At 42.2% G+C, this 288,358-nt stretch overlaps 6 protein-coding genes and 2 non-coding genes across 11 annotated transcripts; 5 read left to right on the plus strand and 3 right to left on the minus strand.

The window, feature by feature from the left end:
• Nucleotides 1–3,690: 3,690 nt before the first annotated feature.
• Nucleotides 3,691–17,985, plus strand: AHCY (adenosylhomocysteinase). Its single transcript, XM_026009869.2, has 10 exons — nucleotides 3,691–3,947; nucleotides 8,601–8,791; nucleotides 10,148–10,223; nucleotides 12,048–12,197; nucleotides 13,238–13,350; nucleotides 13,810–14,017; nucleotides 14,109–14,196; nucleotides 14,296–14,413; nucleotides 15,177–15,371; nucleotides 17,057–17,985. Exons 1-10 carry the CDS (start codon nucleotides 3,920–3,922, stop codon nucleotides 17,186–17,188), a joined length of 1,299 nt encoding a protein of 432 aa, XP_025865654.1. The 5' UTR covers nucleotides 3,691–3,919; the 3' UTR covers nucleotides 17,189–17,985.
• A 16,312-nt stretch (nucleotides 17,986–34,297) lies between these two features.
• On the minus strand, nucleotides 34,298–138,554 carry ASIP (agouti signaling protein). 2 transcript variants are annotated; one of them, XR_003236718.2, is made up of 6 exons: nucleotides 138,428–138,554; nucleotides 137,571–137,738; nucleotides 135,413–135,529; nucleotides 114,430–114,506; nucleotides 37,640–37,701; nucleotides 34,638–34,708 (listed from the first exon to the last, which is right to left on the minus strand). XR_003236718.2 is itself a non-coding variant. In XM_072736087.1 (3 exons), exons 1-3 carry the CDS (start codon nucleotides 39,107–39,109, stop codon nucleotides 34,532–34,534), a joined length of 396 nt encoding a protein of 131 aa, XP_072592188.1. In that variant the 5' UTR covers nucleotides 39,110–39,120; the 3' UTR covers nucleotides 34,298–34,531. The 2 variants fall into 2 exon arrangements, 1 of the variants encoding a protein (XP_072592188.1); XM_072736087.1 differs by lacking the exons at nucleotides 114,430–114,506; nucleotides 135,413–135,529; nucleotides 137,571–137,738; nucleotides 138,428–138,554 and adding an exon at nucleotides 38,953–39,120 and having other exon boundaries at nucleotides 34,298–34,708.
• LOC112928274 (U6 spliceosomal RNA) lies at nucleotides 114,487–114,589 on the plus strand. Its single transcript, XR_003236721.1, has one exon. It is a non-coding gene; the product is annotated as a U6 spliceosomal RNA (small nuclear RNA).
• Nucleotides 138,555–138,684: 130 nt separating the features above from the next.
• Nucleotides 138,685–159,210, plus strand: EIF2S2 (eukaryotic translation initiation factor 2 subunit beta). The gene is made up of 9 exons (XM_026009870.2): nucleotides 138,685–138,887; nucleotides 144,022–144,199; nucleotides 146,071–146,174; nucleotides 150,662–150,797; nucleotides 151,468–151,568; nucleotides 152,450–152,598; nucleotides 154,983–155,039; nucleotides 157,017–157,102; nucleotides 157,698–159,210. Exons 1-9 carry the CDS (start codon nucleotides 138,873–138,875, stop codon nucleotides 157,871–157,873), a joined length of 1,002 nt encoding a protein of 333 aa, XP_025865655.2. The 5' UTR covers nucleotides 138,685–138,872; the 3' UTR covers nucleotides 157,874–159,210.
• A 9,378-nt stretch (nucleotides 159,211–168,588) lies between these two features.
• RALY (RALY heterogeneous nuclear ribonucleoprotein) lies at nucleotides 168,589–253,645 on the minus strand. Of its 3 annotated transcripts, XM_026009873.2 has the most exons (9): nucleotides 253,191–253,324; nucleotides 176,171–176,435; nucleotides 174,993–175,065; nucleotides 174,756–174,803; nucleotides 172,541–172,707; nucleotides 171,710–171,823; nucleotides 171,344–171,522; nucleotides 170,148–170,196; nucleotides 168,589–168,928 (listed from the first exon to the last, which is right to left on the minus strand). In XM_026009873.2, the coding sequence occupies exons 2-8, from the start codon at nucleotides 176,424–176,426 to the stop codon at nucleotides 170,152–170,154; spliced, it is 882 nt and encodes a 293-aa protein (XP_025865658.1). In that variant the 5' UTR covers nucleotides 176,427–176,435; nucleotides 253,191–253,324; the 3' UTR covers nucleotides 168,589–168,928; nucleotides 170,148–170,151. The 3 variants fall into 3 exon arrangements, with proteins under 3 accessions (XP_025865658.1, XP_072592189.1, XP_072592190.1); XM_072736088.1 differs by lacking the exon at nucleotides 170,148–170,196 and having other exon boundaries at nucleotides 253,191–253,645; XM_072736089.1 differs by lacking the exon at nucleotides 174,756–174,803 and having other exon boundaries at nucleotides 253,191–253,356.
• LOC112928278 (U6 spliceosomal RNA) lies at nucleotides 182,824–182,929 on the plus strand. Its single transcript, XR_003236724.2, has one exon. It is a non-coding gene; the product is annotated as a U6 spliceosomal RNA (small nuclear RNA).
• LOC140595258 (uncharacterized) lies at nucleotides 210,475–254,606 on the minus strand. The gene is made up of 6 exons (XM_072735151.1): nucleotides 254,597–254,606; nucleotides 253,695–254,061; nucleotides 253,338–253,596; nucleotides 252,473–253,247; nucleotides 215,539–215,614; nucleotides 210,475–210,689 (listed from the first exon to the last, which is right to left on the minus strand). Exons 1-5 carry the CDS (start codon nucleotides 254,604–254,606, stop codon nucleotides 215,589–215,591), a joined length of 1,437 nt encoding a protein of 478 aa, XP_072591252.1. The 3' UTR covers nucleotides 210,475–210,689; nucleotides 215,539–215,588.
• LOC112928156 (small ribosomal subunit protein uS12-like) lies at nucleotides 233,787–248,080 on the plus strand. Its single transcript, XM_072736338.1, has 2 exons — nucleotides 233,787–234,002; nucleotides 247,552–248,080. The coding sequence occupies exons 1-2, from the start codon at nucleotides 233,787–233,789 to the stop codon at nucleotides 247,996–247,998; spliced, it is 663 nt and encodes a 220-aa protein (XP_072592439.1). The 3' UTR covers nucleotides 247,999–248,080.
• Nucleotides 254,607–288,358: the final 33,752 nt, after the last annotated feature.

Raw genomic sequence — 288,358 nt, forward strand, 5'->3', positions numbered from 1 at the left:
CTTAGTTGGTAGTCCATGCAACCCTTGATCTTAGGGTCACGAGGTCAAGCCCCACATTGGGCAAGGAGCCAGCTTAATAAAAAAGATTTACTATAAAGCTTTAGTCATTTCAACAGGGTAGAGTTGGCATAGTTCAATGCATCAAAATAGAGAGTGCAGAAATAACCATGTATTTATGGACACTTAATCTATGATGAAGATGATACTATACATCCTTGGGGGAAGGATGCACTATTCTTTTTTTTTTTTTTAAGATTTTATTTACTTATTCATGAGAGACAGAGAAGCAGAGACATAGGCAGAGGGAGAAGCAGGCTCCTCACAAGGAGCCCAATGCGGGACTTGATCCAAGGACCCTGGGATCACGCCTTGCACCAAAGACAGATGGGACAACTGCTTACCCATGTGGGAAAAAAGTTTTTTTTTTTTTTTTTTAAGATTTATTTATTTACTTATGATAGACAGAGAGAGAGAGAGAGAGAGAAAGGCAGAGACACAGGCAGAGGGAGAAGCAGGCTCCATGCCGGGAGCCCGACATGGGACACGATCCTGGGACTCCAGGATCGCACCCTGGGCCAAAGGCAGGCACCAAACCGCTGAGCCACCCAGGGATCCCCCCCATGTGGGAAAAAAGTGAAAGAGAATTCCTATCTCATACCAACCACATACATAACTGAATCATAAAACTTTGGGAAAACAATCCAGGAGAAATTCTTTATGACCTTGGGATATATAGACTTCTTAAAACAAGACAAAAACTCCCACTAACTCTAAAGGAAAAGATAAATTTGACTACATTAAAACTAAGAATTTCCACTTAAAAAACAGGTTGAGAAGACAAACCACAAACCTGGAGAAGATATCTGCAACACATATGGTTAGTAAAGGACTAGTATTCAGAACATGCAAAGCATTCCTATTAATTGAAAATGAAAAACAAACCACTTATTTTTAAGTGGGAAAGACATGAGTGGAACTTTTACAGAGAAGGGACCAGACAGGATTCATGAGTACATGTGAATAGGTGTGTAACCTCATTAGTAGCCACAGAAATCCAAACTACAACCACAATGAGAGATCATCTCATACTTACCAGGTTGGCAGAAAATAAAAATTCATAACAGGATGTGCTGGCAAGGGGGGTAGAACAAGAATTTTTATCCCAAGTTGGTAGGAATATAGACTGATGCGACCATTTTGGGAAACTGTTTCATATTACCTAGCTAAGCTGCACCTGAGCATAAGTGAACAATGTTCGAGCAGTATTACTTGTAGTAGAAAAAACTGCAACAACTCAATGCCTATCAACAATATCATGAATTAGAGGCGCCTGGGTGGCACAGTCAGTTAAGTGTCTGCCTTTGGCTCAGGTCATGATCCATGGGATTGAGCCCAACATTGGGCTCCCTGCTCAGTGGGGAGTCTGCTTCTCCCTCTCTCTCTGCCTGCCACTCTGCCTAGTTGTGTTCTCTCTCTGTCAAATAAAGTCTAAAAAAATTTAATGAATTAGTAAATTGTGGTATATACATACAATGGATTATACAGAAAATAAAGGAACCATAGCTTACATCATCTACAAGAATGACTCAAAAACAATGTCGAGAGAAAAGCAAGTTGCAGGAAGAATATATACAGTATGACTGCATTTATGCAAAGGCAAAAACCAGTCAAAACTAAACAATTTGCTGTTTAGATATAGTAATATAGGTAGTAAAACCCATTAAGAAATGCAAAGAAAAAAAAAAAAAGAAAAGTAAAGGAATGATTAAGACAAAATTCACTGTAGGGGCAGCCGGGGTGGCTGAGCAGTTTAGCACCGCCTTTGGCGCAGGGCATGATCCTGGAGATCCGGGATCAGCATCGAGTCCCATGTCGGGCTCCCCCATGTAGATCCTGCTTCTCCCTCTGCCTGTGTTTCTGCCTCTCTGTCTCTCATGAATAAATAAATAAAATCTTTAAAAAAAAGACAAAATTCACTGTAGCAATAACTCCCATGGTGGGGAGAAGGGGCATGTGATTGAGAAGAGAAACTGGTGGCTTCTGGCATAAGGCAGTGTTTTAATCCACGGACACATAGATCAATTTGACAGAAATGGTCACAACAGAAGTAAATGGTGAAATGGCAGAGGAAGGAGGAGCAGAGTAAGAGGAAAAAGGAACATCAACCGTTAAAGGCACTAGAGAAAGATGAAGTTGCTAAGGTCAGAGAAGAAACTGAGTGAACAGGAATAAATACTGATAGGAGAGGCAGGAAAGAGAAAGCCAAAGGCATATTTATGTTGCAGGGAGGTGGGAATGCAGGCTGAGGCACATCTGTTGGATTCAGGCCAGGTTCCCTGATGACCTTGGCTGTAGAAATTTCAGCCAAGATCTGGGGGTAGAGGCCACATAGCTGAGAACTGAGTGGGAGGTGAGGAAGTGCAGATCCAGAACAGAACAACTCTGAAAAAGTTTGAGAAGAGAAGGAAGAAAATGGACAGCAGCAGGGGTGGGGGTGGGGGGGTAGGGGGTGGGGGTGAGTGGGCTTGTAGGGAGAGTGGGGGAATGCAGTTGGGGTGGGGGTGGGGCGCCTTCCTTGAGAGATGTTAAAGGGTCTTCAGGTGACCAGTTAAAGCCACACGAAGAGGGTGCTCGGCTGGCTCAGTTGGTTAACCACCTGTCTTTGGCTCAGGTCATGATCCTGGGCTCTTGGGATCAAGCCCCACCTTGGCCTCCCTGCTCAGCATGGAGCCTGCTTCTCCCTCTGTTCCTCAGCCCACTCATGCTCTCTTTTCCTGTCTCAAATAAATAGTCTTAAAATAAAACCCACAAGGAGATATATTTTTACACCCAACAGGTCAACAAAAATCTGTTAGACAAGTGGTCACAGAGATAAGGAAAAACAGGCCCTCTCAGATACTGCTGATGGAAGGGTAAATGGCAAAACTACTTTGGAAAGCAATTTGGCAGTATCTAATCAAGTTACAAATATGTCAGCCTAGAAACGCCTCCTCTGGGCACATTTCTGCCCTAGAGACACTTGCACATGTGCACTAAGAGGCAAGTACAGAAATGCCCATTGCTGCATGTATGCAATAGCGACAGACTGTATATAACCTGCACATCAGCCAATAGAACAGATAAATTACATGGAATGTACACATAAAATACTATCCGGCAGTAAAAGCAAAAATAAATACATTAAAACTACACATGATTCATAGAAATATATTGACAGAAGAAAGCAAGTTTCAGAAGGTTAAGTACAGTATGGTACTATCTATCTATCTATCTATTTATTTATTTATTTTAGTATGGTACTATTTATATAAAGGTCTTAAATATAGGAAGAATTCTATAAAACGTTTAACGATGTAGACATACGTAGTAAAAGTAGTAAAATGCATGAGACTTTACCTAAACTCAGGATAGTGGTTACCTGCGGGGGAGTGTGTAGTATCTGGGATGTGCTAGGTACCTGACATTGCAACTTTATGTATAATCCGTTTGGTAAGTTATCATTTGGCCCATTTTATTAATGAGAAAATTGCGGCTCAGGGAAGTGAACTGGTTAGAATAGCAGTTCCACTCAGTTTTGACTTTGGATTTCCTGGCTGAACGAATGAAAGAGAGGGCCTCAGGTTTGCTCTCAGGCCTCTCCCAGAGCTCCCTTCCAGAACCAGCGTGGACAAAATTGTTTTTTCCCCCCAGCGGGGATCAAAGTCCGTTCCGGCTCCTGCCTCCCGCCCCCTGGCGTTGGGACCCGCCCCCGACCACTCAGCTCCAACGGGGCTCATGAATATGCAAAACAGAGGAAGATACTTAAAGGCGCCGGCGCCTAGTGCAGATCTCTGCCCAGCGCCGCCCTTCCAGTGTCAGGACCTATCCCTGAGGCCGGCTCCCTTCGGTGTCCATCACTCTGTGCGGAAGCGCTGCCAGCATGTCGGACAAACTGCCCTACAAAGTCGGTGAGTTCCAGAAGTGGACCTAGCCAGGTCGACTCGGCTCGCGCCGGGGCTTGTCTGGGAGGCGGCCGCAGGGCCCTCGCGGTGCGCTCCTGGTCCCCTTGAATCTTCAGCTCGGCGCGATCTTGGACGCGCGAGGCAGTTTGGGGGTTGGAGTTCTCACGTCGCAGCGAGCCGGTCGTCTTAGGCGGTGGTGGACTACAAGTCCCGGCCTGCCGTGCGAGGCCCAGTGCAGCGGCGTGGGCTGCGGAGCCGCTAACCCGCGGCGTGTAGCGCACGGAGGCGGCTGGGGTGGGCGGAGAGCGTGCACCTGGCCGCGGCCTGGGACTGTTAGCACCTGCAGGGCCGGGAGGTCAAGATGCTGCGGTCTGGGCCTGGACTGGCCCCTTGGCCAGCTGGGTGGACCCAGACAAGTGCCCAGTCCTGTCTGGGCCTCCTGTAGGGAAGGCGAGGGCGCTGGAGCCGCTAAGGCATGTGAGGAGGAGAGGCCTGAAGAGCGAGCCTGAGGCCAGCGCTAGTCCACTCACAGGGACTTGGGGCTCGTTACTCAATCTCTGGGGTCACTCTCCTGGCCAACAGGGACAGTCGTGCAGAGACTCTCCGAGAAAACTTGCAGTGCTTAGAAAAATCCCTGCTCTCCTATGGATTGAAGTTGATAAAATGACAGTTAATCTTTTTTTTAAGATTTTATTTATTTATTCATGAGAATACACAGGAGAGAGAAAGGCAGAGACACAGGCAGAGGGAGAAGCAGGCTCCATGCAGGGAGCTGGATGTGGGACTCGATCCCGGGACTCCAGGATCACACCCTGAGCCGAAGGCAGGCGCTCAACCGCCCAGCCACCCAGGCGTCGGCACAGTTCATATTTATTGGGCGTATACAATGGGATGGGCACCTCTTCTGAGCTTTATTCTACACTAATTCACTTTATTCTTACGGTTTTTTGGGGAAGAGGCTATTTCTAATTTTATGATGAGTATGCAGAGACACAGGAGTAAAGGTAGTTTGCTCAAGATCTTACAGCTGGGAGATGTTGGAGCAGGATAAGAATGTAGGCCTTGAAGGCCTCTAAGCACACATTTTCACCACTGTGTATAAGTGGACACAGTTGGAGCAAGCTCGATGAACTCTTAGCACAAATCTCTTCGGGCTGCGAGTAGTTTTTATTTTATTTATTCATTCGAAACACACACAGAGAGAGAGGCAGGCTCCGTGCAGGGAGACCGACGTGGGACTTGATCCCGGGTCTCCAGGATCATGCCCTGGGCCAAAGGCAGGTGCTAAACCACTGAGCCACCGGGGCTGCCCTGCTAGTAGTCTTTAAAGTAAATTCAAGACACCATTAAACCTAGAGAAAAGCATTGGTATTTATGGAGTGCTTGCATCGTATTTGGTGATTTGCACGTGTTTACAAAATAATCTTTGGAATTGGACTTTATCCCATTATACAGAGGAAGAAGCTGAGGTACTACTATGAAGTACTTGTAAAGTTTCTGTGGAAATAGTAGCTTATCAAGTAGCTGGAGTAGACGGTTGTCCCTATGAAACTGAAGCTCAGAAAGCTTAAGTCAAGGTCTCATCGGTGGGGGCATATCACATCAGAGATCAGCTGCTCATGATTGAGAGCCTATTTGTGCTGGAAGGGGGAGGGTTGGTGAAAGGGGAAAAGAATAAAGAAATCAAGATTTTGGCTGAAGTAGCTGGTCAAATGGTTTCATTTCCTAAAAAGGGAAGATAGGGGAAGTAAAAGTTTAGGAGGGAGGAGGAGTCCCAAGGGCTCAAACATGACACATAGTAGATCCAGTTGGGCATCCAAGTAGAGATGCTGAGTAGAGAAGATGGATTTTATGAGTCCTAAATTCAGGGGAGAAGTTTGGGCTGGAAATAACGTAGGAATAATTGCCGTAGGGAAGGTATTTCAAGCTGTAACTGGATGAGCTCATCTGGTAAGAGGCGAGATGATGGAAACCCTGAAGGTTTCCAAACATAAGAGTCAGTTGTAGGAAGAGGAGCCAGGAAGGTAGAAAGAAAACCACAGAAGGACAGGCATAGAAGCCAAGAAAAGAGTTTCAGAAGGAGTATATAACTAGTGGGAGCAGTACTTCAAGGAGAAACATGAAGATAGATAATTGACCTTTAGATGTAGGATGAGGCCACTCTTGGGAGACCTTGAGAACAGTTTCAGAGTAGTGAAGTTCCAAAAAAAGTTGAGAGGACATGGGATCAAGCCCCACCTAGTAGAGCTGTTCTTTTGTAACAAAAATGCTTGGTCTATAGCTACAAAGGAGGAGGGTAGTGGATTGCACAGAGGAAATGTGGCGTAGTTCTGAATTCTTCTCAGTGAATTGTCATTAGTTGGTGAGGAGAGGCGTTAGAGGTTTGGACAGAGCAGCAAAAGAGTAAATTTTTTTTTTTTTTTTTTTTTCTGAGAGAGCGTATGCAAGAGAGTGTGAGGTGGGGGACAGAGGGAGAGAGAGTCAAGCAGGCTCCATGCTCAGCATGTAGCCCAATGTGGGGCTCTATCTCACAACCTGAGATCATGACTGAAATCAAGAGTTGGACACATAACTGAGCTATCCAGGCGCCCCAACCTAAGGAGAGTAAATTTACTAAGAAAATGTACAAAGATTGCTTAGTGTCCCATGAGATTTCTGGTCTTGATATGGTTGTGATTTTCCTCCTGCTGGGCTCCCTGGCTTGGGTGCAGTGGAGGATTGGGTTTAACGAGGGTGGGAGTTTTGCCAAGAGGTTTTCAGAGGGAACAGTGGAATCTTAAACTGTGGAAGAAGTTGAGAATAGGAAGGTGGTGTGATGAGGGACTGGAAATTGGTAGGATTAATGCATTAGAGGTTCTGACCTCACCATCCTTGCACTTACTGGAGTTGGGGCTCCAGAGGGAGAGGATTAGAAAGATGGGACATGGCTAGAGTTGGTTGCTTGAAATCAAGATTTCCAAAGAGGTGGATGGGTGGGGGTGAGGTGGGAGGGTGATAGCAATGGGATGTGTGGTGAGGCATTGTGGCAATAGTTCCTCCCTCATTTCTTCTCTGAAATTGTTTAGATGTACAGTAGGAAGCAGACTGACTTAGTTTTATTGTTACTATTAAATTCTCTACAATCCTTTTCCTCTCACCCACCACATCTTTGGATGATTGGCAGGTTCTAAATTTCCCGAGAGATTAAAATCACCAGGAGTCCCAGCCCTCATCCTAGACCTATTGAATCTTTTTTTCTAGGAGAGTTTTACAAGTATGCCTGATGACTCTTACTGTGGAAGTTTGCAACCACTGACTTGGGGAATGGGGCTGGTGTGGGCTGGGAGACAGAAAGGGTGAGATTATTAGAAGACTATGAGATGGCGAGAGAGCTCATTATAGTATTCTTCTTTCCTGTCTGAGAATGTGGGCAAATTTGAGACATTTGGGGTGGTAGAAGCCAAAACATAACTCATTATTGATAGTATCAAAGCCAGAGGGTAGAGATGAGTGTTGTTAGATCCTGCTAACAAACTGCCAAATTGGGCAGTTCCTCCAGGTACAGGCAAGGTGAGCAAGGCAGGTCTCTTTGTGGAAGAACTTGCTTCCTGCAGGCTGGCTGGCTACTGCTTGCTTGCAAAGGGAGAGCTGAACTGAGCATGCCCTTTATTTCTCCCAAATTCACCAATCAGACAAGCCACTCTGGCTTCCTCTAAGGCAGAGAGAGGCCAAGAGTGTTCGTTATACAGGTGAGTTTACTCTGAGTGGAAAGGAACATGAGTAGGGGGAAGCAGGATATTGATGTGGTGAAGGAGATCAAGCAACTGTGTTGAGTCCAATGTGTTTGATATATTTTTTTTTTTTTTAATTTTTATTTATTTATGATAGTCACAGAGAGAGAGAGAGAGAGGCAGAGACATAGGCAGAGGGAGAAGCAGGCTCCATGCACCGGGAGCCTGATGTGGGATTCGATCCCGGGTCTCCAGGATCGCGCCCTGGGCCAAAGGCAAGCGCCAAACCACTGCGCCACCCAGGGATCCCCAACGTGTTTGATATTATTTATGAGTGATGGAGTCACCAAGAATGATGACTTGGAAGATGGAGCGCCAGAAGCCAAAATCTTTTTTTTTTTTTTTTTTTTTTTTTTTTTTTTTTTTTTAGAAGCCAAAATCTTTAAGAAATGAGGTTGGTAGGTGACCAACCTAGGTGATCAGAAAGGGTAGGGTAGTGGGTCTATTTCCAATAGTGGGCGTGCCTGGGTGACTTAATGGTTAAGCATCTGCCTTCAGCTTAGGGTGTGATCCTGGAGTCCCACATCGGGCTCCCTGCATGGGGCCTGCTTCTCCCTCTACCTGTGTCTCTGCCCCTTTCTCTCTCTGTGTCTCTCATGAATAAATAAATAAAATCTTAAAAATAAGGGGGGGTAGTAGGACTTACGTATAAGCTGATAGCTATTTTCAAGGGGGCATTTACCTGTGTTGTAATTTTCACATTCCTGTTGATTCTTTGATTACACGTGTTCTCCCACAAGGCTGTAAGCTGTGGTTAGGCAGGGACAATGTCTGTCTTTTTTGACTGCCCTGGCTCTGTAAATCCTTGTTGAATGAGTGAGAATGGTGGTGCTTTGCGGTTGGTGGGAGGAGACAGCTCACGCAACTCTCATCCATCTTGGCCCTGCAGCTGACATCAGCCTGGCCTCCTGGGGACGCAAGGCCCTGGACATAGCGGAGAATGAGATGCCGGGCCTGATGCGCATGAGGGAGATGTACTCGGCCTCCAAGCCACTGAAGGGTGCCCGCATCGCTGGCTGCCTACACATGACCGTGGAGACAGCTGTCCTCATTGAGACCCTCATAGCCCTGGGTGCTGAGGTGAGGCCTTCAGTATTTTCTGTGGGGGGTGGGGGCAGGGAAGTCCAATGTGGTGCCCCTTTGGCCCAGCAGGGGCTCCAAGCTCATCACAGACAGTGTCCACACCCTTTGTTTTTTTTTTTTTTTAATTTTTATTTATTTATGATAGTCACAGAGAGAGAGAGAGAGGCAGAGACACAGGCAGAGGGAGAAGCAGGCTCCATGCACCGGGAGCCTGACGTGGGATTCGATCCAGGGTCTCCAGGATCGCGCCCTGGGCCAAAGGCAGGCGCCAAACCGCTGCGCCACCCAGGGTTCCCTGTCCACACCCTTTGTGGTAACTATTCTTATGCATATTTTTGACCTGACTAGGACAATAGTTCCTGAGTTCCTTCAGCTCACACCCTTCTGACTGAGGAGCTCGAGGTGGGAAAACCTCAACAAAACCTCAACACTGATGTCCCACTGGATCATCCAAGGACTGGCTCTCACTGGCCCTCCCAGGTTCATGTGCCTGCTATGGACCAATCATGGTGCCAGAAGGATGGTGTACTTTCATTGTTTCAGCTTAGGTTATAAGTACCAATGGCTGGCAGCTCTTCTAACCTCTCTGGGAACTTTGGAGTAAGATGGTTTTCCAAGACAGGGCAGGGAAGAGCAGCTAATACCAACCAACAATCCCACCAATGCTCAGTCCTTGAATGTCTTATTTCAACATTCACACTCAGTGGTCTGATTTTATGGCTTTAAATACTGTCTTTATAACTCCCAAATATGTGTATTAGCCTGGACTTCTCCCTGCAACTCCAGACTTATATATCCAGCAGCTGATGTGTCAGTCAACTCCACGTAGATATCTAATAGACAGCTCAACCTCAACATGTTCAAATTCATGATTTCCTGTTCCCTTCCTCTTTCTGCAGTCTTCCTCATGTAAGTAAATGGAAACATAAGCCTTCCAGCCTTCTCAGCTCAAGAACCTGGGGTCATCCCTGACTCCTTTTCCTCCCTCACCCCGACAGCTAATCCTACAGCAAGTTCTGTCATCTCAACCTGCAGAATATACCCATCATCACCTCCACTGCCACCATTGCATTTCTTTGTCTGAACTCTTACAGCAGCTTCTTGTCTCCTTGCTTCCTTGTGGAGCCCTTTAACCTCCACATCATGTTTAGTACCAGGTGATGTTTTAAAACCTAAATTGGGTTTTGTTAATGCTCTGGCTCCTATCTACTCATCAGTTGTCCCCAGCCTATGGTTGAAGAGCCTGCGAGGCCTCTTCCCCCTCGATCCAGGGCTTTGCTTTATCCCTTTCCAGTGACCCCAGTGCTTCTGAGCTGTCTGTGACCAGTAGCCCTGTCTTGTTTTTTGTTCCAGGTGCAGTGGTCCAGCTGCAACATCTTCTCTACCCAGGACCATGCAGCTGCTGCCATTGCCAAGGCTGGCATTCCAGGTGAGTCCTGTTTGCTGCTGAGGGATATGGGAATACATGATGGAACTCTACTTCTCCTGTTTTCTTCACTGACTCCTACTGTGACAAGTTTTCCCATGGCAGGGGAGAGGAGTCATGGTTGCAGAATTCTAGCCTAATGATTGAAGGAAAGACTTGTTTTGTTCCACTGTCATCTAAAATCCTGTGGAATGCACTTACTGGCCCATCTCAAGTCCTGTAAACAGGAAAGGTGGGATCTTATGATTGGAAGCCATATGATGTGGAGGAAAGGAAGTTCCTTAAAGGAAGAATGTAGGTCTATTTCCAAAAGAATCAGGGAGAGATATGGGCAGAAAAAGAGCCTCAGAGGTCCATTGCCCTAGGGTCTGATAGTCTGGGGGGCTGAGACTTTATCACAAGCTGCTGAAGAAACAGGCACCGTCTGCTGGGACTTGAGGAGGAGAGTGGTTAGCTCTGAATGTGATTATTATTATTATTTTTTTTAAATTTTTTATTTATTTATGATAGTCACAGAGAGAGAGAGAGAGGCAGAGACACAGGCGGAGGGAGAAGCAGGCTCCATTCACCGGGAACCTGATGTGGGACTCGATCCCGGGTCTCCAGGATCGCGCCCTGGGCCAAAGGCAGGCGCCAAACCCAGGGATCCCTCTGATGGTGATTAAATAGGACATTCCTGGGGATCCCTGGGTGGCTCAGTGGTTTGGCGTCTGCCTTTGGCCCAGGGTGTGATCCTGGAGTCCTGGGATCGAGTCCCACGTCGGGCTTCCTGAATGGAGACTGCTTCTCCCTCTGTCTGTGTCTCTCCTTCTCTCTCTCTGTGTCTCTCATGAATAAATAAATAAAATCTTAAAAAAATAAAATAAATAGGACATTCCTTCTAACCAGCCATAGGTGGAGGGAATGGGTTGGGGAGGACCCTTCCAGAGTTTGGAAGGGCTCAGACAGGTCCCCTACTCCTCAGCCTTGTTTGACTCCATGACCCTTTTCTGGGAAAGGCCTTGTTTACAAGACCACTGTCTGCTATAGTTTGGGGGAGGAGGCAGCTGCTGGGCCTGCTTGGTCAGTTACATTTGCTCACAGGAGATTCATGGAAGCCCCCCCCCCCCCCCCCCCCCCCCCCCGGTCAGTGTCCCAGTCTGGGCTGGCAGTCAGTCCTGGATTCTGGTGGCTGTTCTGGAATGCCCATGCTGAGTGACAGGGCACATCTTAGCCCCTCTCTGGGCATCTGTAAATGATGATGATGGTAAATGCCTACCTCAGAGTGTTACTGTCAGGAAAAAACGATGGAGCATGAGGCAGTCAGAATAATTTTTTGGTCAGACAGTCTGGGACAACCCACCACAGAGACTGCTGGGCCCTCAAGTCCTTCAGTGCAAAATTAATCTTGGACTTTGGCTGCTGGTCCACCTGAGTGTGGCTCACTGATCCTGTAGCACCTTCATCCCAGCAGTAGGCATCATGGGTGGGAGCCCTGGTCATTAGGTTGATGTCCTAGTCTTTGGGGCCCAGACAGAAGGGAGTAGGGAAGGAAATAATTATTTCCAGATAACTATATCTGGGGGGCCGTACTCTGCCTTAATCTGTAGAGATGAAGAAACTGAGGCTCACAGAGGGGAAGTGATTTGCTCAAAGTCACACAGCTGGTGAATGTAGAACCAGGATTTGTACTCAGATCTGGTTCCAAGTTCTGTTCTTTTCACTGCCTGAATCTTCTAGGGATGGGAATTTGGTAGGAGATTGTATTGGCTATGCTCAGGTGGTTCCCTGGAGCAGGCACCAGTGGGGAGGGCCAGGCTCTGATGTGCTGTGCCACTCCACCTCCAGTGTATGCCTGGAAGGGTGAAACGGATGAGGAGTACCTGTGGTGCATTGAGCAGACACTGTACTTTAAGGACGGACCCCTCAACATGATTCTGGATGACGGAGGTGACCTTACCAATCTCATCCACACCAAGTACCCACAGCTCCTATCAGGTAGGTAAGTGGGGTAGGTGTGGGGCAAGGTGTTCTAGATGGGGCCTGCTTGCCCATGTGAAAGCAGCAGCCTGGCAAGAGTCCACTGCCTCGTGCAGCAGATTCTGTGGAAGATGGGAGGATGGCAGTTTCCCACAGACATGTTGGGGCCTGGACTCCAGATTTCTGATGATGTGGGGCTGAGGTTGTGGTGGGGAGGCCTGGGTAAGGTCTGGTTTGAGGGCAAGCATAAGGCCAGGGCTGGGATTAGCTTTGTTAAATCTGGGTGGGGAGGAATGTAGAGGGAGTACTGAGTACAAAGGCCCTGAGGCAGGAAAAGACGGACTATTCAGGAAACTGAAAGGAAGCCAGTTTGTCAGCTTCTTTCACGGGGGAGAATTGCAGGGTGTGGCTGGAGCCCTAATGAAGGGCAGATGTGTGAGGACTTAACAGGCTAGAGAGATTTTGGCTTGATCCTGAGAGCAAAGAGAAATAATTGGATGATACTAAAAAGATTTCTCTGGGGGCACCTGCGTGGCTCAGTGGTTGAGCATCTGTCTTTGGCTCAGGTCGTGATCCCTCGGTCCTGGGATCAAGTCCTGCATCAGGCTCCTCAAGGGAACCCATGTCTCTGACTCTCTATATGTGTCTCTCATGAATAAAATCTAAAAAAAGATTTCTCTGAAAATATATACACATTAAAAATGGCTGCTGGCTCCTGTGTAGAAGATGGGTCGTGCTGGGCACTGCCACTAGAGCAGTGGCAGCAGGCATGAAGAGCTTGAGATTGCTGGTGAGAGAGCACCAGCTCCAGCTTAAGCTGGAGAGCTTAGGCCTGGTGATGGTGGTGACTCCTCTTGCATGCTGGCCTGGAGGATCAGGTGACTAGTATCAGTCACAGAGATGGAACCCAGAAAGAGGAGCAGCTTTCAGGGGCAAAGATAAGGAATTTGGATGAGTTGAGGTGTGGGCTCTCTGAGGCTCTTGGGGTCTCATGCCAGAGGCACTGCCTTTTTCCCCTTGGGCAGCCCCTTAGGCTCATCCCCTTCTCTCTTGTCCAGGCATCCGAGGCATTTCTGAAGAGACCACAACAGGGGTTCATAATCTATACAAGATGATGGCCAACGGGAAGCTGAAGGTGCCTGCCATCAATGTGAATGACTCTGTCACCAAAGTGAGTCTGGGGGCAGTGCCATGTTCAGCTGTTCATTCCCAGTGCTCAGGAGTAGGCCTCTGAAGAAGGGCCCCTGGGAAGGCTGTAGGCTAGAGACTTGAAGCCCTCATTTGAGGGGTGGTGGTGGGGGTGGGTAAGGGGTAATAAGCGACTGAGGGTAATAAGTAGATTAAAGAGGAAAAGAACTCTACGGTGAGTTTTAGAGCTGGGCACCAAGAGCTTTAAAAATGAAGCAGGTTTTAGGCAATCCCTCTTAGCAGTTAATCCTTAGGAAGCCTTCTAGACTGGCATAGAAAGGCTAGGGAGAAGGTTTTGGGCTGATTCAGAGCAAGGGGCATATGAGCACATTAGCTGGTAGGGAGAAGTCACAGGAGCTGATTAGGCCAAGATGCTGAGAGTAGTTTCTGAGGCCCCAGGGCCTTGCCTGCCCCCATCACCCTTTTGCCCCTCTTCTTTCAGAGCAAGTTTGACAACCTGTATGGCTGCCGGGAGTCTCTTATAGATGGCATCAAGCGGGCTACGGATGTGATGATTGCAGGCAAGGTGGCAGTGGTAGCAGGCTATGGCGATGTGGGCAAAGGTTGTGCCCAGGCCCTGCGGGGTTTTGGGGCTCGCGTCATCATCACGGAGATCGACCCCATCAATGCACTGCAGGCTGCCATGGAGGGTATGATAGGGCGAGGGTTGTCTGTCAGCCACTGGGGCCAGAGGAGGGGCAGGGCCACCCTGGATGACCTGTGGACACCATCTCTGCACAGGCTATGAGGTGACCACTATGGATGAGGCCTGTCAGGAAGGCAATATATTTGTCACCACCACAGGCTGTGTTGACATCATCCTTGGCCGGTAGGTGCCAGGTTGGGGGTTGCAGGGAACAAGGAAGGGGTTAGGCTTGGGTCGCTCTTTGTCCCTAACCGTTTTCCATGGGTTGGCGCTCCCCAACAGGCACTTTGAACAGATGAAAGATGATGCCATTGTGTGTAACATCGGACACTTTGACGTGGAGATTGACGTCAAATGGCTGAATGAAAATGCTGTAGAGAAAGTGAACATCAAGCCCCAGGTGAGTAGGCCCAGCAGCGTGGGCAGATGGAAGACAGCAGGGGACATGTTTGTGGACTGATCACCACGGAGGGTAGATGAGCAGGCTCTGGCAACCTGGGCAGTGAGATGGGAGGGAGGAAGGCCTGGTTTTAAGGCCTCTTAAGTCAAAATCTTAGAATGACATCAGGACATCTCCATTTTTTTTTTTTAAAGCTCTCAAGATGATTCTGTTGTGCAGCTTAGGTTGAGTACCACTCCATTCAATTTTTACTAAGCATGATGATTTGAGAATATGGGATTTGTCCTCAAAATGTCCTCCAGGCTCAAATTGCAGCAACTTAACCCTTTAGACTTCAGTTTCTCTATCTGTGAAATGAGGATAATAATAGTACATAAATCATAGGGTTGTTATTAGAATCAAATGTGATAATTATATGTATATATATAATTGTGTATGCTCTTAGCCCAGGGCACATGGCAATAATAATATTAGCTAATACTTATGAGTACTTAGTATTTATCTGCCAAACCATGTGTCAAGTGCTTGACACATGTCCACTCATTAAATTCTCACAGCAGACCCATGAGGTTTGTAGCTCAGAGCTGCTAAATAAATACTGGCTCCTACTAATTTTGAGTGCCAGGCGCAATGCTGGAGGTTGTTCTAAGATGGTCTAGGCCCTTCACAGACAGTATTGGAGGGAGGAACTGCTGGACAAGAGGGTAGGATGAGGCAGGAACAGTGCCCTGCCAACCCTCATTATTGCTCTGCTCAATTGCAGGTTGACCGCTACCGGCTGAAAAATGGGCGCCGTATCATCCTGTTGGCTGAGGGCCGGCTGGTCAACCTGGGCTGTGCCATGGGCCATCCCAGCTTTGTGATGAGCAACTCATTCACCAATCAAGTGCTGGCACAGATAGAATTGTGGACCCACCCAGACAAGTACTCTGTTGGGGTTCACTTCCTGCCCAAAAAGGTAGGTTTATCTCTATCCTCTTAGGGGTCCTCACAGGGTCCTCCATAGGCAGAAACATTCCATCTAACAGAGGAGGAAATGGAGGCCCAAAAGCAGGGAATGACTCCCAGAGAGTGGTTGTTGTCATCTGAAGGCTTGACTGGCTGAAAGATTCACTTCATGTTGGTGTTGGCTGTTGGCAGGTCTCAATTTCTCACCATGTGGGTCCGTCTCCATAGGATTGCTTAAATGTCCAGACGAGATGGCAGCTGGCCTTCCCCTAGAATGAGTGATCCAGAGTAGAGCAAAGGAGGAAGCTGCAAGCGCCTTTTAGGACCTAGTCTCCAAGTCCCACAACATCATTTCTGCTTTATTCTATTCATTAGAATGAGTTACTCAAAGATAAGGAATAGGCTCTCCCTCTTAAAGGAAAGGGTGTTAAGAATCTATGGACAAGGGGACCTGGGTGGCCCAGTGAGTTAAGTGTCTGCCTTCAGCTCAGGTCATGATCCCAGAGTCCTGGGACTGAGCCCCACATAGGGCTCCCTGCTCAGCGAGGAGCCTGCTTTTCCTTCTCCCTCTGCCATTACCCCTTCTGTGCTCTCTGGCTCTCTCTATCTCTCTGTCAAATAAATAAGTAAAATCTTAAAAAAAAAAAAAAAAAAAAAAGAATTTTGGACAAAGACTTTTAAGGATATATTTTAAAACTATCACAACCATTTTAATCTAAAAAGGAACTCTTGGCTATATAACATAGAACTCTAAGAGTCAGACAATGGACCTAAAGATTCATCTTTCTATGTCTTGATTATTTTCTTCTTTATATTCATTTCACTTATCAAATAGACTTGCCACTTATGAGCTGAGACGGATACCTTCCCTGTTTAAGATTCCCTCCCTGACAGCACCTGGGTGGCTCAGTCAGTTAAGTGTGTGCCTTCGGCTCAGGTCATGATCCCAGGGTCCTGGGATTGAGCCCCATATCAGGCTACCTGCTCAGTAAGGAGCCTGCTTCTCCCTCTCCCCAGTGCTTGTGCTCTCTCTTGCTCTCTCTCTCTCAAATAAATAAAATCTGGGATCCCTGGGTGGCGCAGCGGTTTAGCGCCTGCCTTTGGCCCAGGGCACGATCCTGGAGACCCGGGATCGAATCCCACATCGGGCTCCTGGTGTATGGAGCCTGCTTCTCCCTCTCCCTGTGTCTCTGCCTCTCTCTCTCTCTCTCTGTGTGACTATCATAAATAAATAAAAATAAATAAATAAACAAACAAATAAATAAATAAATAAATAAATAAATAAATAAATAAAATCTTAAAAAGAAAAATAAAAAAGATTCCCTCCCTTTTAGGAATTGAAGAGTCCCTGTCTCTTACCTGTCATAGAAAATATGTTCTATCCTTGGTTAAATTCCAGAGAAGCTTTTGGCTAGTTGCATGGATTGGTGGAGAGTGAGGAAGGAATCTAGTTGATGGTTTCATTGGGGCTACTTTGGGGGGTGGGTATGATGCATGGTTCCCTCTTGAAAAAGGGAAGCTAGGCAGCCAAAAACAACACATCCACTGAAGCTGACTATGAGGATAGAATGAGGTAAGATGTAACACATGACAGATACTCCAACAGAATAATTCTTGTCTGTATTGGTAGCTGGATGCAGGTAAGGGGTCCCAGAGCATGGCATTGATTCTGGGTCTTCCTGTGTTTTTCTCCAGCTGGATGAAGCAGTGGCTGAAGCTCACCTGGGTAAGCTGAATGTGAAGCTGACCAAGCTGACTGAGAAGCAGGCCCAGTACCTGGGCTTGTCCCGTGATGGCCCCTTCAAGCCCGATCATTACCGCTACTGAGAACCAGGCTTATTGTTTGCCTTCTAACTGCTGGCCTTGCTGGGGTCCCACCTCTCTTCCCCAAGAGCAAATGGCACCAACTTTGAGATAGGTTTGTTAATGTCCCCCACTGACTCCCCAGTGCTGGTCACTTAGTCTTTGGCCTTTGCTGCATCCTTCATACTGTTCTAGGTGTGGCAGAGGGAATGGAGAAGCCCCTTCTCAAGCCCTGGTCATAATAGAAGTACATAGGAGAAACCCACAAGGAACCCTGAGCTCAGGGGTTTTGGAACTGCTCACTCAGTCAGTTCTTACTTAGTTCGGAAGTCAGCAGTGGTGGTCACAAAGCCCATACACTTTACCATCTAGGCCCTCACTTGGCCTATGAACTTTCTACCCATGTTCTTAGTTACTGGTTCACTGGTCCCTCAGCCCATGACAGATGAGAATGAATGATATCAAAAGGAAGGGAGGAACTTCTGCGAGTTTGAATACCCCAGAGAGCCCGGCTTAGTGCTGGGCATTCTTTTGAAGAGGTTTCACAGAACAATGAGGTTAGTACTTTCAGTTTCTATTTTACAGAGGTTAGAATAGACTGTTAAGGGACAGCCAGAAAGGACAAGAGAAGTGACAGCCTGAGGTTGAGAAGGGCCAGAGAATCATAAAAGCAGATATAGATCTGGCCACCTCTTTGTAACATGATGGTTCTTATCACAACCCTGGATCAAAAAGATTAGTTTGGTTTATAATGTTTAATTGTTTATAATGTTCAAAGAGAGTGGGAAGGAGGGTAAATAAAAATTTTGGTGCCTAAAAAATTTTGAGCCTTTATTAAATAGATAATCCACAGCCAATAATATATGGCATGAATAAGAAGTAATAGTTGTGTGCTGATGAAAACAAAGGGTTGTCTGCAGTGTGGGCTGATAAAGGCTGCAGGCACAGCCTTGGGTTGGAAGAACGGGTAAAGTGAGAGAATTCTATCTTTTCAGTTATGTCTCTTGTAAACAGCCTATTTTTTAACCTCATCTAAGACTATCATTTAATAGGTGAATTTAGCCCATTATATTCATTATAATCCCTATTCATATTTTTTCCTCTACCTTATATTTTGTGTGTTTCAATTCATATTTTATTTTTCTCCCCCTTTACACTTTGGGTTGATCCAGTGCTCCTCGGGGAAGTATTTATTGAGCATCTGCTGGATGCTAGGTGCTTTGTAGTTGATTTTCTTTATTCTCACAATAAGCTTAGTCATGTTACCCTAATTTTATACATGAGAATGGAGGCTCATAAAGATTAAATGTCTTTCCTAAAGTCCCACATTTATCAGAGGCCACTTAGAGGAAATTGAGCTCCCTCCTATTTGCCTAAATGGTCATATATTGAACTCTGTGCTGGTCTTAGAAATCAAGAACCCACTTGGGAAGGGTAACTGGAGACTATTCTAAGGGTCATCCACTGAATGGAGGGCCTGATGGGGATATTGGGATGTTTGAGATCCCTTCTGGGATCTCAAGCTAGGGGGAGAATGCATTCACAAAACAGCTTTGCCATCTCCTGGCATTTCTTTTTCTGTGCCCAACTTTAGAGGTAAGTCCCGGGCAGCAGCAGGAGAAAGGCAGCAGGGAAAACGTGATGCCTGAAGTAAATTTTAAAAGAACTGATGATTTTTAACGAGAAGAATTGAAGGCCAGGGCATTCCAGGCAGAATGGCTTAAGCAAGAGTGAGTTGAGGGGATGAGGTAGGAAAGGGTTATTTGACTATAGTTTAGGAGGAGCTATGAGGTAAAGGGCTCAAAAGGTGGCCTGGGGGACAGGAAGGATAGGCTTTGAACTCTAAGATTAGATTTCTGGTTTTAATCCATGAGTTGCACAGACTCCTGAAACTGAAATGTCCCTGCTTGACTGAGCATTCCACAAATGTGGTTTGTTCATTTTTATATTCTCCGTCTCTGGCTATCAGGTAGTATTATTCCCATGTTACTAATGAGGACAGAGGTTCAGAGAGGCCAAATGTCCTGACTCAAGATCATACAATATGTTACAGGCATATATGATATGATTCCACTGTAAATAATTTTACAAATTTTGGTACTTCAACAATTACCAGTAACGTGATGTAGGACCCACTTCTCAACTGATTGTGACACCAATGGTCAAACAGAAAGATCTATTTCCATACCCACCGCTATTTTCTTGCATACCTAATTGTGTATCAGGCATTTTGGTAAGAAAGTGCTTATTTATTTCTCATGATAACTTTGTAGGGAGTTGAATTCATATTTTACAGATCAGGAAACCAGCTCTGAGAGGGGCCAGAGTGAGCTGGCTTTTGTACTGGTAGGATTCGGAATCCCAATCCAAGCCCTGTGTCCACCCACAAGCCCAGGTTTAGGACTTCCCAACATGTGGCTCGATAACTCTGGAACTGTAATATAGGTCCCCGAAAGGCAAGACTTCTTCCAGAGAATGCTGTCCACAGCACCACTTCAGCAACTCTACCATGGTGGTCTTTGGGACAATGACTTCTTGGTGGAAAAGAGGGACAGGCTCATCTGTTCATCTGAGCCAGAGAGGTTAGATACCTTAGCTCATATAGCAGTCATGCCGCTCCCTCCAAGAGGCCCCTGCCTGTTTGTAAGCATACTCCTTTCAAGTCTGCCTCCTCCCAGACATAGGAAATACCTATCTAGATGTTCCCTCCCATGAGATCCCATGCAGTGCCCCCTCTCCACTCCCAGAGTTCTGGTTTCTGTTATCCAGGCCTTTTTTATTTTCCACCTTTCCTCTTTGGAAATGTTCTGTCAGTTCCTAGAAACTTTCTTCAAAACAAAACAAAAAACAAAATACATCCTCTCCTACACTGGGTATAATGCAACATCCTTATTCATTAAGATACAAATGTTTATATACTTACATGTAGAAACAGGAATGGCCTCAGGTAAACTCAATAAAACTACACTGTGTATAAAAACAAAAAACAACCTTCTTTTACATCTGGTCTCAGCCTCCCTCTCTGATCTCAGGTCTGCTAATCTGTCACATGTGTAACACTGACCAGGTATCCACAATGAAAGATGATGTGTCTCCTATGTCCCCAACTCCAACTCCTGATGTCTGGGCTCCACCATCAAAGCTTCAAAGGAAAAGGAGGAATTGGCTTTGTAGTATGTAACCTGGCCGTGGCTGGATTTTTTATTTTTTTATTTTTTGCCCAGGAAAGGGAGAAAGGAGGTTGGAGGCCAAGTGAGGGTTGTGGAGCAGTGGGCTAGGCTTTGAAAGGAAGAGACATGGGTCTGCTGTTAACTCACCATGTGACTAGGGGCAGGGACAAGTATCTACCTCAGGTGGCTGTTTTGAAAGTCAAATGATATAACTTGTATGAAGAGTTTCATGTCAGGTTTTAAGTGTTGTGTCAAGCACAGTGGGTGTGAAGGAGCAGTTTTGAAGGCAGAGAATTTAGAATAGTTGGAAAATTAGACAATACTTTAGAAAAGTCATAGGCTCAAAAAAAAAAAAAAAGAAAAGAAAGAAAAGAAAAATCATAGGCTTTTAGTATTAGGGAAGAGCCTTAGAGCATCTATAAAGCCAAATCCAGCATTTGTATACAGAGAAGTGGAGGCTTAGAGAACTTAGGTGACACAAAGGCATCCTGCGGATCCAGGTGTCCAGCTTGCCTCCAGGTCAGAGCTCTTTCCTGGATACCAGGCCCCTCTGCCTGCATCCATGTGGTGATGGTCCTGCTAGGCTAGAGGTGCTGGCGTCCTTTTTTTTTTTTTTTTTTTTAAGATTTTATTTATTCATGAGACACACACACAGAGAGAGAGAGAGGCAGAGACACAGGCAGAGAGAGAAGCAGGCTCCCTGCAGGGAGCCCAACCTGGGACTTGATCCCTGGTCTCCAGGATCATGCCCTGGGGCTGAAGGCAGCACTAAACTGCTGAGCCACTGGGGGCTGCCCTGGCATCCTTTTCAAGTCCTGTTGGGGATAAGTAATGAGTTTCCAGATTCCCCTAGGACAACCAGCTTCCTCTCCCAGGCTGGGGAGTTACAATCTCACAAGGATCCCAAAGGTCCCATGTGCTAGGCCATGGGCTTTTTCTGACAATTGCCGTAAGTTTAGTTGGTACCTAAGTCCACAATTCCTAGCACCCTAATGTACCACCTGCACTCAACACTTGTTCTCATCCTTGCACTTTTACAAGGGAGAGAAACAGGTGGATGGGAACATATATCTACAGTGTGTCCAACAGAATGCCTTGCCTCATCATGTCTCTCCATGGGGACCTGTGCCTGCTTTTCTTCTAACCGCTGGTTTATGTGTAACCCACTGAAGCCTCTCACCTAATCCAGTGATTCTTACTGTGTATCAGAACCACCTTGGAGTGGCTGGGTAGCTCAGTGGTTAAGTGTCTACCTTTGGCTCAGGTCGTGACCCTGGAGTCCTAGGATCCAGTCCTGCATCAGCCCCCCCACGCTTCTCCCTCTGCCTGTGTCTTTGTCTCTCTGTCTCTCATGAATAAATAAATAAAATCTTAAAACAAAACAAAACAAAACACCTAGAGGGCTTGTTAAAACATTATTGTGCCTATCTCCAGAGTTTCTGATTCAATAGGTCTGAGGTCAAGCCCTTATAATTTGCATTTCTAACAAGTTCCCAGTCATGCCTATGCTGTATAGCAATCATACAGTTTGCATCTGTGTTCGACATGGATGGAACTGGAGGGTATTATGCTGAGTGAAGTAAGTCAATCGGAGAAGGACAATCATGGTTTCACTCATATGGGGAATATAAGAAATACTGCAAGGGATTATAAGGGAAAGGAGGGAAAATGAGTGGGAAAAATTAGAAAGGGTGACAAAACATGAGAGACTCCTAACTCTGGGAAATGAACAAAGAAGGGGAGGTGGGCAGGGGAATGGGGTGACTGGCTGACCGGCACTGAGGAGGGGATTTTATGGGATGAGCACTGGGTGTTATATGTTGGCAAATTGAAATTCAATAAAAAAAATAATCAAAAAAATTTGCCTCTGTGTCTGTTGCACAGCAGCTGGCAACTGCAAAAGAGAACCACCTGTCCTGAAAATGGAGGAAAGGCACACACTTTAGTGGGGCTGCCAGGCTTGGCAAGAATGTGAACCCAGACCTGCTTCTTTGCCCCAACCAGGGGGAAGCCTACCCGAGGGTGACATCAACACAGAATTAGGAGAGTGACACATTTCAGAGGACTTGAATCTAGGCTTTATACTAACTAGAAATACCCTCTGGACTTTTTAGTGATGTGAACAACAAAGTTCCCTTTTTCTTTTAGCCTCTTTGAATGAGGTTGCTGTCCCTGGCAATTTCAAGAGTCCTGCTGAGATGGAGAAGACAGAAATGACACCAGGTTGTAGGAAAATAACAGAAAATGGGAAAGGACCTTAGGGCTTTAATCTATAAAGTGTTGGTTCTAGGCAGAATCTCCCACCTGTTTAAGGTGGGTTGGGTGTGAATAAGCAGTGAGGTGTAAGGTCTAGGCACAATACTTAACCTGTCTGAGCCTCAGTTCCCTTATTTACAATAATACCTACCTCAAGAAGTAAATTTGGGAGGTTGGGTATCATCCAGGCACAAAGTAGCTGCTCAATCAATGACCACTGTTAGTGTGATATGAATAATTGCAGAGCACATAGCCTCAGGCTGTAAGCAGCAGCTCTATATCTGTGGCAAACGTCAGGAAACAACCTTAGAGGCATCCTGGGGAGGGGGCATGTCTCAGGGCGTCCAGAGATGTCAGCAAGTGCAGGGGTTCCATGATTCTGGCTTGAGGGAAACTACTGAGGATTATTTGGAGTATTGGGCCTTCAGGGGTAGGGGGTGGGGGATGCTCTGTCAGATGGAGATCAACTAATTCCCAGATCATTTAAGACTGAGAAACAGGCTGCCTTGGGATTCCCAAGGGTCAACCCTTGGCTCATCAGTGAATCGACTATCCCCTTCCCTTCATAAAGTATGCCCCCCCCCTTTATTTCCCAGCTCCCCAGGTGCAGCACTTCTGTCCCTCCCCCTCAGGCCCCATCTCTACTTTTCCTTTGCAACCTCTGACATGTATGTATACATATGCAGAATTCCAGATGTTGATAGATAAACCTGGTTAAATAATAAAAGGAAAAAAGGAGAAAAAACAAATAGCAGAAAGAGAAATTAAGAAAACAATTCCCATTTGCAATTGCATCAAAGGGAATAAAATACCTAGGAATAGGGGGATCCCTGGGTGGCTCGGTTTAGCACCTGCCTTTGGCCCGGGGCGCGGTCCTGGAGTCCCAGGATCGAGTCCCGCATCGAGTCCCGCATCGAGACCCACATCGGTCCCACATCGGGCTCCCAGCATGGAGCCTGCTTCTCCCTCCTCCTGTGTCTCTGCCTCTCTCTCTCTCTCTCTCTCTCTATCGTAAATAAATAAATAAATAAATAAATAAAAAACAAATCTTAAAAAAAGATACCTAGGAATAAACAACCAAGAAGATGAAAGACCTGTCTTCTGAAAACTATAAAATACTAATGAAAGAAATTGAAGATGACACAAATAAATAGGAAGCATTCCATGCTTGTGGATTGGAAGAACAAATGTTGGAATGTCCATTCTATCCAAAGCAATCTACAAATTTTACGCAGTGAGTTATTGGTATTGGTATTATTGGTATTGGTATTTCTATCAAAATACCAATAGCATTTTTCACAGAACTAGAATAGTCCTAAGATTTGTATGAAACTGCAAAAAGACCCCAAATAGCCAAAGTAATCTTGAAATAGAAGAACAAAATTGGAGGTATCAGAATCCTAGATTTCAAGATATACTACAAAGCTTTAGTAATCAAAACAGTATGATGCTGGGACAAAAACAGACACATTAATCAGTGGAACAGAATGAAGAGCCCAGGAATAAACTCATGATTATATGGTCAGTCTTCAACAAGGGAGGCAAGAAAATGCAATGGAAAAAAAGACCGTCTCTTCCACAAAGGTGTTGAGAAAACTGGATGACCACTTGGCAAAGAATGAAACTGAACCACTTTCTTACACCATACAAAAAGAACCTCAAAATGGATGAACGACTTAAATGTGAGACCTGAAACCATAAAAATCCTAGAAGAGATCATAGGCAGAAATTCCTCTGGCATTGGCCATAGCAACATTTTTCTAGATATGTCTCCTGAGGGAAGGGAAACAAAAGCAAAAATAAACAATTGGGACTACATCAAAATAAAAAGCTTCTGCACAGCAAAGGAAACAGCCAACAAAACTAAGATGGCATACTGAATGGGAGAAGAGATTTGCAAATGACATATCCAGTAAAGGGTTATGTATCCAAAATACATAAAGCACTTATAAAACTCAAAAACAAAACCAAAAAAACAACCAATTTAAAACATGAACAGAGATATGAACAGACACATGAAAAGATGCTCAACATCACATCCTCAGGGAAATGTAAATCAAAACCACAATGAGATATCGCCTCACACCTGTCAGAACGGCTAAAATAAAACACAAGAAACAAGTGTTGACAAAGATGTGGAGAAGGAACCCTTGTGCACTGTTGGTGGGAGTGCAAACTGGTGCAGCTACTGTGGAAAACAGTATGGAGGTTCCTCAAAAAATTCAAAATAGGGGACGCTTGGTTTGCTCAGTGGTTAAGTGTCTGCCTTTGGCTCAGGGCATGATCCCGGGATGCTAGGATAGAGTCCTGCATTGTGCTTCCTGTGGGGAGCCTGCTTCTCCCTCTGCCTGTGTCTCTGCCTCTCTCTCTGTGTCTCTCATGAATAAATAAAATCTTAAAAAAAAATTCAAAATAGAATTACCACATAATCCAGTAATTCCACTACCAATATTTACCCAAACACTACAAAAACACTAATATGAAGGGATATGGCACCCCTACATTTTATTGCAGTATTGTTTACAACAGTCAAATTATGGAAGCAGCCCACATGTCCACCAATAGATTATTAGATAAAGAAGGTATGGTATATACACACACACCAGAATATTAGCCATAAAAAAGAATGAAATCTTGGCATTTGCAACAACATGCATGGATCTAGAGAGTAAAAAGCTAAGTGAAATCAGTCATTCAGAGGAGGACAAATACCATATGATTTTACTCATATATGGAAATGAAGAAACAAAAACAAACGAACAAATTAAAAAAGAGACAACCTGGGATGCCTGGGTGGCTCAGCAGTTGAGCATCTGTCTTTGGGTCAGTGTGTGATTTCGGAGCCTGGGACTGAGTCCCACATTGGGCTCCTTGCATGAAGCCTGCTTCTCCATCTGCCTATGTGTCTGCCTCTATCTCTGTGTCTCTCATGAATAAATAAATAAAATCTTAAAAAAAAAGACAACCCCAAAACAACCTCTTGACTATAGAAAATAAACTGGTGGTCATCAGAGTGGAGGTGGGTGGAAAGATGGGTAAAACAGGTGATAGGGATTAAGAGTACACTTATTTTGATGAGCACCGAGGAATATATAGAATTGTGGAGTCACTATAGTGTACACCTGAAACTAATATAACACTGCATGTTAACTATACTGGAATCACAATTTTTTAAAAATTAAAAAAATAAGTTGCATTGAGATTGAATTTTTGTTAGAGGGAAGAAAAATAAAACTTTCCCCCCAAATCACAAGGCTCTACTTTTTGATTTGGGGAGGAATCAGCTCACCCAATGGCTTGCAAATATGATCTCACCATATCATATTTGGTGACTTGGAAAACTTATTTTTATCATCATCACTATATTAGTTTTTCTAGTAATTGTGTTTTTATTATTTCTCTGGCAGTTTATGCAGCCATTGGGTCCAGGAATTCTAGAGGAGTTCTGGAGGGTGTGGAAACCTTTAGGTTCTGAAGGAATGAAGCTCCCTTGGCAATAAGAAGCCACCATCATCGGGATCCCTGGGTGGCGCAGCGGTTTGGCGCCTGCCTTTAGCCCAGGGCGCGATCCTGGAGACCCGGGATCGAGTCCCACGTTGGGCCCCCGGTGCATGGAGCCTGCTTCTCCCTCTGCCTATGTCTCTGCCTCTCTCTCTCTCTCTGTGATTATCATAAATAAATAGAAATTAAAAAAAAAAAAGGCACCATCATCATCATTATCACCATTAGGTGGTGCCGCCTCCCAGATTCTACAACTCCCATAGCCAGTTGGAGAGCTGGCAACAGCTACTGTCTCTCTGCAAGCCATCAGGAGAAAGCTTTCTGCAGTGAACATAAGCATTTGGCGATTTTTACCATTAAAACAAAAGACATTCACTCCCCACCCTCAACATCTTCAACATACACATCCCATATCCCGTGGTAAATATATTTGGTGCATGGAAAAAAGAAAGAGATTTATTTCAGGCTATTCTGAAATTTACTACAAATAAAACTCAGTTAAAGTCTAATTCTTTTTTTCACCTATCCTGTCCCCTTCACACATGGAAATTAGCTCCTACAGTTAAGATGCTCTGTAAAGTTTCTATTGTATGACTAGGAGGTAGCTTTGTAACAGTAGGTGGAGATGCAGTATCTGTGGTTGTTCAAACAGAGGAAGGATCTTATAATAAGGAGCCAAAGATTACCAATTAGGTTGGCCTATGGTCCATAATCCCAGAAGGTGTTTGAGGACCTGAGCATGGTTTTTGAAGAATATTATTTCTGTAGAACCATAAGCTTCAACTTCTACTTTTAAAAAATATCAAAGACTTGGAGCACCTGGGTGGCTCAGTTGGTTAAGCGTCTGCCTTTGCTCCAGGACTCCCAGATTGAGACCCTCATCAGGCTCCCTGCTGAGCAGGGAGTCTGCTTCTCCCTCTGCCCCTTACCGTGCTGTGTTCTCTCTCTCAAATAAATAAAATCTTTTATTTTATTTAAAAATTTTTATTTATTTATTCATTTATTCATTTATTTATTCATTTATTCATTCATGAGACACACACACACACACACACACACACAGAGGCAGAGACACAGGCAGAGGGAGAAGCAGGCTCCATGCAGGGAGCCCGACGCAGGACTCCATCCCGGGTCTCCAGGATCACACCCTGGGCTGCAGGCAGCTCTAAACTGCAGGCGGCGAGCCACCAGGGCTGCCCTAAAATCTTTTTTAAAAATAAAAACATTGAAGACTCTTAGAAGATGTAGTGAAAACTTGTATGTTTCAATGTGCTATGCACTGGATTTTATTTTATTTTAAAGATTTTATTTATTTATTCATGAGAGACACAGAGGGAAAGAGAGAGAGAAAGAAAGAAAGAAAGAAAGAAAGAAAGAAAGAAAGAAAAAGAAAGAAGCAGGCAGAGACACAGGCAGAGGGAGAAGCAGGCTCCATGCAGGGAGCCCTATGTGGGACCAGGATCATGCCCTGGGCGGGAAGGCAGGCACCAAACCGCTGAGCCACCCAGGGATCTCCAAAATCTTAAAAAATAAATAAAATTAGAGCAAAGAAAACTGTCGCTTCAGATTATGTTGCAGAATTTTTGGGGCTGGAAGTATTCTCAGGATAAATCTGGAGTCCAGCTCTCTCATAGTGACCAGCTGCAGATTTTGCCCCCTGGCAAGTCTTTGATTTTCCTCTTGGAGAATTACCCCTCCTACCTTACAAACAGGATTTGTTGGACTGTTAATCAACATGGACCAGATGTTCCTGGGCACCACATCAGGTCAGTCAGATCCTCTTTCCTGAGAATTGAAATTACAAGTGGTCCCGTGCAAGAACTTAAGTGGTTGGAATTGACCTATCCTTTGGTCTTGCCCTGAAGACCTTGTCTGCTGGTTCTCTTGCTCCCTAGCATTCCTCAGGGTGCTGTCCTTTCTGAGGCCTGGCATATGGCTTATCCTTTGATTATTTGAGATTTCCAGGTCAGTCCAGTATATTACTGACCCCTCTTTGTTTTTTGCTTAGGCTAGGCAGAATTATTTCTGTTGTTTGCAATAATAACACTGAGTGATTTTCTCTTCATTTTGCAAATGGGAAAGTGGTAGTAGCGTCAAGAAGTCAATGATTGACTTGTCCAAGGCTATATCGTTAGATCTTTGGGCTCAAGTTTAAGGCCATGCCCTAGAGGAAGAAATTATTCTGAATCAACAGCCATAAAAGTAGAACAAATCTTCTTAGGAGAGAGGTCACCCTACGTGTTATGAGAGAGAGAAAGAGGATGTATGTATGGATGGCAGAAGGGACAATGAGTGAAGAATGCTGTGTTAAGTTGGGAAGGGGCAGATCTTCCGAATTCTGGACTCAGAATAAGTCTGAGCTACAGATGTGTTTCAATTCTGGTCATTCAGTTAGAGCTTTGCAGAAGCTCAGAACCATGTTATAACAACCTGAAGGTTTGAGGAAGAATTCTGAAAAGATGGAATAATCTTGGGATCTCAAGTGGAAGGAGAACTTGGGTATATAAATACCTTACCAGGGATCTGAGACAACAGAAGTGAGAACTCAGAGTCTGAGGGAATAAACCATATATGCTAATGGTTCTAGGTTCTTTTATTTTTTAAAAAATTTAAAAAAGATTTTATTTATTCATGAGAACACAGAGAAAGAGAGAGAGAGAAAGGCAGAGACACAGGCAGAGGGAGAAGTAGACTCCATGCAGGGAGCCTGATGAGGGACTCCATCCCAGGTCTCCAGGATCACGCCCTGGGCCGAAGGCAGTGCTAAACCGCTGAGCCACCTGGGCTGCCTCAAGATGATTTTTAAAGGCTTGTGCAGAAGAAAGATCCTAGAGAGAGGCTATGAAACAGAATAATGTGGAGCAGTTGCCTCATCTCTGATAACTACCATGTATCTTTGTCCTTAGATATGAGAGTAGTGGGGCTCAAGGATGAGCACAGGTGAGGCCACCTCCATGGCCCACTCTTCTACTGGAACCTTCCATCCTTCAAATTCCCTAAAACTTCTTCCTTTCCAAGGACGTTTTCCCAACCAGAGACCCAGGTTGTGCCTGTAGTGACATAGTCCGTATAGAATGGAGGAGGCAAACCCCAGACCCTGACTGGATAGACAGGAACCACCTGGATAGAGCACAAGAAAAAAGGTGGACACTCCAGGCTAGGCTGATAACACAAACCTGCATGCTGAGTAAGTTTCTGTGTTTCTCTGGGCTTCCATTTACTTGTATGTAAATGAGAAATAATTTTTGCTGTTCTCATAAATCGGAGAAAATAAAGCTTCCTATATCTTAAAAAGACAAGAAATACACATACACAGAAAAGCTGGCAGTTGCTTATTTTGTTTTGTTATTTAGGCTACAAACCCACAGGGCAAGAATGTTTTGTTCATTGTACTGCAGCTGCCACTGAGTAAATGTCATCAGTAATGAGAACGTTGAGAACATATTGCAGCTGCTGCTCCTGTGTTTTCCAGACATTGCTCACCAACCAGGCACCATTTGGCCTCTAGGAGTGAGACCAGGAATACAAAGCCAAAGATCTGCTCCATTAGTGACAAAATCACTTGGCTGCTGAATCTAGACAAATATATGGAAGACCTACCCATTCACTCATTTAGCAAATGTGTATTGAGCACCTACTATGCGCTGCCATTGTGCCAGCTGCTGTGAATACTATGGTGAACAAGTCCAGTATGGATTTTCTCTTACAGAGCCTATGGTCCAGAGGGCCATGACCATTGTCCCTTGTTTGAAACTAGAACCATTGGGGTGCCTGGGTGGCTTCAGTGGTCTGCCTTCAGCCCAGGGCGTAATCCTGGAGTCTTGGGATGAGTCCCTCATCTGGCTCCCTGCAGGGAGTCTGCTTCTCCCTCTGTCTGTGTCCCTGCCTCTCTCTCTCTCTCTCTCTCTCTGGGTGTGTGTGTGTGTTCTCATGAATAAATAAATAAAATCTGTAAAAAAAAAAATAAAATAAAAATCATCTTTTTTTTTTTAAATTTTATTTATTTATTTATGAGAGAGAGAGAGAGGCAGAGGGAGAAGCAGGCTCCATGCACTGGGAGCCCGTTGTAGGACTCGATCCTGGGTCTCCAGGATCATGCCCTGGGCCAAAGGCAGGCGCTAAACCTCTGCGCCACCCAGGGATCCCTAAAAATCATCTTCTTAGGCCACAGTTGTTTGCTGCTTCCTCTTTTCTTGCATATGTCTATTCTTTGTTGGAAGAGCTCCAGTTGCTGGGAAGCACTGGAAGGTGACAGCTCAGGTTTTCTTCCCTGTGGCAGGAATGCCTCCAGCCATGCAAGGCAAAGTAGATGATGTCATTCAGAGCCCTTGTCCCTCAAGCTTCCATGTGATCCCTGACCTTGCTTGATCCTTTCTCGAAGACCCTGCTTCCACCTCCACCCTCTCTCTCCCCAGTATCTTAGGTCCTTCTGCTTCCAGGGTCTTTCTTTTTTTTAAATTTTTTTTTTTAATTTATTTATGATAGGCACACAGTGAGAGAGAGAGAGAGAGGCAGAGACACAGGCAGAGGGAGAAGCAGGCTCCATGCACCGGGAGCCCGACGTGGGATTCGATCCCGGGTCTCCAGGATCGCGCCCTGGGCCAAAGGCAGGCGCCAAACCGCTGCGCCACCCAGGGATCCCTTCCAGGGTCTTTCTAAAGATATAATGCTGCATTCAGTTTCTCATAGATTCAAAGACTCTCTAAGGATGGAACTTCAGGCAACAGCTTGGGACATTTTAGGTTATAGGGCCTCTTATAATCCAGAGTGGGCCAAAGTTTATTAGCATATGACACATATGCTGTACCACAACGAATGCATTATAACACAGCACTTCTGGCAACACAAATACCCTCATAGATTAATGGATATTTACTATCCAAAGAGATGGTATTTCAATGGTCTAATAACAGGTATTATACCTGGCATGAGCTGGAAATCAATGCTAATCTTTTTCCTTTAACAAGAACATCTACTGAAAATTTACTTTTGGACATGGGACACTTTAACTGGATAATTTGTGCTAATAATCTTCTTTTTAAAAAAGATTTATTTATTTGAGAGAGCATGCATGTGAGTAGAGGAAGAGGCAGAGGGAGAGGGAGAGGGAGAGAACTTCAAGCACACTTACCAGTGAGTGTGGAGCCTGATGTGAGGTTCTATCTCAAGACCTTGAGATCATGACCTGAGCCAAAATCAGAGGTCAGCTGTATAACTGACTGAGCTATGCAGGTGTCCCTCAGAGGTCATGTTCTTTAATCAGAATGAATGATACTATGGAAATCATAGACAATGATTGTGTAAAATATTGTATGCTATTAGTGTAACATTTAGCAATGTTACCAAAATGGTTACCTTTGTCTCAGAATATTCATATAAAGTTTTTTCAACATCTTATACTAAAATAACAGAAATACCTTGGGTGAAATTGAACAAAATTGATAAACTTTTAGATGAAAACTTAGAAGGGTTCAAATGCAGCCCATAAAACCTTGACCAAACGAGCTAACTCACTCTGAGCATGCTGCACAGACCATTCAAGCAGCCTTAGCAGTCATTAACACTTAGCATTGAAAAGCTTAGCATTGAAAAAGAATATACAAAAATTATATAATAAATCATCCTTTCTAGAATTTAAAAAAAATTTAAAGTATTTTATTTTTTTTTTAATTTTTTATTTATTTATGATAGTCACAGAGAGAGAGAGAGAGGCAGAGACACAGGCGGAGGGAGAAGCAGGCTCCATGCACCGGGAGCCTGATGTGGGATTCGATCCCGGGTCTCCAGGATCGCGCCCTGGGCCAAAGGCAGGCGCCAAACCGCTGCGCCACCCAGGGATCCCAAAAAAAATTTAAAGTATTTTAAAAAGATTTTATTTATTTACTCATGAGACACACACAGAGAGAGAGAGAGAGAGAGAGAGAGAGAGAGAAGTAGAGACATAGGCAGAGGGAGAAGTAGGCTTCATGCAGGAAGCCCGATGTGGGACCCAATCCTGGGATTCCAGGATCACGCCCTGAGCTAAAGGCAGACACTCAACTGCTGAGCCACCCAGGTGTCCCCGTTTCTACAATTAACAAAACCCTTCAGACACATGATTTGTTCTGGCTCATGGTCTGACTGTAACCCTTTAAAATACTTCAAGAAATCCTCTCTCTACACATATTTGGGAATCCATTAAGGAAATCTTTCTATTGCTTTTAGCTATTATATTTAGCTATTATATTTTGTTATTTTATCTTATTAAACATGCTATTAAAATATGCACCCTCAGGCTTAAGAAGGAAAAATCATGAAAAGACCATTTTTTAAAAAAGATTTTATTTATTCATGAGAGAGAGAGACAGAGAGAGAGGGAGAAGCAGTTTCCATGCAGGGAGCCCGATGTGGGACTCAATCCCAGGACTCCAGGATCATGCCCAGAGCTGAAGGCAGGCACTAAACCACTGACCCACCCAGGGATCCCTAGACCATGCTTAACTATACCCTCACTGTTCTTTTCTAGATGTGCCAAGACCCGATACTGAAGATTCCGTATGTATTTTTGGATTTTTATCTGCCTATAGTTGGCAATGTGATTCTTATTTCATTGATTTGACTGCTTTGCTGATTTGTTAACTTACCTTAATAGAATTTAGATTTAGTTTTTCTTATTTTTGACTTATTTTTATTAGATGTGACTTTGAATTGGAGTTTTAAAATTTAATCCTTACTTAATTTTGCTTTATTTGATTCAGCCTAATGTCTCTAACTTGTTTGGATTTGATGTGATCATTGTTTTATGATGTCAATTGACATTTCGTGTGGTTTGAGATTTCTTTGATTTTGTTTGATTCTCATTGAAAACATGATTGAATGACTTGTTTTTTTTTTTTTAAAGATTTTATTTACTTATGCATAGAGACACAGAGAGAGAGAGAGAGAGAAAGGCAGAGGGAAAAGCAGGCTCCATGCAGAGAGCCTGACATGGGACTCGATCCAGGGTCTCCAGGTTCACACCCCAGGCTGCAGGCGGCACTAACCCACTGCACCACCAGGGCTGCCCTGATTGAATGACTTGTATTTACCTCTTCCACATTAGCAAACTAGTACTGTGACCTGGTTTAAGACATATTTGACTCCTGCATGACCCTTACAGATTTGTCATGAGGAATCACAGGGTGGAATGTAGAAAGCAAGGTGGAGTCATTCATGTCAAGCAGGGGACTGTGTCAAGCAGGGGACTGACAAGCAACGATGCCAGAAGCTAAGGGCATTTCAGCTAAGACCAGGTATCACTGAGACCAGCACCAGCTTTTGACACACCGAGGAGTGATAACCAATAGAAACAAAGAAGGTCTGCAAAGCTTCAAGACTGATTAAATCCCTTTTAAAAAGAGAGGGTATTTGCAGCAAACTGTCAGACTCCTCAGACACTGACTTCTCTATGTCTGACCATTTCAAAAACACAGCTGCCACTAAAGGTTCTGCCTGATTGATCTCTGGAGGAGATCAGAGATCCTTCTTGTTATGCTATGCTTGAACATAAGCAGTAAGTGCCAAGAGCTGACCTAGACTGGTCGATGGCCTTATCTTAACTGCCCACTCACAGATTGAACTTCATCTTTGGTTCCTTAACTTCCTACCCCGCTCTACCTTGTTTGTTGTGTGACTTGTCATGTGCTTTGCTTTCTGTGACCTTTAAGAAGTTAAACACGTGGTGAGATGTTACTGAGTCTAGAATACAGAAACTGCTTTATAATTACGTTAACCTTGCTTTATGACTGAATAAAGCTGATATTGTGAAAAGGCACAATTCACGTGCGTCCCTTCATAGTAGCTCCTGACAGGTAGTTTCGTGTGTTCCCACGTTTAAAGGTATCATTTGTTAAAAAAAAAAAAAAAAAAGAAAAAAGGTATCATTTGTTTCCAGCAGAGAAGCCCTTGAAGGGAGTGCAGCCCTAGGGCCTGGGCCCAGGAGACAGAGCATGCGCAGTACACGGGTCTTGTGCTGTGAAGGGGACAGGAGGAAGGGAGAAGGTTCTTTGGAGTCCTTTAAAGAAAGAGCCACACACCTTGGAGCAGCCTACATCTATTTAGACTTTAGCCCTGCCCAAGCCAAGGCTCCTCAAAGTCCCGCCTCCTGAAAGCTCCGCCCCAACCTAAGTAAACTACACCCGCGCCGGGTCCTAGGAAGCCATACTTCTTCTTCTTCTTTTTTTTTTTAAAATATTTTATTTATTTATTCCTGATAGACATAGAAAGAGAGAGAGGGAGGCAGAGACACACAGGCAGAGGGAGAAGCAGGCTCCACGCCGGAGCCTGACGCGGGATTCGATCCCGGTTCTCCAGGATCGCACCCTGGGCCAAAAGCAGGCGTCAAACCGCTGAGCCACCCAGGGATCCCCAAAGCCGTACTTCTTAGATAATCAGCCAACCCCCTGGAGGCCGCTGGGCGCGCTCAGCAGCTGGGACTGAGAACGCGGCAGGTGCAGGCGCTGCGGAAGAAGCGGCACTGGCAGGAGGCGCAGGGGTCACAGCAGGCGGGCGCCGGGGACTTGCAGCTGTTGCGAGTGGCCACGCAGGGGTTGGGTGGCGGGGGCCGGGGACGAGCCACGTTCTTCATCGAAGCCTTTTTCTGCAGGGAAACGCCAGGGCTGCCCAAGCTGGCCACGTCCACCCCACCTGTCCTCACGTCTGTCTCGGAACTCCTTGGGCTGTCCATGGAGGCCCCAGACCAGACATCCCCACTCGCTCCCGACCGTCCGCTGGACTTCATGACCACAGGGGACCCCAGCGGGTCCCTGCTTCTCCCAGTCATCCACCCCCTGCCTCCAAACCCATGAACACTTACTTACCTGGCTGGGCGCGGCCCACTTTTCTCCCTAGGCGATCCTACTCAGTTCTAGAGTTTTCACTACCTCTGTCTTTCCCTTTGCAGCATGTCTCCAATTTCTCATCAGTTCTGCCTTCACATTAAATCCGGATCCACCCACTTCTTCACCACCTTGCTACCCTGGGCCAGGCCACTATCTTTGGCCTGCTGGCCTTCTAGCCCACTTAGAGTCCATCCTCTGTTGCACCAAACAAACGGGCCCCTCCGAAGACCTATGATAGCAACCACACTGGCTTAAAGCCCCCAGTGGATTTTCTTTGAATTTGGAATAAACCATAAACTTCACTCTAGCTCTCGAGGCCCTCTGGTTTGGCCCCGCCCACTTCTCTGAGCTGAGTTTTGACCACAGTGCCTTGGTTCCGTGCACCCAACACCAGGAAATTAAGTTCCTGCTGCAGAGCCTCTGAAAGTGGCCAGCCACTTTCCTGAAACCACTCTTTGCTGTGCTCCAATGCAGGTAGCCGTTAGCCATTTGAGGCTACTGCATTTTGAAGGTGTCTAGTACAACTGAAGAACTGAATCTTCAAACTTTTTTTAAATTTTAATTTACATTTTATTTAATTTTTAAAAAAATTTTTTTTATTATTTATTTATGATAGTAATACAGAGAGAGAGAGGCAGAGACACAGGCAGAGGGAGAAGCAGGCTCCATGCACCGAGAGCCCGACGTGGGATTCGATCCCCGGTCTCCAGGATGCGCCACCCAGGGATCCCCTTAATTTACATTTTAAAATAGAAACTGTGAAAAATTTTAAACAATTGTTTTTGGGGGCAGCCCCGGTGGCCCAGAGGTTTAGCGCCACCTTCCGCCCAGGGCGTGATCCTGGAGACCTGGGATCAAGTCCCATGTCGGGCTCCCTGAGTGGAGCCTGCTTCTCCCTCTGCCTGTGTCCCTGCCTCTCTCTCTCTCTCTGTCTCTCATGAATAAATAAATAAAAATAAAATCTTAAAAAAAAAACCAATTGTTTTTGTTAGAACTACAATTGACTTTAACTATTAAAAATTAGTATCGGAATTGAGATGTACTGTGAATGTAAAGATGCACCACCAAGTTTCAGACTTAGCACACACACACACACAAATGTAAAATATTTCACTAACTTTTTATATTGGTTACATATTAAAATGGTAATATTTTGGATATGTTGGGTTAAATAAAATATTACTAAAGTTAATTACACATACTTTTTAAAACTTTTTTAAATATGCTTTTTAATATGGCTAGTAGGAAATTTAAATTTATATATGTGGCTCACATTGTATTTCTATTGCTGCTTGAGATACTGAACTTTTCAATATTTAAGTGTTGCTTCCTCTGGGAGGGCTTCTGAGACCACTCTTCCCTTCACTTTTACTACCATGCTTTAATTCCTTTACAATGTTTTTCATTATTTGAATTTATTTTACCTATTTATTGGTTTACTTGCTGTTTGTCTATTTTCCCCACAAGAATGTAAACTCCATGACAGTTGGGATATATCTCTCTGTTCACTTCTATACTCCCCATACCTGGTATGCAAATATATTCCTCACTATGTATTCTTATATGTCAATCATCTACTTACTCTACAGAAGGTCTACAGAGGAGCAGAGACTCTCAAGATCACACAGGGCCAGGTATAAGACAGGAATAATGTGTGCATTTCAACAATGCCTTAATCCAGTATTTCCCACATCGTGGGAACCTGTACCATGGTAGTATGATTTTAGGTGGTATATGAGTATTAAATGACATTATATCACACAGTGAGAAAGCATTCTTTTCAGTTTCCTTCAACTTTAAAGGCTCGTTTGGTGGCAATATATCATTAATGCTTTCCCAAAACTTTCTAATCTGATTTTTAACACAGAGAACAAGCCTGAGATTTAGAGCATTTGCCAGGCAACCCCATCCAGCTAAAATCCACTAACAATGTTTTATTTTCATTACACTTATTTTTATGGTTACCTTTTATTTATGGCAAGTGATACTGAATTTCTATCATAGTTATATATATTAAACAAATATGTTAAATAAATAAGTGAAACTCAGTTACAGCAAAAATTGTGGGGGCCCCACAATTTTTAGGTTCTGTTGGTGGAGCATATGACTTTTGATCTCGAGGTTGTGAGTTCAAGCCCCATACGGGGTGTGTAGATATTACTTAAAAATAAAAGTCTTCAAAAAATTTGGGAAGTGAGGGATGCCTGGGTGGCTCAGCGGTTGAGCGCCTGCCTTCCGCCCGGGCGTGATCCTGGAGTCCCAGGATCGAGTCCCGCATCAGGCTCCCTGCGTGGAGCCTGCTTCTCCCTCTGCCTGTGTTTCTGCCTCTCTCTGTGTATGTCTCTCATGAATAAATAAATAGAATCTTTAAAAAAAAATTTGGGAAGTGGTTCTGAAACAATTGAACTTTAGGAGACATTGCATTCAGTCAAAAGAATGAGTGATGGTGGCATTTCAGTCAGAGGGCTAGCTTGTATAAGATGCTTTTTAGCAGGTAAACTATTTCGCTCAGTGAACCTTAGCTCTCTGGGCTTCTGTGGGGGTCTGATTCAGGGCTTGAGGCCAGGAGGCCTTTAGATAGCTTTCAGCTTCTTTTGTTCATGGAAGGCTGGAATATCTTTCATTTAGTTCCTAGCTAGAATTCCTTTTAAGTCTGGTCCCACCCCGACAATGAAAACTCACAGTCCTACCTTAGAAGATCTCTTCTTTTCCGCCTCTTTTCTGCTGATCTTTTTGGATTTCTTGTTCAGTGCTTCAAAGAGAGACAGAAGGAGCAAAGCCAGATGTTTTTGGAGGCCACGAGCTGCAGTAAAGTGGGAGGAGCGGGAAGGGGCTCCAGGAAGTCTCAGGGTGGGGGATAAGAGGGGTTGGCTGGATGAATCACAACTTGAGAACTTAGGCCAACAGGTTCTTACTAGTCTGGCTGCTGACTGGGAGCCAGGGACTGAAAGAAAAATGTCCTCTGAAGGAGGGCAAAGAGGAAATCCAAGAAGGCCCTGAAACATGGACTCAGTATCATGTACATGAAGGGACCTGTGTTTTCTATATTCCTATTTTTCATTTGTCAGACCTATGGAGCCAGGCACCTGATTTGAATCCTGACTCTGCCATATAACAGCTGTGTTTGCTTAGGCAACTTACTTAATATCCTTAAGCCCAGTTTTCTCATCTGCAAATAGGGTCCTGTAATGTCCGCCTTGCAGGGTTGTCTTGAGGATAAACAAGGTATGTTTATAAAGTGAGAAGTCTGGCACATCAAGGTTGATCAAAGGTGATAGTTACTTCCCGATACATCTAGAATATTATCTTTTCCTAGTGAGAGGCAAAGCAGTGAGGGATATTAGTTTTGAATTTGGATTCTGGAATTTAAAACACCCAGGTTTGAATTCTGGCCCGGCCAGTTAAGAACTGTGTGATCTCATGTTAGTCAGTTAACTTTGCTCAGCCTCAATTTCCTCAACTGTGAACTAGGAATAAAAATAGTACTCACTTCACAGTGCCCAGCACACAAAGAGTATATCTCTTACTATTATTTTTATCAGATGAAGTTGAACTAGAAGATGTTTAATGCCAGGCTTTAATGTGCCTGATGTTTTCCCCTGAGCAGTCATTCTCAGTCCTTAACACTGAAAAGACTAATTCATCCCACACTTGTTTATATTCTGCAGCATTTTCAAAAATTTTTACTGTTGACAGTTCTGTGATTCAGTAAGTTTCAGAAATGCTAAGTTAAACCAAATTCACAGAGGGTCTTGACTTCTGGATTTCTCAGAGCCTCTAACATGTGAAGCTGCATATTAGATTGGTGGTATGCAGGGCTTTTCCAAACCATATGAGTCAAAGAATACTTTATTCATGTAGGATTACTTTGAAGAATAAGCACAAAGGAGCTCTGACGTATGTCAGTGAATCCTGATATTAGCCTGGAGAGCATGTTTGACATCCTGTAGCCCTTTCTCATGGGCCAGAGTCCAGAGACTAGACACCAAGTCATGCTACTCACCTACAATAGAGACAGAAGGGAAATCCAAAAGGTTCACAGAGGAGTTGCTCCTTAGGCTCCTGTCATCCTTGGGCTTTTCCTCAGCCAGGTGGCTGTAGGCAGTGAGGAAGCACAGGGAGACCAGCAGGGTGGCCAGGAGTAGGCGGAAGATATTCATCCTTGGAGGCCTGAGTGGAACAGAAAAGGCAGTCAGGCTGATGGGCCAGGGGTCTTGATAAGAGGCCGTGCCCTCTGGCTTTCCTTGTATTTCTTTGGGGGTGGTGCTTTGACTCCATTTTATAAGTATCCCAATAGAGCTGGAGGATACCCAGGATTGGGACAGGAAAGGGGAGCTGATGAAAGAAGAAGAGAGAAAAGGAGAGATGGGGAGAGCAAGAAAGACAAGGAAAGAAGGGAGATTTCAGGTAAAGGATTATGGATCTGAACAAACCCTCATTGCTGTTACTACTCAACGTGGGACACACACTTTCTGCTATTAATACAGGATAATAATGCTGACAGCAATGACTACCTGTGCAATTATGTTTCTCAAGAGTAATTTGTCCTTCCATTCTCTAGTGGTGAAGACTGTTCTTTGATCTGTGGTATCACTGATGACAATTCCTTCCCTTATACTCATCATTTGCTTTAAGTTACTGTTAAGGACTTAAGATGAGTTTCTGTTCAGCATGGTGGATATAAAGAATCCAGAAAGGGGAGTCAGGCCACCTGGATGTACCTGCTATTTAAGCGGCTGTGTGACCCTGGGCTCATCTGGGCCTCTGCTTTCTCATCTATAAAAAGAGAGGATAGGACTACATGACTTAGAACACATTATGAGGTGCAGAGTTGAAACTTACTAAAGATTTAATGAATGAAAGAATCTTGAGACCTTTCCTTTCTAAAATTCTATGAATCAGTGATTTCTGATTCTTGCTTCCTGGGCTTTGGAACAGGTTAAACAGTTGTACAAAGATTTTGTGAAGGCCACTTTTGTATCCTTAAGAGTTGAAGGATTTGCAAATGCATAAAAAATATGACTGGATCTGATTAAACTCTGGAAAAGAGGGCATGGAAAGCCATGGTTAAATCCAATTGGCTGGGCAGCCCAGGTTGCTCAGGGGTTTAGCCCCGCCTTCAGCTCAGGGTGTGATCCTGGAGACCCAGGATCAAGTCTCACATCAGGCTCCCCGCATGGAGCCTGCTTCTCCCTCTGCCTGTGTCTCTGCCTCTCTCTCTGTGTGTCTCCCATGAATAAAAAAAAAAAAATCTTAAAAAAAAATAAATCCAATTGGCTGTGTACCTCAGGAGTCTTGTTGATGTGTGTATGTGTGTGTGTGTGTACATGTGTATGTATGTATGCTGCACGAGCAAACAAGTACTAATGTATAAAGGCTCTAATTAAGGGAATATGGGAGATAACAGTATCCGGATCATCTCTGAGTATGATAAAATGAGTAGACAGTATATCAGTATAGAGTGCACACTCAGTGTACACCGCAGACATCCCCTTAGCTATGGCACTTAGCCTGATCTCTTAATCCTCTTGGGTCAAGGCCTTGGTCCCCAAAGCAAAGGAAAGGATTGTAATTTCCCGGTGATGAGGAAGGGCTAACCACCTATTGGGACAGAGGTATAGTGAGAGATAAGAACTGAGGAAGAGGCGAAGGCAGCAGAGGTTTTTTTTTTTTTTTAAGATTTTATTTATTTATTCGTGAGACACACACACACACACACACACACACAGAGAGAGAGAGAGAGAGAGAGAGAGAGAGAGAGAGAAAGAGGCAGAGAGAGAAGCAGGCTCCATGCAGGGAGCCTGATGTGGAACTCGATCCCGGGACCCCAGGATCACGCCCTGGGCTGAAGGCAGGCGCCAAACTGCTGAGCCACAGGGATCCCCAGAGTCTTCTTGAAAAGAGAGAACAACAACAACAAAAAAAGAACAAAAAAAAAAAAAAAAAAAAAAAAAAGAAAAGAGAGAACAATATTAGTTGCTGACCATACTAGCTGTTAATGAAGTACAGCCTTGATAGCCTGCTGGGGTTTTGCTAGTAGCATCAATGAGGAAAACCAGGGTTTCTGGGAAGCCAGCAAGTTGGCATTGCTGGGAACGTGATTGGGCTTTGTTGGTTGTAATAGTGGCCTCTACCAGTCCTGCCAACCACCAATTGCCAGGGATATGGGAGTTTGAGTGAAGCTCATCTTTGTGGAGAAAAAAAAAGTGACCCAGAGGCAAAGTAGTGTTTAGTAGAAGCTTACCATGGAGGAGCATTTCATAAAGGCCAGTGGTATTGGAGGCAGATGTGCCCCTGATCAATCTTTTGGAACAAAACATATACTTGGGAAGAAAGGGAAATTAAAGGGAAATTAAAGGAGGGAATCTTAGCCTTGAAACTGTCTGCAAACCTTTGCCCATATGCACATTTTTTTTTCTGGGGAGAAGGTCCATAGCTATTTCTGGATCTATAAGGGGGCCTCTGGCCCCTAAAAAGCTCAGAGCCCCTCCTTTGCAACCTGAATGGGGCTCACCCAGAGCCACAGGCATATGAGAACAGAGGATACTGTCAATTTTTTTTCTGTTTAGGCAAATAATTGAGTTCTATACTTGGGAAAGTGTGCTTGTTGGAAGGGACATATCACTCCAGCACTGGTATAAAATAAAGAAATGTAATAATGAAGCAAACCAAGGAATATAAACACTATAGTCCCATTTGTGAACAAATATCAAAACTTCCTCAAATGTAAATATGCTTACATATGCAAAGAAAAAGAGTGGAAGATTACACATTAACATTTTAATAATGAATACTTCTTAGGAGTGGAATTGAGGCTGGGGAGTGAGGTTGAGACCTGCACTTCTTCATGTACTTCTGTATGTGAATTTTTTTTTTAAGATTTTATTTATTTATTCATGAGAGACACACACACACAGAGGCAGAGACACAGGCAGAGGGAGAAGCAGGCTCCATGCTGGGAGCCCGATGAGGGACTCGATCCCGAATCAGGCCCTGGGCTGAAGGTGGCACCAAACCACTGAGCCACCCGGGCTGCCCTGTATGTGAATTTTTCAAGAATGTTATTACATTGTAATAAAAAAAGAAAAGATGATAGAAATAAATACTAAATGCAACTTGACATAACGTCGAAGGATTTAAGGAACATGGATGGAGAGTTATGTTTGATTTGTAACAATGAGGCTGTGGAATTTGTAGGGCTCTCTTCCGTCTTTGTGCCTCAGATTCAAGGTACAGTCTGCTCTCAGCACCTACTGCTCTTGTTACCAAATTTAGGGCTTTCTCATAGCATATCCTCCTTTTACCCCTTCTCTGTCCTGGAAAGCTCTCAAAGTCTTTTACCCTTCTGGTTCATCAGCTACTGTTTTGATATGGGAGAGGTAATGCACAATTTTTGTTATGGTTTTGTTTCTCAGCCAAATGAGCTATACCAGATACTGAAGTTCAGAGCCAGGGGAGAAATATCTGTCATTCGTCATTATCTAGATTCCCCACACCAGATGTTCAGTGGCTGCATAGGGATCCTACCATCCCACATATCTTTGACCCATCTGAGCAACAGACAATATGTATCCATGACAGGTGCCTGGCTGTGCTGAACTTAGGAGGCTCCATTAGGGTTATAGGCTCATTCCTTAAGGTTCCCTTAGGCTTATCAGTGATGGCAATTTATGATATATCAATATGTTTTACCTACTTAGCTTTGTCCTAGAATAGCCAATCAAGCAACAAATATTTTTTAATACCATGGGAGCTTTCTTCCTATGACAGTTGTGTTACAGGATTAGGCATACCTCTGAGAAGGGCAAGAGAAGGAGAAGCAAAGAAAGAAGGGTGAAGAGAACTTTGGGACATGGTTTCAAGAGAGCAGATTTTGCTGAGGGTAGGGATGGGACACCAAAAGGGAGGAAGGGACTAATGGAAAGGGCCTGAAGAAAGTCACTTAAGGGACTGAGCCTAACATTCCAAGGGATCCTCTTTAATCAACCTCATCCATAACACGTAGGGAAAACATTAGAAAGACAAAGCCAAAGGATCATGAGGAATTCACCAATCTCATAATTAGTTCTTGCTCTATCTTTGGTTAACCCAGTCCCAGAGTTTCAGCATCCCTGCTGAACTGCCAACCAAATCTACCCTAAGCCAAGCCACCCACACTGTTGCCTAGACAACTGTGAATGTCTCTTAATTGACATCCTGCCTCCTTTCTTGTCCTGTTTCATCTGTTCCCCCAAATAGTAGCCAGAGTGACTGGGGACAGGATGGGGGGGCATGATTCAAATCACACATCACCCCCTGCTTCCTTTAACAGCTTCCCATTGTTCTTGAAATAAAATCAAAATTTCCTGCAAAGCCCTGTTACTCTCTCTGGATTCATCTGATAGAGTCTTCTGCTTAATCACTGTATTTTGGATGTTATTGTACTCCTTTCTGTTCCTAGAACATGCTAAACTGTTTCCTATCTCAGAGACTTTACACCTGTCATTCTCTTAACCCTAAATGTTCATTCCTTGGCTTTGAACTTGATTCCCTCAGTATTTCACCAGGCTGGATCATTGGCAAGTTTTAGATCTCTGTACATCACCTCTTTCTTTGACCACTTTATCTGAAAGCATCCTTTCTCCAGTTTCTGTCTATCCTATCATCCATTTCTTTCATAGCTCTTACAAATGACCAATTATCTATGTTTATCTTCATAATGGCTTTCCTTCGTTTGTAGAATTTATTTATTTATTTATTTTAAAGATTTTATTTATTTATTCATGGGAGACACACACACAGAGAGGCAGAGACATAGGCAGAGAGAGAAGCAGGCTCCCCGCGGTAAGCCCAATGTGGGACTAGATCCTGGGACTCCAGGGTCATACCCTGGGCCGAAGGGAGACACTCAACCTCTGAGCCATCCAGGCATCCCTCGTTTGTAGAATTTAATCTCCCAGAGCATAGGGACATTGTTGTCATATTGATTTTGCTAAGCAATGCCTGGCACACAGTAGACATTCAATAAATATTTGGTGAATGACTGAGTGAATGAATGGGTAGCAAAGAAAAACAAAAAATCTTTAGATTTGCTGGTCCCTTCAGGCCAACAGGACAAGAACAGGTTACAAGTCAAATCTGATTGTGATTCAATGTCTTTTCCTTGGCCTTTGTTCTATCCTACTGGGGCTTAGACAACTCTTAGGTTTCATCAGTATCCCTTATTTGAGTGCTAGGCTAGGACTCTGGCTTTTCTTAATATTTTTGATCTTGTGCTTGACCAAAAAAGGTAAAAGAGACCATTTACTTTGTGGATAAAAGTGCCTGGAAAGGGGGCCAAGATGGTGATATAAGAATCTTAGGACCTTAGAATTGGAAGAGACTTTAGCGATCTTGTCCAAGGAACTTAAGCCTGGCTATGCATTAGAATTATCAGGGGAGTTTTTGCCACCATGCCCACAATACTGTGTTAATAAGAGACAATTTGGGGATCCCTGGGTGGCGCAGTGGTTTGGCGCCTGCCTTTGGCCCAGGGCGCGATCCTGGAGACTTGGGATCAAATCCCACATCGGGCTCCTGGTGCATGGAGCCTGCTTCTCCCTCTGCCTGTGTCTCTGCCTCTCTCTCTCTCTCTGAGACTATCATAAATAAATAAATTTTAAATAAATAAATAAAAATAAATAAAAATAAGAGACAATTTATTTACACACAATACAATGCACACATTTTAAGTATCCAACTTGATGAATTTTAACTTATATATACACTTATGTAACTACTACTCAGATCAAGGTATATAATACTTCTTTCATTCCTGAAAGTTCCCTCATGCCTCCTTCTAGTCAAAACCTATTTTTACCCCTCAGAGGGTAATCTCTATTCTCACTCCAACCACCACAGATCAATTTTTCTGGTTTTTGTACTCATATAAATAGAACCATATTGAATGAAATCTTTTGTGTGGGACTTATTTCTTCTTTTGCTCAACATATTTTTGAGGTTGCATGCATAAGTAGTTTCTCCCTCTTCCCCCCCTTTCTTCTTTGCTGATTAGTATTTCACTGTAAATATATCACATTCATTTATCCATTCTCTTGGTGAGGCTTTACAATAAGTAAACCCAAATCTTGTCCAACCTCACTGAATCTGAATCTCCAGGAATGGAGACTGGCAGACATATTTTTAATAAGCTTTCAGGCAATTGTGATGTACAGCCATGTAATACAAATTTTATTGATCACCTTGGTTCTACAGATAAGAAAACTGAGGTTGAGAGTAGGAAAGGGGTTCCCTAAGTAAACACTTGAACTAGTAAGAGGCAAGACTAGAACTTCTTCCACTGTGTTACTCTTTCCACTGCAAGACAACTGAAACTGCTAATTAGTAACAAAGGCAAGGATATGAACCATAATAGCTTCCATTTGTTGAATACCAGGTATATGCCAAATTCTGCTTTAGGCACATTATATACATTTAATCCTCTTAATAAACTATACATCATAGCTGAGGAATCTGAAACCCAGACTAGCCCAAAGGACAGAAATAGTGAGTACACAGAGAGACATCAATCCCAAGTCTGCCTGACCTGAGTCACACAAGAAGGTTGGAACCTTTTCCTAATGTGGAAAGGAGGAATACTACAAACTCGTTGGTTTGGGGGCCTGCCATCCTGGCCCAGTCCAGCTTGCTATAGTAGAAATAAATAAAACCAAACAAAACAGCATTTACCCTGCTTTTCAAGCCCCTTCAGTTTTGTATACTCAGTGCTCCATCAGTGAAAGTTGTTGACTGCCAGATTAATTAATGTTTCAGCCAGGGACACCTGGGTGGCTCAGTGGTTGAGTGTCTGCCTTTGGTTCAGGGTGTGATCCCGGAATCCCAGGATCAAGTCCTGCATCAGGCTCCCCAGAGGCAGCCTGCTTCCCCCTCTGCCCATGTCTCTCTGTATCTCCCCTGAATAAATAAAATCGTAAAAAAAAAAAAAAAAAAAAAAAAAAAAAAAAAGTGTTCCAGCTAAGGAGAGGGTGATATGTTTGCTTAGCCATTTGCTCTTCCTCCTCTACTGACAAGTTTCCCCACAGGAGTGGAGACTACAAATGCAGCCAGTGAGCTTGTCAGGGATGCGTTGCCACATCTGGGAAGCAAGTTTCCCACAGCAGGGAGGGCCTTGACTCTTTCACCAGGGAGTAAATTGACCCTAGCAGTCAGGAACTGGAATGAGTCAGAGACATATCTGCTAGTTGAGATGCTGAACCTGGAGTTCTAAGAGTCTGGCAAGCTCTGTTTTTCAATAATGAGGGAGTCTGGGAAGTAAAAGGGAAGGGCCAGGGGAAGAGAGTAGAGACTTCTCTTTTGTAGCTGTTGGGATTGAAGGAGCAGAATGGGAAAGGATGGGGAAGGAGAGAAGCAAGCTTGTGGATATTGAAAAAGACTCTCCAACCAAACTTTAGACTTCTCTGAGGCCTCTCAACTAGACCTCAATATTGGTCCTTCATCCTGTCTTTGGTCTGCCTAGTGTAATTTTAGCAAGAATCCTGTTGACTTAGTGAGAATCTCCTCATCCTTGATATCTGATCAAGTTCTTCATCCCACACCTTTGATGTATATGGCTACCTTTAGCAAGAATCTTGTTAGGTCTGGCTAGCAAGAATTCCCCCTATCCGTGATATGTCTTTTTAGTCATTTTCCATCCACTAACCCTCACTATGCTCTTTGACTATACATCCCCAACTATCTTTGCTGTATTAGGATTTGAGCCTGATCTCCATCCCTTACTGCAATATCCTTATTGAAACAGTCTTGAATAAAGTTTTATCATTTTAACAAGCATCAGAATAATTTTTTAACAATATCAAACACAAGTTGACCTCTTGGGCTGCTTCTATACATACAGACAAATTTGACTACTATGACTGAATTGACTAGTCTAATTTTTATGCCTAACAGAGGCTAAACTGAATAATATTCTAATGGTGGTTTTGGTCTTAGGTAGAGATAGCCTGCCTCAGGACTCTATTTCTGAGATCAAAACCATGTGGCAGGCCCAGGATCTGCCTAAAGGGCCCTGAGTCAGAATTTGAGAGAAGGCTTAATTAAGGCTGTGTTTCTCCTCAAGAAGCAAAAAGACACAAATCATCCAGGCTGTTGCTTGTCAGCGTGAAATACGTCTCTATATCCTACTGAAACAGAGGTCAGAGTCCAGGCTTCCCAGATATTCATTCCTACAGTGTACAAGGAATACAATGCTTGTAGGAGCTGCTAAGATTACTTTGATTCCCTGACATCATTCCCTTCAGCCTGATTTAATGCTCTTCACTCAACAAAGATATTAGTGGGGACTTCATTGGTTTTGTTTTGTCCGTCAGAAACCACTTCTCTCCCATTTCTTTGCTCCAGACAATGCTGTTTTCTGCTTTTCCAAATTTCTTTGACTTGGGTGTGTTCTATAATCATTAAGCATGGCCTAAAGCTAGGCTGATGGTCTGCTACAGCTCTCAACAACTTTACAGCAGACGGAAGGGAAGAGGCTTTGATTTCAAATGAAATTTTCTGCAGAAAACGATCAAGGCAGAACCAAGGAAATATAGCTGAACAAATCTTTTTTTTTTTTTTTAAGATTTTATTTATTTATTCATGAGAGACAGGCAGAGACATAGGCAGAGGGAGAAGCAGGCTCCACACAGGGAGCCCGATGTGGGACTCAATCCCAGGACTCCAGGATCGGGCCCTTGGCTGAAGGCGGTGCTAAACCGCTGAGCCACTGGGGCTGCCCTGAACAAATCTTTTTTTATATATAAAAGATTTATTTGAGAGAGAGAGAACGTGCACATGTGCAGGCACAAGCAGAGAGAGGGGCAAAGGGGGAGGGAGATGGAGAGAGTCTCAAGCAGATCCTATGCTGAGTGCAGAGCCCCATGTGGGTTTCGAACTTATGACTCTGAGATGATGACCTGAGCTGAAATCAAGAGTTGGACACTTAATCAACTGAGCCACTCAGGTACCCCAGAGCCGAACAAATCTTAAGACTATGTATGAATTAGTTCTAAGGGAAAGTAGAAAAAGTTTTGAAACAGATGCTCATGCCAGTGTTTCTGGAGTGGGTCAAGATCTTCTGATCCCACAAAGTCCTCCAAAATGAAACCAAAAATGCTTCCAGCGTGCCCTTCTCCTAGCATCTCTTCAATGGAAATGGCAGAACAAATGTCCAATGTTGCTGAAGTGGAGCAAATTCATCCACAATTGAAAATATTAGCCTGAGCTTTCCTCTTGGCCAATATAATGTGCCAAAATGGGCATTCACTCTGAAAATTTGAACATTTAGAAAGGAAAAGGAGTTTTGACATAAATGGACTTTTGGTTGTCTGTTTTGGCTTCATTTTTTTAAAAAAAGATTTTATTTATTTATTCATGAGAAACATACAGAGAGAGGTAGAGACATAGGCAGAGGGAGAAGCAGGCTTCTCACAGGGAGCTCGATGTGGGACTTGATTCCAGACTCTGGGTTCATGCCCTGACCCAAAGGCAGATGCTCAACTGTTGAGCCACCCAGGCATCCCTGTTTTGGCTTTAATAAATATGAAATGAACCAGTTCTACACAGGTAGATTGATCCAAAATCCTAAATTCTACTCTGTGACAATCATTAGAAATCTGATACTACAGATGATTTTCTGAAGACATTAAAGAAGTGTTAAAATTTGACTCTGGAGTCAGAATTGAGATTTTGGAGTACTTCTAAGGAATTATTTTTTTCCTGCTAGGAAATGGAAATGGCAGAGTAAAAAAAAAGTAAGAAGTTACTAGTTAGCAGAAGGTAGATTGCTTCCTTTATGCTAAACTAAATACTCTGAACCATAAAAGTGAAAGATTTGTTTAGCTTTCCCCAAAACTAGGAAACAAGGGATGACTAATGAGTTCCTTAAACTTTCCAAAGTAGCAGCAGCTTCACTGATTCTGAAAGGATATTTAAGTTGCCAACTAAACTTCACCTACTTCCCCTCAAAGAACAGAGGTCAAAAGAACTTTGTTTCTGACCCTGCAGCAAGAGTCTTGCTGCTTGCTTGCTTGTTATTTCAAAGACAAGAATAAGAGAACAACCAATCATACTACAAAAATTATTCCAAATTTCACTCCATTTCATGGGCAGGAAGATTCTCCCTGATGCACAATGAAAAGAAAAACTGTTTCATTAGCTGAAAAGCAGTAGTAAGCAGACCCAGAGAGCAGGCCAGGTTTTACAAGAGAAGCAAAAGTAAAAGGTAGCATTTACTTTACAGAGGGGATCTCTAGCAAGTCAGAAACTTAAACCCAGACAAAAAGATGGGATCTTTGCAGGCAGCAGCAGAAATGTGTTTTCCTCCTACTTACAGTGCCCTTTAGTCAGCCTCTGTAATGACGGGAAGCTGGAGCTCAGCGTCTTCCCGGTCCTTAAACAGCAGAGGAAATATGTGTTGCAGTGAGTCTTTTAAAAAGACATGGGAAGCTCCCAGTAGTTGGCTTCCTATCTTACCCTTTGGCTTTCAATCAAGCAAAAACTGTGTCTTCATATTGGTTCTGGTGGCCACAAGGGTGTCACACTTCTTTGTATTTGTTGTCTGATCTTGTATATTTCTTCTTCATTTGGGAATTGAAATTGCAGTTGACACTGAGGTTAGAAGAACTTGAAAAGGAAGTGGTTGCACTGAGGATACCCATGACCAAAATTTAATGAGAATTTACTTCAGAATGGATCCCGGGAGATAGAATGAAACTTTAGCCTAAGGAATTAACCTGGAAAAACAAATTCTGCCAGAGAAGGGTTTAATTCAGCTTCTTAACAAAATTCTGGGTGGGCTAAGGAGCACTTGGTGTAGAAGTCAAACCTTAGATGGGCAGATTGCTAAGGACTCGATTGTCTTTTTAGTAAAATCTCTTTGGAAACGTTCAATATTGATCTCATAATTTTCAAATTTCTTTTTTTTAAGGTTTTATTTATTCATTCATGAGAGACACAGAGACCCCACACGGGACTTGATCCTGGGACTCCAGGACCATGCCCTGGGCCGAAGGCAGATGCTCACCGCTGAGCCTCCCAGGGATCCCCCCTTTACTCATTTTAAAACAGGGTTGTCGGGCACCCCCGGTGGCCCAGCGGTTTAGCGCCGCCTTCGGCCCACGGCGTGATCCTGGAGTCCCAGGATCGAGTCCCGCATCGGGCTCCCTGCATGGAGCCTGCTTCTTCCTCTGCCTCTCTGTGTGTGTGTGTGTCTCATGAATAAATAAATTTATAAAAAAAATAAAAAAATAAAAAAATAAAACAGGGTTGTCTTTCTGTTGTTGAGCTCTTCATATATTCTGGATAAAAATCCTTATCAGATCAATGATTTGCAAATTATTTTGTACCATTCTGTGGGTTATCTTTTCAACTTCACTTTTTAAAAAGATTTTACTTATTTATTCATGAGAGACACACAGAGAGAGGCAGAGACAGAGGCAGAGGGAGACCCAGAATCACAACCTGAGGCAAAGGCAGAATCTCAACCACTGAGCCACCCAGATGCCCGCTTATTAGTTCTAATAGTTTTTTGTGGATTCCTAGGCTTTCCTATGCACAAAATGATGTCATATAGGAATAAATCATGTCAATAGAGATAGTTTTACCTCTTTCTCTCAAATCTGGATGCATTTTACCTTTTTCTTGCCTAATTACCCTGGCTAGAACCTCTAGTACAATGCTGAATAGAAGAGGTCATGGAATGATCTTTAAAAAAAAAAATCAATTCAAAACAATTTCTGACTCTTACCTCTCTTAACTCTCCTGGTCCATATGCCTTAGAAAGGAGATTTGGTTTTGGAATGTGACTTTCTCTAGAAAGGAATAATCTCCTCTTAGCTGCTTATTGGTTAATGATCAGGGTGAATGGGATGAAGAGTTATTTAGATCTATTTTTGAAATTCAGGAGTTCTGCATGACTATTCCTGGGCATAATGTGCCTTTCTTTCTGCCAACAGCAGCTTCAGGTCGGCCTGGTTGTTATACCCTCTTGGGGATAGCCCAGCCAAAAGGATGTCTGGGGTATTCAAACATAATTCTGGTTCAGCCATCTGGATTCTCTGGTCAGACTGACATGGTCCTAAATCATGAGAACAATGTGTGTGCTACTCACAAAATCTTCCTGCAGCTGCCTGAGCAGGGTAAGGTGAAGGTGGGGACATAATGTGTCTCCATCAATTTTTTTTTCAAAATGCCCTGTCTCACTCACATTTGACTGTTTGAAATGAAGAGTGTGAGTAGGAAGAACTGGAGAAAGGTGAAAAGCGATAAGACATACTGATTTTGTGGCTAAGGAAGGAGAGTAACAACCCTAGCAACTGGAGAAGGAACATCTTAAGTCCTAGGAAATGTGAGGCTCAATTAATGTTGTCCTTTAGATTTAGCACTACAACCTGGCAAAACAATCATATGGTTTGTGTGAGGCAGACTGCTATCGGGCTGGCAATCTCACCTCCTGCTGGGCTTGTCTTTCCTATTCATGTGCTATGAAAACAAAACAAGAAAAAAACCACATGCGGACATGCTCTGACACTGTCTTTTCTGCCTGATGCTATCAACATCAGCTCCCAAAGATGGAGGATAACCCATTCCCCCCTGCATCTGTGTGCAAACCCACAGACTGGCATAGCCATGTTTCAATCTGACTGGTAAAAAATCATATGCCTCTTCTGATGTCCAAGTGGCCTTGGTTGCGGCCAATGGTGATTGAGAATAGCTTTAGGCTACATTCTGGTTATCTGAAATATGACCTCTTGATCTTCTCTGAGACTTATTCATAGTTGGCTGAGTCTGGAATCCTGGGGGACATGGCTGAGGTTAATGCTGCCGATTGGCCTCATCCTGCTGCTTGGGAGACCCGCTGACAGTAGCCTATGCTATATGAGTGAGATAAACTGAAAGGATTTGGTTATAGCACCTATCCATCAAACTAATCAAAGTGGTGAAGAGAATGGCTTATTCATGTGAAAATCCACCAGAAGCCAAGATGATACAGAACAGAGGGTGGATGTTATTGGGATAAACTCTGCCATGGGTCTCCTATGCTCCTTCTTCTCATCTTATAGAGTGAGTATTCTAAGAGTGCAAGGTATTCTTTACCTTTACCCAGCTCTATATCCAGGCTATTTCTCAGGATTGTCTTTGTAGCAAGCAACCTTAAAGTATGAGGTGATCCCTCCCTAGAACAAAAAGCATGCTTGCTTATAGTGGATTACCAAAGTTAATAGAAACAGATAACAGATTGGTGGTTGCCAGAAGTGGGAGTTGGGGGGTAAAGTAGGAGAAGGTAGTCAAAGGATATAAATTTCCAGGATGCCTGGGTGGCTCAGCAGTTGAGCGTCTGCCTTTGGTTCAAAGTGTGATCCTGGGTCCTGGGAGAGTCTCACATCAGGCTCCCTGTGAGGAGCCTGTTCCTCCCTCTCTCTGTGTCATCAAAAAGATGAATAAATTAAATCTTTGAAAAAAAAAAAAGATACACATTTTCAGTTATAAAATAAATAAGTCAGGATATTTAATCTATGGTATGAGACTAGAGTTAATAATACTATATTGCATATTTGAAGGTTGCTAAGAGAGTAAATCTTAAAAATTCTTAGCATAAGAAAAAAATCCTGTTACTAAATGAATGTTAACTAGAGTTATTGTGATGATCACTTTGTAATATATACAAATATCAAATCATTATGTCATATACCTGAAATTAATATAATGCTATATATCAACTATACTGCAATAAAATATTACACGATATATAAGTAAAATAAACTGTAGATATTGCAATACAACAAAACAGTGGGTTTCTCAAGCTCATTGTTCCTCTAATGTAAAACATCTCACTATGCTTGCAGGTATCTATTTGGGTCCTCCGTGTTGTCCCTGGTGAATATGAGAGCAAGAATGGAGGCAAAAAATTAATGCACATGTTGCTTGCTGTATGGTGAGTAAGAAAATAGTTTGACTCATCCAGTACACTTTTCATCTCTAAAATTTGATTTGGGTCATTTTTATATCTTCCATGTCTCCATTTAAAACGGTCAATCCTTTCTTTAGCTTATTTACATAAGGATATAGTAAAAATAACTATTTTAATGTCCTTGCTACTAATCCTATCATATGTATCATTTCTGGGTTGGTTTTTATTGACTGGTTTTTATCCTAATTATAGGTCATATTCTGTTTTTTTCTTTTAAAGATTTTATTTATTTATTCATGAGAGACACAGAGAGGGGCAGAGACATAGGCAGAGGGAGAAGCAGGTTCTCTTCAGGGAGCCCAATGAGGGACTCAACCCCAAGACTCCAGGACCACGCCCTGAGCCGAAGGTAGAAGCTCAACCACTGAGCCACCCAGGCATCCCTATTCTCTGCTTTTTAAATGTGTGGTAATTTCTTTTGGATAACCAGACTTGATCCCAGGACCCCAGGATCATGACCTGAGCCAAAGGCAGAGACGTTCAACCACTGAGCCACCCAGGCACCCCTATTCTTCAAACTCTTGATTCTAGGCTTTCTTAGACTGGACTAGAGCAGCCTTTAGGACTACTTTTCCCCCCCAATGTTCAGGCACAACCCTTTTGAATATTCTTCCTGATGCTCTGTGAATTATGTAGGTTTTCTACCCTGAATGGTGGGAATAGGTATTAGTCCCAGCTCTGTGTGATCATTGGTATTTTTTCCTGCTATTCCTTTTCAGTGGCTCTTTCCCCAGCCTCAGGTAGTTTCTTCATACGGTGCTGTATACCCTAGGAGGATCTTCTGAACATTTCTCTAGTTCCTTCTCCAGTTTCTGCACCATGGGCTGGAAACTCTCCAGTCATTAAGTTATAACAATTGCAAGCTTCACTTATTTTCCATCTTTCAGCGATCACTGGGTTTCATAACCTGGTGTCCATTGAAACCACTGTTCATATATTTTGTCCCATTTTTTAGTTGTTTCAGGGGGAAGGGTAAATTCAGTACCAGTTATTCCATCTTGGTTGGTTGTGTTCATTCTATTTGATAACAAAATTAAGGTCCTGAACAGAAGTATGCTGTGTTCTTAACCATCTATGAGAGTCAAGTATGTACTATTCTAAACTCTTATCACCAGTGTAATTGATGAATTTATAGTATTCTACCTCTTAGGAGAAGTAATCAAGTGTCAAAAGCATGACTTTGGAGTTAGACAACTTGGGTTTAAATTCTGTCTTTGTAATTAGCTAGTTATATAACCACTGACAGGCTCCTTGAGCTTCAGTTTTCTCATTCGGAAAATGAAAATAATAATACTTAATTATTAGAGTTGTTGAAATAATATAAAATGTGTATCCTAATGGTTGGTATATAGTAAATTTTCAATAACTGGTAGCTGTTATTATCAAAGGCACTTGTCTTATCAATACTATCAGTTTCTGCATAGATGTTCAAACTTGATAAATTATAAGCCAATTTGCCAATGTGAGGACATTGTTCCTTTATTGCCAAAGCTGTCATTTGTCTTAAAATCAAATTTTGTTGCTTTCTTGGATGGCACTGTCTTGCAGACAATTTATGATAATATTTTTTAATTGTACTTCTTGATGATACCAAATCTATATTCATAATGGCCCAAGAAAATGCACTTTAGTTAATATAAATTATGTACATAATACACAGTAGAATGTTTTTGCTTATATGGTCAGTTGACATATGAGACATATGTTCTAAAGTAGCTATAGATCTATTGTGGTTACGAAATAAATATTCAAAAATCAATAGTGTTTGTATTAACCAACAATAACTTAAAAACAGTAATGCCCAACTAATATTTGACAAAGCAGGAAAGACTATCCACTGGAAAAAAGACAGTCTCTTCAATAAATGGTGCTGGGAAAATTGGACAGCCACATGCAGAAGAATGAAACTAGACCATTCTCTTACACCATACACAAAGATAAACTCAAAACAGATGAAAGATCTAAATGTGAGACAAGAATCCATCAAAATCCTAGAGGAGAACACAGGCAACACCCTTTTTGAACTTGGCCACAGCAACTTCTTGCAAGATACATCTATGAAGGCAAGGGAAACAAAAGCAAAAATGAATTATTGGGACTTAATCAAGATAAAAAGCTTCTGCACAGCAAAAGAAACAGTCAACAAAACTAAAAGACAACCTAAAGAATGGGAGAAGATATTTGCAAATGACCTATCAGATGAAGGGCTAGTATCCAAGATCTATAAAGAGCTTATTAAACTCAAAGCAAAGGAACAACCAATCCAATCATGATATGGGCAAAAGACATGAACAGAAATTTCACAGAGGAAGACATAGACATGGCCAACAGGCACATGAGAAAATGCTCCGCATCACTTGCCATCAGGGAAATACACATCAAAACCACAATGAGATACCACCTCACACCAGTGAGAATGGGGAAAATTAACAAGACAGGAAACAACAAATGTTGGAGAGGATGTGGAGAAAGGGGGACCCTCTTGCACTGTTGGTGGGAATGTGAACTGGTGCAGTCACTCTGGAAAACGGTGTGGAAGTTCCTCAAAGAGTTAAAAATAGATCTGCCCTACAATCCAGGAATGGCATTGCTGGGGATTTACCTCAAAGATACAGATGCAGTGAAACGCCAGAACACCTGCACCCCAATGTTTATAGCAGCAGTGTCCACAATAGCCAAACTGTGGAAGGAGCCTCGGTGTCCATCCAGAGATGAATGGATAAAGAAGATGTGGTCTTTGTATACAATGGAATATTCCTCAGCCATTAGAAACAACAAATACCCACCATTTGCTTCGACGTGGATGGAACTGGAGGGTATTATGCTGAGTGAAATAAGTCAATCAGAGAAGGACAAACATTATATGGTCTCATCTATTTGGGGAATAGAAAAAATAGTGAAAGGGAATAAAGGGGAAAGGATTGAAAATGAGTAGAAAATATCAGATGGGATCCCTGGGTGGCGCAGCGGTTTGGCGCCTGCCTTTGGCCCAGGGCGCGATCCTGGAGACCCGGGTTCGAATCCCACATCGGGCTCCCGGTGCATGGAGCCTGCTTCTCCCTCTGCCTGTGTCTCTGCCTCTCTCTCTCTCTCTCTGTGACTATCATGAATAATAAATAAATAAATAAATAAATAAATAAATAAATAAATAAAAAAGAAAATATCAGAGAGGGTGGCAGACATGAGAAACTCCTAACTCTGGGAAACAAGGGGTAGTGGAAAGGGAGGTGGAGGGGGTTGGGGTGACTGGGTGATGGGCACTGAGTGGGGCACTTGACGGGATGAGCACTGGGTGATATGTTATAAGCTGGCAAATTGAACTCCAATAAAAAAAAATACAAAAACAGTGGGGATCCCTGGGTGGCTCAGTGGTTTAGCGCCTGCCTTTGGTCCGGGGCGCGATCTTGGAGTCCTGGGATCGAGTCCCACGTCGGGCTTCCTGCATGGAGCCTGCTTCTCCCTCTGCCTGTGTCTCTGCTTTTCTCTCTCTATGTCTATCATGAATAAATAAATAAAATCATTAAAAAAAAAACAAAAAAAATACAAAGACAGTAATGCCAAAATAAAAATGTCATTCACAGCAGAATTACAAAAATAATTAGGAACACATTTAAGCAATTACGAGGATATATATGAAAAAAGCTATAATCTCTACTGAGAGACATAGGAAAAACTTGAATAGGTGGGAAGACAAGCTATTTTCCTCGATGGTAAGAATTATGAAAACAAAAATTGTCCCCAGATTAATATAAAAGTTTAACATAATCTCCACCTAAACCCCAATGAATTTTTTTATTTTATTTTTATTTTTATTTTTTTATTTTTATTATTTTTAATTTTTATTTATTTATGATAGTCACAGAGAGAGAGAGAGGCAGAGACACAGGCAGAGGGAGAAGCAGGCTCCATGCACCGGGAGCCCGACGTGGGATTTGATCCTGGGTCTCCAGGATCGCGCCCCGGGCCAAAGGCAAGCGCCAAACCACTGCGCCACCCAGGGATCCCAATTTTTTTATTTTTTAAATTGCCTCTGAGGTTCATTTGAGAAAACTATGTTCCAAAGACTGTCAGCCCATCTTGGTTGTACAATTTCAACTGGGATTAGGCAGTGTGGGAGCCATAGAGGCTACTCTACCACCCTTTTACATCATTTCATTTAAGAAGTCCTAGTAGAATAATCCCAGGAGTCCTTTTTAGTTGTTTCTGATTCATTACTACGTTATGATGATCATTCTTCAAAACTCTTTTGACGTCCACATGCATTTAGACACTCAATAGGCCTGTCTACAGCAGTCTCTTGGAACATAAGTACCTCCTTCTATTTCATGGCCAGTGGAGCAGAGTGGCTGTGGTCAGAAAGAAGAGTCTGGCCATCCTGAAGCTGGATGTGGGGAAGTCACATGGATCTTGAGAAGGCATACATGCAAATACCAGCCCAAACCTCTTGGGGAGGCAGTGTATCTTTTCCCAATTGTTTCTCACATTTGTTTCTCCTGAGCATCTTTTGAATTAGTATCATCTTCAGAGCTTGTTAAAGATCCCTGAGCCCTGCTTTATTTATTTTTTTATTTTTTATTTTTTATTTATGATAGTCATACAGAGAGAGAGAGAGAGAGAGAGAGGCAGAGACATAGGCAGAGGGAGAAGCAGGCTCCATGCACCGGGAGCCTGACGTGGGATTCGATCCTGGGTCTCCAGGATTGCGCCCTGGGCCAAAGGCAGGCGCCAAACCGCTGCGCCACCCAGAGATCCCGCTGAGCCCTGCTTTAGACCTACAAGTTAGGATCTCAGGATCTAGGCCTTTAAAACCTATTTTTCACAAGTTTTTCTGCATGCTAAGTGTTCTAAAATGCCTGCTACTCTGTGTCTAGTTTCAGAGTTGCTCAATCTGATAAACACTGTTCTCTAAACAATGGTTCTCAGAGTCCTTAACCAGTTTTTGAAAAAGTACTTCACAGGTCCTGAGTCCTAAACCTCACAGGAAGACTCTAAGGCCTGGGCTACTTACAAGCTGCAGATCACAGCAGTTATAGCCTCATTCTGTCTGTAGCCTATGTTTCATTTCTCTCCCTCTCTGTAGCCACCATTCCCAACCCTACTTCTTTTAGGTTTCATAAGCTGTAAGTGGTCATTTCTAAGGTAAAAACAGATCTCCTAGACATAAACATTCTCTATAACTACAAACCCTGTCCATTCTTTAAAATGTCCTGTCCCCTTCTATTCCTGCTGCCACACCCTAGAGATCCTTATCACCAGAATTAGACTCACACACAGCCTCTTGTTAGTCTGTATGACAGCAGTCTTCTTTCTCTCAAATCTTTCCCACCTACTATCCCCCATCCTCCCGCTCAAAAGCCTAAAAGGACTCTTGGTATTAACCATATTTGTCTAAACTCCTCCGTTTGTTTTCCAGGCCCTTTACAACGTATCCCATTTTGATTTCCCACTATTGCATACATGCTTTACATTTACTGCCCATACACATGTCCTGCTCATTTCAACCCATGGGACAGACTTATTTCAGCGTTCCCAAAGCATGGTATGAGGAATCAGAATAGGGGTCCAATAAATGTGAGCCAACTGACTCAGTAGTTGGCATTTGTTTCCTTTCGATGCCCTCCCTTTATATATATATAATCTTACAAATCAAGTATCATATTCTGTTTACAGATATTCCTAGGCTCTTATGGTCTCCATTATTATTAAGTAAAAAATAAAACAAAAAACAGGAAAGGATAAAAGGAAGGGAAGAAAAGTTCCCCACAGTAGAGAAATGGCTTTCAGAGTTGCAAAAGCAAAGAGAGGGAAAGGCTAGTAGTCTGATAACTCCCTCTTTGAAGTTATTCAGGAAACAGCTCAGTTAGGAATATTCACTGGCTTTCTATAGTGCCATATAATCAGTATCATTCCGTTTAGAACACAGATACTGTCTCTGTTCCTTGCTAAATGTTTCAGATGCATTCATGCTGCCTCCTCCATGTTAGTTCAGGATTCATTTCTTCCCACTCACCTGATTGCCCATATTAAGCTAAAATGTCCTTCTCCATGCTCCCATGAGACCCTGGTGTTAACTTTTAACTCAACATCTTATATTGAAAGTGCTTGTTTGTGAGTCTGACTCACCCTTAGACCGTGAATTTCATGAGACAAGGTCCAGGCTTACTTGTTTCTGTGTTATCTATATAGATTCTGTTCATGTAGATGCCACATAAATGACCTCTAAGGCGGTAAACTTCAGAGGGTGGAAACTTTGTTGTTTTTGTACTGTGAATAACAAGCTCAGTGTTTAGGTGTTCAGAAAAAGTTTGTTAATGTTAACATTTCTGTGCTTTGCTCCTCTCACTACATACTCATAACCTTGCCCTTTTCCATCAAACTCTAGTTACTGAGCATTTAGTAAATGTTCAACAGACTCTTGTTAATTGAGATTAATACTGATAGCCACTGTGACAGAAACAATAAACAAATTCATTAATTATACTTTTGTTTAGATTTGTGCATAGTCTAATTGTTTAAATAAGAACTTCTGCCTCTTTTTCATACTTTCAGAGAATAGGCTTTAGAGCCAGGGCGAATTAGATTTGCCTGGCTCCGAAGCTTATTAGACTTGTGGCTCTGCAAATACACTATTTAACTTTTGATATGCCCTTTTAGAGCCCTACATTAAAAATGGAAGTAACAGGGGGTACCTAGGTGGTTCAGTTGGTTTAGCGTCTACCTTCTGCTTGGGTCATAATCTTAGAATCACGGGCTCGAGCCCTGTGTCAAGCTTCCTGCTCGGTGGGGAGTATGCTTCTTCCTCTGTCCCTCTCCCTGCTTGTGCTCTAATACATAAAATCTTTTAAAAATAAATAAATAAAAATGGAAATAACAGTATGTATTCTGTAGGATCATCATGAGAACTGAATATAATATATATAAGGTGTCTTAGCACCGTAGTTGGCACGTAATAAGCATCAAGCAAAGTTAACTCTTACTTTTTGATCCTGTCCTTCCTCAAGAGGGACAGATTACAAGATTACAAGATATTAGCAAGTCTACAGTTAGGTTTCCTGTTCTCATGCCACCTATTCCATAAGAACTATTAGTATATTTTTATATACATTTGAGTGTGTAGTATGTGTTACTTGGGAATGTGTATATATGGACATCTATATGGCTCTGTGTGTACATCTTGTGTGCAAGAGCCATAGGCTTCCAGTTATCCTTCCATTTGATTTGAGAAACTTCAGAGGCTTAAATTAAAGTCACAAATAGGGCATGTTCTCCTCTCCTCTTGCTGCTTTCACCTCCATCCACCAGATATCCCCTGTTAAATGAAGTATAGTGAGAAGTTGCTGGATTAAGCTACAGTGAGCAGATTCTACTAACAACATGTAAAAGCAAATAGGAGTACTCCCCAGTATTATCAAGCTACAAAACCTAGATGCTGCTTTAGCTCACAATGGAAAAATGATGAATGGGTGATACTACTTTGCTTCAGTGGGACTGAGTAAAGGTAATGAGCAAGAGGATATTATCTCCAACCTCCCATTTTCTGGGGAGGGTAGGTAAGTGGAAAATTTATAAGGCATATCAAGTAGTTTTGGTGAGTAGCTCCAAACATGAATCCTGTTTGTGGCACTCATTCTGGTCTGAGGGCCTATAGTAGATGCCTTCCCACCCCCAATATGCGGAAGCCAAACTTCCATGCTAGCAATTTTCATCCCTCTAGGTAATTGCCAATTATCTCCAGAATCAATAGGAAAATCTGAAAATATATTCTAAAACAAAGTTGATTTTAATTAACATGTATATACTTAAATGTATTATCAGAGAGTTCTACTTCTAGCAAAGGCTGACTAGTTAGGATGCTACATACAAATATCTTGCTGAGAATAATTAAGAAAGTTGAACATATTATTTATTTTATGTAAAGATTTTATTTATTGTTCTTTAAAAATTTTATTTATTTATTCATGAGAGACACACACACAGAGAGAGAGAGAGGCAGAGATGTAGGCAGAGGGAGGAGCAGGTTCCATGCAGGGAGCCTGATGTGGGACTTGATCCCGGGTCTCCAGGATCACGCCCTGGACTGAAGGCAGCGCTAAACCACTGAGCCACCAGGGCTGCCCAGATTTTATTTATCTGAGAGAGAGAGAGCAGAATGAGAGAGAAAGAGCACAAATAGAGGGGAGAGGGGCAGAGGGAAAAGCAGACTCCGCATTGATGGCTTAATCCCATGACCCTGGGATCATGACCTGAATTGAAGGCAGACACTTCACTGACTGAGCCACTCAGGTGCCCCCAAGTAATTATTTTTTAAACACCAATTTGAAGACATACAAGAGCTAACAAAGCAATGATAATTTGCTGGTCCAAGATCTGGAAGAAAAGAGAAGCTAAAAAAGGTGAGCTGGTGTCTGGGGAAACTTTACCCTGAAGATAATTGCTGATTCCAAAAACAAAAACAGCACTGAGAAGGTGAAAAGAGCTTTCAGCAATTTTCCTGCCAGGAATGGCAAGACATAAATTATTGTAAAGAGCATGAGAAGAGAGAAGGGCTCTGGTAAACACCCCAGGCTTTCAACTGGGACCACAAAGGACTTTACCCTAGAGATAAAGATGAACTATAAGTAGATCAGTTCTCATAAGGACTGAAGGTCAGCTTTTAATTTCTCAGACATTTAATGGATGAAGGTATTCAGGCCCTATCCCATCTATTTGACAGAAATAAAAGTAAATCTTCTCTGGAGGGATATAACATCATATAGAACCTCCAATTATCTCTGAAGTTCAGCAAGCTTTTTTGAAAAAATTGACAATGTGATTCTAACATTTAGATGGAAATGCAAAGGACCTAGAACTTAGAATAACCAAAATGATATCGAAAAAAGGAAAAACAAAGTTATAGTACTTATACACCTGAGTTCAGAATTTATCATAAAGCTACAGATTTACAATAAAAGTAGATAGAAATAGATTAATTAACAGAGTCAAGACTAGAAATAGACACAGACATATACCAAGGCACCAAATCAACTCAATTGGGCGAGGTAAGTCTATTTAACAAATTGTGCTTAAATAACAGAATATCGCTATGGAAAGAATTCTGACCCCTACTGCACTCCATACACAAAAATAATTCAAGATGGATCATAAATGTAAGTGTAAAAGCTAGAACCACAAAAGTGCTAAAGGAATACCCTTGCAACCATGGAATAGGCGAAACTTTCTTAGGCATAAGGTAAAATGTATGAACCATAAAGGTAAAAAGTGAAATACTGCACTTTAAGAAAATTATTTTTTTTTTGCTCATCAAAAGACACCATTTTGAAAATGAGAAAGCAAGCAACCATCCAAGAAAAAGATATTCCAATACATATATTACATGGCAAAATATTTGTGTTTACAAAATATAAGGGATTTCTACAGAGAATTTCAGGAAGATGGTCAAGTAAGAAACACATTAGAATCAAATTTGCAAAAGATAAGACAAATGTAGATTCTTGAAATTAGCAAGAGAGAAGCTACTAATCACATACAAGGGATCCTCAACAAGATAATTAGCATATTTTTCTCACAAACTTTAAAGGCCAGAAGACAGTGGTCAGATATATCTGAGGTACTAAAAGAAAAAAACTATCAGCTGAGAATCCTATATTTGGTGAAACTGTCCTTCAAAAGTAAAAATAAAGACATTCCTCCATAGATAAAAGCTGAGGAAATTTGTTACTACTAGACCTTACCCTGCAAGAAATGCTTAAGAGAGGCCTGCAGGGTAAAAAGACAAGACACTGGACAGTATCTTTAAAATATATGAAGAAATAGAGATTTCAATAAGGGTAAATGCATGGGTATTATAAAAGCTAATACTATTGTGACAATGGTTTGTGATTCTTTGTCTTCTAGATGATTTAAGAGACATTTGAAAATAATTATTAGTCTAAAAGCTACTATTAGTGTAACTTTGGGTTATAATTCTGCATTTTCTTTTCTACATAATTTAAGATACTAATGAATTGGAAAGAATTAATTGTTTATGTTTTGGGGCACACAATGTATAAAGACGTAATTTTGTGGGGTGCCAGGGTGGCTCAGTCGGTTAAGCATCCGACTCTTGATCTTAGCTCAGGTCTTGATCTTATGGTCATGAGTCAAGCCCTGTGTTGAGCTCTATGATGGGTGTGCAGCCTACTTAAAAAAAAAAAGTTTTGTGGCATCAACAACTGAAAGGGGTAGAGATGGAGCTGTAAAGGAGCACAGTTTCTGCATGTTATTGAAATTAAGCTGGTTCAAGTTCAAATTAGAGTGTTACAATTTTATTTTATTTTATTTTATAATAATAAATTTATTTTTTATTGGTGTTCAACTTGCCAACATACAGAATAACACCCAGTGCTCATCCAGTCAAATGCCCCCCTCAGTGCCCATCACCCATTCACCCCCACCCCCTGCCCTCCTCCCCTTTCACCACCCCTAGTTCGTTTCCTAGAGTTAGGAGTCTTCATATTCTGTCTCCCTTTCTGATATTTCCTACCCATTTCTTGAACTATAATCTCCACGGTAACCACAAAGAAAACAGCTATAGAATAACCAAAATGATATTGAAAAAAGGAAAAACAAAGTTATAGTACTTATATACCTGAGTTCAGAATTTATCATAAAGCTACAGCAGATTTACAATAAAAGTAGATAGAAATAGATTAATAAACAGTCCCTGGTGTCTCTACCTCTCTCTCTCTTCTTCATGAATAAATAAAATCTTTAAAAAAAATAGACTTCAAGATCCCACACTCAATAAATGATAAAACCAGACAGAAGATAAATAAACAGCATTTTAAACAACACAATAAATCAATGAGATCTAATAGACATATACAGAGCACTCTATCTAACAAGAGCACAGATATTCTTCTCAAGTGTACATAGGACATTTACCAGGATAGACCATTTGTTGGCCACAAATTAAGTCTCAGGAAGTTTAAAAAGGTAGATATCATACAAAGTATCTTCTCTGAACATAATGGGATGAAGTTAGAAAAAAATAACAGAAGTAAAACTAGAAAATTACAAATCTGTGGAAATTAAACAGCACATTTAAACAACCAGTGGAAAACAAACAAACAAACAAGAACAACAACCAGTGGATCAAAGAAGAAACCACAAGGGAAATTAGAAAATACTTAGAAATGAATGAAAAAAAAAACAACATACAAAATCTTACAGGACACAATGAAAGCAGTGCTAATGGAAAATTTATAGCTATAAATGGTTACATTAAAAACAAAAAAGAACTCAAATACAACCTAACTTTACAACTTAAGGAACTAGAAAAAGAACAAACTAAACACAAATTTAATAGAATAATAATGATTAGAGCAGAGAAATAAAATAGAAAAACAACAGAGACAATTAACAAGACCAAAAGTTAGTTCTTCAAAAAGATCAACAACATTGACAAACCTTTAGCTAGAGGGAATAAGAAAAAAGAGAGAGAGTTTAAGTTACTAAAGTCAGAAATGAAAGTAGGAACATTACCAAAGAGGATTGGGATGCTTGAGTGGCTCAGCGGTTGAGCGCCTGCCTTCAGCCAAGGGCATGATCCTGGAGTTCTGGGTTTGAGTCCCACATTGGGCTCCCTGTGTGGCGCCTGCTTCTCCCTCTACCTGTGTCTCTGCCTCTCTCTCTCTCTCTCTCTGTGTGTGTGTGTCTCTCATGAATAAATAAATAAAAATCTGGGCAGCCTGGGTGGCTCAGCGGTTTAAGCACCTGCCTTCCGCCCAGGGCATGACTCTGGAGTCCTAGGATTGAGTCCCATGTCAGACTCCCTGCATGGAGCCTGCTCCTCCCTCTGCCTGGGTCTCTGCCTCTCTCTCTCTGTGTGTGTGTGTCTATCATGAATAAATAAAAAAATCTTTAAAAATAAATAAATAAATAAAAATCTAAAAAAAAGAAAAAGAAAGAGGATTTAAGAGAGTACTATGAACAATTGTATGCCAACAAATTGGATAACCTAGATAAAATGGACAAATTCATATAAATATGAAAACTACAGAGACTAAATCACAAATACTAAATATGAATAAATCTATAACTAGTAAGGAGATTGAATCAGTAATAAACAATCTTCCATCAAAAAAAGGTCTGAACCTGATAGCTTTACTGGTGCATCTACCAAACATTGGAGACTACCAATCCTTCTCAAACTTTTCCAAAAAATTGAAGAGAAAAATTGAATACTGGCCTCCTAACTATGAGGCCAGTATTACCTTGATAGCAAAACCAGACAAAGACACTACAAGAAAACTACAGAGGGGCACCTGGGTGGCTCAGTGGTTCAGCGTCTACCTTTGACGCATGATCTCGGGGTCCTGGGATCGAGTCCCACATCAGGCTCCCTGTAGAGATCCTGCTTTTCCCTTTGCCTGTGTCTCTGCTTTTATCTTTCATGAAGAAATAAATAAAATCTTTTAAAAAGAAAACTACAGGTGTGTGTGGGAGTGAGCCTTGTACATGGAGAAGGGAGAAAAAGACTATCACACCAGAGCACCCACACAGAGAAGACAAGTCCCCATAACATTTGGCTCTGAAAGTGATGGGCCAAATTTCATAAGGTCTTACAATCAGTGGCTGCTTCTGGAAGAGTCTGGAGGGTGATAGGAAGCTGAGTACTCCCCTTTAAAGAAACCACATGACAACAATCCAGGGAATGACAACAACCCAGGGAATATAGTATACAGTGTAAAGCAGTAGTGTGCAAAACACCTGGGGCATAAGAGAGGGAGAGTAGTTTACTCATTTTAGAGTGTGTCCTGTTGGGATGCCTGGATGGCTCAGCAGTTTGGCTCCTGCCTTCGGCCCAGGGCGTGATCCTGGAGTCCCGGGATCGAGTCCCACATTGGGCTCCCTGCGTGGAACCTGCTTCTCCCCCTGCCTGTGTCTCTGCCTCTCTCTCTCTCTGTCTGTCTTTCATGGATAAATAAATAAAATCTTAAAAAACAAAAAACAAAAAACTAAGAAACATTGATGAAAGAAATTGAAGACAACACAAATGGAAAGACATTCCATGCTCATGGATTGGAAGAACAAATATTGTTAAAATGTCTATACTACTGAAAGCAAATTACAGACTTAATGCAATTCCTACCAAAATACCAACAGGATTTTTCACAGAACTAGAACAAACAATCCTACAATTTATATGGAATCACAAGAGTCCCCAAATAGTCAAAGCAAGAGAGAGAAAAACTAAACTGAAGGTATCATAATTCCAGACTTTAAGTTATATTACAAAGGTATAGTAATCAAAACAGTATGGTCCTAGCACAAAAATAGACACACAGATCAATGGAACAGAATAGAGAACATGTAAATAAACCCACAATTAATATGGTCAACTAATCTTTGACAAAGGAGGCAAAAATATGCAATGGGAAAAACTCTCTTCAACATATGGTATTAGGAAAATTAGACAGCTATATGCAAAAGAATGAAAGTGGACCACTTTCTTACAGCATACACAAAAATAAACTCAAAACGGACTAAGGATCTAAATGTAAGACCTGAAGCCATAAAAATCCTAGAAGAAAGCACAGGCAATAATTTCTCTGGCATTGGCCATAGCAATATTTTTCATAATATGTCTCCTGAGGCATAGGGAAATAAAAGGAAAAATAAACTATTGGGACTTCATCAAAAGTAAAAGCTGCTGCACTGTAAAGGAAACATCAGCAAAACTAAAAGACAACCTATGGAATGGGTGAAGATATTTGCAAATGACATATCCAATAAAGAATTAGTATCCAAAATATGTAACTTATAAAATTCAAAACACAAATAATCCAACTAAAAAATAGGCAGGAGACATGAATAGACATTTCTACAAAGAAGATCTAGAGATGGCCAAAAGACACATGAAAAGATGCTCATCATCAGAGAAATCCAACTATAATGAGATATCACCTCTACCAGTCAGAATGGCTAAAATAAAAAACACAAGAAATAGCACATGTTGGAAAGGATGTGGGGAAAAAGGAACCCTTGTGCACTGTTGGTCTAAATACAAACTGCAGCAGTCACTCTGGAAAACAGTATGGAGGTTCCTCAAAAAGTTAAAAATAAAACTATCCTATGATTTAGTAATCACACTACTGGGTATTTACCCAGAAAATACAAAAACACTAATTCAGTGGGATACATAAGCCTCTAATTTTTTTGCAGCATTATTTGCAATAGCCAAATTATGGAAGCAGCCCAAGTGTCCATCAATGGAAGAATGGATAAAGAAGATGTGGTATATATACAATGGAATATAATTCAGCCATAAAAAATAAAATCTTGCCATTTGAAACAATCTGTAGGGAGGTAGAACATAATGCTAAGCAAAATAAGTCAGTGAGAGAAAAATACCATATGATTTCACTCATATGTGGAATTTATGAAACAAAACAAACAAGCAAAGAAGAAAAGAGACACAGAGAGAGAGAAACCAAGAATCAGACTCTTCATTATACAGAACAAACTGATGGTTACCAGAGGGAAGGTGGGGGTGGAGAGGTTCGGTGAAATCAGGTTATGGGGATTAGAGTACACTTATGATGGACACTTCATCATATCCAGAATTGTTGAATCACTACATGTACACCTGGAAAAAATATAACACTGTATGTTAACTATACTGGAATTAAAATTAAAAACTTAATAAAACAAAAAAAAAACTAGACATTAAATATGCCACTTATATAACCATAATATAAAATAATAAGGAATAAATCCAATGGATGATATACTGGACCTCTACAAGGAAACTATGAAACATTATAAAAAAATCTTAATAAGATTTCAGTGAATGGAGGGCTATATACCATATTCATGGATAGGAAATTTTAATACTGTAAAGATTCCCATATTGATATATAGATATGATACAATCCCAATAAAAATCCCAGGAGGACCTTTTTTTGGTGGAATTTGAAAATCTATCCTAAAATTTATGTGGAAATGCAAAAGTTTAAGAATAGTCAATACAATCTTGGGGAACACCAGAAAAGAAATTATTCTATCATGTATAATAATTGTCACAGTATGGAATTGGCACAAAGACAGACTAACAGACAAACAGAAAAAAATGGACATTCCAGAACCAGATCTACATATAAACAAATGGTTAATTATGAAAGTGAGGAATTAACAGTCTTTTCAGTACATGATCCTGAGTCAATTGGATATCTATAAAGTAGAAATCTGACATTAAGCCATACCTCCAAATTGATTCCACGTAGACAGCACTGTCAGACTATATTGCCTCTAGCTACAATGAATTAATTTAATTAAAAGTGAATAAAATTTAAAATTCAGTGTATCAGACATACTAGCCACATTTCAAGTGTTCAAAAGCCATGTGTAGCTAGTAGCTACCATATTGGACAGCACAGCTACAAAACAGTTCAATCATTCCAGAATGTTCTATTGGACAGCACTGTCTAGAAGTCATAAGACAATATCTTTAAAATTTAGGTAAGAAAAAAATGTCCTAAACAGAATTTTTTTATAAAAAAAAATGTTAACTATAAAAGAAAATCTTGAAAAATTGGACCTCATTAAAATTAGGAACTCCTTTTCAACAAATAACACTATAAAGAGAGTGAAAATACAAGACACAGAATGGGATAAGAGCCAGGAGTAGGGTGAGGCAAGTGAAGTACTTGGCCTAGAGACAAATTTTTAAGGGGGGGTACCTGAAAATAAGTAATCAAGACAAATGAGATGTTAATGCAATATTTTTAAAAATCATAATTAATGCAAAAAACTCTCACGATGAAGAAAATATAAAAAATTTAAACAAAGTATCAGTATTTCTGATGTTTCCTTTTGCCTCAAGCCTCAATATAATTTGACAGCATTATGGGACATGATATTTGCAATATGTACACAAGTATCTATAATACATATATTTTTAAGATTTTATTTATTTATTCGAGAGAGAGAGAGAGAGAGAGAGGCAGAGGCACAGACAGAGGGAGAAGCAGGCTCCTCGCAGGGAGCCTGATGCAGGACTCCATCCCCACCCTGAGCAGAAGGCAGATGCTCAAACCACTGAGCCACCCAGACATCCCAATATCTATATTTAAAGAACTCTTATAGATCAATAAAAATGTCAGACAATCGTACAGAAGAAACAGGCTCAAGACGAATATTTCATAAAATGAGGTATCCAAATGGCCAATAAATATATTAAAAGATGTTCAACTTTGTTAGTCATCAAGAAAATTTAAAAAGGGGCACCTGGGTGACTTAGTTAAGAGTCTGCCTTTGGTTCAGGTCATGATCTCAGGTTCCTGGGGTGGAGCCCTATATCAGGCATCCTGCTCAGTGGGGAGTCTGCTTCTCCCTCTCCCTCTGCTCCCACCCCCACTTGTGCTCTCTCTTTCAAATAATAAATAAATAAAATCTTTAAAGAAATACATTCTTTAAAGAAGACTAAAATTAAAAACAAAAGTATTCCACAATATGCCCACTAAAATGGCTAAATGTAGGGATCCCTGGGTGGTGCAGCGGTTTGGTGCCTGCCTTTGGCCCAGGGTGCGATCCTGGAGATCCGGGATCGAGTCCCACGTCGGGCTCCCGGTGCGTGGAGCCTGCTTCTCCCTCTGCCTGTGTCTCTGCCTCTCTCTCTCTCTCTGTGACTATCATAAATAAATAAAAAAATATTTAAAAAAAAACAACAAAAAAACCCCAAATAAAATGGCTAAATGTAAAAGACAGACAATAACAAGTGTTTATGAGGATATAGAAAAGAAACAAGTCTCAGATATGGCTGGTGGGGGTGTAAAATTATTTTGGACTTTGGAAAATGACTTTGGAAAACTGGCAGTATCTGTTAAAGCAGAACTTACATATGTTCTGTGACTCAGCAATTCCACTTCTAGATAACTCAATAGAAATGTACTCATATATTCATCAAAAAACTGTTCAAGAATGTTCATGGTAGCACTGTTCATAATAGTCTTCAACTGGAAATCTAACCATCCACCAATAAGGGAATGGATAAACATACTATGGCATATTAATTCATGAAATACTACACAACGAGAACAAATTTTGGCAACATAAAATAACATAAATCTTACAAACCAATAGTAAGCAAAAGAAGTCACACATTTAAAAAGTACATACACACATATATAAAGCATCCCCAAAGCAAAACTTAATCACAGTGTTGGAAGTTGATTAATGGTTACCCTTGGAAAGGAAGAGACTTAAAGGGGCTTAAGCGGACCTTGGGTGCTGATAATGTCCTATTTCTATTTTTTTTTAAGATTTATTTATTTATTTAGGATAGAATGAGAGAAAGAGAGAGAGAGAGGGGGGCAGAGACACAGGAGGAGGGAGAAGCAGGCTCCATGCCGGGAGCCCGACACAGGACTCGATCCCGGGACTCCAGGATCGCACCCTGGGCCAAAGGCAGGCGCCAAACCGCTGAGCCACCCAGGGATCCCCCTATTTTCTTTTTTTAAAAGATTTATCCATCTATCTTAGAGAGAGGGAGAGGGTGTGCATACATGCACATGCTCTAGGGGAAGGGCAGAGGGAGTGAAGCAGACTCCCTACTGAGTGCTGAGCCCAGAATACCAAGCCCAACACAGAGGCTGAGTCTCATCATTCGAGATCACAACCTGAGCCAAAATCAAGAGTCAGAAGAGGAACCAACTGAGCCACCTAGGTACCGCATGTCCTATTTCTGTATCTAGGTTCTGTTTTTCTGGGTGTGTTTACATGGTGAAGATTTTTTTGTTCGATAAAAATAGAAAAACTTTCAATGAAAACTTCAGTTAAAAGAAAACAAAATATTTCCTGACCATTCAGGAGCCCAGGGAAGGGGAAGATGAGGATTTAAAAAAAATAAGCAATGAAGTGATAAAATCAGCTACTACAATGTACTTTCTCTGATCCAATTCTCTCTACCTCAGCTAAGGCAGATACTTTTGGTTGTCATCTTATCCATAAGCATCCTTGCAAGTAGGGGAAACTAGTCTTCATTTTCTCATTGGATGCACAGGAGGATGGTAGCCCCGAGGTCAATGACTAGATTAAAGCTTCACAGTCAGTCAGGGGTACATGCAGTACCAGAAACTGGTCCCTACTTTCTGATCCTGAGCTTTGTGAACCAGGACCTGCCACTCCTGTGAGCCAGGCCACCTGGCCACTCTGAGGCTAGGCTCTAAGCCATGATTGCCTTCACTAGGGTCCAGTGAGTTTTTCTCTGTGTCCTTAATTTACAGATGGCAAAGATGGGGATGGGCTCTTAATTTATTTGAACTGACTTAAAGCAGGTATCCAGTCAGTAATCACTGTGTACACTGCCCTGGAAGCAAATGTCAAATGGTGCAGCTGTAGAACACAAGGAGACAATTTTAAATAATCACTTTTCTCCCCTCTAAAAGCCCAATTGCTGACTATTGAATGAAGCCTGATGGCACCTGAAAGCAGAATAAACCAAGGGGAGAGTAAAATACCTAATGCCTGGGATCCTGTCTGCAACGACTATTTCTAAACAAGTGAATAGAGTTACACTTCTTACTCTTTCATCTTTTAAACAAGATTCAAGTTGTGGTTTAGAATGTTTTGAATTTAGTACTTTTGCTTCAAGCTGATTCTTTTTAAAAACACCTGAATTTAAAAAGAATCTGTAAGCATGGGTTTGGGGAACAGATGGAGACAGAACTGGTGGCTGTAGCAGGCAATTTATGGCTGAATCCTGCCTTGTGGGGGCCATTAGAGGGGCTTATAAAACTCTCCACCCTCTGCCATGCCCCAGTTTTCTTCTTTTTCCTCAAGATAGCTGCTCTATGATCAACACATAGACCTCTCTAATGGTTAGAGGGACTACTTAGGCCCCCAGACCCAGCGACGTAGGTATTTAAATTGGATAGGCTCTAGCTTTACAGTTCTTTCCAATTTCCTCCTCAAAATCTGAATAAATCTTCCCTATCCAACTGAAGTCAGTTTTCTCCCAAATCATAATCTATTTCTTTGTGTATATTTTTCTCTCTGAATTGCATTCTTTCTTAGTTCAATCAAAGATGACACTGTGGGCCCTTCCCCTCACCCTCGCTCCCCACCCCCATCTGGTCTTTTTGGTTTCCATTTTCTATTTATCTTTTATAAGAGCTCTTCTCTCTTTTTGACTGTGTTGTGGCTCTGGTTCTTTACCTCTTTTGCCCAACTCTGAACACTTTGCTTCTTTGCTTCCCTGTGTTAGATAGACTGTAATGGCATCTTCGGTTAGAATGCTTACCTACATGCAGAAATGCTTGGAAGAAAGAAACATTCACAGTATAAACCAAGAGATGACCAATTTTATGTTATTTTAACTTTTGAGATTCCTCCAGATGGTCTTGAAGAACCAGAAACAGCCCCTTCCCCAGAAAGGTTACATTCTAACCCAGAGCCACTTACACAAAATGGGCGTTATTGCACTCGCCAGTAAAACGGCCAATTAAAAGTAATTGTCTCAATCTGGGTTATACATTGCCTTATACCGCTGAATTTTCAGAGCTCCAAAGCAACAAAATCCTGTATGTGGTTTCCTGGACCACTGGTCTGCCTTTCAAAGCCTTAACCTGACACATACTGAAACCAAATACTTCAACCTACAATTTACTTCATTTGAGGTAAGGGTCAATATCCTTTCTACATCTGACAGGATATTTGAGTGACCAAATCAAAAGGCTATAGTAGGGCCCCCCATTCCTGGTAATTACCTTTGCATGAGGCCTTCCTGCTGAGAATTGTACCCAAAGTGAAGCCATCGGTGTTAGTGTCCCGGTCCTTAATGAGATCCCCATGGTTTAAGCAGAGGAGACGCAGACACTCTCCTTACCTTCAATGTGAGTCAGTCTTTTCCTTTATTTTCAGAGCAGTTTGGACTATGTCATTCTCAGGGCTCAGCTTGGTTGGGAAAATTTTAACTTCATGCTTCTAGGGTATGTTTCCATTACTCCCTGGACTTGCTTTTCATATTGTCCCTATTGTCGGCTCATTGCAACATGGCCGCTCCCTCCATGAAGGTTCTTCTTTCCTACATGTATCTCAATAGAGCTCTGAGTTCTGGCACAGCGAAGGGTAGAGACCTAAAGCCTTCTCTTCTCTGGTACCATCTCACCTACCAGGCTACAAGGCATGAGCAGTGGCCAGGTGCTTTTACAATACTTTAGGTGCTTAAATATTTAGAAAAATTCTGCACCCAAATAAGAAACTATGATTCCGAAACTCCAATTAATGAAATATGCCAGGCAAAATCATGTAGGCACCAACGGCTTGAGAAAATTTTTACTACAGAAGAAAACAAAAAATAGAAGATGAAAAGGAGGAAGGAAGGAGGAGGAGGAGAAGAGAAGAAATTGAGTCCACAGATATACTAAGCATAGTATCGTACCATACCAAAACATCTGCTGAGAAAGAGAAAGAGATTTCTTCTTCCCACACTGGGGCTCACCTCTCACTATACAGGGCCCTGTCCCAGGAATCGTCAGTAGCAGCTCTCTGTGGTCAATAACAGATAATTCCAGATCAAAAGAAGGGTTCTTAAATCAAAATGTTGTTTTTAGATCAATGATTCTCCAAGTAAATCCAGGGATCTCTGGTGGGTCTGCAAAGATTCTTCCAATCGTTTTGTGGGCTGGGTCAAAATGCAAGGCGCAGAAGTGTGTTGGGTGTTTTTTTTTTTTTTTTCCCCCTCTTTGAAACATATTTTCCACTGCGGATTTCAATCAAAACTTAAAAGCACCAAAACAAGCCTGTTTAAAGGGAGCTACAAATAATTGACAGGAATTCAGCAAAAACACCTCAAAAATGTTTTCTTTTGTTTGTTTGCTGGCTTATTTATTTAATCTACTAAACAGGTAAGACTCTTGTTCTGTTCAAATAGTCTAAGGACTAAAATTCTTAAGACTCACCAGTCCAGATGAAAAGGTGAAACTTGCAAAGCACACCTTTTTGAAGGGAGGAAAGTCAGGTCCTTTCATCCCTGTTTCCCATTTCCCAGTGTCATTTACTTCCTGGTCCTCTTTCAGCACTGCTTTTTAGTTTGGTGCCCATGTCCCTGATGTCAGAAGCAGCTACTGCCAGGAAGAACCCTTTCTTGCTGCCACAGCTGTCTTTACTCAAGTTTCTCCTCCAGGGAGCAGGAGCTCAGGTGTGAGGTGAAGGAGATATCAATTGGGGCTGCAGCTTGGGAAGATCTGTTTTTCCTCATCCTAGCCCTACAGTAAAAGTTAACCCCAGTAGGTCCTGGACTGCTGGAGAGGACTTTTTGAGTTCCTAATGACCAGGTTATTAGCCATAAAGTATGACAAAGCTGCCAGGCCATGAGATAAAATTTAGTACTTATGGCTAGGTCTGCCTTTCCCTAACAGCAATGTACACATTCAGCTATTTGTTGCACCAATTTGCATAGCCATAATTTCTTAGGAGAATTTCAAAACAGGCTACCTACACCAGAGGTAAGTGGTATGGAAGCTGTAAGTTGGAATGGACTTGGAGACCTCTAATTGGATTTTGCTGAAGGATTTGCAACATTATTTACCTATCTGTATAATTTCTTCATGTGTACAAAGTGTTCTCTGATCATTCAGATGCCATCCGGAGTTATACCGATTATTAGCCCTCTTGATTCTTTGGTGCAGGCCCACCCAAGTATAAAGGAAACAATGTTCTTCTCACCTTGCTTGATAAGGTGAAAACAACTTGTTCGCTCTTTCAATGTGATTGGAGAAGGAAAAAAAAAAAAAAGGAAGAAAAAGAAAAAGAAAAAGAAAAAAAACTAATCCCAACATCTGGATGGAATTTATTACATACCTCTCTGGGACCCCCTGGCTCTTCAATGTTTCAGCTAATGATTCTCTCTTCCAAAGTCTGCAGAGTCTCAATGCTCAGCCTGCCAGGGAATAATACTATGCTGCAAGTTACTGCAAGTTGGTTTAAACAGGCTGTGAACATGCTATAGTTGTGACCAAACCCCTGGCAGGGGGAGGTGGGCAGTACATGCCACATAAGCATGCTCACATATTTCTGTGTGGATACCCAGTGGAAGGAGTATTTGCTACTTCTGGAGAAACTGGAGGTTCTCTACTGTATTGTGTGGTGTCCCAGCCCTAAAATATGACTCATGCAGGCAAAGTCCACAAACATGCTCATGTCTTGAGGAGAAGATCTATGTTTGATTCCAGTTATGGCTCATGTTTCTGGATACCTAAGGTATAGAGGAAAGAGGACTAAAATGTTAGAAGACCTGGTTTCAGCTCTGCCACTTACAAGCCTTCGGATTTTAAACTACTTTGTATGCTTTCTCTGCGCTTCAGCTTATTTATCTGTAATGTGGGTAAATAATATCCTCAATGGAGATACTGGGGAGTGAACTGAGATAATGGTATGTAATGTGATGGTGGGGCTCCGCATACATGAACAGCGTATGAACCTAGGGGAGCACACTGTGGCAAAGGAGAACTCTGCCTTGAAAAAGGAAGACCCTATAATTACAATGGGAACCCAGGGAAGGAGTCCAATGATTGCCAAGTACTCCTGTCTAAACGTAACTTTTTGGAAGATATTTGCTCTTAAGGTGGAATGGAAAAGACATTGAACCAGAAGTTAGGAATTTGGTGTTCTAGTCTTGATTCTGGTAACAGAGCTAGGTAAATTTGGGCAAGTCATATAATCTCTTTGTGTTGGTTTTCTCACCTAACAGTGATATTCATACTTTCCCTTTCCAAAGAATAGTGTAATTGTGAAGCTTAAATAAGATGGGGTCTATACAAGAAAAAACAAAACATATGAAAATAAAAACATAACTTATATGGGTCAAAAGCTTCAAAAGAATCCTGCCAACCCAGCAGTGTCTCATATACTCCTGCAAGCTTGTCTGAAATTTAATTTAATCCTATTTTTGTGGCTGACCAGAACGTAACTAGCAATGCCCTCACTGAAGTCACCCAAATAGCCAGTCCCTTGGGTTCTGTGTATTCCCTGAAGGGCAATAAGAAATAATGCTAGGAGATGAGCAAAGGCTTGGCTCCAGCTTTTCTAAATCTCCTGTGGATGCATGTTTGAAGTTTCTAAGCCATTCTTTGATGGCTAGTTTCAAGGGCATGTTTGGAGCCCAATGGCTTCAGGAGCTTGCTCCCTGCTCTGACCTTAAAATACAGTGGAGCAAGTCAGGAGGTCTGGCAGGCAAGGAAGGGGTCAACTTTGCAACTTTGAGGAGCTTAAGACAAAGTCCTACCCTCAAATCGCTCATCACCAAGAACTTCATAAACACTGACTTTCAACAGCAGCCCGGAAGGAGAACCATTCTGTTTATTAGATTCTTTGTTTCCCTTCCCAGCCAAGGAAATAGCTGTAGAAGAAAGTTAGGAAAACCCAATGTTTATTAATTTTTTCTTCTGCTTTTTCTTCCACGACCCAGCATATTGCAGATCTGCCCTGGGTGAAGAGATTATGGGAGAGGCTTATGGAGCAGGCTATCAATTCTAAGACACTTGTCTATCCCTTTCTTATATCAAAGGGCTGCCTGGAATGTTCCTCCCATTTATGGGTCATTCTGGGCTTAAAGCAAAGGCCTCTGCCCCAAACTCTTCTGCATGCACATGGGGATATGTGAACATAGACTTTTGCCCACAAATGCTGCTCTTTGCATGGAGCCACTGAAGCTGTGGGTTGGATGGGGGAGCAGGGAGGTAGTGGGAGGACAGCAAAAATTAGGATTCAACCTTTTCTCAGGTACGTTGGTCTTGGTCTGCAAAGGAAAAGACACTTCTGGCTATCCTAGCTCCAGACATGCAGCACTTCCTCCCCAGCTTGTCCATAAATAATCCCTGCTCCTATTTCAGTAAGGACAGAAACCCACTGGAACTAACACAAGCATTTAAAGTCACAAGCAGGGACACTTGGGTGGCTCAGCAGTTGAGCATCTGCCTTCAGCTCAGGGCGTGATCCTGAGTCTGGGGATAGAGTCCCGCATCGAGCTCCCTATGAGGAGCCTGCTTCTCCCTCTGCCTATGTCTCTGCCTCTCTCTGTGTGTCCCTCATGAATGCATAAATAAAATCTTAAAAAAAAAAAGTTGCAAGCAGATCCAAATCCAGGCTTGCCACACTCGGTTCATGTAGTCTACCCTTTTAGAAGGGGTTATTAGCATGAATTTCTTTTTAATGCTGTGGATTCTCTCTCAGAAGCAGCTTGGAAAAATCTAAGACCCCCTCTTAGAAAACTTGAATCTGTTTAGACACATGGTAAGCCAGCAGATAAAGGGTTGCTTTTGAAATATTTTTAAGATGTGGAATATGTTAGTTCATTAGAGATGAACAAATAGGGACAGTTTCCATTTTAGGGACATCTGGTCAGGAGGCTCCTGATGTTTCAAGGAGTAGTAGTCCCATTCTTCCGGCCTTTATTGTTTGCTCTTTCACCAGTCTGGGCCTGAGGAGAGTCCAAGTGGGCCAGAAGTCCAAGGACAGCAGGCCACTTGGCAGGAGGGCTGTACTTTTGAGTACAGAGCTGTCAGGATTAGGGGAGGCTCCTCCCCCTACCCCCAAAAAAGCTTTTCTCCTGGCTGGCCCTCTTTCCTCTAGTTTTTCAGGCCCTGTGATCTTTACTGCAAAGCAAACCATATGGTTTTGATTCTGGCTCCTGGCTTACTAAGAGCATTTCATGTCTCCGGTGGCAGGAAGCCCTCTGGCCTCTTTAGGCAGCTGCTCTGGCATCTCTTTTGGACTCTCTCACCAGCTGAGCATAAAAGCCAGTCGAGGAAGGGTACTAAGAATGGCTGTAGGGGTGGGGAGACATTCTTGGGACTCAAAGAGATGGACTCCAAGTTTAGGCACCTGTAGGTTTCTGTCCAGAGAAGTGACTTACTCCCCTCGATGCTACTACCCCCGGACTTAACATCTGAGTCTTCTGGTGAGATGACCCTCCCTGAAGATGGAAGAGTAGGACCTAGTACTTCTGGAAGAGATAGGAAAGGGAGTATCATCTCACATAAAGGACCACACAAAGCTTATAATCCCACAGACTGGTGCTTCAGTCACCAAGACAGCTGCAGTCACATTAACTTCAGATGAGCTTCAATGGGATACGCTGGAAGAAAATTCTATGATTTGAGTGGTAAGGAAGGTGAAGGTTAGGGGAAGTTAATCACTTCTCAGAAGGATCACAGATACTCTTATGTGAAAGGGGTGAAGGGATGGTGACAGGCTAAGAAAAACCTTAAGGTAACATTTTGTTTGTTTACATAATGCTTTATAGTTATCAGTTATTTGGTTTTGTCTCTGGACCCATGTATTTACTGACCTTTATACTTGGAATGTTTTTTAAAGCAGATCCCCATATAGTTGTTTTCTTCTGCTTCTCCTTCTCCTCCTCCTCCTTCTCCTTCTCCTTTTTTTATTTAGCAAAGACGTCAAGTGTCCCCTTTATCTTATTAGTTGTCTTCTTTTTGTCCTCCAGATTTCAATGTCTCCTCCTCAGAGAGTTTACTTGACCAACCTCTTTCAGGTGATCCCTACTTCACTCCCTGTCACATCATTTATTTCCTTCTTAGAACTCATCATTATTTGATATTATAAGCACACTCCCACTTTATTGTGCTTCACTTTATTGTACTTTTTGTTACAATGATATTACATTTTTTACAAGTTGAAGATTTGTGGTAACTGTGCATTGAGCAAGTCTATTGGTTCCATTTTTCCAATAGCATTTGCTCACTTTGTGACTGCGTCACATTTTGGCAATTTTCACAATATTTTTAAAATTTTGTTATTATATTTGTTATGTTGATCTGTGATCAGTGTTCTTTGATGTTGTAATTATTCTGGGGTACCACCAACCATGCTCTTATAAGATGGCAAGCTTAGAGGCACCTGGGTGGCTCAGTGGTTGAGCATCTGCCTTGGGCTCAGGTCGTGATCCCAGAGTCCTGGGATTGAGTCCGTGCATCAGGCTTCCTGCAGGGAGCCTGCTTCTCCCTCTGCCTATGTCACCTCTCTCTCTGTGTCTCTCATGAATAAACCAAATCTTTAAAACAAACAAACAAACAAACAAAAAGATGGCAAGCTTAACTGATAAATGTGTGTGTTCTGACTGCTCCACCAACAGGCTATTCCCTCATCACTTTCCCTCTTCTCAGGCTTCCCTTTTCTCCAAGACACGACAATGTGTAGATTAGGCCAATTAAGAACTCTACAGTGGCCTCTGAGTGCTCAGGTGAAAGTAAGAATCAAATATGTCTCACTTTAAGTCAAAAGTTAGAAATGATTCAGCTTAGTGAGGAAGGCATGTCAAAAGCTGAGATAGGCCAAAAGCTAGGCCTCTTGCACCATACAGTTAACCAAGTTGTGATGCAAAGGAAAAATTCTTGAAGGAAATTAAAAGTGCTATTTCAGTGAACACACAAATGATAAGAAAACAAAACAGCCTATTGTTGATATGGAGACAATTTTAGTGATCTGGACAGATCAAACCAGCTACATTTCCGTAAACCAAAGATTAATCCACAGCAAGGCTCTAACTCTCTTCAATTCTATGAAAGCTGAGAGATGTGAGGAGCAGCAGAAGCAAAGTTCAAAGCTAGTAGTCGTTTGTTCAAAAGTTCTAAGGAAAGCAGGCGTCTTCATAACATAGAAGTATAAGGTGAAGCAGCAAGTAATGATGTAGAAGCTGCAGGAAGTTATCCAGAAGATCTGGCTAAGATAAATTCATGAAGGTGGCTACGGTAAACAACAGATTTTAGATGAAATAGCCTTATATTGGAAGAAGATGCTATCTAGGACTTTCATAGGTAGAGAAGTTAATGCTTGGCTTCAAAGCTTCAAAGGATAGGCTGATTTTTTTGATAGGGGTGAATGCAGCTGGTGACTTTAAGTTGAAGCCAGAGCTCACCAACTATTCAAAAATCCTAGACCCCTTAAGAATTATGCTAAATTTACTCTGCCTGTGCTCTATAAACTGAACAACAAAGACTGGATGACAGCACATCTATTTACAAAGTTTACTGAATATTTAAAGCCCACTGTTGAGACCTACTGCTCAGAAAAAAGATTCCTTTCAAAATTTTATTGTTCATTGACAATGCACCTGATCACTAAGGGCTCTGATGGAGATATATGAGATTAATGTTGTTTTCATGCCCGCTAACACAGCATCCTTCTGCAGCCCATGGATCAAGGAGTAATTTGAACTTTCAAGTCATTATTTATTTTTTTTAAAGATTTTATTTATTTATTAATGAGAGATACAGAGAGAGAGAGAGAGAGGCAGAGACACAAGCAGAGGGAGAAGCAGGCTTCATGCAGGGAGCCCCATGTGGGACTCGATCCCGGGTCTCCAGGATCAGGCCCTGGGCTGAAGGCAGCACTAAACCGCTGAGCTACCTGGGCTGCCCTCAAGTCATTATTTAAAAAATACATTTCATGAGACTATAACTGCTATATATAGTAATTCCTCTGCTCTGATGGATCTGGGTAAATTGATAACCTTCCAGAAAGGATTAACCATTCTAGATGCCATTAAGAACAATTGTGATTCATTGGAAGAGGTCACAATAGCAATGTTAACAGGGATTTGAAAGAAGTTGACTCCAACCATCATGGTTTGAGAGGTTCAAGACTTTAGTGGAGGAAGTAATTGCAGATGTGGTGGCAATAGCAAGTGAACAGGAAATGGAGCTGAAGGTATGACTGGATTGCCACAATCTCATGATAAAACTTAAACGGATGAGGACTTGCTTCTTACAGTTGACCAAAGAAAGAGGTTACTTGAGGTGAAAACTACTGGTGAGGATGATGTGAAGATTGCTGAATTTAGAATATCACATAAACTTAGTTGATAAAGCAGTGGCAGGATTTGAGAGGATTGACTCCAATTTTGAAAGAAGTTCTATGGATAAAATGCTATCAAACAGCATCCATTGTATGCTACAGAAAAGTTGTTTGTGAAAGGAAGAATCAATTGTTGTGGCAAACCTCATGGTTGTCTTATTTTTTTTTAAAGATTTATTATTTATTCATTCATGATATATATAGAGAGAGGCAGAGACACACAGGCAGAGGGAGAAACAGGCTCCATGCCGGGACCCCAACGCGGGACTTGATCCCAGTACTCCAGGATTGCGCCCCGGGGCCAAAGGCAGGTGCCAAACCACTGAGCCACCCAGGGATCCCCATGGTTGTCTTATTTTAAGAAACTGCCACAACCACCCCAACCTTCAGCACCACCCTGATCAGTCAGCAGCCACCAACATCAAGGCAAGATCCTCCACCAGTAAAAAGATCAGGACTAGGGCAACCCAGGTGGATCAGCAGTTTAGCGCCGCCTTCAGCCCCGGGCGTGATCCTGGAGACCTAGGATTGTGTCCCACATCGGGCTTCCTGTATGGAGCCTGTTTCTCCCTCTGCCTGTGTCTCTGCCTCTCTCTGTGTGTGTTTCTCATGAATAAATAAATAAAATCTAAAAAAAAAAAAAAAGATCAGGACTAGCTGAAAGCTCAGATGATGGTTAGCATCCTTTTAGCAAAAAAATATTTTTAAATTACTGTATGTACTTTTTTTAGACATAACACACACTTAATAGGCTATAGTATAGTGTAAACACATCTTTTATATGCACTGGGAAATAAAAAAATTCATTTGACTTGCTTTGAGATACTCCTTTATCATGGTAGTCTGGAACCAAACCTTCAATATCCCCATGGTATACCTGTATCTTATTTGTTTACTTGTTTTGGTCTGAGTTATACAACCATAATGTAAGCTCTATGAAAATATCCCATCTATCTTATTCACTGCTACATCTTCAGTGCCTAGAATAGTGTCAGCAGAGCAGCAGATGTTCAATCAATATGTGCTGAACAATGGAATAAATGAGTGGAGAGTTAGGATTGGGAGAGCTAGCCAAGGAAAGCTAGGTAAAATTGGAATGGTATACACATGGCCAGGAAGAACAGAAATGATCAGGAGAGGAAATTGGCACCAGTAACCAATCTTATGAGAAGGGGAAATAGAAAGTGAAAATAAAAGAATAACCACATTTTGTCTGATGCCTTCCAGCTTTCATCATAGTCAACTAACCTTTAAATACTCCCTGTGTACCCAGCATTATGCTAAGAGTTGAGGATACAAAGATGAATTAACTCATAGGTCGAAGAGGATGGGAAGAGGAAGTAAAATTAGGAGTTGCTCTTCCTTAAGTTTTCAAGCCATTCACTTCCTTGAGTTCACCATCTGATAAAGAGACACAGAAAAAACTGCTACATGAAAATGGAACAGAGTCTATCAGGAGTGTTATGGAATTCAGTAAGGGGAACATTCAGGGAAACTACAGAGATACATATGATTTGAGTCTTGAAGATAAGTAAAGAATTCATCAGGCAGAGAGGAAGAAAAAGGATATTCCAGGCAAGGAAAAAGCATGAGCAAAGGCGTGGAAGCATGAAAGTATTTGTTATACCTGGAAAACAGGAGGCAAATCAAGTTGTTCCCTGAGATGAGCAGAGTGTGCATAGCAAAATGGCTAGAGATAAAGCTAGAAACATGAATGAAATGGTGAAAGGCTGGTCTTATTATAGGCCATGCTAAAGGATATGGGCTTAGGGGCATGGCTCAGTTGGTTAAAGCATCTGCCTTCAGCTTAGGTCGTGATCCCAGGGTCCTGGGATAGAGTCCTGCGTCAGGCTCCCTGCTCAGCAGGAAGCCTGCTTCTCCTTATCTCTCTGCCATTCCCCCTACTTGTGCTCTCTGGCTCTCTCTGTCAAATAAATAAATAAAATCTTAAAAAAAAAAAAGAATAGGGTGATATCAGAATAACCTAGATTCTGTAGTAATCTTATATGACTCCTGATGAATGGTGGTATGGTAGCAAATTTTCTCCATCCATGAGAAAAATCAGTCAAAGAACTCTTAGCTTGATGCCCAGAGGTCTCACTGTACCTCACAGGTAAAGCCTCAATACAGTCCAGCTGAAGGTCTGGGAAAAGTGCTAGGCCAGAATATTGGGCCCCCAATGCTGACCCAAGGTTAGGATGAGATGACTGTGTCCCACCAGGGGTCTCATGCCTAGCCAGTCCTACCTCCCCCAAGCTACAAGTGCTCCAGGTAGCTAAGGCAAGGGCAGCTGCCAATGGACAGACTAGGGTGAGATAAGCAAAACACACATCAAGGGTGTAAAATTTAAGGGGATACTGGAGTGCCTGGCTGGCTCAGTTTTTGGAGTACATGACTCTTGATCTGAGGGTTGTGAGTTTGAGCCCCACATTGGGTGTAGAGATTACCTAAAAATTAAATAAATAAATAAATAAATAAATAAATAAATAAATAAATAAATCTTTAAAATTTAAGAGGGTGCAAAAAATCTTGGTAATCAATAAAACAATATTTTAATGAATTATTAAGATAAAAATTTATGCAAAAGAAATCAATGACCAAAGGGATTCTATTATTTCATTATCCAACTAATTATTCAAGGGTTAGATGTGATCTTGGGGTAATTCATGGTTCTTCAAACTCCTTCCTCAGATCAGGGCATGAGAAGGCCTAAACCAGACCAGCTCCCAGGAATTGGGACCTGGGAGTACCAGTGCCGCCCTCCCCAGTTAATCCAGGACCTAGCAGAAGATGGCAGAGCCTAAATTTGCTGCTTACTTCCAACTTGAAACACTACCCAGTCTGAGGCTGGTATAGTATCAGTATGGATCTCCATACCAAGAGGCTTACTGCCTCTTCCCAGAGATGCCCTACATTCTGGGAACAAAGTATGAGACAGGCTGTTTTTCAGTGTTTGACAGGCTAACCTGCTTGAGGAATTAATGGTCGTATTTTCTGTGGTATCAGCCATTTTTTTCTTTGTGAAAGAATGAATATTTTCTACCTTTCTTTATACTCCCCATTCCAAAAGAGTGACCAGGGCCTTTTGTTCTGGAGATCAAGGACTTTTCTCACTTCAGGAAAACAAAAAAATTTAACAGGCTTTTTGTTTTTAAAATCAGTTCAAAGTCTCAGAGGTGAGAAAGCTGTTTTTACTGAAAAAGAAGCACTCAGGATTAGAGGAGGGCAAAGAAGAGAGAATCTCCTGAGCCTGGCTCTGGAGTAAATGGTGCTAAAGGGCATGGCAGTCTCCTTGTGCAGCCAGGTCCTGCTCCCACTCTCCCACAGACCTCTGGGATGGTCGAACCTTGAATGGGGAGGACCATGTGCTCAGGGAGGTGAGCAAAGGCACTGCTATTTGGGAGCCTTGGCAGAAGTCTCCGTGCCCCAGCTAGGCTTAGAGAAAAGGTCCTAGAATAGGCAATTGTTCTGGGCAAAGAGCTCCAAGGGTGGCAGGCACTGATTAGAGAGTTTCCCCAAATACCTATAAGCCCCTGAAAAAGAACCAAGGTTGGATTTTCTACCCACTGGTGGATGGAAACCAAGGATATTTAATCTAGAAAACTAAAGAAATGTGATATTTCCATGATCCACATGTTGTGGGACAAAGCTTTACCTGTCAACAATATTTGACACCAGCCTCACCCCTTCCTTTAAAGTATTTAGGTTTCTTGGCTCAAAGAAACCTCCAATTTGATTTCTTAACCTGCCTCTCAGGAGTTCAAAGCTGGAAGTGTTCCAGGATATGTGTGTTTGGGTGTGCATGCTGCTCTATGAACATGACTATTCCAGTCCCTCCCTTACCAATTCAATGCGAGCCTGAGTCAAAGGTAGACTTAGCCAAGGACATCCCCTGGAAGTGGGAGGAAAGGTTGCTGGGCAGAGTGGCACACAAGATTGGGATTACTTGGACTGGGACTCCCCAAGTGCAGCTGTGAAACCCATCTGCAAGTCTGCACTGCCCTCAGGTGGCCATACTAGAGCTCTGCCCCCTACTTGGTTTGGGGAGAAGAATATCTGAGATGTGTCTCTTCCAGCTGGAGCTCTTTGGAGACCCAGTAGTGTGGAGACAAGAGGAGAAGCCAAGATCTGTAACCACCAAATCGAGCACTGAAATGTCTAAGAATGTCTTTTTGCAATGTCACTATGTAATTTTGGCATAAATATATTCAGAAAAATTAATTCAGTTCACTAGCTAAAATGCTCAGGGATTTGGAGCACGAGAACATCAGGTAATTGAGGTTTAGTTAAAACAATTTTTCCGTTTCTATTATCAAAGACATTTTTTAAACCTAAGAATACTTTTCTGACATTCAATCATTCATACAATTAGGGACTTAGTTTATGTCATGCACTATACTAGAAATGGAGGATATACTAGTCTCTGTCTGCAAAGAGCTTACAGTTCAGGATAACAGACATATAAGTATAGTGTAATTATAAGAAATTATAAATAACGTTAATGAATGAGATGCATGTAGAGATATATATAAGATATGTAAGCACCTAATGGGCCAGGGAGTGGGAGGGCTTCCTTCCTAGAAGAAGTGATGTCTGAGCTGAATTGTAAATGAATAGTATCTATGTAGGGGCAGGAGGTTGACAACAGAAGGAGACCCCATTTAAGACAGAAAGGCCAGCAATAGCAAAGATGATGATGAGATGCCCATTCCAAAGATGATGATGAGATTCCCCTACCTTTGTAGGGACAGGAGAGACTCTAAGGTCAGAGGAAGCAGACAGGGAGGGCCTTACACATTTTAGATCAAGGAGCCTGGAACATATCCATAGAGTTGCTGAAGGTTTCAAATGGAGGATACATATGGTCAGATTTAATTTTACAAATCCACTAGCAGAAGTGTGGAGGGGAGACTGACATAACACATCTGGAGACAAGGAGAACAGAGAAAAGACTCTAACTTAAAGCAGAATCATAGAGGGGAAAGAAAAATAAGCACCTGAATTAGTGAGTTTAGGGAAGAAACAACAGATCTAAGGGCCTTGGATGGAAGTGGGTGAAGCAAAGGAAAAATCAAGAAAGGCTCTCCAGTGTCTAGCTCAGGTGACTGTGTGGCTGACAGTATTACCAATTAGATGCTAAATTCCAGAGGAAGAGCAGGGTTTAGTGAGGAAGGAGGTGAGTTCTGTTTGCTCTAATGTATCTCTGGGATACACAGAAATAGAGATATGTAGGAATCTGTTCAAAATAAAAGCTAACATTTTGGGGAGAGATATAAGCTAGACATGCAGATTTTGGGTGTTACTTACAAATAGAACATAATTAAAACCAGGGGAACAGATGAAACTGCCCAAGGAGAACAGGAATAGAGAAAAGGACAGAGATTCAAGGACTAAACTTTGGAATGGGCAGGGAAACCTTTGGTAGAATTGTCTTATATATTTTTCTGGGGCTTTGGAGTTTACCAACTGCTTTCTTTTTTTAAAATTTTTTAAATTTATTCATGAGAGACACATAGAGAGAGAGGCAGAGACACAGGCAGAGGGAGAAGCAGGCTTCATGCAGGGAGCCCGACGTGGGACTCGATCCCAGGTCTCCAGGATCACACCCTGGGCCGAAGGCAGCGCTAAACCGCTGAGCCACCCGGGCTGCCCTACCAACTGCTTTCATATCTATACCTTACTCAGTTCTCATCTGGGGAGTTCTGTAAAGCACCTGGTAAAGTCAGGGGTGATTGTGATGATGCAAGACTGCAACAGATTCAATCCATTGGATGGGCACGATGTGGCACCCAGCACTTCCCCCCGACATGGTGTCACAGAGGAAATTCCCAGCTATTGACTCGAAGCTCTGGGTTAACATGACTAATGGAATCCTAAAGGGACTTGAAACTCTTGCCTAGACTCCTGATTAAAAGCAGAGCTGGCCTGTGACTCTGAGTTAGACAGGCTGTGGAGAGACAGTGGCAAAGCTGACAGAAGCTCTGCAGGTAGCTTGTCTGTAGAAGCAGAGGTAGACAAGGTAGCTTGTCTGTAGAAGCAGGGGTAGCCCCAGAAAAATGTATCAGACAATTCTACCAAAGGTTTCCCTGCCCATTCCAGAGGTAGTCTCTGCTTCTGTGTGTCTCAAAGGCAGCAGTCTACCAGCCTCAGCTGAGGAAGGGCTGCAGGCTAGGAGGAGAAGAAAATTTATATCATATCAGTTCATTTGTCACAAAAATAATATAATCCTAGAAAATAAAATGAACAAAGCAGTGTCATTAAGCTCTAAATAGCTATTGTTGCCAGATTAAAAAAAAAAAACTTCAGGACTGAGGTCTATTTTTTTTTTTGGTTGAAAAAGAGATTAGTAAGTGTTGGATTATGTTCATGACCTATTAGGCCCAAATGAGAATTTCTTCCACAGGTAATCTAGGTTTGAAAGAGGACTGCAAGGGAATTATTTTCTCATGATGTAATTCTTTGTTATTTTATGCTTGTCCATTTACCACCTAAAGTCAGTGTCATCTTATGTACTATCACCGGTATATGCCTAAACTTTTGGGAACCAAAGTTTTGATGTATGATAGTAAATCAGCCATGGGATGTGGGAGCTAAAACTGGGGCTACTAGATAACTAGATGTAAATCAACAAAACCAAGAAGAGAATTTTCAAAGGCCAATTTCACTTCCTTTACAAGTGTAAACCCTTTTACATTTTGTAAATCTTGCTGAAGATTTCTCTTTTTGCATCCTCTCTGGCACCTAGGATAGGACGGCATACATAATAGATGCTCAATAAATACCTGGAGCTGGCTGACTGAATAAAATGGTATTAGAACAAAGTGGTATTATTAGAACAAATCATGCAAATATGACCCTAGGAACCCAAGAGGAAGACAGGTTTTCCAAAAGGTACTTCCTTTATCTCCCACCTCCAACCAATCCAGGCTCAGCTTAAAGTGGAGGCAAAGTATGGAAATGCCATAAACCAGCAAAGTAGAATCAGTTCTAAGGATTGAACCTTGAAAAGAATAATGCTTTCTCCTCTTTTGAATCTGGAGATCTGGCTTTTGAGAAATAACTTTCTTTACTCTTGCAATGGTCCTGTCCCTTTTTCAAGTGGTGAAACAACTTGAGTTAGTTCCCTCATAATAAAATGTTCCAGGTGTGCCTTGTATTTAAATAATCAAGGATCACTCCTCATCTGCCATAGGGACTGGTACTCTAAGTTTGTATCCATTCAAATATATTTTCTTGATTTTGCACAGATAACATGAGTGATAGATAAAATCCGTAACTAATATTTATAAAATACAATATCTGAGTCTCTCAGGGCACTTGGGTGGCTAAGTGGTTGAGCCTCTGCCTTGGCTCAGGTCATGATCCTGGGGTCCTGGGATCGAGTTTTGCATCACGCTGCCTATGGGGAGCCTACTACTCCCTCTACCTATCTCTCTGCCTCTCTGTGTCTCTCATGAATAAGTACATAAAATCTTTCAAAAAAAAATCTGAGTCTCTCAAAGTCAGTTTAGGAAATTCAAGGCTATCCTAAGAGAAAGGTAAAAACACCATCATTAGACACTCAGCCTTGCAGAGATGAAACTGACAAACCTTACATACTTTGTCCTAGTCTGGAGCAGGGAATTTACTTTTCTTTTGAGAAGGGCCTTTAGATGCCAAAGGAAAACCAAGATTGAAAACAAACTCCTCTCTGAAAGGATATAAGTGAGCTATGGAAAAGATTTCAGAAATCTACCAATGAATCTTCCTGCCCACCCTAGTTTAGTGCTGAGGCTCTATGCCTATATTCTAACAAAGAACAAATGTCTGTGGCTATAATTATTTATTTGACTCCCCTTCTAATTGTGGATCATCAATGGCAACATCTAAATAAACAATTGATTCCTCTTTGTTCCCTTCATTCATTAATCAGTGCATTTCCAAAGACTACACATTTTGCTTTTCAATCCAAGTTAAACATAATGAGGAAGTTTACTGCTGCCAAATGCCACCCCAAATCTCAAAGTTAGATATAAAGGATTTGGGGGTTGTCTATTGTTTTAGAGAATTTCTGCCAAGCTCCTTGTAGAAAAATAAGTTGACCTCATTAGTAAATCATGTCATCACCATTGGTCCATTTTCTTTCCGATTTTAGTGATGATATCCTTCTATTAGCAGAAGAGAGTTAAACTGTCCAATTCCCGAAGCAATTCTCCTTTGGACTTACCTGTGAAAATTGCTGAGTTGGAAGGGTCAGTGAAATCAGAGACCAAGCTTTGGTTTGGTGACTTTGGTAGCTTGACCAGAGTTATCCCTTGCCTTCCCACTCCTTTTTATGCAACAATGGGCTGTTAATAACCTCAAGCTGTGGTGCCACCCCTCAGACTACTTTATCTGGCCTCCCAGATCTACAGCACTTTCAAGGCTAAAGGGCCTCTAAATTCTCCTGCTCCTTGGCCTCCTCTGACTCAAGGATCTCTACCTCCCAGAGTGTTACAACTCAGCAGGAGTTTCCCTGGTGTGACTTATTTTGCTTTAAGGCTACTTTTCTATCACATTTATAATATGGAAGCAGCTTGAAATTAAAATGCACAAAACTTAATTTTGGACACCAAAAGGATTTGGTGCAGTTGAATTCCAGGCATTGTCTGGGTCTCCCTGGAGTTAAGTCTGCTATGTAGGGGCCTCCTGTTCATGGCTTCGGAGCAGTTTGATAATTTGAAACATCTCTTAGCCATGACAGATCTCTGGTACAGCCAGAATTCAACAGATTCCTTCCTCCCTCCCTCCCTTTTTTCCTTCCTTCCTTCCTTCCTTCCTTCCTTCCTTCCTTCCTTCCTTCCTTTCCTTCCTTCCCTCCCTCGTCTTCCTTTCCTTTCCTTTCCTTTCCTTTCCTTTCCTTTCCTTTCCTTTCCTTTCCTTTCCTTTCCCTTTCCCTTTCCCTTTCCCTTTCCCTTTCCTTTCCTTCCTCTCTATTTCTTCCTTTCAAGCTCTATGCCCAACATAAGGCTTCAACTCACAACTCTGAGATCAAGAGTTGCACGCTCTACTGACTGAGCCAGCCAGGCGCCACCAACAGGTTTCTTTTTCTTTTTCTTTTTTTTTAATTGGAGTTCAATTTGCCAACGTTTAGCATAACACCCAGTGCTCATCCCGCCAAGTGCCCCCCTTAGTGCCCATCACCCAATAACCCCAACTCCCCACCCACCTCCCTTTTTCACTACCCCTTGTTCATTTCCCAGAGTTAGGTGTCTCTCATGTTTTGTCACCCTCATTGATATTTTCACTCATTTTCTCTCCTTTCCCTTTATTCCCTTTCACTAATTTTTATATTCCCCAAATGAATGAGACCATATGTTTGTCCTTTTCCGATTGACTTATTTCACTCAGCATAATACCCTCCAGTTCCATCCACATCGAAGCAAATGGTGGGTATTTGTCATTTCTAATGGCTGAGTAATATTCCATTGTATACATAGACCACATCTTCTTTATCCATTCATCTTTTGATGGACACCGAGGCTCCTTCCACAGTTTGGCTATTGTGGACATTGATGCTATAAACATCGGGGTGCAGGTGTCCCAGCATTTCACTGCATCTGTATCTTTGGGGTAAATCCCCAGCAGTGCAATAGCTGGGTCGTAGGGCAGATCTATTTTTAACTCTTTGAAGAACCTCCACACAGTTTTCCAGACCAACAGATTTCTTAACTAGGATTTCATCAGTGCCATTTCATCAGTGCCATATGGGCTTTCAAATCACTTAAACTCTGTGAGCCTCAGTTTTCCCTCTATTCAAAAATTTACATTTAAAAAATAGGGCCAGTAAATCTACATCATACATAAAGAATAAATGATATAGCTATAGAAAGTAATTAGCATGGGCACCTGGGCACCTGGGTGGTTAAATCGGTCAAGTGGCTGCCTTCAGCTCAGCTCATGATCCTGGGGTCCTGGGATTGAGTCCTGCATTGGGCTCCCTGATCAGCAGAGAGCTTGCTTCTCCATCTCCCTCTGCCTGCCACTCTGCCTGCTTCTTGTGCTCTCTCTCTCTCATTCTGTCAAACAAAATCTTTTTAAAAAATTAGCACAGAGCATGATGCACATAAAAGAATTTTCTTCCCTCTGTAAGCTACCTTCTTTCTACTAACTTGTATAGTCCTCCCATTGGACTTGAAAGCTGTCCAGACAGCATTCTGGAGTTTACAGTGTCATTTCCTTCACCAGCCAAGGAGCTCTCTAGCTCCTCTGGTGAAAGATATTCCAGGGAGACTTTTGCCCTCTCTCTAAGGACAAATGAGATAAATAAGCATGCTAAAGCTTTCTATATTCTATCCTTGAGCACATATGACTATGGGAGACCTTTACTAAGCAATGCGTCTCCAATTTAATTTCCATTTCCATTTCACAGAATTTTATTATTGAAAGAGCTCTTTGAGATAATTTAATATATAATATATATTTTATTTTACATATTAAAATATATATAATTTAATATATATAATATATATATTTCATTTTACATATTTAAAAAAACCTTTAACCCAGAGCAATTAAGTAATTCATTCAGCTAGTTAGTGGCAGAACTGTGAACTATATACTTGGTTAATTTTTATGTGGACATGTGTTTTCATTTCTCTTGGGTACAATTGCTGGTTCATATGGTAGCTCTATATTTAACATTTTGAGAAGCTGCCAAACTTTTCCAAAGTAGTTATACCCCTATGTCTTTATTTCTGGCACCCTGGGGTCACAAGGAAATTATGGCTCATAAACCAGTACTGTGGATAGGAAATAGATACTGGAGAGAAACTACTTTTCCATGCATGCACTACATTAGCCATGTGTTTCAAATTCATACTATCTATGTAGTTCAGGAAAGTTTAACTGAGAAATTAACATTAAAGTGGGTTTAGAACTGATGAAGTCCAGAGGTGTCCAGGGACAGGGTAAATCTAAAAGTCTATACTTTGACAAACTAATTTAGAAGTGAAAGTGAAATAAATATATTTAAAGACCTACAGAGACTTAGAACATTTACCACCAAAATACTCTTACTGAAAGAACTATTAAGGAATGTACTCAAACCAGAAATAAAGGAACCAAAAAGGAAATAGGGGAGTGCAAGAAGCAATGGTGAAAAAAAGTTGTTAAAGATGATACATCATGCTAGCTTATAAGATTAGCATACCCTTTAAAGTAAACAAACAAGGACAGTAAAAGAAGAAGAAAAAATTACAAGCTAGGGATCCCTGGGTGGCGCAGCAGTTTAGCGCCTGCCTTTGGCCCAGGGCGCGATCCTGGAGACCCGGGATCGAATCCCACGTCAGGCTCCCGGTGCATGGAGCCTGTTTGTGTCTCTGCCTCTCTCTCTCTCTCTCTCTCTCTCTCTCTGTGACTATCATAATTAAATAAAAATTAAAAAAAAATTACAAGCTAATCTTATCCATGAACATAGGTGAAAAATCCCAAATAAAATATAAACAAATAAAATTCAATTTCATGATCAAGAAGGATATTACCACAGGAATGGTTCCACATTAGAAACTTTATGTGTTAGTGGGGGATGGACTAGATATATGATGGATATTAAAGAGGGCACTTGTGATGAGTACTGGGTGTTATATGTAAGTGATGAATCACTGAATTCATTTTTTTTATGATAGTCACACAGAGAGAGAGAGAGGCAGAGACATAGGCAGAGGGAGAAGCAGGCTCCAAGCACCGGGAGCCTGACGTGGGATTCAATCCCGGGGCTCCAGGATCGCGCCCTGGGCCAAAGGCAGGCGCCAAACCGCTGCACCACCCAGGGATCCCGAATCACTGAATTCTACTGCAGAAACCAATATTGCGCTCTGTGTTAACTAACTAAAATTTAAATTAAAAAAGAAAATTTATTAATGTAATTTAAAACTATATAATCATCTCAATATGTATCAAAAAGTTAAAGAGAACTCAACACTCATTCATGATTTTGCTCTACCTATATTCATGATTTTTACTCCTCTATATATCACCTTTTCCTGTCCCCCTCCACAGAGAAAACCCTATAACCGAAATCTTATTAGGCAGGGATCCATCTAAAGAGTCTGGGTACATGTTTTTTGCAAAAGAAGAGAAGCTATTAGGATATATTTCCTGCTGTTTTCAGCTCTGATTAAAGTCTCCACAGAGAGTCTCCAGAAGATCAGATACATTGTTTTGAATTTAAGTAGTTATTGCCCAACATCACAAACTTTCCTTGCTCTCTTCCAGCCCCCTGCCCACCTAATTTGCAGCAGATGACTTTGCCTTCTACTTTTAAGACCAAAACATAACCCTCAGTAGTAAACTCCCCTAACTTCTATTTCTTCTGCTTCTCCTTTCTTTCAACCTAGGAGTCCATCCCCCTGCTCAAGACCTACTCTTCCACTAGACCTCTTGGCCCCATCCTTTCTCTTTCTTCTATTCTTACCTTCTTTCTGGAAATAAGACACTTGGCTAAGCTCTTCAGTCTGTCTTTTCTATTGTTCTTTTCTCCCTTTCCCTACCACTCCCCTTTCTTTTCTTTCTTTCTTTTCTTTTCTTTTCTTTTTTTTTTGAGATTTATTTATTTGAAAGAGAGTATGAGAGAGCATGAGTGTGGATGGGGTAGGGAGGCAGAGGGCAGAGGGAGAGAGAGAATCTCAAGCATCCATGAGTATGGAGCCTGACCCTCATTGCAGAGCTCAATCTCATGACCCTGAGATCATGACCTAAGCCCAAATAAAGAGTTGGAGGGAGGCTCAACCCACTCAGGCACCCTGATTCCTTGGTATCTTTGCAGAATGTGGCATTGCTGACCTCTCTCTTCCCAAAGCATGGTTCTGCAAGCATGATTCTGCTTGGGTTTCTATGACATCTTCCCTTTCCTTTTTTTTTTTTTTAAGATTTTATTTATTTATTCATGAGAGACAGAGAGAGGAGAGAGGCAGAGACACAGGCAGAGGGAGAAGCAGGCTCCAAACAGGGAGGCCAATGTGGGACTCAATCGCGGGACCCCTGGGCCAAAGGCAGTTGTCAAACCACTGAGCCACCCAGGGATCCCAACTCTTTCCTTGTTTTGTTTCTCTGATGGCTCTCTTTTCAGATCCACTTAATGGAAAGCATCTTAATCTCTCAGCCTTCTAAATGTTACCATTGCCAAAGGTTCCAGAGCACCTAAACTTGTAAGGCTTTTGTGAAATTTAAATGAGATAATGCATATGAATTTCTTGGTACTATGTCCAGCATATAGTAAAAATCACTCAGTAAAGGTTAGGATGATAATGATGGTGATGATGATGACAACAACGATTTCACTATTTTCTTGCAACTTCTCTTTAAGTGAGTTCACTCTCTTTAAGTGTAAGTTCATACACTCTCTTTATGTGAGTTCACCCACTCTCTGGGCTTCAGTTCCCATACACAAATTGATGACTCTTAAATCAGTATCTCCAGTGTTTGAGACTTTTTTTCAAAACACATATTTCCTGACTTCTACTAGGTAAAATTGGGTACTCTTATAGTAGCCGTTACATGGTTGTTAATATTATAATTTAGTATTAACATCTTGGTTTTTTCCCTTACCACTGGGTGTTTGTGTGCAGCATATTTCCATCAGAGAGCAAATCCTTCTTCCCTACAATCAGAATCAGGATTATTCTTTGTTCTTTTCCCATGGTACTTTACCCAGCCTCAGGTAGTTTCCTTCTAATCAGAATTTAGCTGAAGACTCAAGGGAGATTCTCTGTAGATCTTTGGAGTGCTCTATCTTTGTGCAGCCCTCTTCTCTTCTCAGAATTCTGCTCTGTGAATTCTAGCTGGTTTGGCTACCCTGGATCTCTAGCTCCATCTTCTTAATTCAGGGAGATTGCTGAGCTCCACGTGGGCTCTCTCCAATAGCAGGATTTAGGGTCAAAACATACCATGGAAATAAAACGAACAAGACTTGATACACAATTAGAAAGGAAGGAATGGAGAATGCTGACAGTCTGAATTGTGGTGTCATTCCCAAGTTGGGGGATTCATGAACAAAAACATGGACTGGGAGCTGGACAGGATAAGGGAGATAAAGAGCTTGGTTTAGGGTATAATTAAGGATGAGGTCTTTATGGGTATAGATAGCTGTATAGGGATCCCTGGGTGGCGCAGCGGTTTGGCGCCTGCCTTTGGCCCAGGGCGCGATCCTGGAGACCCGGGATCGAATCCCGCATCGGGCTCCCGGTGCATGGAGCCTGCTTCTTCCTCCGCCTGTGTCTCTGCCTCTCTCTCTCTCTCTGTGACTATCATAAATTAAAAAAAAAAAAAAAAGATAGCTGTATATATCCATCTCATGCTCAGAGGGAATAAATGAGTTAGAGATGGAGATTTCAGAGGCATGAATATAGAGTTGAAAGAGGACTTCATCTACTTCCATTTTGACCACAAACTTTCTAATTGGTTAAATTCTTCTCTCCAACTGATCTCTTAATTCAGGCTAAAGACCCCAAGGGCAAAGTGTCCCCTAATGGGAACCAAAACTATTCCCTCAAGCAATAAGGACTGCCCTGAGCTAGCAAAACTCCTGCCCATAACTGACACCCAGACAAAGATCAACTTGACCTTCACCACTCACCTGCAGGTACCCAATGTCTTCTGTCTCACATTTTCCTTATATAAACCTGGAAGTATTTTTAGCACTTTGGAGACATTAGTCTGCTGTATTCCTGGAGCTGGCCTCGCTGAAATATTCCTTTCTTGTTTTACCACCATTTGTGTCTCACCCTTTGGATTTTGTCAGTGGTGAGTGGTCAAACCTAGTCTGTTTGGGAGCCCTAGAGCCAGCTGCTCTTGTACCCCTGTGCCCTAGCTACAGAGTCTGTCATCCAGGGAGCACATACTGAAAACAAACAAAAAAGAGAGTGGAAAATAGAAGTATGGAGTGTTCTAATATTTAAAGTGCTGCAGAGAAGGAAGTCAGTAAAGGAAACTGAGGGAACAAAGAGAAGGACGAGGAGAGTCAAGAAAGACCTGTCATTAAAGCCAAGAGACAAGAGGAATTTCAAGAAGGAGACAATATTCAATAGTGTCCAATGTTCCAGAAAGGTCAGGTATGATAAGGACAGAAAATTGTCTTCTAGCAATTTGAAAGTCACTGGTGACCTTAGAGAAAGTTTTTTTTTTCATTAGTATAATGACCTTCATTGACTTATTGATTGTTCATTCATTCATTCATTCATTCATTCATTCATTCAATGGACACTTAAATACCAGTATCTGGGGACATAAATATGAATGAGAGCCTCTACCCTGAGGGAATTCCCTGTCTAATAAACAAGGATCGACATACAGCTTGATAAGTGTTAAAATAGAGTGAAGTATGAAGAATTGACTGGTAGCACAGAGGGAATGTTAGAGAAGCTTCCTCAGAGGAAAAACTAAAATTGAAATCCAGAAAGATGGAGAGGGGCTTATCATCTCAGAGAGGGGACTGGAGGATAAGAAACATAAGGGGTCAGGGATCCCTGGGTGGCTCAGTGGTTTAGTACCTGTGTTCTGCCCAGGGCGTGAACCTGGAGTCCCAGGATCAAGTCCCACATCAGGCTCCCTGCATGAAGCCTGCTTCTCCCTCTGCCTGTGTCTCTGCCTCTCTCTCTCTCTCTCATGAATAACTAAATAAAATAAAAAAAAAAGAAACATAAGGGGTGAAAGCTCAAGAAGTGAGCTGGAGTTCTCATATTGTTAGGCTAACAGAACTGGGTCTGACTAGGATTTCTAGAATATCTTTAGGAAATAGACCCCATACACTAAAAGGACTGAAAAGAAAGATCAAGTCTTAAGGGTAGGGCACAGCCAATAATGCGAAGGGTAAAAAATTCAGTACATAAATAAGTTGCCTAGGCTCTATTTTGGAATCCTTGCCTTGCTTGCACTGACCAAGTGCTAACCTTGTTTTAGCCCTAAAACATTTACTTTCTAAATCTATACATGCTAACCTTGTCTAATTCTAATCTTGCTTTCTTAAGGGACCAATCTGATTTTCTTTTTTTTTTTTTTCTTTTAGAGATTTTATTTATTCATGAGACACAGAGAGAGAGGCAGAGGCATGAACAGAGGGAGAAGCAGGGCCCCTGCAGGGAGCCTGATGTGGGACTCCATCCCAGGACCCCAGGACCCTGGGTTCACGACCCGAGCCAAAGGCAGACTCTCAACCACCAAGCCATTCAGGTGTCCCTTTTCTTTTTTCTTTTAAAGATTTTATTTATTTGTGAGACATCAATTTGATTTTCATATTTCATTATATGAGTTAGAAGAAGAAAATATTTTTCTTGCATATCTTATTTTCAGCTAAAACATTATACATCTTTGGTAGCTTGGCAGTGATAATTTTTATTGACAAATATAAGTGTATTAATTCTTTAATTTTAAACTTATTATTAAAGTTTGAGAAATGTAAAGTATGAGAAAATGTAAACTATTCCTAGAATATGATGAATATACATTTCAAATAACATACTCTTCCAAAGACTTTTTTCTTTTTCTTTTCTTGCATAGAAGAGCAGCTACAATCTGAGCAAATTTAAAAAAGAAATTAAAATAGTGGAAGCTTCAAAGTTCCCATAATCCACCCACTATATTTAACACCAAAGTAGTCAAATTCCAGCAAGCCTGAGGAGGGAAGACAAGCAAGGACAGCTCAGAAAGCAAGAAAAAAAACCCCACTTTTCTATTAGGCCTTCTTTTGGTGGGGGGTGGGAGAGGAGGGTGGCTATGTTTGATGTTTTAATGCCTACCTGATTCAGCTGCAGGAAGAAGGAAATTGTCAAATGCTCAGTTACCCTGTAGGAAGGCACAAGAACATCTGACAAATGTTTTTCATACCTTGAAGACCAGCTGTTCTCTCCTCAGATGTTTTCTAGTCAAAGTGAATTTCTTCATTTTTTAAAGAGCTGCAGCTTTTCTACAAGGGAGAAAACTGGTACCAACTTCCAGAGAGGAAAAAGTTTAAATCTCATAGAATTCTCTACATCAGGAAAAAAAAAAAAAAAAAAAAAAAAACCATGATCTGCACTTTGAAGTGTTTTGTTTCTAGACCTTCTCCATTTGCTTAGAAACTTTACACCATTCAAATCTCCCTTCAAAAGCAGATGTCTGTGAGGAAGAAGAGGGACAAGACAAAGACATTTTTCCAATGTTAATTCCCAGATGTGAGCCGCCCAGAATGAAGTGCAGCCCTGCTGTCAACTTCCAGGACAATCATGGTCTAAATTCTCTTGACATATGCTTTTATGAAGTTTTAGCAAAAGAAGCTTAAATCTAGGGATGTGACAAAAATCCTATCCTTTTCTCTGCTGCCTCTCTTCTTTTTTTTCATGATTTTTAAAAAAGATTTTATTTATTTATTCATGAGAATACACAGAGAGGAGAGAGAGAGAGAGACACAGGCAGAGGGAGAAGCAGGCTCCATGCAGGGAGCCTGATGTGGGACTCCATCCTGGATCTCCAGGATCACGCCCTGAGCTGTAGGCGGTGCTAAACCACTGAGCCACCAGGGCTGCCCTGCTGCCTCTCTTCTTGTGCTAAAACTAGACCTTTCTCTCCCAATTATACATGATTTATGTATGGGTTGTGACTAATTTTAGTCTGTCTAGGGTTAAGATAATTAAAATATAATTGTCTTTTAGGTTTTTGTCCTAACTGGTATTTATCCTAACATTTGAATGGAGATGACAATAAGAACAACAGAATATATAAAGCTCTATGCTTCATAGGTGATAGAAGCTTTCTTAGAAAAAGTTGTAAAGAAGACTTGAAAAGGGCCTGAATATGGTGGGAACACATGTGTTAAGTTGTATGACAGGGAAGGAAATGGTACGTTGGACATTTTGCAGGCAGATTTCAAAGTGGTACATTAGTTGTTAGAGGTGGGATGGATGAGAGAATGGTGTAACTGGGTCATGGGCATTAAGGAGGGAACTTGATGTAATGAGCACTGGGTGTTGTATGGAACTGATGACTCACTTAACTCTACTTCTGAAACTAATAATAAACAATATGTTAATTAATTGATTCTAAATTTTAAAAAGGAAAAAAATCCAAGTGGTATGTTAGTAGTTGGGGTTCAAGGGGGTCTGTAGAGGGCATTTAAATCTAGAAGTTAGAAATGGCAATGGAATATAGTTGGGAAGTTGCTACTTTAACTGTGACTAGAAGAGCTCCATGTGGGGTTCTGATATAAATTGAGAGTGGACAGGAGGTTGTTTAGAAATAAGTATAAAAGCATGATGTGTGTGTAAATCCATGTATTAAGCTGAAGTCATATGACTGCATTCATAATTAATTGCCAATTAATTGGGTACTGTAATAGTGCTCTATGGAAAATGGATTAATTCCAACAAGGCTCTTTTAAAAATCTCCTTACTACTAGTCTAGGTAATAGAGGTGGCAACTAGATATTGTTACAGGATGCCAGCTAAAAAAGATTGTGGAATGAATATGTCATTAAATGTTAATTAAAATAGCACCAAATAGACACTGGAGACTTGGACAGAGGGAGGGAAAGTACACATAAAGGCAGAAGAGGGAGAGCTTTTCCTAGGCTTTCCTCTCAGAGGAGTAGCTGGCAGGGCCCTGGAGGAGACTGCTCATGCCACAGAAAGCAGAGGAACCAACAAATATAGAGGAATAGGAAGACACATGTTTCTCTGACCCTGGAGGTTCTAGGGAACTAGTTTGGAGGGTTCCAGTTTGATCAACCTGGGAAGAATGTGAATGTGGAATTTTATGGTTTGACTTTCTGATTTCTAACATTTCTTTTGCCACTGATCTCACTATTGGGGTGAAGAGGTGTAAAGTTACAGAAGCTGGCTAAAATGCAAATATTAAAAGAAGCAACCTCAAGTGTAGGTCATTAGTCACCAAGTATAAAGATTACCTTTTCAGGATGCCTGGGTGGCTCAGTGGTTGGGCATCTGCTTTAGGCTCAGGGAATGATCCTGGAGATCCCTGGATCGAGTCCCACATTGGGTTTTCTGCATGGAGTCTGCTTCTCCCTCTGCCTATGTCTCTGCCTCTCTCTCTCTGTGTCTCTCATGAATAAATAAATAAAATCTTTTTTTAAAAAAAAGATTAATACCTTTTCTAGTTTTGTTGAAGAAGGTGGGATATAAAGAAAGCTGGTGGTTCTTTAGAATCTAAATTTTAAGAAGGGATCAGAGGGGCACCTGGGTGGCTCACTCACTTAAGTAGCCAGACTCTTGATTTTGGCTCAGGTCATGTCTTGGGGGCCCTAGGATAGAGAGCCCTGTGTCGGGCTTCCGGCTCAGCGGGGAGTTTACTTCATGATTCTCTCTCCCTCTGCCCCTCCCTCTCCTCATTTGCTCTCTCTCTCTAAAATAAACAAATAAATCTTTAAAAAAAAAGAAGGGATCAGAAACAGCAGATACCTACTCATTGTCTACAAACCATGTTTAAAACTCATTAGCCTAATATTCAAGGCCTTCCATAAACTGGCCTTAGTTTTTTTTTTTTCTATGAAAGGAATTTGAGAGGTACAACCTTCCAGTTAAAAAATAAACAAGGATGGAAAGTACAGCATTGGAAATATGGTAAAGGTGAGCATTTCATAATATATGCAGTTGTTGAATCACTATGTTATACAATGGAAACTATTATTATATTGTATGTCAACTATATTTCAATAATAATAATAATAATAATAATTAATAAAAGACAGCTATTGTGATTAAACACATTGCCAACCACACAGCAAGATAAAAAGCCAAGCTGTCTCTATATCCCCAAAACTGAGGCTCTTTTGTTTTAGACATCTTGGTTGATTCTGACAACTGACCATTTGGAGCACTTGTTTTTTCTCTTCCTACACTTTAAACTTCCATTCTTGGGGCAGCCCCGGTGGCGCAGCAGTTTATTGCTGCCTGCAGCCCAGGGCGTGATCCTTGGAGACCTGGGATCAGTCCCACGTCGGGCTCCGTGCATGGAGCCTGCTTCTCCCTCTGACTGTGTCTCTGCCTCTCTCTCTCTGTGTGTCTCTATGAATAAATAAAATCTTTTAAAAAATTTTGTAAAAAAGAAAAAAACTCCCATTCTTATGTTTTACATTCACCAGGAATGCATGAGCCTGTGAATTCTAAGCCCTTACCCATGAAGACCCCAATGAAAGCAGAACCTCAAGCCAGTATGCTCTCTAAGCAAAACCTTCCTGTGTGGCCCTAGGTGTGCTGTACAATTTCCAGGTTCTATAAGTAATAAACTTTAATTTTTTCAGTTTCCTGATGGTTGTTTCTGAAGGGCATTTTGCAATCATAATAAGAACCAGAAGGCTTTTCTGACCACAACATTGATATTGATAGGCTGAGCCAGCACAGAACAATTCTTAAGTTAGATCCCTACTCCCAATCTTTGTCCTCACCAGAGATAGAATTAGCCCTGGTCTCATGAGTACCTCTGTTTCAAATGTTAGCAGTTATTTTAGCCTTGAACCATACCCAAGATACTTAGCAATTAGTCAACATAAATTATAAGGATGGGAAAACAAAAGGAGGATCTTTTTTTTTTTACTGAGCTTTACCTGCACTAGACTCCCAAGATCTGCCATACAAGCCTGCTTTGATGAACCCCCAAAGAAATCTTCATCTCAGGGCTACAAACATGTTGTTACCTCTGTCTAGACTACTTTCCTCTTCATTCTTTTCAGAACTAACTCTCACTCATCCTTCGAGATTCAGTTTAAACGTCATTTCCTCAGTCATCCACATTCAAGTTTCCACTGTAATTCTCATCCATAGCACTGTGTTCTTTTCTTTCATAAAAATTATCACAATTTGTAATTATATGTTGCTTATATTTTTATAAATTTACTGTTTAGGTCTCCCACATAGAGGTAAGCTCCATGAGAGCAAGTATTATGCCTGATTCAACCACTCTATACCTATCACCCGACAAAAAGCCCCATGTTCAATATATACCTTTGAATGAATGACAAATGGATCCCTGATCTCATCTGGTGACCAATTCTTCTTCTTTTTTTTTTTTTTTAAAGTAGGCTCCACATCCAACATGGAGCTCAGTGTGGGGCCTGAACTGAAGATCTGAGATCAAGACCTGAGCTAAGATCAAGGGTCAGATGCTCAACCGACTAAGCCACCCAGGTGCTCCTCATCCGGTAACCAATTCTTGCCATGTTTTCTAGTTCATAAGAACTTGGTGGATTATCAGGGAAGCTTGTTAGTATTCAGTTTCAAGTTTAAGTATAGTTTTCTTATGTGAAAACATGTCAGACTTCTTTGAAGAAACATTCCCCTCTGCAGTATAGTTTTTAGAAGCATTATATTTGATCAACTAAACAGTCTTTTTTATTTTTATTTTTTTGGTTTTTAAAACTTTATTCACTTCAAAACATTTATCAGAGACATAATTCTGTCCTGGGGTAAGTCATCCTTTTTTAAAAAAGTTAAATAAAATCTTACATCAAGGGATATATATATTCTATGTTTGCACTGTAGAAAGTATATACACATAAATATTCATTATTATATATTTAAAAACCCAAGTCAAAATTTCCAGGAATTGTTTCTTGCGAACAATAGTATTATTAATGAGTTGACATTGACCAGACACATACATAAATTATATTAAAAAGAATATTTCCTTTCCTTATGATTGAGGTTCTTTTACTTAAAGAAATGAAACATGAATAAGAAATCTGAAGTAAGACACATTTTGGGGAAAGTCTTTGTTTTTTTCCTTTTTTAGTTTCTTTTTTTAATTTTGCGTTTTGTTTTCATACTCCCTCTGTGGCTCTCACCTCTTTTTATCTGCTTTTGTCCATTTGCTTCTTTCCCTTTGTTTTAGTGATATTAAACAAGTCCCCCAAATTCTAGCATTTGCTGAAAACAAACTGCATTTTTTTTCTTTCCTGGTAATCAGATCCAAATAGCCCAGAGAAGAGTCATATTTTTCTCACATGTTGGTATAACTGCTGCCCAACAACTCCACGACCTGGGGATTCTCTTCCAGAAGAAAGATACTCTAGGGCTCCTATCTAAAGCTCATAGCAGATAACTCAGTAAATCAAAGCCATCACTGTGCTCTGTAAAGACTCTGTTTTTCCCACTCCCACCTATAGACATAAAAATATCCTTTAGGGGTACCAAGTAGAATAAATAACAAGTGTACAGCTCTTTCGAAAATATTTTTCATGCATGATCTCATTTAATTCTTTCAACAAACCTGTGAGCCAGATATTATTATCATTCCATTTTACATAAAAGGAAACTGAAGTTCAGAGTGATAAAATGACTTTTCCAAGATTACTCCCCTAGTAACTGCCAGAATTACAACTCCAAGTAGGACCTCAATTCTATAACTTCTGGTCTTTTTCCCACATCAAAAATAAATCTGCATAAGAAGAGTTAAGAATAGGAATAGAAACAGTAACAATTAAAGAAATATGATCCAAACTTAGGGAACCTTATAAACCCATATGGTTGAGGAATCCTTTATGGAACTTCCTACTGCCTCATTCTACCTACCCTTCTCCTTCAAAGCTTATGTGCATAAACATCTTACATAGTAGAATTTGTCCTAGTGGGAAGAGTCATCAACTACTCACAGGCCACTCTATCCACAGGTAATCTGTCTTCTAACTGAATAGCAGTCTGAAAGTAGGCTCTCTAATTCAAGCCCTTATCAACTCTTGTTGGGATAACTCCAAAGCCTCCTAATAAGCTTTTATTTTTTTTTATTTTTATTTTTTAATTTATTATTATTATTTATTTATGATAGTCACACACAGAGAGAGAGAGAGGCAGAGACAAGGCAGAGATACAGGCAGAGGGAGAAGCAGACTCCATGCACTGGGAGCCCGACGCGGGACTCGATCCCGGGTCTCCAGGATCGCGCCCTGGGCCAAAGGCAGGCACCAAACCGCTGCGCCACCCAGGGATCCCCCCTAATAAGCTTTTATACCTTTATAGTCTTATCCTTCTTCAGTCCATCTTCCATACTATTACCAGTAACGTTGCTGAAGTAGAGATCTGTTCATGCCCTTCTCTCTCTCTTTTTTAAAGATTGTATTTATTTATTAATGAGAGACACACACAGAGAGAGAGGCAGAGACACAGGCAGAGGGAGAAGCCTGTGGGACTGACGTGGGACTCGATCCCTAGTCTCCAGGATCAGGCCCTGGGCTGAAGGCAGCGCTAAACCGCTGAGCCACCTGGGCTGCCCATGTTCATGCCCTTCTCTACTTAAAATCTTTCAATGGCTTCTTAAGGGCTGAATTCTGTCCCTTAAAATTCACATGTTGAAATACTAACCTCTAGTACCTCTGAATATGACTGTATTTGAGACAGGTCTTTAAAGAAGTAATTAAGTTAAAATTAGGCCCTAATGCAATCTGACTTATATCCTTACAAAACGGGGAAATTTAGGGGTACCTGAATGGCTCAGTCAGTTGGGCCTCTGCCTTCAGCTAAGGTTATAATCCTGGGGCCCTGGGAATGAGCCCTGCCTCGGGCTCCCTGCTCAGTGGGGGGCCTATTTTCCCCCTCTCCTCCTGCTTGTTCTCTGTCAAATAGATAAATGAAATATTCTTTTTAAGTGAGAAATTTAGACACAAACACAAGTAGAGGGAGGACCATATGAAGACAGAGAGGGGAAAGACAGCCAACTGCAAGCCAAAGAAAGGTCTCAGAAGAAACCAAACCTGTCAATACCTTGATCTTGGACCTCTAGCCTCTAGAATTGTGAGAAAATAAACTTCCTGTTGTTTAAGTCCCCCAGTCTGTGGTACTTTGTTATGGCATCTCTCTCTCTCTCTTTTTTAAAAGATTTTATCCATTTATTCATGAGAGACACAGAAAGAGAAGCAGGCTCCATGCAGGGAGCCCAATGCGGCATTTGATCCCAGGTCCCCAGGATCACACCCTGGGCCTAAGGCAGGTGCTAAACCACTGAACCACCCAGTCGTCCCTGTTATGGCATCTTTCAAAAATGAATACAACTTCCCAATGCCTACAACATAAAATGGAAACTTTTTGGTGTGGCATTCAGGATCCTTTATGACCCAACTCCTTCTCCAGCATTATTTCTGGCTACTCCCCTTTGACCATATACTCTAGAACACTAAATGTTTCTTGTCTCTATACCTCTGCCTGTAGCACTCTTATCTCTTTTTCATTTTATTCTCTAAGATTTGGCTCCTTACTGCCCTCACTTCTAGGCTGAAGTTATCCCTCCTTTACTAATGTGAGGTCTTGTGAAGGGAGAGAGTGTGTATTTATGTCCCCAAACTCCATCATACTAGTCCATTCACAGGCAGATGTTAATACATATCTGTTGAGGGGCACTTGGGTGGCTCAGTTGATTGAGTATCTGACTTGATTTTAGCTTGGGTCATGATCTCAGGGTTATGCAATGAACTCCATGTTGGGCTCTGTGCTCAGCAGGGAGCCTACTAGAAATTCTCTCTCTCCCTCTTCCTCTCCCCTTCCCCCTACTTCTCTCAAATCAATCAATCAATCTTAAAAATATATACATATCTGTTTACTGAATTGAGGATGGGTGGAGAGGAGAGTGGTAGGGAAACACCTCCCCTGTCTTAGTGATCTCCTTACTTCACAGTGAGAAGTCGATTTATCCCTCTGTGTCAAGGCCTCTGGCTGGCAGTTTTCATGTCTAATTTCAAAGAAAAGGCTGACACTATGGAATTCAGGACATTGAGAACATGATTAATGAATTTCAGTTGTCTCCACTGTGTCCTTCTCTAGCCTCCATTTCCTTCTTTATTAGGTTCTGACAAGTTCCAATTCTGTCTAAATGTGTGTGTTCCTATCAGGCATAAGTAATTCCTGGAGTATGTAGGGATTCTCTTTCTCTCTCCCCCTGTTCCCATTTCTCCCTATGCATTTTTCTTAATCTCTTCTATCATAGAAGGACTTCCTCTATGCCACCAGGGGAGAAAGGTGCAGCATCTTCAAGCTTACATAGTCTCAGTTTTACATCCCAAAGGGAAAAAAAGATTATCTTTCTTCTGAGAAAAAAAAAACAAAACCCTATACACAAATATATACAGCAGCTTTGTAATAGCCAGAAACTGGAAAGTATTCAAATGTCTACCAATATGTGACTACATAAACAAATTGTGGGATATAAATGAAATCTCAGCAATAAAAAAGATTAACTACTTTTATAAATAATAACATGGGTGAATCTCAAAACATCATGCTGAACAAAAGGAGCTGGACACAAAAGCATATATTATGTGATTCTATTTAATTAAAACTTTAGAAAAGATCCTAATTTATAGTGAAAGAAATCTATAGTGGATGCTCCTGAGAAGGGGGCACAAAGAATTTTTTTGAAATTTTTTGGATGCTCCTGAGAAGGGGGCACAAAAGAATTTTGAGAATAGTAAAATTCTATAGATTGAGTAGTGGTAGTTATAGAAGTTATATATTTGTCAAGTCACCAAGATGTGTACTTTACTATATATAAATTATGCCTTGAAAAAGGTGAGATTAAAAAAAAAGAAAAAGAAAAAGGTGAGATTAAAAAAATATATAAGGGCAGAGCTGCTATGATAATAGTCAAAATGTTGATCTTTCAGTACTAAACCCAAGATCCTTGGATCCCCAACTCCTCTTTAGTCAGACCTCTGACTGTACCTGCAGTCCTGTCTCATTGTGTTCCTCTCCTGTATTATGTTTTGGTATCTCAAATTAATTGCAGTTTCCTATATATTCCAAACTGTCTTCCCACTTCTGAATCTTTACACATGCAACCCCCCTGTCCCTATTAATTCAGCAGGTGAACAGATTTTCTCTTAGGGCTCAGGTCCAGCATTACCTGCGCTCCCTTTCTAGGTTGCTTTAGGTAGCATGTATCGTTAGGACATCCTTTTCTCTGCACATACAACAGACACATATTTGTGTGGAATAGTGTGTGGACACTTTCATTTGTTAGTACATGGACTCCTCTTCTAGACTCTTAACTCCACAGGGGAGGTTTTTTTTTTTTCAAAGGGGAGGTTTGAAGAAGTTTCTTCCATCAAAATAAGTTTAGGGTGTTTTATAGTTTTCAGAGTACAGGTCTTTCACCTCCTTAGTTAAGTTTATTCCTAGGTATTTTATTTTCTTTGGTGAAATTGTAAATGGGATTGTTTTTTAAATTTATCTTTCTGTTACTTATTAGTATCTAAAAATAACATGGATTTCTGTACATTGATTTTGTATCCTGCAACCTTACTGAATTCATTTATCAGTTCTAGTAGTTTTTTAGTGGGGTCTTTGGGGTTTTCTATGTATAGTATCATGTCTACAAAGAGTGAAAGTTTTACTTCTTCCTTATCAATTTGGATGCCTTCTATTCCTTCCTTTTGTCTGATTGCTGTGGCTAGGATTTCCAGTACAATATTGAATAACAGTGATAAGAGTGAACATTCCTGTCTTGTTCCTGACCTTAGGAGAAACACTCTGTTTTTCACCATGGAGAATTATGATAGCTGTGGGTATTCATATATGGCCTTTATTATGTTGAAGTGTATTCCCTCTAATGCTACTTTGTTGAGGGTTTTTTTTGTTGTTGTTATTGTTGAGGCTTTTTATCATGATTGGATATTGTACTTTGCCAAATGCTTTTTCTGCATCTATTAAAATGATCATATGGTCTTTATCCCTTCTTTTATTGGTGTGATGTATCACACTGACTGACTTGTGAATATTGAACCACCTTTGCATCCCAGGAATAAATCCCACTTGACAGTGGTGATTGATTTTTTTAATGTGTTGTTGGGTTTGGTTTGCTAATACTTTGTTGAGGATTTTTGCATCTATGTTCATCGAATATATTGGCCTGTCATTTTCTTTTTTTGTAGTGTCTTTATCTGGTTTTGGAATCAGTGTACTTTTGGCTTCATAGGATGAATTAGGAAGCTTTCTTTCCTTTCCTATTTTTTTGCAATAGTTTGAGAAGAATAGATACTAACTGTTCTTTAAATGTTTGGTAGGGGCAGCCCTGGTGGTCCAGTGGTTTAGGGCCACCTTCAGCAGGGGTGTGGTCCTGGAGACCCAGGATCAAGTCCCATGTTGGGCTCCCTGCATGGAGCCTACTTCTCCCTCTGCCGCTCTCTCTCTCTCTGTCATGAATAAATAAATAAAATCTTAAAACAATTTTTTTGGTAGAATTCACCTGTGAATTCCAATTCCAAGTGGCCCTAGACTTTTGTCTTCTGGGAGTTTTTTTTTTTTTTAAGATTTATTTATTCATGAAAGACACAGAGAGAGAGGCAGAGACATAGGCAGAGGGAGAAGCAGACTCCCTGCGGGGAGCCCAATGTGGGACTCTATCCTAGGACTCCAGGATCATGACCTGAGCTGAAAGCAGATGCTCAACCACTGAGCCACCCAGGTGCCCCTGCTGGGAGGTTTTTGATTACTGATTCAATTTCATTGCTGGTAATCAGTCTGTTCAAATTTTCTATTTCTTTCCAATTCACTTTTGGGTGGTTATATGTTTCTAGGAATTTACCCAATTCTTCTAGGTTGTCCAATTTCTTGGCATATAATTTTTCATAATATTCTTTTTAAATTTTTTTTTAATTTTTTATTTATTTATGATAGTCACAGAGAGAGAGAGAGAGAGGCAGAGACACAGGCGGAGGGAGAAGCAGGCTCCATTCACCGGGAGCCCGATGTGGGATTCGATCCCGGGTCTCCAGGATCGCGCCCCGGGCCAAAGGCAGGCGCCAAACCACTGCGCCACCCAGGGATCCCTATAATATTCTTTTTTATAAAAGATTTTATTTATTATTTATGAGAGACACAGAGAGAGAGAGGGAGAGAGAGAGAGAGAGAAAGGCAGAGACACAGGCAAAGGCAGAAGCAGGCTCCATGCAGGGAGCCCGACGTGAGACTCGATCCCGGGTCTCCAGGATCAGGCCTTGGGCTGAAGGTGGCATTAAACTCCTGAGCCACCTGGGCTACCCTTAATTTTTCATAATATTCTTACAATCTTTTATATTTCTGTGGTGTGAGTTGTTATTTCTCACCTTTCATTTTTTTTTAACATTTTATTTATTTATTAGAGACATACAGAGAGAGAGAGAGAGGCAGAGCCACAGGCAGAGGGGGAAGCAGGCTCCATGCAGGGAGCCTGACGTGGGACTCGATCCCAGGTCTCCAAGATCACGCCCTGGGCTGAAGGCGGCACTAAACCACTAAGCCACTGGGGCTGCCCTCACCTTTCATTTCTGATTTTATTTATTTGCATCCTCTTTTTTTTATGAGTCTGGCTAAAGGCTCATTGATATTGTTGATCTTTTCAAAGAACTGACTCCTGGTTTCATTGTTCTGTTCTACTGTGGTTTTTTTTTTTTTTTTTTTTTTTTTAGTTCCTATTTTGCTTATTTCTGCTCTAATATTTATTGTTTCATCTATTAGTTTTGGGTTTTGTTTGCTGTTCTTTTTCTAGTTCCATTAGATGTCAGGTTAGATTATTTATTTGGGGATTTTCTTGCTTCTCGAGGTATGCCTGTATTGCTATAACCTTCCCTCTTAGAATAGCATTGCTGCATCCCAAAGATTTTAGTCCATTGTGTTCTCATTTTCACGTAACATTTTAATTTGTCTCCATGTTTTTTTTTTGTTTTTTTTTGTTTTTTACTTCTTGGTTGACTCATTCTTTGTTTAGTAGCATGTTATTTAACCTCCATCTGTCTATGCACTTTCCAGGTTTGTTTGTTTGTTTTTTGTAATTGATTTCTAGTTTCATAGCATTGTGGTCAGAAAAGATATATGGTATGACTTGGATCTTTTTCAATTTGTTGAGACTTGGTGTGTGGCCTAATATATGATCTATTCTAGATAATGTTTCATGTACACTTGAAAAGAATGTATATTCTGCTGTATTAGGATGGAATGTTCTGAATATAACTGTTAGATCCATCTGGTCCAAGGTGTCCTTCAAAGCTACTGTTTCCAGGGCACCTGGATGGCTCAGTGGATGAGCATCTGCCTTTGGCTCAGGTCGTGATCCTGGGGTCCTGGGGTCAAGTTCTGCACTGAGCTCCCCGCAGGGAGCCGGCTTATTCCTCTGCCTATGTCTCTGCTTCTCTCTCTCTGTCTCTCATAAATAAATAAATAAATAAATAAATAAATAAATAAATAAATAAATAAAATCTTTAAAAAAAGTGCTACTGTTTCCTTGCTGATTTTCTGTTTGGATAATCTGTCCATTGATCAAAGTAGGGTGTTAAAGTCCCCTGCTATTATTGTATTACTATTGATTAGTTTATGTTCATCATTAACTGCTTTATGTATTTGGATGCTCCCATGTTGGGTGTGTAAATATTTACAATTGTTGTATCTTCTTGTTGGATTGTACTGTTTATGATTATATACTGTCCTTCTTTGTTTTAAAGTCTATTTTTACTATACAAGTATTGCTACTCTGGCTTTCTTTTCACTTCCATTTGCATGATAAATGTTTCTCGATCCCCTCATTTTCAATCTGGAGTTGACTTTAGGTCTGAAATGAGTCTCTAATAAGCAGCATATAGATTCTTATTTTCTTATCCATTCCATCACCCTATGTCTTTTCTTCTTTATTTATTTTTTCATGAGAGACAGAGAGAGAGAGAGAGGTAGAGACACAGGCAGAGGGAGAAGCAGGCTCCTCCCAAGGATCCCAATGCAGGACTCAATCCTGGACCCTGGGATCATGCCCTGAGCTGAAGGCAGACACTCAGCTGCTGAGCCACCCAGGTGTCCCATCCTATGTCTTTTGATTGGAGCATTTAGTCCATTTACATTCAGATGCAATTCTTGATATGTGTGTATTTATTGGCATTTTGTTACTTTAATGGTTGTTTTCCTAGTTCCTCTCTGTTCCTTCTCTTGCTCTCTTCTCTTATGATTAGTTGGCTTTCTTTAGCAAAATATTTGGATTCCTTACTCCATTTTTTGCGTACCTATTTCTGTTTTTTTTTAAATTTTTTTTAAATTTATTTATGATAGTCACAGAGAGAGAGAGAGAGGCAGAGACACAGGCGGAGGGAGAAGCAGGCTCCATGCACCAGGAGCCTGATGTGGGACTCGATCCCGGGTCTCCAGGATCGCGCCCTGGGCCAAAGGCAGGCGCCAAACCGCTGCGCCACCCAGGGATCCCCACCTATTTCTGTTTTTTGATTTGTGGTTACCATACAGTTATATATAACATCTTCTGCAGTCTATGTTAACCTGATAGTCACCTAATTTTGAACTCATTATTTACTCCTCTCTCCTCCATGTTTCAGATATTTGGTATCATATTTTACATCTTTTTATTCCACACTTCTCTTGGCTGATTCATACAGATATACTTTTTTTTTTCTTTTATGCTTCTTGTTTTCCTTACTTATGGCTTTTCCTTTGCACTCACAGAGTCCCCTTAGCATTCTTGTAGGGCTGGTTTAGTGATTATGAATTCTTTTAACTTTTGTTTGTCTGGAAAACTCTTTATCTCTCCTCTATTCTAAATGATAGACTTGCTGGATAGATTACTCTTGGTTGCTGATTTTTCCCTTTCAACACTTTGAATATATTGTGCCACTCTCTTAGGACCTGCAAAATTTCTGCTGAAAAATCAGCTGATAGCCATATGGGGTTTCCTTTGTATGTTACTGTCTTTTTTTTTTTTTTGTAACGTTTAAAATTCTTTATCACTATTTTATTTTATGTATTTATTTATTTTTCTTTACCACTATTTTTTGCCACTATAATTACTATGTATCCTGGTGTGGCTCTCTTTGGGTTGAATTTGTTATGGGATCTCTGTGCCTCCTGAATCTGGATCTCTGTTTCCCTCCCCAGATTCAGGAAGTTTTCAGCTATTATCTCTTCAAATATTTTCTGCTCACCTTTCTCTCTCTTCTCCTTCTGAGATCCCTATAATGTGAATGTTATTATGCTTGATGGAGTCACTGAGTTCTCTAAGTCTATTCCCATTTGTTTGTTTCTCACCTGTTCATCTTGATTGCTTTTCATTACTCTATCCTTCAGGTCACTTATATATTCCCCTACTTCCTGTAGCCTATTATTATTTCACCGTGTGTATTTTTAATTTCACTTATTGAGTTCTTCATCTCTGATATGTTCTTTTTTATGTCTTTGTTAAGGGTCTCACTGATGTCTTCCACTCTTGTCTGAAGTCTAATGAGTATCTTTATGATCATTACTTTAAATTCTTTATCAGGCATATTACCTATTTCTGTTTCACTTAGATCTCCTGATATGATTTTGTCCTGTAGTTTCATTTGGGACACATTCCTCTGTCTCATTTTGTCTGCCTCTGTGTGTTTTTTTCTGTTAGGTAAGTCAGCTATATCCTTTGCTCTTGAAAGTAGTGGCTTAATGAAGAAGAGATCCTGTAGTGCCCTGCAGTGCAGTGTCCCCTGTTCACCAGAACCTGGCACTTCAGAGGAGTCTCCTATATGTGTTGCTTGTGTCTCTTGTGTCCGAGTTGCTTTTTCTTTCAGTTCAGATATCTGTGCTGACTTTCTGCCTGTTGTGGGCTGTGCTTGCTCTCTGTGGTGTTAATGAGAACTGAGCAGGCCAGCTCTGAAGGAGCATGACTGCAGCAGGGTTCAGGAGCAGGGCAAGAGTATTAGAAAATTTGTACTGAGTCAATAGTCCTAAGCCAGTCCCCTGAAGCACAGTGGCTGTGGTGGTCTGGGGTGCAGTGTGTGGTGGTGGCTGGGGTACACACACCATGTGCGCAGGGTGCACACACATTAAAATTTGCACTTAGCCCAGGGCTGAGGCCAGTAGGCTTGGAGTGGGCAAGTCCTCAGGAGAACACATGGGTGGGGCACATCGCTAGCAGGTCAGGTAGCAAGTGTCTGTGCAGTGTAGCCTCCTGCAAGTGGCTCTGTGTTCATGCTGGGGGTAGGGGAGGAAAATGGCATCTGACAACTCCTTTGGTCCCAGAGAAGTCCCCCAACACAGTCTGAAATCAGTATAAACAGATTTCTTCCCATATGCTCTAGGCATTGTGTAAATGATCACTTCTATGTTGTTTCTCTATAGACTGCTATCTCTTTAAGGTGGGGTCGCAGCAACCACTTACCCTCCTGGCTTGCCCAATGCTGAGCCAGCTGACTTCTAAAGCTCCAGGTTCCAAGTCCCACTGGTTATACAAACTCACATAATTCAGCCCCTTTAGTTTTCAAAGCCTTATGTTACAGGAATTCATCTTTTCTGTGTGGGCTCCCTGGTGCAAGGGATTGTTTCTTTCCCCTTTCCATGCCACAGCTCCTTCCCTCCTGAGGGGAGCTCCTGACTACCATTTCTGTCCTTCTTAACCTCTTGGGCGCAGTTTCTTCTCTACATTTAGTTGTGGAGTTTGTTCTACCAGTCTTCAGATTGCTCTCCAGTTTATTTACACAGATGTTAGTAATATCTAGTTGTAAATGTGGGTGGAGGTGAACTTAAGGTCCTCCTACTCTGCTATCTTCCCAAGCTCCTTCTATGAACATAACTTTATTTTATTTTAACTTTAAAAAAAAAGATTTTATTTATTCATGAGAGAAAGAGAGAGAGAAAGAGAAAGAGAGAGAGAGAGAGAGACAGACAGAAGCGGAGGCATAGGCAGAAGGAGAAGCAGACTCCCTGCAGGGAACTCGATGTGAGACTCAATCCTAGGACCCCAGGATCACAACCTGAGCCAAAGGCAGACATTCAACCACTGAGCCACTCAGGTACCCTTTATTTTAACTTTTTTTAAAAAAAATTATTTATTTATTTGGGGGAGAGAGAGAGAGAGAGAGAGAGAGAGAGAGTACACAAGCAGCAGGGAAGGGCAAATGGAGAAGCAGACTCCACGCAGAGCAGGGAGTCTGACACAGGGCTTAATCCCAGGACCTTGAGATCATGACCTGAGCCGAAGGCAGCTACCCAACTGGCCGAGCCACCTAGGCATCCCCCCATGAACATTATTTTAAATATACATTTGAGCTCCTATGAAAGTAAAAGTCCAGGGACTCTTCCTCCCCAGCCCCCAAGTCCTGGAACCAAAAAAAAAAAAAAAAAAAAAAAAGGAACTAAAACTATGGGATGAACATGAACTGATCCTATAGATGTAAAGTAGAGGAGATTGCTTACCTTGTTAATCAAGGATCTGTTCATGTGTTTTAAAAGACACATGAACAGAAAATGAAGCAGGATGCTCAGGAAAAACTGGGACCTTTAGTCAAGGAATGAACCAGAGTTCTTTCACATTAACAGAGAAATAACAAGAAAGTATATCTGTTTTAGCCTTGCTCTGCATGAAAAAAAGTCTCCCTCAAGAATTTGTAACAACAGACCCACCCTCACTTAGGTTTGAGATCACATTTACCCTAACTGCATGTCTTTAGGACCTTAAAGCCAAATATTAAGGTAAAAAACAGGTCCAATATTGAGCATTTAACAAGAGCAAATACTAAGCCTCTCCAGAGAGGACAATCTCAACTTAGATCACACAGATAAAGAAAGGCCTGCCAAAAATGAGCTCTTAAAAATTACAAAATGTACAGTGAAATATCCCACAATAAGCAAGATTCAGTCCAATGAGCTCATCAACAGAAACTATTAGGAAAGTGAAAAGGCAAGCCACAGACTAGGAAAAAAACATTTCCAAAACACATACCTGTTAAAGGACTTGTATCCAGAATATGCAGCAAAATAAAAAATGGGAGATCAGGGCTTGCTTTGGCAGTACATATGCTAAAATTGAAATGATACAGAGAAGATTAACATGGCCCCTGCACAAGGATGACATGCAAATTCATGAAGTGCTCCATATATTTTTTAAGACTTTTAATGAAATGAACAAACAGCAAATGAACAAAAAATAATGATCATATGAAACATTCTATTTTGAGGGTAATTCAGTTTTATGGATGCTGAAATATTAGGTGAAATACAATTAAATCTTAAAAAAGATTTTTAAAACCATAAACCAATGGGAGACCAGCCCTGAAAATTCTCTGAGCAGACAAAACCAGTTTAATCATACCACAGAGCTTAATTTAGCTTATTTTACAAGATTAACTTGACCTGGGTTATTTCTTGCTTATGCCTTCAAAAATCATAAGCAAAACTTAAACTATTTCTCAAGATTGAGATAAGGTAACCACTAATCAATTTTCTGTCATTAAAAAAATCTAATATTATAACCAGCCACTGTGAAGAATAAACAGTCACTGCTTTCTCACTATATAAGCTACTTTATACACCCCTGAGCTTCATTCCATGCTTTGGTTTCAGTGCTCCCGGTTTGCAAACTGTGTTTCTGGTATATGCACAATAAACTTTTATTATTTACTATACTTCAATAATTCACTGGTTTTACTTCTGTTATTTCTGAACTTTTCATAATATAAAGCATTTCTACTAATCTACTTAAAAAAGAGAAACAAAAACTCAATTGAAAAACAGCACAAAAAAAAAGAAAGAAAAACAGCACAAAGTCTGAAAATGTCATAGAAGATATCCAAATGGCCAACAAATATATGAAAAGGTACTTATTAACAACATTACTGATGTAGGTAATGTAAATAAGAACCAAAATGAGATATCACTACATGTTTGCCAGATTGGCTACAATTAAATTGACAATACCAATCACTGATGAATATATAGAATCACTGGAATGCTCGTACATTGTGAATGGGAGTGCAAAATTATGCAACCATTTTAGAAAACTGATTGGAATTTCTAATGAAATTAAACATTTTTCAAAATTGGTATAGTAAACAAAAACCTCAGATGTAGGAAGCATAATGGATACTGAGCATATTAATAAACCTAAGTCCATACCTAGACACATTAAAGTGAAATTATCAAAACTAAGGGAAGATATTAACACGACTAGAGAAGATCTGGAAACAATGATCTACCCAGTAGTAATAAGAATCCCTAATGCCCAGGGGTGCTTGGGTGGCTCAGTCAGTTGGTTGTCTGCCTTCAGCTCAGGTCATGATCTCAGCATCCTGGGATCAAGCCCCATGTCGGGCTCTCCACTCAGCAGGGAGTCTGCTTCCTCCTCTCTGTGTGCGTGCTCTAATAAATAAATAAAATAAATCCTAAAAAAAAAAAAAAAGAATCCCTAATGCCCAGATTGTAATCTTAAAATACCATTTCCCAATAAAATAAACTATGATATCTTAGAGAAATAGTTGATTATAGATCTGGTTCTAGAAAAGTACAAGGTGAATCTAGAACATTTTGTTATACCATCTGGCAAGAAAGGCATCAAAGACTACTGGTTGGGGCATCTGGGTGGTTCAGTGGTTGTGCCTTGGGCGTGATCCTGGGGTTCTGGGATTGAGTGTTGTATCAGGCTCCCTACAGGGGCCTGCTTCTCCCTCTGCCTGTATCTCTGCCTCTCTCCCTGTGTCTCTCATGAATAAATAAATAAATAAAATCTTAAAACAAAACAAAATCAACAACAAAAACCCGAAGACTACTGGTCATGCCAAAAGGACTCAAGAAACAACTTAAAGAAGCTCTCTATGAGCAAAAATGGGACACATAGAATATCACCATAAGTAATACATACAATGCAATACGCTTGATTAAAAATGCTTAAATCATTGAGCTCATAATGATATTTTTTAAAAAGCTGGCAGAGCGCCTGGGTGGCTCAGTTGGTTAAGCATCTGCCTTCAGCTCAGGTCATGATCCCAGGGTCCGGCATTGAGCCCTGCATTGCGCTCCCTGCTCAGTAGGGAGCCTGCTTCTCCCTCTCCCACTCTCCTGCTTGCACTCTCTCTCTCTCTTTGTGTCAGATAAATAAATAAAATCTTAAAAAAAAACTAGTAATATTTGGAGTATGATTAGGGAACCAATTGATTATCCTGAATACTGGCAAATAAAGGAAACGAATCAAGTGTTTTTCCTGCCTGTCTTTTATGAACTATACCACTGGGGAAGTAAATTTATTTTTGAAAGCATCTTTTTACAAAAGTATTTCAGAAAATAAATAAAAAAGGAAGGATTAGAAAATCACGTTTCTAGTCCTCAATGAATTAATGACTCTAGGGAAAAAGCATCAATGTCTGCTATCACAAAAAAAGGGGACAATCAGGCAACCACATAATGAGTAGTGTTGTCAAAGGTATCAAACCTGAGTCTGATCAAGCCTCTGCATCCAGCTGCTAATTTTTAGCAATACAGAGGATAAAGTCGATGTTGAACTGCACCCTGAATATGCAAGTAGTAAGATCCAAATTGTGGGAATTCTAGAAGTCAAATAGACCAGGTTCTTCAACAGATAAACTCTAAGAAAAAGAGAAGGGTGGAGGAAAAAGCTATAAATTAAAAGAGATTTAAAACACAGATCAAAGAATAAAAACATTGTTAGTTCCTTAGAAGCCTTCCTTGTGGGCAGCCCCAGTGGCGCAGCAGTTTGATGCCACCTGCAGCCCCAGGTGTGATCCTGGGGATCTGGGATCGAGTCCCATGTCGGGCTTCCTGCAGGGAGCCTGCTTCTCCCTCTGCCTGTGTCTCTGCCTCTCTCTCTCTCTGAATAAATAAATAAATAAATAAATCTTAAGGGAAAAAAAGAAAAAAAAAAAGAAGCCTTCCCAATCATAGGCACCTGACCTCTCAAAAATAACTACTCTCCTGATTTTATAGTAGTCACTTCCTTGAATTTTTATAGGCTTATTACTGTGTGTGATACTACAGTTTAGTCTTGCCCTTTAAAAAATTAATATATATTTTTTCCTTGACCTGGGTACTAATTAAAAATGAGTTCACTTTATAATAATTCATTAAGCTATATATTTAAGGGGGGGAAGTTTCTGCCTCTGTGTTTTATCTTATTATAAAAACCACTAAAAATAAATATAAAACAACCAGAGATGGTTGTACAACATAGTAAATATACTAAAATCACTGAAGGGCAGCCTTGGTGGCGCAGCTGTTTAGTGCCGCCTGCAGCCCGGGGTTTGATCCTGGGGACCCTGGATCGAGTCCCACGTCGGGCTCCCTGCGTGGAGCCTGCTTCTTCCTCTGCCTGTGCCTCTGCCCCTCTCTCTCTCTGTGTCTCTATGAATAAATAAATAAAATCCTTAAAAAAATAAATAAAACCACTGAAATATAAGTACTAAAATAGAAATTTTTATGTTATGTGAATTATATCTCAAAAAAGTTTTTATAAAGGAATAAAAATTAGATAATTTTCTTTAAAAAAAGGAACCAGAGAGAAGAACATCAATCAGCTGATAATGGAATAATATCTTCAAAGGACTGAATTAAAAGAACTGTCAATTTTAAAAGCTAAATTATCATACAAAAATGAAGGTAAAGTAGATATTTTTAGATAAAAAAAATGAAGAGAGTTTACTACTATCAGACATTTGTTGAGGAACTTTCAAAAGATAAACTTTATGCAAAAGGGAAATCGACCTAGGAGTAAATGCAAGAGGAAATGGTAAGCAGAAGTAGATGGCACTGAGCCCATGGGTAGCTCAGTGGTTGAGCATCTGCCTTCAGCTCAGGTCATGATCCCGGAGTTTTGGGATCAAGTTCCACATCAGGTTCCCCTCAGGGAGCCTGCTTCTCTCTCTGGCTATGTCTCTGCCTCTCTGTGTGTCTCTCATGAATAAATAAATAATATCTTTAAAAAAAAAGTAGATTCCATATTTAATTTATATAGAAAGTAGAGTAAAAGGAGGAACAAAAACTCTTGGTCATACTATTTAAACCTGAACAATGATACAAATACTATAAGCCATAGAGGAAGAGATTGACAGATTTGGATACAGAAAAAAATTCTGGGTGGAAAAATGTACCTTAACAGCATTAAAAAATTTTTTGTTTAAAGTAGGCTCCATGCCCAACGTGCATGGAGCTCAATGGAGGGCTTGAACTCACAACCCTGAGACCAAGACCTGAATAAGATAAAAAGTTGGATGTTTAACCAACTGAGCCACACAGGCACCCTTAAAAAAATTTTAAACTATGGAAAATACCTGCAACATGTATATAGGTAAATGGTTACTGCAATGATCTATAAGAAATTCCCTAAATCACTAAGAAAATAAATTGAATCAGGATGCCTGAGTGGCTCATTTGGTTAAGCATTGCCTTCGGCTTAGGTCATGATCCCAGGGTCTTGGGATCAAGTCCTGCATCGGACTCCTTGCTCAGCTGGGCAGCCTGCCCCTCCCTCTGCCTGCCCCTCTCTCTGACAAATAAATAAATATTTTTTTTAAAAAAAGAGGGGGGCTGGGTGGCTCAGTTGGTTAAGTGCGTGCCTTCCGTTAGGTCATGATCTCAGGGTCCTGGGATTGTGCCCCGAGTTGGGATCCCTGCTCAGCGGGGAGCCTGCTTCTCCCCCTCTCTCTGCTGTTCCCCCTGCTTGTACTCTCTATTGCTCTAAGTAAATAAATAAGATCTTTAAAAAAAGAAAGAAAAAGAAATTGAACTTTAAAATTGAAAAACAAGCAAAGGACATGTACAGAAAATTTATAAAGAAATACAAATGGGGTGGATAGCTCAGTCAGTAGAGCAAGTAACCCTTGGTCTTGGGGTGTGAGTTCAAGCCCCACATTGGATATAAAGATTACATAAGAATAAAATCTTTAAAAATTTTTTAATAAAAAAAAAGAAATAACAAATGACAAGTAAATTTGTCAAAAATCCCCCACAAACAGATGCTCAACTTCATTGACAAATAAACTTAATAGAATAGGACGTCAGTTTTTACCTATTATGATGGCAAAATTTTAAATAATTAGTGATACCCAGTGTTGCTGGATTTTTGGGGAAAGATGATAGGAATATAAGCTGATTCAAGTGTTAATGGGAAGGTAAGCTGATTCAACCTTTGTAGAAGGCAATTTGGCAATCAATAACTTATCAAATTTTAAATGTCATATATTTTGACCCATCAATTCTACTTCTTTATTTCAATGAAGTAATCAGATAAGTCCATAATAATACATGAATCTGGATGTTCACTACATTGTTATTCATAATTCTAAAAAAACCCAGAAACTTAGATGTCCATTAAAATATGACTGGCTACAGGGTGTGATCCTGGGGTCCTGGGATTGAGTCCCACATCAGGCTCCCTGCATGGAGCCTGCTTCTCCGCCTCTGCCTATGTCTCTGCCTCTCTTTCTCTGTGTCTCTCATGAATAAATAAATAAAATCTTTAAAAAATATATGACTGGCTAAGAGTCAGGGTTTTTTTGGTTTGTTCATTTGTTTTTAGATCCCACATATAAGTGAAATCACTTATTTCACTTAGCATAATGTCCTCTAGGCCCACCCATATCGTCACAAATGGCAAGATGTCATTCATTTTATGACCAACTAATATTCCATTGTGTGTGTGTATATATATATATATATATATATATATATACACACACACACACACACACAACATATCTTCTTTATTCATTCATCTATTGATGGACATTTGGGCTGCTTCCATATCTTGGCTATTGTAAGCAATGCTGCAATAAACATAGGGGTGCATATATCTTTTTGAATTAGTATTTTTGGCTTATTTGGATAAATACCCAGTAGCAGAATTGCTGGATCATGTGACATTTCTATTTTTAATTTTTTGAGGACCCTATATACTCTTTTCCACAGTGATTGCACCAATTTACATTTCCACCAACAGTGCAAGAGGATTCCCTTTTCTCCACATCTTTGTCAATATTTGTTATTTATTTTTTAAAATATATTAGCCACTTTGAGTTAAGGTTATATTTCATGGTGGTTGTGATTTGTACTTTCCTGATGATAAGTGGTGTTGAGCATCTTTTCATCTGTCTGTTGGCTATTGGTATGTCTTTTTTGGAAAAATGTTTACCCAGGTCCTCTATTTTTTTTTCCTCTGTCCATTTTAAATCAAATTATTTGTTTGTTTGGTGTTGAGAACAAACTGGTGGTTGCCAGAGGAGAGGTAGGTGGGATTATGGGCGAAATAGGTGAAGAGGATTAAGAGGTATAAATTTCTAGTTATAAAATAAGTAAGTCATAGAGATGAAAAGCATAGCATGGGAAATATAATCAAGAACATTGTAATAACACTGTATGGTGACTACACTTATGGTGAGCACTGAGTAATGTACAGGACTGTTGAATCAATATGTTGTATATCTGAAACTAATATACCATTGTATGCTAATTATACTTCAATTTAAAAAAATCTCAGAATTGAATTGAAGGTTGTAGTGAACTCTAAGTTAAAATGAGAACAAGTGAAATGAAGCATAAAATATGATTACAAATTATCCTTGCAAACTAAATTTTTATTTTTAATTAAATGTTTTCTGTTGAGTTAAAAAGAAAAGGATTGATTAAACTACAATATACCTACACAATGACATAGAGAGTGGCCACAGAGTCTAGAAACACAGATTTATAAAAAAATCAGACACTTACCCCCTTGGTTACTTCTACTTTAACAACAGAGAGGACAGGCTAATTTGGTGAAACCAATGACACAATTAACTGAGGCAACATGCTTCAGATGCATATGTAGGGATTGATGGAAATACTGCATTTATGAACCATGTTCATTGCAGTTTATACAGCTCACTGAACTGTGTACCTTGCTAATGAAAGACAACACACTGAATGAATCCTGTTATGATACTGTAATGTATCAAAAAATCAATTGTTAATGTGCATTTGCCTATTTTCCAGAATTTAAAAAAATATTTATTTATTCATGAGAGACATACACACACACAGAGAGAGAGAGAGGCAGGGAGATAGGCAGAGGGAGAAGCAGACTCCTCACAGGGAACCTGATGTCGGACTCGATCCCGGATCCCAGGATCATGCCCTGAGCTGAAAGCAGGCACTCAACCTCTGAGCCACCCAGGCATCCCTATTTTTCCAGAATTTATAGCCCTTCTTTATTATGCAGTTTTAATAATAAGAAGAAAGATCTGTTAGTACTGACATAGAAAAACTACAATTTATTAATGGAAAAAATTATACAGTAGAATGCATATTATGATGCCAATTTTATAAAAACAATGAGGAAGAAGATGTAGAGTAAGCAGTGCCTAACACCAAATTGACATTAGACAATATGGCAGAAGGGTTCTGATTATTCATGACTGCTTTCAACTTCTTTTATGACGTGGGCCCTTCTATGATATGGGAACTGAAATCAAAGCAAAGGAGGAAGAATTGGTACCATATAGAAACATTTTCCAGAGAAATGGAAAAGCAAAAAAGTCAAGATAGAAATTACAATGTAGTTCCATAAAGTTGCACCAAGTGTGCCTGCCTCTCCTGCCTCCCCTTCCATCTCCTCTACCACTTCCACCTCTGCCACTCCTGACACAGCAAAACCAATTCTTCCTCTCCTTCCTCCTCTTTAGCCTATTCAACATGAAGACAATGAGGATGAATACCTTTATGATGGTCTACTTCTACTTAATAAATAGTAAATAATCATCCTGCTGTGCAGTTAATAAACTCATCCGGTATGTATGTGTGTATCTTTGTGTGAACATATAACTGCAGATAAGAACTGTGAGATGTTTTTGTGTCATCATCATTATTGACTAAGTAGTCATCATGTAGGTTATCATGTGCAAGATTTGTATGGAAGTAGATAGCCTATCCTTACACAGGCATGAAGTAAGTGATATTTAATATAAAATTAATAATATTTGTTTTCTTATCATAACTTTGCTTTCAAAAAATTGTATTACTGAACAGTATGCCTCTCTTGCTCACAACTGCGTGTCAGCCTGTCATGGTAAGTGACAGCCTAACTTACAGCCTAAAACTTTGTTTTAACAAAATTAAACAATATTTCTAAAAAAAAAAAGAAAGAAAGAAAAGAAAAAAAACAACAATTTTTCTAATACTTTATTGTGAATATGACTGTAATACTGCATGCCATACAAAATTTTTAAAATTTATGGGGAGCCTGAGTGGCTCAATTGGCTAAGCATCCAGCTCAGGTCATGATCAGGTAATGATTTCAGGTTGAGAGATCGAGCCCTGCCTCAGGTTCCGCACTGAGCATGGAGCCTGCCTAAGATTATCTCTCTCCCTCTCCCCGCCCCCCCTAAAAAAAAGAAAAAAAATTATAACAATTTATTCATTAGTATATAGACTAGGTTACCATGAAGCAATCATATTGTTGCTTCTTTATTATCAATGCATGAATTGTTATACCTGTAAATAAATATGAATTTTTCACATTATCTTTTCATTTTGATGTCTAGTGTTACTAATACATATAACATCTACAGTGTTTTATATAAGACAAAATTGATGTAGGTACTGACAGATGACATCTTATAAACAGACAACATAAGCTACAGAATAAAAAAATACAGTATAGAGGCACCTAGGTGGCTCAGTTGGTTAAGCACCTGACTTTTGATTTTGGCTCAGTCATGATTTCAGGGTTATGAGTTCTATCCCGGTGTTAGGCTCCATGCCCAGCATGGAGCCTGCTTAAGATTCTCGATCTTCCCCTGCTCCACTCCTCTCCCTCTCTGAAAAAAAAATACAGTATAGTACTATAAATGTATTTTTCTTATGATCTTCTTAGTAACATTTTCTTTTCTGAGCTTACTTTATTATAAAACTACAGTCTGTAACACATATACAAAATATGTGTTAATCAACTGTTTATATTATTGTTAAAGCTTCCAGTAAACAGTAGGTTATTAGTAGTTAAGTATTTGAAGTCATATACACATTTCTGACTGCATACGTAATCAGCACCCCAACACCCTGCCATGTTAAAAGGTTAACTGTGGTTGGTACTTTTGAAGTTCATACAGTTCAATAGAGAGACTGAATAATCCCTAATCAATACACCAGAGCATGTTTAGTCTTAGAGGGACTTAGCATGAAGCAGTTCTTTTTGAACATCATTCATTGTAATTAACTTTCCAGAGTAAGCAGAAGAAATAGGAGTACCAGAAACAGTAATGTAGCCAGTAAGTCATAAAAAGGGGACTTAAACATAGATCTTGGGATGCCTGGGTGGCTCAGCGGCTGAGCATCTGCCTTCGGCTCAGGGCCTGATCCTGGAGTCCTGGGATCAAGTCCCGCATCAGGCTCCCTGTGGAGAGCCTGCTTCTCCCTCTGCCTGTGTCTCTCTCTCTCTCTTTCAATGTCTCTCATGAATAAATAAATAAAAATCTTTAAAAAAAACAAAACATAGATCTCCTAATTCCACATATAACACTTATGTATCATGACATTAATCTTGGGGATAACATCTTTTTGAGATTCCAGATGATCTATGATAGTCATTGAACTCATAATTTTAAAAAATCAACCAGGAACACTGATAAGAACTCAGAAGATAGCAATGCTCTAGCATTCCATCTTATTTCTCTCATTTTGGGAAGAGTAGCATCTGTGACACCCCAAACTAAATCTGATACCTCAAAGAAAATGGCCTAAATAGTTAGGGTTTTATTCTTCTCAAATATCTTTTTGTTTTCTAATTTCCTCTAGGATTTCTTGATAAAGAAAATTTATAATGCATTTTATGTAACAGGTCTGAATAGACCCTAAATCTTTTCTCCTTTCTCTCTGATATTTTAAATGATTACCAAGGTAATAGAAATTGTGTAGCTTAAAAAAAAAACATGTGTAACTACAAGACTCAGAACAAAACAAAGAAGGTTTTTTTGTTTTTGTTTTTGTTTTTAAGATTTTATTTATTTTAGGAATGCCTGGGTGGCTCAGTGGTTGAGCACCTGCCTTTGGTCCAGGGTGTGATCCTGGAGTCCCGGGATCGAGTCCCACATCGGGGTCCCTGCATGCAGCCTGCTTCTCTCTCTGCCTATGTCTCTGCCTCTCTCTCTCTGTATCTCTCATGAATAAATAAATAAAATCTTTTAAAAAATTATTTATTTATTTATTTGAGAGAGAGAGAGAGAGAGAGCGAGCACATGCACAAGTGGTAGGGAGGGGCAGAGAGAGGAGAAGCAGACTCCCTGCTGACCAGGGAACCCAATGCAGGGTTGGATCCCAGGACCCTGAGATCATGACCTGAGCTGAAGACAGATGCTTAGCCGGCTAAGCCACTGAGACACCGTTATCACCAAGATTTTTTTATCTTCTTTTCAACTCTTGTGTTAAGAAATTTCATGATGATGTGCCATAGTAGCTTTGGTTTTGGGTTTTTCCCTACATTATGCTGGTACTTAGCAAGTTCTGTCAATCTGGCAACTCATGTCCTTCAGTTATCAGAGATCTTCTTGTAATTTCTTTGATAATTTTCTTCCCTGCACTTCTCTGTTTCTAGAGCTCCTATTAGCCTCATGACCCTATGAATTCATCTTTCAATTATCTTTTCTCTCTTATTTTCCATTTCTGTCTGTTCTCTTTTCCAGGAGACTCCTCAATTTTATATATTAATACTACTTTGAATTGTTTATTTTTGCTATAATAACTTAATTTCCCAGTCTATTACTCTGCTTGCTCTTTTTTGGAATATCCTGCTTTTGCTTTCTGGACACACTATCTTATAATTATCTCTCAGAGGATGCTTATTATTTTTAAAAATATATTCTTCTGCTCTCTACATTGTCTCTGCTATCTTCTGAGTTTCTGTTTTTTCTCTTCCATTTCTATTTGATGCTGTCTTTCTTGGTGAAGGTTTATCTCAACTATCTGAATGGTGATCCTTTGCTGTCCCTTCATATTTAAGAGTCACTACAAAGATATTTGGAAGCTCACTGTTAATAGGAAAAGTTTGTCAGTTGGTGGGCATTATTGTAGGATGATAAAGTGAGGACCTATTTGTTATGTTGGGAAATCCTCAAGTATCAGTATCTATAGATCTTCATTCTGGATTTATTCATTTTAAGTTTCTCTCAAAATTAAATCTCTACCCTCCTGCCTAGAGAATATAAGCTTTGCTGTCAGTATTCCTGTAGTGAAATAGATTTAGCAATAGGGTTTAGCAAGGCTCATCATTCAACAGATAGACATTCATCTGATCTGTTTTCAGATTATAGCTTCCCCAGCTATAATCATTAGCAGTGCCTCAGTCTGGAGCTTCTCTAGTTCATTTTTTTTCACAGAATAAACCCCAGGGTTTTGCCAAAGAAATGGAGGGGTAGTGCTTAACTGAGCAGGATGAGGAAAGGACCCGGTAATTTAACTTCTTATATAAACCTTCAATCTCTCTTTTCTGCCCCTCACATATCTCTGCTGCTGTGATATTTGCTCCTTCCAATTCCTGACAATCTAGTGCTCTGCAATATGAGCCTGCTTACCTATCATTAGTAAATATCTCTCAAGCATTTGGAATCTAGTTTTTTTTTTTTTTCAACGATTTTATTTATTTATTCAGGAGACACACACACAGAGAAGCAGGCTCCATGCAGGGAGCCCGATACAGAACTTGATCCCAGAGATCCGGGATCAATGCCCTAAGCCAAAGGCAGACACTCAACTGCCAAGCCACCCAGGCGTCCCTGGAATCTAGTTTTCTTAGCTCAAATTTCCATCTTCCAAAAAACTGTTAATATTGCTTATCTGCTATCTTTATTATTCTTGTGGACTTTATCTTTGTGGGTTGACAACTTTAAAAATGTTAATTTACTGTAGTTTTAGTGATTTGGGAATAGGGATGAATTTTATCTGTCCATGTGTAATGAGAATTGTCAAGCTGTCAAGATGCTCACTCTTTTGCTTCCATAAAAAATGTCAGAACCAGAAAATTCAGATATAAAATTCTGTGCTCATGAGACTGATGTGGAAAAAGCATATGTCTGAGAATTGTAGTACCTACTTTCAAGTGCTGTTATAGTCATTAATTGGTTGATTTATGTTAGGAAGTTAAATTTTCTGTTTCATTATCTGTAAAGTAGTGACAATTATCCCTACACAGCCAACCATACTTGTGATGACCAAGTAAGATAATTGACATAAATGTACAAATAAACAATAAACAAGTATCATTTATTGTTAACTATATTACTAATATCTATACTCAAACATATTTTGAGAGGCAGTGTAACAGAGTAGAAAGACTATGAGTTTCAGTCATACAGATCTGTTTATCATTCATTGTATGATTTTGCATAAATGACTTAACCTCTCTGAGCTTCATTTTCCCTGTTTATAAAATAAATACTATATTATTAACCAAACAAGGCATTTGTGAAGATTAAATGAGATCTTCCATGTAACAAAACTGCTCCAGAGACTGGATGGATGCTTAGTAGCTACTTGACAGATGTTACCCTTCTATCTCCCTAATTTGTGACCAGCTTTCTTATGCTCACATGAAAATCCTGAGCTTGTATTTCCCCAATAAATGCTAAACAACATTGGTAATTAGCATCTTAGGTCTTCAATAGTCCTCATAAAGGCTGTTTATTTGTTGTGTTCCTGGAACTAAATTATAAGGTGAGCAGCCCAAATTGTAAGAGTTCAGTATACACATCCTTTCAAGTGATACAAAGTTATTGCTGAGGCATCTTTAGGAATATTTTGTTACAAAATAGGATGCAAAAACTTGTGATGAATATTAAAAGAGATCAGGGACACTGGAATACTGGAAAAACTACTGTTGAAAAAATTATCTTTAGAGTCAGTGGTTTTGTTTTATTTTTTCTGTTTGGTCCTCACACAAACCCAGAAGCCAAGCAGGCTTTATTTTCCTGTTTAAAGATGAAGAAATCAAGGCACAAGTTAAAAAGCCACTTGCACGAGATTCACTGGTCATTGGGTAACAACTAAGAATAATCTTGGTCTTTTGACTTCCTGCTCAGTGCTCTATTTCTTTTTAATAACATAAATTTTGCAGTGTTAGCCTTTTTTAAAAAAAAAGATTTGATTGATTGATTGGTTTGATAGAAAGAGAGCATGTGCACAAGCATGGGGAATGGCATACAGAACAGAAAAGCAGGCTCTCCTCCAAGCAGGGAGCCAGATACAGGGTCGATCCCAGGACTCTGGGATCATGACTTAAGCTGAAGTAGATACATAACCAACTGAGCCACCCAGGTGCCTCAATGTTAACCATTTTTAAGTGTACAGTTAAGTACATTCACATTGTTGTGCAACCAGTCTCCAGAACTCTTTTCCTCTTGCAAAACTGAAACTCTACTCCCATTAAACAACTCCCTATCCTTCTTCCCCCAGCCCCAGGCAACCATCATTCTACTTTCTGTTTCTATGAGAGTGACTATTCTAGGTACTCATATAAATGGAAGCATATAGTATGTCTTTTTGTGACTGGCTTATTTAGCATAATGCCCTCAAGGTTCATCCATGTTGCAAAATGTGTCAGAACTGCCTTCCTTTTTAAAACACATTTTGTTTTTCCATCCATCGACCAACAGACTCTCGGGGTTGCTTCCACTCTTGACTATTGTGAATAATGCTGTTATAAACATGGGTGTTTAAAATCTCTTTGAAATTCTCCTTTCAACTCTTTCGGGTATACACCCAGAAATGGAATTGTTAGATGATATGATGATATGGTCATTTTAATTTTTTGAGGGACATCATACTGTTTTGAAGAACAGCTATGTATAGCAGCTGCACCATTTTACATTAGTGCACAAAGGTTCCAATTTCTCCACATCCTCACTAACACTTGTCCTTTTCTGTTTTTTGTTTTGCTTTGTTTTTATAATAGCTATCCTAATGGGTGTGAGATGGTCTCACTCTGTAATTATCTTCAGAGTTTTGCAGTCTTCTGAGATGACAAGACACTAGTGACACTGGATAACATCACCAACAACTTACAGCATTAAAATCCTACCAGATTTAAGAAACTACTATAGGATGCAACAGTACACAAAGTCCCTGCTCTCAAGGATTTTACAATCTATCTGGAAAGAAAGGATATATGCACTTAAAAATAAATAAAAATGCAAGATAGAATAGTCTAAATAATATAGACTCAGTTGGAAGAGCACGCAACTCTTGATCTCAAGATAGTGAGTTTGAGACCCACACTTGGTTAGAAATTGCTTAAAAAATAAAATTAAACTCTTTAAATAATATATGCTACATAAAATTACAGCAGAGCATGATTAGAAAAGGCTTTAAAGAGCAAGTGGCAACTCAGACATTTTTTTAAAAGATTTTATTTATTTATTCATGAGAGACAGAGAGAGAGGCAGAGACACAGGCAGAGAGAGAAGCAGGCTCCATGCAGGGAGCCCAATGTGGGACTTGATCCCGGGTCTCCAGGATCATGCCCTGGGCTGCACGCAGATGCTCAACTGCTGAGCCACCCAGGCGTCCCTCTTAAACATTTTTTTAAAGATTTTATTTATTTATTCACGAGAGAGAGAGAGAGCATGGCAGAGACACAGGCAGAGACACAGGCAGAGGGAGAAGCAGGCCCCATGCAGGGATGGTCTCCAGGATCAGGCCCTGGGCTGAAGGTGGAGCTAAACCCCTGAGCCACCCGGGCTGCCCCCCTCATAAACATTTTTATTTTTATTTATTTTTATTTTTTTCTCATAAACATTTTTAAAGGGAAGGTTTAAGTTATCCAAGAGAAGAGAGGAGGAAATTAACTTTTAAAAATCATTTATTAATTCATACATTCTTTCAATAAATATTTATTGTGCTTCCTATCTATAAGTGCTAGACACTGTGCCACATATTGGGGTTACAAAATCTCTCAAGAGCAAGAAAGTAAGATATGCAATGAGTAATGAAAATTCAAGGTGCTGAGTGTATACATAGTGTACTGAGTCAGTCCTTTCTAAGAGCCAGCTGATATGTCAAGAAGCCTGATAATCTCCTTTATGGTGACTCACAAAGAGAGTGTGTAAAGCATATTTTTTTTCCAGACTATGCTCATACCCAAGTGTTTCAAATAGAATACAGTTGAGAAGTTCCCATTTTCCCTTTGGAAGGAGATTATGTTTAAGAAACTAAAGCTCTTGCAAGCTAGTTATTAGCACTCATACTTACCACTCCATATGGGTCCTTTCATTCACAAACATGTCCGAAGCATTGAGGAAGCAAGGAAAGATGAATAGACATAGATCCTGCCCTCCAGGATTTCAAAGATAGCTACAATATATAAGGACTGTAGTAATGAGAGAAGATAAGTAGAAAATAAGAAATTGCTTTTACCCTCTAGAGAAGTCATGAGCTTCTTTCATCTTTTTGAAAAGATTTATTTATTTATTTTAGAGAGAGAAAGACAGAGAGAGAACAGGGGAGACAAGGGAGCCAGGGGAGCCAGAGAAGCTGGGGAAGCTGGGGGAGCTAGGGGAGGGGCAGAGGGAGAGAAACAGACTCCCTGCTGAGTGGGGAGCGTGACTATAGGCGTGATCTCAAGACCCTGAGATCACAACTGGAGCTGAAATCAAGAGCTGGACACTCAACAAACCATATATTAGGACACCCCAATAAGCTGCTTTTTTTTTTTTTCAGATTTTATTTATTTATTCATGAAAGACACAAAGAGAGAGGCAGAGACATAGGCGGAGGTAGAGGCAGGCTCCCTCTGGGGAGCCTGATGCAGTACTCAATCCCAGGCCCTAGGATCGGGACCTGAGCCAAAGGCGGATGCTCAACCACTGAGTCACCCAGGTGCCCTAAGCTTCTTTTTAAAAGTAACATCTAGGGGTACCTGAGTGGCTCAGTTGACTGGATGTCTGCCTTCAGCTCCAGTCGTGGTCCCAGGGTAATGGGATCTAGCCCCACATCAGGCTCCTACTCAGCAAGTGGGGGGGTCAGCTTCTCCCTCTCCCTCTGCCCTGCTCCTGGACTCTTGCTCTCTCTCTCTCTCTCTCTATCTGTCTTGCTCTTTCTCTCAAGTAAATAAATAAAATCTTAAAAAAAAAAAAAAAGTAACATCTAAGCTAAATCTTAAAGGATGGCAGGAGCTCACTGGGAAGAGGAATGGACATTCCAGCCAGAGGAGCAGCATCTTCAGGAGATAATAAGTAATTTAGTGTGGCTGGAACTTATAACACATGATAGGGAGTAGTAAGAAAGGTAGAGACAGAGAGTGGAGTAGTAGAAGAGCTGGAGAGGTAGACTGTAGATAGCTATTAATCTGAAGGTAACAGAGAATTAATTGATGTTTAAGCAGGGAAGCAATAAGACGGAATTTTAAAAAATAAAAGTAGAGGCTAGATGGAGGATGAACTGGAGTCAAAGAGAACCAAGAAGGAGACATCAAAGGCGGTCAGTTGGTTAACCAAAATAGAGTCTTACAGACACTTGTGGTAAAGCACTAGAGTTCAAGATCTCATATTTGGTCTTCAAGCCCAGAAATCTGATATTTTTAAAAGGATTTTATTCACTCATTTGAGGCAGAGAGAAAGAGCATAAGCAGTAGGGAGGTGCAGAGGAAGAAGGAGAAGCAAACCCCCTGCTGAGCAAGGAGCCCAATATGGGGCTCAATCCCAGGACTCTGGGATCACGATCTGAGCCAAAAGCAGATGCTTAACCACTGAGCGCCACCCAGGTGCCCCAGAAATCTGATTTTCCTAATGCATCTCTCATGGAACAAATACTTGAGGACTGACTCACAATAACCAAGTTCACAAGAAAATGTGGTATAAAATGTAATTCTAATTTACTAATATTCATTTATTCATCAAATAGAACAAATCTACTTTGTATTAAGCAATGTTCTAGGTTGTAGGGACACAAATGTGATTAACAATTTCCTGCCCTCACAGAGTTTAATTCTAGCATGGAATATATTTTCTCGGTGACTAAAATATATTTATGTTTGCTATCCAGAGCAATTCATTACCAGGAAATTTAAGTTGATAATCAAAATATTGTTTGGTGAATGACCAGAAAATAAAGAGTCAGATGATTTTAAAATCCATTTCATTCCAGCCACAGGTAAGCCTAAGAAAGTATTTGTGCTCTAGAACAAGTGTGCCTTATAATAGCTAGCTAAACAATATTTTTTGGATTTATGATTTCTCTATCCTGAACATTGCTGGAGGAAAACAAGCATGGCCATCAAGTATACTACAAAACTGTAGTAATCAAACAGCATGGTACTGGCACAAAAACAGACACATAGGTCAAGGAAACAGAATAGGAAGCCCAGAAATCAACTCATGTTTATGGTCAATTAGTCTTCAACAAAGGAGGCAAGAATATACAATGGAAAAAACACAAGTCTCTTCAACAAATGATGCTGGGAAAACTGGACAGCTACATGCAAAAAAATGAAATTGGACCACTTTCTTACACCATACACAAAAATATACTCAAAATGGATTAAAGTCCTAAGTGTGAGACCTAAAACCATAAAACTCCTAGAAGAAAACATAGGCAGTAATTTCTTTAACAATGAACACAGAAACATTTTTCTAAGTATTCAGATGAGGGAAACAAAAGCAAAATTAAACTATGGAGACTAAACCAAAATAAAAAGGTTTTGCACAGTGAAGGAAACCATCAACAAAATGGCAAGAAAACCTACTGAATGGGAGAAGATATTTGCAAATAATATATCCTATAAAGCATTAATATCCAAAATACATAAAGAACTTATACAACTCAACACCAAAAAAAAAAAACACACAAAAAAAACAAAAAAACCCCAAAACAAATAAACTGATTTAAAAATGAACAGAGTGGGGCACCTGGGTGGCTCAGTTGGTTAAGCATCCAACTCTTGATTTTGGCTCAGGTCCAGATCTCACGGAGGTGTGAGATCAAGCCCTGCATCAGGCTCTGTGATAGATGTGCAGCCTGCTTAAGATTCTATCTCTCCCTCTGCCCTTCCCACCCCTTAAAAAAAATGAGCAGAGGAGCTGAACAGACATTTTTCCAAAGAAGACAAATGACCAAGAGACATATGAAAAGATGCTCAACATCACTAATCAGGGAAATGCAAATCAAAACCACAAAGAAATATCACCTTACATCTTCCAGAATAGCTAGAATTAAAAACACAAGAAACAACAAGTATTGGTGAAGATATAAAGAAAAAGGAACTGGGGCACCTGGGTGGCTCAGTGTTTGAGCGTCTGCCTTTGGCTCAGGTCGTGATCCCGGGGTCTTGGGATCAAGTCCTGCATTAGGCTCCCCGCAGGAAGCCTGCTTCTCCCTCTGCCTATGTCTCTGCCTGCCTCTCTCTCTGTGTCTGTCATGAATAAATAAAAAAATCTTAAAAAAAAAAGAAAAAGAAAAAGGAACCCTTGTGCACTGTTAGTGAGAATACAAATTGGTACACCTGCTGTAGAAAACAATATTAAAATATTAATATATTAAATATTAAAAAAGAATTATCACATGATCCAGTAATTTCACCACTAGGTATTTACCTAAAGAAAACAAAAATACAAATTCCAAAAGTTATATGCACCCATATGTTTACTGCAATATTACTTATAACAGCCAAGCTATGGAAGCAGCTCAAGTGTCCATCCATACATGAATGGAAAAAAAAAAGATGTGGTATTTATCTGGAATTAAAATACATAAAGTTATAAATCAAGCTAAAAAAATGACATGGTATATACAATGGAATAGTAGCCATAGAAAGGAATGAGATCTTGCTGTTTGCAATAACATGGTTGGCCGTAGAGTGTATAATGCCAAATGAAATAAGTCAGACAAAGACATATACCACATGATTTCACTCACATGTGAAATTTAAGAAACTAAATGAAATAACAAAAAAAAAAATGAGACAAAAAACCAAACTCTTAAATACAGAGGACAAACTGGTGGGTGGGGGTGGTAAACAGGTAACATAGATAAAAGGGATTAAGAGTACACTTATCATGATAATCACTGAGTTATGTATAGAATTGTCAAATTATTACATTGTACACCTGAAACTAACATAACACTTTATATTAATTATACTTCAATAACAATAATAAAAAAGATTATTTCTCCTTTGTACGAAAAGAAGAAAAAAAAACCAATCCAATCCAATCCAAGCAGAGTCTTCTCTTTCTAGGTTCCAGGTAAACCATTTCAATTCTAATACACTTTTTCAGACATATTGTAATATAATTGGTTTTAATTATGTTAGCTTCAGTAATTTTTTTTACCATATATGACTAAATAAAGGCTCCAACTTAAACTACACCACTGTAAGCAATTACATTAAAAATTTAACACTGGGCAGCCCTGGTGGCACAGCGGTTTAGCGCTGCCTGCAGCCAGGGGTGTGATCCTGGAGACCTGGGATTGAGTCCCACGTTGGGCTCCCTGCATGGAACCTGCTTATCCCTCTGCCTGTATCTCTGCCTCTCTCTTTCTTTGTCTCTCATGAATAAATAAATAAAATATTTTTTAAAAAAATTAACACTATTGGACTTTCATCCATTAATTCAACAAATTATCAAGGAATTTATATACATTCTAGAAGTGAAGTGAGATTATGAAAATCACAAGTAAACAATTGACCAATAAATTAGACAAATTGTGTTAAGTGTAATGAAGGAAAAGGTCAAGAGGAAAATGTTGTAGTATCCAAGAAAGACCTGACAGTCACCTAGACCAAACTAGTGTGGCAGTGGAGATAGAAAGAAGTGGTTGGATTTGAGATTTATTTTCGACACATAATCAACCAGACTTGATAATGAACTGGAGGAAGAAGATGAAGAAAAGGAAGGAATCAAGTCGACCCCTAGGTTTCTGACTTCAGCAACTGGGTAGACAGCAGTGCCCTTAATTTATGAGATGAGGAAGACCTGCAGTAAGAAATATGCAGAATTCTGTTTTAAATACAGTGACTTTGAGATTTCTATAAGATAAGCAAATGTAGAAAAGTAGGTACTTGGATATGTGAGGCCGGAACTCAGTGGAGAGGTTTGGGTTGGAAATATAATTTGGGAATCATTACTATAACGACAGTATGTAGAGATAGTATTTTCATTATACTATAGCCTGGTCAAATTGCTTAGAATTGGTGATTCCTAAATCTCAGTGACATATTATCTCACTCATACATCATTTTTACATATGGCTAAATAATTAAGAATTCATTCCTACTAATTTAGTTCCTAAAGGTTAACTCTATTTAAGGCTTCTTTAGTGGGAGCCTCACTATGCCTTCTGCCTACTATATAAATCTAAAGGTTAATTTAATTTCAGAGTTACCAGATGCTTCATTAATATCTCAGTGACTTTTCTCTTTCTTCACCAAAGCCAACCCTTAAAAGATCCCACATAATGGACTACCAACAGATGAAAGGGCTGCATAGGTTTGGATTTCTATGCAGATTAGACTATCTTATGTTCTCGAGGCACCTGGGTGGCTCAGTGAGTGAGCATCTGCCTTCAGCTCAGGTCGTGATCCCAGAATCCTGGGATTGAGTCCAGCATCGGGCTCCCTGTGAGAAGCCTGCTTTTCCCTCTGCCTATGTCTCTGCCTCTCTCTGTGTGTCTCTCATGAATAAATACATAAAATCTTTAAAAAAATAATATTTTATGTTCTCTGTAAATTAAGTATCACTACAAGGATATATGGGCTTGCCTACCAAGTAGAAAGAGTACTGGACTAAGAATCATGAGATCTAGGTTCCAGTTCAAATACTATCACCACTATTTAATTTTATTTAATTCATAGCCTATATAGGCCTGCTATTTTATTGGTCAAGAGAAGAAACTATGGATTATTTTAAAGCCCATGAGAACATAAAATTTAGTATATTCTTCTGTAAAGAATTATCATTACTTACTATTGAGCAGCGGAAGATCAGGACTGGTGCTGAGCATCAAGAATGGCCCCAAATGAAGATTCCAATAGTTTATCTCTGGATTTCTTACCATTTTTTGTGGATTCCATAACTTGCCTTCTGTATGTATTAAACAGAAAAATCAATGATTTCTCTCACTGTAATGAGAAGAAAATTAATAGATGACTATGTATTTTGCAGAAGTTCCTAATGAAAGAGGTTAGGAAGATACAAATGATTGTGTCGATGTTCTTATTAGTTTAGTCTAAGTAAAACTATCTCTTGGAAAATCTAGAAAAACTTAGCTATCAAAGCTTTGTAATTTCTGCCAGCTTCCCAGGGGATCTTGGCTTTCCTGGAAAACAAACTACTACCTTGGGGGATGTCTAAAATCTCTGAAGAGTCTCTTGCAAGTAGCCAGTTCAGGGAGGTCAGATCTGGGACCATGCTGTAAAGGAAAAGCTTTTGCAGAAAAGTGACCAAGACTATTTACTAAGCATAATAGCATTTCTCAAACAGGAAGCAGAGGTACTATAAGGCCGCATTAAGATTTTTTGTGTCTGGGGCAGCCTGGGTGGCTCAGCGGTTTAGCGCCACCTTCAGTCCAGGTCCTGATCCTGGAGACTAGGGATCGAGTCCCACGTCTGGCGCCTGGCATGGAGCCTGCTTCTCCCTCTGCCTGTGTCTCTGCCTCTCTCTGTGTCTCTCATGGATAAATAAAATCTTGAAAAAAAAAAAAAAAAGGCTTTTTGTGTCTTTGTGTGAGCTAAATAACTTAAGGGTGATTTCCTAAGTGGTGATTTCTCCACTTTGATCTGTTCTCATCTCCTTTTGTTTCTCCCCATTTCATTTGTCTATGCTTTGTTTTAGTCTTCATTTTTCTAGTTGAACAGGCTTTTCAGAACCTGAGAAATAGGCCACACTATTTCTCTCTTTAAGATTTCCCCAAAGTGATTTAGGGATTCTCATGCCCCCAAAATTTGTTACCTCTCAAAGACCCAAGACATAAATGGTATATACCAGTGACTCTCAAACATGGGTGATATGGTAATGTCTGGAGACATATTTGATTGTTAAAATGAAGGTAAGGTGCCACTGACATGATAGGCCAAGGATGCTGCTAAACATCCTAAAAGGCACAAAATAGCCCCCAACAACAAAGAATTAACTGGCCCCAAATGTCAATAATGCTGCTGTTGAGAAACCCAGGTATAAACAGATATCAATAGCCGAAGATTACTGAGGAGGCACTAGAGCCTCCTTAAGGATGCAAACTCTCAAGGTGGTAAAGTGGCAGACATTAAGATCCTCCTTAAGGATGCAAACTCTCAAGGTGGTAAAGTGGCAGACACTGACATCAGAATTGTCTGGAGTTAGATCCCCAAAACAAGGTTCCTTGTTTTGCTAGCTGTATGATTTTAGACTAATTACTCCACACCATGAAAGCACAGTTTCCTCATTTAGAAAAAGGGGCAATAACGTATTCTCATAACCTGTAAATTCCTTGGAGGCAGGGACCTAATTTTACCTACCATGCTTAGATTAGGGACTAGTATCTAATGGGGAGTACTAAATATCTGTGGATTGTCTCACATAGCTGTTTTGAGGCCTAAAGCATAGCACATTTTTAGGTGATATGAATCACAGTGAAAAGGAGAAAAACAGCCTCTGATAGTGGGAATTAGGCTGGTACCATCAACTGGTAGGTGTTGCCTGTTGATCATAAACAATTTCATGCAACACCAACATCAAAGACACTGACCAGGATGGATTAAGACAAAACCACCACTCCATAATCATGTCTGAATACAAGCAAACAAAGAACTGTGTCCCAATCACATGCACATAAAACAAATTTCTTCCTTCCTAGCTAACATGAGGTACTGTTGCTTCATAATCAATCATAGCTTTAGCTTGGTTCTTGTCCTTTTGTAGATAAGAATCAAAGGGGCTGGGATCCCTGGGTGGCGCAGCGGTTTGGCGCCTGCCTTTGGCCCAGGGCGCGATCCTGGAGACCCGGGATCAAATCCCACGTCAGGCTCCCGGTGCATGGAGCCTGCTTCTCTCTCTGCCTATGTCTCTGCCTCTCTCTCTCTTACTGTGTGCCTATCATAAATAAATAAAATTAAATTAAAAAAAAAAAAAAGAATCAAAGGGGCACCTGGGTGGGGCAGGTGGTAAAGCCTGACTCTCGATTTCCACTCAGGTCATGATCTCAGAGTCCTGAAATGGATCTAGGCATCAGGATGTGCACTCAGCAGAGTCTGCTTCTTTCTTTCTGCTCCTCCTCCATGCTCGCCCGCTCAGTCTCTCTCTAAAATAAATAAATCTTTAAGAAGAATTATTAAAATGTCCCATCATAGAATTACCTCCATTTCCTAACAGCATCCAGTCTAGTGAAAAGGCCTGCTTCCTTGAACACTCCTAGAAGTTACTTAACATAAGCCCAAATCCTGTAAATTCTCTCTGCACCCTCTTCTTGAAATGTCTCTGTCCTTCATGGTGTGTCTCCCACCTTGTGAGGAGACAATAAGCCCAACTTTGTTAAACTCTATAGCAGTGTTTAAGGTGGTCTTCAGCTGGAAGCCACCTACACTTGTGAGAGTCCCTTAAGTGGTAACTGCTATTACTATATATGCTTCACGGGGATTTAATTGCATGGTGCACCCACAGTGTTCAAGCAGAGATTTCATGAACATGTATTTTCAGGCTTCCTGACAGACTGCTGGCAGGCCATTTCTTCTCAGGGGACATCTCTCCTTAAGACTACTGAGAGGACATTTTTGGTTTCGGACCTCCCAGGCCTGAATCCAGCATATCACATTAAATATCTCATTAAGTAAAACCTCTTAGTGACGTGCGCGCCTCCACTTCCAGCTTTTGAGTTCCTCAAGCACTAGAGCATCACAAGGGCGCGTGGTCGAGGTAGTAGCAAGGAAACTAACGCCCTAACGGGTTCATATCACTGAGCGTCTCACCCACCACCCTAACCCAGTAGAAATGGCCCCGAATTCACACCACAAGCCGTGTATATCAGCGCGGGAACCTCTGCGCCACGAAAGACTGAGGTAACAGCAGCCACCGGCACAAACCAGCCCTCTGTCCGATTTCCTCAGACGTCGCACACGCGCACGGACAGCTGGGCGGCCGTCCCCTAAATGCCCGCCTCTTCCAGGCGGACTACAAGTCCCGGCTTGCCTGGCGTCGCGCCGCGCCGTCGCCTGGTAACTCGCGCCAGACGGAGCGCTCCAGGTCGCCTCCTCCGCGCGCCTGCGCCTAGGCACGCTCTGCGCAGGCGTATTTCCAACGCTTGGGAGGAGAGGGCGGGGTGTCGTTCCCTTTCGCTGATGCAAGAGTCTAGTGCGGTGGTAGGAGAGGTGTCGGCAGGAGTAGCGCTGCCACCGGGGCCTGGGGTTGACCCGTCCGACTTCTCGTCCGTGCCGAGCCCACTCGAGCCGCAGCCATGTCCGGGGACGAGGTGAGGGCCTGAGCCTGGCTGTAGGGCCAAGGACTGAGGCGGAGAGCCGAACCCACCCTGGTGTGGGAGACCGGGCCTGCGGCCTAGCGGCCGGCTGCCGCCATGTGGGGCAGCCGGGCCTAGGCGGCTGGGAGCGGTAGAGCTGGTGAGGACTTCAGGGCCGCGGGCCTGGCCGCGCCCGGCTCTGCTCGGGGCCACGCCGAGGCCTGCGACCTCCTGTGGCCGGCGTTTCCGGAATTGAGAGCTCGTTGAATCGCCCTCCCAGAAGGGGGCTTGAATGCCGGTATAATGCCCCCAAAAGAACGAGATTGGGGCCGGTGACCCATGCGTTCCTTTCGTTTTGACAGTGCGGCTCTAACTCTCTTCACTAGGCGCCGGGAGTGCTGAGACGTGCCTTCCTCAGCTCCGGCGGAGCGCCTCGTTAAAAACTTTGCAGGTTGGCTTGTCCTGGTCGGTATCCACCCTTATCCTCATCCTGAGCATTATTTCTTACGACCGAGGGGTGAGGGAGATAGGACAGAGGAAAAAGATCCTTCAGCCTCAGAAAGTGACTCACCTCGGAAAGTTTCAGGGCGGGGGACCCTGAGCCTTCCTGAACAGAGAGCTCACAGAGACCTGAGCGGGAAGATCGGGCTGCGACTGGCTGGGTCTTTTTCCACCATCGTGCTTGTACCTCAGGAAATTTTCTCAAGTCCTTTTTAGACAGATTTGCTCAGTTTATGTAAAATCAAACGGTTTAAAATGAAACTTGATTTTAAATCCACGAGGCTTTCCCGAGCGTTGGTTTTTTTGGGGTAGACCCTGAATGATGCTTAGAAGTTCCACAGTAGTGGAAGGGCCTGATCAGGGTAAAGGGAGTGGTTAAGAAGGCGAGTACATGTGCTCACGGGAAGGACATTCTTCAATTTGGTTAGAGTTGAAATGGAGGTGGCGGCTAATAAATGGGAGGATTTTGAAGACCAAATTAAGGAATTTGGATTTTTTTTCTGGAGGAGGAGATTCAAATCTCAACATTGAATTTTCGTAACAATGGTATAAAATTGATATCATTTGTTATTATTCCCGTTTTAAAGATGAGAGAACTGAGGCTTAGAGAGTTGTATGATGCCCGTGATTAAAGATTAAGTGGCAGAGCCAGTAGTAGAATTCCAGATCTATGCAGTATTGCCTCCATCTAGGTAACTAGGAGGCCCTAGCTCTGTTCGGAGAGAAACCCAGAGTCTAAATGAAGTGGGTGGTTCTTGCTTAGGGGTCATGCTCTGACCTCGAAGACATTACTCTGGCTACTGTATTTCAAAATTCCCGAGAGTGGCAGTGTTTCGTGTTTGTTTTTTCTCTCCCATTTTGTAAGCCTTTAACAGTGCCCATGTAATAGTACTATTCTGTGTATAGGGTTTATGGTAAAGTACAACTGTTGTAAGGGAGATTTACTAATAGCTACAGGGGTTAGGAGAAATAGGACCATTTCAACGTAGTGATTTGGGAAGCTGGAGGATTCAGTTTTAGCAGTGAGACCAGGTTTTGAAGGAAATGGAATGTGAATAAATTATTGAAGGTTGAACAAGATTTTGTCAAGCAAAAATGGCAGGACCAGCATTCCAACAGAGGGCTTTGGAAGCCAGTAAAGTATTAAGCAGCTTAGCACTTCACAGGTCTGTCAGTCCAACTTCATTTTACAGGCAGGAAACTAGCTGACTACTTTATAGACTTGTAAGAATCAAGTGAAAAGTTGTACGTGGAAATGATTTATAAACTGCCAAAGTCTGCCCAAGAGTGGAAGTTCTAGGCTAAGATAGAGGGTTAAGGAACCTACTGTTATTTTTTTCTATTTTCTTCACATTTCCTTTTTTCTTGAAATACTTTATTGGTGTGTAGTTGACATAAAATAAATTGCATGCATTTCTTTTTAAACCTGGTAATTAAGCCAGAAACTCGCCAAAATATAACTTTCTTTAAACTAGTGGAATCATGACCTTTAAAAAGCAGTGTTCTCGAAGTATGGAAAAATTCCCTAATCTGCAGGCATTCATTATTTTTCAGACCATTTTAAGTGCTGTCAATAGCTAAGATTACTGTTCATTACCAGGCCCCATTTATTTACAAGGTGTCAGAACCATTAGGTTTTCACGCAACATGGTAGGATGTTTTACAAAAGAATCTTTAAAAAATTTTTTTTTCTGATTAAAAATGGAATGTGTGTTGTACAAAGTTTACATAACAGAATAATACAAAAAGAAATAAAAATCTCCCAGGATCCCATCACCCAGAGATGGCCATATTTAGCATTTGTTCTCACCTTGCCTCCTGGGTGTGGTGTGGCCATAAAGTTATCATCTAGGGTAAATTTTGATGGAGGAGAATAGGTGACTACTTTCATGAAGCATTTTGGCATTCTCCAACCCAACCCAGCCTGGGAAGTGGAAAGTGGAAAACTGTTTTTGAAAGCTTTGTTGAGGGCTTAGAAAAAAAAAAAAATAGCTTAAGAGATTCTGTGGTTTTTCATAAATGTGCTGTCAGCAACTGACATAAAATGTCATAAACAATGTCATAAAACATTTTGAATATAATAATTTGTAAATTGGACGTTTTAATTTTTACTCAGGACTGACCTGGCCTTTATTTTGGGGAGAGTCCTGCTCTGGGCACTACTTTGGGATCCCTGGTTTCCTTATTTTTAGATTCTACTTTGGTACGTGGTGTGAGTGTATGAGGCAATGACTTTGTCTTAAGTACCCAGACACAGTAATTGAGAGAGATGTTAATTATTTCAGTGTATAATTCTTGTGTGTTTATTACTCTTACAAGGCTACAACCAGACTGTTTCCCTGTAGACTTAAGTACAAATGGTTTTTCAGAGGATAAGAAGACAGTTGTGAGGCTGTCCTCTGATTTGAGAATCCCTTCTATCTTTGGTCTGTCTTGCTGAACAATAGTCAAAAGGTAATTAATATTCCAGAGAACTTGCTACTTGAAAAAAAATTCAATAAATTTTAAGTCCTGCCAGACAACCAGATTTCTAGTGCCTAGTGTGCTTTCTGTCCTTTTGCCAAATCTCCATATTTCAGAAAGGATAAACTAGATAACATCCCTGAAATAGATTGTAACATTCCATGTACAGTGACCCAAGACCTAGTAGGTTAGCAGTGGGGAATTTCCTCCTGTCTTTTATCCTCTTTATTTTTTTTTATATACTCTTTAAGTTTGCTCAGTAATGTTCTTCAGACTGACTGCATTTCAGAATTATTCATTTGATATGCAATTAAATTTATGTTAAGGTAGGAGAGGAAATCTTTGAAATGAGGCTATATCAATTTCTAGTATGTCTTGCAGATCCTTTATTGGGTAAGAATGATAACTACCCTACTTGATTACAGACCCTAGTTTGGTTTCAGTGTAGCTCAATTTCTCTAATGTACTTGAGTCATAAGGAAATTTAAGTTAATTAGAATCAATTTGGGGAATTTTTTTTAGAGTTTCATGTCTTGGAAATTTGATCACCCTGATTTAATGAAATTTCAGTGATAGGAATGAAGAGATACCATGCTTTGTGAACTATAAAGCATTATATAAATCATAATAATTGCTAACATTTATTGAGTACTTTTGTGTCAGGCGCTGTGCCAAGTGTTTTATATTTAATCACTCATTTAATCCCAGTAACCCTGTGAGGTTGGTTTTTGGTTCTGCTGCTGCTTTTTTACACATGAGGCATGCAGAAGGCAAGAGCTTATCTGGAGTAACGCAAGTAAGTGCCAGAGTCAGGATTTGAATTCAGTCAGTTGGGCTCGAGACCTGTGCTTTTAAGTACTTCTCTGCCACAGCAGATCATTGGACAAAATGCTAAGTTTAAGCGTGGTAGAATTTGGACAAAGATTGGTAAGGGGCTTAGAGAAAAATACTTGGGATTTGAATCCAATTCTATTTAAAAAGACCTCTTTCCATTCTACCAGGAATCTACCCTATATGTTGTTAAACTGTTGTGTCTGAATTAATAATCTTTATTTTTTTCCAAGTGATCAGTGTATACAAGTTGTCTAAAACAAGTTATAAGTTGGTTTTTCATTTATTCTCTAGAGGATGTCTCTAGTGGATGTTAGATTTAAAATAACTAAGAAAACTTTTGGGCAGCCCTGGTGGCCCAGCAGTTTAGTGCCACCTTCAGCCTGGGGTGTGATCCTGGAGACCTGGGATCGAGTCCCACGTCAGGCTCCCTGCACGGAGCCTGCTTCTCCCTCTGCCTTTCTCTATTTCTCCCTCTCTCTCTGTCATGAATAAATAAATAAAATATTTTTTAAAAATTTAAAAAAATAAAATATGAAAACTTTTAATGTTCCCAAAACAAAAAGCAAAGGAAAAGGTTGTATGGAAGTTTTTCTTACTCGGAGATTTGCTATAGGAAGGATTGCTGATGGATTTTCTTAAAGACTTGTCTGAACTTCAGCGGGGGCCAAGAGAAGTTTTTGTTTCTGTTTTAATTTTTTATCAGGTCAAGTCTCCTGGCATAGCAACCCCAAGTTACCAGCCTTAAATAAAACGTGTAACCTGGGCAGCCCCGGTGGTGCAGCGGTTTAGTGCCACCTGCAGCCCAGGGCGTGATCCTGGAGACCCTGGATCGAGTCCCACATCAGGCTCTCTGCGTGGAGTCTGCTTCTCCCTCTGCCTGTGTCTCTGCCTCTCTCTCTTTGTGTGTGTGTCTCTATGAATAAATAAATAAAATCTTTAAAAAAAAAAGTGTAACCTGCGAAGGCATTGGTTTTTTCATCCATAAAGTGGGGGACATGGTATAAGATATTGCTAAGGTCCCTTCCCAAGTTCCATGATGCATATATAAAGTCTGCAAATTTGCTCATGAAATTTAAAAGTGAAGTTGCTGTATCTCGTGAGAACTTACAAATTTAAAGGCATGTGCATGTTTCCAAACCACACCCATCTTCCCTGTCCCTTTAATAATATAAGGAAGTTTGTTGGATGGCCTTTTTGTGTGTGTGTGTGTAAGATCCTCTTTGGGACTTTAGTGCATCATACACTTTTACTTTCAAATGTATACTTTTTGAGGATACAACATATTTGGAACATGAGTATCTTTAAAAACAATCACTTGGTTCCTTTTTGTTTTTTATTGTCCTTTAAACAGATGATTTTTGATCCTACTATGAGCAAGAAGAAAAAGAAGAAGAAGAAGCCTTTTATGTTAGATGAGGAAGGGGATGCCCAGACGGAAGAAACCCAGCCCTCAGAAACAAAAGAAGTAGAACCAGAGCCAACTGAGGACAAAGATGTAGAAGCTGATGAAGAGGACAGTAGGAAAAAGGGTGAGTTGTAGATACGGAAGAGTCACTGTGGTCCTGTGAGACCTGGTTCTCTTCCATGAATGTTTTGGATTTTGTGCATACAGTGACCTCTCAGCCTGGTAAGTGAAGTTGAGGCTATTAACAGGCTGTGTGCATTGGATCTTGCCAGATTTATGACAGACTTATTCCAGAGAAATTCCTACCAAATCCACAAGTTGCAGAGATGACCAAACCTCATCATTCCAGGCCTGGTTATTCCAGTTTGACCTGTCAGATCTCTTCTCTGTTTTAATTGTGGTTGTATTTGAGTGTAAGCAGAAAGACATAGGAGTAAAATAGGCAGTTTTATGTCTTAGCAAATCTGAAAATCTGTAATAAAAGAGATTAAAATTAGAGCCTAAAATGTTTGGATTTAGACACCAGCATTAGTATTCCGTCTTGTGCTCTAACATAGACACCATTTGATTACTAGAAGTAAATGATTTAGTAAATATTATTTATGTCTGTTGAACATAAGACACTGCTGGTGATAGGGAGAACTGACATTGAGCATCTACCATATGCTAAGCGTCTTGTACCTGTTAAACTTGAAAAGTAAATTATTATTGTAATAAGATAAATTGAGTTCATAAATAGCTCCTTGAAAAATGTAGCAGAAGGATCCTAAAATATCCCTAGTGTACAATAGGGCAGGACAAATGGAGGACTTAACTGAATAAACCCATTATTACTAATGGTGGATAAATTTTCAAAATGTAGGCTTATTTTAACAAATGTCATATACTTTAATAAGGCCTTTTTTTTTTTTTAAGATTTGTTTATTTATTCGGAGAGAGAGAGAGAGAGAAGCAGGCTCCATGCAGGGAGCTCGATGTGGGACTCGATCCAGGGTCTCCAGGATCATACCCCGGGCTGCAGGCGGCGCTAAACTGCTGCACCACCGGGGCTGCCCTAATAAGGCCTTTTGTTGATTGAATGATTTTATTTTATTTATTTTTTTTTTTAATTTTTTATTTATTTATGATAGTCACAGAGAGAGAGAGAGAGGCAGAGACACAGGCGGAGGGAGAAGCAGGCTCCATGCACCGGGAGCCCGACGTGGGATTCGATCCCGGGTATCCAGGATCGCGCCCTGGGCCAAAGGCAGGCGCCAAACCGCTGCGCCACCCAGGGATCCCTGATTGAATGATTTTAGTAACACTGAGCTAAACATTAAGTTTTAGATGAAAAAAGTATAGCACTTTAGTAGCCAGTAGGGAGATAGACAAGCCAGTAAATACCTCTATTGGAGTAACAGAGGTTATATCAATATACTTGGGGGCAGCTAACCTAGTTGGAGGATAAGCTTAGAAAAGGCTTCTTGTAAAAAAAAAAAAAAAAAAAAAAAAAAAGGCTTCTTGTAGAAGTTACTTCTAACCAAGATCCAGTGAGCTGAAGATACGAGCCATATGAGAAGGCCCATGGGAGGCTTAGGTAAGAGACCACACATACTACACTAAGAAGTGGAAGTATTTTAGTTGGACTGGAACCAGGAATTAGAGTTGGTAGATGAGAAGGTAGACAGAAATGGAGAGATAAAACTAGAGAGCTTTGGAAATTGTGTTAGAACTCTTACGTTGCCATGGGAACAGTGAGGCATGGTATGGTCAGATTACTAAATAAATATTCCCAACATGTTGCCCTAACCATGTTTTTCCTATAAAGCCTTGACTTGGCCTGCCATCGTGTTCTTCAGAACTGTATAACCTTGGGTTGTAGAGAGACCACTGTACTGATTTCTAAACTCTCTATTCTGATGACTTGACTAATTAATAGCTGAATTGTTGGTTTAACTCGATTCGATGCTGTACCTTCTGCTAGTTGTTAATTTTTATGCTTAACTATCTTTTTAGATGCTTCTGATGATTTAGATGACTTGAACTTCTTTAATCAGAAGAAAAAGAAGAAAAAAACAAAAAAGATATTTGATATTGATGAAGCTGAAGAAGGTGTAAAGGTAGTATTGCTTTCTTATTGAAGGTAAAATTTGACCTCTCGAAAGGTTGCTAATGGCTGATGTTTCTCTTTGTGTCTTGTCTCTTAACAGTTTTGCTTTTGTTATTGAGTACTTGATCAGGGTTAAGATCATTTTCTTGGGATTGTGTCTGACTAGGTGTCTTAAAGGGATTATGGTTTAAAGGAATATAAGTGAGATTTTACACATTGTATTGCATGCCATTATGATGACATTAACCACACTCAGATTGGGTGAGGAGAGATATTTCTATAAGTGAGAAATCCTATGGAGCATATATTCTTAGAGTTTCTTCTGTTAAACTTTTGGTAGTATGTTGAAGGTATACAGACTTATGCGTGTTCCTCTGAGCAGCAAAAAATGAACCCCAGCTTATGATGGTTTGTGGCTGATGATTTTTTGGCTTGTAGTAGAACGGGAGCACGTAGGCTGGTTTTATGGGGTTCTCTGGTCTTTTAGGGACATGAAGCCCTGCAATTGTCCTGTTACTGGATCAGTTTCCTATATAAATATCTCAAAATTCTTTTGAACAAGGATAGGTAACTAGATGGTAGGTGGGTAAATAGGATGGATCAGGAAGGAGCTAAAGTCTGTTATTGCCTTACTTAGAGCTACTATTTTAAAAACTCTGCCCAGTAATCTTGAGCAGAGCCCACACATCTATTTTTAAAATCCGGGATAGGGGCACCCCAGGTGGCTCAGTGGTTTAGCGCCTGCCTTCGGCCTAGGGCATGATCCTGGAGACCCAGGATCGAGTCCCATGTTGGGCTCCCTGCATGGAGCCTGCCTCTCCCTCTGCCTGTGTCTCTGCCCCCCTCTCTCTCTCTCACTCTCTCACTCTCTCTCTCTCTCTCTCTCTCTCTCTCTCTGTGTGTGTCTCTCATGAATGAATAAATAAAATCTTAAAAAAAAAAATAAAATCCAGGATAATAGCAATTTTATGTGTATACAAGTGGGAAGGAGTAAGCATGAGAACATACATACACATGTACTTAGTATCCCATTTTATGCCCTCTACCCCAGTTTTTCTTTGATAAATAATTTGCTCAAACTCTAGTAAATAAGGTGTATCGCACATGTAACAGGAAATGTATATAGTAATTCATTCAGTTTTGGAAACAATGTCATAATGTTGATAGCTTGGTTAATTCAGCAGATATGTATTGATAATTGCAGTGAGTCAGGCATTGTGTGTTAATTGCTAAGGTACTGAAATGAATGAGATGTTTTTCCTGTTTTCAGAGATTATTTTAGTTCAGGGATAATTTAGAGTCCTTTAGAAGAAAATGATTTTACCTGGATTTATCTTACTCTCTCCCTGTTTGGAGATTCTCTTCTCTTACTACTATTGTAAGGAAATTGAGAAAGACATGTTCGGATTATACTGAATAAATGAGGTTTAAATATCCTGGGTAACAAGGTGACGTATCAGAGATACGCTACACAAGGTCTCGGTTAGCAAGGTTTTACTGGTCAGTTCCTCTAGTAGCTTTTGTCGAAGTGTCACTTATAAGCTCTGCTCTTAGAAGTGCTTACTTTTTTTTTTCTCTATTGAAGTCATACCATAAGAGCTTGTACCACAGACTAAGTTAATACCTGCTTTCTTGTTTATGTGTTATCCAGCTAATACACAAGTTAATTGGTTTCTGATGGCCAAATGTGGTATTGGCCACATAGCTGGATTTGGGATCTCAAGGCTGAGCGTCATTTACTCCTAGCTTATTCCAGTTTTCCTGCTAAGATTTATGAATTTACAGAGTAATTCAGGATTTCTCTGCATGTCCATAGGCACGCAAAAACAGATGTTGATAGGTAATAGTGACTTCAGGGTGGGAAAGAATGGAGAAATTAGAAGACTGGAGACTGAGACTGGACCTTTCTGATCTTCTGGGGTGTGTATGAATCATTTTAATGCCCTATTTACATCCATAACTATAGCAACTAATCTTGAGATCAAGCTTTACCTTGTCTCCATCTGTTCATCAGATGATTGTAATTCTCTGGGTTCTACCTTTTCCCTCTTCCGTGACATCATCTATTGAAATGATGCCCAAAGACCTCTTCACCGTCTGGTGCCAGGCTGACTGGTACAATAAAAAATAAATACTTGGTCTTTGTCCTCAGTTCCTGGCACACAGCTCCTAAAACCCTTGGCATCTTGAGTGATAAAAGTGCCTTTTGAGATGACTAGTGGCTGGGAGCTCTTGGATAGCTGGCTTCAGGGTGGAAGTTGTTTGTCAGAAAGATCAAGCCATGATTAGAGGATTGGAACTTTCAGGTATGCACTCCTCCAGGGAAAGGGACTGGAGATTGGGTTCAGACACCAATGGGCAATGATTTAATTAATCATACCTACCTAATGAAACCTTCATCAAAACCCTCCAACAATGAGGGTTAGAGAGCTTCAGGGTTAGTGAACACATTGGGCTGTTGGGAGAGTGGTATAACCAGAGAGAGAAGCCTTTGCACCTGTCTCCCTCTCTTTTCTTCTGTGCATCTTTTCCATTTGGCTGTTACTGAATTGCATCCTTTATAATAAACTGGTAATAGTTAAGTAAAGTGCTTTTCCAAGTCTCAGGCGTTCTAGCAGATTATTAAATGACGGTGGGGGTGGGAGGGGTGTTCTGAATTTGTAGTCAAGTAAGACTAAGTATGGGTAAAACATGGAGACCCTGTACTTGCATTGACCCCTAAAGAAGGACAGTCTTACAAGACTGAGCCATTAAACCGGCGGTCTGTCACTGAGCCCGGGTAGTGTCAGAATTGAGTTGAATTGTAAGCCACCTAGTTAGTATGAGAATTGGACAATAGCTTTGGAAAAATACCACATATTTGGTGTCAGGAAGAAAAAAACGTTTCCATTTATTGCATCAGAATACTTAGAAACATCCTTAAAATATTCCTGAATCCTGTTCCTGCTAAAAATTGTCAATCAGAAGATAAAGGAATCTTTTTTTAAAAAAACTTTATTTTAGAGAAAGAGCACCTACACGAGCAGGAGAGACAGGGAGAAGAAGAGAGAATCTCAAGCAGACACTGCACTGAGTGCAGAGCCCAACGCAGGGCTCGATCTCATGACCCCAGAGTCCCAACCTGAGCCAAACCAAGAGTCAGATGCTCACCCAGGTGCCCCGATATGGGAATCTTTTAAAGATTCCCAGGTGATTTTGACCAGTGGCTTGGTCTGGAAACATGGGCAGTAACTATAAGATCTCAAGGTTGATGGATTCAAGAAAGGAAAAGATGACACAAAAGTGTCCCAAAGAGGGGTACCTGGCTGGCTCAGTCAGAACACGTGACTCAGTCTCAGAGTTGTGAGTTCAAGCCCCATGTTGGGCATGGAGCCTACTTAAAAAAAAGTGTCTTAAAGAATTTCTAGTTTAGTTTTTAAATTTTTTTTATTTTAATTTATTTATTTATTCATGAATGGCACAGAGAGAGAGGCAGAGACACAGGCAGAGGGAGAAGCAAGCTCCATGCAGGGAGCCCAATGTGGGACTGATCCCAGATCCCGGGATCACCACCTGAGCTGAAGGCAGATGCCCAACCGCTGAGCCACCGAGGAGCGCTCCAAGAATTTCTAGTTTAAATGACAGACTTGGTGCACCTGGGTGGCTCAACTGGGTAAGTATCTGCCTTCGTTCTCCTTCTCCCCCTGCTACTCCTCCTGCTTGTGCTCTCTCTCTCTCACACTGTCTCTCAAATAAAATCTTTAAGAAGGAGGGGGTACCGGGGTGGCTCGTTCGATTAAGTGCCTGCCTTCGGCTCAGGTCATGATCTCAGGGTCCTGGGATCGAGTCCTGAGTCAGGCTCCTTGCTCAGTGAGAAGTCTGCTTCTTCCTCTCCCTCTGCTGTTCCTCCTGCTTGTGCTCTCTCTCTGTCTCATAAATAAATAAAATCTTTGAAAAAAATGACTTTATTTTTTAAAAATTTTAAAGATTTTATTTTACTTGAGAGACAGAGCACAGAGGAAGTAGGAGAAGCAGACTCCCTGCTGAGCAGGGAGCCTGACATGTGGCTCAATCCCAGGACCCTGAGAATCATGACTTGACCCAAAGGCAGACCCTTGACCAACTGAGCCACCCAGGTACCCCTATTTATTTATTTTCTGAAAATATTTTATTTATTTATGTGAGAGAGAGAGAGGGCATGAACAGGGGGAGGGGCAGAAGGAAAGGGACAAGCAGACTCCCCCCACCCCAGCACAGAGCCTGATGCGGGGCTTGATACTGGGACCCCAAGATCATCATCTAAGCCAAAGTCAGACACTTAACTGAGCCACGTGCTCCTAAATGACAGACTTTCTGAGCCAGTTTGGTTCTCATGTGAGAGACACTGCTGATCTATAATTGTGAATATGTTTTCCTCCAAAATTATGTCAGCCCATGTCATTTAAAACATAGTTGTAGAAAAAAAAAAAAAAACATAGTTGTAGTATCAAAATGTTGATTCTTATCTCAATTTTTTAGGATCTTAAGATCGAAAGTGATATCCAAGAACCAGCTGAACCAGAGGATGACCTTGACATTATGCTTGGCAATAAAAAGAAGAAAAAGAAGAACGTTAAGTTCCCAGATGAGGATGAAATACTAGAGAAAGATGAAGGTAATATGGGGGCTCATCAGCTCATTTCTAGGTTACTCAAGACTTTGGCCTAGTCTCTTTGAACAGGCTCCTTTCTTATTTTTTCCTTCTTATTTTTACTGCCTGATAATGGAAGCTGAAAGGAAAAGGTATCTAATTTGATAATGACAGTTCAAGATTTCATGGAGGAAGAATTTGGCAATCATGATTACACTAAAAACATGATAATTAAGGCTGTTGGGGAAATTACTGTAACTGGATTTTAAATAGTTTAATTTTTTTTTCTTTCTTTCTTTTTTTTTTTTTGTTAAAAGTGCTGTTTTATTAGCTCTGAGTTAGAAAACTAGTGTAATCAACAGATGGATTTTTATGGATATTGATGTTTAAGTGCTTCAGAATAGCTGGGCTTTTTTCTGCTAATTATGTTAAACATTATGTTACCTTGTGTTTCTTAAATCAAGAAATAACTCAGTGTATCCGTTATCACAAATTCCTAGAGAGGTCTCTGTTAAGGGTTATTTATGAAAGTTGTAACATCCCTGTCTTGAGGCAGTAACAGGTTGTTTGTGAGCCTTAATGCTATTATGCGGGAGGGACGACAGATGTCTTTGAAGCTTTCATTTCTTTAGATCTGCCTCCTCCCACTTTGTTACTGCCTACCCCTCATTCTTATAGTCTTTGTTATCTGTAGCTTTAGAAGATGAAGACAGCAAAAAAGATGATGGTATCTCATTCAGTAACCAGACAGGTCCTGCTTGGGCAGGCTCCGAAAGAGACTACACGTATGAGGAGGTAAGACAAATTCTCTTATGAAAAATGACTAAGGTGTTCACTAGAATTCAAAGAAGAGCAAGATCTTTATGTATTTTTTAATATATTTACTTATTAGAGTGTGTACATGGTGTAGGGGAGGAGCAGAGGGAGAAAGAGTCTCAAGCAGACTCCCTGTTGAGTGCAGAACCTGACACAGGGCTTGATCTCATGACCCTGAGATTATGACCTGAGCTTGAAATCAAATCAGATGCTTAACCAACTGAGCCACCCAGACACCCCTGAAAAGCATGATCTTTATACTGAATTGGAAGGGCCATTAAAGAACAGATAGTGAAACAGACCCAGAGAGGTAACATAGTCAGTGCACAGTATTGCCTGATACCCCTAAGTGGGGCAGCCTGCCCAGAGTTTAGCAGTCATTATGGTATTCAGTATTCCATCTGAGTCGATGATCTTCTGAGGACCTGGAGCCTCTTCGAATTGGGAGAGCAATAGAGGAAGGGAGCAACTAATTTAGGGCGAGAGTAAGTCAAGTTAGTTTGGGCTGTCCTGAGTCTTACTTTTCCACGTATCATATACTTTCCCATAGAAACAGCAAAATTAGTAGAGCTCATTCATTCATTCATTCATTCATTGAACTTTGAACTGGGTATCTGTAAGTATCCATAATGGACCAGATCCTGGTTGAGGATTGAGTCCTGCTCTTAAGGTGCTGCCAGAACATACAATGATCGGTGTGTGTGTGTGTTTAGTAAAAAGTATATACATGCTGCTGAAGTGATTACTGTTTAGTAAAATATTATGTTTGCTTTGCTTGAAGGTAAAACAGAGTGACTCAAGTGGGAACTTTATACTCCTATTAATAAGAATGTATGTGAATATCAATTGTTTTTCTATAGCTACTGAATCGAGTGTTCAACATTATGAGGGAAAAGAATCCAGATATGGTTGCTGGAGAAAAAAGGAAATTTGTCATGAAACCTCCACAGGTTGTCCGAGTAGGAACAAAGAAAACTTCTTTTGTCAACTTTACAGATATCTGTAAACTGTAAGTTGGTTAATGGAGAATCCTCCATCCCAAATACCAGATTGTCAGTGCAGTATATGTGAAATATCCTTATTGTGCACTTTGTTGCAGGTAGAAAGAAAGAATACACAAGTGGCAGGGTTGGTTTGAGTGAGGTCATAGTTCAAGTATGTCAGTTCTTTCTATTCGTAGGTCTTAGGGCTTGTTTTATCAGGCATCCAGAAGTGAGAGAAGCCAACTCATGCTGACCCAGGAGAGTGGATCCTAACCAGATGGAGTGAAGAGGGAGGAGGTTGAATGCAGTCCTCAGACAGGAGCCTAGAGAGCCTGGGGAGGTGGACAAGCTCATCAGGCTGCGGTGGGCCTGCCAAACAAGTGCAAAAGGGAGCTCCAGGAAAGCAGCTGAATTTGGTGTGCCTCTTCCTTGGATGCTCATTGCCAAGACATGATCGATGAGATTTCAGCTTTCTTAATGACCATCACATTCCATGTGTATCTTACTGCTAGGTCACTCTCTAGGCCTAGCACTTCTCACAGCTCAGCTGCATCTTTACTGACAGGCTCTTTAAGGCAACTCACCTTCTCTCTCTACTGTTTATTACTCAGTTTCATAAATGATACATGCTTATTGCAGATAAAAGGCAAGACATTGATGAACAAAGAAGAGTAATCACTAAAAATTCAGCCACCTTGAGATAATCACTTTTTCATTTTAGGCATTACTTAAAAGGTTTTAGATTTTTTGGCTGATGACAACAGTAGTATATTCTTATTTTAGAAAAACTAGAAAATAGAGACATGTTAAAGAAAATGAAAGCTCTGTAAGTCCACATTCTTATCATAGTTTAATACTTTTATGTTTAGGTAGTTTTATGCATGTAGATATTTGTAAATAAATTGGAATCATACTGTTTTTTAATCTGATTTTTTCAATATATCACAAAACTTTTACCCATGTCATTAAATAGTCTTCAGAAATGTTTTTAGTAGCATTTAGTAGAAATGTTTTTAGTACTCTAACAGTTCCTTAGTTCGATATAGTTGCTTTCGTGTTTTCATGATTAGTGCCAGAGCTTCAGAAAACATCCTGATACATGTATCTTGACAGTAACTCAGAATAGAGCCTTAGGGCAAAAATTCCCAGAATGGAATTGCTGAGTTAAAAGGAATGGGTTATTTTTGTGGCAAACTGCTTTCCAACAAACTTGTACCAATTTATACTCCCACTAGCAATGTAGGAGCTTACCTGTTCTATTATATTTTCACCAATCCTCACTCACTACACTTTGGGAAAGAATAACTTTAAGATTGTAATAGTAGTGCCTAGTTATTAGAACAAGTTCAAACAATGCCAAGTGATTAGAATTATTTTTTTTTAAAGATTTATTAGCAAGCACAAGCTTGGGGGAGGAGTAAAGGGATGGGGGAAGCAGACTCCCTGACAATTCCAGGCTTGATCCAGGACCCTGAGATCATGACCAGAGCCAAAAGCAGGAGTCAGGTGCTTAACCAACTAAGCCACCCAAGCACCCCCCATGTGAATAGAATTCAAAGTGAAAATACTGGGATGCCTGGGTGGTTCAGTGGTTAAGCATCTGCCTTTGGCCCAGGTTGTGATCCCAAAGATCTGGGATCAAGTCCTGCATCAGGCTCCCCACAGGGAGCCTGCTTCTCCCTCTGCCTATGTCCCTGCCTCTCTCTGTGTCTGTCATGAATAAATCAATCTTTAAAAAAAAAAAAAAGTTGAAAATAATGAATGGTATTGCTTTGTATTTGTTTTTTCCTCTATACTTTTTTTTTGTGTGTATATAGAGACCTGCCTTTTTCTAAAAGCAGGATAGACTGGATAACTGTTTCCCAGTTGGTGAATATTTAAGCTGTTTGCAATTTTCCTGCTCTTGTACTACCATGAAGTATTTCTCTATTGTTCCTTTTTGTTAATGAAAATTTTCAAAAGGGAAATCTGTAGGGATTAGAACAAACAGCTAAATGTCCCATTGCCTAGGTTTGGTGTGTTTTGACCTTTTGACAAATATGCTTCAGATATCTTTCTTCTTTAAAGAGAGTTTTACAGTTACAATCAAGGACATCCATGTATCTCTTTCTGATCCCTTCACCACCGTCCTTGTCAGAAAAAGAGGGTAACCTCTAAGGTTGGTGTTTACCTTTTCTGAACATGTTTCTAGATACTTACACATATGCATTTATAAATAATATGTTGCTTTATAGGCTTTAAAATGTAAATAAATGGTATCTATATATCTTTATTTCAGGGTTTGATGAACTAGGCACTAAAATTCACCAAATAGTTGAGTAATTACAGATAAAAACAGTGAACAGGATTTCTCTGACATTTGGTGAGATATCTAATGAAGGATAGTTTATATATTCCACTTTCTTTTTAGATTACATCGTCAGCCCAAACATCTTCTTGCATTTTTATTGGCTGAATTGGGTACAAGGTAAGAAACTATATTCACATTTATATAAAATTATATATAGTAGTACTGGATGTTTCAGAGGAACTTCTCATAACTTGAAAAGGATACATCACACCCTTAGAAAAAAATTCACATAATGATAACAGTAACTTTTTGGCCAGGGAGGGAAATCATTCCTGAGAGATTAGGTGCTAGGAATAGTGAACAGCATTGACAGTGGCTTGTCTAAACGCCTGCTGGTGTTCCTGTCATTAATTAGAATTCTTGTGTCTTTTTATGGAGCAGATATTAGATTTTGGAGGAAACCATTTTCTTACGTCAGAATTTATCTTCTAAATTGTGAATAGGCTATCAAAGAAATAGGCTGAGTGACTCAGGAGAAAACATTGGAAACAGAGATTGATAATTAGTTATTTCCCTGTCTTCAGGGCTCACATGTTGAAGGCATTGAACCAGTCCATCCCCATTCAGGGAGACCAGTATCCCATAGAGCCCATTCCAATGAATATGGCCATAAGTACTAGGAATCCAGAAGTCCCTTTAAAAATAACGTAGACTTGGAGCATGATGATGATGACTAACACATAATTAGTGCGTACTGTATGTCAGGTTCTGTGCCAAGCACTTTTTTGGGTACTATCTCAGTCTTTAAAATAGTTCTATGAATTTTAAATAGAAATTAATACCACCCATCTAACAGGTTCATTGAGTTGTAGTTGGTCACATAAGCTAGTTAATAATATAGTCAAGATAGTAAACTCAGCTACTTTTCTCTAGAGCTTGAGCTCTTAAAAGGCTTATAGAGATAACTAAGGTGTTCTGGTCTCTCCCTACTCAAGTCTACTTAAAACTCAGTTTGTTGGAATTGGCTACACTTGCTATGGGGTTAAGTAGTGATTTGACTAGTGGTAGATATGTAGGTTCTGTTGTAGAAGAATTGTTTTAAATGTAAATTATTATATTATTTTTAACTTGCATTAACCGAAGGAATAAAAGCTAGCAGTGTCCTGCTTCTGAGAATAATTTAGTTTTTGTAGAGGTGGGGTATTATAACAGGTTGTAACCAGTGAACTTTATGGTCAGTGGGCTAAATATTATGGGGTTGTTGAGAAAATTCAATTTGTTTTGACAGTGAATGGAAAAAATTTCCTACATCAAGCATTGGAGTCACCATAGCCTGGAGATTAAGGGTTACAGTCCATGGAGGATAATAAAGCCTTATAGTTAAAGGAGAATCACAGGAGAGGTTCTTAACAAAACAAAAGTCGGTTTTATAATGAGATACAAAACAAATATAAATTTAATGCTACCTGGATGAATTTTGTTGTTTCACTGTGATTTGTAACAAATGATAATGTCTAGCCCAGAGCTTTACCTTATCAAAAGTGCTTGTCAGCAGCTTCTTTTCAAAGTTTTTAAGCACCATTGATCAATATGTGACCTGGGATTTCATCTGTTCTTCTTTGTTGGTAATAGCTTTATAGGATAAATTCACACATTTAAATGTACAAATGGTTTTTAATACGTTGGCATAGTTGAACAACTACTACCACAACCCATTTTAGGATATTTTAATCAACCATGTGACTGAATCAAGACATTTGGTGCTTGGAATTTTTAGAGATACAGCTCCCTTCCTATTTTTATATTTATAGAACCCCTCCCCATATCTGCCTTGTACATAGTATACATTCAGGAGAAGTGTGTTTTTCCTTTGTTCAATGAATGAACCATCTCACAGTTAAGGAATCAATTTGTTTTAGATTTAATCATAAATCTGTCACTGCAAACTTAATTGGTTGAAATTGGATTTAATGTTAGGAAATACGGGTAGGTTATCAGGCACCAACTACTTAAATTTTGAAAAAACAGGTAATATAGCACTACTCCTAGAACTTGACCTATGCCATTGAATATATTTGAAATTTAAATGTATAAAAATCCTGGAATTTGTATTTTTATAGGAAACAATAACAGATACTCTTTTTTTTCTCATAGTGGTTCTATAGATGGTAATAATCAACTTGTAATCAAAGGAAGATTCCAACAAAAACAGATAGAAAATGTTTTGAGAAGATATATCAGTAAGTGTATAATTATGTTACATCACTCTAAAATGTTCTCATTAGGGGGAGACCCACAGGTTTTTAATGAAGCTAGAAAGGCTGGCCTTCAGAGTTGAGGGAAAATGATGGGAGGATTGGACAGCAAGGGGACTCTTGGAAGCTGCTTAGGGGTAGAGAGAAGGGTTTGGATTTAAAGCCCAGCAGATCAAGCTGCTGGTTAGTTCTAGGCTGAAGGCCAAGTCAGAGACATCTGTTTGCATTCAGGCCTCGCCTGCCTTTATCATCTTCCCAATCACTTAAAATTGGCCAGTCTATTCCCAACTAGGAAAGTTAATGAGTTCTGAGTGGCTCTCCTGTAGAACCAGGAATGGCATCTGGCAAGCATCCCTGCCTCCAGGATATCTGGAGTCTTTTTTTCAACCTGTGGTTTAGTACGTAAAGCATTATAGCAAACAGTTTGTCTTTTTACCCCTAGAATATCTAAGTTAAGCTAAAGCTTTCCCTGGTCTGGGTGCCAGACTGGGCTTGTGGAGTTCATTATAGAAGATGTTTTAGAGGGAAGAAACCTCTGGTGCACTGCAACCACCAGGTAATTCTGTATGTTTTCCTGCAGAGGAATACGTTACCTGTCATACGTGCCGATCACCGGACACAATCCTGCAAAAGGACACCCGACTCTATTTCTTACAGTGCGAAACTTGTCATTCTCGATGCTCTGTTGCCAGCATCAAAACCGGCTTCCAGGCTGTCACAGGCAAGCGAGCACAGCTCCGTGCCAAAGCTAACTAATTGGCTAACCACCACTGATTTTGCAAAGTGTGTTGTGGAGATTTGGCTGGACAGGTTTACCATCAGAGTGGATATACCACTGTATTAAAAACAAGATAGAAAAGCTGCCAGGTTCTTTGGCGTGTGGCTGGTTGGTCTGAAATCCTTGCAAGATGCTGATGCTCAAGCTGTTGACATACTCATTGCCTACTTTAACAACTGTCAGAAAAACATGATGGGGTAAGGCGGTGCTTTTTTAAAATCGTTCATAGACTTATGTAAAATGCAAGATAAATTAAAGTTATTATAACAGTGATTCTTTCAATTTGGTTTGTCCTTCAGTTTTCTATAAAAATTGTGCTTAATGAATTCAGGAAGAAGATTGTGCCTGGGCTCTGGCGAGGTCTATCCTCATCCTGAGAAACTGGACATTGGCAGGTTCAGCTGGGCAGCTATTTTTCTTCTCAGCTTCTCTTGAGATAAAGTGTCACATAAGGGGGTGGTTAGAGCTTGAGATCTGGGAGGACAGCCTGTTTTCAGTGTCCAGCAAACGACTGCATAGATTTGAATTCTTTTCATTATGTGAGGATTGTTGCTGCTACCTCACTGCCAAGTTCTCTAGCGTTACCACGTGAAGGAATACAAGGTGCTAGGTACTCTTCCCTCCTCAGAATTTTCTTATTGGCCACTAAGAAAATCTTAGAAACATAATAGCTTTTAAGTAAGTCTTATAACCAGCATTCAGTGAACTGAGTATAAACTATGATGCTAGAGAAAGCAGTTCTTTTTCCCAACTTCTGTTCTGGATTTGAAAAACACCCACTACAAATGTTTCTGTTTTCTATATTAAAAGTAGCTTTTCAGCCTGACCATGAGAAACCCAGAGATGATGGTGCCTGTGGTACTCTTGGTGCCTCCAGTTCTGCCTCCTGAGGATTTGGCTGAAAGGTTATTTCTCCGCTCAGCACAGGGAGAAAGATCATTTCATGTGTCTGCTGTGATCTCCCTTGTACACACTTGAGGATAAGAGCATAATGCTGTTCTCCTCGTGGTCTTGAAGCCCCAGGAGCAGTCAACTCAGCCCTGAATATCTTAACCATGTTGTTTTCAATCACTGTGACCCTTAATTTTTAAAGGACAGGCCTAGTGTTGTAAAACACCTTGGCCATGAAGTGGTGGAGGGAGCAGAGTATTCCCTTAACCCAGTAGGGCCCAAGGAGACCACATTGGCTGAGCTGCCACCACTGCCCTGATGAGCTCAACTGTTTATGATGCCATCTTCCTTCTTTTGTATCTACGCCCACAGTTCCCAATGTCCAATGTTACTGCGTGAATAAAGCAAGGATTAGTGCCTCTTGTGTTATTAGTGCTCCATTGCTTTTGTGTGTATGTATGTGTTTCATTCGTTTCTTTTTAGTTTAGTGGGATTCCTTAGGGAAGACAGGATTTTACCATCACCTGTGTGACAGGTTGGTACACAGCTGCAGTTTCAACCCAATTTTAATTTCATTCTCAAAAAGTCTCTGGACCAAAAAAACCCTTTAAGACTGATTAAAACTGAATTCAAAACTTTGGGCTGCCCTAAGTTACCCATTCACACAGTAGCATCAGCTTCATCCATCTCTACTACCTTACACCAACCAGCTCAGCTGCAGGGAACCTTCTAGAGGGTGACAAAGCAAAATGCAACTGAGGGTTTTTGATCAAGAGCCAGGTTTTGGTTGTGAGAAGGGAACAAGAACACCATTTTCAAAGTGTGTATGAGGATAGTCTTGAGAAGTGTTCCTAATTATGTAAGGGAAAAAAGAAGGGTTCCATTGGTGGTTTTAAAAAAAGTTTGAGACTAAATAGGTTCCACAACCACCTATATTAAGCTTTTAGTAGGTTGATGTGCATGTTCATGAGCACTGAAATGTGCAGTTGTATCTCTAGTCTTCAGAAAACCCTCTTCTGGCCACATTGTGGCTTACTCCTTTTCCACCTGCCTACTACATGTAAAAGTTTCCCCTCCCAGCCCACCATAGTACTTGGCACTGAGAACAAAGGTTTTTATTCACTTATGCACCCCTAACAACTGAGAGCAACCAGTGCCTAGCAAGTTGTGTATTCTAATACTTGAATGGGTTTCTTTAAAGATTTTTTGAGAGAGAGCAAGTGAGCACAGGTGAGCAGAGGGACAATCAGACTCCTTGCTGAGTGGAACTCAATGCAGGGCTCCATCCTGGTACCCCAAGATCACAACCTGAGTTGAAGTGAGACACCTAACCGGCTGAACTGCTCAGCTGCCCTCTGAATGAGTTTCTTCAAAAGCAGCATAGAATGGGGGTACCTGGATGGCTCAGTCGGTTAAGTGTCCGAAGTTTTGATTTCGATTCAGATCATGATCAGGTCATAAGATCAAGCCCTATGCTGGGCTTCATGCTGGGTGTGGAGCCTGTGTAAGTTTCTCTCCTTTTCCTCCCTTCCCCATGCTTGTTCTCTCTCTTGCTCTTTAAAGAAGGAGGGGGGGGAGGCATGGAATATGCAGATTTCTAGCTCCTTGGTAAGTGTTCTACAGAAAAAAAATGTGTGGCAGGACATCTTGAAAGAAATGCTGCTGCAGTATTCAAGGCCCCAGTTCTGACCTGACCTCCCCCACCCAGATCCTTTGCCCTGGCAATTCTTAAGGTTTCACATTTCAACAGAACGTTAGATTTTGCAATGTGTTTTTAGAATTTGGGCTTTGTAGCATGTAGACTTATAAATTAAAAACTTAATTCCCATAATCCTACCAACATTTTAGTATCAAGAACATTCTTCCAAGTTAGTACAGTCTTCATAATTTTTTAAAACTGCAAAGAAGTCCATCCATGTTATGCCATAGTTTATCAGTGCTTGGATGAGTGCTAATTCTTAATACTGCTAGAAGTATGGACTCAACAGGTTAGATTGGCAGTCCTCTGCTAATGATCATATTCTCATCTATAAAACAGGAAAATGTCTATCTCAAAGATGGTGATATATATAAAGTGCTTAACCCTGCCTGGCACCTGAAACTATTTTCCTTTTGTTGAATACTTCCTTTAGACTGAATTTCCAGGGTCCGTGGGCATAGGGACGTTAGGGTAGCCAAGAGTACAAATCGTGAAAATTGCAGGTATCCCTTCTATTTTTGTGGTGGTGGGTTTATTACTGCCTTCCTATTGAAGATTGATTGCTCTTAGACAACCATCCTGTCTCAGATCTGTAATCTCTGCCACCCTTGGCCATAAGGGCATCAAACTCTCCCAGCAATGTGCAGCATAGTTATTGGAGCTTTGGTCACATTAATGGTGCTTCTGAGAAGAAAGGACCAAACACTTGCTGGGTCCCCTGTGGCTGCCATGGCTCCTGTCCTATCAAACCTTCCCTGATAAAATATTCCTGAACTCTTCTCATTACTGCCTCTTGGTTTAAGCTTGGGTTCTGTTTTATTAATACAACATTAGAAGCATAAGTATTAATGGATATTCTTCATATTAAACACTAGCATTTCAATAGCCGTCTTTAAAAAGTATCCTCATCAGCTGCAGATTTTCATAAGCTTTTTAAATGAACCAGAAACAAGATCAAAACCAAAATCTTATATGGGAAGCTGGCCAAACCTACTATTATAGTGAGCAATAGCTTCAGTATTATGCTTTAGCCTTATAATTATTAATGATTTTTCAGTCCCAGATATATCTGTACACTATGACTACTGTGGCCCAGAATCTAGGGTATTCTATTTTTTTTTAATGTAGGCTCCATGCCCAACATGAGCTTGAACTCAAGCCCCTGAGACTGAGAATCACATCTACCAACTGAGCCAGCCAAGCCAGACACCCCTATTCTTTTTAAAAATTTTATATCCTTAAATAATCCTGAGCTCTTCCTAAATATTCTTAAATAATCCTTTATGTAAGTGGCTAGTACTACCAAAGTCCCAACTTTGTGCCAGGTCCTGTTCTAGTGCTTTTCTTTTCATTCATTCAATTAGCACAGAAACTCTTTGAGGAAGTTATACTATTCTCCCCATTTTACTGATGAGGAAATACTCAGGATAAGCAACTTGCCCAAGAAGGGCAGAGCTGAGAAGTGAGGAGCCATAGTTGCAGGAGCAGGCATTTTGGCTCCAAGCCCGTGCTCTGCCTCTAAACACTACTCAGGGACAGTATCATATGTTCAAAAAGTAATGTTACCTGAATGCCTGTAGCAAAAGACAGCTCCCTACCCTCCAGGAGCTTATAGCTTAATGAAGATGACAGGTGAGTGAGCAAACCAATTCTAAATATAATCTAGTAAGAGAGGTAGTAATAGAATCCGTATTACTGGAAGAGCCAGTGCTAACTCAGGTCCGGGAGGTGTCTGAACTACAAATAAGCCAGGTGGAGAAGACAGCATTCCAGTAGAGGAATTACAGCAGCAGGTGTAAAGGCATAGAAGCCAGATAATTCTTTCCACAATTAGTTCATGTGCCTTGACAATCGAAGTCAGACTGGAAGATGGGAGATGCTGAGCTGTAAAGGGGAAGGAAGGGGCCTGGAAATCTACCTACTGGGCAATGAATAACATGGTGGTAAAGACAGGTGGGAAGCAAGCATCAGGGAGACTAGTTGGAGGTTACTGTAAAAGAGAGACAGTGGGATGGAAAAATGAATATGCCTTGATCAGAAGATGCCGACATGGGCAATAGGTGGACAGTGGTGCCATTTCCCCAAGGTAAGGACTCCTGAAGAAAAAGACGGGTGGCCTGATAGGGCAGGGCTTGACGGAGGTCCTTGTAGACATCCAAGTGCAGCTATCAGATGGACAACTATGTATCCCCTGGTGCTCCAGGGGAGGACTGAGTTAGAGGTGGAGATGGGAAGGCATTACTGTAGAGTCTGAAGCCAAATACTAGGTTAGCCAAGAAGCTGTACAGAAAGAGAGGGTGGAAAGGTACTGGCTTAACAGGAAGAATCGGCAAAGGAAACCGTGTACAGATGAGGAAAAAGCTGGGAGACTGTTGACCCAAGAATCAGGAATTTCAAAATCAGTTTATGACAGGCATGTGGGAAAGGACTGCCCAGGTTTGCATTCTGCCTCTACCTTTTCAAAGGGGACATGATCTTAGGCAAATTGTTCAATCAGAGGTCTCAATTTCCCAAATTGTAACATGGGATGAGTATCTCTAACTCTGGGGGGACTATTGTGAGGGTCAAATAAGATAATGCAATTCCTGTTAACTCAGCAAAACACCTAGGAAATACTAGCATCTATGTATTATATCCCTCTTTCTACAGTCAAATGCTGCAGGCAGGGAGGGGGCATATAATTAAGAACACAAAGATGGGGATGCCTGGGGGTTCAGCGGTTGAGCATCTGCTTTCTGCTCAGGACATAATCCCTAGATACTGGGCTCAAGTTCTGCATTGGGCTCCCCACAGGCAGCCTGCTTCTCCCTCTGCCTGTGTCTCATGAATAAATAATAAAAAAATAAAAGAACACAAAGGTAGGGGTGCCTGACTGGCTTGGTCAGAAAAGCATGTGCCTCTTGATCTTGGGGTCAGGACTTTGAGCCCCACACTGGGTGTGGAGATTACTAAAAAATAAAATTGACAAAGGTAGTAGGTGCTGGAGTGAATTGTTTGCATATCCTCCAGAGTTATTTAATTGACCAAGTCACACATTCCTTTTTAAAACCCTTATGGGCAAGAATGAATAAGACAGTCTCTGGCCTTAGCTTCCTCCGTGGTTAGGGAACTGGACACTGGGCTGTGCAGGGGGTAGAGGAAACACTGCAGGTAGGTTTTAGAGGTAAGAGGGGGCTTATAATTAGAAGGGACTGGAGGATGGGCAAGAAATGGGGTCCAGGTCAGAAAATGGGAACAGGTAACCCTGTTTCTGTTCTGTGCACCTGGAAAAGCCAAACCCATGCACTTGCCCAAGACTTGGCTGCTGCACCTTTATAGGAGGACACTATGATCATCTGAGCTTCGTCAGGACGTAGACTGAGGCAAGGGTGCAAGGAAAGGGATGTGTGCACCAGGGGCCCACTCACCAGTCAGAAGAGGCAGGTGTCCACTCATTCATATACACAGTCCCACAGGTTTAGTGACCAGACAGGCACACTACTTTTGATGGCATTAACTCTTAGGGAAAAAAAGGCTTACCAATGTCTTCCTTACTTCCGTTTTATAATATTCTATTGACTTTCTCTTTGTAAGCTGTCTGAAACATTTTGGAACAAAGTGAATATAAAGGGAGTAGGAAAAAAAGGAAAAATTATAGTCTTACTTTTTAAGAGAAAAATCACCTGTATCTGGATTAGGTAATAATAAATGAACTCCTTTATTAAGTATTGTCATAATAACAATGTGGTCTTTTCTGCTTCTCGGAGGAGGAGGAAGATGAGGCTCAGAGAGGTTAACTAACTTGCCTGAAGTCATACAACATATAATCCAGATTAGAACTCAGTACAACACAAAGTCTATACTCTTAACCCAGTCCCCCTAAAACAGAGCAAACTACTTAACCTCTTTAAGCCTCAGTTTGTGTTCTGGTTATCTACTGACATAGAACAAATCAGTCCAAAATTTAGTAGCTTAAAAACAACGACAATCATGGTTTATTCCCCTCATGGTGCTGGGCTTTGACTGGCATGAGCTAGGGTCTTACTTTGTTCTCAGTCAGTGGCTGGGCTGGAGTTGTCTAAGAGGCTTCCTCACTCATGTCTGACAATTGACACTGGCGGTCAGCTAGAAGATGGGGTTGTCAAGACCTTTCTGTGGTCTGGGCTTCTTCACAGCATGGTGGCTGGGTCTTAAGACACAGAAGTGGAAACTGTTAGTTCTTAAGAACAGAACTGTTAGACGGGCACAACGTCACCATCACTGTATTCTGCTCATCAAACAGCCAGAGTCCAGATAAAGGGGAGAAGGTATAGATACCAGCTGTCAATGGGGCCAAGTTTTAGAACCTTCACATCTATAAAAAAAATATATACAAAACGGGCACAACTACACAATGGAGACCTGTTGTTTGTGTCAACCCAAGCCTCCCTTCTTCCAGCAACAGAACTCCTGTTTTCCTTCTGGAGATCCTTTCTTTCTGGAAGATCCACTCATAAACCCACATTTCAACTCCTCATCCATAAAAACACATGATTGAATTATGCTACTATTTCCTAATAGTCTAAAAGTTCCAAATCTTCAAAAAGCATGCTACTAACCATTCTGAATGGCAAATGAAACAAGGCTGGAGAAGGATTAAAAACAAATTATGGCCCTATTTTGAAGCTCCTCAAGTTAAGAGGACTTTAGACTTAACCACATGACTTGCTTTGGCCAATAGAACCTGACAGACATGGCACCAGCAGGAACTTAAAGAGCACTTGCATGTTGGGGCTTACCTGGTCCTGCCTACTAGGTGCTGGCAACATGCAGCCCAGCTGCCCCATTGGCTGGCCAACCACCTGACAAGTGGGTGAGGTTATCCCAAGGGCTCCTAGCCAATCTGCCAACTCACCTCAGCCACATCAAAGCCCAGATGAAATGAAGTAGAACACCCAGCTGAGCATGGCCCAATTGCCAAGCCACCCCTTCAGAAGCTAATAAATGTTTATTAAAGGTACTAAATTTTGGAGTGGGTTTGTTATACAAGTTAATGACTGATAAAAGGCCCATTTACTATCCCTGACCTAGGCCAACCCCTCATACAGATAAGTAAACAGAGACCTAGCAAGGAACAAGACTTGCCCAGGGTCACAAACCTTATCGGCAACAGTACAAGGAAGAAAGCCTTGCTTCACAATCCAATAAACCCACTGGCTGTGATATTCCTTCAAGGAGCTGCCAGGATCACAAATGAGGCTCCAGATCTTTAAAACACCTAGGGAATATCAGTCCTATGGGCAAAATCTGATATACTTTTTCATCTCTTTTTGGTTTTCAGAGGTTAAACAAATACACAAAACCTGATCAGAATGGAATGGGAGAGGTCTTTCCTGCCCTAGATATGGGGAGGATGGGCAGGGGTAAGCAGGGTTCTGTGGATACGAATTCCCTCTCAAGCCAGTTTAGGAGCTTTTCTGGGGTGCCAGGATGGGGATCTCAATCTGTCCAGCATATGTCCTGGTGCCAGGGTGATCAGCAGGGGCCTCTGGGGGCGGGGGGGCAGCTCCTTCTTGCCCTGGAAAGGATCTTCCCTGCTCTTCTGCCTAGCATACTACAGAAGCCCAGAGCCTCTCCTTTCTACCCATCGCCCAAGCACCAAAAAGTGAGTGCCTCAGTCAAGCACTACTGAGTAGGGCCTTGTAGAGTCTGAAAATGTTATTACAGTGCAATGGGCACAGAGCACTGGGCTCTGGGGGCACAGGAACATGGTGCTGGCCCTCAGGATGAAGTCCACCAAGGTCCAACAATCTCTTCTTTGGACTCTGCCCAAGTTCCAGTCCAGGGCAGTGTACAAGGTAGGGACACAAAGACCTGTACACGTATGCAAGGGAGTCTGCTAGAACTGGGCTCTGGCCTTCCGGACAGCAAGCATACACTGGGAGTACAGGGACTAGAGGGCTCTTTGGGAGAGTGTGATATTCCCTGTGGACCTAGCCCTTTTTGCTGGACACCTTCTTGCTCTAGAATGAAGCCTTTTGAGTAATCTGGGCCAGGGCCCAGTCCAGTTCCAAGGGCTGTTTTTCACCCGAGGTCTGATCTCTCAGAGACTGAAGGTCTTAGCCTCTACACTCTCTCTCCCTACTGCCTAGGATCTCTGGCAGGCACATATATGGGGACTGTGATACCACTGGGCAGCTATAGCTCCAAATGGGCAGTAACTGCTCCACGGCACAGAAGAGGCAACAGCCAAGCAGGGATGGGGGCATCTGGCACAGCGTGGGTCCAGAACTCTGGCAGTCTTAATGGCTGGCTTATTAGTCCCCTGCACAGCTTGGGAATGTATACCCATACTCAGTCTTCAGACTGCTAGCCTGTCAATGGCAGGCAGGAAGACTGCTCAAGGAGGGAGCCATGAGACAACAAAGACTTCCCTGGATGATTCCATACCCAGAGTAACCTAGCCTGAGTGCTATCTCAAGCCCATCCTCTATCCAAAACCTGGAGCCAAAGCCCAGAGGAGGTTTGATGGAGGCTGTGTTGTAGAACTGCTTGTCCAAAAAGGTATTTTTAGTAAGGATTCCAGCAGGCCTGAGACTTTGAAGAACATGTAAAGATGGAGGAAGAACCCAAAATCCTTTGTGATAATGGGACCAAATTTCCAGTGTTGGGGAAGGCTGCCTAGAAGACAGAATAAACAACTTGTGAAGAGCAGTAGGCTGATCAGAAATACTTCTCAAGGGTACCTTGGTGACTTATCTGCCTTTGGCTCAGGTCATGATCCTGGGGGTCCTGGGATCGAGTCCCGCATTGGGCTCCCCACAGGGTGTCTGCTTCTGTCTCTGCCTCTCTCTCTGTCTCTCATGAATAAATAAAATCTTTAAAAAGAAAGACCGAGAGACTTCTCAAAGGTATCAACACTAGAAAAGCAGTTTAATTATGAGTGGTAATTTCTTAGGGGGAAAAAGTAGGAGCAAGAGTACGTGCTAGACTCTGGAACAAAGCCCCACACCAGAGACCAGCCCAAGTGGCCACACCTTAATCACCCAGTTCACAGGTCCGGAGAAGGCACTCGGAACCCATGAGTTACTCAAAAAGATCTGCTATGGCAGGTGACCTCTCCTGGGAATTTGAACACAGGGGAATTGGTCAACTTGTAAGGTGAAGTTAGTACAGAAATGGAAATTTGAAGGAATATCGCCAGAGAACAGAACAAACACCTGGATAGATGGCCTAAGACTGGCAGAGGCAGGCACAGGTACTCCGACGCGAACTTCCTACTGCTTGAGGTAACTGGAGTGGGGCTCAATTTCTTGCTGCCTAGGAGAATGAAGGACCTGTTTTGAGTGGGCCAGGAAAGAGGTGGGAAGAACAAGAGGCAGGAGAGGCCAGGGCATACATGATCACGTGCAGGAGTAAGGGTATTGTCCTGATAGTGAGCAGTCAGGTAAGGGTTTCACAGGGAAGAGACAGGACTCAGAAAAAGCACTGTGGTGGCCAGTGGGAAATGGGGGAGGGAGAAGCCAGAGACTGGGAGGCTGGTGAGAGGACAAGCCCGAGTAAAAAAAACATAATGTCCTCAACTATGACAGGGAAAGAGAGGAAGAGGTGGATTCTAAAATCATCTCAGAGCAGGGAAAAACGAGACTGAGTGAGAAGCTGAAACCTGGACCTACCACTGCCTAAGTGGGTCACAACTGCTTGACATTTCAGCCACCAGGGACATCTGACCCTCCCCAACAACCCTACTGGCCATTTTTATCCCCATTTTAGTTGTGGAAACTAAGGCCCAGATAGACCAGTAAAACTCACCATGGACAGCTGCTCCCTAGACAGGAGTGAGGGAGGAAAAAGAATAGGGTGAGGGCAGCCCTGGTGGCGCAGCGGTTTAGCGCCACCTGCAGCCCAGGGTGTGATCCTGGAGACCCGGGATCGAGTCCCATGTCGGGCTCCCTGCATGGAGCCTGCTTCTCCCTCTGCCTGTGTCTTTGCCTCTCTCTGTGTATCTCTCATGAATAAATAAATAAAATCTTAAAAAAAAGAAAAAAAAAGAAAAATAGGGTGAAACCGACTAGACCAGACTCTGGCTAGGCAGGAGGGCCCAGGTACTTTGAGAAAACACAAACCATCCCATCTCAGAGCAAGTTGGGATCCAATCTCTTTATTGTCCGGGTACCCTCCCAACTCCAAACCTATAGAAAAACTCCAAGCCTGGGAGTGTTCTGGGAGGGGAGGTAGAGTGTGGGGAAACCTCTGTGTTCTGCCCTCTGGCCTGGGCAGTGCCAACAGGGAGGGCGTGTGGGGACGGGAGGCTGATAACTCCACCTGCAGAGGATGTGGCACTGGCTGGGATGTGTGGGGGAGGAGGTGCCTGCTGCCAGCTCTCCTGGGACCTGCCGGGGGTGGTCTCCAGGGTTGGGTGCCCAGCTTTAGGCCTGGTACAGTGCACGCCCTTCTCCTGCCGGTGGCCATCGCTCCTGTCAGGCTGAGAAAGAGAGAGACAAAGGAGAGACTGAGGCTGGGAGGAAGAGCCCCTGGTACTCTTGATAATTGGGGTTGGGAAGACAAAAGGGAATGGTGTTTGCTATCTGCAGACAGAGATATACCTACACTCTGGCTCTGGCCTTCTAATTTTCTGGCCATGCAACCTTGGGTCAGTCTCTCTCTCCCTGAGTCTCCATTTCTTCACCTGAGCCCTGCACATCATCTGTGAACTGGCTTCATGAGGTAAAACTTAGCCTCCCTGGTAAAACCAACCAGGAAGCTCCCAGAGGACAGACTGCAGATACAGAATTTCCGAAACTGGGACAATCTTGCTGGTGGAGCAGCTCATAGCATGGAGGTGTCATATGTAGCTGTGCTGTTTTGAGGCCTTCCTCTACCCACGCCTGTCTTACCCTGAACAGAGTCCCCCAAGGAAAGGGGCAGAGCAGGGTGGTGAACACCAGCCAGGGAGTAGGCTTTGAGTCCACATAACACTGGACTCAAATTTAGGCTCCACCAATCACCACGTTGGGACTGGTGGGATACTACCAGGGGGATGCTACCCCCCCCCGCCCCGCCCCACTTTGGTGCCTTTGTTCCCACCTCCATGATGCTAGCATAATCACAACTTTGCAGGGCTGGGATAGTTTCTGGCACAGAGGGCATTTCTTCTGGCTGGATCATGTCCCAGCCCCTAAGCCCAGCACAACCATCACCCTCTAATGATGAACAGCAGGCAAGGAATTCTCTTACCATGCAGAATGGGGGCTATGGCCACAGGAGGCTCCTGGCCATCTCCCACAGACTGAGGACCACCAGAGCCCTGTGCTTTGCTAAGCGGTTCCCTTGTATGCCTCTTCCTCAATCCTGAACAGACTTAGCTACATACTATCAACTCTTCCATCACACCCCTCTTTGACTACCCAGTTCTCCAGCCCATCATCAGGTTCATGCTGATGGTCTGTATCTTCTTCCATCAGACTCACAGCTCCTCAAGGGTGGAGGAGATGGGCAACACGGCTCAGAGTGCGCCAAGGGAACCCCTGCAGGGCTGGCCCGGCTAGCCCATCCATGACTCCTGCTTTTACTACAAAGAAACGTGGGAGAATGGCTTAGGATAGAGGGGCCTTCCTTGTTGGGCATAGTATGACCCATGCCAGGTCTGCTTCACGGCATGCCTGCCATTTCACTTCACCCGCTGACCACCAGGACCCCCGTACCTGCTTACTGCAAGGCCCCATCCTCCGCGTCTGTGTCCTGGCTGTGCTCCTGATAGGGAGGAGGCAACAAGAGATCATATATCATTCACTACCAACTCTGTGTTGTCCCTGAGGCCCTGAGCACATCTGGAGACCATACTCCAAAAGAGGGATAGACAGCCAAGGGGAATGATTATGGGAACAGTTTCCATATAGCTGGCTTGGGATCCTGAAAAGAAAGACCCTCTGTGTAGAAACATGTCCCCCGCTATACCTAGAACGTCCTTGACTGGTCCCTTCTCTTTTTTGGGGGGCCCTCAGACCAGCTCCCCATCTTTGGGGCATCTAAGCCTTTGTTAGAAGACTACTATGCCTAAGAGAGTAATTGGATCAAAAAAGGAGAGATGAGCTGGGGGCATGAGGAGGACCTCTTAACTATGGTGGCCATGAGCCCTTATGTTTTAGTGCCAAAACCCAGTTATCAATGAAAAGGAAAAAGTTCCAGATCTGGTAAAGAAGTCTTGGCTCTAATTCTGGCTCAGCCTCTATTAGTTATAAAGCTCCAAACAAGTTACTCTACTCCTCTGAGCCTCAGTTTCCTCACTGAGTAAAAAGGTGGGAAGAATAATATTTGCACAGTGCAAGGCTGTTGTTATGGTTACATTAAGTTAAAAACTACAAGGCCTAGTGCTCATTAGGTGCCCATTAGGTAATGCATAGTAAGCACACAACAGTTATCTCACATACTGAGTCTGGTCTACCTTCCTACTTACACGCTCCTGCCAACAGCCTCCTGGTTCCAATACCAGAGAGATCCTTCCAGGCCTCCCTCAAGAGAACCTGTTTCCTACTTAAGCAGTAATGGCTTTTAGAAAAGCCTCAGGTAGAGTGGACAGCCAAACTTCCTGTGGCTTTCCCAGGCAATTCCAGTCCTGGCCCCCCGGAACTTTACAGACTATGTGTGCTCCCTTGAGCCACTTGACTCTTCCCTCCTCCAGATTATGTAGAAAGTGAATCTAGAATGGGCTCTGGACTAAAGAGAGGTTTACTTTAGTGGGAATTCTGACTGGCAGCTGAAGCAGACATGCCCCTGCTCTTCCTCACAGGGCTAGAATCTCAAGAGAAAGAGGGAGGAAGAGACTCACAGGGCCACTGTCCAGCTTGTTCCCCCTACCACTGCTGCCCTCCTGCAAGCCCCTCCCCAGCTGTGCCCTCACCAGCTCTTCCTCACTGTGCGTCAGCAGCCCCTCCTCATCGCCGTCGTCTCGAGCCTGTGCTTCTCCCTGGGGTGTGCCTGCTTCAGAAGCTGTGTCCTCCTGGGGGGCAGGTGGCCGGCTGCTGCCACCACTACTGCCCCCACCACTGCCACTGCTGCTGTCGCCCTTCTTCTTGCCATCTTGGGGGAAAAGGGGTAGGAAGAAGGGAATAAAACTCAGCCTAGGGCAGCTGCCCAGGGTAATAGCAGAAGGTAAGCCTCACCATGGTGGATCCATGGACAATCTATACCCTGTGCACTGTCCTTGCCCCATGCTCTGTCCTGTACCCATGGTCACTGAGCTAGGCAAGGACCCTTGGAAGCTGACCTGGGTTAGCCTTCTGCTCCTCGGCAATCTGCTCCAAGCGGCCCAGTAGAGCGTCGATGTTGGACTTGATCTGTGTCAGCTCTGTCTTGATGGTCTGCAGCTCACTGCTCTTTACTGGGAGCGAAAGGAGCATAGGGCTGTCACCCAGGGACTGGGAACTTGACACTAACATAAGACCCTAGCCCCCTTCTGCCAACTCAGAAGGCAGGCCAGTGGTAGGAACTGTCTCATCTGTGGTTCTTTGGCAGAGAAAAAGGTTGGAGCTGGCCATGGCCTTCACTCCAAGACTTCTGAGGCCACGTGCATAGTAACCAGCCCACCTTTCTGAACTTGGGGACTTCCCCCCTTTGATCTCAACTCCTGAAAGGGACTAGAGATGGTAAGAATGCAGGTGTGATATGCACTTGAGCAAGCATATGTGTTTTGTTTTTCCTAGTGTTATAGATAGGATGATGCCTAGATTTCAGGTACATAAATGTGTTTTATCATCAGATTTCCTGGGTGCCTGACTGCAGCATGTGTACACCAGAGTGAACATGGAGTAGTGGGCCTGGGCAAATTTGCCCTTACTAGAGAAAAAAGGACACCTTGTCCCTACTGGGTTCCATGGGACAGCACTGGACATTTCTGTGTCCAACCCAAGCCCCTCCTCATCAAATGTCAGCCTTTTCCTCTTAGAAATGCATAAAAATACTCACTTGGTTGTGGCAGAGCTGCGCGACTGTGGGAGATTTGTTCCTTCATCTATTTTCCAATGTAAAAATATGTGATTCTATTATTTTGCTAATGAGAAAAATAAAAATGATCTATGAAGAAGTTCTAGTCACTCACACTTGATCTTGGCTGAGCCGGCAGTAATGGCTGTGGAGCGGGCAAAGAGCTTGACAGGTATGGTGGTTTTGACGCGCCGGACCAAGGGGACTGTGACCCGTGGTCGCTTCACAGGGACCGCCCTGGGCACTGGCACAGGTGACAGGCGGCCCCTATAGTCGAAGAGCCTGTAGGGGCAAATGGGCCAGAGGCTGGAGCATGGCCTGTGGCCACCAGAGGGCACTGCGACTCTAGACCAACATGCGGCTGGTGGGCAGCCTACACTCTACACCTCTACCGACCTAACAAGCCACCTGAGGGTAAAGAGGAAAGGCTTTCCAGGCCTTAAAAGCCACTGAGACTCTCATTACATCCACCTTTCCTACCAGCCAGGTTGGGTAAGGGCAGGTGAGTGGTAATGGTTATAGTCCCGGTTCACAAAAGGAGCCAACAGACCAGCCCCAGAAAGGAGCTTTTCCTAGATCCCCCTGATACCCAGGCCTGCTATTACCTGACCTGTCTTCTGCTGAGTCAACTGCCACCCCAACCTCTGGTCAGAGATTGCAAATGTCCCTAAAGCAATGCAAATTGCCAACTCAGAACAAAAAGATGTAGGAATGGACAATCCCTAAACCTGCCTGAGCCTCAGTTGTTTTTTTTTTGTTTTTGTTTTGTTTTGTTTTTTGAGCCTCAGTTTTTATTTGCTTCATGAGGACGGTTACCTTAAATTCTGTGCCAACTCCCCCCCTCCCCCGCCCCCAAGGCTGCTGTGCAGGCAAAGAATGAGAAACTTGGTTAAAAACACACATGTTAAAAGATGTGACAGGTAGAAGGCCAGGGTACTAAGACTGTCAAACCGGGAGCCTATGACCTCAGAGGCATGAGGCTGGAGTCCAAGCCCTCATCCTCATTCTGGGCCCCCTTAATTACCCCATTCCTCTTAGTCCACTTCACAGATGGACAGGAAGAAATCCAGCAGAATATCAAGGTTAGGCAGCTCAATCAGAACCTTGGGCTCTCCAACTGTATGCTGCCCTCAATTTCAACACCCAGCCCTCTCCAAGAGGGCTTCTTTTCCTGCTCATTAGGCAGAAGCTCATAGGCTGAGGAAGGGTCTTTCATACCACATCTGCTATTATTGCCTTTCTGCAGGGAACAGCAGCCTTAGGGGTACACTATGGGATCACTTTGGTGACAGCCAGGAAACATGCCAACACTGGGCAATTCAATGCCCCATGGCTTGGCACTCCTTTGTTCAGAGAGCCCCTGCCCTAGGGTGGTGATGGCTGGAGATGAAGAGTCTCTGGGAATGGATCCAGTCCCAGACCCTGCATTTCTGCCCCTAAGGGGAGGGGGCGGCTCTGGCCTGGGTCAGAATCACTGAACCACAGAACCCCAGAGCTGGAGGAGCCCTGAGGGATCACTTGGTGCAAGCCCATTTCATAGAATGGGAGGGGATCTGCCCAAAGACACATGATCCATTCAGTGGCAGAGCTGAGATTAGCACCCAGGTCTTCTCACTCCCAGGCTAGGGAACATTCCACTACACCACACTGTCTCCTAAAACCATTCAGTGGTAAGAAAACCAAGGCTCAGAGAGGTTCTGTTCTTCCTTCCCATAGGCCAAGCAGGAGGGAGAGAAGAAGTTTGGAACAGCCCCATCATGATTTTCACTCAAGAATGTGGCTGGTGCCATGGAATGGAGTTCAGAGCTCAAGGCTGCAATCTGATGAAGAAGGGGGCCACAGACTACCAAGGTCTAATTCAGACCTCCAAAGGATCGCTGACCTCTTAGCTATAAATGAAAGGCCAAGAGGCTCACAGTGAGCTCTGAGGTCCCTTCCACCTGGCTGAGCACCTCCAAAAGGTAAGGAGACTGAACAGCAGGAGTGGGAGGACTCAAACTCCCTGTGCCTAGTAACCTCTAATTCAATTTGCTATTTTTAAATGTTTCTTGCTACCTAGTCCTGTTGAGCCCCACCCTCAGATTAGGAGGAGGAAGGGCAGAGAGTGGGAGACAGTGTGGAGTGGGGGAAACTCTGACCTGGGGACCTGAAGAACTAGACCCTAGTTCCAGCTCTGCCACCAATTGGTGGAGCAGCCTTGGGCAGATGCCTGTCCACACCTCTGGGCTCTGGTTCACACTTGGGAGGACCGAGTGGGCTGCACCAGCAATCTCTCAGGACCCTTCCAGCTTGGCTGTTTCATGCCTGGGCACGCCCCTCCTCCTGCTCACCTGTCGTAGAAGTCGTCCCGGTAGTAATCATAGTCAAAGCTGTAGCCACTGGGGAAACAAAGGGGAGAGGGCCAGGGCTTAGGGACAGCCACTCAGCCCGCTCTCCATAGGTCCTCATCTCCAAATGCCTCCCCAGACTCTAGGCTCGCCACACTGTCACCAACCAGTGTTCACTCCCTCTGTGGAAAGAGGGACCAATCCCACCCAGATGGAGAGAGACAAGACAGAGCGCCCCACCTGTATATGGCAGATGCTGCTCTCTTTAGCCCCTTGGGTCTGTTGGGCTTGGGCTCTCCAGCCATGTTGATATCTGCGTAGAGGGAGGGAGGAGGCACAGTCAGATGCAGGCAGAACAGTAGGGTATCCAAACACGTATCACACACACGTGAGCAGCAATTTCTATGTGTTTATGTGAGGTACACATGGACTTTCCTAACTAAAACAACCAACAGAGGTCTTTACACATTAGATTCATACCCGCACATCACAGAGATACACCTATTTACAAATTTACATTCAGACACCTGCATGCATGCTCACAAACCTCTCACTCATGCACACATGCCATGGGCATCACACATATATATGCATTCTCAAGTACACTCATGTAAATAAATACTGCAAATACATATCTTCACACACATGTTCATGCATCCAAGTAATCAAATAACATAGCTGACTCCAACGTCCATATACATAACTGCCCATACACAAATGAGCCACTGGACATTCAAGCAAATGTCCTACCAAATATCTTTATACCTAGAATGATGCTCAGCATATGACAGATGTGTGTATATAAATATGCATATCTGCTTATATGCACTAGTATATTCTGACACACATTTGCATATATATACATACTAAAGATGTGTCTACATGTTCTCCACACGCTTAGCTATATCTGCATATCACATATACAGATATCTCTTCTTGAACACAAGATACACAGAAGTAGGTGCACTGTACACCCTCCAAGGTAGACTGCCACATGGCCACATCGTATATACACAGCACCAAGGCCAAAGGCACCGCTTTACCTTGTGCTCCCAGCCCCTCCTCCTGGCTCTCATAAAGAGTTCTAACCTAAGCCATCTGTAGCCCAATGTAATAGGCTATGCTAGTTCAACCTTCCTTTTCTCTTAGGAATCTGCATTTTAACTGGAACTATAAGGCTTGTCACTAAGAGTCACTGTGAAAGCAAAGACAAGACAGAAGCATTTTTAAGAAGCTCCTAAAATACTCCCATACAGGCAGATTTTATAACTACTTCATTTATAACTTAAATATAATTTCAGATAGAGGTAGTGGGTAGTAGTAAGGGAAACAGAAAAGTGCCTAGGGAGGAGCTAGAAAGTGAAGGCTGGAACCTGCTCAGAAAAATACTAGAAGCAGGGCCAAGGAGAGACACTTACCCAGAGTCTGCCCGGCCAGCACCCGCCCATTCTCTCCCAGCACAGCTGCCCGGGCATGACGCTCGTTGGCATACTGCACAAAGGCATAGCCTTTGTGCACAGAACAGCCGGCCACACGGCCATACTTGGAGAAGATGGTCTCCACATCTGACTTCTTCACCACAGCTGTGTTGAGGTTTCCGATGAAGACCCGAGAGTTGATAGACTTGGGGTCATTCTTGTTGGTTACATTGCTTGTCTGGATCTTCAAGGACATGGTGGCCACCTGAAGAGAGAGAGCCACCATGAGAGAGAAGCTGGGTCCCCCAGATGGGCTTAAGGGCTATCCATGGCCCACATCCTGGCTAAACTGGATTGCTTTGTGCCCTGCTACACATTCACCCCCACAGTATCCAGCCTCTCCATTTTACATCTTGCTGGGCTGCTGACCTCATGGCCAGGTGCTTTATACACGTTCCCTCATTTGGTACTGATATGATAAGCAGAACCAGGACATTTCACAAGGGAAAAAATGCACATTCAGAGGCCACAGTGCTAATGAGCAACAGGGTTATAATTTGAACTCTGGTTGGCTTGAGTCTAATTATTTTAACCCCATTCCTTCTTTAATGTTTATCTGAAACGTTACCCCATGCAGGATCTAAATTTGAAGACCTTCCACTGTTTTTCTTCTGTTCTTTCCATGTAGAAGAAGGCAAAGAAGTCACGTGGGAACTGCAACTAGTATCAGCTAGAACAATGACCACATTATGAAAATTGCTTGGGTCTGATCCAGACATCAACCTAGCCTTTTGGCTTTCTTTACTGGTACCAGCTATTTTTAAAAAGGTGTGCTAAACAAGCCTCACTGAGCACTCTCTGCCGGCTAGGGATGACATGCAATATTGAATAATCACAAGACCCTCTAAACACTACTATTGTTCATATTTTACCAGAAACAGACCCCAATAAGTTCTTCAACTTGACAGGAATGAGCACTCAAACTCAGGTCAGTTGGTCCTTACACACCCCCTTTTTTCCCCAGCTTTATCACTCTCCTTTCCCAGAGCTAAAGCCAATGTAATAGTTAAGTCAGCATATTTTACCTAAGAATTGTTTTTAATAAATTAATTTTTTAGAATTACTCATTTTTATACTGACTCAAATTTTACTGTTTGCTTAGAGAGCATAATGGATCTACTCTTTGCTCTCTACACTCTGGCAATGTCTTTTACCCCAAGGGGCTGTACAAATCTCTCCTACCCCAGCCCCTTTTGTAACTCCCTTTTGTAACACTATTTCAATACCCTGCCGTAGAGTTATTACAGAAGGTGCTAAAGACCCTAAGCAGTATGTATAAAAACTCTCATCAGCCTAGGTTAATAGTAAACACTTGCCTACTAACCTAATATTTTTGGGTGGAGGGAGCTTCTTTTCAGGGAATTAGAGCAGAGTGGAGGATAAGCTGGGAAAGGCATATCTTTTGTTCCACCAGGTAAGAGACTCTTCTTCAATCCCTCCAACCTGGAAAAGGGCATCTTCTGACCAGCAGGTGGCACTGATCACAAAGAAACTAAAAGCTGGGGCCTGAGAGTAATTGCAGAGGAAGAAACCCACTCCTATGGTGGGCTTGCAGTAGCTCCACAGATATACTGCGGGCAAGTGTGCACCATCCTAGGTTAAAAAAAGGGGGGGTGCTGAGAGGGTATTGCTATTGATGAAAGAGTTGGTGCTAAGCTTTGGAAAGGGCCTAGAAGGGACAAACTCTTTGTTAACTCAGTTTACTTTTGTATCCAATCATTTGTCAAGCAGTATGGAACACAAAAGATATCACACCCATGAAAACACTTAATACTGTCCATGAGCAACAGAAAATGCTCAATGAATATGGGTTCCCCTGAGCCCTCCATTCCTCACAGTCCTCTCAGATAATCCCCCTATCTAGATGACAAGCCATTCAAAAGCTAATTCCTTAGCCATCCATGGACATTAAAAAAAGTTTGTGGGGCTTCTCCATGGGCATCAGATAACTCTCCTGGTTGGTTCAGCTCAGAGCCATGAAGTTTTGGCTCAGGGAGGGGCTACCTACTTCGGCTGAAGGGAACCAACCACTGGCCTGGGATGCAGACCAAGACAAAAAGGGGGGGGGGGGATGATGGTTCAGACCTGTCGAGGACTACTAGGCTCTGCCACTGACCTGGCAGGGACATGATAGATGCTGGGTTCCCTCAGATCTCTGGCTGGAGCCTCTAAAACCACTGAGCAGGAAGCATTTGTTGAGCAATCTCTGGTGATACAGCAGAATCAGCATTCACTCCTTGGCTGGTGAGTAAAGTTCTTCAAAGTTTGGCCATACCCAGTCTTTTCTCTCATCACTTGGGGTTTAGGACAATGCACACAGGACTTTGTAAATGGTGAAGCTCTTTATAGGATCTAATATTACCCAGACTGGTTGAACTTCTTGTTAACACTGCCATTGGTGAGACCCATCCTAAATGAAGGTCAAGGTCAGACTGGAGCACATTCTGAACAATGCCCAGAAAAGGTAGTCAGAAGCCACATCACACAAAGGCTAATACAGAGAAGCGACCAGGGGAAATGTATGCCTATGGCCATTCTCGGTGAGGCATTCGCAGGGCCATGAAGAAATGTCCACCTGAAGCATGAAGCATGCTCCAGCACCAACTCCTCCCTATACTCCCTATCTAATCAGCCCCTCAATCACTTTCAAGGCCCGTACATTCATCCTAAGGGCAGTCTGTGCTGCTACTGTGTGTACTCCCTAAGCCCAAAAGGATAGTTATTGTAGAGTATGGAAAGGCTTCTGTGTTTAAATGCATTTTATGAGACTCCTGAAAGTGAGGGATCAAGTTAGGGGTAGGAAATGAAAAGCGTGCCCAGGCTAGCTCTTCTGGAACTGCTAGGTTCAAGTACAGAATCCCAAAGAGTCAAGAATTCTAAATTCAGACATGGTCTTCCAGGTTGTTATGAACCTAAAAATTTGTTAGCTTCACTTTATAACCTTCAAATAGTTAGACATATGGTATGTGAGTCTCCATCTGTACTCTTTGTTCTGCCCTGCTAATGTCAGAGGCAAGCCTGATGAAGCCTGGGACACAATAAGTACCCAATGAATATTAAGAGATATGAGGGAGGAAGCAGTGAGAATAATATCCCAGGAGCATAGCCCTACTTTGGGGGGGTGGGCAGGGTGAACACCACTGGGGGCTGAGGTCCCAGGCACCACAGAAGACTAGAATCTCTAACCCAAACACCCCTTCTGCCCCCCATAGACCAACCATTCCCAATTCAATCTTCCACAAACAATTCATTTTTGGTTTTTGCAGGTTTCCCCCTGGCTTAGAGTAGGAGCCCTAGAAAATATTGACATCCTATTCAGCAGAAGCTGCTTGACTTGATAAGCTATTTCCCCCTGGGCCAAGCTCTGCCTCACAGATTAGCTGTGTAATTGAGAGCAAGGTGTCTGCAGCCCCTAGAGGCCCCATGCTTAGCAATGAACCAAGGAGAGGTGGGTAGAGGAACTGTTCTTGGTGGGAGGAAGGGGGAGGAGAAAGAACCAGACTTATTTCCAGAGATTTCTGCAATGTCGGATTAGCAGAGACTTCAGTGAACATGGAGTTTATATGTCCTCACTCTCAGGAACAGAGGACAATGGACTTGGCCACAATGCTCCAGCCCACGAGTAGCAGGGCCAAGAACCCCATGAATCCTCCAAGTCTAGGGTTCTTATATTCCATTTTTCCTTTTGGGCTGGTGAGAGACAAGCCCTCGGGACAGTGCGGGGCTGGGAGGGGGTAATCCAGATATGATATTTTTGAGGAAAACTAGGGGACTAGCTCCCAAGTGTCTTCACCTTTACCTGCTGGAGAAACAATTGCTGCATAAAAGGGGGCCCCTAAAGCTAATTAAAACCCACCAGTGACACACGCTTTGAAATGCTTTGAAATGCAATTTACAGCTCGAAAGGATGGGCATATTTCTCCAAGCTAATAAGAATGAGGAAATTTGGCAAAAACAAATCATTTTTCCCAGTTGAAACATTTCAGATGGAATCCAAGAGCCAAGCCTGAACATGTGGTAAAGTGACAGGGCTTTCTAAAGGTAGAAAAATCCTAAGACATGACCAGCCCTGAACTCTGGGTAAATGAGACCCCCAGAGAACTATCAAGGGAAAAAGAGCCTCTAATTATTCAGTGTCAGACTTTACATACCCCAACTTATTTAATCTTTTGTTTTTAAGTTTTTTTATTATTATTATTTATTTAATCATGATAGAGAGAAAGAGGCAGAGAGAAGCAGGCTCCATGCCGGGAGCCCGACACGGGACTCGATCCCGGGGCCCCAGGATTGCACCCTGGGCCAAAGGCAGGCGTGAAACCGCTAAGCTACCCAGGGATCCCCACCCCAACTTATTTAATTCTCACAACAGCCCTGTGCAGAGGTATTTTAAATAGGGGAATAAAGACTCAGAGAGGCTACGTTATTGGTTGGTTAATACAGCAAAGCCAGAACTCAGATCTGTTCGACTCCATAAAGCCTATTCACAGAGATGCCTTGGGTACTGAATGCCAAGGTGACAGAATGTGTCATCCTAAGTCAATGACAGCCTCTTCTTGGTCATTGCCCCTTCCCCTTTCTACTACAATGTTTGCACAGGATTTTAGTGAACAAAACCAGTTTATATCCTTGATCCTGACATTATCAGTCTGATAATGAAAAGCTGAGGATCAGCAAAGGTAAGTGGCTTACTTAAGGCCATTCAGCCTAGTAAAGGGGAGTAGCTAGGGGACTTGAATCCAGGCTTCTACACACCACTGTTTCAGCAACTGTCCCAAGCCTCTGACTCTGCCATGTCAGCCCTTATGCCCTCCCAACCATAGCTATCGGGATCAAGTCTATCTTCAGCACAACCTCTGACACACTTGCCCTCAGAATGCCTACTGCTCCAACTCCATAGTTCCTCCCTGGTACTGAATCTCTTCTTCTTAAAACACTAATTTCAAAAGAAGAGCTGCTGCTCTTGGTCCTGATGCCCCGCAATGCTATGTAGGGCCTCTGTCTAGGCCAATCCCGCTGAGCACCTCTGGCCTTATTCTCCAGTGTACAGATGAGGAGCACACCAGCTTGTGGTCAGATCTCTGCCCTTAGATAACCCTGGAGATACTGGGCGGTTTTGAAGGAAAATAGCTATCAGTGATGGCAAGGCTATTTCTGGACAAAGCCAAGCAATTAGACTGATCAGTGCCCAGGGCTTCCTTGGTCCAGAGGCTCCTGGTTAACAGGCGGCCAAGGATGACAGAACATCTATTAATCTCATTAAACTCACCAGGCCCCAGCTCATTAGCATTGCCCAAATGATCATTACTGGCCAGACAGGACTAATTTCCTAAGGAATGCTCTTTAGTTCCTGACAATTCCCACTCACATGAGAAACCCCACCTCCCAATATGTGAATACTGAGGTCTCCTAGGAGTGTAAGGAGTACGGACTACAGGTTCAGGAGGCTTGATCTTGGTTCTGATGTGTGACCTGCAACAAGTTACACAGTTTATCTGAGCCTTATCACCTTATTCTGAGAAGAGAAATAATCTTTGCCTAATTACCTTTCAGATCTGATACAAAATCAAATAGGCTAATCATTGTTTAAGTGCTCTGCTGCATCTGTAACATACTATAAAAGGATAGAGGATTATAGATATTATTACCCAACTCCTATCCCCTTCACTCACTCAACAAACATTTCTTAAGTATTCCCCTCTGTGCTGGCACTGTGGAGATTCTGGGAACAAGTGCTCACAGGCCTTGTCTTCTACTTGCTTTGACCTGTTTCTTAACTATTTCCTAACAATAAAGGGAAAAATTCACCAAAAATATAAGTATGATATATAAACTTAGAATATGCCCCTTAAACTCACTAAGCCTCAGATTCCTCAATTGCAAAATGGGAATTATACCAATCCCAGAATTATTAGAAATAACAGGTATAAAGTGCCTGGTATAATGACTAGGACCAGTCATTCTTACATATAAGAAACTCAAATGCCCTGGGCCTATGAAAACAGATGTATCTAGCCCAGCACTCTAGATCATCCACATTCCAGCCCTATATTCTTTACCCCTGTCATTTCCCAGGGCTCCATACTCTGCCTAAGAATAGAGGAGTCAGGAGCAGAGGGCCTACACACACTCTCTCCCTTGTCCTAGTGTCTGGAACCAAACCTAGAAATTTAATAAAGATCCCCCCAGCCTATGCCTGATTTGACAGGTACTACTATAAGGAGCTAGGAGAGGAAAGAACATTAGCTGGGAGAGGTGTCAAGCCTTCTGAGCCAGTGACTCACTCCTCAGCTATACCATGAAATTCTATTTCTATAACACTGTTATCAGCATCTGATAGGCCCTGAGGGGAGGCCCCAAAGCAGAGGCAGGGCTGGGGCCTCAGTCACCTTTCCCCACAGTGTAGTTTGGGTATATACCTTATCTTCCCTGTATCTTGCACCCTAACTCTACCCCTGATTGTGGCCTTAGGCTGAGGCTAGCATCTGTAACAAGCAGCCCTTCTAGCTATGAGGGGAAAGGCAGCAAGGACTGAGTAGGTACAACTTTGGCCCTATAATCCCCAATACTAAATTACATTTAGGGACCTAAAAATTGGGCTTGCTTCGGCAGCACAAATACTAAAACTAGAAAGATACAGTGAAGATTAGCATGGCCCCTACACAAGATGACACACAAATTTGTGAAGTGTTCCATGTTAAGAAAACAAAAAATAAAATAAAAATAATTGTCAACCTCTTTATTTTTGTCAAAGGAAACCATCCAAACACACATTCAATTATAGTTATAGCTATCCAAATACTCACTGGGCCAACTCATTCATCCAGCAATTGGTCTGGTACTTGATTCTCAAGGAACTCCCAATACATCAAGAGGACATCCACCATGACTACAAAGCACTTGTGCCTGGGCTGGTGTCCACAGTCCCAGAAGTTGCCCAAAGCATTCCAGGACATTAGAATGGGAAGGAGCATTACAGAAGGCTCCACAAAAAAAAAGAGTATGTTTAAGTCGAATTCCTAACAGGCGATGATGTAGGGAGAGAGGTCATGCCTGGCAGGAAGGACTGCGGTACAATGCACAAAACATACCCTTCTCCTTTGTTCCCTGCTCTACCCTCCCTCCTGCAAGTATATGCACAGTAGGGCTGGAAAAAAAATGTCTCAAGATAAAAGAATTTCTTCAGTGCTGCCTCTTCTCTTGATAGCTACATACTAATTCTTATCCTGAGGAAGAAAAAAAGGGAACACAGTTCAATATGCAGAAGCTTTGTACCAGGCACTGTGTTGGAAGCTTTATAAGACTTATCTTTCACAATCCTGACCACAACCCAATGAGGTTAAGTACTATCATCTTCACTCTTCAGATGAAGAAACTGAGGCTCAGAGAGAGCTTAAATAATTTTGTCCACAGTAACATTAAATGGCATGACTAGGATAAAAAGACCCTAAGCTTATCTGGTTCTAAAGGCCGTGCTCTTCTACTCCACTAGATTGTTCCCACTGACCTCCCCTCTTCCCACAGAAAGACTGATTCTGGCTTTGCTGCTGATGTGCCACACGACCTCAGGCTCTGGAGCATGTGACCATAAAGAGCTCTTTCAGGGTTAACCATGTGACTGTGATAATCATTACCAACACTTACTGAGCACTTACTACTGCACTCAGTCTTCTGCTGTGGGGTAGGTGATGGTATGTATTGTCCTCACTTCACATATGAGGAGCCTAAGGGTGGGAGCTTAGTCAGGCAAGCCAGGAAATGGCAGAGTTGCAATCAATTTGAGACCAGAGCTAGTGCTCTGGCCCAAAATGGCTTCCATGCTAAGCACACCCTGTACCAGCCAGGAGGTCAGCTTCTAACACTTTCTAATCCTTTGGGCATAAATGCATGGGGTCTTGCTGAGGGCATTCTCTCACATCCAAGAGCCAATAAGCACTTGCTGTGAGCTTGGAGGATGGCCCTCCCTCCCCCTTCCTATACCTTAAGGGGCCGGCTCCTCACAGTGATAATGTGGCAAGATTAGTCACTGCTTGCTGTTGGTTGATTATAGCTATTCTTTTCTGTAAATGAAGTTTAAAAGTCATCAAAGGGTCTGTCAGCTGTGACTTATGAGCCTCTTTCCCGCAGGGAAGTCAGGCAGTGACAAATGCCCCTCTCATTCTGCCATCCATTATGAGTCGGAAGGTGCCATGTTCCAATTATTGGAGACCCCGATGGAGCTCATGGAAAACCCTGTTCCAAGCTGTGGCCATTATTCAGGCCTGGCAGCACTGTGCCGGCAGGGTTACCCTAGGTCCAGACCCCACCGGGTAAGAATGGAATAAGAGCAGGTTTCTGATTTTGTGAGCCAGCCCTTACCATCCCTTACGTGTGTTATCTCTGGTGGATTTGTCCTACACGTATTTCACAAACCAGTAAAAACAAAGGCACCATGCGGGCTGCCCCAAAGTACCCAGGATTAAGACTGCCTAAACAAACAGACATGAGGAAATAAGGTCATGCTGCCATGTGGAGAAGGTGAATATGATGCTCAGGAGAACAGAAGATAAGATACTTAGGATGTTCAAAGAAGGTAGTGACTGAAAGGGCCCTTACAGATCATCTAGTGTGATCATCTGCCTCAGTACTCAATACTCATTATGGCACATCCTGTCCAGCTAAATGCTGAGGAACCAAAGATGAATGAAATATAGGCCCTGTTACTGAAGGTAGATGAGATAATTAAGGTCTGAAGAAGTGACTTGCCCAAGGTCACAAAAATAAGGATCAGTGATGGAATGAGAAAGCAGGTCTCCAGAACTCTTGTGAAGTAGAAAAAGTAGAGAGACAAGGAGCTCTCTTGTGTGCCAGGTTCTTCATGCAGAAAATGGCATAATAGTTAAGAATGCAAGCTCCTGGGGCACCTAGCTGGCTCAGTCAGAGGAGCTCTTGACCTTGGGTCATGAGTTTTGAGTCCCATGTGGGGTGTAGAGACTATTTTTAAAAAAACAAATTTTTTTTTGAGAGAGAGAAAGAGCACATGTGCACACGCACAAGCTGGGGAGAGAGGCAGAGGGAGAAGCAGGCTTCCTGTTGAGCAGGCAGCCTGATTCAGGGCTCCATCCCAGGACCTGTGGATCATGACCCAAGCCGAAGGCAGACACAACAACTGAGACCATCCAGGCACCCCTTAAATAAATTTTTTAAAAACTTAAAAATATATATATAAATAAAATAAAAGAGTACCAGCTTCTATTCAAATCCCACCTACACACTTACTAGAGGTTTGACTTCTGGCAAGTGCCTTAACTTAACCAAGTCTCAGAAAAATGGGGATTCAGAGCTGTGGTGAGGCTTAAATAGGATAATACAAGTTATGATAACAGGCACATATTAGGTATTTCAAAATATTATTTATCATCAAGTAATTCCTGAAACAACCCTTTGAGGTAGGTATTATTAATCTCATTTTACAGACAAGAAAACCAAAGCAAAGAAATAAGTTTATTCCATTTCTTTCAAGTCCTTTAGCCCAATTCTTTTAGACTCTGGTGTTAGACCAATTAACAAAAACTATCCTAAATCTTTTTCCTTTTTGCTTCTTTCAAGAAAGAGAGAACAGGATAAGTAGGCCAAGGATAGGAAGTTCAAGGACTTGCCACTCAACACTTTAGGAAGTGATATATCTACTCTAGGTCATGCTAGATCCTGCAAGGAACAATGATCCAGGCTGAGACTGCAACAATCTTCCTGAGGCCTGGGCATCTGAGAGGAGGGTATATTCCTGAAGAGGCTGGTATTCCTGGACCCTCTCTCCTTGACATTGGACGACATTAGGAAACTAGCCAGGAAGTTGTAACTTTCGCAGTCTTGTCTCATGGTTGCTTACAGTAGTGTTCCCTATCCTAGGGAGTTTCTTAAAAGTAAGGTGGACAGAAATATCAGAAAGGGAGACAGAACATGAGAGACTCGTAACTCTGGGAAACGAACTAAGGGGGGTGGAAGGGGAGGTGGGCGGGGGGTGGGGGTGACTGGGTGACCGGCACTGAGGGGAGTACTTGATGGGATGAGCACTGGGTGTTATTCTATATGCTGGCAAATTGAACACCAATAAAAAATAAATCAATATAAAAAAAAAGTAAGGTGGACAGATTGATTCTCGAATAATACAGTATACCCAAGTACGTGACTGGCTGAAGCAGATGAGCAGCCAAGACATAACAGTGCACTTGAATCTTCCAGGTGCACAGCCAAATTATCACTGTACAAAATTTTACATTCTAATTGAGCCTATGAGGTGCTATCTTTCCAAAGTAGAGTGGGTCATATGATACAGCATAGAGAGGAGTATAATCTGCTGTGAGAAGAGGCCTGTCACCAAGCAGGAGCCGAAGCCTACATGTTTATTCCCACATAAGAGGCCATGTAATCAGGTCAGGAGAGCAGCCTCTGAGGCCAAAATGCCTTCACTCTGTCACTGAACTAGCTGTATGACATGACCTTTGGGTAGTGTCTTAAGTTCTTAATGCTTCAGTTACCTTATCTGTAAAATGGGCACAGCAATAAATATCTCTGGGGCTGCTAGAGTATAAAATTTAATTCAATTCATGTGTTAAGATCAGTGTCTGGTACATTACAAAGTATGTAAATACTAGCTACTGCTGCCACTATTGTTATTGCTGGAAACTGCAAGAACTTTTCCTTAGGAGTATCAAAGGGAAGGTGGTGAATCCTGCTGTAATAATGTCACCCAGAACTGAATTGTGATGAAGGAAAGAACACTAGAACTGTGGATACAATAATCTCTTCAAGTGTGTCACCAAAATTCTAGTATTTGGAAATGTGTCTTGAACATAAAAGGAATCACAAGAGTAGGCACTTATTAAGTGTTGAATAAGGGGCGCCTGGATCGCACAGCTGACTAAGCACCCAACTCTGATTTCGGCTCAGGTCATGATCTCAGCGTCCTAGGATCGAGCCCCAAGGTGGGCTCCACGCTCAGCACAGAGTCTGCTTGAGATTCTCTCATACTCCTGCTCATTCTCTCACTCTCTAATAAATAAATCTTTAAAAAACAAAAAGTGTTGTATGAACAAATGAGTATCTAGAGTAAAGCAGTACCCTACAAGAGAAAACAACTTGAGAAGGGGGTCAAGAAGACGCCCTTTCCTAAGTACAATTTCCAAAAGGCCTCTCTGTACCTGAAGGATCCAGAAGGCAGGCTGGGCTTCTCTTCTGGGCAATGGGGACCCAGGGCCCAATACTGCAAGAAATCTTTGTTTGCTGCTCACTGTTCTGTGTCTCTGACATGACCTCCACATCCTGTGGCTAGTCTATTCTGAACAAGGCAGCAGAAGGCTGTGCCATTGTGGTGCAGATATCCCCATTTTCCAGACTATCTTAGAAGAAATAAGGGACTCTGAGGGACACAGAGAGGGAGGCCTAACCTCTCTCAAGAGTGAGCTTGCCCTAAATTAAAATAGCAATAGGGGATTACTAGCTTTGGATTTCTGCTCGCCTGTGGAGCCCTGGGTCCTAAATTCCACCTCTACTAGCTGTATGAACTTGGGAAGGCACTTCACTTCTTTGAGGTTCAAGGTTCTCCATCTCTAACAAGGGTTAAAAAAAAAAAAAATCCCTCTCTGTCCACTTGCAATGCAGGCTGTTGTGAGGGTCAAAGAGATAATAATACATGGGAGTATACTCTTTTACACGAGATATGCTTCATAAATATGGAAGGAAAGTTGCCTGGATGGACTGCTGTTGCAGGTCTTCCTAGACAGAGGCACCTGGGCAGGAAACCAGTTGGCTGGAAGTAGGCGGTGGATGGTGCACAACTTGGCAACGCAGCCAAGCACTGTGCCCCTCGGGTGTAAGGGCAGTTGATTAAAATCCTTTCATGTGGAATCAATATTTTGCTCATTACAATAATTTTTCTCCTTGAAAATACATGAATGCTACCCCTCACGGCCCCACAAAAGCTTGATCCTGCAGAGAGCATATGCATTGACATATATGTTTTTCTAATTTCCTACATTCAGACCTCTCTCCAGAGTGCCGATCTAAACATATCTTAGAGCTCACTCAAGGCATGACCCTACAGTACCATATGTTTGGCCCAAAGGGGACCACTGAGAATGATGTCACAGTCATAGCCACTCTGCCTTTGTCCCCCTGGTAACAAATTAACTCCACAAACATTATGAAGCATCTGTCTTTTGAGTGATGAAGCATGTTCCTGCCACCTCCTGTTTAAGACTCTTAAGATTTGAGTCCAACTCCTTTAATGGGGCTTAGAAGCCCCTTCATGAGTTAAAGCTATCAAATCCATGCACAACAATACTATAAGGGGTTGTAAGTCACACTCACTTTACCAATCAGTGAACCCCAGTTCAGACAGGCAAGTTGCCCATGGTCATACAGCGAGCAAGTTGACATGAACTGGGTTCTTCTGAAGGACTGGATATCAGACTCCAAAGTACTGAATCGAGTTTGAAACCACCTTTTAGGGGATCCTTGGGTGGCTCAGCGGTTTGGTGTCTGCCTTCGGCCCAGGGCCTGATCCTGGAGTCCCGGGATTGAGTCCCACATCGGATTCCCTGCATGGAGCCTGCTTCTCCCTCTGCCTGTGTCTCTGCCTCTCTCTCTGTGTCTCTCAGGAATAAATGAATAAAATATTAAAAAAAAAAAAAAAAAAGAAACCACCTTTTCTTGGACAAGACTATATGAGACAGGTGTGGGGACGGAGCATCATCTGGTTCAGGCAAACCCTTCCTTTCAGGGTGCTGCTTAAACACCGTCCCTTAGTGGAGGCTGCCAATCTGACTTCTTCCACCCTCAGAGCTGCAGAATTGCTCATAAATTTGGCATAATGACCAAAATGTTCATTTGCATGTAATACGGTACATATTTGCATATCTAAGCTCAAGGGGGCAGTAATGTCACCAGCATCAAATAAAAGCCAACCAATGAACCACAACAACTTAGGAGGGGGAAAATCCCCCAAGACAGCAAACATAACATACCCAATGAACTTCTAAACTAGTCAGTTAACTGATCATACAGAAAGAAGCAGCTGTGGTATCTGTGGTCTTTCCCCCTGTCAACATCTTAGAAAGAATTAATCAACCCTTTCTGGTCTCTTTTCCCTCAGAAAAAAAGAGACACTAGGGGCACCTGGGTGGCTCAGTGGTTGAGTGTCTGCCTTTGGCTCAGGTTGTGATCCCAGGACCCTGGGATGGAGTCCTGCATCAGGCTCCCTGCAGGGAGCCTGCTTCTCCCTCTGCTTGTGTCTCTGCCTCTGTCTCTCTCTCATGAATAAATAAAATCTTTATAAAAAGAAAGACAGAGACAGACACAACACTACACAAGTTTCTACACTCCAAAAGCTGGTCAAAAAAACTTTCCTTAAAACTTTAATACAGGTCTCAGCTGTGGGAGCAAGAGCACAAGCCATGGAACAGAAAGACCAGGATTTAAATCCATGATCAACTACTTACTTATTAGTCCTATAACTCTGGACAAGTAATTAAACTCCCTGAGCCAATATTCTCTATTAAGCATGTACTGCGCCATATACTCAATCATCCATCCTTTCATTCACATAGTAAACCAAGGCCTATGAATTTGGCCTCCTAAAGATTTTAAAATGTAGCTCTCTCTATTCTTATTACCACTTCCCCATTTCATCCTCCACACAGTCATTGGAATAATATCACCATATCACTCCTCTGCTTAAAACTGAAATTAGGGGGATCCCTGGGTGGCTCAGTGGTTTAGCACCTGCCTTCGGCCCAGGGCGTGATCCTGGAGTCCCAGGAATTGAGTCCCGTGTTGGGCTCCCTGCATGGGGCCTGCTTCTCTCACTGCTGTGTCTCTGCCTCTGTGTCTCTCATGAATATATAAAATAAACAACAACAACAACAACAACAACAACTCAGGCAGCCCAGGTGGCTCAGCGGTTTAGAACCGCCTTTAGCCCAGGGCCTGATCCTGGAGACCCAGGACTGAGTCCCGCATCGGGCTCCCTGCATGGAGCCTGCTTCTCCCTCTGCCTGTGTCTCTGCCTCGCTCTCTCTCTCTCTGTGTGTGTGTATGTGTCTCTCATGAATAAATAAATAAAATCTTTAAAGAAAAAAAAATGAAGTTAAAGTTTTGCTTTATTATTTCAAAATTTGTAGCCAATAATTTAGGTATTTGTATTCCTTAGTGTATTTATTTAGTGTATTTATTTTTTGAAATTACAAGGAAAAAAAAAGGAAATTACCATAAGAAATCACCTAAACCCCTACTCCACTCTAGGATGGAACTCCTGTTGGCACCTTGGTATAGTTCCTTCCAGTGTTTTTTTCTTTTGCATTGTATTTAGATTACACAGTAAAATCATGTATCCAATTCTGTAGCCTAATTTTTTTCAATTATTTTAATATATATAACATATTTGTCTTTATTGCTGCATAGTTTTCAATAAGCCCCATTTTTTAGAACTACTGTTTTTAGTAACTCAAAGTTTTCTACATGAACTTATAGTTTAGACTGGTTGTAGTCAGGTGGTCATTTATGCTTCTCCCATTTTCTCATGATTATAAATAACATCTAAGGTAAGGTTTATTCTAATATTTGATTATTTCCCTAGGACAGATTCCCAGAAGTAGAATTACTGTGTCAAGATCTATAAACATGGGGAACCTGGGTGGCTCAGCGGTTGAGCGTCTGTCTTCAGCTCAATGCGTCCCACATCAAGCTCCCTGCATGGAGCCTCTTTTCTCCCTCTGCCTTTCTCTGTGTCTCTCATGAATAAATAAAATCTTTAAAAAAAGAATCTATAAACACTTTTAAGACTCTTGAGATACATTAATTGCTTTCCAAAAATGCTATACCAATTTATACTGCTATCACCAATGAATGCCACTTTCATGACAACCTCACCAGAACTGTATTAAAATGGGGGGAAGGGTGCCTGGGTGACTCAGTCGGTTAAGGGTCTGCCTTCAGCTCAGGTCCAGGATCTTAGGGTCCTGGGATCAAACCCCATGTCAGGCTCCCTGCTCAGCAGGGAGTCTGGCCCTCCTCTCACTTGTGTGACTTGTGTGCGCATGTGTGTGCTCTCTCTCAAAATAAATAAATAAAATCTTTTAAAAATAAGTGAATAAAATGGGGGTCAGGGGAGTGTAGAAAACTGGGGTTAATTAGGAGGGAAAAGACAAATCTTCATTGTTGTTTTCTTTTTTTTTTTTTAATTAATTTATTTATTTATGATAGTCACAGAGAGAGAGAGAGGCAGAGACACAGGCAGAGGGAGAAGCAGGCTCCATGCACCGGGAGCCCGACGTGGGACTCGATCCCGGGTCTCCAGGATCGCGCCCGGGGCCAAAGGCAGGCGCCAAACCGCTGTGCCACCCAGGGATCCCCTCATTGTTGTTTTCATGAGTATGTGAAGATAATAGTGTCTTATTAAGTTTTTGAGTCTACAGAGTTTTGAATACCATAAAGAAGTAATTATAGGTTCCTAGGCAGAGGGATAATATGCTGAAAATTTCATTTATCAAAAACTATTTATTGAACATGTATTACTGTCAGACATCTTACAAAATATAGACATAAACAAAGTACAATCTCTGCCCTGGAGGAATTTGCAGTCCACTGGTAGAGATCTCAGAAAAACCAGGACTTCTATTTCATCTTGGTAAGGGCTAGGACAGGAAGACTTAGGAACTCAAAGGACAGGAAAGAAGAAAGAAGTCAGGAAGGACTCAACAAGATCTGATTCTGTCCAGAGGGAGAAGATGAAATTAGCCCACACACAAATGAGAGGGAGAACACTGTGGTAAGAGGAAAGAGCATGAGCAAAGCCGTGGAAGGAAGCTAAAGAGAGGTACCATATTTAGGGAACAATAATATGTATTGTGGTTTGACTGGAATGCAAGGAAAGAAAAAGGGCCTGGCAGAGGCCATATCAGAAAGGGCCGCTAAAGAACCTGGACTTCATGGAACCCATGACCTACTCCTCTGTGACAAGCAGGTTAGTAAGGAGGCACTTCTAAGTCCCTACAGCTCAGGAGTCTGAACTACACAAGTCAACCTCTTGGTCATCCCACCAGGGTTGGATCCTTTTTGTCTTATGTGTTAATCTTCTCTCACCAAGCACCAAATAACTTTGAGTACTTTTCACATTTCCAATAATGCTCATGGATCAATTAATAGATACTTCATGCAATAATATACACAACTCACAATGCCCTTGCTTCCCTGGCATAACCTGCCAATCTCAGCAGATGCTCAGTAACTGCCTCTCTTGGCAGATATCCTGCCTCAGAAAACTACCTCCCCCTTCTTACTCATTCTGCCAAATAAAAAAAATGTGCCTGGGTTCAAGAAGCTATAAAGTATGTAATAACTAAGCAGCACACTGGGTGGCCAGGAGGAAGGCCTGGGGGATATAAATCCTTCCCCACTGTACATTCCTCAAGCCAAGGACTCCCTCAGCTCTACTGGCAGTTTTGGAACAGCACCACCACCCCTTCATAAAAATAAAATAGGTTTTTCCAATTGAGCATGTTAAAAGTCTCCTTTGAGTAGCTGCTGACCCTTCTCTAAGGTATTACCTACTTTCTACATTAATAACAGCTGCTTTAATGATGACAAGGATATTAATAGGATGACTATTTCAACAATTAAAATAATAGTAAGTCATTCTCACCCTGCTAGTTGTGTTATGAGCCATGGGCAGTGGGATCTGTTGTGCTGCCTAACCTCCATCTGAGGAGACTGTATTAAAATGGTCTATTTTCTGTGTTATCTCCTTTTGTACGCTGTGACTTCCTCATGGCAGGTCCATATTCTTTCATCTCCACATCCCCTCTGCCTTTCAGGATAGGCTCTGGCCCAGAGTGGGAACTCAAGGAGTATCTGCTGAAATGAACTCCATGTACCATTGCCCCTGCCATCCCGTGTCAATGCCTCTTAAAGAAGCAGGCTGTACAGAGAACACAGCCAGAAGAGACTCAAGAGAGAGAAAAAGGAGGCATTTCTGCAGAAGCCTAATCCAACCCAGCCTTTAGGAAAGTCTGTTTTATAATGTAATAAATGATCATTGTGATTTATTAATTGATTATATGACTGATGCACTGCTTAGTATTTTACTTCTCATTCTTACAAATCTTTGAGGTAAGAATTATACCAAGGTCAAAAGAGCCCTTTCTGAGGCCCTTTCAGAAAAATGACTCTGGAGTCAGACAACCTGGGTTCACATCTCAGCTCTCCAATAGATCAGCTAAATGATCCCGGGTAAATGACTTAACTTCTCTGGGCCTTAATTTTCTCATTTGTAAAATGGAAATTAATATCACAGTATTTTCTCCATAAGGTTGTTTCCCCATAAGGATTCAATGAGATAATGTATCATCCAGTCAAGCATTCAGGAATTTTATAAATTAAGAAAATTAAAGTACTATTGGCCCCATTGTTCCAAATATCACACTCTTATTGTTGAATAAAGTTAAGAGAGATACTGCTTCCTCAATAAAGCAAGACCAGAGCCAATTTCTGATTTGGTGATGGGAGGCTAAGGCAAGGAGGAGTTCGTTCTGAGCACAAATCCACTGATATGATGCCCATGATGAAAACTCTTCAGAAAAGGCTTCGTTTCCTATCCCCCAGGCAGATCCAGTCATTTCCTCCTCTGAAATCCAATATCCTCCATAGATCTCTGCTGCAGCAACTTTTGCTGCACTTTTGTATTCACATACGTGTCTCTCTCCAGGAGACCCTGAACTCCTTGAAGACAGAGACTCTCGTTAATCTTTGCAATCCTGGCCCTCCAGCACTGCCCTGGCAACCAGTAGATAGATCCTCAGTGAATTTCTGCTAATGAACAAGTGAGTGCTGTTTCAGTAAGTGGGTTTCCCAGTGTTCCTGACAAGGCAACTCCTTGAAAGTAAACTGTACAGTTGGTGTTCATGAAATGAGCCCAAGTTGCCATACCCACTAGTATGGCAGAACAGGCCAAGACAGTTATGGGACAGAAAACAAAGAAGAGACCGAGAAAGAAGCTGGGGATCACTGTGTCTTTGTTTGACTCTTTGACTCTAAAGAGAAGTTGAGGGGCGCCGGGCTGGCTTAGTCAGTAGAGTATCCAACTCTCAATCTTGGGGTCATGAATTCAAGCCCTACATTGGGTATATATATTAATTTTTAAAAAAGGAGGAGGAGGAGAGGGACGGAAGGAGAGGAGGAGGGAAGGTGGGGGGGGGGGGGAGAGAGAGACAGAGAGAGAGACAGAGAGAGAGACAGAGACAGAGACACTGAAGCTGCAGCCCAGAGACTGACGAATCTGGGCTTTCTGTGGGGAAAAATGTACTAGGTCATCAACAAGCAAGGAAAAGCAAAGGATAGAAACCTCCATCCCTGTCAGGAATCAACACAGTGAGGAAGACCCAGCCTCCTCTTTCTCTGAATTATCTGGTGACACTGAATAAACCCATCCACTGGGTCCCATTATGCTGGCTTGTTGGAAAGAATACTGCTCAAACAGTTTGAGGCCGAGTTCATTCCTGAGAATGTACTAATTTTTCATCTAATAAATATTTGAGGATCTACTGTGTTAGGCTTGGACTAGACATCTATAATGCAAACATGAATATATCACTAATTTGCTATCAAACCTTGGGCAAGTCACTATCCCTTCTGTGAGTCATAATGTCCTCACATACACATGGAAGATAACCTCTGTCATAGGATTGAGTATCGGATGTGGTCCGAAAAGTCTACTGTACAACTTTGCAAATATAAAGGTGATGTTTTTAACTAGATCTGAACTAGAAGACTTAGCAGAATGCAAGGATAGTAGTGCCCACTAAATGTCAAGGACAACTCCCTCTGCCAGTCTAGATAGAAATCCAGTAGACAGTTCTACCCATTCTGTGGTGATGGTGGTGATGGAACAGAAATTTAACACATTCTCTTCAGACCTCTCTCAGAATCTTCCCCATAGTTACTGGTATCAGAGTGTTCATCATGGAGAACTCTACCGTGAGCCTCTTGAATGAGCTTGTGGATACAATGGAAACTTCTTAAAGCCAAGAACAGGCTTAAAACCTTTTGGGTTAGAGGAACCTTTCCAGACACTAAGCTAATTACTCAACCCCTGGTCCTTCAACTGTTTGGAAAAATTTGTTGGCCTGTGGTTTCCTAATCTTTCTGTTTATTGAGATGAACACATCAAAACTGAAACCTCTATGTTCTAACAATATTCTGATCAGTGGTTTGCAGAATCCTCTGTAATTTTATGATTTGCTGGCTAAAAGAGGAAGAATGGTGGAATACAAGTAGTAGTGGGGCCCGAGAGGGAATCAGGCATCTGGAACTTCATACTTGATTCCACTGTGGAGTGGCTCTGGAAAACTTGGTTACAGATCTCAATTATCTTATCCAGAAAATAGAGGAACTGGATCATCTCAGTGATGCATGCATGACCTCTTCCATGGAAGACCAGTGTTCCTCAAAATGTTTAGGAGAGTTCCTCACAAAAGGTGCTCTGAGGTCAAATACAAATAGGAAAGCTGGCATATTCCATCTCCTCCCAACACACCGCTCCACCTAGAGTCGCACACATACTATGGCTCTGAGAAGTCAGCAAAAAAGAAATATGCTTTGCATTATTCAGTCTGACTTCTCCCAGTTTATTAACATCTCCTCTGAGAAAGACACCCTGAAACATTCTTCTGGGGTCCCTATCCACTCTAACCTACTGTGGTTTGTATCAGAAGTACTTATCCAGTGTGCCCCAGCACCCCTGCCTTCCCACTAATTTAGTTCTCTTAACCCGGTGAGACTCTCAAAGGATACCTTGGTTAATGTATTACATATAGCTCATTTTACTGTAACAAGAGTACTAATTTTCAAAGACTCAGAATACAAGAACTTAAAACACTGAGATGGAAAACCTGCAGTTACTGAGCTTGTAATACTTGTTCTATATCCTGTTGGCATTTTTCATTCATTATACCATTTAATCCTTAGACAACCATAAGACATAAATATCTTTACCCTATTACAGAGAAGGAAACTGAGGCTTGGAGAGGCTAAGTAACTTGCCCAGTTATGCAGCTAGCAAGTAGTGAGCACTAGATTTCAAACCCAGAACTACTGGTCTCTCAAGTCTTGGTTCTGTTTAGAGCTCTGCCACCATGACTACCAGTCACTAACTATCTGGTCTCAACTATCAAGTGGAAATGGTAATCCTTGCACTGCTTCCCTCACAAAGTTTCTCTAAAACTCAAAGGCAGTAACATGCCCGAAAAGAGCTCTGTAAGGGACATCTGACACATTGTGAATAAACATTGATATTTCCTTCCATGATTTATAAGGTAGCTGAGGTTATTATGGGCTTCCCATCATGGAAATCAACTGTCCTAATCCCAGTCACTCACTACCCTACAGTGTTCCTTAAAATTCTCCAGTTAAGATTTTGAAGAAAATAACACCACCACCAATAACAACAACTTAAAAAAAAAAAAAAAAAAAAAGACTGGATAAATAGGAAACATTAATTTCTCAGTATTGACTACTATTTAGAGTCTGTCTGTCAAAGTCACATTAAGCAGCCAATCTGCTTAGGAAGTCAGGAGTAAAAACAGCAGGGTAGGCGGGAGTCTGATAGGCCTGTAGAGAGAGGAGATGCCAGAATGGCTGTGGGACAAGATTTCTTAACCTCATTTTGGAACATCTCTGGGAAAAACAGATCCAAAGGGTCATTTGGAACAGCAGGTCCTAGAAACCTTTGTAAGAATTATATACAGGACGGGGATCCCTGGGTGGCTCAGTGATTTGGTGCCTGCCTGTGGCCCAGGGCACGATCCTGGAGTCCTGGGATCAAGTCCCACGTTGGGCTCCCGGCATGGAGCCTGCTTCTCCCTCTGCCTATGTCTCTGCCTCTCTCTCTGTGTCTATCATAAATAAATAAATCTTTAAAAAAAAATAAAGAAAAGAAAGAAAAGAAAGGAAGGGAAGGAAGGGAGGGAAGGGAGGAAGGAAAGAAAGAAAGAAAGAAAGAAAGAAAGAAAGAAAGAAAGAAAGAAAGAAAGAAAGAAAAGAAAAGAAAGAAAAGAAAAGAAAGAAAAGAAAAGAAAGAAAAGAAAAGAAAGAAAAGAAAAGAAAGAAAAGAAAAGAAAGAAAAGAAAGAAAGAAAAGAAAGAAAGAAAAGAAAGAAAGAAAAGAAAGAAAGAAAAGAAAGAAAGAAAAGAAAGAAAAGAAAGAAAAGAAAGAAAGAAAGAAAGAAAGAAAGAAAGAAAGAAAGAAAAAGAAATATATCCAGGAGATCAAGAAGTATGTTGGGGAAGGGGGTGAAGGCAGATGGGAGCTTCACTTTGGGTTGGCCAGCTTCACTTTGTGCTGGGATAGCAAAATACCTTGGCAGGGGTCTAGGCACAAAAACAGCAATGTATGGGTGTAGGGCTCTCAACTCATCCTCTAGCCCTGCCTGGGATCACACCCTCTTGATCCACATTGCTATAGCCAACTGTTCCCTCCAGCTTATGACAGACAAAGGTCAAAACAATAGCAAAGCATTCTTGGAACTAGGCCCTGGCTAAGGCCAGAGAAGTAAACAAAACTCCCTGCTCTTAAGGAAAGCACTGCACCAAGATGTTTTGAGCCTAACAATAGGCTCTCTTGTATAGCAAACTCAAGAATTTTATAAACTGAGCTGAATCAAAGGAGCCTACTTTCTATGACTTAAGAGTACCTATCTGGTATCAGGAGCCCTGGATTCCAGTCCTCATTCTGGCACGAATAATTCAGTGAAGTCTTAACTTCTGTGACCTCAGTTTACCCGTCTGTACAGCAGGCTCTGTCTATCTCCATAAGGTGGTATGTGTAGCTAATTAGACAATGGTTAAGACACACCTCTGTAAATGGCATGGCATGGAACAGCAGGAAATGAAGGAACAAGAACTGAACTGGAACATACGGTCTTAAAAATTCAGTGCCCAATCTGGGAAAGATCTGAAATAAACTCTCTTTCTCCCAGCCAACTTAGGTCAGTCTTTCTCACAATGGAGATGTTCTTTGCATTTCTAGTGATGGGAAGAGGAAATGTGCCACACAAGTAGGGGATAGAAAGGTTGCCATCTCTCTACTTTCAAAAGTTTATTTGGATCTACTATACTTGGATTTATAATCATAGCTTTTGTTAAATAAAAGCTGTGAAACCATGAACAAGCCTCAATATCTCTGTTTTAGTTTCCTCATCTGTAAATCAGGGAGAAGTTTCCTAAGTGATGATTGTAGTTAAGATTAATTAACGATGGAAAAGTGTTTTGTAACCCACAAAAAGGCACACAAATGCCAGCTGTTACAAGGCTGTCTTCTCATCAGCTCATGAGGCAAACAGTGGTTATCATCACTTGACAGGTGAGATAATCAAAGCCCAAGACAGACAGTAACATTCAGCTCTACTCCAACTTCCCCCAGCAAAGGTAATTATTTCACTAATTTATTATAGGAGTGGTTTATTAATTTGTTTGCCTCATTAAACTGACATCTCTGAAAAGGATGACTACATACATCTTATGCATTTTTGTGCCTCCATGTTCAGCATGGCACGTTAAATGTTACCTGAATGATGACTGATATTGGTAGCAGAAACACATCTAGAACCCAGGATGCCTTGCCTAAGGTTCTTATTATAACCAAAGAGAAAGTAACCTAAACCTCATAGATTTGACTCCTCTTAATTTCTCCTCTCTTCAATTCCCCTACTCTCTAGCAAGACGCAACTTTCCATTTCTGGAGAGCCTTTAGACCTTTGTACACACTGGTCTCCTGGCCTTAAACACTCTTCATCTGCTTCTTTGTTAATTCCTATTCACCCCTCAGATTTGGAGGCCTTTCTAATCTAATACTTGGTCAGGTATTCCCTCTCCTCCCAGGACTATTTTTCACAGAATCCTGGCACATAGATATGTCAAAAATATCTGCTGAAGGTAAATACTTGAATGAATGAAAGAGTGGATCTAGAAATTCAAAGGTGATGCAGGGAAGATTCCTGGCCAGGAAGTCAGGAAGCCTAACTGACTGTAACTCTAGCTCTACTACTACTGTGCTCAGTGATCTTGGGCAAGCAAGACCCAGTCCTTCTTTGGGTGATCCATAAATGAGCTATTATCATCTATTAATCATCTCAAAAGGTCCTTTAGGCACTGAGAGCATACAAGTCTTAGACTCATGCTTAGTCCTGGGGGTGAGGAACTTCAGAGGCCAACTCCATAATATGGGAAGCTCAACATCCCCATTCCACAAGCAGACTCTGCTGTCAGCAGCCTCCAAGCCTGTTGGTTTACCTCCTGATGAAGTGCCAAGAATAAACCGTAGGTAAGCAGCAGAGCATTTTAATGAGTCCAGAGCCTAATGAATCTTTTCCTTCCTGTGTCAATTAGAATTTCAAAGCTAGGATCCCCAAGGACCAATTTATTGGGAACAGAGAGAAGCCTTTTTGTTCAGCTGCTGCCTGAGCTACCTGCCCTGGCCTGCTATGTCTGCTATGTAACAATCCTGCTTACTCATATATACCACCTAGAAGATAGAGACTAGCCTGAGAGGCTCCTTCTTACCCAATATTTCTGGGGCCAGAACTTAAGGGAGGAAAGAAGGGATCCAGGGCATTGGGGATGGCAGGTAGGCAATCAGAGAATCAGAGAAGCCCTGACTTTAATGCCACCTCTTAAAGATACTGGTCTTAACAGAGCTAATCATTAAGATCAACTTGCCATTTGCTCAGTTAGTATTAGGTATTAAGTGACCCTTATTTACCTAAGGAATTCTGAATCCTCAAACAACCCCAAAATAGGGGGTTGAGCTGGGCAGACAGAGATTTGAACTCACATCTATGTGATTCCAGAGACTCGGCTCTAACAAACCATAGCAGTCTTTTACAGGGGCTTACACAAGGTCAGTGGCTAATGTCATGAATGGCAGAAACGGTCTGTGGGCAGTCACAGCCATGTTGGGACACTTGCCACCAACACAAGCAAGTGCGGCTAGGTATTGTTGGTCTTCTCATCCAATGCGGCTGGCAGAACTCTCCAAGCAGAGTCACCATCAACACTGCACACCAATGCTTCGATCCTAGAAATCTTTTGAGGGCAGCCTGGGCGGCTCAGCGGTTTAGGGCTGCCTTCGGCCCAGGGAGTGATCCTGGAGACCCGGGATCGAGTCCTACGTCAGGCTCCCTGCATGGAGCCTGCTTTCTCCCTCTGCCTGTGTCTGCCTCTCTGTGTCTCTCATGAATAAATAAATAAAAATCTTAAATAAAAAAAAAAAAGAACTCTTTTGATTGATTTGGTTTGAGAGGAGTGCCAATCCCTGATCTAATGGCTCCTAGGCATCCAGTAGTACCATGCCTCCCCATCTGGTCCTCTCCAAGTCCTACAGGGCCAGCCCAGTTACTACTGCTCAGTTAGCCATCAACACAGGCACATTTTCCAAGGTGAGCAGGTAAGCATGTCAGGTTTCCAAATGGTTACAGGATGAAATCTTAGGGCTCTGGTGGGAAAAACATTTAAGAGCAAGGTCAAGAGTCTTGTCCAGGTTTACACAACTAGAAAACAGCAACACTAGAACGTAGGTATACACTGAATCCTAACCTGACATCTATACACACAAAAAGAAAATAGAAAAAATGGCATTAATGCCTTCTACAATTTTTTTAATTTTGAGAGAATTATAGATTAACATGCTGTAATTATTTTTTTAAAGCACTTAGCACATCCACAAAAAAAAAAAAAAAAAAAAAAAAAAAAAAAAAAAAAAAAGCACTTAGCACAGAGCCTGGCACATAGAAAAAAACCCTAAGCATTAGCTATTAGATAATTAGAAAAAAGGGAGGGCATCTAGGATGGACCATAGAGAAAGTTTCTCTTTATACAATCCTTGAGGTGTACATATAATACTGTAAATAATCTTTCCAATGGCTCCATTAAGCAGGTATTAACATCCCCATTTTATAAGTAAGAAAACTGCTCTCAAGGGTCAAGTGACTTGTCCAAGACTATTTTGTCCCAGTATGTGCCAAAGCCAGGATTCAAATCCAGATATATTCAACTCCAAACCCTATGTTCTTTCCACAGTGCTTCTCTGAATATAAGACTGGGGCTGAACTTCAGAGACAAGTTTGGATATAGACTGGAGGATAAAAGCAGGATGCTTATTCAAGCCTGGGGATATCATGAACATGGGTGCAGAATTTAGCAACATGCTGTCTTTGCAAAGTGTGGTAGTTCAGAGGCAATTACCAGAACAGTTAGTTCACAAGACAAAGGCCAAATAAAAAGCTAAGGTAAGGGCACACAGCAGAGAGCCATTAAATGCTAGCTCTTCTTGCCACATACATGGGTCACAACTTGATTCCCTGTAGTTGGACACTAAGAAAGGGAGGCAGCATGCATAAAGTAAAGAGCAAGAGACTGGGTAGCAAAGGAAAATCAAGCTCTGCCGCTAACCAGATTGCTTGGCTTTAGGCAAATCATTGGTCTTCTCTGGGTTTCTAATATCAGGGGTTAAAACAAAAGGATGTCCAAGGACCTCTGTAACTTTGACCTTCCAGGAATCAAGCTATTACCAGGTCATATGTGCAGAGGTGGGTCTGAGAAATGCTAATTATGCAATGAAGAAAAGTAGCCTGAAATGGAACACCACAATGGTGTGACAGGAGCCACAGGCACATGAGGAGGGAAAGAGAGCTAAAATGAGGGAGAGGAGAAGGGGATTAAATGAGATTCAAGTTCATCTTGGGTCAAAGTAGAGAGGCAAAGGCAGGGAAGCTGAACCAGGATAGCAATCCTGGCCTTGTAGCTAACTTGCTGTATGGCCCTGGCTATTGATTAGTCAGCCTCATTTTCTCACTGGCCAAATGGACCTCAGGGCCCTTTATGTTCTGGCCTCAGCTGTTCTCTCTCCAACCTGATCTCCTGCTTCTTCCCCCTTCAGGGTGCCAGCCAAACTGTCTGCCTTCTAGTTTTTCTACAAACAAGCCCTTGCCTTGGGGACTTTTCACTTGTTCTTCTATCAGCTAAAAATGATCTTCCCTCAAAAAGGGCTTCCCCAGCCATTTTTTTAACCCTTTACTCCTGCTTTTCTTCACAACACATACAAAATTAGAAAAAAAAAAAAAAAAAACTAATGATTTTATTCATTCTGTTTCCCCCACTACAACAAGTTCCACAAAGGCAGTTTGTTTTGTTCACTACCATATCCCAGCTCTAAGAGTATTATCAGGAATTTGCTGAATAGAGAACTGAATGGATGGATGAACTACTGGTCCCAAAAGTCCATTCCAATTCTGGCATGCTATGATTAACATATGGGCTTGTGGAACTGGAGAACATCTAAGAAGTTCAAGCCCGAGTAAGCTTAGGTCTAACCTGTCCTTCTGGCTCCATTTTTTTAACATTTGCTTTGCCTCAGTGGATCTTCACAAATGATCTCCAAATGTAATACACACACCCTAACACACAGCTACACAGAGACAAATACACAGCACTTAATTCAAAGATAATTATCACATGCTATGTATAAAACACAACATATACACAGTATTTCCTTAACCTGGAATATCAGACCTTACAGAGTTTAGCCAACTTACTGTTAACTTTAACCCTAACCACACTCCATTCCTGAAATCCTATACTCTGGCCATCCTGGGCTGTTTACCCTTCTCTGAGACATACATGAAAGCTTCTGTATCTTTGTCCTCACCAGTCTCATTGCTTAGAAGCTGCAGAATCCCCTTCACAATTACCAAATACTTCTTTCCCAACGGTCAAATACCTCATCTTTGAAGTCCACCTCAAATATCAGCTTCCTCGAAGCCTCCCTTATCTGTGAAGCAGTTAGCACCCCCCTCCTCCAAAGCACACCACAGTAAGACCTGTGCAATTATATGCTTCTACTATAGAGACCATCGCTATAGTCTACTTACTTTACTTGCCAGTCCTCTTTAATCGACTATAGGCTCCCAAAGCCTTGACCATGTTGTTTGCCTTCTCCGAATCCCTCAGGACTTAGATCCCTGTGCCTGTCCAAAATGTCTACTGGATTGGGTGTTCCCATGGCATCACAACTAAGCACACTTCCTAACCTTTGGCAGACTCGATCAGGCAGTTCTCCCTTTATACTGGCCAAAGTTGGTTTCCCTACTATCTTTACCCACTAGTAAACTCCTTTGGAACAAAGTGCCTGAGAAAGAAGGGGATAGAGAAGTGGCTGGAAAGGAAGGGAAGAAACAGTCTTTGCAGAGCCCTGAATGTCATCCTAAGGAGATTGGATTTATTCTACTAGAGGTTTTATGAGCGGGAAGTGATAGGAATAAGAAATGTATTTTAAAAACCTATGGAGAGAAAAAGGAGGTTATACTTCAGGGGCAAAGACGGGAAGTGGAAAGAGGAGTTAATTGACAACTATAATGAGAGAGGATTAAGATTTGGCCTTTAGTAGTAACAATGAGAAGTGGGCAACATTACATGTTCAGAGACAAAACCACATAATGAAAGCAAGTTACTTACTTCACCTGAATACAACTCTGTGCTCAAAACTAATGTCCTCCAGATGGAACTATGTAACCTCTTTGCATCCAAGATGGCCCTGAGGAAAACCAGAAGCAAGGAAAAAGCCTCCCTGACCAGGTGAAGAAGCAAATTTAGGATTAGCAAAGGCCAGGGTCCAAGCCAGTGAGTAGGGCTATAGGAGAGACCTCAAGATCTTGCTGATGGCTGCTACCACAAACTTCAGCAAGGAAATTGTGTCTGTGCCCTGAGCAGAAAGGTGCCCTGCTGGGTTTGGACAGCTCTAGCCTGCTTTAAATACAAGAGACTCTGGTAGTTTTCAGTGGTGGGAAGTTAAGGAAAATTATCCAAAACTTAGAAATAAGGCAAAAGATGATTGTGAGATCTTTTAAAGTCACATTAGAACATTTTTTAATATATATCTGAGTCATCTGATACTTTTGGAGAATGGAACTTTTTTTAAAGATTTTATTTATTTATTCATGATACACACACACACAGAGAGAGAGAGAGAGAGAGAGAGAGAGAGAGAGAGGCAGAGACACAGGCAGAGGGAGAAGCAGGCTTCATGCAGGGAGCCCAACGTGGGACTCGATCCCAGATCCCCAGGATCACACCCCAGGCTGAAGGTGGCGCTAAACCGCTGAGCCACCCGGGCTGCCCTGGAGAATGGAATTTTAACTTCCCATTCACAAATGGTTAGAGCCCAAATGTTCTGAAACTGCAAAGTTAGAGGTTAATGTGTAGAAAACAGAGAAGGTACACTTCTAAGCAGAGAAGATAATGCCGAAGTGTACGTTGTTCATTAGGACATTAATCAATTTTGAATCTAATTTAGCAATCTAATTTCAGCAATCCTTTTTTCCACTGACAACATGAAATTCAGTTTCTCAGCTATTTTCTTTCTGCTGGTTTCCACACTCACGAGTTAAACAAAACTTGACACTTGCTCACCATGTGTATGAGAATTATGCCCTGATAAAATACAAAAACCCATTGCCTGGCTATCTCAAAAGAACCAGATGCAAGTAGGCAAGAAGCCTGATATCTAGGTACAGGATGTTAGTCAAGAACAACAGGTGGTGGGCAGCCCGGGTGGCTCAGTGGTTTAAGCACCACCTTCAGCCCAGGGCCTGGTCCTAGAGTCCCGTGTCGGGCTCCCTGCGTGGAGCCTGCTTCTCCTTCTGCCTGTGTCTCTGCCTCTCTCTCTCTCTCTCTCTCTCTCTCTCTCTCTCTGTGTGTGTGTGGGTCTCTCATGAATAAATAAATAAAAATCTTTAAAAAAAAAAAAAAACAGGTGGTCACTTATGAAATGACATAAAGCTCAGTGTAGTAGAAATGGCACCAGGCTGAGAATCAGGAGCCTTGCTATTAATTGTGTGACCCTGGGCATGTCACTTATTGCCTCTTGCTGGGCCTCAACTTCACTTCACTTCAATTATAAAGAGTTCCCCCGTAAATTTGATGTCTGTTAGGTCTCTTCTCACTCTGACATCCTAAAATTCCATCATTTTATGGCAAATGATCCTGGGGAAAATGCAGAGCCAAAAATAGATCCTCTTATGCTATTTCTAAAAAAATATATTATTAAGAGGTAGTCTCATTAAGAAGCTCTAGCAGTTGGGTAGCTTTGGGTGAAGAAGGCGACAAACAGCAAAGGACTCAGAAAAGGCAAAGATTAAGACTAATGATCTGCCCCTTTTGCAAATGCAGACTGAGTGGGGTCCAGGGCCAGGGGCAAAACTCTTTCGGGAAGGGCTTAGACTCACTGGCCTTATCAAGACTGGATTTGGATTCTAGCTTCTGGCTCTGCCACATAAAGGCAGGTGTGTTCAGTTTCCTCATAGTAAGATCTCTGCAAGTAAAGTGCTTTGTAACTGAAAAGTTGTAAGTGAAAAGTTCTAGAACACTAGAACAATCATTCCTAAATCTCTTCTATGTCTCTTCTCCTGCCAGGTCCTCTGAAGGAGGCCTATCAAACTTGAGATGTACAGACACTTTCTCTCCTTCCCTACATTTCAGAGTTGCTGTTACAAGTGCTTGAAATATTACCCTCCTTCAATTCTGAAAATTACAACTACACTCTTTACAAGGGATTCAGTGTTCCATGCTGAAGATGGAAACGTGGCTTCTTGCTTATTAGTGCTTGGATTCTGGGCCATACACCTGGGTCTTGGAGAAGCTGGTTTGAACAAAGAAGAAACTCACGGGAAAATGGCACTGAAAGTACAGAAGATATTCCCATTACGCTAAAGTCACTAAATGCTTGTTCCTGGGCCCTACTGAATAGTCTACCCTCAGGGAGAGCTGAAGCCAGAGAGGCAGTATGAGACTCAGGAAAGAGCTTACTATGGGATCTATGGGGTTAGGAGGACCGGAGTTCAAACCCAGCTCCTCCACAAACTTGACATGTGACTGCAAGCAAATTCATGTACTTCCCTGAGCCTCAGCTCTTCCCTTGGGGCTATTATAACTTAATGAATTACAAAGATTAAAGGACATAACCAATTTAAAGTACCTATCACAGTATCTGGCACATAGTAGACACCTCAATAAATAAACACCTCTTCCATCAAGAGTTAAAGGGCAGGATCCCTGGGTGGCGCAACGGTTTAGCGCCTGCCTTTGGCTCAGGGCGTGATCCTGGAGACCCGGGATTGAATACCACGTCGGGCTCCTGGTGCATGGAGCCTGCTTCTCCCTCTGCCTATGTCTCCGCCTCTCTCTCTCTCTCTGTGTGTGTGTGTGTGTGACTATCGTAAATAAATAATTAATTTTTAAAAAAAGAGAAAGAGTTAAAGGGCAAATAGCAAAAGACAATGAATGTGATTCGCACGACAGGTAGGGAGGACTTGGGGACAAACCCCAGTCAGCAAACAGGTAGGGAGGACTTGGGGACAAACCCCAGTCAGAGCTGCAAGTTGCTCAGAATGGGAATGGGCTGATTTGGAGAGTCTGATGTGCTATTCTAAGAGCATCTGGATCCTGTACCAGCCAAAGCAAATCAAAGAGAAGTGCTTATGGAGCTCTTGTTTCTAAAACAAGTGCAGGCTGTGTTATTGACACACGCCACAGGGGAGTTGAGAAGGCTGTTGGCAAATGTGTTAAGAAAGCTGACATGCTTTCAAGTTCTAATCTCTGCTACAACATATACATGGGCACAACTGACCTTGGCTCTAGAGAAGAAAACTCTGAACGGAGTCGCAAAAGACCTAGGTTCTGGTCTGAGTTCAACCCTGAGCAGGTGACTTTCTCTGTCCTCAGTTTTTTCTTTTCTCCTCTGAATAATGTAATTCTCTATGTGCCTTCTACTCTACTGTCACTCTCTCATCATTTTCAGATAATGATACTATGGCTCTGGAAGATTAAATAAACTAATACTGGTAGAAATTTGAATTCAAAGTCTGCTGTCAAAGCCTATAGTCTTTCCATTCTGCTGTATTACCTCCCAATGTTAAATGAGGGGTTGGACCAGGTGGACCAAAGCATTTCTCAACTTGAAAATGTATGATTCTGGGATCCCTGGGTGGCGCAGCGGTTTGGTGCCTGCCTTTGGCCCAGGGCGCGGATCCTGGAGACCTGGGATCGAATCCCACGTCGGGCTCCCTGCATGGAGCCTGCTTCTCCCTCTGCCTATGTCTCTGCCTCTCTCTCTGTGACTATCATAAATAAATAAAAATTAAAAAAAAAAGAAAGAAAATGTATGATTCTTAGTGACCTGAAATTGTGGTTTCAAGAGCATTCTAAATACTCTAGGGCTAGACGAAGCCTGGCTTGTTAAGCCTCTGCATATAAATGAAATCGTCAACACCAAGGAGAGCTAGAACAAAGTGAACAATGAAATTTTAGAGAGCCCTAAAGAAGTCCTTGGAGAAGAGATCACCTAATTTGTTTTATAGATGGGGTATGAAGACTGCAAAAAGAGAAAGAGCTTGCTTGACTGGGAACACTCAGAAAAAGTTAGGTAACAGAGCACAAATTGGTTCCTATGCCTCATGGTCTCTCTCATACTAGTTATCTACTCAGTCTCCAATCTTCTGGGCCATTCTGATCCACTCTTTGATATTTCTTTTCCAAATGCTGGGTGACAAGCAGGTCACTGCCCCTGCAGCAGACTCCCAGACACTTCCAACACCTGCTCATTGTAGATAATGGCTCTTTCTCTGTAATATCTTTGCTCAGCCTTGAGCAGGACTGAAACTGAAGTTTCTTTGACCCTTCTTGACTTTCTGTTTCATCCTGACTCTCTGATGCCTTTGAACCACAGACCACTGTACCTTTAGAGGCAAAGAACTAGAAGGAACATCAGCAATTATAGGTCAACTTTCTACCTCATTGCTTCTTTTTCAAGCAGAAGAAACTGAGAACCAGAGATTAAATGCATTCCCAAGGTTGAGTTAATAAAACAGGGTTAAGAGCGTGAGTTGGGATATTCACTTTCTATTATAATCTGACACTGAACACATGGTATCAGAATTTATTTCAATCACTAGTGACCAAACACCAATCCAGGCCAGGCATGTTTTTCATCATCTATTAGCACCACAATAACCATACAGGCATTTTTGTTTCTCATTTTGCAGATGAGGAAACTACAACTCAGAGGTACACAGAAAAGGTGTAGTCAATTAAACTTCCAAAAAGCGGTAACTTCTGTCTATTGCCCTAAGCACTAAGTGCAGTAACTCTTGACGTGTTATCCTAATTGGGAAAATGGGGCAGGGGGAAGTAATGAGGGAAGGAGAACAGAGAAGATTCAGCCAATACAAAAATGACAATTCAAAAGAAGTGTTTTCTGCTTTTGTGTTAACATGGGGCTTTTGTAGGATAGTTTTATTAGTTTTCTGCATATCTGCCCCATTAAATCCTAAAGTCCCCTCAGTCCATGTCCTTTTCACCTCAAGGTTCTAGTACCACAACTGCTGACAGACCTTGGTTTCCTGATCTACTGTTTCCCAGTTTCACAGCTTGGATTTTTGATCTCTTGGCCTAAGTCTCAGGCTCAGGAGCCTGCCTCTCCACCACATTCTTAGAACTGTCCTCTAGCTAATCCGACCTATAGGACCTGTCAGTCCCCCTTCTGTCTGGCCTGCTGCTCCAGTGGGACAGAAAGATCCTCTTTAGTTTTAATGAAAACTGGGGAAGGAGGGAGACACAGAGCCCAATATAATCCGGAGCCCTTTACACACTATTCCTACCCCCCAAGTAAGCAAGATCTTATTGCTTTCTTGTGACAGCAACCTTCAAGAAAGCCAGCTGTTTCTAGAACCAAAGTAATAGAATGTGGGCAAAATTCCTAGATGGGGAAAGAACAGGGACAGCTGCTTCTTATATGAATTGCTCTGGCGGCCTCCCTCAGATTTTCTCCACAGAATTCTCTAGGAGCCATCTGATTATTACACTGGTAGACTAGGAACCTCCTGCCTTACTAAGTTACAATATCCACTGTGTCATTCATCCCACACCTTGAAGGATAATAATGCACTGCTACTGCCCCTGGACCTTCTCAGACTCTGTCCCTGGTCCATACCACCACAACTACTAACAATAATAGTCCCTTTAACTTGAACCGTATCTAACAGTTTTATACAGCACTTATTTGACATGTGCTGGATGGTAGACAGCGTTATTCTTTTTTATAGATGAAGGAAATAAAGGCTACAAATAAATAACCAACAAGCCCAGGCATTGCTTAGAGCTTTTCCACCTCAATGTTACCTAAGGGATCTGGATTTAAGGCTTATTTTTGTTAACAGAATTAAATTTCTCTTTAGAATCTGTCATTATTAGCTAATAGAGATATTCTGCAAGGTCTCGAAAGCCATCTTGAACCTTTGAAGTCTGTGAGGTGGGCAGCTATCCCCACCAGCTCTGTGTATCAGGCAAAAATCTCCTCAGCACTCTGAGGAACTCTGACTTTCCAGGTCTGTCATCTGACCTCTTGCCACACCACCTTCATCTCCTAAGTGAAAAAGTTCAGGCCTGACCCAAATCCTGGCTTGGGACAGGCAGGATCAAGGCTGCCCAGCACTATGGGTCTAGCCCTGGCCCCCTCCCTCTCAGCTGGTAACACATACAATGCAGACAACTTGTCTACCCCACTGTTCCTGAGTTAGGCCCTCTCTGAAGCATCACATAATTCTGCAGACTACCACATCAGGGGCACACTGACAGCCCACACATTACTCAAGCCTGAAGACTTTTCATTTGGGATGCAAAGCCAATTTAAAACAAAACAAAACAAAACAAAACAGGGGATCCCTGGGTGGCTCAGCGGTTTAGCGCCTGCCTTTGGCCCATGGTGTGATCCTGGAGACCCCGGATCGAGTCCCATGTCGGCCTCTCTGCATGGAGCCTGCTTCTCCCTCTGCCTGTGTCTCTGCCTCTCTCTCTGTGTGTCTCTCATGAATAAATAAACAACAACAACAACAAAAAACTTAAAAAAACAAAAAGAACCCAAGTCTTAAGAAACTAGAAAAAGAAGAGCAAATTAGCCCCTACGAAAGTTAGAAAGTAAGAAAGATAGGAAGAAATCAATGGAATAGAAAATGCAACCAAAAGTTGGTTCTTTGAAAACATCAACATAATTGGCAAACACATAATAAGACTGACCAAGAAAAAACAGAAATTGCCAAAACCAGGGTTTAACAAGGGGTTATCATTACTGATCTAATAGAAGTTAAAGGGATTATAAAGGAATACCATGAACAATTTTTATTGTTTATTTATTTATTGAGAGAGAAACCATGAACAATCTTAAACCAAGAAGTTAGTCAATCTAGGGGTCCCTGGGTGGCTCAGCAGTTTAGCGCCTGCCTTTGGCCCAGGGCGTGATCCTGGAGTCCCGGGATCGAGTCCCACGTCGGGTTCCCGGCATGGAGCCTGCTTCTCCCTCCTCCTGTGTCTCTGCCTCTCTCTCTCTATGTCTATCATAAATAAATAAATAAATAAATAAATAAATAAATAAATAAATCTTTAAAGAAAAGTCAATCTAGATGAAAACATTTCAAGAAAGGCACAATTATCAAATGTGACTGAAAAAGAAACAAAATCTGGCAGATGCTCAAGTGGTTGAGCATCTGCCTTTGGCTCAGGTCATGATCCCAAGGTCCTGGGACTGAGTCCCGCATCAGGCTCCACACAGCCTGCTTCTCCCTCTGTGCCTCTGCCTCTATCTTTCATGAAGAGAAGAGAAGAGACAGAAGAGAAGAGAAGAGAAGAGAAGAGAAGAGAAGAGAAGAGAAGAGAAGAGAAGAGAAGAGAAGAGAAGAGAACGAACCTGAGTAGACCTACAAGAAGCAAAAAACAAAGAACAAAATTAAATTAGTAATGAAAAATCTTCCCAAAGAGTAAAGCCTCTGGTAAAGGCTGGCTTCCCTGGTAAATTCTATCACACAATCAAAAAGAAAATAATAGCTAACCTTCACAAATTCTTCCAGAAAACAAAGGAGGGGGAAACACTCTCCAACTCAATCTATAATGCCAGTATTACTATGATACCAAAACCAAACACATTCCAAGAAAAACAACACAATCAATATGTCTCATGAATACAGATGCAAAAATCTTCAACGAAATAGCAACACAAATCCAACACCATTTAAAAAGGATAATTGAACTCCAATAAAAATTAAAAAATAAAAGAGCAAAAAAAATAAAAAATAAAAAATAAAAACTACTTTTAGAAGAAAAAAAATAAAACAAAAAGATCATATACCCTGGCAAAGTGGGATTTTCTCTGGAATACAAGGTTGGTTTGATATCCAAAAATCAATTAACGTAATGCCATGTTATGAACAACAAAAAATACGGAATCTACAAAATCCAACACCTATCCATAGTAAAACCTCTCAGTAAATTAAGAATAGAAGGGAACTTAGCCTGATAAAAATCATCTATAAAAAACTCTACAGCCAATACCATACTTAATGTGAAAGAACACTTTCTTCCTAAAATTGGGAACAAGGTAAGAGTGTCTGCTCTCACCAATTCTATTCAACCTTGTGCAGGAGGTCTTATCTGATACAATTAGGCAGAGGGATTTTTATTTTTATTTTATTTTTTTACTGGGTGTCAGATTACATCATTCCTCTAAACACAATCCAATGGCTTCCTATTTCACTCAGAATAAAGCCCTGCATGATCTGGGTCCCTGTCTATCCTTATGACTTCTCCATACTCCATTTTCCCTCTTGATTACTCCACTTGCAGCCACTTGGCTTCCTTTTGCTCCTCAAACACAATAAGCTTGCTATAGTTTCAGGTTCTCTGAATTTGCTGAATTCTATGCCTGGAATGTAATTCCCCCAAGATATACACAGAGCTCACTACTTTAGTTCCTATGTATTTTTTGCACAGATTTACTTTCTCACAGAGGCCTTTTTTCATCACAAAGAACCTCTCTGTTCCCTTACCCTGCTTTATTTTTCTACATACATATTCATTTGTTTATGTTTTCCTCCACCAGAATGTAAACTACAAAAGAGCAAAATTTTTTTTCAAGATTTTATTTATTCATGAGAGACAGAAAGAGAGAAAGAGAGGCAGAGACACAGGCAGGGGGAGAAGCAGGCTCTGCACAGGGAGCCTGATGCGGGACTCAATCCCGGGTCTCCAGGATCACTCCCTGGGCTGAAGGCGGCGCTAAACCACTGAGCCACCCAGGCTGCCCAAAGTATTTTCTTCATTGCTATATTTCAAAGCTGTATCTGGCACAGGGCTGACACTCAATAAAAACTCACTGTATCAATGTCTTAAAAAATAAAGTTTTATATAGGAGAATGAATAAAAAGAAGGCATAGGGAAACCACTGGCTGAAGAGGCTGAGAAAGACCAGGAGTTTAGGTCACAGGGAAAGAGCTAAAATAGGATAATAGAAAAAACTTAGTTGTCTAGAGCTGGATTCTTCTGGGTTCTAAGCTTAGCTCTTCCTCACTGTTTGTCTCTCTTGAAACCTCAGTAATTTCTAAAATGAGAATATCACCACCTACCTCCCAAGCTGCTATGAAAATAAAACCAACTTATACAGAGCATTCAGTATAGCATCTGATAATATAGTAGACATGATAAATAATTTAGTGTTTTCTGATACCTCTGGCCTCAAGAGGAACTTAGAACTACCTTAAAATTTACCAACTCTGCTTCACTGAAGCACACAGAGGTCTATAGGACTGCTGCCCCTAAACTGAAGGCCTCCATACTTGTTTTCTCTTTCTGTTCTTCTTTCATTCTTCCCTTACTATTAGCTTTCAGCTCTCACCTCTAGCTGCTAATACAGCAGCTCCTCCTCCCTTTTTGATATGCTTTTTGAATCTTATGCGAGTTTAGAAACTAGATTGCTAAACCTATTACAACATATAAAAATAGAGATAAATTAGTGCTGTGCAAAGGCTTAAGAATGACAATGCTTTGCCTCCTTTTTAGATCAAATTTGTTTTTAGTAGAAACTTCAATATGTTAAATAGACACTACATGGAATCATTCATATTTTGAAACAATCAATAATGGAACTTCTTCACAAGGCGCTGGTACAAAAAGAGTAAGGTCCAAACTTGGCACCCAGGCCACAGGAAAGCCAGCAACTACAGAACTTAGGTTAACCAGACAAAAAGAGATGACAGAGCCTGGAGATTCAGAGTAGGATGGAAGATTGGCTAATGCAGATTCCAAGAACACCAGGTTGGGGAGAGACCCCTCTGTACACACTCAGGCGGAGAGAAGAACAAAATGTCCAGTTACAGAATGTGAAGAAAGTGGCCTATATCACTGGCCAATGGCAAAAGAGATATGGTGGGAAAACTGGATGACCATGGCCTCTGACAAGATTATGAGGCTATAGCATAAATGCCTTTTCCACTAGTAGTTGGAGGTAAGGGGTGGGGATGGGCAGGGTACTTGAAGCCGGAATAGGAACAGCCTTCCTTTTCTGAGCAAGATAGTAGGAAACAAGGCAACATCTATGTGGAATTAGTGAGTGAAAACACATGCTGGGGATGGGTCCTTGAAAAGTGCTTTAATATCTGTGCTAGCAGTGGCCTTGAAGCCAGACTGTGTGAGTGCATTTAAACCTGCACTCTGCAGCCCAACTGCTGCAAATCATGCTGCTGATACTGCCTGGCTAGGTCTCTGTACTTTGGAAAATCCCTTCCCTTGTGGAAAGATTGAGCTTTAGGTAGAATCTACACAAGAAGAGGAAGAGAAGAGCATGGGAAAAGATTTACAACACAAATATCCAAAGGAAAACCTCTTTTCCCTTTGGGGAGTGGAATGCCAAATAGGTCAGGGACTGAGGTGCCAGGGTACTTATGCTCTCTTCTCACTTTCTCTCATTCAGTCATGCTGCTTTACAATTCAAAAATATCCAACTTGCATTTCTCATTTGACTCCCTACAACATCCTGCAGACTGGCATACACACATTAGATATGTAGGGGTGCAAGGAAGCACTCCGATTTTACAAGTAGGGGAAGGGAGACTGTCCAAGGACAAATGCTGAGAGAGATGATGGTAACCCAGGTTTCCCAACCCCAATCCAGTTGTCCAGGTCCCTATCTCTGCTGGCCAAGTCTTTATATAGTATCTCATGTGTTACAGGTGCTTTCTTCTTCTAGTTATATTGAGCCTAGGCCTCTAACTACTAGAAGATCCTATCTTTTAGGCTCTTGGCTCCCTCACTAGAAATGCCATTGCCTCAGAAGGAATCCCAACTCCTACCTGCTGGGCCCTCAAATAACTAGATCTCCCTTCCTGAATCCCTAAGGAGGTCTGTCTTCCTGAACTTCATTTAAAAAAAATCAGGATTCCAGAGAAATTAACAAGGAAAGCCTGCCAAGTCAGGGAGAACAATGGTATTTACAATTAGACTGAGGAGGTTCTAATATCAGCTTTATAGATTCTCAGATGTGAACCCCAGGCAAATTATTTCAGCTTCCAGAGCCTCAATTCCCTCAGTCATAAAATGGAGTTTTGTCTGGATTAAATGAGACACATAACACCACTAGTTCTTTATATATATATATATATATATATATATATATATTTTTTTTTTTTTTTTTTTTTAATTAGAGAGCACACATGAGTGAGAGAGTGAGCAAGCGAGCAAGCAGGAGTAGAGGGAGAAGGAGAAGCAAACTCCCTGCTGAGCAGAGAGCCTGATGCAGGGTTTAATCCCAGGACCCTGAGATCATGACCTGAGCTGAAGGCAAAATGCTTAACCAACTATGCCACTCAGGCGCCCCACACAATTGGTTCTTAATGTGTTGATTTCCCTTCTTGTCTCACCATCTGTGGTTTTCCCTCTAGGCTTCCCCTGACTTTCTCTTCACAGAGCCCCAACTCTTTTACTCATCCTCACCACCATTCATAATCACATTTTCCAGGACTGATAAAACTAGCTTCTGAAGCTGACCTATGGACTTGGTAGGTCACAGTCAAGACTGAAATCTGGAAAGTTTCTAAGGGCTATGAGGAGAATGGGTTTAGCTGCCAGGTTCAAGATAACCTCCAAGACAAAGCAGCTAACAGAAGCCAAAAGGAACTAAGCTTGCTTTTGCCTTATTCACCACAAATGATCCCAAACCATTTTACAACAGTTCTAAGAAAACCAGGTTCAATTCTCCTCCCAGTACAGAAAGCTGCCTATGCCAATTTCTCAGACATGGAGTAGAATAACTGTCCATAAGTTAGTTACCTGTACTAAAGATAAAAATAAGCCCCAAACTAATTACCCTGATCTTGGCCCAAGCTTGCCTAGGGTTTACCCAAGACCCTCACTCACCAATACCAAGGCTGAGCTCAGCCTGCAATTAACTCTTCTGGGTAACAGGGTCAGCACCTCTGCGAACAGGGCTCACCTAAAACAGAGAGAAGTCAGTCAGTGTCCTGCTCAGAACAGGCATAAACTTAGGTCAGTACAGGCATCCCAGGTTCCTGCTCTCACATGTCCTGCATCTTTGCAAAAGATAGGTTAATAATTAAACACATTATTTCAGGTTATGCTAAGTGTCTTAAAGAAAAATAAACCAGAGTAAGGGAGGAAAGAATGACGAGTGAGAATGAGGCCTATTTTAGATAAAATGATCAAGGAAACTTCTCCAAGGGCTGACCACCAGAAAGAGACCTGAATAAAGTGAAGGAGTAAGATCTGCAAAGATCTGAAGGAAGACTTTCAGAAAGAGAGAATACCAAGTGCTAAGACCCTGCAGCAGTAATAGGTAAGAATAAGCTTGTTATGCTTAAAGGAACAAGAAAGTCAATATAACTAGAATGTAGTGATGGAAAGAATGAGATACTAAATATATATGGAGAAAATAATTATGCTCCCTATTTTATATGTGAGAAAACAGAGGCTCAGAGTTAGATGACTTGCCCAAGGTCAAAGTACATCAGTGGCAGAACTAGGAATGGAGGGGCACCTGGCTGGCTCAGTCAGTAGAGCCTGCAACTCTTGATTTAAGGGTCAAGAGTTCAAGCTCCACATTGATGTAGAAACCTTAAAGAAAAAAAAAAAAAAACTGGGAATGGAATTCAGGTCATCTAGACAACTCTCTGTATCAATCTTGGGCCAGGTTCCTCCAGGCTTAGATAACCTGGACCCCAGCTGGGACAAATTTTCAAGCACTCTAAAACTGGTTTCAGGTTTCTTTACTTCTCCCCTCCGCTGCTGGTGAGGATGGTTGAAGAACAGAGAAATAGCTGTATTTACCTGGAATGTGGAATAGAGAGGACTCCAGGATTAAGGAGAACAGTAGCTCATGCCAAGCAATGTTGTAAACCCTTTATCTGCATTAACTCTTTAATCTGTACAACAATCCTATAAGGTTGCTGTGTTATTTCCCCATTTTCACTATTAGGGAAATTGAGGCAGAGTTAAGTAAATTTGCCCAAGTCACACAGCTAACAGAAGGTAGAGCTAAGACTTGAACCAGGGAGTCCAACCTCCAAGGCTTGCCCTGCCCTCTTAACCATATCATACAATACCAACTTTGGGGCAGGGGCGGGTGATGGACAGTAAACATTCTCTAGTTCTACCCAATATGGCTCAGAGCCTCATTTATACCCAGCCTGAAATTTATTCCATTTACTTGCAGTTCAGGCTTCTTACTGAATACCAGGTGAATGACTCTTGAGTCCTTCACTCAGTTGGTTCCAGATGTTTCTCTAATTTCTAGCTACTATGGTCAGAAAGCAATGATAACCACAACAACCATTTAACAGCTACTATCACCGAATGTACACTTTGAAACAGACTAGGTACCAGGTTAAGAATCTTACATGACTATCTTACTTCAGACAGAGTGACAGTTGTTTCAAGACTTGGGTAAGGGGGTCTCTGGGGGCTCTAGGCCTGGAAGCAAAGCAGCAAATACATGGAACTGAAGGATCTCTATAGGCCCGGGTCAAAGGACAAAGACAGATAGTAGGAGGTGCACAGTAAGGGGAATGGACTATTAGCACCTCCAAATCAAAATGTCACCAAACTGAACTCATCTCCTAGTTTTCAGCCTCCATAGTTCAACAAATGGTATAATCGTTCTTCTATAAGCACTGAGACTCTCAATGTTCATCATGCCCATCTTCATTTGTACATATTCAAATCTGTCTGTCTTAGTCTTCAAGGCCTAGTAAATCTATGAAGTTATCCTGAACCCCTTCTTACCACTATCATATTCTTGAATCATCTCTGTGACTACACCTGGCTCTGGCCTCATCATCAGCTAAAGCCTCAAAACCAGTTCCTCTGTTCTCTCTTCCTTGTAAAGATTCCTGCTGGTGCCGGAGAATGAAGACCTAGTTGGTTAAAGATTTGTTTTCATTTCTGCTATTCTTACCTTACTCAGGATCTATTACCTGACAAAGGACTTGGGTTCTAATTTGAGCCTCAGATTTCTACAAAATGGAGATCCAACCCCCATCCTGATTATAGGACAGGGATTTTGTGAGAATCATTGCAGTAACAGAAGAGGAGGTAGGGGAAGAGTTAGGATGGGAGATTCCAGGCCAGATCTCTAATAGCTCTTTCTTTCACTACAGAACACTGAGCATATTTATAGAAGCCTTCTAACCAATCCATCAAAAAAAATACTTTCTGGGCCTGGTTGGTCATGGTCACAGCTCTAAGTTAGGGATTATAGATGACACAGGGATGAGTGAGAACAGTTCTTATCCTTGCATTCCAGGGTGGGACTATGTGAAATTCCTGCAAAGGATTACTAATAATATCAGGCAGGACCCAACAGTACAAAGAGTGCTCCACATATTGTAAAAACGGAGAAAGAGGGCAGCCCTGGTGGCGCAGCGGTTTAGCACTGCCTGCAGCCCAGGGCGTAATCCTGGAGGTCCTGGATCGAGTCCCACGTCAGGCTCTCTGTATGATGCCTGCTTCTCCCTCTGCCTGTATCTCTGCCTCTCTTTCTGTCTCTATGGATAAATAAATAAAATCTTTAAAAAAAAAAAAAAACAAACGGAGAAAGAAATCAGGCTGACTGGAGATGGCCTCAGTTTCACAGGAGCAAGGACTTTCGCCAAGCCTTGATGCAGAATGATAGAAAGATACATGCTAATATGCATCAGGCTTTGGGCTAGGTATTATGAAGCTGACCCTCATAATACCCTGTGAAGAAATGATGTCATGCCCATTTTATATCCAAGGGAACTAAATACTGGAAAGGTTAAGAGTACCATTTAAGGTCAAACAGCTAGTAGGTAGCAGAACTAGAATGTGAACCCAGGCCTGCTTTACTTTACTCCAAAGCCTATATATGTTTGCTTACTTCATGATTTAGAGGACCAGATAAACCCTAAAGTTGTTTCTACCTGAAAAATCCAGTGATTCGGCGCTGAAAGAACCTGAGACTCTTGATCTCAGAGTTGTGAACTTTGAGCCCCATGTTGAGTATAGAGATTATTTAAATAAAACTTTTTTTAAAATCCAATGATTTGAATGGGGGAGTATGGGAGAAGATATATATATATATATTTTAAGATTTTATTTATTTATTCATAGAGACAGAGAGAGAGAGGCAGAGACACAAGCAGAGGGAGAAGCAGGCATCATACAGAGAGCCCAATGTGGGACTCGATCCAGGGTCTCCAGGATCACGCCCCGGGCTGCAGGCGGCGCTAAACCGCTGCACCACCAGGGCTGCTCAGAAGATATACTTCTACTATGTCTTCCCCATAAGACTATTATTTTATTGGCAGATTTAGGGTCTTATTAACTGGAATCACCTAAGTATCTGACACATAGTCTGGCAGGTTATACTTAGGAGACACTATATATGAGTAAATGAATGAATGAATAAGCCTCTTCTCCAAGAACCTTTGTTCTGAGGTCTAGAAGTAAGGTCCAAAATCTCTAGCTCCCATGTTATGACTCTCGGCCCCATTATCTTTAATCCCAACTATCTACTAATCTGCTGTCTGAAGATTCCCTTTTCTTGTTCTCGTTTTCAGGAGTTACAGAGAGGGGAGGAGAGAAAAGAATAAGAAGGGAAGCTGGGCAGGAAGAGAAAATAGAGGGAGAGGAAAGGGTAAAAGGAGAGAAGGTTAGGAAGGAGGCAAAAAGGAAGGAACTGTCTGAGGCCCAGACTTCGGGAAAGGTTTCTTTTCTGGTACCAGAACCAAGGATTTATTTGGTTTTTTTAAAGAGCAACAGTAGGAATTCCTCTTTATAAATTTCAAATGAAGGGAACTCGCTTGTCCCCAACCCCAAACTAAATATACCAGCAACAGATAAAATAAAACTCATTACTCAGGGCTCCCAACCTCAGTACTTACCACTACCCTGTCCCAGCTCACCTAGGTTAAGGCTAAAGTTTGCAGAAGTCAAAGATACATAGATTCTTCTGATACTCCTCTGCTCCTTCTACAAGAGTTCTTGCAGGCTAGTAAGCCTTGGGAATCCAACCTTCCTTATGGATGAGGAGACAATGACACCCTCTGGATGCTTTGCCACAGCTCCTTGTCATGAAAGCTTTGTTGAACCCTAAGGGTTAAGCATTACTCCCTTTCTGCTGAGTTCCTCAAATATGTATGAAAGAACTGGTGGGAAGATGTGGATGGATGAGGCAAGGCCCCTCCCTCAGAACTCTCTAGATCCTGGGTCCTAATATAGCTTAACCTTCTTTAGGTCTCATCTGTAAATTATACATACATACCTCTCCTGCTTACTAAATTAGTAGAGAAAGCACTGGGCTCAGAGTCAGAAAACCTAACAGCTAGTTCCAGCTCTACCTCTAATTCACTGTGTGACCCTGGACAAATTCTTTCACCTTCTTGGACCTTAATTTCTTTATAAATCTGTTTTTTGTTTTTTTTTTAAGATTTTATTTATTTATTCATGACAGAGAGACAGAGAGACAGAGACAGGCAGAGGGAGAAGCAGGCTCCATGCAGGGAGCCTGATGTGGGACTCGATCCCAGGTCTTCAGGATCACACCCCAGGCCAAAGGTGGTGCTTAAACCGCTGGGCCACCGGGACTGCCCTCAATCTGTTCTTCTGAAGGATCTTCTGAGGGATCAAAAAAAAAAAAAAACCAACTGGTAAGAACAGTAAATTTACTTAGTTTTATGTGAACGGTAAAGGAATGAGGGGATGGTCTCGAAAGCAAGCAAGCAAGCAAGGTAGCTATATCACTTTTCATTTGAAGGGTCTGCTGTGAGTGAAAGGATTAGGAAGAACTGTGGCAGACAGTGTCATTGTATCTCCATCAAAAGACAGATGCCAACCAAGACTAAAAGAAGTTCATAAGCCACATGCATGCAAATCCCAAGAGGTCCAAGTGGAGAGAAAACACACACACACACACACACACACGTCACACATTGCTCAGAAAAAGTAAAAGTAGTAATGATCAATTCAGTGATGAAGAGCTCAGACTAAAATCAGACACCTGGGTTTGAATCCTAGCTCTGTCTCATAACTAGCTTTGTGACCTTAGGCAAGGTACTGACCTTCTATACCTTAGTTTCCTACATTTATTAAAAATTGCTCCTGCTTCATCAATGTTTTATTGGGAAAAATAAATGAGACAGCATGGGAAAGCCCTTATCTCAGAGCCTGGCAAAAGTGACTCAGTAATAGGTATTGTTATTCCATTTAAGTACCACAGAAGAATGAATCAGAAGCAACAAAATGGGGCAGCCTGGGTGGCTCAGCGGTTTAGCCCAGCCTTCAGCCCAGGGCCTGATCCTGGAGACCTGGGATCGAGTCCCACATTGGGCTCCCTGCATGGAGCCTGCTTCTCCCTCTGCCTGTGTCTCTGCCTCTCTCTCTCCTCTCTGTGTATTTTCATGAATAAATAAATAAAATCTTAAAAAAACAAAAAGGCAACGAAATGGTCTAGGAGGAAAAAAAAAAATGTACATTTGCCATTACTGCTATTAAATACCTATCATGTCCTATAGCCAAAGCCTTAATTATTTTCATTGATTCCTTTAAAAAAAATATTTTACTTATTTACTCATGAGAGACACAGAGAGAGCGAGAGACAGAGACACAGGCAGAGGGAGAAGCAGGCTCCATGCAAGGAGCCCAATGTTGTGGGACTCGATTCCAGGACTCCAGGATCACACCCTGAGCCAAAGGCAGGCACTCAACCACTGAGCCACCCAGGCATCCCTATTTTCATTGATTCCTAATAACCCTTTTGAGGCCAGAAGAATTATCCCTATCTTACAGGAAAAACTGAGCCTCAGAGAAAGAACTTGTCTAATATCACACAGCTAGGAAACAGAACTTACTGGAACCACAGTCTGACTCAAAGACTGTTCTTCCTACTACATACCTGGCACTCTCTTGTGCTCAAAAAAAAAGACCCCCGCCCCCACATATAGGCACCACTGAGTTTCAGAAAATGGATCAAATTCTCCCATTTTGTATTTGATGGAGCAACTACTGGTTTTGCATACGTGGGGGAAAAATGGGCAGAGGTGGAATACAAGTGTACCATCAAGTTCCAGACTTGTAGGACTTAGCTTACCAGGCCTTCCCAAGGGGCTCTCAGCCAGTTATTGTAGTGGGAGAGGAGAGAGAGGGACTATTCCAAATTGGCTATCACCCAAAAGCACAAGATGTTCTAAGACTCTACCAAGCAGGGCACCTGAATGGCTCAAAGGCCTGCCTTTGGCTCAGGTCATGATCCCAGGGTCCTGGGATCCAATCCTGCATCGGGCTCTCTGCTCAAAGGAGAGTCTGCTTCTCCCTCCCTCTGCGCATTCCCCCAGCTCGTGATCTCACGGTCTCTCACACTCTCTAAAAATAAATAAAATATTTTTTGTATTTATTCATGAGAGACACCAAGAGAGGGGCAGAGACATAGGCAGAGGGAGAAGTAGGCTCCATGCAGGAAGCCCGATGTGGGACTCGATCTCAGGACTCCAGGATCACGCCCTGAGCCAAAGGCAGACACCCAACAGCTGAGCCACCCAGGCATCCCTAAATAAAATCTTAAAAAAAAAAAAAAAAATCAAACAGTCAAGAAGCCAAGAGAGGTTCAGCCTGGGCTGAACTCAAATACCTGATTAAAACATCTAATACTGGGAGGGAATACAATGCTATGAACACCTTTGCAAGACAACAGGTACCATGTCCTGGATGTGCATACGGACCCTATTTTGGGGAAGCACTTTACTATGGCCCAGATGACTACAATTTAGTCTGAAAAGAAGCACTCCTTCCAGAGTCAGGCCATTATTTTGTTACATTCCACCAAAATAATAATAATAATTTATTTTTTTAATAATAGTAATTTAAAAAATAATAATAATAAAGGACAAATTCTACAGGAGTACACAGAAACCAGAAACTACATATGGCAACTAGAGGAAAGGAACCAGAAGTGAGAGAAAATCTGGGAAAGAACTGAGTCCTGAACATCAAAGGCTTTTGGAAGGGTGGGGCACCAAGCAAAAGGGAGTGCTTCAGGGGGCTAAGGAAAGATTTTGACAGAAGAAATCATCTCCTATATTTGTTAAACATTTTTTTTTTTTAAATAGTATGTCCCTATCGAACTTTTGCTGTTTAGAGAAGGATAATCTCCAGAGCCTACAAGAAGACTGACTGAAAGAGCTATTGATGAAATGGTATTTTTCTCTGGAGAGGGGAAGAAAATAGAAGCTGGTTCTTTAGGTCTCTGGGGCAGCAACCAAGGCAAGAATGAGCAGACCCAGGAAATAATCATAGCATAACAGCTCCAGACAGGGCTCAGACAGGGCTCACCTGCCGGTGGCCTCAGACCCACTTGTGATGTGATCAGCACATGAGGGTGCACAACTGCCCACAACCAGCAGGGAACATAAGAATGGGCACTGAGCAAATAGCCTTTGTCCCAGGAGCCATGCTTGCCAATCTATTTGTTCTTTTCTAGCTGTCCCCTAACATCTTGGCCTCAAAACTCTGCCTCAATCTTTGTGAGGCCTGCTTTTCCCAGCCTTGACCATACCCTATGGCCCTGCAATTCTACCAGACTGCTCCCACTCACAAGGATACCTGACCTTGAATCTTATGACTGACTCTATTGTGTGGCTGCCTATGCCCAGGCATAATAAACCAACTGGCTGTGGTTTGCCATGGGGGCTAAAAAGATGACTCACTACATCATAAAAATGCAGCCAGGTCACAAAATAGCTCAGTAAAACTCTCCACTACTCCCCAACAAAGACAGGTGTCAGGATGCCCAGCGTATCACAAAAGGAGGCCCTCAAGGGCAGCTGGTGTCTTACTGACAGGTGACGTTAGGGCTCTTGAGCCTAGTCCATGTCCGTGAATGAGAACATTATTCATGCCATAAATAGGTGAAACTCAATCCAGGCAGTCTCTAGGCTGCCTGGAGGAATGTCCAGAGAATACAACAGATGTGCAAGACAATCATTCTTGCCTCTGAAATTTTCTAAACAGCTAACAGCACTTCTCCTTCCTCAGCTAAAGCTGTCTCTAGTTTCCCCCTCCTCTTTCCCTAAAAGAACCAACCCTGCAGGAATCATCAAGGGAGCCACCAGTAATTACTGTTTTCTTTTCTCCATGCTAATGAGACAGTTGGATGGTTCCCCTTCCCCCTCCCTAATTGGAAGGGAGAATCTAAGGCTTTATTATCTGTAACCCACACACCAAAGCTTGGGCCAGACAGTGCTCTGCAACTGAACTGTGTAGATGATGGCTTTCTGTCCCCAGTGAGACCAGAGTTGGAAGAGGACCCACCATTTTAGAAAGGGCAGACCAGAGTGGCAGGAGGATCTGTCCAAAGTCACAGAAGGAAGTCAGTGAAAGGGCCAGATTCCTACTCCCAGTCAGGGCACTTCTCACAACATCCAGACTTCCTACAGTACAGAATGACTATGACTTTCGTGGTGTCCTCAATGTGGAGTCAGGAACTGCAAGTTTCAAGGTCACATCCTGGTTTGGTTTTTTGTTTTGTTTCGTTTTTACAAAGAGAGCGCACCCAAACACATGTCTGGAGGTGAGGGCAACAGAGAGGACCACAGGGAGAGAGAGAATCTTTAGCAGGCTCCAAGCCCAGTACAGAGCCAGGCCCAGCACAGAGCCAGACAAAGGGCTCAATCTCACGACCCTGAGGTCATGACCTGAGCAGAAATCAAGAGTAGGATGCTTTATTAACTGAGCCACCCAGGTCCAGGTCCCCCTACACATAATGGTTTTGAATAGGTACTTAAAAAGCAACGCACAATGTTCTTTAGATATAGACTCAGCCCCAAGAATCTCAGTTCTGGGATGGAAAGCTGGAATCTAAGAGATAATGATAATTTTACCCAAAAATTAAAATCGCAAGAAGATGGTCAAAAACAAAAAAACAAAAACTAAACTGAATCCCAGCTAAAATGCACAGGTTTTTTTTTTTTTTTTTTTTTTTAAAGTTATATGAAGGCTATAGATACCAAAAGGGTAGGATCCAAAGTTAGCCTTAAAAATGAATTTCAGGTCTAGTGGCTAAAAGAAGGTCCTGTGGATAGTACACTTGGACCTCAGTCAGCTAGTCCAATCCCCGTATGTCACAGATGAAGAAATTGAATCTAGCACTATTGGGAGCTTAAGAGGAGAGGATGCACAGTGAAGCAGCAGGACTGAAGGATGTTATAGCCTAGAGCTAGTCATGGCCTGCCTAGATAGCCAAGGTCAGAAAAAAAAGGAAGACAGAGTCTCTGGGAAAAGGAGCCAGTATTTGAAAAGCTGCACTGAGAAGAAAATGGCTCATATACTGGAATAATTTGTAGAATCTAACAAGGCTTTTTTTTTTTTTTTTAGCCTTAATACCATCTCCTGTCAGCCTCTAAAACCTCTTCTCTTTCCTCTCACAGTCTATCCTAGCTCTATCATCTCAGGTAAGGATCAGCAACAACTCCAATCCAGTCCTTGAACTAATTCTGACTCCAGGCAGGAAATATTTAAATCCGTCTTAGCCACAACCTCTAACTTCTACCCACAGGGCCTGGATATCAATGCTTCCTCCCCATTTGCTACCAGAGTTGACGGTGGCTCCCTGTAGTATTCCAGGATACTGCCAGTGCTGACCACCGGGCTTCACCTTGTAGAGGTAACAAAATCTTGTGCTCTACTCTATGATTGGGTCCAAGTCCCTGTCATAACCTCTGCCTTAGTCGCCTAACAACTCTGGCTCTCCTAAGACTAAAGCCTATCTTTGAATCCAAGGCCAGATTTCCCCATCAGTGGCCATTCTGCAGGCCTAAGAACCTGAACTTGAGTTTACTGCCCTCCCCCCCTTCAGCAGGAAAGGTAACATAGTACAATAGAAATAGCCTGCAGACAGACCTGGGGCTGAGCCCTGACTCTGCCACCCAAACTGGGTAGGCACGGTTACTTAACTGCTATTGTGTATCCTCTTAGAGCTCCCATCACAGCTTACCTGTCTGTCTCCTCTACCACTCTCCCCTATTGGGAACAAAGAGTATTTGTTTCCCTTTATCCTCAATGAGTCAGTCACTGTCTCCTGAATGATCCTCTAATAAATTCCCACTATCTATAAAAGACAGATAATATCACCTATCTCAGAGCTGTGAGATAAATAGGAAAAAGTCTGTAAATTGCCTGGATGAACACCTTCCTCTACTGTATCATGGATGCTCAGGGCCAAATGTTTGCCCGTACTGAACAGACTGCCCATCCTAGAGACACCATGCCTTGCTGAACCTCTAGGATCACATGGACATGACCTCCACAGCCTTTTCCACTCCAGTGGAAAGTAATTAGACTGAGTGCCAGTTCCTGAAGCCTGCGGTAAAAACAGCTAAAGACAGGACTACTACTCTACTCACAGTCAAATGCAGAGAATTTCAAGTAGATCAAATGTGGGAATATACTAATATTCTAAATTGAAAGGAGAAGGGGAACATGGGGGGTTGGGGAGAGCTGTGCTCTGAATCTTAGAGAAGAACTCTCAAATTCCAAGAGGTGACTATAAAGTCATTTGTATTGGAGCCTACAAAAGGACCAGAGACATGAAACAAAGGGGCTGAGGTCACATAGTAAGCTTTGAAACCCACGACTGCCATATCCCCATCTAGTGTTTTTTTGTACATCCTACAGGGCAGATGTACAATGTTCTAGGAAAAGGGGAGGCATATGGGGTTCAGTACAGTGGTAAGGAGCAACTCATAAGGGATGTCAAGTGCTACTTATACAGTTTCTGGCTGGGAGAGGTGATAGAGAAATAAATCCAGTCTTTGGTTTTACAGAGGCCTAATACGCTCTGGAAGCTGAAGGGTAGTTGTTCAATGTTGGCTCTAGAATAAGTCTAAATGGTTAAGGAAGAAAATGGGTACACAGTGTCCTCAAAGAATGAGCCTCTTGCCCACAATGCCAGCTGCTCTAGGTATCAAAACCTTCTTGTTCACCTATCCCCAACTTCTCAAGACAAACTACGTTCCAGATTGAGGATATTTGTGTTTTCCATTAGAGGGCGCTCAGACTTATAAACTGGAAGTACAAAGTGGCATAGTAACAGCTCTGCACCATGTGGAATAATCTGAGTCCTTTCTTTGTTTTATTTACTATATTCACCTGAACTTCTGACAAGTGACTTTTCCAAGGTCACATAGCTAATAAGGGCAAATCAGGACTTACTGGCATCCTGTGTACTTTTGTGACCATGGTGACTTTCAGCAAATTTGACCTATATAAAATTTTGAGAGGTAGGCAGGGCTAGAGTCTTTGCTAAATCATGCAGTCCCTTCTGCAAAGTCTCATTTGATACCTCCAATTCATTTCAGGCTTTAGAGAACTTTCATAATTACCCTCTAACTCAGGCCAGCAAACATTTTCTGTATGGAGCCAGAAAGTATTTTTAGGTTTTGTGGGCTATAGCAGTCTCTGTAGTATTCAGCTTTGCCATTGTAGTATGAAAACACTCATAAAGAAACAAACAAATGTGGCTGTACCCCAGCACAATCTTATGAAGAGAGGCCACAGACTGGATTCACCCCATAGGCCATAATCTGCTGATACCTATTTAACTAATCTATTGGCTCCAATCACCCTGGCTCCCAATCCATCATACACACTCATTAAGACAGGCACTGCACCCTCATAGATTCCCTTTGCCTACAAGATAAAAGTTTAAACTCTACCTCCACCCTCTACCATATCCTTCCCCTGCACGGTGTATTCCAATCACAGCAGACTGTCACTTGGCAACTTCCTACTCTCCCCCATGCTATTCCCTGATACCTGCAATGCCTCCAGTGATACCTATTCAAGGACAAGTTCATATGGCAACACCTATGAAAAATGTTTGCTTGCCTTATATAATTAGTCATATGTACATGGCTGTCCCTCACCCACCAGTGCCTCCCCTACTCCCCCACAACTGTCAGCCTCACAAGGGCAAGCACTGTGTCATATTCAATTCCGTATCCCTTGCAGTACCTAACACATCAGCCAGTGTCCGCTGACTGAAAAGGCTTGGCTTCTGGGCTGAAAGGAGGTCACCAGAACATGGGGACTTTTGTTTCTAACAAAACCATGATATGACTCACAGCATCAACAGAGCCTTCAGTCTGCTTCAAGAGCTGCCTCTTCTCCTGCTACCCCCTCCCATGCCCCGTTGTGTTCCCTGGGACTGGCCAGGTAACTAGTTAAGACCCAGCATCTTACTAGGTGGTTCTAGCCTGTGCTGAGATATGGGAAGAGAAGAGACATCTTATTTTCAGACCTCCCATCCCTGACCTCAAACTATATCCTTAAAAACAGCCATAAACTGATCCCAGACCCATATTTAGTTCTAGATCAGCAGACAGCCTTCTAACAAGCACAGATCCCTGGTCCTTGAAGGCAGGGGATCTTACCCAGGAAAAGGCTCAGGGCATGCAGTCTAACCTCAACTGAAATGGAAACTCCAAGGTATGTGGTTAAGAATCCCTAGGAGTATGACCTCTGCAAAGGGATCTCCACTGAGATTAAAGGTCCTGGGCAAGCCTATAGCCCACAAGTATGGCTATCTTAGCTTGGGAAAGCTATGAAGCCAAAGACTAAATTGCTGATGGGAGGAAAAAAAAAAAAAACACAACAAACACACAAAGAATTTTTCTCCTAAGCCCCGAACAGAACAACATTCCATCTGGGTATGTGAGCTTGTCAGAGGCATGGGGTACTTAGCATATCTGCCATTCCAGGATTACGGCTGTCAAGTTTTAATTAGGGTAATTAGAGTTAAAAATGTAATTTCATTTCAGGGTATTTTGAACAGATTCCATTAATTTCTTTTTCTTTTTTTTGAAAGAACATAGAACGGAGGGGTGGGCTGAGTGGAACAGAGGATTCTGCCATGGGAGAAGTGAAGCCATGTGCCTGGGCCAGATGAGCTTTCAAACCACTGCCCAGAACCCGCAGCATTCACCTCTGTAGGCTCGGCCCAGTCGACAAAGGGCTGCTGCTCTTCAGCTTTCTTCCTCAGTTCCCTCCCAGAAACGAAGATTCAGTCAGAGTCTGCTAATCAATCTACCTCCTTTTCCCCTCCTCCTGCTCCTGTATTACTGCCATTCAGTAGCTACTATTACAGCCCCAAGTCTAGCAAGGGACAAGAGCTTAGATGGACATTCTGATTTGCTACAAATTAGGGACTTTGTTAATGTCTACCCTTTGGTCAGGAGTTCCTAGCCACATTTTTATGCTTTTCTTTGTGCTAATCCCCTAGTCTGGAGTGACCCTCTTTGTCTTGCCTGCCTCAACTCTTCCTCTTCCTTCAAGAAGCACAGATCAAAGTTCTCCTCCCTAGGAAAGCCCACCACCATGCCTGTAATCCCAGAATTTCTTGCACATGCCTCTACTACTGTGGTTCGTTTCCTTGCTGGACTCTGATGCTAGATTGTGAGGTCTTTCATGGCAGAGAATGGGTCTACATCTGGGAATCTTTAGCACTGGCACAAGCCCTGACACATAGGAAATACTCAACAAATATCTGTTGAATGACCAACCACAGGGGGAATTTGACCACAACTGGTAGCTGAACATGTTAAGCCCTCAGCTACTACAATGCCTAGAAATATCAGTCATGAATCCCTTCCCCCTCCTTGCACTCGGCCAGTTCAGAAACCTGACTCTGCACTCCTTGAAGGAGGAAGTTCTCCCATTGATCCCAAATGATGATTGATCTCTCCCATTAGAGCCTGCTCATTCCTTAGGGACTGTGGAAAGGAGATGACAAAGCAAAAGCAAGCAGAGGACCCCCCCCCCCCAATACTCCTCATCAATGATTTTCAAGAATCTCCTTTAGTATTTGAAGGGCTCTAGGGGGAGACGGCCTGAGATCCAGTTCAATCTGTAAAAAGATAAGGTTGGGACACCTGGGTGGCTCAGTGGTTGAGCATCTGCCTTTGGCTCAGGTAGTGATCCTGGAGTCCTGGGATTGGGTCCTGCATCAGGCTCCCCGCAGGGAGACTGCTTCTCCCTCTGCCTGTGTCTCTGCCTCTCTCTAGGTCTCTCATGAATAAATAAATAAAATCTGGAAGAAAGAAGGAAGGAAGGAAGGAAGGAAGGAAGGAAGGAAGGAAGGAAGGAAGGAAGGAAAGAAGAAAGAAAGAAAGAAAGAAAGAAAGAAAGAAAGAAAGAAAGAAAGAAAAAGAAAGAAAGAAAAAAGAAAGAAAGAAAGAAAGAAAGAAAGAAAGAAAGAAAGAAAGAAAGAAAAAGAAAGAAAGAAAGAAAGAAAGAAAGAAAGAAAGAAAGAAAGAAAGAAAGAGAGAGAGAGGGAGGGAGGGAGGGAGGGAGGGAGGGAGGGAGGGAGGGAGGGAGGGAGGGATGGCTCTGGTAGAAAACGGTTCATCAGCTTAGAATCACTATTGCAAATGCTCAGAAAGGTTATACTGTAGTACAATAAAGAACATGCTATGTGACACAAGGATAGCCAACTCGTTTCGCTTTTCTGAGCTTTAGTTTCCTCTTCAAACCTATCCCACCTAGGTTATTAGGAGGAATAAACAAACAAAAGGGCTTTAAATCAGCATTTAACACTTAGGTATTTAATAAGTGATTTTTCCATCTGAAGAGGACACCTGTACTATGTACCTAGCATCATATTATATGTAAGTTTATAGAGGTGAGGAAAACATATCAAAGGGAGTACAAGTTAACCATTTCTCAGTCTGCTCAGGGCAGCCCTGCCTGTTGTTCCCAGGGGAAGAGCGCTATTCCAGCAAAACCATTGTGTTGACAAGTGTAACCAGAGCCACTTAATGGTAATCAGATTCTCCCTAGTTAGGAGCACCCCTCTAGCCTCCTCCCAGTCTCCCCAGGCCTGGCTGCAGGCCCATTATCGATCCATTTCTAATTAGGACCTGTGTCAGTGCTTCTGACAAAAGGTCAGGGCCTAGGCTGCCTCTGCTGGTTTCTGGCCAAAGCATGAAATGCTCTGCCCAGGGCAGACCCAGAGAACCAATACTTAGTTGAAGAGGATACCAGACTAAACTCATCATAAAGCAGTACAAAATTTTAGAGCTGAAAGGGTCCTTTACAAGCATGAGCTTTGTTATAAGTGAGAAAGCTGAAGTCCAAAAAAGATAATTTGTCCAAGGTGGTACAAAAAAAGATAATGCAGAACTTACTTCTATTTCTTTCCTCTTAATAACTGCTTCCCAATCTGGATACACAACAGAAGGACTCTGGAAACTTGTTAAAATAAGTTTTTGGGATCCCTGGGTGGTTCAGCGGTTTAGCACCTGCCTTCGGCCCAGGGCGTGATCCTGGAGTCTCGGGATGGAGAGTCCCGCATCAGGCTCCCTGCACGGAGCCTGCTTCTTCCTCTGCCTCTGTGTCTCTGTGTCTCTGCCTCTCTCTCTCTCTCTCTCTCTCATGAATAAATAAATAAAATCTTAAAAAAAAAAAAGAGAGAGAGATACAGTTTTCTAGATTGCCTGAGTGGTTCAGTCAGTTAAGCATCTGCCTTTGGCTCAGGTCATCATATCAAGTCCTGGGATTGAGCCCCATATTGGGCTCCCTGCTCAGCAGGGAGCCTGCTTCTCCCTCTCCCAACTTGTGCTTGTTCTCTCTAGTACTCTCTCTCTCAAATAAACAAATAAAATCTTAAAAAAAAAAAAAAAAAGTGAACCCTGAAATCACAGGACCAGTTTGCACCTAGGTTCAAATCCACCTTGGGTCATAATAGTGCAATTTAGAAGCAACCCTCTATTGTCTGTCTGACCCAGCTTTCCCCCACCCCAAACATGACAAAGTTATTTTAGGGGCCTCAGAGGTATCTGTCATAAACAGTTCAGACTTCCTACGGTCCACTAGCATGTCTGTCAGCAAAGACATTTCCTTTCAAAACTAGTTTGAAACTAAAATGTCTTTTATGCACAGTAGAAACACTCAAGGAGGGGATATGTAGGGAATAATGGGAGATGCTGTGGTACTGAGAGACATGGGGTGTGGGAAGATGGATCTGTGTATAGGGGAGGACTTGTGTAGATATGTAAGGAAGTAGACAGTGGTGTCTGTAAGGCTTGCAGATATTGTCATAACACATACAATTCTGAGTATCTGGTTAGAAAATAATAGGACAGGGAGTATAGGAGGATAAATGTGTGGGTACATGGCAGGAGGAGGAAGTAGATAACTTGAAGGGAGATAATACGGATGTGTATGGAAGAGAAGCAATATGTGCACCTTTGTGACTGAATTTTGTGTCTATGTATTGCAAAGTATATGAACTTATAGGAACAGGGGGGAATGTGTGTGGCCTAGATACTTATATGCATGAGAAAATAGATCCATGAGCGTATCTGACTCATCCAGCCCTAGCTTTGCCTGAAGGCTCATACCACTCAAGGGCAGGCCTGTCTGCAGAAATTTCTCATTAAAACTGACATTAAATAAATAAATAAATAAATAAATAAATAAATAAATAAATAGAATTGACATTATGACAACAACTAAAAAAAAGAAAAGAAAAATGGTAACAACACCCCCAGCATCGTGGGAAGTTAAAAAAAGTCAATGCCAAGAAAACATGACAGACACATAAGCAATTATGCCATGATTACTTCTCAGTTTCAAAAGGGGAGGTGTTTATTTGGAGTTGAATATTGTATAAATGATTCACATCTCAACTCAAAGGACTGGATTTCCTGGGTAACTTGGGGAAGAGGGCAAGAAAGAAGAAAGTAGGTAGAGAAAGAAGGGTAAACAAAATTAAAAAGGGGAGGAGGACTGGAAACATAGGAAAGAAAGAGAGAGGACTGGGGAAAAAAAAACAAAAATAAAAGGAAAGGAGGTTACAGGGAAGGAAAGAAGAAAGAAAAAAGGAAGTAAAGAAAGAATTTCCTTTAGGCTGGCCTAGAAACTTAGGATACACTCTAGAAGGAATTCTGGCTATGGGGATGAATGGAGTAAGCAGTGGAGCCTGAACTCCATACTTCCTCATTGCTTTTATTCCAACTGTACCCTCCATTTAGAATATTCTTCCCACCATATTTGCCAAGTTGAACTTCTTCTAAATCTTCAAGACATATTCAAAGGCTACCAGCTTTTAGAAGCTTCCAAGATTCCTCCCAGTCAGAAGGTAGCTCTCAAGAACTCCCATAAACTTCCACAGAACTTTGTCACATTTGACCTGTAGGACGTAACATTCAATTTTATACCATGGGTTATCAGTACATGTACATTTCCGTTATTCATTCTGCAAGTACTATTTGTGCCAGGACTATTACTGAGGTACAAAAGAAACAGAGATAAGTAGTACACAGTTCCCTGGCTCATAAGATCTCAATTTCATGAATGAGAGCAGTTTTTGGGTGTGATACAACAACGGAGCACAATTATAGAAGCAAAATGTAAAGAAAAATTCTGCTTATGGAGTGATTACAGAAAGGTTCATTGAGAAGATGGCATTTGAAATGATGAAAAAATGAAACAGGAGCTTGTCTGGTAAGGAGGCTGGGAGCTGAGAGCTTTCTACTCAGAGGAACTGCCAAACAACAAAGTCATTCTGAGCTGAGCAGGAGCACAGGGAAACAGTGGGTGTTACCTTGCTGCTGACAGAAGGCAGCAAAGTGAAGTGGCACCAGACTGCATGAGCCTTGCAGCCAAGCCCAGAGTTTTTATCCTTTCCAACTGGGGTGAGGTGAACCAAAGAGGGAGCAGTTTAAAAACATCTCATCTCCTTATTTAGTTGCCCTACTTAAGAGCAAGTCCCTCAAAAACCCTGGAAACAGGTCCAATCTCAGGCTCTGCCTACTACAGAGGCATTACAAGAATTTCCCACAGAAGGGCAACAGAGAAAACCAGAGAATAAAAGGGTGACGGTTGGGGTGGAGGAAAGTGATATACACAAGGGAGGGTAGTAGGGCTCAAGAAGAAAGGAGCTGGAGGGGAGGAAACAGAAGCAGCAGGAAAGTACAAGGAGAAACAGATCATGGCACTGAGGTTCCTTGTTGCTAAGCTGTCCTCTACATTTTTCTAGGTAGAAAAAAATAAGGTCAATCTATGCTAGTGACAGAAATAGACCCTTTGTGCTGAGACTGAGTACATTACTAACTGCCACCTCAACCCTCCCTTTGCTCAAGATGATAGAACTGTGCCAAGAAATGGAGTTTGCCCCAGCTCTACCAACCAACCCAAAGTATGCCAAAACACCTTGCCCTATCCATGCCTTAAGTGTGAGTGAGGCAGGAGCACCAAACAAAGGTCTGGACTTTGAAGCGGGGCCTGCCCAGGACCTCACAAAAGCTCTGCTTCCTTCGCTGGACCTCAATTTCATCTGCAAAACAAGAGGAGTAAAGGTGAGGCTCTTTTAAGGGCTAAGATAGCATACGAGTTTATAGAAACTGTTTCCCAAAGAGAGTGATATGTAATGTGGGAATTTTCCTAACCTATCAAGTCGTAACTTCATTCTTTCCACTCTGAGGTATGGCCACTTTGAAGCCAAGAAGTCAGATGCAGAATGGCAGCTGTCCCTGACACCATCATCATCTATATGGCCCTGTCCAAAGTCTAGTTCCTGCCCAAAGTCTAGGTCACAAACAGATGCTCAGGCCCCAGGATGTGTTTTGTCTGACCCACATAAATTTATTTAAAAACCTCTGAATTGGGGCAGCCCAGGTGGCTTAGCGGTTTAGCACTGCCTTCAGCCTAGGGCCTGATCCTGGAGACCCAGGATCGAGTCCCACGTCAGGCTCCCTACCTGGAGCCTGCTTCTCCCTCTGCCTGTGTCTCTGCCTCTCTCTCTCTCTCTCTCTCTCTGTCTCTGTCTCTCATGAATAAATAAAATCTTTTTAAAAAAATTAAACAAACCTCTGAATTAACTGCTAACATTTCAAGCTTTATTTTTTTTTAAATATGGATTTTTTTTAATTTTTTTTTTTTTTTTAATTCATGATAGTCACAGAGAGAGAGAGAGGCAGAGACACAGGCAGAGAGAGAAGCAGGCTCCATGCACCGGGAGCCCGACGTGGGATTCGATCCCGGGTCTCCAGGATCGCGCCCTGGGCCAAAGGCAGGCACCAAACCACTACAGCACCCAGGGATCCCCTAACTGCTAACATTTCAAATCAGATCTCATGTTTTTAAAAAGTTAGTTTTCTAGCTTCTCAAAAACATCAGTTCTCAGGGCTCCTGGGTGGCTCAGTTAGTGGAGAATCCAACTCTTGGTTTTCTCTCTGTCTCTCATGAATAAATAAAATCCTTTAACAAAAAATTAAACAAACCTCTGAATTAACTGCTAACATTTCAAATCAGATCTCATGTTTTTAAAAAGTTAGTTTTCTAGCTTCTCAAAAACATCAGAGTTCTCAGGGCGCCTGGGTGGCTCAGTTAGTGGAGAATCCAACTCTTGGTTTTGGCACTCATCAGGGAAGTCTGTTCTCTTCCTCTGCCCCTCCCCACACATGCACACTCCACCCTCCCCAATAAATAAATAAATCTTTACAAAAAAAATGTACCAGAGTTCTGGAAACCCTAGACCCTCTGCAGTAAAAGTCAAAAGGTCTACTGTAATCCCATAATTTATTTGATGCCTTCTCATTTTATCTTTAAAAAATTCATATGTGATTTATTTTGAGTAAATTTTTCAATTACTGGTTATAATATCTAAACTAATTCAACTCCAAAAAATCTGAGTACATTGACACTTTAGGAAAATAGGTTTTATACTGTGATTTTACATATCATGCAATATGCAACTATGTGTCCCACCAGTTTGGGAAACTCCAACATACTTTTCGACTCACTCAAAAATTACTTAGGTCCTATGGTAAAGCACTGAAAAAACAATAACAAAATAGACATGGTTCCTGCCTTTATGGAGCTCATGGTCCAGTGGGATATAATGGGGAAAATCCATATAGAATAGGGAGCACAAAAAACGCTAAGCTAAGGATCTCAAATAGGGACTTGTCTGTAAAAAGAAAAGGTTTAATTAGGCTTTTGCTGCTGAAAAGTTCTTTCCAGCTCAAAATTCTACTAGCATCACAAGACCTTAGCCCAATATCCCTTTTGAGTTCCTAACTTATTAGCTTCCTCCCTTTATCTAGGAAATCATGATCAGTTGTCAAGGGAATTACCATGGTGCTCCACATACAAGATGATGATGTTACAGTAATTACAAAAAGACAAAGGAAACAGGCATGTAGAAGAGTCACTCAGAAAAGTCACCTACTTTCAACACACAGGAGCTGCTGCTCACTGCAGCTGGGTGGAACACCAGGAACTAACTCCTAAGTAAACCAGTTTTGTATTAGATGTCATGGTGTCTTTCACAAGACGTGGTTTCTTTCATCTTCCACACACACACACACACACACACACACACACACACACCAAGCTTGTGAGTGTTAGAGACTGCAAAAAATGCTAATTTTATAAGGCCAAGGTTCACTGAACCGTCACTAGTATCACAAGGACACCAAAGTTTCTAATAAAATGGAAGATAACTCATCTAGTAGGACTAAGAGCACTGTAACTGTGCAAAGTCCCTTCAATATTACAGAGATCCATAGGCCCAAAAGGACAAAGCAGGTAGCAAAAAGAGATACAGCTGACCAAATGTTTCAAAGAAAAAAGTGCTGGACACCTGGGTGGCTCAGCAGTTGAGCGTCTGCCTTCAGCTCAGGGCCTGATCCCAGGATCCAAGATCGAGTCCCACATCGGGCTCCCTGCTAGGAGCCTGCTTCTCCCTCTGTCTATGTCTCTGCCTCTCTCTGTGTCTCTGATGAATAAATAAATCTTAAAAAAATAAATAAATAAAATAAAAGAGCTAGTTTGGTGATAAATAGCAATAGGCACTGGACTTGGATGTCACAGAAACAACAGGAAATGATGAGGGCTTTGACAAACTTGAGAACAAATATGCCCTGTCTAAAGAAGCCAGCCAATTAGATGAACAGAAATGAAGAATGTGATTCTTCAAACACAAGCATTTTGCCAAACTGGGCTGGTAATACAGACTTGCTCAAAGATCAGAATCATATCTCTGTCCCTCAAAGATAAAAAATAAAAAAATAAAAAGCCAAGCTATAAGTTTCTTAAACATGGACAGGCCAGTGCACAAGGAGTCATGACATAGGGAGTCCCTGGCAGAGAGGGCTCAGGGAGTGAAGCCTTCTACAAAATAGCTAGCTGGGTGCTATTTCCACTTCTGTGAATAGGAATACTTCCTCAAAAATCCTCCTCCCTCTTCAGGAGAAATCAGTCACTCTCATAGCCCACATGCCAGAACCTCTGATCTCATATAAGGTATCTCCACTATAAGACAGCCCCAATCTTCCCAGGCTGGGGTCCAACTCAAAACAGAAAAACACTGGTCAAGTCAAACAAAAAATATGGATGCAGGCCAGACACACCTCAAGGAGCTGCCACTTTGCAGTCCCTGATCTAGAGGGTAAGATCCTCTGACTAGCTCTGCACAGTAAGGATTTAGGAGTCCCCTAAGGTTGCATAACTTTTGTCAGAAACTGCTTTTCCAAGGAGCTATCCAGGGTCCTAGACCATTTGGCTCCTGAGCTTTAGAACCCATGATTCCACAGCCTTCTTTGGCTTAATCCACCATCAAAGGTTCTTTAAAAAAAAAAAAAAAAAAAGATTTAAGATTTAAAGGTCTTAGGTACTTTAGAAATACAAATGCCCTGAACCCTACTCTCTGGACTTTTAACTTTATAGTTAGCTGTGGGTCAGACTGGACTCAGTGCCAGCTGTCTGCCACCCAAATTACTACAGACCCAAATCACTGCTCTATATACCACATTCACTTAAATAGCTTGGCTAGCCAGTAAAATGAAGGCTCAGCAGCTTGGTTCTCTTCAAAAGGAGATCCTGAAAACTCTCATCCCTGAACTCTACAACCAGAAGTTCCTTTGCAAAGAAAAGGACAACTACCCCATTATAGTCAGATGTCCTTGGGAGTGAACACTACAATGCTAAATGTATGTTCTCCCCTGAATCAAGAAAGCATTCCCGTGCTTTACTCCATCATTATTCTATCATCTCCAGACTCCTCAGCATTTCCAAAAGGTGCTAACACACCTTTGCCAAACAGAAAAGAAAAAAAGACTAGCTGCCCTTGAAACAGTAACTCAATCTAAGGAGGGAAGGTTTATTGCTGGAAGAATTTTGTTTCTTATTTACCAAGTCCCTCAAACTAGATTTATGATCGGGGAGAACATGACAAAAATGGTTTTTAGAAAAGGCACCTGGCAGCAGGGAGAAGCATGGCATGGAAGAGGCCAAGATAGGATGCAGAGAGGCTGGTTAGGAAGCTCTGATAGTCCTGACATGGCCAAAACAAGCTCCATATCTGAAACAGGGTATGGTCCTACAGTCCTTAGCTGACTACCTGCTCACTGGAGACAGTCATATTCATGAGTATCATCCACAGCATCTCGTACCTTGCCATCACATGGTAGGCACTCAAATGGTCATAGACCCATAAACCACCACTCCTGTAGAAGTTCCAGTGTATATATCAAAGAAACTAAGGCCCAGAGAACTTAAAAGTGATCTGCCCAAGGTCACAGAATGGGTGAGTGGTAAAGAACAAAGAATAAAGGCTTTGGAGGTAAGAAGGTCTGTGTTCACATCCAAGGTTGCTGTGAGGCCTTGGGCAGGTCACTCAACCCTTTTCGGTCTGTTTTCTCATCTGCAAAATAAGAATACCTACTTTCTGTAGAGTTGCCATGAGGATTAACACATACTACCCCCTTAGATACAATCACCAATTTACAGGAAATTCAGAACACAGAAAACTCTACAGGAAAAACAATGCTTTTACTTCAACAAATAAAGGTAATAACAACAAATAGAAGTGAAATAAGAAATTAAGAGACTTAAAATATGTAAAAACCAATTAAAATGTATGGATCTTATATAAATCTTAAGTCAAATAAACCGTAAAAATAAGATTGTGACATTTATGAGATAACTGGAAATGTGAACATAATCTGGATTTTGATGGTATTAAGGAATTGTTAAATTTTATAAGGTATGAAAATGGCATTGTGGTTCTGTTTGTTTTGTTTTTTAAATAAACTTTACCAGGGTGCCCCGGTGGCTGAGCCCGTTAAGCGTCTGCCTTCGACTCAGGTCATGATCCCAGGGTTCTGAGATCAAGTCTCACTTCAGGCTCCCTGCTCAGCAGGAAGCCTGATTCTCCCTCTCCCTCTGTCTTTCCCCCTGTTCATCCTCTCTCTCAAAGAAACAAAAATAAAATCTTTTTAAAATAAATAAACTTTACCCCCAATTAGAGCTGGAATTCACAACTCTGCAATCAAGAGTTACATGGTCTCCTGACTGAGCCAGCCAGGCATCCCTGTGGTTATTTTAAAGTCATCCTGTAGAGACATCTGGGTGGTTCAGTTAGTGTCAAGTGTCTGCCTTCAGCTCAAGTCATGATCCCAGGGTCCTGGAATCAAGCCTCACATCGGACACTCTGCTCACTGGGGCATCTGTTTCTCTCTTTCCCTCTGCAGCTCCTTGTTTGTGCTCTCTCTGCCAAATAATAAAATCTTTAAATAAATAAAGTCATCCCTTAGAAATACATTGTGAAATATTTAAGGGCAAAATAGGACAGTTGAAATTTTCTTCAAAGCACAGGATGAGGTAGGGGTATAAATGAAACATGACTGACTGACTTGAAGCTGAGTGATGGGTATACATCATGCTTCATTTACTCTGGTCTACTTTGTGTCTGTTTTAAAATTTCCATGTTAAAAATAATTGGTTAGGTTTCAATCCTGGCAACTCCATTTACTAGCAGTAAGACTGTAGGCATATTCTTAACCTCCTGGTGTCTCAGTTTCCCATTTATATGAGGATTAACAAAATCTACTTCTTAGGGTTGAGGGGAGAATAAATATGATTTCTATGTGTATAGGTAAATTTATATATATATATATCATTTACATAACATGTAATATTACACATACATAACATGTAAATGATATAAATTTACACATCTTACATGATTTATAAAGATTTATATACACACACAAAAAAAAAAACTTAGCACATAGTAACCTTCAATAAACATCCACTTTAGTAGAACACAAGGTACCAAGCATGGTATCTCAACACAGTGAGCACCCAATACATGGCAGCAATTATTAATATGAAACATAGACTTAGATTTAGGACCTCGTCAGATTTTTTAATCAAATATTCAACTAGTCTCTTCGACAGAAAGCCAAAAAACCCTCTGGTAAATGTCCCCAGTGGCAGCTCTAACATTCCTAGTCTCTCCTGAAAAACACAGGATGACCTGACACAGAATCAGGATCTGACTAATGTTTAACATGGAAGTGCTGCTCTCTGGAAGCTAGTAGGGAAGGCCACCTTATTTCCCCCAACCAGGTAATTTAAGGCACATTTTCTAATATTTGCTGACAGAACAAAGAGGAAAGGCTCTAAGAAATGATCAATGTTCACATCAGCCTTCAAAGTGATTTGGTAAAACTACAGAAAATAAACACCTAGCTAGGGCCCACCCAGCAGGATAAAAGCTGACAAAGAAATGGCAATTTTTCTCTGAGCAAATATACAAGTAATAGATGAGCTCTGAGAGACTACTCTTTAGTTTTGACATTCCCCTCTCACCCCCTCTCCCTTAAGAGAAGACAAACTCTCAACATACTTCAAAAGTGTGACTGTTGCTGGATTAATTTATTCCCTGAAATGATGTAATTATAGGCAAAGAGGTCATTCTCATCCCTCTATCCAGTTTAAATACAAATTGGCTTGGGAACAGACTTTTTCCACCTGCTCCAGAAGGCTATGAGAAGGCATTATCCACCCTTTAAGAATGAGACACATCCTCCTCCCTTAGCTCATTAGCAGGAATAGCGATGCCACTCAATTTAGTCACTCATGTGTTTCTGTTCAAGATGTTCCCGTCAGACAGAATGTCCTCTCTCCATCTCTAAGAGCCTAAAATCTCCTGTGACCATACTTTCTGGGGGAAAAAAGGGAGAAGAGAGAGGGGCACAACACCTGAGAAGGGCTATCTGGGTGTTGCTTCTGTATAGTCTGGGAGATATCTTCCAGTCACAGAAATATTGGTTCACAATCTAAAAGTACAACCAGACAGTATTAGAAACTAAAGTGGTCCCAGATGATACATGGTCACTATCTTTATCCTATAAAACCCAGTGAAATGCTCATGCCTCCAATAAATGTTCCCGGAGTACCACATCCCCACAAATGAAGCAATCTCTCCCTCCTCTGAAACCCCATCTATTTACCTCTTTATGATACTGTTACCTGAGAGTTCATATTATGGTTCTTAAAACTCACTTCTGTAACTATGCACCAGCCAGCATGATTTAAAATGAAAAATATGGGCAGCCCGGGTGGCGCAGTGATTTAGCGCCGCCTGCAGCCCAGGGTGTGATCCTGGAGACCGGGGACTGAGTCCCCCATCAGGCTCCCTGCATGGAGCCTGCTTCTCCCTCTACCTGTGTCTCTGCCTCTCTCTCTCTCTCTCTCTCTCTGTGTCTCTCATAAATAAAATCTTAAAAATAAAATAAAATGAAAAATATAAACAATGCTAAGTGTTGACACGGAGCAACAGGAATTCTCTCTCATGTACCACTGATGAGAGTGTGATCTGGTATGCCTCTGAAAACTGTTTGTCAATAATTACTAAAGCTGAACATACTCCTACCCTGTGACTTGAGACTGGAGACACTGCTCCCCCTGAAAAGTTTTTCCTAGTCTTTTGCCTCATCACTGCCCTGTCTAAATCCTTCCATCATTTTTTCTCCTGGAGGAAGAGGCTGACTAGAGGCTGACTCAGGCCACTCTTCCTGGATCACTCCAGACCAGAGAGATCTCCTCTTCTATGGAAAACTCTGCCATTTACCTATTAACTGACAAATGGCTTGTGTATTCTCCTATAAACTGCATCATCTGGTTTTATACTGTACTCTTTTTTTAACTTTTAGTAATGTTATCTAACTTGCTCACAATATTATTGTGAGGAATTTAAGTTATGGCACTCCATGGGCTCCATAAGTTTGGATGACTGATTTCAGCACTGTCTCCAATCAATAGGCACAGGCAGATTTCCTCTTCTCTAGACCTCATAAGTAATGCTAAATTGTTGGAAGGGTACGCTCAACAGTCCCTCCATTTTCCATTCCTAAGGGCTCTGTGCTGCAAAGTGTTCAAAGAAGGCTAACACAGACACTGGCAGTGGGCTTCAAGAACCACAATTTAATCACAATTAGTAAATCACAAGCTGAGTAAATGCCAGAAACCACACCTCATATAATTTACTTGCAAGCAAAACAGAGAACTATTTTATTTCAAAACTGCATATAAAAAAAAACTGATATAATAAAACTTAAAATAATTCAACATGAAACTGAATTTTCTTCCTTCCTAAATAAGAAGCTAGACAGTATCAAATCTTTCTGGAAGCCAGCCAGAGAACTGATGTGAGGAGAATAGGGAAAGCACTAAGCAGATGTCTGGACACCCAAACCTGAAGGACAATGTCATCCCCTACCCAAATGTTCTTCACACACTGCATGTGAGATCAGCAATAGAGGGTAAAGGGAGGTAAAATAAAAGGGGAGGGGAGGCACACCTGGGTGATACAGCTGATTAAGGGTCTGACTCGGGGCAGCCCGAGTGGCTCAGCAGTTTAGTGCCGCCTTCAGCCCATGGCCTGATCCTGGGGTCCTGGAATCGAGTCCCACGTTGGGCTCCCTGCGTGGAGCCTGCTTCTCCCTCTGCCTGTGTCTCTGTCTCTCTCATGAATAAATAAATAAATTAAATTAAATTAAAATAAAGGTCTGACTCTTGGTTTTGGCTCAGGTCATGATCTCAGGGTCCTGGAATCAAGCCCCAAGTCCTGGCTCTGTGCTCAGCAGGGAGTCTACTTAAGATTTTCTCTCTCTCCCTCACTCCCTCTCTTAAATAAATCTTACATATATATATATGTCCATATATATATATATACACACACACACATATATATATATTTTTTAAGTGGAAGGCAGGAATGCCTGGGTGGCTCGATAGGTTAAGCAGCCAGCTCTTGATTTTGACTCAGGTCATGATCTCAGGGTCCTGGGATGGAACCCCATGTTGGCCATTTATTTTCTCTCCCTCTGCCCTTCCATCTGCTCATGCTCTCTAAAATAAATAAATCTTAGGCAACCGGGTGGCTAAGTCAGTTAAGCATCTATCTTCGGCTCAGGTCATGATCCGGGAGACCTGGGATCAAGCCCCACATCAGGCTCCCCTGGCTCAGTGGGGAACCTACTTCTTTCTTCTCCCTCTGCCCCTTCCACCTGCTTGCGTGCGTGCACACGCTTTTGCTTTCTCTTTCTTGTGCTCTCAAATAAATAAAATATTTTTAAATAAATAAGGGGGATCCTTGGGTGGCTCAGTGGTTTGGCGCCTGCTTTCAGCCCAGGGCGTGATCCTGGAGTCCCAGGACCGAGTCCCACATCAGGCTCCTGCGTGGAACTTACTTTTCCCTCTGCCTGTGTCTGCCTCTCTCTCTGTCTCTCATGAATAAATTAAAAATCTTAAAAAAATAAAATAAAATAAAATAAATTTTTTTAAAAAGCGGAGGCAAAACTAAAACTAAACACTGGAAGTCAGATATTCAAACAGGTCTCCTTGTGTAGTGATATATCCATCAATTCTGCTATTTCTTGTCAGAACCCTCAACCTAAATATCTGGGCCAAGGCAGGAGGAGAAAGAAGCGGCTAGGATCTATTGTACTTCTCAGTCTCCTCAAAACTGAAAGTAATTTGAGGGCAGGAATCATGTCCTGCTTGGTTTTTAATGTTCTCCATAGAGAGACCACAGCAGGTAGTCCAAATTCCTGGAAATGAATGACTGAACTTCGGGATGGAAAGCACAATCATGTTACAGTAGCTAGGTAACCTACTTAGCATGGTAACTCTACCAAGACCCTAATTTTAGTAAGAGCTTACTTTCACTGGTGTGAAAAATCAATTTAGGGGGAGTTTTTAAGTTCTGAAGAAAAGATAGGCTGTGTTGAACTGACCTAGGCATAGCTATCATTATTATACTGACAACACCGTTCCTCAGTGCCAGCTCACAGCTACCTGGAAGAACAAAGTCCCAAAGCCTTAAAATGGTCTGTTTTAAGCCAGGAACAACATCTGACTTCTCAGTGTAGCGTTATCATACTTCCAGAAAGAAACCCAGACCTAGAGAAATAATGAGTTATGAAAATTATTTTTTTATATTTACTGCTGAGCTTGCTTTCACTAGCATAAATTATTACAAAGGAAACCAGACAGACAAACAGATCAACAGACACCATGCAAACTATACCTTTACCTAGGCTTAGTAAAAGCCTTAATAAAACAAACAGGAGACTGCTAAATACCAGATAAATGCCTCTGGAATGAAGAAAACCTGGCCAATAATATTAAGCTTATAAGCCTGGCCTTCTAAAGAGAATACTTACTTGGAATAAAGCAATGATTCTTATCTTGACAAATAAACAGAACTATTCACTCTCTACAGATGGCATTTCAAGGGCCAGGTAACCTCAGCAGAGGTATCTACTTCATAAAGCTAAACCTCTAAGGAAATGCAAATTTCTGGTCTAGTATTTTTCCAGCACTAGTACTGTTTGGGCATCTTATAGTGTTTTTAACATTTTCTCTTTATTCTATGATTTTAAACAGTTTGCTACATATTTAAGTATAATTTTTTATAGTCTTAGACTCCAAGTTGGTCTATGGGACAAAAACTCTCCAAGTTTATAATGGAACTAGCAGGCATTTTGATAAATTCATCTCACAAGCAATTTTTCAGCAATCTGTCCACTCTAGAATGCAATATCCATCTGTTTATATACCAAAAGGTATCTATGAACCCAGAATTTAACCCTCTGACACACTCTCAAAGCTCTAACAAAGCCCCTTCTCCTTCCAAAGATGAATTCACAAGCCACTTGTGTAAAACCAGGAAGTCACCCTATTAAGAGGTAAAAATATAATTCAAGACTATCTAGTCCAACTCTGTTGTTTTAGAAAGGAAGACTGAGATCCCAGAGAATATCAGGTAATGACAATTTACAAGTCTTTGGCAAATATCAAATGCCTATATCCCCCAGAGGAACCACACTGGGCGTGTTGGGAGAATGGCAACTTGCACTTCGGTTAGTGGAGCACTCCTGAGCCTGAGCTTCAGAAAAATCCAAGTATTCAACCACAATCAACCCACCCTTACCCCTACACGGAGAGCAGGGGGCAATGACCTTTTGGGGATATAAAATAGAACCTACTAATAATATTCCACCCTCCCCACCTCCTCTGATGAGGTAAAGCCTGCTTATTCACATGAAGGCCATTATAAAGTGACAGACACTAAAACTAAGGAAAAAGAAAGGGTTGTAGAAACAGAAGAGATAATAAGGATACTTGGGCAGATGCCTATCTCTAGTTACTCATTTAAGCAGGGAGAAGAAAGTGAATAGAGAAGGACCTCCAAACCTTTTTTATTCCTCTCTGGCTCCGACCCTTTTGGTCTTTTACAAAATTTCAGGGAGGTCTGAGATTATGATAAAATGGGACCAGAGAAGAAAAGGAGTTGGCTAAGCCCACAAATTGAGTCAGTAGCAGGAACCAAACTGAAAAATCCTCAGGCTCATGACATGGCTTCCAGTTTATCTCACTGCACCCCCTCTCTCATCCTGACAGTCTAAGAGCTGTCTGAAACTTTCCTCACAGAACCTAGTGGGCAGTTGCAGGTCAGCAGGCAAACATTACTAGTCATCTTCTCCCCGCTCCAGTTATACATTTTTTTTTAAAGATTTATTCATGAGCAACAGAGAGAAAGAAAGAGAGAAAGAGAGAGAGAGAGAGAGAGAGAGAGAGAGAGAGGCGCAGAGACATAGGCAGAGGGAGAAGCAGGCTCCATGCAGGGAGCCCGATGTAGGACTCGATCCTGGGTCTCCAGGATCACATCCTGGGCTGCAGGCAGTGCTAAATCGCTGTGCCACCGGGGCTGCCCCAGTTAAACATTTTATACATAAAGCTAAAATAGAAAAAAACTAGGTTTTTTACAGACATTCATGTGAAAACCCTATCTCTACCCTTTCCCCATCACTGCCTCAGAAAAAAAGGGGGAGGAGAAAAGAGGAAAGAAAATGCCTCTCCAAAAGATATACTGTCTAAATCAACATCTAGAATCATAAAATGTTATTGCTAGAAAAGACCCTAGTAGCCATGATTTCCTATCATTATTCAGATGAATAAAGCTGGACCTTTGCCACCTGACAAGAAGACTAGATAGAGTGCAGAGTTCCTGACTCCTATCCCAACAAAAATCCCTCGTGGTCCTTCCCCATTCTGTTCCATCCTGAACTGCCCCATCCCACCCTGTACCTCCACCACTGTTATCTAAGCTACTGAGATCTGCTGCCTTTCTGGACATAAGTTCCTGAAGCTACATTTTACTTATCTTTGTTTTCCCAGTGTCTAGCAGGTAGTAAACACAGGTGACTTAGGGCCACAGTAACACATGGAGAGAGCAGTACCAAAGGAAGTTGTCTGGAAAAAAATGTTAAGTCTTCCTTTAGCTTAATAAAAGTAATCTTCAGGGCTAAGCAGGGCCTGAATATGCGGGATCTAACATTTCTTCCTTTTCTAAACTAGTGTTTACATCATCCGGTTTAGCCAGGAATAGTTACCAGATATGTTGTACAATACTGTCCCCCCTCACCTTATGCTTCTACCCCCAATCCTCTCCATGGAGAACTTGGCTCAATAACTAGAAGGTAAATGAAAGCAGATTTAAGAAGACCCTTCAAGAGAAAACCACCTCGGGATCCCTGGGTGGCGCAGCAGTTTGGCACCTGCCTTTGGCCCAGGGCGTGATCCTGGAGACCCGTGATCGAGTCCCACATCAGGCTCCCGGTGCATGGAGCCTGCTTCTCCCTCTGCCTGTGTCTCTGCCTCTCTCTCTCTCTGTGTGTGACTATCATAAATTTAAAAAATAAATAAATAAATAAAAATTAAAAAAAAATAAAATAAAAAGAGAAAACCACCTCGTCTCTTATGTCCTCACCTCAATAATCAGCATCCCCATCTATACAACTGCACCAGGTAGAAATCTAGAAATCATCCTTGATTTCTTCCTTACTTACCACACAATAATCTTTGTGTCTCACTGCTCAATTCCTTCTACACATACACACTCTTCATATGAAACACCATCATCGGGATCCCTGGGTGGCGCAGCGGTTTGGCGCCTGCCTTTGGCCCAGGGCACGATCCTGGAGACCCGGGATCGAATCCCACATCGGGCTCCCGGTGCATGGAGCCTGCTTCTCCCTCTGCCTGTGTCTCTGCCTCTCTCTCTCTCTCTCTCTGTGACTATCATAAATAAATTAAAAAAAAAAAAAAATTAAAATCATAAAAAAAAAAAAAAAAAAAAAAAAAAAAAAAGAAACACCATCATCCCCTACCTGTATTACCACAACAGCCTCCTCCTAAACTGGTCTTTTTGTCCATGGTGCTCTAGGTCTCCAAACCACTCCCCAAACAGGTAGCCAGATACATCCTTCTAAAATGTCCATAGGAAAAAAAAATAATAATAATAATAAAATAAAATGTCCATAGGAGCAGAGACCCTATCACCTCAAAATGAAGTCCAAATTTCTCAACCTAGGCAACAAGACCCTTTCATGACTTGGCTTCTACTCTACCTACCTTTCCAATCTCCTCTCATTTCTTGCCACATTCACCCATCTTTTGCTTTATGCTCCCCCCAGCAATCTTTTTTTATTTTTTTTTTTTAAGATCTTATTTATTGCTCTTTTTTGCTCAGGCCCTTGGTGCCGGCAGGATGGGCAAGTGTCTGGCCTCCGTACTGCCAGGAAGCTCCGCAGTCACCAAGGGGACCAGAAGTGGCATGATAAGCAGTACAAGAAAGCCCATTTGGGCACAGACCTGAACGCCAACCCTTTTGGAGGTGCTTTCCATGCAAAAGGAATTGTGCTAGAAAAAGTAGGGGTTGAAAGCCAAACAGCCAAATTCTGCCATCTGGGTGTGTGTCAGGGTCAGGGTGTCAGGGTCCAGCTGATCAAGAATGGCAAAAAGATCACAGCCTTTGTACCCAATGATGGTTGTTTGAATTTTATTGAGGAAAATGATGAGGTTCTGGTGGCTGGATTTAGTTGCAAAGGTCATGCTCTCAGTGACATTCCTGGAGTCCACTTTAAGGTTGTCAAAGTAGCCAATGTCTTTTTTTTGGCCTTGTACAAAGGCAAGAAAGAAAAACCAAGATCCTAAGTTTTGGTGGTGAAAACATGACAATAAATTTTTAGATACCAAAAAAAATATATATATATACACACACACACACACACATACATATTTATTCATGAGTCACAGGGGTGGGCAGCGCAGAGACTTAGGCAGAGGGAGAAGTAGGCTCCATGTCGGGAGCCCGATGTGGGACTCAATCCGTGGACCCAGGGATCACGAGGGATCATGCCCTAAGCCAAAGGCAGATGCTCAACCGCTGAGCCACCCAGGCATCCCTCCCCCCAGCAATCTTGAGAAACAGGAGATGTGTTTAACCCCTCTGGGTATGTATGAATAAATAAATAAATAAATAAATAAATAAATAAATAACCCCTCTGGGTCTGTTCCTCACTTACAGAATGGAAATAATTGTATGTACTTCTTGGGGTGGCCATAACAAGAAATTAGCACGTTAAATGCTTAGAGTAGCACCTGATATAAGAAATGCCCAAAAGTCTCAACTACTACACCCTCACCATCTTTAGACTTGCTATTTCTTCTGCCTAGTCAGTCTCCTCATCAACTCTCCAAATCTCTTTTCCTCCTGCCTTATGTCTATTTTTCTTGAGATCTGGGCTTAGCCAACTTCTCTGAAGAAGCCTCCAAGGCTGGGTTAGTTACCATTCCTCTATGCTCTAATAGTGCTTATCCCCATTCACAACACTTGTCACGTTACCTGTTTCCTTGCCTGGCTTCCCCACAAGGCTATTATAGACTCAAATCACCAAGCTTAAGGCTGTGCATGGCAGATACCTAATAATTTTTCTGTAAATGGAAAACTTTCTAATAATGAAGTGTCCAATGAAATCGAATCTCAATAAGTAGCCAATTCAAATGTTGGCCAGATGGCTGGCTGGTGGGCAAGACCTTAAAACCCCTCAACTACAAGATCCTGTCCAAACAAACAATTCAACACATTCGGACCTCATTATCACACTCAGGGGTTTGGACTTAATACACAGGCAATGTAGGGCCATCAGATCTTTAAGGAAAACCCAACATGCTCAGATCTGTTTGCTGCCCAATTACCCATCTCTGGAACGCCTCCCACCTCCACTCCTTGTTGGTTTTCAGGACAAAATTCCAACAACCCTTCATTAACAATACATTCCACCACCTCCCAAATATACAGAAACAAACAGTCAAACCTAAGGGAGTTTTGAAAGGCTAAGTGCAGTGGATCTCTGGGTGGCTCAGCAGTTTAGCACCTGCCTTCGGCCAGGGCGTGATCCTGGAGTCCCGGAATGGAGTCCCACATCAGGCTCCTTGCATGGAGCCTGCTTCTCCCTCTGCCTGTGTCTCTGCCTCTCTCTCTCTCATGAATAATCTTAAAAAAAAAAAAAAAAAAAGATACCATTTTCTAGGGTGCCTAGGTGGCTCAGTCAGGTAAGCATCTGCCTTCAGCTCAGGTCATCATCTCAAGTCCTGGGATTGAGCTCCATATTGGGGTTTCCCTGCATGGAGCCTGCTTGTGTCTGTCTCTGCCGCTCTGTGTCTCTCTCATGAATGAATAAATAAAATCTTAAAAAAAAAAAAAAAGGCTAAATACATTTAACTCCATTTTAACCACCTGCAAGCAATGAGTACCCATAAACACCCTCTAGGAACCCATAGCTAATCCCTCTTGTGTGACTTTATGGAAAGAGGAGGGTAGAGAGAGCACATTTCATAAAGGTAATCCATTTAATCATCCTGTGAGTAGTTCTGATCCGAGCTGCTGTCATAGCACTGCTATTCTTGATCACTGCAGCCCGATACGCGCAAATCCTGAATAGTCGGAAAGGCAGGTGCAAAGAAGGGTGGAGAGTCCTCTGGGTTCTATTTCAAGGGTAGGAGGTCTCTTTGGAAGATACAAGAGGGGCAAGCACAGATCTCCAACAAAGGCTGCTGTAATAAGGAACTTCAATCCACAGAGTAGAGGCAAAGGGGGGAAAAGAGCTTAACCAGAGGTACAAACAGTCCTCTGTTTCTGCTCTGGGGCGGCATGCCACACCCCAGTGCAGATAAGGAATAATCATTTTGCATTTACATAGCATCCTGAGGTCAAGGGAAGCACTAAAAGTGCCAGCTTTGCCAGTCACTGAAGAACAAAAAAAATGTATAATTCCATTTATATGAGGTACCTAAAGTAGTTAAATTCAGAAACAGAAAATAGAATGGTTGTTGTCAGAGGCTACAGGGAGAGGGGACTAGGGAGTTAAGTGTTTAATGGGTAGAGAGTTTCAGCTGGGGAAAATGAAAAAGTTCTAAACAAGGATAGTGAGTGGTTATGGTTGCACAAGAGCGTGAATGTACTTAATGCCAGAGAACTGTCCATTTAAAAGTGGTTAAAATGGCAAATTTTACCTCATGCACATTTTACCCAGAAAAAGGGGAAAAAAAACAACACCCCAGCTTTAAAATTATATTGTCAAATAAATAAAAATATATTGTCTGCAATTATCAATAGCATGATCCTGAGCAAGTCATATAACCTATCTAAGCCTGTTTCTTCCTCTGTAAAGCAGAGATAATACCCAATTCATACTCAATGAATTGGCTCTGAGAAATAAATCAGGTATCCCATAGAAAGTCCTTACTCCAAGAATTGGTACCTGGTAAGTACTTAATAAACGTTAGCTATTATGGGGCACCATAATATGACTCAGTTGGTTAAGGGTCTGCCTTCAACTGAGGTCATGATCCCAGGGTCCTAGGATCAAGCCCCGCATCTGGCTCCCTGCTTAGTGGGGAGTCTGCTTCTGCCTCTGCCCCCTCCCCTTTGCTGGTGCTCTCTCTGGCACTCTCAAATAAATAAATAAAATCTAAAAAAAAAAAAAAAAAAAAGCTAAAAAAAAAAGGCTATTATTTCTACCACTGCAATAGACTTTCACAGCCGTTTCTCACAGTCTCCGCACAACCTTGTGAATTTACAGAAAAGCAAAAAGGTTCACAGAGCCACAATGAGTGGCTCAGTTAATGATGCCACATCAAATCCTCTACCCATGAAAGGTGTGCTGTCCTCACTTCTTAATCTGGTGACCTAAGTAATGCAAGTGCCCCAACCTTTCTGTGCCTCAATTCTCAATTACAGCTGTAAAAAGAAGATGTAAACCAAAGTCTAAGAACTCCCTCACAGAACTGGATTAGAAATCAGACGATTTTAAAAGAGTAATATAAGCCATACGATAACAGTAAATACTAATGAGAACTGGTACACCTGTGCACAAAACCTGCCCTCCTTTTAATGCTAAACCTAAGACACAGAATGGCTGGAACTAACCAAGTTTCTCGAGATTTCCATTTACTCAGGATTCCTGGTCTCTGGTCTCTTAAGGCCTGAATAAATAATTTAGTACTCCTTCAAAGTGGCAAGGGATGGTAGAAATAAAACTATTACTGGACTGCAAAGCAGAAGACTGGGAATTCTAGTTCTGATTCTGTCACCAAAGCAGTCTGCGAATGTGGACAACTTTCTTCCAGTGTTAACTGGGTAAGGGGACAAGGCAGATAAAGTTAGACCAGATAATAAGACCCCTTCCAGGTCCCACATACCGCAATACCTAAATTCAGAATTTTGGAAAGAGAGCAGCACAACAGACCTCCAGACTCCAAAGAACTAATGCAAACACCTGGAGAGAGACTCCTTCAAGGTGTGGCCTAGGAACTCTGATTTTTAGACACTGCCTACAACAGGGATCAAACACACTGGAAAACTAAAAACTTGCCAAAATTAGTATTAGCTCATTCACTTTTAGCCCTCTCGGTCTTATTTGAAAATAGAAAAAATAAAACCCTATTTGAAGGTAGGGAGTTGAAGCAATTAACTTGAGTCACTTCCGGCTTCTCCTCCCCCCCCCCCCCCCCCCCCCCCAACTAGGAGCTGTAAATCTAAACCCTATGGAGGGCAGCCCCAGTGGCTCAGCGGTTTAGCGCCTGCCTTCAGCCCAGGGCGAGATCCTGGTAACCTGGGATCGAGTCCCACGTTGGGCTCCCTGCATGGAGCCTGCTTCTCCCTCTGCCTATGTCTCTGATTCTGTGTCTCTCATAAATAGAATCATTAAAAATAAAATAAACCCTATAGAGAACACACAAAGTTAGGGGGGAAGGGATACGCCATAAATAAAATAAAGGAAGAACCTCAGTTAAAATGACTTAAGCCTTCCTTGAGCCAAAAGCCCAGAGATCAGTAATTCATACGAATTTCCCTTCGCTGGGACCTCTCGTATCCTTTCATCTAGACACTAGCTTGGGAGTCAGGGGAAAAAAGGAGTGACCCAAGGTGAACTCAAAATCCTCTGCACTAAGACCCTACACAAGTTCACACTAAGAAATAAATAACAGGTACTAATACCACGGCTTTATACTTCTGTGGCTATTGTGAACTATTTTTCCTCTTTGCACCTTGATTTCTGCTTTTGTAAAAGGGGATGACCCCAGAAGGCCGTCGAAGTTCCTGACCAAGTCCATTAAATGTTACCTGTTGGTATTAGACACTTCTCTCCCATATTAGTTCCCGAAATCCACAAACATCCTGCGAGGCGACTTTCTTTCCCCCATCTTACGGAGGGGCCGACTGAAGCTCGGCCGCACTGGGAACTGCGTGAAGTGCGGAACACCGCACCAGCTCGAGGGCCCGTGGCTGCTCCTCTCCGAGCCCCAAGGTGTGCAACGAGCCCAGCAACGTTGGCGGTGGGGGCCGAGGCGGCGCTCAGGCCCGTGGGGAGCGAGGCAAGGCCAGTTCTGTGTGCCTTGGGGAGCCGGCAAGACCCAGCCTCGGAGGGAGAGCCGGAAGGAGCCCCGGCCGGGGCCAGAGCCCGGGCCCGGCCCGCCCAGGCCTCCCGGCGCGGCCTCCGCTCCTCTCCCTCCTCCCCTCGCCGGGCGGGGCGGGGCGCGAGCACAAAGACTCCAACTTCCGAGCGGGCGCGGGCCCACCCCGCCAACTCCTGGCCCAGGCCCGGCCCGCGGGGAGGAAGCGGCCGGGGGCAGGCGCGGATGGGCCGGGCCAGCGACACGGGGTTTGGGGGGAGGTGCGGGAGGAGGGGGCCGGGAGTTACTCTGGCTCCCAGGACGCCCAGAATGGCCGAAAAAAGAGTTTCTAAAAATAGGCAGCAACCCGCGCCAAGAGGTGAATAGCCGAAAAGGAACAAGGAACACTCCCCCGCACCCCTAAGGAGACGCCCGTGGCCCCCACTCACCCGCGCCGAGAGGTCTGGAGGAAGCCGCGCGGCGCGGAAGGAGGCGGTGCCGCCGCACTCGGGGGCGGAAGGGAGGGAGAGGAGGAGGAGGAGGAGGAGGAGGAGGAGGAAGGCGGCCCCGGCCGCGGCGTGAGGAGCCGAGCACACACGCGCGGGAGTCGCCCCCGCCGCCGCCGCCGCCGCCGCCGCCCCCTCAGCTGCTCTCGGCTGCGCCGCCCCGCGCCCGCGCCCGCGCCGCTCGCGCGCCCCGCCGCACTGACAGCGGCGCGAGCCCCGCAGCCGCGAGTCCTTCCCTCGGCCGCCACCACTGAAGTGCGCGGGGGCGGGGGGGCCCCAAACGGCTTTCCTCAGCTCGGCCCCGCCCGCCGTTCCGGCCCTGGCCCCGGGCCCTCCCTCTACGGCACCGCTTTTGTCTCCAGAGAAGCACACGGTGACACAAGCGCTGGGAGCCCGCAGCCCCACCCCGACTTAGCCCGGCTTCCCGAGCGCTTGGGCTCCCCCTACCCCCTCAGCCTCGCTTTGGAAAAGTCCAGAGCTTCGGCGGGGAGAAGAGGAAGGCGGGACCGGGGCGGGGCCTGACGGGGAGGAGGGGCTGGCGGGGGCGCCTGGAAGGCGGGGCTAAAGGCGGGAAAAGAGAGAGGCTCTCCGCCACCAATGAGCGAGCCGAAGGCGGGGCAGGGCTGGGAGGGTGGCGACGCCCGAGAGCAGAGACGCGGAGGGCAGGCGTGGAAGACCGTGCAGGCCGCGCGGAGCCTGCCGCCGGAGCTGGGCTTGACGGGAGGGGCTGTGGGTGGGGCTTGAGGGAGGCCGCGCCCGTAGGAGGAGTCCGAGGCTGGAGGGAGGCCGAGGCGAGGCTGCGGGAAGCGGAGCCCTTACGGGAGGAGGCCGAAGACGGGGCCGAAGAGAGAACCAGAAAGGAGGAAAAAACTGAAGCGGGGCAGAAGGAGGCGGGCCCGGAAGCCGGACAGGGAGGGAGGAGGGGGCCCAAAGGCGGCCACGGGGTGGGGGCGGGGGGTGGAAAAGAGCCGAAGGAGGCGGGACCCAAAGGCGGGGTCCAGTCGGGCGGCTGGAGCTGGCGGGGGGCGGGGCCTGGAGGCGGGCCCCAAACACGTTGGCGGGGGGCGGCCCCCGAGGAGTGCGTGAGGGACGCGGTGGGAAGGAGCTCCGGGTCCTTTCATTTTCAGGGAAGCAGGTACGTGGACTGGGCGAGCCGAGCTCGTTGCAGCCTAGGCTAGGACCGGGCGGAGAGGCCGCGGTTGGCTTGGGTTTGGGGAGGAGGTGCCCCTCCGACCTACAAAGGAGGTTAAATTCAAGTACCTTTACCCTGCTGGGATGCGGGAAATGTTTTATAACCCGATCTGGGTGGTGGTCCTCTCTACTGAATATTTCTCCTGTCGGAAACTCACCCAAAGCCATGTTCCAGCGTCCACGGAACAGCCGGAGGGGGTCTTCGAGAGCCCACGGAGACCACTGCCTTTCAGTCCTCAGCTATAGACTTCCTTGAAGGCTGAGAACTGTCCAGTTTTCCATGAAGCCGACCTGGGATTTCATGATTGTATTTTCACATTGCCACCCCCAGAACCTGCCTAAGCCGGGACTGCTAAACAGGGCAGAGTTTGACTGGAATCCTGGCGCTGCGAGACCAACAAATACAGCTCCGCTTGGGTTGTTTGATGACCTCCGTGTCTCCCTTCAAAGGAAGAGAGATCATTTTTCTGTTTTTCTTTTCTTTTTTTTTTTTTTTTTTTTAGATTTTATTTATTTGGAGAGAGGGAGAGACAGATAGCAAGAGAGCGTGAGCAAGGAGGATAGAGAGAAGCAGGTTCCCTGTCCAGCAGAGAGCTGGATGCGGGGCTGGATTCCAGGACCCCAGGATCATGACCTGAGCCAAGGCAGACGCTTAATCAACTGAGCCACCCAGGCGCCCCAAAGGAAGAGAAATCAAATTAGAGAAATAGTGGGACGCCTGGGTACCTCAGCGGTTGAGCATCTGCCTTGGGCTCACTCAGGGCATGATCCCGCAGTCCCAGGGTTTGAGTCCTGCATCGGGCTCCCTGCATTGAGCCAGCTTCTCCCTCTGCTTCTGTCTCTGCCTCTCTTTGTGTATCTCATGAATAAATAAAATTTTTTTAAGATTTATTTATTCATAATAGACACAGAGAGAGGCAGAGACACAGGCAGAGGGGGAAGCAAGCTCCGTGCTGGGAGTCCGGAGCGGGACTCTATCCCGGGACTCCCCCTGGGCCAAAGGCAGGCGCCAAACCGCGGAGCCACCCAGGGATCCCCAAATAAAATCTTAAAAAAAAAAAATTAGAGAAATAGTGACACTGAGACCAAGGCCAGGAACGTTCTTCCCCTACCTCTTCTAACTCTAGTTCCCTCTTATGCCTCAAGTCTCTACTTAACTATCACCTCCTCAGAGAGGCTTTTCCTGAACACCTCACCTAAAGATGTTTTCTAGGTTGGCCTCTTGTTCATTTCCTTCGTGGTATTTCTTAGTCTTATCACTTATTGGTCTGTGATTTTGTCTGTTTCCCCAGTAGAAGGTAAGTTCCATAAGACTAAGAATCTTTGGTTTAGTACATCACTGTTACTAGACCCTGCGCAATGTCTGGCATACTCCTATCTGGTCCTAAGATCCAGCCCTGCGTCAGGCTCCCTGCTCTGCCAGGTGCCTACTTTTTCCCTCTGCCCCTCCCCCAGCTCATATTCTCTCTCATTGGCTCTCCCTCTCTCTCAAATAAATGCAAATCTTTAAAAAAGAAAAATAGCAACATGCTGAGGCACCAGGGTGATTCAGTTGGTTGAGCTTCAGTTCATTTTTAAAATTTTTTTAAAAGAATTTATTTATTCGTGAGAGACAGAGAGAGAGAGTCAGAGACACAGGCAGAGGAAGAAGCAGGCTCCATGCAGGGAGCCTACCTTGGGACTTGATTCTGGGTCCCCAGGATCAGGGCCTGGGCTAAAGGTGACGCTAAACCGCTGAGCCAACCGGGCTGCCCTGAGCTTCAGTTCAAACCAACCTCAGTTGGTTTCAGCTTAGGTCATGATATCAGGATCATGAGATCCTGCCCCATATCGGGCTCCACATTCAGGGGAGAGTCTACTTGAGATGCTCTCTCTCTCTGCCCCTCCCCCTGCTTGCTCACTTACTCTCCCCAAAATAAATAAATCTTTTAAAAAATAAAATAAGAGCACCTAGGTGGCTCAGTTAAGTGTCTGCCTCCGGCTCAAGTCATGATCCTGGAATCCTGGGATCCAGCCCCACATGGGGCTCCCTGCTCAGCAGGGAGTCTGCTGCTCCCTCCCCTCTGCTCATTCGTGCTCTCTCACTCTCTCAAATAAATAAATAAATAAAATTTTAAAATAATAATAAAAATTTAAAATAAAACAGCAACACCCTACTTCTCTGTATCCTTTCCAGCTGGATTTTTCTCCATAGTACTTATTACCACCTAAAATATGTTTGTTTTCTCTCTCCTGTCCCCACTTTTTTTTTTTTAAAGATTATTTATTTATTCATGAGAGACCAACAGAGAGAGAGAGAGGCAGAGACACAGGCAGAGGGAGAAGCAGGCTCCATGTAGGGAGCTCGACGTGGGACTCCATCCCAGGTCCTCAGGATCAGGCCCCGGGCCGAAGGCAGCACCAAACTGCTGAGTCACCTGGGCTGCCCTGTCCACACTTTCTACTACATCTTTGTGATCTTCACAAAGACAGAATTTTGTCTGTTCATTCCTCAGTCCCTAGAACAAATATTTGTTGAATGAATGACTATGAATTAAACAGAGAAGTGTTAGGAAAACTGTGTTGTCCAGGAGAGTCCCTAAAGATTAGAGCATGAAGGGAGATGATCTTGGGGTCATGAGATTGAGCCCTGCATCAGCTTCACACTTAGGGTGAAGTCTGCTCACGTGGTTATAGAAGCCAAGAAGTCCCATCATCTGCCGCCTGCAAGCAAGAGAACCAACAAAGCCAGTGGTATAATTCAGTCCAAGTCCAAATGCTCAAGAACCAAGAGCAATGATGTCCAATGTCCTGGGCAAGAGAAGATGGATGTCTCATTTCAAGCAAAGAGCATATTTGCCTTTTTCTTCTATTCTGTTCAGCAAATTAGCTGACACCCACCTGCACTAGTGAGGGTGATGTTAGTGTACCAATTCAAATGCTAATCTCTTCCAGAAACACCACCACAGACACACCCAGAAATGTTTTACCACGTATTTGGGCATGCCTTAGCCTAGTCAAGTTGACACATAAAATTGCCCCTCACGGCCATCACAAGGGAAAGCCAGCCAAAGAAATAAAGAGAATAAAAGCCACCACATGGAGGAGGGCAGGACTAAGAAAACACTGTAGAAAAAAATGAGCCAGGGACCTGATAAAATCATACCTGAAGCTTGACCCACCTCTGGACTTTTCCATGAACCAATGTCTTTATGGTTTGAGTAGTTTTAGTTGGCGTTTTCATAATTTGCAATGAAAACAGCTTTCCTAACAGATGAGTAGGGTCCAATAGGTGGAGGTATAATGCCTCATATTTTTATGGGGCATTTGTTACAGAATGCTAAAGGGTACTCCAGATAGAGGGAATAGCAAGTATAAAGGCAGGAATATAAGAGCTAGATGTTTCTATAAAGGCAGGAATGTAAGAGGTAGCACAAGGTATGAGCTGAATTGGGAAAGATGAGATATAAAAGGTAGGCTGGGGTGACGCCTGGGTGGATCAGTGGTTGAGCATCTGCCTTCGGCTCAGGGCGTGATCCCAGAGTCCCAAGATGGAGTCCTGGGACTGAGTCCCACATCAAGCTCCCTGCAGGCAGTCTGATTCTCCCTCTGCCTGTGTCTCAGCCTCTCTGTGTCTCTCATGAAAAAATAAATATCTTTTTAAAAAATTTTTAAACAAAAATAAAAGGTAGGCTGGGAGCCCTGGGTGGCTCAGTCAGTTAACATCTGGCTTCAGCTCAGCTCATGATCTCACAGTCCTAAGACTGAGCTCCACATTAGGCTCTCTGCTCTGCTGGGAGCTTGCTTCTCCCCCTCCCTCTGCCTCTGCCTGCTATTCCCCCTGCTTGTGCTCTCTCTGTTTCTCTCCGTCAAATAAATTAAAAATCTTAAACAAAAAAGGTAGGCTAGAACTAGTATCTAGAGGAACTGGTTTCTACGCTCAACTTGGTAGAATCACTGAAGAGTCTTTTTTTTTTTTTTTTTAACGATTTTATTTATTCATGAGACACAGACAGAGAGAGTAGAGACACAGGCAGAGGGAAAAGCAAGCTCCATGCAGGGAGCCCAATGTGGGACTCGATCCCAGATCCCAGAATCACGCCCTGAGCCAAAGGCAGACGCTCAACTGCTGAACCACCCAGGCGTCCCAAGAATCACTGAAAAGTCTTGAGCAGAGATAAAGTGTCAGGACGGCCGGGTGGCTCAGCGGTTGAGTGCCTTCCTTCGGCCCAGGGTGTGATCCTGGAGTCCTGGGATCGAGTCCTGGGATCGAGTCCCACATCGGGTTCCCTGCATGGAGCCTGCTTCTCCCTGTGCCTATGTCTCTGCCCCTCTCTCTCTCACTGTGTGCCTATTATAAATAAAATTTAAAAAAAAATTTTTTTTAAATGATAAAGTATCAAGATTGGAAGAAACTTTAGAAATAATCTCGTTCAACTTTGAGTTGTTTCATCTTCATTTCACAGATGAAAAAATGTGACGCAAATGAATCAGGATTTGAACCTGGGGCCAGCTGAGCCCCAAGGCATACATTCAACTTTCTCTCCTGACCACTAACTCTGCCCTGTGAGCTCATCTTGAATGAGTGAATCTCTCTTTAGAGATTTCACTCTGATGTTTGTAAACTACCTAAGCTAGGATTAGGAAAATGGATGTGAAAGAGGGGAGATTAGAAGGTGTGTTCATTGGAGGCAAGGAATAAAGGCAGGTAAATGAAAAGGAAGGGAGAGATGATAGGCAGTAAGGGAGAATCAGCAGGACCTGGAGAATGAGCAAATGGAGATGGAGGGTTATAAGAAGTCTTTGTGGAAGACAGGCTCGTCATTAGAACAGGGGTAAAAAAATCAGATGCGTCAGGTCCAGGCAGGTACCATAAATGAACAAAGTGGGTTAGGTATAAGATGATAAAGAGTAATAAGGTCTTTAGTAAGATGGGAGTTCATGCTCCTTCTAGAGGAGGCAGCTACCACTTGTGTGGGATAGAGATGTTCAGTATTGCCAGTTGCCAGGTCTTAAAAGAAAAAAAAAACACCTCTAAATCCAGATTTTTATATGAAATCATCTGACAACTTAAAAAAAAAAAAAAAGTGCTGGCAACTAACTCAAAAAAAAAAAGGCACTACCCTGGCCAAAAGACTCACATGTTAGGACTGAGTTTGACCTGTGAGCTGCTCATTTGTGTCTTCTAATCAATTTAGGTCCAAACCTCCCTTCACTACTTAACAGCTATGTGCTCTTGAGCAAATTACTTCACCTCTGAAGTCCCAGGTTCTTCTTTTTCTTCTTCCTCCTCCTCCTCTTCTTCTTCTTCTTCTTCTTCTTCTTCTTCTTCTTCTTCTTCTTCTTCTTCTTCTTCTTTTGAGATTCCATTTATTTATTTGAGAGCACACATACACAAGCAGGGTGGGGATGGGGCACAGGAAGAGGGAGAAGCAGACTCCTTGCTGAGCAGGAAGCCTGACTCAGCTGGATCCCAGGACTCTGGGATCATGACCCAAGCCAAAGGCAGGCACAGGCAAATGTTGAACCAACAGCCATCCAGGCATCTGTGAAGTCCCAGGTTGGGGATAATAAATTCCCCACATTAGAGGGTTGCTGTATGATTTTTAAAAATAAATGTATGTGGGCAGCCCCAGTGGCGCAGCGGTTTGGCGCCTCCTGCAGCCTGGGGTGTGATCCTGGAGACCCGGGATCAAGTCCCACATCGGGCTTCCTGCATGGAGCCTGCTTCTCCCTCTGCCTGTGTCTCTGCCTTTCTCTCTCTCTCTCTCTCTCTCTCTCTCTCTGAATAAATAAATAAATCTTAAAGAAAAAACAACACCACTAGCCTTTAAAAAAAAAATAAATGTATGTAAAGTACTTAGCACAGTGCCTGACCTAGAGCAAGCAAACACTCAAAATCATTTTATCATCCGTGTGAAAGTTATTCTTTATCCTGTAACCTATGAAACCATGAACTAGAAAAACTAGAAAGGTTTTCAAAGACATCTTATCCAGGGGTTTTCAAATCAGTTACACTATAGAACCCTCTTTTAAGCCATACCTTTCACAGAAAGGCAATGCATAAAACAGATGGGGGAGGGAGGTGGCTTTGAAGTAGGGGAGGGGACCCCAGAGTAGACCTCCCCACCCCCCCTGCCATAAACCACCCTCCTAAAGTTGTGGTCCCTCCGCAAAAATCCAGGGTATTGCAGAGCACAGTTTGGGAATCATCATAATATTCCAGGTCCCATTTTACAGATAGGAAAACAAGCTCAGAAAGGCACAGAAATTTGCCTAAAGTTCAGTGACAGGAAGGAATTTCTGCCTCCCATGCTAATGCACTTCACTGTGGGAATGGGGCTCCCTCCTTTCTGTCCATTAGATTGAGAGTAAGTTCTCTCTTGGTGCTTCCCTGATTAGGGTGAGGAGTAGCGACCTTTCCTGATTGGGGTGAGGGTGACCCAAAGCCCCAGGATATAGCCAGGCAGGGTTCTCAGTGGCCAACTAGGAGGTGGAAAACAAACTCAGACTTACAGAAATGGAAAAGGAATTTATCTGGAGGGTATTGGGAGCTCAGGGAGCTGAAGTTGACAGATGATAGGCAGTAAGGGAGAATCAGCAGGACCTGGAGAATGAGCAAATGGAGATGCAGGGTTATAAGAAGGGATCAGGGACTTAGAGGTTGCTAAGGACTCCTTCCCAGTCCTGTCTCTCCTTCTCTCTGCATGTAAGCATTTCTGCTCAAGGCTGGACACAGCTGCCACAGCTCTCACAACTCTCAGCTGCTCCTCCAGAGAGCCTGAAACTTTCTACTTCCAGTCTTTTTTTTTTTTTTTTTTTAAGATTTTATTTCTTTATTCATGAGAGAGAGAGAGAGAGAGAGAGAGAGAGAGAGAGAGAGGCAGAGTCACAGGCAGAGGGAGAAGCAGGCTCCATGCAGGGAGCCTGACATGGGACTCAATCCCAGGTCTCCAGGATCAGACCCTAAGCCGAAGGTGGCGCTAAACTACTGAGCCACCAGGGCTGCCCTACTTCAGTCTTAAAGACAGAATTTTAGGGAAGGACTTTGATTGGCCCAACTTGAGTAGTTGCTCATCCTTAGACCAATTATCCGCCACTGATAGGGTCAGGTACTGTGACTGGCCTGGTTTGAGCCAGGTCCCCATTCTGTAACCAATCATTGTCAATATGGGATGGATAAAAAGATGGCAGCCTCCATTGGAATCACATGGTCAGAGAAGGGGAAGAGCATCTCTCTCCTCAGTGAAGCTTACCTCATCTCCCTGCCATGCACACTTGTCAGTGGCTAATTTTAAATGAAAAGTTCCACTCTCCAAGCTTTGTTGCCTTTTATTTATAACTATTAGAGAACACACATCCAGCTTACCTAGAGAATGGAGGCATATCTTAGCAAGCTTTGTGTCCTTTCATCACAAACAAGAAGCCTCCATAAGTGCTGTCAGATTGGCTTGGACTGAACTGATTGATCCTTGGAGGTATTTTACTTGCCCATTTCACAGATAAAGAAATAAGACCTAAAAGAGGGCAACTCATATGTCATGATCACTAAAAGCTGTCTATCAGAAGAGTTAAAGAAACAGGGGTGAAAACCTCTCATCTTCTAGTCTAGGGTAGATTTTTTTTTTTCTAGAGTAGATTAAACACTGTTTATTTCTTGCCAGTATGGACATCTGAAAAGAATAGAAAACATTTCTCAGTTTTTTTGTTTTGTTTTGTTTAAAGATTTTATATATGTATTCATGAGAGACACAGAGAGGCAGAGGGAGAAGCAGGCTCCATGCAGGGAGTCCAATGTAGGACTCAATCCTGGGATTCAGGATCACACCCTGGGCCAAAGGCAGTCGCTTAACCGCTGAGCCACCCAGGTGCCCCCATTTCTCATTTTTGATACACCCATTGACAAGTCTTAGCCAAGAGCCCAAATCTCCCTACTGTTCAATAATTGATGACATCAGAGCCAGATATCAAATGAACAGGCCTCGGTTCTAACTCCAACCCTGCCTCTTACTGGACAAGTTCTCAAGCTCTCTAAACCCCAATTTTCTCCTCTGTAAAGTGGGCATACATTACATTTACCTCTAAAGTTGGGAAGACTAGCGGGCAGCCCTGTGGTGCAGCTGTTTAGCACCGCCTGCAGCCCAGGGTGTGATCCTGGAGACCCTGGATCAAGTACTGTGTGGAGCTCTCTGCATGGAGCCTGCTTCTCCCTCTGCCTGTGTCTCTGCCTCTGTGTGTGTGTGTGTGTATGTGTGTGTCTATGAATAAATAAATTTTTTAAAATCTTAAAAAAAAAGTTTAAAAAATAAAATAAAGTTGGGAAGACTAGCAATAATGTGTACAGTGTCCCTGACATATAGAAAGTCCTCAAGAAATAGTAAGCTCTTCTAATGATTGTTGTTGATGATAAAGAGGATGAAAAAACAAGAGTTCTAACTTCTCAAAGGAAAGAAAATTGTTCCTGAGGCTCTTCTCTTGGAAAGCGTTAAGTCCAAATCTTTCCTGAACAAAGGAATTCCCTTTATTAGGAAGGAAAGAGAAGGAGGGAGAATGAGCAAGCTGTGACAGTCTCTACTTTTCCCTGAACTTTGCTCTGCCTTCTCTACCCCAAACTCTGCTCCATCCCACTGCAGTGCTGAGCTCAGGTCACATTCATGCTGTTGTGAGACCACCAGCTTTGAGCCATCCTAACTGGGAAGGAGGAAGTGCATGTGGCAGAATCAGGCCTCCCCACAAAAGCAGATAACAGGGCTGGAACATATGGCCCCCACCCCTACTACTGGTGGCTCAAGGTTACTGGGGAAGAGGTTAATGGAAGGTTGTTTGTCTCTAATTCCTCACTGGCTCAGCCCTAGAGCCCTATCTCTCCTCTCTGCCTTACTACTAGTTCTCCAAATTTATCAAGCAGCAGACAGGCTGGCATCCTTAAAGTATGATCTTCATTAAGTAGGGAGCAAATCATTCCATACCTTCCTTCCCAATGCCTCTTCACCAGGAACTTTCAGCCTCCTAACAAGGGGGGACACCTCTTCCCACTTCCCAGTGCCCTTCACTCCACCCCCACCCCCACTACTGCATCCATGAGCCACAACACCAAGATCAAATGCAGCAACATTAATTGAAATTGACATTAAGGGTTGCTCAAGTAGAAGCACATTAGAAGAAATATAAAGGAAGGTTTTGTGTCTGTGGCATTTGTTCTAATGAAAAAAGCCATCTCTAGAGCATCTTATTCAAAAAAGATTGAGAGCCCAGGAAATGACAGATACATGAGGCCACTGGAGTGATCACTGGCAAGATCAGTGGAAAAACCACATATCTGAGCCCAGCCTAAATTGCACAATCATGAGCAAACAAAATGGTTGTTTTAAACTACTAAGTTTGGGGGTGCTTTTTTCTTTTTTACATAGCAATAGACAATCAAAACAGCAATAATGTTCAATAATCTTTTCTAGCTCCATAAAATTCTCAAAGCCTTCTGACACCTAAAAATGGGACTGTTATAACCTCATTTTACAGATGGGGAAGCTGAGGCCCAAAGAGCTAACCTACTCATACACTTCTGAGTCAGCTTCTTCCATTGCATCTCCCACTGCAATAACTTCAATCCAGATGAATAAATTTATTTTTTTAAGATTTTTTTAAAATTTATTTATTCATGAGAGACACAGGCAGAGGGAGAAGCAGGCTCCACGCAGGGAGCCCGACGTGGGACTCGATCCCGGGTCTCCAGGATCACACCCTGGGCTGAAGGCGGCACTAAAACGCTGAGCCACCCAGGCTGCCCTATTTTTTTAAGATTTTATTTATTTATTTATTCATGAGAGACACAGAGAGGCAGAGACATAGGCAGGAAAAGCAGGTTCCCTGTGGGGGCCCGATGTAGGACTTGATCCCAGGACCCCAGGATCATGCCCTGAGCCAAAGGCAGAAGTTCAACCACTGAGCCACCTAAGTGTCCCCAGATGAGTAAATTTATAAATAGCAGCGGAAGGAGGTGTTGTAAAGAAGTAGCACTGGACTTGGAATCCCAATGGCCCAGTCTGAAGTTGGCCATTGCTTGGCTGTGTGAGCTTAGACAACTCAAACCACTTCCCTCAGTCAGTTAAGCATCTGTTTTGGGCTCAGGTCATGATCTCAGGGTCCTGGGATTGAGTCCCATATCAGGCTCCCTGCTCAGAGGGGAGCCTGCTTCTCCCTCTCCCTCTGCTGCTCTCTCTTTCTCTGTCAAATAAATCAAGTCTTTAAAAAAAATAAAAATAAACCACTTCCCTCTCCAAGCCTCAGCCTCTCTTTCCAATATTTCAGTGAAGGGGAAAGCTCAGAAGCTCACAGGGACCAAGCATGTAACAGACAAGGAAAGTGGGCCAGGGGCGGGGGAGGGGGGTGTTACCAGCTCCAGCAGTGTTACCGTGTAGAATCTGGGCCCAGTGTGGCCAGATTGCCTGATTTTTTTTCCCTTGGAGAGATAGGAAATACAGGTTATAATGTGAAGTTTCCCAATATTAAAATGTTATGAATTCATTTGAATTTTTAAAAAATACTGTGGGACAAAAAAAATTGTATCCATTTAGTCTTTAGGCTGCTGTTTTGAAACCTTTTGACCACATTATTTTAAAATGCCCTGCCAGAGTTTACACTGTCATCAAATAAGGATACCTACCTGTCCTACCTCTGCCCTATACACACATAACATTTCCATCTATCTCACATCATAGAGCCTGAAGAGCAAAGAAAGCCTTGGGTGTGGCCACCATGTTTTTCCACGGAATCTAGCCTGCCTACACTTCTGCAGGTGGTGCAAAGGCCTAGCCTCAAATGCCTGAAGTGGGTAGAACCTCAGTAGAGGACTAGGAGTGGAAGGGAAATAACATCTCCTCCATACCTACTATGTGCCAGTCATTACAGTAGACTCTTGGCAGCATCACATAGTTGCAAAGAGCCCAGACCTTCCAGTGAGATGGACCTAGGTTTGAATCCTGACTCTGCCAGGGAACCTGAGTGGCTTAGTCAGTTAACTGTCTGCCTCTGGCTCAGATCATGGTCTCAGTGGTCTGGGATCAAACCCCACATTGGGTTCCCTGCTCTGCGGGGAGTCTGCTTCTCCATCTCCCTCTGCCTCTCCCCTGCTCATTCTCTCTCTCCCTCTCTCTCCCTCTCTCTTTCTCTCACTCTCTCATGTGCTCCTTCTTAAATAAACAAACAAACAAATAAAAATTTTTTAAAAAAATGTTTATTTTTTTATTTATGATAGTCACACAGAGAGAGAGAGAGAGAGGCAGAGACACAGGCAGGGGGAGAAGCAGGCTCCATGCACCGGGAGCCCGACGTGGGATTCGATCCCGGGTCTCCAGGATCGCGCCCTGGGCCAAAGGCAGGCGCCAAACCGCTGCACCACCCAGGGATCCCATAAAATCTTTTTTTAAAAAATGAATCTGACTCTGCCACTTGTGAATTATATATCCTTTTGCTTGTCCTTTGCCTCTCTTGGCCTCAGTTTACTTATTGTTAAGAACAGAAATCTTAATGTTTCCAGTCTCTCAAGGCTTTGGTGGGAATTAAACAGAAAAGTGTATATGTGGCATATATTGTGAATTGGCTACCCTCAAATTGTTTACAGCCTCCCTTGCCATGAAGGCTGGCTTGATTTCCTAGGTTCCCTATCAGGTAGGGTTGCCCCTACAACTTAGATGACAGAGTTCTGGCTAGTGATATGTAAGTGAAAGTTGCTTGGTATTATTTATCAGAGAAATATTTTTTTAAATTCAAGTATAATTAATATACAGTTATACTAGTTTCAAGTGTACAATATAATGATTCAACAGTTCTATACATTACTCAGTGCTCATCATGTTAAGTGTACTTCCTGAAAAGTTTGTTTTTTAGAGACAGACAACTGGCATTCTTCAGCCTTTTGTATTTACTTCTGTGTCCTGCCTAGGACACAAATGTGAATGCACAGAGGCATGGCAGCCATCTTGAAATCTTGAGAACAAAGACTGACTTGATAAGAATGATAAAGCAGAAAGAGCAAGCCTGGGTTCCTCTAGACTTCTTATGTGAGATAAATGAAGCCCTATATATTCATGCCACTGTTACTTTTGATTTTTGCTCCTTGCCGCCAAGCATATTTGAGTCGTACAATGCAATTGGTTCAGTGTAGTACTCATTATTTTACCTATGTTACTTTTTATAATCATAACCACCTATGCTGAGAGTATTATATTTTTTAAGATTTTTATTTATTTAGTTATTTGAGAGAGAGTGAGTGGGAGGGAGAAAGAATCTGAAGCAGGCTCCACACTGCAGCACCCAACGCAGGACTTGATCTTGTGACACTGAGATCATGACCTGAGCTGAAACCAACAGTCACATGCTCAACTGACTGAGCTTACCCAGGTGCCCCTATGCTGTGAGTATTATTACTCTCAGTTTAGAAGTGGAGAAAATCAGACCTCTTCCCAGAGTGAGTTATAAAATTTCAATGAAATGGGTAGCCATAATAACAGCAAACATTTATCAACATTTTTATGTTCCTGGCACTGTTCTAAGTGCTTCACAACTATTAACTCACTTACTCCTTACATCACCCCTGGAGGAAAATGTTATCATTATTCCCACCTAGCAGATGAGGAAACTGAGAGCAAAGAGGTTAAGAGACTTACCCAAGGTCATATGGCTAGCAAGTAGTAGATCCAGAATTTGACCTCAGCAGTTTTAGGATAATGCCTGGCAACTGACCTCAGCAGTTTTAGGATAATGCCTGGCAACTGTGATATGTGATATGTGTGTGTGTGTTTTAATTGGAAAAAAAAGAATGCAACTCACAGAAATTGTGACTTATCTAAAGCCACACAGGAGGAGGTGATAGGAGGAGGTGATAAATTTGAATCCAGGATTTGGATCCATGTCTGGCTGACTCCAGACCCACATCATTAAGGGGATCCCCATGGGTGAAGTGGCATGTGGCCTGCAGTGTTGAACAGTCACATATATTTGCATCATGATGAGAGGCTATGCAAAGAGAAAAGCCTAGAACCATCCTCAAGGCTGCTGCCCGATCCAGATGAAGAATCCAAGACCCAGAGATGGAACATGACTCACCCATGGTCACCCAAATAGAAAGGGGGCAGTGCTGGGCATGGGATCCGTGGAGCTCTACTCCATGACTGTGAGGACATAGAGGTTGCAGGAGGGCTGTTCATCCTTGATCATAATAATCCCTGAAGACACCAGGGTGTAGTGGCACCAAGTAATTACTCAGCCATTATTTATATTAATTAAGAGGCCATTAAATTGAAGGGACACACATAGCCCTTCAGTCACCAGCCAGTGTTCTGACAGTTTCACTATTCTCTATACATCAAACTATACTTGTGTGGGGTGCAATGAGCAGCCCCTCACACCCTGGTTCTTTACTAAAGAGCTTAATTGTCTGAGAGAAAATACCAGCATTCTGGCCCACCTCTAGGTGAAGCTACAATAAAAAAAATTGAAATCAAACGGCTTGAATCTCAGAAGAGAAGGGGGACACCGGTAGGGAAATATAGAGTACATATTCATTCAACAAATACTTAGCGTTTTTATGTGCCATGCACAGTGCCATGAACTATGAAAATGGCAAAGGCCAAAGCAGGTAAAGGCCCTGCCTATATGGAGATTGTATTTGTAGGACGATTGAAATACACCCTGTACAACTCATAGGCACACACACACACACATACACAAAGTATAGGTTACTTTTTATAAGTGACCTAAGTTTTTTTCTGTGTCTCCCCTATTATTAAGAGAGAAAAATATAAATGTGATTTTTTTAATGAATGAAGAGGAAACTCCCCATTTTTGGTGGGACTTCGGTTTTATTATTTTTTTAAAGATTTTATTTATTTATTCATGAGAGACACACACAGAGAGAGAGAGAGAGAGGCAGAGACACAGACAGAGGGAGAAGCAGGCCCCATGCAGGGAGCTCGACGTGGGACTTGATCCCGGGTCTCCAGGATCAGGCCCTGGGCTGAAGGCAGCGCTAAACCACTGAGTCACCCGGGCTGCCCTATAAATGTGATTACTAATAGAACCTTAGTCTCTAACAGTTGAAAACACTCTCATGTAGGTATTTAGCATCTTTTGATTTAAAGCTTCATCTTTCTTCGACCCCTACTCCTTCCTCAACTCAAGTTGGTATATGGGTGTCAGTCAGTCCATACATGGATCCTTGTGCTGTCCTCTCAGTTACCTAAGAGTTCAGGAGACAGCATGTAGACTCATATGTGGATCACCCTCCCCTCCCGACTGATTCAGTGGAAGGGTAGGAAACCCCAGGATACCATGGCTTAGGAGAAGGAAGACCCATCTGTAGTCCAAAACCAGAGCCCTCCCGTATCTCCTCAGCACTCATCTCCATGCTCTAAGATGATTACTGCAGCTATGACCCAAAACACCTAGCCACAGAAGCATGCTTGGGCCATGCACTAAACAATGCAGCATTACTGGTGATGATGCCCACAGAAATATCCTTCAACCAATTACAGATGGGAAGTTGATGGCTACACCAGCGTCCTCACCCATCATACAGGATAACTCAGAACGATGTTCATGTCTCCCAGAGTTTCAGTGGGAATAGCTCCAGTTTGCCCACAGTGGTAAATTACATGATCACACATAAATCATTGGCAGCCCTTCCTTCACTGCCTTGCTCCCCACTCTACCAACAGTGTCTCCTGAAATCATCCCCCAAATTAACTACTTGCTCTCAAATTCTTGTTCTAAGGTCCGCAACTGAGCAAATCCTAAGGCACTATCCATTTAATAGCTTTTAAATGTCATATTAGGTGATAATAGACAGTAAGCAAATATACAGAAGCTCCCTTTATCTCATGTTATCAAGTGCATCAAAAATATTAGTCCAAATGTGGATTAATTATAACATATGATACATATATACATCAAACATTTTCATTTAGTCTAAAGTAAATAAATATACAGTCAGATGCCAATCTTTTGACAGAGGACCAATCTTTAGAAAATTCAACATTACTCTTTAGAAAATTCAACATTACTCATGAAGGCTTCTAGGTGAGTGGAGATATACCTGGAGAGAACTTGAAGAGGCAAGGGGATGACAGAAGAGAATTAATTGGTGCCATGGCAGAGCCAGCTCTAGAACTCAAGGCTGTGAGTTCCAACCCTCATGTTAAGGTTAAAATGCCCCAAATTTCGGGCAGCCCAGGTGGCTCAGCAGTTTAGCACCGCCTTCAGCCCAAGGCCTGATCCTGGAGACTCGGGATCGAGTCTCACATCGGGCTCCCTGCATGGAGCCTGTTTCTCCCTCTGCCTGTGTCTCTGCCTCCCTGTGTGTCTCTCATGAATAAATAAATAAAATCTTTAAAAAAAAAAAAAAAAGCCCCAAGTTTCAAGCAGTCACAGTGAAGCTGGCCAGCAACCAGTCCTCCCCGGGGCCCAGGCACAGTAGGAGACCATATTTCCAAGCACCACTGCCCCAAAGAGGTGGGCAACTGCTGTCCAGTCCAGGACAGCATTTAACCTGCTCCACCCAGTAACCCATAGAGACCAAATACAGAGGGACCTCAAAAGAGTGTGAGGAGGAACCGCTTTCCAGAATAGTCTGTTATTTTATAACAGGGTCATGGGATCTCCAAGTGGGAAGTCTTCCAGCTCACTTCACCCCCTACCACTGTATAGATGGGCTCCTAAGGTAAGATTGAGGAAAGGGCTTGTTACCAACTTTATAGTTCTATAACTGATTTTATTATTACTGATTAGAAATCAAGGTAAACACTATAATTACCCTCCCGTCTCCATAAAAGTGATGGAGTTGGGGGGGGGGGGGGAATGGGGGAAACGGCAGAGGGAGAGGGAGAGAGAATCTCAAGCATACTCTGCTATGAATAAATATAACTTTTTTAAAATAAGAGGAAGTGGGGTTTCCCGGGGTGGCTCAGTGGTTTAGAGTGGTTTAGAGCCACATTCAGCCCCGGGCGTGATCTTGGAGTCCCGGGATCAAGTCCCACATCGGGCTCCCTGCATGGAGCCTGCTTCTCCCTCTGCCTGTATCTCTGCCTCTGTGTGTGTGTGTCTCTCATAAATAAATAAAATCTTAAAAAATAAAATAAGAGGAAGTCACCTGGGTGGTACAGTCAGTTAAGCCTCTGACTCTTGGCTTTGGTTCATGTTGTGAGATGGAGCCCTGAGTTCTTGCTCCCTCCCCCTGCCCCTCCTGCTTGTGCATGTGCACACTATCTCTCTCTCTCTCAAATAAATAATTTTTTTGAGAGAGTACAGACAGAGAGAGAACAAGAAGGAGAAGCAGATTCTCTACTGAGCTGAGACCCCGATGCTGGGCTTGATCCTAGGACCCTGAGATCATGATCTGAGCCGAAGGCAGATGCTCCTTCAACTGAGCCACCCAGGTTCCCCAATATATAAATCTTAAAAAAAAAAAAAAAAAAAAACACACACACACATTAGGCCAATTAGAGACATCTCCTGGAATTTCTTACACCAGAACTAAGGTAGAGACTTTCTTTATCTTTTAGGAGTTGTTAAAGCTGAAAGGCTATGATTCTAGAGCTGCTAAAGGTCACATTCCCCTCCTGGGGAGAGAGCCCATCTGTGATCTGTGGTAAGCAAGAATGGCCCCAACAAGTAAAGAGCAGCAAAGAAAAGTGAGAGAGAGAAGCACGTGACAGTATTTGGATATCTGAACCTACTCCTCACTAGAATCAGTTCTACCCTGTGCTGTCCATGGTTTGGTTATGTGAGCCAGTAAATCCCTTTTGTGGTCAACTAGTTAGAGTTGGGTTTCTACCACTTCCAATAAAGAATCTTTGACTAATACAGATATCCCTAGCAATGGAAAAGATGAACAGCCTTCAAGTGGCCCTTCCAGGCAACAGACATTCACAGTCAGAGGCTGGGACAACAGAGGAGGGGCCACAGAGAGGTGACTGCTAATAGCTAGTCTTTAAGTATATAGGAAATAGGGATCCCTGGGTGGCGCAGCGGTTTAGCGCCTGCCTTTGGCTCAGGGCACAATCCCACGTCGGGCTCCCGGTGCATGGAGCCTGCTTCTCCCTCTGCCTATGTCTCTGCCTCTCTCTCTCTCTGTGTGACTATCATAAATAAATAAATAATTTTTTAAAAAGTATATAGGAAATACCTTCTTGGGAATACGCATAATTCTTTTTATATATACACACACACACACAGACACACACACACTAACATGCTCATACACACATACTAGGGATAAAAGGGACAAAGAACTTTAAGAAAAGGTATTGCCATCACAGAACACTGAGTCAGGTACTTCTTTCACCCCCTTGTAAAGCCCAGACCCTAGGTATGTTCTAATTATATAAGGCAGCAGAAAAATTAGACACATTAGCTATTGTTCTCTTATTCTCTCTTTCCTGAATCATTTCTAAATTAATGTATTACCTTTTATAACTTTAAATAGCCATAAAAACTAGAGCAGATCCATTCTTTATGAAGAATCGCACAACTTGTATGTATCTCCTCTCAAACAGAAGGCCTTCTATGCCTATAAAAGCTTGAACATAAAGCACTGGGGTTATTTGTCAATTTCTCCAGGAGCAGGCCCCAGTCTGGGGGAGGGCAGAAGAGGAAGCTTAGAAGTATAAACTTGGCACCAATGTTTTATGTCTTTCTTTTTTTTTGGGGGGGGGGGGATGTTGGTTAATTAAGAAAAGTGAATGTAAGTGTTTTTAAAGCCCTGTTCTGGGAGGTGGGGAAGGAACCCACTGTGTGAATGTTTATCATTTGAGGCTTAATTGTATTTTGATACTGTGGGATTGAAGGGAGAATATGGGGAAGGCTTTGCAAAGGGGCTTGAGGCCCTGTGTGAGTAAAAAAAAAAATGACAAGTGACAAGGGGAATCATGGGCTTTTGATAGATGATAGATTAGACTGTTGTCAGGAATATCTCCTCCCTTCCCCTCCACCTCCATGGGTGGAGTATACTTCCTCACCTCCTGACTTTGGGTTTGGCCATTAGAGTTGATCTGGCTAGTAGGCTTAAAATATACTTGTGTAGTTGGACATGCTTTCTTACAATTCAGCCATCACCAAGAAAGAAATATGTTCTGGTTAAGCCCCTGGATCTAGTGGAAGGGTAAGAAACACATGGGAGTAGAGAGCCACACAAGCCAACTTGTTGAGTGAAAGAGAGCCATTAAGCTAACCAGGAAACTCAAAACTAAAAACCAAATGTCATATGCCATGGTGTTTGAGGTTGATTGTTGTGTGGCATTACTATAACAAGAGCTAACTGGGGTGCCTAGGTGACTCAGTCAGTTAAGTATCTGCATTCAGCTCAGGTCATCATCCCAGGGTTCTGGGATTGAGCCCTGCATTGGGCTCCTTGCTCTGCGGGGCACCTGCTTTTCCCTCTCCCCCTGCCTGCCACTCCCCCTCCTTGTGCTCTTTCTCTGTCAAATAAATAAATAAAATCTTTAAAAAGCAAAACAGGGGCAGCCCGGTGGGGTGGCGCAGCGGTTTGGCGCCGCCTGCAGCCTGGGGTGTGATCCTGGAGACCCAGTATCGAGTCCCACATCAGGCTCCCTGTGTGGAGCCTGCTTCTCCCTCTGCCTGTGTCTCTGCCTCTCTCTCTCTGTGTCTATGACTAAATAAGTAAAATCTTAAAAAAAAAAAAAAAAGCAAAACAAAACAATAGCTGATACAAGATATTACGTGTTGATTTCCCTTGAACATGAAAACTGGTGAACCCAGGTAACATTTAGGCTGTATTACTAACAAAAGTTAAAATACCAAAGTGAGCAAATCTTTTACCTTTCATTATAACTGATTTTATTATTACTGATTAGGAATCAAGGTAAACGCTATAATTGCCCTCCCTTATCTTCATAATCTACTGGCCTTATGCTATGGTTTCAGAAATTGAAGAAAGAATGGTGGAGTTTCAGCTCTGGGACCTCACAACGTCTCCTAACCAATCTGATCTGGGACATGGGGCTTGTAATTGGGATATCCATGGGTGGGATTTGTTGGAAGAGGCAATCCACCATGAGCCCTGAGCACTCATGCATGTTCTTACTGCATAAGCCAAGATTGTAGGCCCTGACTACCCTTTATCCAGGTCATTTTCAGGGTTGTGTTTAAGACAAGCAACCTTAAGGACACCTGGGTGGCTCAGCGGTTGAGCATCTGCCTTTGGCTCAGGGTGTGATCCTGGAGTCCCCAGATGGAGTCCCGCATCAGACTCCATGCAGAGAGCCTGCTTCTCCCCTCTGCATATGTTTCTGCCTCTCCATGTGTGTCTCTCATGAATAAATAAATAAATAAAATCTTTAAAAAAACAAACAAACAACAAGCAACTTGAAGGATGAAGTAATGTCTTCCCTTCCAATAAAGAGCAGGCCTGTTACCACTCCCTGCGAAAGTAGTAAATTCTTTGAGCTCAGTGTTGTCCTATAAACACAGCTCACTATATGTGTAGGCCCATCTGTATCATCTCCTGGGGAACTAGGAGACATGGGGATAAGTAGAAGCCTGACATTCTGGCTACACCCTCTCTGTCCCTGTCTCTGCCCTAGGAGCCTGTCTTCTGCCAACACTCATGAAGCAGCCTAGGTTTTCAGCTTGTAAGTAGGGTAAAATGGCAATCCCTTCCTAGCTCCTGACACGGGTCACCTCCCATGAAGGTTAACTGTCCTGTGCCATTCTGGGGCAATATGAAGCACCAGCCTGGGAAAGGGAACTTTGTAAATTCTCAAATGTTAAGGTTCAAAGGAACTCTTGGGATCAGAAGAAAAGCTAAGTGCAATGATTCCTAGAAAGCAGGCTGTGTCCCTGGTGTGTCACAAGATGATTTTAGATGGTATGTGGAAGAGCATGATTTTAAATTTTAGTGGCAATTATTCCTAATATGTGCTACAAAAAAGGTTTTCCTCTTTAAAGATATATTTAAAGAAAAAGAACAGGTAAACTTAAATATATACTTAAATAAGACTACAAGTGTGTATGTTAGATGTGATTTTTTAAATTTTTATTTTATTTTATTTTTTTAAAGATTTTATTTATTTAGTCATGAGAAACAGAGAGAGAGAGAGATAGAGAGAGAGAGAGGCAGAGACACAGGCAGAGGGAGAAGCAGGCTCCATGCAGGGAGCCCCATGTGGGACTTGATCCTGGAACTCCAGGATCACACCCTGGGCCCAAGGCAGGCACTATACCGCTGAGCCACCCAGGGATCCCCTGATGTGATTTTTTTTTTAAGATTTTATTTATTTATTCATGAGAGACACACAGAGAGAGAGAGAGAGACGCAGAGACACAGGCAGAGGGAGAAGCAGGCTCCATGCAGGGAGCCCGACGTGGGACTCAATCCCAGGCCTCCAGGATCAAGCCCTGGGCTGAAGTCGGCACTAGATCGCTGAGCCATAGGCTGCCCTAAATTAGATGTGATTAACTGAAACTAAGAAAGAAAACAAATCTTTTTTTTTTTTTTAAACAAATCTTTATAATGACTCAAACCCAAAGAACCAGATATGATGATCTCACATAATTGAAAGTCTGGATGTTCCAGTTTTCTACTGCTATATAGCAAAGCTTCCCACTTAGTGACATACGTTCACAGATTTTGAAGATCAAGAATTCAGACAGGGCACGGTGGAGATGATTTCTCTCTGTTCCAACAATGTTTAGGGTCTTATCAAGGAAGACTCTAACTGCTGGAGGTGACTCAACTGGAATGATCTGAAGACTTCTCTTCACATGTTTGACACCTAGGCTGGCATGACTCAAAGGCTGAATTCAGTAGGGGCTGTTGACCACAGAACCTACACATGGCTCCTCTATGTGGCTTGGGCTTCCTCATAGCATGGCAGATTCAGGGTAGTCAACTTCTCACATAGTGGCTCAGGGTTTCAAGAGCAAGTGTTCTAAAGAATAAGGCAGCAGCTACATACATGGTCTTTTGTGACCCAGCCTCAAAAATCACATTGAAAAAAAAAAAAATCACATTGAATCAGTTCTGCTGTACTTTTTTTTTTTTTTTTTCAAGATTGTATTTATCTATTTGGGAGGGGTGGTGCACAGGGAAGAGAGAATCCTAAGCAGACCCTGAGCTGAACACAAAGCCTGACATGGGCCTGAATCTCACAACCTCAAGACCCAGAACTGAGCCAAAATCGAGTCAGATGCTCAACTGACTGAGCCACCCAGGCACTCCTTTGCCGTACTCTTAAAATAGTCACAAGCTCACCAGGCTCAAAAAGAAAGGACATAGACATGACCTTTTGATGGAGAGTATGTCAAAGAGTTTACAGATGTAGCAAAATTAAATTCCAAAAGACCCAAAGCTGGTGGCTTTAAATATATCATTTTTTGTTTTATTTTTGTTAAAGATTATTTATTTGTTTGGTGGGAAGACACAAGCAGGGGGAGGGGCAAAGGAAGAAAATCTCAAGGAGACTTTGTGCTGAGCATGGAGCCCAATGCAGGGCTTCATGTCACCATCCGGAGATCATGACCTGAGCCAAAATGAAGAGTCAGGTGCCTAACAGACTGAGTCACCCAGGCACCCCGAAGTATATCATTTTTAAAAAGAAACTAGAGGTATTTATACTTAAGATGCTGCCTCCAAAGTGTTCAGTAATTTTGCTTGTTATTATTACTTGATTCTTCCAGATTTCTCCCCACATACACTAACATATATAAATACATAAATATCATGCACACAGATAAAACAGTCTATACCTCTCTATGTTTAAAAAACTACAATGTGGATATATCTCTTCACATCTGTGTCTATAAAATGATCTCTTTTTAAAAAACTTCTTATTGTGGAGGGGCACCTGGGTGGCTCAGTGGTTGAGCATCTGCCTTTGGCTCAGGTCGTGATCCTGGGGTGCCAGGATCGAGTCCCACATTGGGCTCCTCGCAGGGAGTCTGCTTCTCCTTCTGCCTATGTCTCTGCCTCTCTCTGTGTCTCTCATGAATAAATAAAATCTTTAAAAATAAAAAAATAAATAAAATTAAAAACTTCTTATTGTGGAAAATTTTAAACATATACAAAAGTGGGAGAAATCTTATAACAAAATCCCATGTGCCCATCATCCTACTCCAGTGATTATCAATTTATGGAGACTCTAGTTTCATTTCTGCCAACATCTACCTCCTTTCCTCTCATATTATTTTGAAGCAAAATTCAGACATCATATTATTCCATTAGCAAACATTTTTTTTAGCAAACATTTTCGTATGCATTAGAGCTATCCTTTTTTAAAGATTTTATTTATTTATTCATGAGAGACACAGAGAAAGGCAGAAATATAGACAGAAGGAGGCTCTCACATAAGAAATTCCTTTATTTTGTTGGCATGGAAAAGGACTGTCTAATTGTGACTCAAATTCCAAATAAATTTGACAGGGAGAGAGAAAGAGAAGAAAAAGGAGGAAGGAAGGAAGGAAGGAAGGAAGGAAGGAAGGACGGAAGGAAGGAAGAAAAGAAAAAATATCTGCATGGCAAAAATGCCAGAATCAAATTTAAAAAGACAAGTAATATATTGGAAATAATTTTTTCTGTAACTCCTATCTCAGACAAAGGACTAATCCCCTAATACGTAAAGAGCTCTGACAACTGAAAAGAACAACCCAATACTAAAATGGGCAAGGATAGGGGATCCCTGGGTGGCGCAGCGGTTTGGCACCTGCCTTGGGCCCAGGGCGCGATCCTGCAGACCCGGGATCGAATCCCACGTCAGTCTCCCGGTGCATGGACCCTGCTTCTCCCTCTGCCTATGTCTCTGCCTCTCTCTCTCTCTCTTTCTCTCTCTGTGACTATCATAAATAAATAAAAATTTAAAAAAATGGGCAAGGATAAAAACAAATAATTCACACAAAAAAATAAATGCATGAAGAGATGCTCAAATTAACTCGGAATAAGAAAAATGCAAATTAAAACACCGATTTGCTATTTTTCACTGTCAGATTGGCAAAAATTCTATTTTTTATTTTTTTATTTTTATTTTTTTAAATTTTTATTTATTTATGATAGTCACACAGAGAGAGAGAGAGAGAGAGAGGCAGAGACATAGGCAGAGGGAGAAGCAGGCTTCATGCACCGGGAGCCCGACATGGGATTCGATCCCGGGTCTCCAGGATCGCGCTCTGGGCCAAAGGCAGGCGCTAAACCGCTGCACCACCCAGGGATCCCCCCAAAATTCTAACATTACACTCTGTTAGGGAGCCCACAGTGGTCTTATTTATCTCTGGTGAAGAGAATAAACAACATAAATTGGTGCAACCCCTTTGGAAGGCAATTTACAAATATCAAAATTTAAAATACATATGCTGAGGGACACCTGGGTGGCTCAGTGGCTCAGCGGTTGAGCATCTGCTCAGGGCATAATTCTGGGGTCCTGGGATTGGGTCCCATGTCAGGCTCCCTGCATGGAGCCTACTTCTCCCTCTGCCTATGTCTCTGCCTCTCTCTATCTCTCTGTCTCTTGCGAATAAATAAAATCTTAAAAAAAAATAAAATAAAAACTGAGGCATGTGGCTGGTTCAGTTGGCTAGGCATCCAATCTTGATTTCAGCTAAGGTCATGATCTCAAGGTCATGAGATAGAGCCTCACATCCAGCTTTTCACTGGATGTGGAGCGTGCTTGGGATTCTCTCTTTCCCTCTCCTTCTGTGCCTTCCACCTGCTCTCCCTAAAAAATAAAATAAAATATGCCCTTTGACCCAAAAACTCTTTTTCTGAGAATTTATAATAGCAACACTTACTAATAAGTGTAAAATGATGAATGTACAAGGTTATTTGTTGCAAAACTGTTCATAATAGCAAATGATTAGAAATAATCTAAATGTTCATCGGGAAACTGGTTAAATACATTACAGTATATAAACAATGGTACAAAAGTGTAAAAAAGAATGAGTGGAACTTCTGATCTCACCAAGATGAAATAGCCCCATTTCTCCTAGGTCCTCTAGCTTACAACTAAAAAACATGGATATAACATAACAATAAACATAAAAGGACTCTGAAGGATGGAAAGGAGAAGGTATATTACAAACCCATAGCTGTCATGAATTGAGATGCAAAAATCTGCAACAAAATATTAGCAAATCAAATCTAGCAGTGTATAAAAATAATTATATTCCATGATCAAGTGGGATTTATTTCAGATATTGGGGAGGAAATTTTTTTACTCTACCCTCCTAGTTTCTTTTGATTGGTTTATTAAAAACTGAGCCTCGGTGACTCAGTTAAGTGTCCAACTCTTGGTTTTGGCTCAGGTCAGGATCTCAGAGTTGTGAGATCAAGCCCCACATCAGGCTCCCACACTCAGCACAGAATCTGCTTGAGATTCTTTCCTTCTAAAAAAAAAAAAAAAAGATTCTTTCCTTCTGCCTCTCCTCCCCCTCTTCTTCTCCCCCTACTAGTACTTGCTCTCTCCCCTTAAAATAAATAAAGAAAAAAAAATTAAATTCAATATTAAATAGATTAGCAGGACAAAACAAATTTAATTACACACATACAGGAAGAAATATGAGACCCAAGAACAAGTTGGTCAGTTGAGGCTTATTATAAATGTCATCCTGAGCTAGGGAATAGGATGGAGATCTAAGGCTTCAAAGGGAAGGAGGGTAATTTACAGGACAATAAGAAGAGCAGATTTTGGTCATTAGATGTTTGCCAGGCCATACAGATGGGTCTTTCAGACAAAAAGTTATCTTGGGTAATAGCTCTCTTTCTTGGCCAGGCCCCCTGTCTAAATTCTTTTAGGTAGTTAAGGGAGAGGTAAAGCTTGTCTTGAGTCTACTGGATCCCTCTCTCTCTTTCTTAGATTTTATTTATTTATTTTTATTTAGAGAGAAAGAGAGAAGAGCATGAGTGGGGGAGGGGCAAAGGGAAAGGGAGAGAATCTCAAGCAGACCCTGTGCTGACCATGGAACCTGACACAGGGCTCCATCTCATGACTGAGATCATAGCCTGAGCTGAAACCAAGAGCCAATCACTTAACTGACTGAGCCACCCAGGTGCCCATAGTCTGCTGTATCTTGATTGCCTTCTGTTCAAAATAATCCACATGCCAAGTGGCATGTTTTGGGGTCAGTATTTTGTTCCCCCTCACAGGTATGGAAGCTGTGGTATTATAATTTATGATAAGAAATATTGGATCTTCCTACCAGTTTCTGGCACAGAGCTCCTACAACCTTGGAAATTGTCAAGATGAGAGCTATAAAGGTGATATTTGTTATGTTAATGAGGTAACTTTTGGAAAGTAACCCGTGGTGGGAGATGTCAGTAGAACTAACCATGGGGGGCAGCCCTGGTGGCACAGCGGTTTGGTGCCGTCTGCAGCCCAGGGCGTGATCCTGGAGACCCTGGATCGAGTCCCACGTTGGGCTCTCTGCATGGAGCCTGCTTCTACCTCTGCCTGTGTCTCTGCCTCTCATTCTCTCTGTGTCTCTATGAATAAATAAATAAAAAATCTTAAAAAAAAAAAAAAAAAGAACTAACCATGGGATTAGAGCATTGAAACTCCAAAAAGAAAAAAAGAAAGAGGGTTGAAACACTCAGTTTTACCTCCCTGACCTCTGGGGAAGGTAGAGGGACTGGAGATTGAGTTTATTTATTTATTTATTTATTTATTTATTTATTTATTTATTTTAAGATTTTATTTATTTATTCATAAGAGACACACAGAGAGAGGCAGAGACATAGGCAGAGGAAGAAGCAGGTTTCCCGGGGGGAACCCCATGTGGGACACCATCCCAGCCAGGACTCTGGGATCACACTGAGCTGAATGGAGATGCTCAACCACTGAGCCACCCAGGCATCTCTGGAGATGGAGTTTAATATCAATGGCCAATGATTTAATCTATAATGCATTGTAATAAAGCCTCCATAAAAGCCCAAAAAGATGGAGTTGGGAGAGCTTCCAGGTTGGTGAACCCAAAGGCCTCCATGTGCCACCATTCCAGGCCCCAAACTCCACAAGTCTTTTCTGGCTGTTAGTTTGTATCCTTTAATATCATTTACAATAAATCAGTAATCTACTGCATAAATGGGTTCCTGAGTTCTGTAAGCCACTCCAGCAAATTAATCAACCCCATGGAAGGGGTAGGGGGTCATAGGAACCACTGATTTACAACCAGTTGGTCAGAAACCCAGGTTAACAACCTGGGTTTGTGACTGGCATCTGAAGTGAAGGGCAATCTTATGGGACTGAGCCCTTAACCTGTGGAATCTGATGCTATCTCCAGGTAGACAGTGTTAGAATTGAGTTGAATTGTACAACACCAGATGGTATGGAAAAAATTGCTTGTTGGTGTGGGGAAAACTCTCCCATACACACACACGTAATTATAAGCCTAGTTCAAGCAAAATAAAGAAGAGAAGTTGTATGATCATATCAATTGATGTGGGTAAAACATTGACAAAATACACCTACCTGTTCATAGTAAAAGCTCTTAGCAAGCTAGGAATAGAGGGAAACTACTTCAACTTGATAAAGAACATCTGGGGTGCTTTGGTGGTTCAGTTGGTTAAGTGTCTTCTTTGGCTCAGGTCATGATCTCTGGATCCTGGGATTGTGCCTGCATTGGGCTCCCTGTTTAGCAGGCAATGTACTTCTCTCTCTCTCTCCCTCTGCCCCTTCCCACTGCTCATTCTCTCTTTCTCTCTCTCTCTCTCTCAAATAAATAAATAAAATCTTTTTTTAGGAGAGCCTGGGTGGCTCAGTTGGTTAAGCATCTGCCTTTGGCTCAGGTCATGATACCAGGGTTCTAGGATGAAGCCCTAAATTGGGCTCTCTACTCAATGGGGAGCCTGCTTCTCCCTCTTCCTCTGCCTGCCACTCCTCCTGCTTGTGCTCTTCTCCCTCTCTCTCTGTCAAATCAATAAATAAAATCTTAAAAAATAATAATAAAATGTTTTTAAAAACCCTATAGCTAACATACTTAAAAATGATAGACTCGGGATCCCTGGGTGGCGCAGCGGTTTGGCGCCTGTCTTTGGCCCAGGGCGCGATCCTGGAGACCCGGGATCGAATCCCACGTCGGGCTCCCGGTGCATGGAGCCTGCTTCTCCCTCTGCCTGTGTCTCTGTTTCCCTCTCTCTGTGTCTCTCATGAATAAATAAATAAAATCTTTTAAAAAAAAATGATAGACTGAATATTTCTATGATTAGGAATAAGTTAAGAATGTCTGTTCCCACTACTAGAAGTTAGAGCCAATGCAATAAGGCAAGAAAAAAAAATAAAAGATAGAAAGAAAAAAAAACTGCCTCTATTTGCTGATGACATGATTGCTTACACAGAAAATCCTAAGAAATCTAAAAATATAAAACAGGGGGATCCCTGGTGGCTCAGCGGTTTGGCGACTGCCTTTGGCCCTGGGCACGATCCTGGAGTCCCGGGATCGAGTCCCATGTTGGGCTCCTGGCATGGAGCCTGCTTCTCCCTCCTCCTGTGTCTCTGCCTCTCTCTCTCTCTCTCTCTCTCTCTCTCATGAATAAATAAATAAATCTTGAATAAATAAATAAATCTTGAATAAATAAAAAAAATAAAAAACGAAAAACAAAACAACAAAACCTCCTAGAACTAATAAGTAAGTTCAACAAGGTCATAGGAGGGGTGTCTGTGTGGCTCAGTTAAACATCTGCCTTTGACTCAGGTCAGGATCTCAGGGTCCTGGGTAACAGGCTCCCTGATCAGTAGGGAGTCTGCCTCTCCCTCTCCCTTTGCCCCCCCTCACTTGTGCTTTCTCTCTCAACCTCTCTCAAATAAATGAAAAAACAATCTTAAAAAAAAAAGTCATAGGGTATCAGATCAATACACCAATATCAATTACATTTCTATAAACTAATAACAAACATGTAGAAACTGAAATAAAAAACTCAATACTATTTACTATAACTCCAAATAAAATTAAAGAATTAGGTTAAAACTTAACAAATTATGCAGGATCTGTATGTTGAAAATTACACACACACACACAAATTACAAAATGCTGATGAAAGAAATCAAACACTTGCAAGGGCATTCTATATCAATGGATTGGAAACTCAATGTAGTAAAGATGTCAGTTCTCTTCAAATTGATCTATAGATTTTACCTAATTCCTATCAAAATCCTAGCAAGTTTTTGTCTTGTTTTGTTTTGTTTTTAATAGATATAAACAAGTTTAGGTTGGTTAAACCAAGGTGCCTGGCTGGCTCGGTCAGAGGAACATGTGACTCCTGATCTTGGGATCATGAGTTCAAGCCCCACGTTGGGTGTACAGATTACTTAAATAAATAAATAAATATTTTTTAAAAAAAGGATTGGTTAAACCAATTTTTTTTTTTTTTTTTTTTTTTTTTTTAGTTAAACCAATCTTTAAAAAAAATAAAGTGGGGCAGTCCGGGTGGCTCAGTGGTTTAGTGCTGCCTGCAGCCCAGGGCATGATCCTGGAGACCCGGAATTGAGTCCCACATCAGGCTCCCTGCATGGAGTCTGCTTCTTCCTCTGCCTGTGTCTCTGCCTCTCTCTGTGTGTCTCTCATGAGTAAATAAATAAAATATTTTATAAATAAATAAATAAGACTTACTCTACCTGATATTAAATCCTATTATATAAATACAATAATCAAAGCAATTCAGTATTGGAAGAGGGATAGACCATAGATCAATAGAACATAATTGAGAATCCATAAATAGACCCATACATATATGCCAGTACAAAAACAATTCAATGGAGAAGGATAGCCTTCTCCACAAATGGAGCTGGAGGAAATGAACATCTATAAACAAAAACAAAAAGCAAAACAATTTAAAAACTTCGACCTAAATCTCACATCTTATACAAAAATTAACTTAAAATAGATTATAAATTCACATGTAAAATGTGAAACAATGAAATTTACAGAAAAATTTTGGAAAAATCTTTAGGATTGTTATGGGCTTTGTGTTCTCAAAATTCATGTTAATTCACAGTGTGACTGTTCTGGAGATAGGGTCTTTACAAAAATAATTAAGGTTTTTTTTTTTTTAAAGATTTTATTTATTTATTCATGAGAGACACACACAGAGAGAGAGGCAGAGAGGCAGGCAGAGGGAGAGGCAGGCTCCATGCAGGGAGCCCCACGTGGGACTCGATCCTGCGGCTCCAGGATCAGGCCCTGGGCTGAAGGCGGCGCTAAACCGCTGAGCCATCCGGGCTGCCCGATAATTAAGGTTAAATGGGGTCATTAGAATCAGTTCTTTCTTTAAAATTTATTTATTTATTCATGTGAGACACAGAGGCAGAGAGAGAAGCAGGCTCCGTGCAGGGAGCCGGACGTGGGACTCGATCCCAGGTCTCCAGGATCATGCCCTGGGCAGAAGGCAGGGACCAAACCGCTGCCCCTAGAATCAGTCCTAATCCAGTATGATTGGTGTCCTTATAAGAAGAGGAAATTAGGACAATTTCTCCTCATGGAGAAATCGTGTATAGACACAAGGAGAAGCTGGCCACCTATAAACCAAGGAGAAAGTCCTCAGAAGAAATCAATCTTTCTGACACCTTGATCTTGGACTTCCAGCTTCCAGAATTATGAGAAAATAAATTTCTGTTGTTTAGATCACCCCATCTGTCATACCTTGTTATGGCAACACTGGTAAAGTAATAAAGGAATCTAGAGCTAGGCAATGGGTTCTTAGACTTGCCTTAAAAGTATGATTTACAGGGGCTCTGGGTGGCGCAGCAGTTCGGCGCCTGCCTTTGGCCCAGGGCGTGATCCTGGAGACCCGGGATCGAATCCCACGTCGGGCTCCCGGTGCATGGAGCCTGCTTCTCCCTCTGCCTATGTCGCTGCCTCTCTCTCTCTGTGTGACTATCATAAATAAGTAATAATAAAAAAAAAAGTCTAAAAAAAAAAAGTATGATTCACAAAAAGTAAAACTGAGAGGCACCTGGGTGGCTCAGTGGTTGAGCATTTCCTTTTGGCTCAGGTTGTGATCCCTGGGTTCTGGGATTGAGTCCCACGTTGGGAAGCAAGAAGCCTGCTTTTCCCTTTGCCTATGTCTCTGCCTCTCTCTTTCTCGCATGAATAGATAAATAAAATTCTTAAAAAAAAAACAAAAGTGGGAAGCGTTGGGACACCTGGGTGGCTCAACGGTTTGGCACCTCCCTTCGGACCAGGGCGTGATCCTGGGGTCTCCGGATCGAATCCCGCATGGGTTCCTTGCAGGGAGCCTGCTTCTCCCTCTGCCAGTGTCTCTGTCTCTCTCTGTGTGTCTCTCACGAATAAATAAATAAAATCGAAAAGAAAGAAAGAAAGAAAGAAAGAAAGAAAGAAAGAAAGAAAGAAAGAAGCCGATAAAGCAGACCTCATTAAAATTAAAATTTTTTCCTTGGGGCGCCGGGATGGCTCAGTTTAAGTGTCTGTCCTCTGCTGGGGTCATGATCCCAGGGTTCTGGAATTGAGCCCCGCTTTGGGCTCTTTGGGCTCTCTGCTTGGTGGGGAGCCTGCTTCTCCTTCTGCCTGCCACTCCAGGTACTTGTGTGCTCTCTCTCTCTCTCTCTCTTTCTGTTAAATAAAGGAAAAAAAGAAAAATTTTTCCTCTGTGGAAAGACTCTGTTAAGAGGATAAAAGGACAAGCTACAAACTGGGAGGAAATTGTTGCAATCCTCATATCTGACAAAAGATTAGTATCTAGAATATAAAATAATTCAATAGTCAACAGTAAAAAATTACAAAAATAATCCAATTAGAAAATAGATAAGAGATATGAATAAACATTTCACCAAGGAAGATAGATAGAAAGCAAATAAACATATGAAAATATGCTCAACATCATTAGCCATTAGGGAACTGCAAATTAAAATTAAAATGAGAGGGGTGCCTGGGTGGCTCCGTCAGTTAAGCATCTGCCTTTGGCTCAGGTCATGATCCCAAGGTCCTGGAATTGAGCCCTGCATTAGGCTCCCTGCTCAGCTAAAGAGTCTGCTTCTCCCTCTTCCTCTGCCTCTTCCCTGGCTTGTGTGTATGCTCTCTCTTTCTCAAATAAATAAAATTTTTTAAATAAATAAAAATAAAATTATAATAAGATATCACTACATGGCTAAATTGAAAAATGGTGATAATACCAAATGAGGACACAGAGAAACTTGAAACAACCCAGCAATTGCACCCTGGGGCACTTAACCTGGAGAAATAAAAGTTTACCTTCACACAAAAATCTGTACACAAACGTTCAGAGCGGTTTTGTCTGTAATGGCCCAAAACTGGTAATAGCCCATATGTCTTTCAATGGGTGAACTGTCAAGCAAGCTATGGTATGTCCATACCATGGCACACTGGTCAGCAGTGGAAAGGAACTGGCCATTGATATACTGGATGAATTTCCAGGGAATTATGCTAAGTTAAAAAAAATCAATCCCAAAAGGTTACATGTATGATTCATTTAACAGTCTTCAAATGACAAAATTGTAGACATACAGAACAGATTAATGATTGTCAGGGCTAAGAAAAGATGAGAAGGAAGTGGTGGAGAGGAAGGTACATGTGTCAATAAAGGGCAACACATAAGATACTTGTGGTGATGGAACTATTCTGTATGTTGACTGTAATGATGTCAATATCCTGGTGGTATTGTACCATAGTTTTTGCAAAATGTCACCACTGGGGGAAAGTGGATAAATGGTACACAGGATCTCTTAGTATCATTTCTTTTTTTTTTTTTTTTTTTAATTTTTTTAATTTTTATTTATTTATGATAGTCACAGAGAGAGAGAGAGAGAGAGACAGAGACAGAGGCAGAGAGAGAAGCAGGCTCCATGCACCGGGAGCCGACGTGGGATTCGATCCCAGGTCTCCAGGATCGCGCCCTGGGCCAAAGGCAGGCGCCAAACCGCTGCGCCACCCAGGGATCCCTCTTAGTATCATTTCTTATAACTGCATGCGAATCTACAAGTTTTATGTTAAGGGACACCTGGGTGGCACAGTCCATTGTGTTCAACTCTTGGTTTCAGCTCAAGTCGTGATCTCAAGGTTGTGGAATTGAGCCCCATGCTGGGCTCCACACTCAGCATGGAGTCTACTTTGTACTCCCTCTCCCTCTGCCCCTTTCTACCATGCTTTCTCTCCCTCATAAATCTTTTAAAAATATATTTTATGGGGATCCCTGGGTGGCGCAGCGGTTTGGCGCCTGCCTTTGGCCCAGGGTGCGATCCTGGAGACCCGGGATCGAATCCCACGTCGGGCTCCCGGTGCATGGGGCCTGCTTCTCCCTCTGCCTATGTCTCTGCCTCTCTCTCTCTCTCTCTCTCTCTCTCTGTGACTATCATAAATAAATAAAAATTAAAAAACATATATATATATTTTATGTTAAAAAAGAGAAATGAGAATGTCTCTAAAATGATGTGGAAATATCTCACTATTAAGTGAAAAAGAAAAAAAAAGGATCAGAAGACTGAGAGTATCTGCATGCACAGAGAAATCTGGAAGGATACATGTGAAACTACTTAGGTATCCCTGAGGGTGGGAACAGGTGGATGGGGAAGGGGGTGGGTAAGAGAGGCACACATGGTTTTATAATGTTGGCTTTGGAACTATATGTAAAACTTAAATAAATAAAAAAAAAGATGCTTGTAACTTCTGAAAGGAGAATGAATTGAAGGGGCCAAAGGTGGAATTGGAGAGACCAGAAAGGAAACTTCTTACCTAGAGAACAATCGAAGAACAACTGAGCTTCATATTCTTCAATGCTGCTGAATCCAAATTAACTGGTCTTGCCTGCTAAGGAAACCTTTTTCACCCCTAGGATAAAGGGCAGCCACTCAGCACAGCATTCAAGACACATCACAACATGATCTACCGCTGATATTTCCAGGCTCATCCTTTCTTACTGTCCCTTCAATCGTGATATTCTCTTTTACCTGAACACTTGATATATTGTCACATCTTTGTGCCTTTGCCCATGCTATTCCTTCTGCCTAGAATGCCCTTCCTGCACACTTTACCCTTAAAATCTCCAACTTCTTTTTTTTTTTTTAACAATCTCCAACTTCTTTTTTTTTTTTTTTTTTTAAACAATCTCCAACTTCTTAAGACCAAACACCAGGTTCTCTTTTGTCTTAATGATTTCTGACGAATCCATGTCCCCATGCACAATTAATTGCTTTCTGTTGAGGGTTCCCAAGGCACTTTCTCTAACTGCCATTTTATCACTTGTGACACTAGCATACATTCAGGTGTAACTTTAATTGTTACTAAATAATTAATTGAGTGGTCATTTGTTTGATATCCTTTTCCCCCACTAGACTGCCAACTAGGGACCATGTCTGTCATATAATTTCATTGACTGGGGCAGTATCTAGGATTTTGGAGCTTACTGCTAAGGGGTTCTCTAAAAAGTTTGGGATCTTGAGCTCCCATTCACCTTTAAGGAGCAGCATCCTGAAAAGTGATGCCTGTAGCATGTCCTAACTGGCACTAAAGGACTGAACATCACTTTCCTTGCTCAGTTCATGCAGCCCTATTATTGGAGCCCTACTTGGCAGGCCATTGGTCTCCCTAAGGTTCTAGCCCACCAGAAGGAAGGGGTGGGGTTGGGGTTAAACCCTGCCATCAGGGGTTGGGGTAGAGAGCCTAGAGCTGCATGTCCAACACAGTAGCCACCAACCACAAGTGACTATTTAAATTTAAATTTGTTGGGATCCCTGGGTGGCGCAGCGGTTTGGCGCCTGCCTTTGGCCCAGGGCGCGATCCTGGAGACCCGGGATCGAGTCCCACGTCGGGCTCCCGGTGCATGGAGTCTGCTTCTCCCTCTGCCTGTGTCTCTGCCTCTCTCTCTATCTCTCTGTGACTATCATAAATAAATAAAAATTAAAAAAAAATAAATTTAAATTTGTTAAAATTAAGTTAAAAATTAAGGTCCTTAGGGGGCACTTGGGTAGCTAAGCTGG

Source organism: Vulpes vulpes, chromosome 14, assembly GCF_048418805.1.
Source record: "Vulpes vulpes isolate BD-2025 chromosome 14, VulVul3, whole genome shotgun sequence".
Classification (NCBI taxonomy): domain Eukaryota; kingdom Metazoa; phylum Chordata; class Mammalia; order Carnivora; family Canidae; genus Vulpes; species Vulpes vulpes.

Coding starts and splice junctions, on each gene's coding strand:
- AHCY (XM_026009869.2), top strand. CDS start 3,920: ATGTCGGACAAACTGCCCTACAAAGTCG. Junction 13,351..13,809: donor TGAATGACTCTGTCACCAAA/GTGAGTCTGGGG, acceptor CTCTTCTTTCAG/AGCAAGTTTGACAACCTGTA. Junction 14,197..14,295: donor GTTGACATCATCCTTGGCCG/GTAGGTGCCAGG, acceptor GCTCCCCAACAG/GCACTTTGAACAGATGAAAG.
- ASIP (XM_072736087.1), bottom strand. CDS start 39,109: ATGAATATCTTCCGCCTACTCCTGGCCACCCTGCTGGTCTCCCTGTGC. Junction 37,702..38,952: donor CCCTTCTGTCTCTATTGTAG/GTGAGTAGCATG, acceptor CTCTCTTTGAAG/CACTGAACAAGAAATCCAAA. Junction 34,709..37,639: donor AAAAGAAGAGATCTTCTAAG/GTAGGACTGTGA, acceptor GTTTCCCTGCAG/AAAAAGGCTTCGATGAAGAA.
- EIF2S2 (XM_026009870.2), top strand. Junction 144,200..146,070: donor AGAGGACAGTAGGAAAAAGG/GTGAGTTGTAGA, acceptor CTATCTTTTTAG/ATGCTTCTGATGATTTAGAT. Junction 151,569..152,449: donor GAGACTACACGTATGAGGAG/GTAAGACAAATT, acceptor GTTTTTCTATAG/CTACTGAATCGAGTGTTCAA.
- RALY (XM_072736088.1), bottom strand. CDS start 176,426: ATGTCCTTGAAGATCCAGACAAGCAATGTAACCAACAAGAATGACCCC. Junction 172,708..174,755: donor CGGGACGACTTCTACGACAG/GTGAGCAGGAGG, acceptor TTGCCCCTACAG/GCTCTTCGACTATAGGGGCC. Junction 168,929..171,343: donor CGCACAGTGAGGAAGAGCTG/GTGAGGGCACAG, acceptor TCTCTTTCTCAG/CCTGACAGGAGCGATGGCCA.
- LOC112928156 (XM_072736338.1), top strand. CDS start 233,787: ATGATAGAACTGTGCCAAGAAATGGAGTTTGCCCCAGCTCTACCAACC. Junction 234,003..247,551: donor GCAAAACAAGAGGAGTAAAG/GTGAGGCTCTTT, acceptor TGGTGCCGGCAG/GATGGGCAAGTGTCTGGCCT.
- LOC140595258 (XM_072735151.1), bottom strand. Junction 253,597..253,694: donor TCCAAAGCGAGGCTGAGGGG/GTAGGGGGAGCC, acceptor TGGAGACAAAAG/CGGTGCCGTAGAGGGAGGGC. Junction 215,615..252,472: donor GAAGTGTCTAATACCAACAG/GTAACATTTAAT, acceptor TCTCTGTTTTAG/GTGAGCCCTGTTCGCAGAGG.